At 42.5% G+C, this 213353-nt stretch overlaps 2 protein-coding genes across 2 annotated transcripts; one reads left to right on the top strand and one right to left on the bottom strand.

The window, feature by feature from the left end:
* The first annotated feature begins 34526 nt into the window (after positions 1 to 34526).
* Positions 34527 to 126703, top strand: LOC126412239 (glutathione S-transferase D7-like). The gene is made up of 6 exons (XM_050081731.1): positions 34527 to 34615; positions 75808 to 75963; positions 86772 to 86830; positions 115511 to 115652; positions 124063 to 124230; positions 126456 to 126703. Exons 2-6 carry the CDS (start codon positions 75823 to 75825, stop codon positions 126612 to 126614), a joined length of 669 nt encoding a protein of 222 aa, XP_049937688.1. The 5' UTR covers positions 34527 to 34615; positions 75808 to 75822; the 3' UTR covers positions 126615 to 126703.
* Positions 126704 to 140528: 13825 nt separating this feature from the next.
* Positions 140529 to 188383, bottom strand: LOC126412983 (glutathione S-transferase 1-like). Its single transcript, XM_050082875.1, has 3 exons — positions 188297 to 188383; positions 185313 to 185471; positions 140529 to 140711 (listed from the first exon to the last, which is right to left on the bottom strand). Exons 1-3 carry the CDS (start codon positions 188381 to 188383, stop codon positions 140529 to 140531), a joined length of 429 nt encoding a protein of 142 aa, XP_049938832.1.
* Positions 188384 to 213353: the final 24970 nt, after the last annotated feature.

The raw sequence follows: 213353 nt of genomic DNA, 5'->3' as shown, positions 1-213353 counted from the left end.
GATAATCTGGGACAATGTAAGTATTTTACGACGATGAAGTTACGAAGTGGACACCACCAGTTGGAAGTAGCGCCAGAGGATAGGGCAAAGACAGCTTTTACTGTTCCTGGGGGACACTATCAGTATATACGAATGCCGTTCGGGTTGAAGAATGCACCGGTCACTTTTTTTCGATTGTTAGATGGTATTTTAAGGGGATTGAAACCAAAGACATGTATGGTTTACCTAAATGGCATTATAGTATTTTCGAAGGATATACCAGAACATGTATCGCGTTTAAGAGAAGTCCTTAGGAGATTGCGGTCGGCACGGTTAACATTAAGATTAGAAAAATGTAACTTTGCGCAGACGCAGGTCAAATATTTAGATCATGCAGTCATTGAAAAATGGGTTCAAACCGATCCTCGGTTAACAGAGGCAGTTCAAAATTACAATCGTATATTGGGTTATGTTCATATCATCGTAAATTTGTAAAAGATTTTTCTAAAATAGTCGAGCAGTTAACAAAGCTTTTAAAGAAAGGGGTTAAACTGCAATGGATGCAGGAATGCCAGCAAGCATTTGATAGGATTAAAAATGAGATTAGTTTCTGATCCGGTGTTGGTGTTTCCGAATTTTGAAGAAGACTTCATCTTATCATGTGACGCTTCAAATGACGCAGTAGGATGTGTTCTGGGGCAAATGGTAAAGGGACAGGAGCATCTGGTGGCGTATGCTTCCAGACAGTTAAATAGGCAGAGCGGAGTTATTCCACAACGGAAAAGGAGATGTTGGCTGTAATATACGGAGTAACGTATTTTCGTTGTTACCTTTATGGCAGGAAGTTTAAGGTCGTGACAGATCATGCGGTTTCAGATGGCTTCTGCGACTCAAGGATCCTTCTAATAGGTTAACACGGTGGGCTCTAAAATTAAGTGAGTTTGACTTTGAAGTAATTCATAAGCCAGGGAAGAAACACGGGAATGCAGATGCATTAAGTCGCAAGTTAGACGTATTAGAAGGAATGGCAAAGGGCACAAGCAGAGGATGAGGAGTGCCAGGGTTTTAGAACTCAACCACATTTCATTGTGGAGGGAAATTTGTTGTGTAGAGTTACCAGGTGTGGACCACGGTTAGTGGTACCAAAGAGTTTGAGACAGGAAGTCGTAAAGCAGGCCCATGATCATGCGCTTTCAGGGCATGGGGGTCGTCGAGCAACGGAAAGACGAGTAGCAGAACGATTTTGGTGGCGCACATGGAGAAGGAATGTGGAACAATTGTAGCAAATTGTGCACCGTGTGCACAGTGAGCAGATGCGACACGCGCAAGAATTCCATTGCAACGGTTACCAGAGGCTTCGAAACCTTTCGAGTTTATCGGGCTAGATATCTGCAGGCCATACGACAAAACACCGGCAGTCAATCGTTACGTTTTAACTATAATTGGTCACTTTTCGCGGTTTCTAGCAATGGTCGCAATACCAGACCAACAGGCAAGTACGGTAGCACAAGCTTTAGTCAGTAACTAGTTATTGAAGTTTGGGGTGCCTGATACTATAATTACGGATCAGGGAACGAACTTCATGTCCGAATTAATGACACTGTTGTGTCGGTTATTGAGAATTAAAAAATTATGGACCAGTCCATTTCATACACAGGCGAATGGGAGAACGGAGCGAGTACATAAGACAATTTAGAAAATGCTAAGTTATTATGTGAATTGAAACTGAGACGTTTATCTTCCGTACATGGTATCGAGTTATAGCACCAAATACATTCGGGGGGCGGAATATCACCGTTCGAGGTGGTCTATGGAAGAAAGATGCCATCACCGTTTGAAGTTCTATGTCCTAAATCGGGAGCTAAAGGGTACGCAGTGAGGAAATTTGCACGGACAATACGGGAAGTCTGGAAGAGGGTACAGAAGGCCAATAAGAAAGTGTTGGAAAGGCAGGAAGAACAGAATAAGCGGTTGGGACCTTTACCATAGTAGAGGGTAGGTCAATGGGTACTGACCACGAATCCATATATACCTAAGGGAAAGACGAAAAAATTCTTGACGAAGTACCACGGACCATACTAAGTTGTGGAGATGATTTCGTCTGTAAATGTTAAAGTGTAGCTGCCAACAAAAACATCCGTTATCCACGAAAGTAGAGTAAATCCTTTTAAAGGCATGGTGGAAGGAATACCTCGATTACAAGGAAGTGACCCAATTGCAGAGGCTAGGCAAAGCAAACACAAGAAGAAGGGCGTGGCGGAGGGACAACAGCGGATGCATAGCGTTCCGTATGCGTTACGGGCACGGAGGGAGTAAATTATTATATGTGTAATATATTATGTAAATTATTATATGTGTAATATATTTTGTTTCCTCAGGGAGTCACACCTAGTGATACGTGGCTGGCGACCACGGGGCCCCGAGCTGAGTCCTGGCATTGCTTCCACTTACTTATGCCAGGCTCCTCACTTTTATCTTTCCTATCTGGCCACCCTCGGCCAGCTCTTGTTCTTTTCCGACCCTGACGCTATTAGGTTTCGAGGGCTAGGGGTCTTTCGTTTTCCAACCTATACTTCTCATGCAGCGTCTGACCTGGAGCGGGCGGCTGCAAAAGGCGTCTGTATCCCATGTTAGGGGCGGCCTCCAGAACTGCGGAAGGCAACGGAACACCACCGCAGATTATCTTCCCTGCATAAGGCAGTCTCCATTGTATGCACAAAAAATGGCTTCCTCTCATGTTAAATCAGTGTCCGGAGGTAAAATAGTCCCCCATTCGGATTTCCGGGGGGACAACTTGAAAGGAGGCAAAAAATCAAAACGAGAATTGGTACCTGGAATGTCAGAACTCTGCTATAAGCAGGAAAACTAGAAAACCTTAAAAGAGAGATGGAAAAGAATCATATGTACCTCGTAGGAGTTGCTGAGGTAAGATGGAATGTACATGGAGAGTTGCAGTCAGATGAATATGTATTCTACTACTCAGGAGGAGAAGTAAAAGGAATGAATGGAGTAGGAATGATTATGACAAAGGAATTGGCTAAATGTGTGGAATATGTAGACTATGCAAATGATCGGGTTATTGGTGTAAGGCTGAAAGGAGCACAAAAAGATATACTAATTGTCCAGGTGTATATGCCAACTTCAGAACATGATGACCAAATTGTAGAGGAAACGTACAATGTAATAGAGAGAATAATGGACGAAAATAAAAAATGCTGCAAAATAGTAATGGGAGACTGGAACGCCATTGTGGGAGAAGGGAAAGAGGGAAACATAGTAGGTAGTCATGGTCTTGGAAAGAGAAATGACAGAGGTGAATGGTTAATCGACTTCTGCAGGGAAAGGCAGCTGATAGCGGCAAACACATGGTTCAAGAACCATAAGAGGAGGCTCTACACTTGGAAATCACCAGGGGATAAATACAAAAGGTCAAAAAAACCATGGGTCACACAAGAAATGATTTCCAAGATGGAGGAGAGAAGAAAATTGAAAAACAAGAACACTGAAGATGCAAGAAAGATATACAGAAGGTTAAATAACGAACTGCGAAGAGAAACAGAGCAGGCTAGGAAAAAATGGCTAAAAGAGGAATGTGATGAAATTGAAGAACTGGACAGGAAGGGAAGATACGACTTACTATACAACAGAGTAAAGACTATGAAATGGGAACAAAACAGAGCAGGAAATGCTATTATGGAAATTTTGAGTAAAGACGAAGAGGTAGTGTACAAAGATCGTGACGACGTCCTCCAGAGATGGAAAGAATATATAAAAGAGCTATATGACACAAATAGCAAACCAGAAACTCTGGCACTTGAATCACACAACAGTGTAAGTGATGAAGAGAAAGGACCGACCATCATAATGGAAGAACTAAAGTCTGCCATTGCTGCAATGAAAAATGGCAAAGCAGTAGGTACAGATACAATACCGGGAGAAATACTAAAATGCTTGAACCACAATGGAATAAGAGAAATATTGAGGTTATGTAATAAAATATGTGATAGTGGTGAATGGCCTGAGGACTTTTTGACAACAGTAATGATTCCATTACCGAAAACACAAGGAACCAAGAAATGCAGCGAGCACAGGACAATCAGCCTCATTTCACATGCCGCCAAAGTGATGTTAAGAATAATTAATAAAAGACTTGAAAAAGTAATAGAGGAGAATCTTGGCGAGGAGTACTTTGGCTTTAGACGGAATACGGGCACCAGAGATGCAATAGGGCTCCTACGAATCTTGGGAGAAAGGTTTATTGAAAAAGGAAGAGACCTATATATGGGCTTTATCGATTTAGAAAAGGCATTTGACAATGTGGTTTGGGACAAGCTGGCGACTATTATGAGGGAAAAGAGAGTGGACTGGAAAACCAGAAGACTTATAAACTCATTATACCTTAATCAAAAAGTTTCAGTTAAAGTGAGAGGAGAAAGTACAAACTGGATCAGACTAGGGAAAGGAGTGAGACAAGGATCCTGTTTATCACCTACTCTTTTCAACCTGTACTTGGAAAATATGATTGACCAATGCTCATTAGATGACAAAGGAGTAGAAATTGGAGGAAGAAGAGTAGGGTGCTTGAGACTTGCTGATGACATGGTCCTTCTAGCCACAGGGGAAAAAGAATTACAGGATTTGGTGGACACCATTGCAACTAACGGAAAAAAATATGGAATGAAAATTAACACAAATAAAACAAAAGTATTGGCAATAGGAGGAAATAAGGAAATAAAAATTGTGCTGAATGGAGAAACACTAGAACAGGTGCAAAATTTTAAGTATCTTGGAAGCAGGATAGACACCGACTGGAAGTGCACCACAGAAATTAAAACAAGGATAGCAATGGCAAAAGAGGCGTTTTATAAGAAAAGGAGAATCTTCTGCAGCGGTCTGGACAGAGAACTCAGAAAGAGACTCATAAAATGTCTTGTACGGAGTGTTCTTCTATATGGCGCCGAAACATGGACTATGAGGAAAAAAGACAGAGAAAGGCTGGAGGCTTTTGAGATCTGGACATGGCGGAAGATGGAAAGAATAAGTTGGATGGACAGAGTAAAAAATTAAGAGGTACTGAGAAGAGTGGGAAAAAAAGACAGTTACTAGAAGTAATAAACAGAAGAAAAAGAAATTGGATTGGGCATATATTAAGAAAGAATGACGGACTGATAAAAACAGTTTTAGAAGGTTATGTAGAAGGGAAAAGGAAGCGAGGAAGGAAGAGATTCCAGATACTGGATGACATGATGGACGGTACAACTTCCTTAAGAAGGAAGCAATGGATCGCAGAAAATGGAGAGGCAAAGGACCTGATAATATAGCAGATAACTGATGATGATGAATATATTTTGTGTTTTTGTGTCAAGGGATAGTTTGCGTTTTTTGTGTTTTGGTGGGTCAGATAGTAGTTGTGCTTTTCTTGTTTGTTGTTTTAGTTTTGTCATTGTACGGGAGACTATTTTCAGAGAATTCGTTTGGGACGGAGTGTGCTATCGGGAATTTTTGAGGATGTCGTACGATGTTGTGGTAACTTGTAGTGGAAAAGAGTTGGTGCAAGCATGTTCGTTCCTTTTCTTCACAGGGTTAGTACGTATGTGGACGTGCTGGATGATAGCCATGGGGATGCTGATCTGTGGTCACAGCGGCGGAGCCGGACATCAACGGATAACGATCCAGACCTTGCAGTCGGGAGTACTGTATTCACTGCATCCAGATGTATTAGTAACAAGTCATAAGCGGTCGTTGCAAACAACAATAGAGGTATGGAAGATCAGCAGTGGAGTACGGAAATTATTGGAATCATTCTCGGAATTGTATACCGAGGAGGAAAGGAATCACATATTAAAAGAAGTGCAAGGGGGATATCAAGAATTACAGTTGACTTATGGTAAACTGAGGGAGCAGTTGTCTCGTTTTGTGGAGAGTGTGCCACAGGCGGTAACTAGGCGCAAGAGGGGATGGATAAAAGCAGGGGGAAAGATAATGAAAACGGTGTTCAGGACAGCGGATGACGATGATGTCTGATCACTGAATGAAACAGTAATGCAGGTGGAGCAAGCAGTCAGTGAGGTTAGAGGAACCGTAGAGTGGCACGCAACACGCTTGTCAAGCATGGAAACGAGGGTCTTGAATAATACCAAGCTCATACAAACTTTAGCAGAGAAGCTGACTCGATACGCGGGAGAGACGTGGGATATTATAGATAGCGATTTAGAGATGCTGCAGAAACGATTAAACATATTGGATGGTAAGTTGGCTGTTGCCAGGTTGCTCAGGGCATTTGCAGATCGATTAAGTGACGCATGCACAGAAGTCAGGATGTTACAGGAAGCAGCATATCATGCTGTAAACGGGCAGCTTAGTCCAGTGTTAATCTCGCCAGACGATCTTTTCAGATAATTACAATTCGGGAAGAGGCAATTTCACCACATATGGAACATGTAGTGGAAGTAACACGGGCCACTATACCAATATTCTTTCATGTGTCATTCGTACAGGTGATGTCAATTTTCCAGTAGTCGGAGTTGATTCACGTTATGAGTGTTACACTGTTCATCCATACCCAGTGAAATGGAAGGAGATCGAGAAATGGGTGCAGATTAGGACGCAAGACAGCACTTTTTATTTCGGCGAACAGAGAAGCTCACGGAGTACTACCGTTGGCGGAGTTGGAGCATTGTATGCAACGACGGCTGATGGCTCAGATTGTGAGAAAGAGGTGTTAACGACACATTCCTACTTCCAGAAGGTAGAGAGGCATTCGTTATATTCGGTATTTACGCCGATATGGGTGTTGGTCACTTGCTATACCAATCAGAGAGCGGATAAAACAACGAGATTGCAACTGTGGGAGAGTGGAATAATTATAAATGGTACGGTTTGTGAAACTGTGGGGAAGCATTTCCGCCTTCCAGCATCACGTAAGGGTGAAACAGCTTTAACTTTGTCACAGGGAACGTTGTTTTATCCAGAAGCGGTTCAGGAGATATTACCAATGCAGAATCGGTCATATTTAAACTCCACGTTAAATCCAGAGTTTTTGGAAACCTTGCATTCCTTTTTTAATGCACAGGAAGGATCTATCACGTTAATAAAGTATTAGAGCACTTTCGAACGCTACAACAGCATCGAAGCAACAGGATAATGACAGTGATCATTCTAGCCACAGGGTGTGCCGTTTTATCCGTTTTTCTTGAGTAGCCGGCCGCGGTGGTCTAGCGGTTCTAGGCGCTCAGTCCGGAGCCGCGCTACCGCTACGGTCGCAGGTTCGAATCCTGCCTCGGGCATGGATGTGTGTGATGTCCTTAGGTTAGTTAGGTTTAAGTAGTTCTAAGTTCTAGGGGACTAATGACCACAGATGTTGAGTCCCATAGTGCTCAGAGCCATTTGAACCATTTGAATTTTCTTGAGTATAGCTTTGTGGAGAATGTGGAAACGTGCACCAGTAGAGGAGGTGCCAACACATCAGTTGCCTACAGCATGGTTAACCAGTGTAAACAGTGTATAAGTGTGCAATCAATGTTATGTAGTTCTCGTTAGTTTTAGTCTGTAGAATATAAGTTTTGTCAACAAGGTATGTTACGCAGCCACAGGCCACGTTGTTATATTTCGATTCGGCACGAATCTTGTTGAAAGGAGGGAGGTGTGCTGCACTAGTATTAGTCTTAGTCGTAGAAAAGAGGAAATTTTATCAAAAGTCAATGAACGCGCGGCTGGACGATGGAATCTGGGGCCGCCGGCAGAGTGCTGAAACAGTCGACAGCTAGTAGGCCAGGAAATGCAAACATGGCACTCGCGAATGCAGTGCTGCGACGGCGCTATTGCGCGCACGAATTGCTTTGTGTGAAGCAACAACGAGGCAGCAAACCGCAGTGTTTGTTTTACCCACAGACCCAACCAACCAACCAACTCGCGCACGCGCGCCCTGACCGTGACATCGCTGGCCACAGTTCCTGTCGCGGCCGTCGGCGTCTCAGGGCGTTACCGCCGACGGAAGAGGTCGCGTCATGGCTAAGCTCGGGTCCGCAGCGCCCTCTACCTTTCGCATATAAGGAGGAGCGCTGGCCCCCAAGACGGACAGTCTATTGTCGATTGTCTATTGCTAGCCTTTCGTGGAGTTTATAGCTGAGCCATTGCATATAATAATAATGTCGTGTGACTAGGGCCTCCCGTCGGGTAGACCGTTCGCCGGGTGCAAGTCTTTCGATTTGACGCCACTTCGGCGACTTGCGCGTCGACGGGGATGAAATGATGATGATTAGGACAACACAACACCCAGTCCCTGAGCAGAGAGAATCTCCGACCCAGCCGGGAATCGAACCCGGGCCCTTAGGATTGACATTCTGTCGCGCTGACCACTCAGCTACCAGGGGCGGACGGAGCCATTGCAGTGTGATATTTGCTGTTGTATTCGACTAGGCTCAGTACACGGATTATTCTTGGATATTACTTGGACTTGTATTGCTGGTGCACGTTTCGTCAGAAATAAAGATAAGTTTTCTGTTCATTCCACCTGGCGCAATTCTTGTCATTAATTATTTTTCGGCCAACAGAAATACAATTTGTGGTGGCTGCCCCAAAAGTACCGCCGAGGGCCTTGGGTTTGGGAGCCGTCACAAAAGCGTTGTTTGAAATTATTGCGATATGAGGCGAGGAACTAGGCCAAAGCCAAGTGAAGGGTTGTAGATGGCTGACGTTTCGGAATTTATCTCTGCCATAGTTTCTGTCTCTCTCTGACACTACGTCAGAAGCTCTGAGCTCAGTAGACTCAGGATATGTATGTTATTACTCCCTGAAAATTTAAAACCTCTACTCGAAGTGGTTTCTGATATTTAGGAAAAAATGCAATAGAAAATGTAAATTTTCAGGAACGGCTTCTAAGGTTTTAAATGTTGTAGCGTAACAAGACAGCTACGCCACACTGAAGTAGCCGAAAGGCACGCGTAATCTCACTTAGGCTAGATAGAGGTCTGAAACAGGATACGTAATAAGTGGTAACAAGAAAAGTACGTAGCTGTTTTAATACTTAACTTTTAATCGTCATTGGTTTACAACGTTCTTGATGAGACATTTCATACGATAACTATCAAACTATGTAAGGCTAATGGCGCCTTGCTAGGTCGTAGCCATGGACTTAGCTGAAGGCTATTCTAACTGTCTCTCGGCAAATGAGAGAAGGGCTTCGTCAGTGTAGTCGCTAGCAAAGTCGTCCGTACAACTGGGGCGAGTGCTATTCCGTAACTCGAGACCTGCCTTGTGGTGGCGCTCGGCCTGCGATCACACAGTGGCGACACGCGGGTCCGACATGTACTAAATGGACCGCGGCCGATTTAAGCTACCACCTAGCAAGTGTGGTGTCTGGCAGTGACACCACATTCCTCCCCCGCAAATCGGCGAACGGTCGTGGGATAAGGCTTCCGCCCGCCGTGGGGAGGACCCCATGTTGACGTATGCGATGAGGTGGGGAGCCTAACAACAGGCGAGGCTGTGCCACCCGCACCCGGCCATTCGGTCTGAGGGGAGCTAGGAAACGTCTGAAAACCTACTCCAGGGTGCACGTCAACATGCGGTGTATGCGCCCGTAAAGAGACAGGAGGGGCCGAAGGGTCGACCTCCATTGCGTCGGGGTACCCGACGCGCGAAGACGCCGTGTGGTCCAGAGCGGGCAAGAGTGCCATGGCGGAGGACAGCTGGTCACGGGAAGCGATCGGCGGCGCGTGACCCAGGGAGGCGCTTGGCGGCTGCAGCGAAGCGCCGAATGCGGGCGGCGCCGGCGGGAGAACAGCCGGCGGCGGCGGCGGCTGCGGGGGCGCGTCGCCATGGGGCAAAATGGAAGGCATCGTCGGTAACACCTGGGGATGAGGCGAGCCAGTAGATGGGTCCCCAGGGCGCTGACCGGACGGCACCGTCGCTGAAAGCAGACGGAGAGCGGCAGAACCCGTGCGACGACAGAGGCGCAGCTGATTGAGATGCCGACGCACCTCACCAGAGGCCCCCAAAACCAAATACATCGCGCGGCCGAGGCAGCGAAGAATGCGCCCTGCGAGCCAACGCCGTGAACCTCGATAGTTGCGATAAAATACAACGTCGCCTGGAGCAAAAGCAGGAGTCTGCCACTGCACAGGAACCTGACGCGGCGGATGCAGCAAAGACATCAAGGTTCGATGAGGACGACCGTGGAGCAACTCAGCCGGCGAGCGACCATCTCGGGGCTGAGAGCGATACGACGACAAAAAGAGCAACAACGCGTCCTCCCGAGAATGCGACTCTTTCAACTTCAACATCTGTGACTTGAAAGTCCGGACCAATCGTTCAGCGGCACCGTTTGACTGAGGCGAAAACGGCGCGGATGTCAGATGTTGAATAGCATTGGCCTTGCAGAATGACTGAAATTCTGCGGACATGAATTGTGGGCCATTGTCGGAAACAATAGTCTGCGGAAGACCTTCAATGCAAAAGATAGCAGACAAGGCTTGGATGGTGGCAGATGACATCGTGGAAGACATCTGGACAACAAAAGGAAAATTACTGAAGGCATCTACCAGAACCAACCACCGAGCATTCCAGAATGGACCAGCAAAATCGATGTGCAAGCGTTGCCAAGGGGAAGTGGCTTTTGGCCATGCAAAGACTTTCCGCGGCAGTGCTGATTGTTGTTCGGCACACGCCATGCAAGAAGAACACATATTCGTAATCGCAGCATCGATGCCGAACCAAGTACAGTGCTGACGAGCAAGTTGTTTCGTTCGCACTATACCCCAATGTCCTTGGTGAAGAAGCCGTAAAACAGAGGACTGTAACGAACGTGGGACCACGACTCTGGACTGATCATTATCAGAACGCAACAACAAAACACCACGTTGTACAAAAAGTCTCTCCTTATGAGCAAAAAATCGGCGAACCAACGGATCCTCGATCCGAGACTTTGACAAAGGCCATTGCGTAGCAACAAAACGCAAAACGGTAGCAAGGACAGGGTCAGCAGCTGTGGCTGTAGCTACTCGACGAAAATCAATCGGAAACGATTCGACCACTTCATCGGTTTCCGCATCAATGAACATGCAAGCAAGTTCGGAAGAATCAAATGCTGTATCCTCAGCAACAGGCAAACGGGACAACGCATCGGCGTTGCCGTGCTTAGCAGTGGACCGATACAAGATATCGTAGCGGTACTGCGAGAGGAAAATAGACCAGCGAATGAATTTCTGCGCTGTACGCGGAGTTACAGGCTTGTTCGGATGAAAAAGCGATGTCAAAGGTTTGTGGTCTGTGATGATGGTAAAGTGACGACCATACAAGAAATCATGGAACTTAGTAACACCAAACACGAGAGCCAAAGCTTCTTTCTCTATCTGTGAATAATTTCTTTGCGCAGACGAGAGCAATTTGGACGCAAAGGCAATAGGGCGATCATGCGACCCATCTTTGTGCGCAAGCACAGCCCCGATCCCGAAATCCGATGCATCTACCATCAACAAAAGGGGTTTCTGGGGATCGAATGGCGTAAGGCAAGTATTTGAAAGCAACGTCGATTTCAACTGGCGAAAGGCGCGTTCGCATTCCGTCGTCCAGACGAACGGAACACCCTGACGGCGTAAGCTATGAAGCGGAGCTGAAATGGAAGAGGCATTGCGCAGAAAGCGATGATAATAGTTAATTTTACCCAACACACTCTGTAGCTGCTTCACAGTCTCTGCTTCACAGTCTGTGGGGAAGGCAAATCCTGTATGGCACGGAGGTGCTCTGGACTGGGATGTATGCCTTGTGCATTTATGACATGTCCCAGATATGGTAAGTCACGAGCAAAAAACACATATTTGTCCTTCCGCAAGTGAAGACCATTTTGTCGCAACACCTGAAATAATGTTCGTAGGTGTGCTAAATGCTCGTCGGCTGTCTTTCCGGAGATCACAATATCGTCCAGATAGTTCGCAGCAGTAGGGACCGACGCACAAACAGTTTGTAAATATTGCTGAAACAATGCAAGGGTGGATGCACACCCGAATGGCAGTCTTTTGAAGCAGTACAAACCAAGATGCGTGTTAACCACCAAGACGCGCTGGGATTCGGCGTCCACCGGGATTTGCAAGTACGCATCTGCTAGGTCCAACTTCGAAAAGTATTTACCCGGGCACAATTTATCAAAAAGATCTTCTGGGCGGGGTAAGGGAAAAGTTGCAATCACGAGTTGTGGATTCACTGTTGCCTTGAAGTCCACACAAAGCCTCAGTTTTCCGGAAGGTTTTGGCAAAATTACTAAGGGTGAGGCCCAGAGAGAAGCTTGCACACGTTCAATTACACCCTGTGATTCTAAATCGTTTAATGTTCTTGCGACGTCATCACGCAATGCGTGGGGAACATTGCGCGCTCGGAAAAATTTTGGTTGCGCGTTTACTTTCAGTTCCAAATGTGCTTCATAATTCTTAGCGCAACCAAGGCCCGGTGCAAAAATGTCTGCAAATTCTTCACAGAGACTAGAAACACCGTCTGAAGGCACAGTCTGATTCACTGATAGGACCTGATTTACTATAGACATGTTAAACAACTGAAATAAATCTAAACCAAACAAGTTCACTGTAGAAGAAGAACGAAGAACGTAAAATGACACAAGTTTTGTTTGTCCCTTGTATGTTGCAAGAAGAGTGCACTGTCCTAACACAGGGATCTGCTGTCCTGAATATGTAGTGAGCTTAACCTTTGCGGAACGCAACGGAGGTTTGCCCAGTTGTTTGTACGTGTCGTGAGTGAGCAATGAAACTGCAGCTCTGGTATCGAGCTGGAATGGGATCACTTTGCCATTAAAGTCCAAATCTACAAAAAGTTTATTGTCCTGCTGACGACAAGAGCGACTGTCTCGTGCAATTTGAACTGATACAGGTACAGAATCACTTGCTAATTGACGTGATTTCTGGCGACGTCGACGCACACTTTTTGTGGGACGAACACAGTCACTGTTAGAGACAGTGGCACTGGACGAAGTGGAATTAACTACATGAATGTCCATGGGCGAAGGTTCACGAGCCTGAGTATTCTTGGTTCGATTCCGGCGCGAAGCAAAGGGCCTGGAATGATTAAGAGTGTCTGATCTGAGCTTTTTCTGGCAAACACTTTGAACATGTCCTTTTTTATTACAGTAAAAACAAATAGCTTGGCGTGACGGGCAATGTTCACGCGAATGTCTAGTAGCACACCGCGGGCATGATTTCACTGCATTTGTATGCTGGCGCGGCACACCTGGTTTAGAGCGTGGCGGCAGCTGCGTGGACGTGCGCGAGGGCAGTTTACCGGGCCGCGCAGAGCGCCCGGCGGGCCGGTTAATGTTACACACGGCTGGCGAAGATGCAAATGAGTCCTGAGCAAAGTCAAGCGTGTCCTGTCTATCCAATATGTCTATCACTTGTTGAAGGGAGGGATTGACTAGTTTCAAAATTTGCTCCCGTATACGAACATCAGAAACGTTCTGTGCAATTGCATCACGTACCATTGTATCTGAATAAGGGAGTCCACATTCACACTTAAAAGCACAATCCCTTGTAAGGCCTTGCAATGTTGCTACCCACTCCCTATTAGTTTGACTGGCCATACGTTTTGTACGAAAGAAAGTATACCTTTTTGCAACTATATTAACTGTTTCTTTGAAATAGGCGTCCAATGCCGACAAAATTTCCTCATAGGACAGAGTTGCTATGTCGCGGCGGGGAAATAATTTCACTATCACACGGTATGTTTGCACCCCTACACACGCCAATAAATGAGGCTGCCGCTCGTTACCTTGAATTCTGTAGGCGGCGAGATGAAATCCAAACTGGCGTGACCATTCCGTCCAGGACTCCTGCGCCGCGTCAAAATTGCGAAACGACGGTGCAACTGCATGTTGTGGCGGCGGCAGCGATGAAGCGACGGCGGCCGCATCGGTTTGAATGGCACGTTGACCCTGGACGAGCTGTCCAAGGGCGTCCAATAACGCCTGCGTCTGCTGATTCTGCAAGCGATAATATTCGGACAGTACATCTGGAGAATGTGGTGAAGCCATGACACAAGTAAATGTAAGCAATTAGAAAGAACAAGACCCTTTTTGTTGTCTCGTCGCCAACTGTTGTAGCGTAACAAGACAGCTACGCCACACTGAAGTAGCCGAAAGGCACGCGTAATCTCACTTAGGCTAGATAGAGGTCTGAAACAGGATACGTAATAAGTGGTAACAAGAAAAGTACGTAGCTGTTTTAATACTTAACTTTTAATCGTCATTGGTTTACGATGTTCTTGATGAGACATTTCATACGACAACTATCAAACTATGTAAGGCTAATGGCACCTTGCTAGGTCGTAGCCATGGACTTAGCTGAAGGCTATTCTAACTGTCTCTCAGCAAATGAGAGAAAGGCTTCGTCAGTGTAGTCGCTAGCAAAGTCATTTGTACAACTGGGGCGAGTGCTATTCCGTAACTCGAGACCTGCCTTGTGGTGGCGCTCGGTCTGCGATCACACAGTGGCGACACGCGGGTCCGACATGTACTAAATGGACCGCGGCCGATTTAAGCTACCACCTAGCAAGTGTGGTGTCTGGCGGTGACACCACATTAAAGACCGTAACTCACTTAATATATACTTAATTTTTTATTTTTAGTCACTCAGAAGCACCCTGCACCATACTGTATATCATCCTCTTGATACTCTGCTTCAACAATGCGAACCTTGTCCATCCGATCAAGTTCTCTGTTGCAGTTTGCTCCAGGATAATTCCCATATGCTGTAGCACTTTCACCCTACCAATGTTGTCATCATTAAAAGCAATAACAGCATCACTGACACTCTCCCCCCCTCACTTTAGTGTCTTCATTCCGACAGAAACATTTTTTGGTAAGCGAGTCGATGTAACATTATTGAACGACTCATTGGGATTTTGAGTCTGACAATGCAGAAACTTCTTCAGTAATTCAGGATTTGCCAGGTCTCTGTAAATGGGTTTTATGATATTCATGGCTGCTGCTGGCTGTATGAACTGTTTGAGTACTGGGCGTTGCGGTAATTGCACCATGAATCAGGTCCATGAGGCCAAAGGCGGTGTGCTGGTTTTTCATCAGCTGACGGTCTGTGGAAGAAGGTAGCCCATACTGCCTACGTCATTTTCAACAAATCCTCAGTATTATTTCTAATGAGCATGCCATAATACTGCTGTAGTTCATCAATCATTTTGTCTGTCAGCCTGCCTCTTATTGTTTTACCATCAGAAAGCGTCTTGTCTCTCAAACTTTTGTTTCAACTTCCTCAACCTGGTGCCCACTCTCTTCTGGACATGACCAACACATTCCAGTTTTGTGATAATCTTCCCACCAGGTCATTCCAAAGGATTAAAATATGCTAAATCTCATGTTAGTAAACTGTCGAAGTGTCTGTAGTAAGATCCCCGAGTTACTCTCCGAAATAAACAGTAGTAATCCCAATATTGTATTAGGTACCGAAAACTGGTTGAAACCAGACATAAACAGCAGTGAAATTTTGAACTCGGATTGGCCAATGTTTAGGAAGGATAGGACTGATGCTATGGGAGGTGGTGTGTTCATTGCAGTTAAAAGCTGCTTTCACGCAGCTGAGATCGATACTGGGTCGGACTGTGAAATAGTCTGGATAAAGCTGTAAATCAGATAAGGAGTGACGATTGTAATACTATTTTTTATAGCCACCAGATCAGCAACAAACGTCGTAGAACGTTTCAGGGAAAGTCTTGAGCACATAGGAAATAAGTATCCAAATTATCCATTAGTTATAGGTGAAGACTTTAATCTGGCGTCCATTGACTGGGAAAATTACACGTTTATACAGGGGGCAGAAGCAAAGACTCCCGTGAAATTATTCTAGGAGTTCTCTCAACATACAACATTGAGCAATTGGTTATAAAACCAACTCGAGATGGGAACATAATAGATATCTTGGCGTCAGACAGACCTGATCTTTTCGAGGACGTTAATCTAGAAGAAGGTATTAGCGACCATAATGTTGTTGTGGCTTCTATGTCAGTGGAAGTTGCAAAAAAGCCAAAGAAACAGCGTAGAGTTTTCTTGTTTGGGAAAGCAAATAAAAGTGTCATTAATGAATATCTTCATAGTCAGCTCCAGGCATTCACCGCGGGACACAAAGATATTGAGCATCTTTGGTCGGAATTTAAAGGTATTGTCCACCACGTGCTAGAGAAATATGTGCCTAGCAAAAATATAGGGGAGGGAAAGAATCCAACTTGGTTCAACAAACATATTAGGAAGTTACTGAGAAAGCAGAGAATTTTGCACAGTCGTTTTAAAGGTAGCCACTGCCCGCTGACAAACAGAAATTATGCAGAATGAAAGCAGCTGTCAAAAGGTCAATGAGAGATTCTTTTAACAAATTTGAAAGCAGTATTTTATCTGCAGATTCTGAAAATAACCCTAAAAATTTTGCTCGTAAGTAAAATCTATGAACGCTACAAATAATTCAATACCTTCTCTTGCTGACAGTACGGATAATGTAACCTATGATGATAAACAGAAGGCCGAAATTCTAAACCTAGCTTTCAAAAACTCGTTTATGGTAGAGGACTGCAGCACCATTCCCCCTTTCAACTATCGAACAAACGCAAGGATGGCTGACACAGTGTTTAGTGTATCTAGGATTGTAAAACAGTTAAGAGACGCCAGGAAGGCATGTTGCCCAGACGGTATCTCCATAAGATTTTATGTTGACTAGGCTACAAATGTAGCACCATTCTTATCCAGCATTTATCAGAGACCATTAGAACAGCGGAAAGTTCCACGGGGTTGAAAGAAGGCCCAGGTCATAGCAATCTATAAAAAGGGTAGAAAATCGGATGCACATAATTACTGGCCAATTTCATTGGCATCGATTTGTTGTAGAGTCATGGAACACATTCTGTGTTCAGGCATAATGACCTTTCTAGAGTCTGAGGAGGGCATCTGCAGAAACCACCACGGTTTTAGGAAACAGCGGTATGGGAGACACAGCTGGCCATCTTTGTGCATGATCTAAAACGGGCTCTAGATGCCGGCTCCCAGGTTGATGCCATATTCCTGGACTTTCGAAAGGCGTTCGACTCAGTTCCGCACTGACGCTTGCTCCTAAAAATGCGCGCTTACGGTCTGTCCGATGACATATGTGGTTGGATACAAAGTTTTCTAACAGACAGCAGTATGTCGTCCTGAATGGGGAGACTTCAACAGAAACAAGCGTAACATCAGGTGTGCCCCAGGGCAGCGTAATAGGTCTGCTGATTTTTACGATTTACATAAAGGATCTAGTTGATGGTATTGACAACGGCATTAGACTGTTCGCCGATGATGCTGTAGTGTGCAGGAAATTAGTATCACAGAAAAGTTGTGAAGAAATGAATTAGGATTTGCAGAAAATAAATGCGTGGTGTAATGACTGGAAGTTATCTCTCAATATTAGTAAGTGTAACGTACTGCGTATAACAAGGCGAAAACCCCCATTAATGTACGAGTACAATATAAATGCCCAGTCTTTGGAAGCGGTAACATCCGTCAAGTACCTGGGTATGACTATTCGAATTGATCTCATATAGAACTATCAGATTACGCAAGTAACGGGTAAGGCGAACTCTAGATTGCGGTTTATTGGTAGAATCGCGATCGATGCAGTCCTTCAACACAGGAAATTGCTTACAATATTTTATTTCGTCCAGTCTTAGAGCATTGTTCGTCTCTATGGGACCCTTACCAGTTGGGTCTCATTCAAGAGATTGAGAAGGTCCAAAGAAGGTCATAGAAAGTTTGAAGTGGGACGCACTTACAGATAGACGGCGCGCCAAACCGAAGGGGCTGCTCACTAAATTCCAAAATCCTATCTTCGCCGAGGATGTAGAGCATATATTATTACCACCAACTTTCAGATCGCGCAATGATCATCATTCAAAGATAAGGGAAATTAGAGCTTGCACTGAGGCGTTTTTCCCTCGCGCTGTCCATTAGCGGAACAGAGAGGGGAGAGGGGGAGGGGAGAATTATGACTTCCGTGCTAATAGTGTCCTCCGCCACACACTGCTAGGTGGCTAGCGGAGTATGTATGTATATGTAGATAAGGTTGAGCGGCTACTAGGCTTACGTGCTTTTGAGTCTCCATCGCCTAAGAACTTAGTGTAACACATTCCCTTTTCGTTCACAGATCGACTAAAAATTTCAATAGCTGCAGAGGCCTCCATACGACCACTTGTTCCTTCATAATTTCTATCACAGATATGCCCATCTTCATTTCCTGATTTACACTTATCAATGTTTGGATAAAATCTGGAAATCTGTTACCTTTTCAGTATCCACACTGGTCCTTGTTGCAACAGAATTCTTAGAACTGTAGCTGCGCTTCTGCCAAGTGCCATCGAAAGCTACTGGTATGTCAGTCATACTATTATTTATTTCAACTGCTTCGTTTGCAGCACAAGTCATTGACTCACATGCAACAGTTTCCACAGCAGCTCCCATAAATCCTGCATACTTGTTGATTTTACAAGGAGGGTGTGGCATATTCATCAAGGCTCACATTGTTTCTGCAGCAGTGTGTCGTTTGCCAATAGCTCTCCATCCATAAAACCACCTAATATTTACTTCAAAATAATTATCCTTACAATTATCAGAATTCCAAAATGATTGAGTATATTTACAACTGGCACAATTAATGATAAGTTTTCTGGCTAGTCCATTTGATACTTCACTGTTTTCATGTAAACTAACTGGCCCACCAAATACTTTACAACACACATGATTTACCTAACAACCTTGTGAGGATGTGTATGTCTATCAGAATATAATATAACCTGCCATTTACATCACTTTCGTTTTGAGGAAACTGTTTATCACCACGTTTTATTTTTATCTTCGAAGCACTAATGAGTGTTTCTCTAGATACTGACGAGTTTGCCTGTATTTCATTGTCTGTAACTTCACACGCCACATGTTGAACACAAAGTTTCGCTTTATTCAAATATCTACTATCATGAAACCCACGTTTTTTAAAAACATTTCGTTTTGGCGTCATAATTTTGAGAGATTTACCAATCTATTCGTCACTTTTCCTCGGAGAAACGTTAGCACTTCGATATACAAATCGTGTTTATCCTATGAAACGACACGATAATGTTTTTGACAGTGTTACCAATATAAACAGGTAATATATATATATATATATATATATATATATATATATATATATATAATTTTAACCGGAAAATTGCAAATTTTATAATGAGATAAAAATACGAAAATGTGAAAAAAAAGGCCGGCCGGGGTGGCCGAGCGGTTCTAGGCGCTACAGTCTGGAACTGCGCGACCGCTACGGCCTCAGGTTCGAATCCTGCCTCGGCCATGGATGTGTGTGATGTCCTTAGGTTAGTTAGGTTTAAGTAGTTCTAAGTTCTAGGGGACTGATGACCTCAGATGTTAAGTCCCATAGTGCTCAGAGCCATTAGAACCATTTTTTTGTGAAAAAAAATTTTCGCTCTAACTCCCCTTAAAGCATCCAAGTGTCACGCAGATGCGTGGCTTGTATGCTGCAGTATGGATGGCTATACAGAGACTAAGTCTATGGCGAACGTACACTATGTGATCAAAAGTATCCGAACACCTGGCTGAAAATGACTTATAAGTTCGTGGCGCTCTTCGTCGGTAATGCTGAAATTCAATATGGTATCTGCCGGCCATTAGCCTTGATGACAGCTTCCACTCTCAAAGGCATACGTTCAATCAGGTGCTGGGAGGTTTCTTGGGGAATGGCAGCCCATTCTTCATGGAGTGCTGCACTGAGGAGAGGTATCGATGTCAGTCGGTGAGGCCTGGCACGAAGTGGGCGTTCCGAAACATCCCAAAGGTGTTCTGTAGGATTCAGGTCAGGAATCTGTGCAGCCCAGTCCATTACAGAGATGTCGTGTAACCACTACGCCACATCCCGTGCATTATGAACAGGTGCTCGATGGTGTTGAAAGATGCAATCATCATCCCCGAATTGCTCTTCAAGAGTGGGAAGCAAGAAGGTGCTTAAAACATCAGTGTAGGCCTGTGCTGTGATAGTCCCACGCAAAACAACGAGGGGTGCAAGCCCCCTCCATTGAAAACGCGACCACACCATAATACCACCATCTCCGAATTTTACTGTTTGCACTACACGCGCTGGCAGATGGAGTTCGCCGGGCATTCGCCTTACCCACACCCTGCCATCGGATCGCCACATTGTGTACCGTGATTCGTCACTCCACACAACGTTATTCCACTGTTCAATCGCCTAATGTTTACGCTCCTTACACCAAGCGAGGCGTCGTTTTGCGTGATGTGTGGCTTATGAGCAGCCGCTCGATCATGAAATTTTCTCACCTCCCGCCTAACTGTCATAGTACTTGCAGTGGATCCTGATGCAGTCTGGAATTCCTGTGTGATGGTCTGTATCGATGTCAGCCTATTACACATTACGACCCTTGAAACGTCCCGTTTGAAAAATTATACATGACTGTGCTTAAACTGACACACAATATTTTTTAGCGCAACGCAATCTGACTTTCAAAAAATCCCTACTAAAGAATGGCCCTGACTAACATTAACCTATACCTTTCACAAAACACTTACCTCACAAAAATCTTCGTTATTCGAACTACTGCAATACAGCGAGCGCCACTACTGCCAGCTAAATAAAAGATTCAAACTACGGAAGGCACTAACTACAGATAGGCATAGTTAACAAATGAAAGATTTTAATAGAGAACAAACAATGTATTTACCTTAATAGTCATAATATATATAGCAGTTCATGACATCCAGTCTTACAAATTTCAAAACTCCGCCATCTCTCTCCCCACATCCACTACTGCTGGCGGCTCACCTCCAACTGCGCAACGCTACGCGCTGTTACATCCAGCTGCCGCTGCCCAACACTACAATGGCAGACGACAATGCAAACCAGCCACAGACTGCACACAGCACAGCCAGTGATTTTCATACAGGGCGCTACGTAACGTTACCAATAAGAAAACCTAAATAGCCTACTTACACCCTCTTCAACTATCGGAGGTCTCTGTCAGTCAACAGACGAGGTCGGCCTGTAGACTTTTGTTCTGTACGTGTTCAAATGGCTCTAAGCACTATGAGACTTGACGTCTGTGGTCATCAGTCCCTCAGGCTTAGAACAACTTAAACGTAACCAACCTAAGGACATCACACACATACATGCCTGAAGCAGGATTCGAACCTGCGACCGTAGCAGCAGCTCGGTTCCGGACTGGAGACCCTAGAACCGCACGGCCACAGCGGCCGGCTGCTGTACGTGTCCCTTTACGTTTTCCACTCCACTATCACATCGGAAACAGTGGTCCTAGGGACGTGTAGGAGTGTGGAAATCTCGCGTACAGACGTATGGCACAAGTTACACCCAATTACCTGACCACGTTCGAAGTCCGTAAGTTCCGCGGAGCGCCTCATTCTGCTCTCTCACTATATTTAATGACTACTGAGGTCGCTGACATGGATTACCTGGCAGCAAGTGACAGCACAATGCCATAATATGAAAAACATATGTTTTTGGGGGTGTCCGGATATTTTTGATCACATAGTGTACGTTAAGCCTCTATACGATGATGTTGCCAAGTATGTCAGCAAACAGAAATGCCATAACAGCTGAGTTTACACATGGCATACCTGAATCTGTTAGGGCTCCAGTTGGTCTGCGTGCAACGCAAGTTGAATTCAAAGCGTATAAGAATAGTTATATGGAAAATATTGCCGAGTCATGGATAGGGCTGATGTAGTAAAAAGAGACTGACAAAATTTTAACAAAAGTTGTTTATTTTCCACAGTTCTCAAAATACAAAAAACTATATTAACAATGTATACAACTTTTATCAAAATATTTAAAATAATAAATCACATATTTTATAAGTATTAACATGTTTTACTCCAGCAAACATATATCCGGTGAGACAAAACAGTTCAGCTGTCAGAGAGGTTGCCTTAGTAATCCACACATTTTCAATGTCAGAGAGACTTCACAATCCAGTTGTTGCCTTGTCGAAGAGACGTAGCACGTTTTTACACTAGATGAAACTTAACAGTTCAGATGTTGCATTCACTGATACTGAATTTATTAGGTGGAAAAATTCAGTCGCGATGGGAGAGAGGGAGGACTCTCTCCCTTCCATAAACGTCTTGAACGGTTCACCTTTTGTATGTAACACTGTTTTCGGTGTGCGGTAGCTAGTGCTGCAACTGAAAAAAAATGCATTAGATAAAAAAAGAAATCCAGAATTGTTCAGTTAATTGCGAGAAGAAAGTTGCCTGAAGTTTGTCCTCTCACCTTTCACCAACGAGGTGCTTATTTGCAACAATTATTTCACAGCAAGTGGCTTAAAAATATCACTGCCCACTTTTATGCACTCATTTATCCGCACATGGAATGATTTGATACAGCTGAGAAGCATTTCCAATGTAATCTTCTAACACGCATTGAATGACGTTTTCACGCATTGTTGGCATGTCATGATTTCACTCTTCAGGTAACCCCACAAACAAAAGTAAGGCGAAGTAAGATTGGCGATCTTGCTGTCAAAACACTGGATAGTCTCTTCTGATCCACCAACCATCGCACACACGATCTAATACATCCCGAGCCGCTACAGAATATTGCGTTGGACAGCCATCATGTTGAAATCAGTTTGTCTGTCGTAAGTCCTAGGTAAGGTCTGCAGGTATACTCGAAGATTGTCCTCCAAGAATGTTCGACATTTATCGACAACTAAGGTGCATCGATAACGAATGGTCCAATGAGTCTGTCACAAATTATTCCTCACCAGTCATTCACATTCCACGGACCCTGATGTTCAATGTAGGTTTTCCACATTCTATTAATGTATGTTGTATCGAATAATCGTACTATGGTTTGTGAAGGTCGATTTGTCGGAGAACAATACTCGAGCAAAGAAATTGGGCTCTCTCTATATTTGCTGAACTGATCAAAGGCAAAATGTGACCCAGTTCTGGAAATCATTGTCATAAACTTCTTTATGGAGAGAAGTAAGAAACGGATATTTCTACGGTTCAAAATTCAGCAAACAGTAGTCTGACTAATTTCCGATTCGCGACATAATTGCCGAGTCTTAATTATGGGTCACTGCAGCTAACATCGAAATTTCGTTATTTTCTCGAGAAACTGTTCTCCGACGGTTCCTTTTCCATGGCTGAACATTTCCCTCGGTGGAGAACTGTCGAATAACCCGACAAAAAGAAGTACGTGATGGCACCCTGTTTGGAAAGTGACGAGCACAAAGGGTTACAACATTATCGACATTAATGCCACTTTCTCCATAAATGTAAACCTTTTCAGTTTTCTCTTCTATCGTAGTAGCCCGCACTCTAGCTAATAATGCTCTCAGGTTATTAATGAATTTATTTAAGAAATGAGGAACGACGTGCACATAATGATATCAAATCAAACAATCAATCAATGAATGTTCCAAAACAGCGATACAGAGAAAACTGCGAAAACTGAGTCTTTTTGCCACAGACGCCTGTGTTTACGTTTTTGTTAATTTTTCTCTAGATAATACCATTTTGGAAATAACTGTGTCAATTGTCGATTACAGTGCTATATATTACGCAATGACAGAAGTTTTACACACAAAAGTTACGTACAGTCATTGAACGACTAGAGATATGACATTCATATTTACAGGACACGTGCATTAGTATGTTTTGCAGAAATTATGAGCATTTGAACCTTGTCGGACCGTGGGTACAAGGTCAACAGAGTGTTTTAAGTAGATGTGCAGGATGCCTCTCAGACATACGCGCGAACCGTACCGTCAAATCAGTGAGTTTGAAAGAGGGCGCATTTTGTCATGAGAAAATATAATGCATCTATCCGGAAAATTGTTGCTCACAGAAAAATTGCATGGTATTTTGTCTATTGTGCTGCTGGTACTGGTCTATGGGAACAGGCAGCCTTTGACCTTACTCTCTTCCGAAAACATATCAAAGACCAGAGCCGTGTTTTGACACATGTACTGTAGGAATGCCACATGTGGAGTAAATTTCATGAAAAAATTATTTTGTATATGCTGTATGTCGGAACAAAGACGTATTAGTTACAATAAGGGGTGCGGCTAATATTGAGCTTTAGGAAGCTATAACAGCTGTTGGTCCTAAAACACCAAGTGCATAGCCATTTGAAAAGTATGACATTTTGAGTATTCGACAACGCTCACGAGTGGAAAAATGTGTATCCTTGAAGAGCTGGAAGCGTTATTTTTCCCAGGCAGACATCGTTTGACATCAAAAGCGTAAGTGAACAACAGACATATAAAAAAGTATATCACACGATTATCACACCAAAACAACTGGTACAAAACTGCCTGCACCCCGCGCAGCCCTGACGTCAGACACACTAATGAGGCACAGCTCAACACCAGCAGAATACAACACTGGACATCAGGTTTTGGCCACCAACTGCCTACCATCCAGCCACTCGAGCAACAGAACAGACCTAACATAATTTGTCATATACAGGACATAAAATCCCGTCTGAGGCCTGCGATCATTTTTATGTTAATTATTGGCAACCCATGCTGTACAATCGCAATAAAGTCATGAGATGTTCAATTGACTCTTTTATTAGTTAGAACATGTTACGCGTCTCGGGATTACACCCATCTTCAGACATCTGTTCCAAAGAGTACAAAACATAAGTGAACAGCACACAACACGTCTCAACGTTACAGAAAATGAGATCTGGTCATATGAGTTACATACCACAAACTTCAACTCCTTCCTAGCCAACCAGGCGTACAGCCTTGACAATTCAAAGAAGTGTCGAATAACATATGACTAACTGCGACACAAGCAGTCTTTAAGCAGAGCGTATACTGACGCTAAAGTAGTCAACTAACAGCGAAGCGCCCTCGCTAGGGGGCGCTGCATGGTCACGTGCTCCATGAGTTCACATGTAATTTAATAATAATATACTCAGCATATAATTACGACTAGCAACCGGAGTAGTACTTCCGTACACGTTAACACTTAAGGACTTTTTAAATTTTTTTATTTTTTAAAAACCCCAAAATTTTTTACACTGCCATACTATACCTATTGCCAGTAGTGGCACTAAGCACAACTCAAACCACATGTCAACATAAAATAAATAATAGGGGGGTGGGGATTTCCTTCATGAATAAACCTTTCAACTTCTCAAATCTCTAAAAGAATACTACCAAATTAAATATAACCAACATTATCTGTCACAGACTAAAAGTATTTGGACGTAAGAATCGTTCAGTTTCATGGCTGTAGCGATTCTAAGTCAACGATAGGAATTAGTGAAATTCTAGCACCACTATGCACAAATTTCTGTAACCATGTGCTTGACAGTTATAGTGAGAGAGAGAGATCAGAGTGCTTCAGTTTTCTTTTCTGTTCACGATGTTAGTGAAATATCAGTAACATACTGTTATGTTCAAGTTTCAAATGCTGCTGTCCTGCACATCTCTACTTCTATCAAGGAGTTCGCTTTCACTGCGTTGTCCAGTGAGACGTATATCTATAACAGACATTTTTTGTAATTGCAAACGATGATCAACTGTGACAAATAACAAGGTGACAGCTTACCATAGGCATAGCTTAAACCAAAAGCATGTTTGAAATACACTGTGTACAGGATCATTCTCGAGATTTCAAGAGAATTGAATGGTTTATCACCAGTTACAAAGATAAACGTAATGTACTTGAGAGATTCAGTATCACCAACATATGAAATTGCATAAAACATATTAAACCGTTACGATTATGTTCCTGAAAACTTTCCGCAGTTGCAGTGGAATCATTCTTTGAGTTTGAAGAGTGCAAGAGAGAGAGATGGAATACTTAGATTTGTTGTAACAGTGCTTGGAAAATATCATGTACCGTAAAGGAAATGACATAGGAGACACTACTAAGATGAAATAAAGAGATTTGTTTGGAGTACCTATGAAGTAAGCATGACAACGGATATGGAACAAAGTCAGAAATGCTCTGCTAGGATCTTAACAGCTATGCATCGCCCAGATGAAATTGTAACAGTGTCGATTCACCTATTTAGCTATAAATTTCAATGGTTTTGAAGCAATATTCGTTGATATCAGCATAGAACTGGCGTGAAAATTAGATGATTTGTTGTATATATGTCGGTTGTTTCTCTTTACAAATCCTGTGGAGACGACTGATGGTATGCGTGAAAAAAAAGAAAGAAAGAAAACACTTGTTGAAGCAGCAACTTAGGGATGTAAAAGTTCTGTGATCTGGTTGTTACTTGGCGTTTGCCTAGCGACTAACTATATTTGACTCTTCAGTATACATGTTCACTGATAAGGGAGTAGATCTGAAGCAGGAATTCTCTGGTTTACTTAAAAAAAAAAAGATTGATTTCGGTACTATGTTCAATGATTTCAACACAAAATTCAGTGTTGTCGGTTCTACTCCACTCATAAATGGGTCTTCACTTGCCTTAGGCGAAATGTACGTTCACAGCGGTATATCGTTCTCCTGTCTCCCCTTAGGTGTACTTCTGTACGACCCTGTATACCCCAACACGCCAGAGGAAGACATTGCGACGGCACTGTACCGATTGTGCTTGGTAGTGCCGGCTCCTGTCTCAGTTCTCTGTGTGGACACCCATCAAGCCAAACTCTAAATTTAGAGTTCTAAAATTAGAGTGCAGACTTACATAACTGGTTACGACGAGGTATACAGCCATGATCGGAGAACACATCTAATCTTATCATAAACTGATGACACGGTACCAACCTTTTCAGATTTGTACCATGTAGGAGGAAGCGGCCAGTCTGGGACATGAAGCCGTCGCTGACGTGGGACTGCGTCAAGCCATTCATTGTGGTGCAGCGTGCTCGAAGCATATTGGCACTGAGTTATATGAGGGCAGCCGACCTGGGCTGACACCTGTGGAGCATGCACAACATTATACCATCTTGTGGCGGCCACACGGCTGAGCGAAGTGCTGCAGTCGAATCCCTATCCATCTGGCGGCTGGAGACTCAGCAGCACTATGCTTGTTATTGATGCATCTAAAGACTGCAGAAGGGAGATGTTTGTTTGAATAAAGACGTAAGTGTTCCTATCATATTTATACTGCACATAATAGTGACAACCATACTCGTTGCATAGTTTTAAGGTTAGCACAAATGCTCCAGTTCTGACAACCAGCAGAATTTCTAACCATTTTAAACTTGAGAGAAGTTGGGAAGCAGAATTAAGACAAATTACACTGGAAGAAATGGAAATAGCTGTGAAGGAAATGAATGGCCACGCGGGATTAGCCTAGCGGTCTTAGGCGCTGCAGTCGTTGTCTGTGCGGCTGGTCCCGGCGGAGGTTCGAGTCCTCCCTCGGGCATGGATGTGTATGTTTGTCCTTAGGATAGTTTAGGTTAAGTAGTGTGCAAGCTTAGGGACTGATGAGCTTAGCAGTTAAGTCCCATAAGATTTCACACACATTTGAACATTTGAACTAATCAGTTATAAAATTAGAGTGCGGTCTCACATAACTGGTTGCGTCGAGGTATACAGCTATGATCGAAGAACAGGAACATCTAATCATATAAACTGATGACACGGTACCAACCTTTTCAGATTTGTACTCTGTAGGAGAAAGCGGCCAGTCTGGGATACTAAGCCGTCGCTGACGTGGGAATGCGTCAGGCCATTCAGTGTGCAGAGAGCTCCAAGCATATTGGCGCTGAGTCAGATGTGGACGCCGACCTGGGCTGACACCTGTGGAGCATGCACAACAGCATAGCATCCTGCGGCCGCCACCCGGAGCAAAGTGCATCAGTCGAAGTCCTGTCCAGTTGGCGGCTGGAGACTCAGCAGCAGCAGTAGCACTATGGTTTGTATTGATGCACCCGGAAACTGCAGCAGGGATATGTTTGTTTAAATAAAGACGTAAGTCTTCCTATCATTTTTCTACTGCACATAATAGTGACAACCATGCATGGTGCATAGTTTTAACGTTAGCACAAATGGTCTAGTTCTGACAACCAGCAGGCTTCCATCCATTATTAACTTAGGATGACTGAATATCTCACCATTTTAAACTTGATTCCAGTGATTTGTTTTAATTTTTCTTATCATTTTAAATTTAGGTGAAGTGAGCTCTTATATTTCAAATTTAGTGTATCTGGGATGCGCTAATCTGTTTAAATTGTGATCTAATAGGAGCAATTGTTTAAACAGTTGACAAGTGGGCTAGCAATATTTGCATTTAGGTCAAGTGAATTCTAATGTCAGCACTGGTTCAAATGGCTTTGAGCACTTTGGGACTTAACATCTGACGTCATCAGTCAACTAGAACTCAGAACTACTTAAACCTAACTAACCTAAGGACATCACACATATCCATGCCCGAGGCAGGATTCGAACCTGCCACCGTAACTGTCGCGCGGTATCGGACTGAAGCGTCTAGAACCGCTCGGTCACACCGGGCGGCTTGTCAGCAGTGGGTCCACCTCCTGGATTGTTGTTCAAATAAAGACATAAAGATGCCTATCCTTTCTCAGCAGCTGTTTAAGCGTAGTACAAGTGGGGTTTGGACAAGTAAGATCAAAACTGTCGATGAAAATCGTTTAAACTGTGAATCAGATGAGAAGTGTTTACACATAGCACTAATGGACTGTAACTTGCAACAAGCGGTGTGTGTGAGGTCAGGAGAAAACCAGAGACCATCTTGAATTCTGTACTTAGAACAAGTGAACTGACAGTCGTGACTGCTGTAAATAGCTTTGCAGGTTCCTACGTATCTGCGTAAATAATAGCTTTCTACCAAGTAGTTATAATTGATGTGCGACTTCCCGCAGAAGTCCAGCGTGGGCAGTAGTTATCGTACAACAGCGAAATTCGGAAGATACGCTGACGTTTTATTGCGGAACCGATTTACGCTGGAAAAAAATTACTTCCAATTTTGGCCATTAGGTGCTAATCTGGCGCTGTAACTGCCAGAAAAACGTCTCGAAATGTTTATCTATGTGACGAATTAGAACGGAATTTTTCTACATGTGATGAATTAGGAACGAGATATGGGTATAAAAGGTCAAACAAGTGAGAAATGTATTATATTGATTTTATTATTAACTGCCGCTTACACAGTTTGTTCAGTATGAGCACCAGCGACGTCGACGATATACTGCATCCATAAAACGACGTGATGAACAGTTCCTCGCAGCAGCTCCGGTGGAATCTGAGCAATATGTTGCTGTATAGTGGTCATCAGATCAGTTAGACGCTGAAAGAGTCCCTGGTAAATATCCCCCAGAGCCCTCAGATCAGGTGATCCCGCTGGCCATGCATCTGGAAAACATCTGGAGAAGGATGCATTAAGCATATCTTTCACTGCGCGAGTGACAAAAGATGTTGCTTCATTTTGCTTGAGCACAATGGTTTCCTCGCAGTTGTGCTCTTCCAAAGCAGAAATCACATCATGTACAAAGAGGACTCAGTGATGTGCAAACATCATGGTACACCTGACAGGCCCTTTCAGTGTATTCTCTTCAAAGAAGAATGGAACGAGAATAAGGATGCATGTGAGTTCACTCCACACAGCCACATACGACGAGTACAGTTGCTCTTTGTACACAACACGCGGTTTAACATTACCCTAAATTCGGCAGTTCTGCGTGTTCGCTGCATTCTGTAGTGTAAACTGTGCCTCGTCACCCCTTAGAATACTGCCCGGTCACATTTCATCAAGGTTGATCCGTGCCAGAAAACGAAGAGCAAATACAGAATGTTGCTGCGGGCCGTAAGGTTTCAGTTGCTGCACTGTGTGCATTTTGTGCAGGTCCCAGTGTAATATGGACCGCAAAGCTTTCTGTGCCGTTGACCATGGGATGGACAATTCTCCTGAAACTGCTCGAGCACTAGCATTACCTGGGGCACACGCTGCATAAGTCAGTTACAGCAGCAACCCCGTCACTAACGTCCGCCAGGATAGGATCCTTCCTCTACCAGGTGTCACGTGAAGCTCACCAATGATTTAGAATTTAATTACAATTTTCTTTAAACCATTTGATGACATCAGGCCTCTCAACAGACCTTTCAGTCGGCGATACTCTCTCAATGCGGCACTGTACTTGTTGCCGTCCACATAAAACAGTTCCACTAACAGCACACCGTCTTTCTTCGTGATAGTCATACTGTTCAGTCATGTTATGGCCTGTCAGATGGCTGTGTGGATGTCGTGCTGTCATACGAACAGTGCACAGTGCTAGATTTGATGCTGTTGGCCAAAATTGGAACTAACTTTTCTCGAGCAGAAATCGGTTGCGCATTAATGCACCGGCGTATCTATAAAGTTTCGCTGCCATACGATTATTACAGCACATACTGTAGTTCTGTCAGTAACTGCACTTTAATTGTTAGGTTAGATCATAAGTTCGCAGCATCCATAAGTTTAAAAAACACAACAGATACACATGACAGAGACTTTAGTACATAATAATCCCGGGTGATCAAAAAATCAGTATAAATTTGAAAACTTAATAAACCATGGAATAATATAGACAGAGAGGTAAAAATTGACACACAAGCTTGGAATGACATGGGGTTTTATTAGAACCAAAAAAACAAAGTTCACAAAATGTCCGACATACGGCGGTGGACAGCAAAACTTCAGTGACTGCGCATGACAATCATGTATAAAGGGAGCTGTAATGAGAGAGAGGATCAGATGCGCCAGCAGTCGCAGCATGTTGACGTTACCTGACGTTACCTTTTAGTGAAGCTGTATTATCGGATTGGGGAATGTGCTAGTACAGCGTTACGATCCTATCGCCATAGGGAGGGGATTCGAACGGGTAAAGGTCCGTTGACAAATGCAGCTGTGGCGAGAATGATTTCGAAGTTCGAAGCCACGGGTTGTTTAGACGATAGACCCCGTAGTGGCCGACGGAGCACAAGGTATAATGCTGCTGAGACAGTTCAGGAAGAAATGGAGACTGTAGCGGGTTCGTCTATGCACGGGGAAGTCAGCGCTCGTGCAGTCGCACGTCGCACCGGCATTCAATACACTGCTGTTTGGTTGGCACTTAGGCGTACCCTCCGATGCTATCCGTACAAAATCCATCAGCATCATGAACTTTTACCTGGCGATTAAGTGAAGCGGAGGGCATTTGCGGTGTGGGCGTTTCAAACGATGACGGAAAATGACGATTGGCTGAGTAACGTGTTGTGGACCGACGAAGCTCATTTCACGCTCCGAGGGTCTGTCAACGCCCACAACTGCAGAATTTGGGCTACCGAAAATCCTAGAACTGTCGTGAAAACTCCATTCCACGACGAGAAAGTCACGGTATGGGTTGAATTTACCACATCCACAGTTATCGGGCGTTTTTTCTTCGAGGAAATGCGTGATTCTGGTTTTGTAACTGCTACCGTGACGGGTGAGAGGTACGCCGATATGTTACAGAGTCGTATCATCCCCAGCCTCGCCGATAAACTCCTGCTGGAACGTACGATGTTTATGCAGGATGACGCGTGAAAGATCTCTTGCGCGCGTCGTTTGGTGATGATCGTGTGCTCAGCCGCCACTTTCGTCATACTTGGCCTCCCAGGTCCCCGGACCTCAGTCCGTGCGATTACTGGCTTTGGGGTTACCTGAAGTCGCAAGTATATCGTGATCGACCGACATCTCTAGGGATGCTGAAAGACAACATCCGACGCCAATGCCTCACCATAACTCCGCACATGCTTTACAGTGCTGTTCACAACATTATTCCTCGACTACAGCTATTGTTGAAGAACGATGGTGGACATATTGAGCATTTCCTGTAAAGAACATCATCTTTGCTTTGTCTTACTTTGTTATGCTAATTATTGCTATTCTGACCAGATGAAGCGACATCTGTCGGACATTTTTTGAACGTTTGTATTTTTTGGTTCTAATAAAACCCCATGTCATTCCAAGCATGTGTGTCAATTTGTACCTCTCTATCTACATTATTCTGTGATTTATTCAGTTGTCAAATTTATACTGACTTTTTGATCACCCGGTGTATACTCCTTCACTATTTACAAGTCTGCCAACGCTGGGGTAACCTTTCGATTCCGCGATTGTGGGAATCACATGGTTTTCAGGCGAAGAACGCGTAGAGCCACGTTCGGAGAGTATTTTCATCTGGAAAGGCAGTTGGATAGGGAGAGCAAAAGGTGAAAATTTGAGTCGGCAACATCAGGTGACTCGCTGGGTGCAGAATGACTACACAATCCAACTCTTGTATAGCACGTATTTTTTTATCAGACTAGTAGAATGGGAGTGGGTGTCATCGTGAAATAGTGTCTATTCACGCAATCTTCCTGGTCGTTGTTCTTGGACTGCTTCAACAACGCGTCTCAGGTTTTGACAATAAACGTCACCAGTGATGGTTACACCTCGGGGAAGAATTCGTAGGACACAACACCGTCGCTGTTCCACCAGGTGCATAACATTATCTTTTGTGGGTGCGCGCAGGTCTTTTTACAGGGAGTTGTTGCTTTGTTTGCGCTCAACAGTTCCTTTATTTTCCTTGTGTTAGCATAAAGACACCATTTCTCGTCACCAGCACTGATACGGGGTAGGAATGGTCGGTGTTGTTCACGAGCCAGCTGATGACGAGCAAGAAGAGATGCACATATGGCCACCTGTTGATTTTTGTGATTTTGACTTAACAGCATGCGATACTCATACAACCGATTTTTTAACCTTCGCATGGCGTGCAAATGTCGCACGATGATGGAATGATCTCACTTCACCTCATTTGCCAATTCTCGAGTATACTGATGTGGATTGCTGTGGATTAATGCGTTTAAGCGATCTTCATCAAAACCCAAAGGTGTTCCTGAACGTGGTCACTAATGTATCCTTAAAACGAGAAAACCATTTCTTGCTGTGCCGTGTCAGTGGCATTACCCTCATACTTGACGCAAATGCTTCTGGCTACCTCTGCTGCTGTTACCCCTATACTGAATCCAAACAGCAGAATATGTTTGAAGTGTTCCAGTTTTTCCTCTTGGTACTTCACTTTCTAGCGTCCATAGTTCCACTCACTATCTCCAAATGACAAAATAACAGTTTGTAAACTGAAACAGCAACAATACAAATAAAAATAACATTCGATTAATAAAACCATAGCAACGGGAATGTCAACACGCAGAGTAAAAACGCTACGACTTTATGCACCAGCCTAATATAATCACCTGGTACCTGCATGAGGAAACCATGTTAAGTGGTTTTTCATGCCGCTGAAAGTAGGTCAGCTGTAAATAGCAGGCAAGCTCAGAGAGGTTGCTTCTGCTTTGACTAACACGCAGAGGTCGCCGTGTAGGATTCTGGTGTCACAGCTGTATGCTTGGTCAGCTGTCAAACTTCTTGCATTTCACATCAATTTAATTAATACTTAGGACGATAACCTACTTAAATAGAGAAATCATAGGAGTTTTGAATTTCCCACCATTTTTAGATTCTCCTGCCATTTTTTATGTTGGGAAATTGGCTTATTATGAGAAATCTGACAATAGCACGTGATATCAAGGGAGAGTGAGAGGCGGAATGCAATAATGTCGTCAATGACGTCATAGGGGAGGGAGATGCGATGACGTCGTCGACGATTTCATAGGAGAGGGGGAGGGTATGGCGGCGTGAGAACCGGCTCAGGCATTCTATGTCTGTTTCTGTGAAACGTTGGCTGTTGCGCATAACTCATAAGTAAAAGTGTTGCCATGGTGCCTCCAAAGTAATACAGCGAGGTCTTAAAGTCTTAAGCATTTGATAGTAACTGTGCTCATTTCAAGATGAACTGAATGACGTTAAAACTATTTGTATTGTGTTAAAACAGACAGTAGGTTTCTGTAATAAACAAACAGCAAAATTTTTATCCGTTAACTTATTATTACTTGTCGATAGCCCTTTTTTGACAACTTTAACTATTTATCAAGTATCACGTTGAACGCACTGACACCCATTACATACAATTAACAAAGCAATGCAAAGTATGCATCCCGCGAACAAATGCTCTTGCGCTTGTTAATTCTAAACCTTTGGATCTCAAACAGCTTTGAATGTCCCACGACCCGCACAGCAACATTCTGCCTTTCATCGTTTAGGTATCAACGTAATCTACCTTCAACACAATAAGTGGGTAAGTATCAACGACTGAGATGCAACAGCTGTTGTATGCTGCTTTCGAATTTTGTTTTTGGCGCACGACATATTTTGAAGCTCACAACATGAGTAACACCAAAAATTGAATTTCAGAATCTTATCCATTATTTGAAAAATTGGGGACACCCACGACTCAGTGTCTAGTGTACTTTGTACGCTTACACAAGTAACATTAGACGATTAACTTACCGTAATTTACGAGGGCCTTGGCAGTAGGGATAGCAGACAGTGACAACGAGTTCGTTGGAGCCGAGGCAATTTGCCCAAAGGGTGGTCGCCAGCGCAGGCGCTGTTCGTGTTAGGTCGGCAAGACACGGGAGTTTCCGCCAAGCGGACCACAGACCTTCCCGGCTCCTTCGCCGCTGCTGCCAGACGGCCGCTTGGACACCTCCGCGCTGTTACATCCTTCGTAGTTATTTACGTGTCACGTAAGTCATTTGTACGCTTTCAATTAATGTGGAATATTCTTCTTGTTATTTTTTGCCTTTACCCGTTTCTCTTTCGGAGCGGCATTGTTATATAATTATACCAGTTGGGGTACCCGGCTTCGCTCAGGGATGTGATATCAGATTAGTTGGAATAAAAAGATAAACTTTAAAGTATAAGAGGTAAAAAATTATTGGAAACATATTCTAGCTATTTAGGATTCTTGTTTATAAACAACATTTTTCATTTTGTTACCCTGGGAATGTATGTACAAGTTTTTCGAATATCCTACTCGAGAGGAAGTTACGAATAGTTGGCCGTGAGAGATGCAAGAGTCTTTCAGGTTGTGCGGCAATATTTTACAGTTTGTCGTTCTGCTTTGTTAATTGTAAAAGTGTAGGATAATTTGACTGGAAATTGCAGTCTTTTAAATTAGAATGGCAGCTCAGTAGAGATCAGTGGTATTCTGGGTGTAAATAGTGTGTGTCCTTTGTACTTTCCAGTTATAAGTTCGGCTTCTGACAATCATCGTTGTTCAATTACTTGTCCGCATCCACGCTTCTCATAGGGTGATATTTTTATGGGTGGCTTGAGTTCAAAGTCTTATTATAAGATTGTGTCGTGGTTCTTGATTCTTCAGTCTTTCATTTCGTTGTCCTTAGGTTTCTGTGCTTCTCACAGTGCTCATTCTCGTTCGTTGGGAACTTAAATGTGCTTCGCAGTCTTCGTCTGTTTCGTTTTTTCGCTGTTCTTTTTGTTTTCGCCGTTTTGCTCCAGACCAGGCAAGATCTCTTTTACGTTTGGGCGTTGCCATTCACTCACTGCACTACGTTTTTGGTTCCTCCCTTCTTCACTGATAAGAAACTGACGTTCGAACCCACGATGGGTCTTGCTTTATGTATCAACACCAAAGGGTAGCCACACAAGTGGTGAATTCCAGAATGTACCAAAAAGGCTTCGAATGGTCCATAATGTTCCAGAACATTCCAAAAAATTCTAGAGTGTTCTGGAATGTTCCACAATGATCTGGGATGTTTCCAAACACTCTGGAACATGCTGGAGTGTTGTGGAATGCTCTACAATACCCTCGAATGTACCGGAATGTTCTAGAAATTTCTAGAGGGGAAACTTCCCACCCCTTATGTCTTCAAAAGCACGTCATTCAGGTAAAAACGGGCTAGCACACCATATAACTCCCTTGATCGTACCGGGCCTCATTTCTGAGTTTTTGCGGCACGCACAATGTATACTTACTTTCATAGTATAAATTGATATTGATGACACCACCACTCTCCCCGGGACGAAATCTGTGTACCCCATCTGCCTGTGTCTAGAGGACTCTCATGTTCAAATGTTACAAATGTTTGTGTGGCGCGTATCGAAAGATGGGCATGGGGAATCGCCCAGAATTTCCCTACATTGATGAGGGAGACTGCGGAAAAACCACGAGATATTGTAAAATGTCATTGTACAAAACTTGTTATATTAACATTATAATATTTTTTGAATTTCCTTTCTGTCACAACGTGTTAGTTTTAAACGTGATATAAACAAACACGAATTCAGATACTATTGTAAATTTCCGGTCACAACTACTCTTGTCTTATGGATCGAACAATTCAACAGGAATATCTTGGGTATAGTACTCGTTTCAGAATGATAGAATATGTAATATTATCTTCAGTGCTAAAGTTTGCAGAGGTCATCAACACCGAACGCTTGAAGCTGATACCAGCTGTATGCATATCGTCAGTTTGGAGGAAACAAAAAATGGTAGGAGAGTACGAGCTACAGCGTGTTTCCAACGAGCAAACCGACTGCTGATAAACAGAAAATCTGGACTGCTGTAATTGTGATAAGATTATTTATTGATTGTGCCGACGTTAGGATATTATTGCTCCGTTTTAAGCTAGCGGGTCGAGCGGTGCGATCAAGCTGACAGCTTATTAATATGTAGGCTTCCAAGTCCGGTGTAAAGGTCGTTAAAATCCTTGCACTCAGAGGACCGCTGTAGCTCTAGCGAAACTTTGATTTATTTTAGTGTTTTATAACATGACGGATCAGAACGCTGTAAATTCAGCTAAATACTTAGGCATTACAATTACAAATAACCAAAATTGCAACGATCACATAGATAATATTGTGGGTAGAGCAAACCAAAGACTGCGATTCACTGGCAGAACGCTTAGAAGGTGCAACAGGTCTACTAAAGAGACTGCTTACACCACGCTTGTCCGCCCTATTCTGGAGTATTGCTGTGCGGTGTGGGGCACGCATCAGGTGGGACTGACCGATGACATCGAAAAAGTACAAAGAAGGTCAGCTCGTTTTGTATTATCGCGAAATAGGGGCGATAGTGCCACAGACTTGAAACGGAGTGGCAATCATTAAAACAAAGGCGTTTTTCGTTGCGACGGGATCTACTCATGAAATTTCTATCACCAGTTTTCTCCTCCGATTGCGAAAACATTTTGTTGGCACCCACCTACAAAGGGAGAAATGATCATCACGATAAAATAAGAGAAATCAGGGCACGCACAGAAACATTTAAGTGCTCGTTTTTCCCGCGTGCCGTTCGAGAGTGGAACGGTAGAGAGACAGCTTGAAGGTGGTTCATTGAACCCTCTGCCAGGCACTTGATTGTGAATAACAGAGTAATCACGTAGATGTAGATGTAGAATGCCCAGAAGGATTTTAATGGGGAAGACTTGATCTCGTTTCGAGGTTGTGGTTAGCAGCGATTACTGCGAGTTTATCTATTTTCCCCAGCTGACCGTAAATAAGACTTACTAGCACTCTGGCCTCTGTTATTTGAAGTTAGTTTGCTTAAAAGCAACCTGTATATGCTGCGAACGAGAAGAATCATCTCATCGTTAAGTAGTTGGCTTCTCAGCCGCTGTTACTGTAGCATCTTAGCTTCCCCTGACCGCTTGTAGCCGATGTTACCAATACACACTGCTTAGATGAACCCTCATAACTATTAACACGATTTACACTACTGGCCATTAAAGAAGAAATGCAGATCATAAACGGGTATTCGTTTGACAAATATATTATACTAGAACTGACGTGTGATTACATTTTCACGCAATTTGGGTGCATAGATCCTGAGAAATCAGTACCCAGAACAACCACCTCTGGCTGTGATAACGACCTTGATACGCCAGGGCATTGAGTCAAACAGAGCTTGGATGGCGTGTACAGGTACAGCTGCCCATGCAGCTTCAACACGATACCACAGTTCATCAAGAGTAGTGACTGGCGTATTGTGACGAGCCAGTTGCCTGGCCACCACTGACCAGACGTTTTCAGTTGGTGAGAGATCTGGAGAATCTGCTGGCCAGGGCAGCAGTCGAACATTTTCTGTATCCAGAAAGGCCCGTACAGGACCTGCAACATGACGACGTGCATTATCCTGCTGAAATGTAGGGTTTCTCAGGGATGGAATGAAGGGTAGAGCCACGGGTCGTAACACATCTGAAATGTAACGTCCACTCTTCAAAGTGCCGTCAATACGAACAAGAGGTGACCGAGACGTGTGACCTATGGCACCCCATACAATCACGCCGGGTGATACGCCAGTGTGACGATGACGAATACACGCTTCCAACGTGCGTTCACTGCGATGTCGCCAAACACGGATGCGACCATCATGATGCTATAAACAGAACCTGGATTCATCCGAAAAAATGACGTATTGCCATTCGTGCACCCGGGTTCGTCGTTGAGTACACCATCACAGGCGCTCCTGTCTGTGACGCAGAGTCAAGGCTAACCGCAGCCATGGTCTCCGAGCTGATAGTCCATGCTGCTGCAAACGTCGTCGAACTGTTCGTGCAGATGGTTGTCGTCTTGCAAACGTCCCCATCTGTTGACTCAGGGATCGAGACGTGGCTGCACGATCCGTTTCAGCCATGCGGATAAGATGCCTGTCATCTCGACTGCTAGTGATACGAGGCCGTTGGAATTCCATATTCTGCTAACAGGCATTGGATCTCGACCAACGCGAGCAGCAATGTCGCGATACGATAAACCGCAATCGTGACACGCTACAATCCGCAATTTATCAAAGTCGGAAACGTGATGGTACGCATTTCTCCTCCTTACACGAGGCATCACAACAACTTTTCACCAGGCAACGCCGGTCAACTACTGTTTGTGTATGAGGAATCGGTTGGAAACTTTCCTCATGTCAGCACGTTGTAGGTGTCGCCACCGGCGCCAACCTTGTGTGAATGTTCTGAAAAGTTAATCATTTGCGTATCACAGCATCTTCTTCCTGTCGGTTAAATTTCGCGTCTGTAGCACATAATCTTCGTGGTGTAGCAATTTAAATGGCCAGTAGTGTAGTTTTTGTCATTTATTAAAGTATCCAGCAAGATGAATGCACTTATTCAATTTGTGTTATTATACGCGTATTCAGCTGAAGGATTATGATGATTAAATCTCTATCACCTGACTTTCGATCATTCTGCTTTAGCTTCTTCTGAAACCTTTCGCCTGATGTACTGTCATAACTGCTTCAAACTATACTATTCACTGTAATGAAGTATCTTGTTACAGATATTTTTTTAACATGTGAACCTATTTTTTGTATCACGATTCTTTGGCCCTTTCTATGATGCTACAATACCGATCACAAGACAGATGTGTGATTACTAGAAAGGCACGTGTTACTGATTTAGGGATGGGAAATGTTTTATACGATGTCTGTATGCAACTGAAGCGGCCCTCTCATACAATACCTATCCCCTACCGAAAGGTATCACTGAAAGCAACACTAAGATACAGGATTTTCACTAGCTGGAAAGCTTTTACCAAAACTTATCCCTATTTCAACTTAACAAGAATAAAACCGTATTTCATATCTTATCTGGCGCATTTAGCTTTCCTTGTGTTTTTTTCCCAGTGAAAGCTGTATTTGCTCAAGTTGTTTCTGAAGTACCAATTTTTAACTTTGGCACAATGGCTGAATGAAGTAAAAATGAAGATGAGAGAGCAAAGTGAGGATGAGAGAGCAAAGTGACATGCAGTTAATGAATTTCAAAGTTAAATTTCACCAAACCATATGATTAAAAATTCTAAAAAGTTAGCAAGCAGACCGAAATCACCTGTTGCAGGGGCGGCCAAGAATTCAGTTCACAAGTCATACCCTGGCTTGTGTGCCACAGCGCTCAGCCTGTCTGCACACTTCCCCCCCCCCCCCCCTCCCACCTCCACACCATGATGTCTGAGCGATATCTAGACTGCAATACAGTCACAATGCATAAGACTTAATTTTATACTTTATTTGTCAACAATATAGAACACAAACGAAGCTAATTATACTCATGCTCATAAATTAAGAATAACTGCAGAATGTGGTGCCACCAAAAAAAAAATGGTTCAAATGGCTCTGAGCACTATGGGACTTAACATCTTAGGTCATCAGTCCCCTAGAACTTAGAACTACTTAAACCTAACTAACCTAAGGACATCACACACATCCATGCCCGAGGCAGGATTCGAACCTGCGACCGTAGCAGTCCCGCGGTTCCGGACTGCAGCGCCTAGAACCGCACGGCCACCGCGGCCGGCGTAATGTGGTGCCACACAACGTGGCACTACACAAAACTGGCGCTAATTGCAAAGGAACATAGGGAACACACACGACACAGATCTGGAAGTCCACGGTATTGGTGGTAAGTTGAGAAAACCGTCCCGAAACACATGTGCTACAAAATACCACTGTTTCCTGCGCATGTGCCCCGACATCAATATGGGACATGATCACCACGCACACGTACACAGGCCGCAAAACGGGTTGGCATACTCTGGACCAGGTGGTTGAGCAGCTTCTGTGGTATAGCCTCCCATTCTTGCACCAGTGCCCGTTGGAGCTCCTGAAGTGTTCTATGGATGTGAAGACGTGCAGCGATACGTCAATCGAGAGCATCCCAGACGTGTTCGTTGGGGTTTAAGTCTGGAGAAGGGGCAGGCCCCTCCATTCGTCTGTTATCTTCTGTTTCAAGGTACTCCTCCACGATGGCAGCTCGGTGGCGCCGTGTGTTATCATCCATCAGGAAGAAGGTGGGACCCACTGCACTCCTGAAAACGCGGACATACTGGTGCAAAATGTCTCGACACACCTGACCTGTTACAGTTTCTCTGTCAAAGACGTGCAGGGGTGTACGTGCACCAATGATAATCCCACCCCACACCAAACCATGACCTCCATACAGGTCCATTTCAACGACATTAAGGGCTTGGTGTCTGGTTCCTGGTTCACATCAGATGAAAACCCGGCGAGAATCACTGTTCAGACTATATCTGGACTCGTCCATGAACATAACCTGGGACCACTGTTCCAATGCCCATGTACTGTGTTCTTGACACAGGCTTTATGGGCTCTCCTGTGACCAGGGGTCAGTGGAATGCACCTTGCAGGTCTCCGGGCGAATAAACCATGTCTGTAGAGTGTGTCTGGAGACAACTGTTCCAGTGGCTGCGGTAAGGTCCCGAACAAAGCTACCTGCAGTACTTCATGGCCGTCTGCGAGCACTGATGGTGAGATATCGGTCTTCTTGTGGTGTTGTACACTGTGGACGTCCCGTACTGTAGCGTCTGGACACATTTCCTGTCTGCTGGAATCGTTACCATAATCTTGAGATCACACTTTGTGGCACACGGTGGGCCTTTGCTACAACCTGCTGTGTTTGACCAGCCTCCAGTCGCCCTGGTATTCTACCCCTCATAACGTCATCAATATGTGTTCTTTGAGCCATTTCCAACACACAGTCACCATTAGCACGTCTGAAAATGTCTGCGCACTTACTCGCTGCACCGTACTCTGACACTCACCAATACACCTCTGCATATGTAGACTGCTGCCAGCGCCACCGGGCGACGACCGCAGGTCAAATTCACCGCATGGTCAAACCCCGAGGTGATTTAAAGACGCAAAACCGCTCACCACAGCGTTGTTTCACCACGTATCAGCATTATACTTAACTTATGAGCATGAGTGTATTTTCAGTGTTATTTATTATTTGCATGGTGAAGACTTAATTTTTATGTGGTACAAACAGTCCGCATATGGACAGACGCAGACAGTTCAACAGATTTGCGCACTCAGGTTACCAAGTAATTTGTGATTTATTTAGTTCCATAATCATAAAAGCTTTTTCAAACAATTGAGTTGATCAAAATATTGAAGTACTTTTGCAACCTAATTATAGAGACGTAGGAACTCTACCTACAGGAACAATGTAGATGTCCTGAACAGTTTTAATGTAAAAGCTTTGGCTTTAAAAAGGGAATAACATTGCAGGTCATTCAGTTCCATCGAGAGATGCACAGGAGCCTTTCAGTTCAAACTGCGAACGGCCTCGAAAACAGTTCGGAAGAAGATTAGGTTGGCAGTGTTTTCAAAACGTTTACGAAAAAATCATTGTAATTCTTTCAAGGCGACAGTGAATTATTGAAGTCTCATATTTTTTGTATTTGCAACCACAGAACGAAAATACCCTCAAGAAATCCAAAACTAAAACTGTTCACTCCACAAAACGAAAAATCGTTGTATCCTATATAATCAGTGAGTCACAGTCGGAATTGGCCAACTCATACAAATACCTGGGTGTAAGAGTTTGTACATATATGAAAAGCAATGATCACATAGGCACAGTCATGGGTAAAGGAGGTGGTAGACTTCGGTTTATTGGTAGAATACTGGGAAAATGCAGTCAGTCTACAAAGGGAATTGCTTACGAATCGCTCGTGCGACCCATATTGCTCAAGTGTGTTGGGACATGTACCAGTTGTGACTAATGGGGGATACTGAACATATCCAGAGAAGGGTAGCTCAAACGGTCGTAGGTTTAATTTATGGATGTCCATCTTTTTGCATGGAGGAGGGACATCAGCTAATGACTTATATGAGAAAAAGTACCACCACAGCTGTATCTTGAGAATGTCTTTATTCTGTCACACGACTAGTTTCAGCGTCACATTACCGCCATCCTCAGATCTTACAACTGCCAAAAGAGTATTTGTTTTCCTTGTGCGCCAAAGAAATCAAGTACTTTTTTGGCAGTGGTGGGCCTGGGGACGGTGGTAATGTGCCGCCGAAACTAGTCGTCTGATAGAATGAAGATATTCTCAAGATGCAGCTACGGTGCTACTTTTTCTCATATTACGGACATAGGTTTGTTTGACCCTCGTGAGAGTGTTCGCAGAGATGCTGAAGAAACAGAACTGACAGACTCTTGAAGATAAACGTAAATTATGTCGAGAAAGCCTACATGCAAAGCATCAAGAAGTGCTATGGGGGATGATTCACTGCAGCCTCCTACTTATCGATCACATGGGGATCGTGAGGAACAAGATTAATTACATCACACTAAGAGGAATTTAAACGATCATTCTTTCCGTGCTCGATACGTGAATGAACGGGAAGAAACCCTAACTAGTACAATGGAATGTACCCTCCGCTATGCACTTCACATTGGTTTGCAGATTGTAGATGTAGCTGTAGAATATAAACTAGTGTTCCGAGACGTTGAATTTGAACCCTGCTCCTGCCCTAACACGAGTGCGGTCACATAAAACTTTGTTACTTCGCTCTGTGGCTTTATTAGATACTAGAAATCATTCGCAACAATTGTCGAAAAATGGTTCAAATGGCTCTAAGCATTATGGGACTTAACATCTGAGGTCATCAGTCCCCTAGAATTTAGAACTACTTAAACCGTTGCGGTCGGGCGGTTCCAGACTGAAGCGCCTAGGAAACGCTTGGCCACAGCGGCCGGCCAACAATTGTCGAAAGAGTATACTACTGAGCAAATAAAAAATGCAAAACAGACCAAAATTGACGACTAGGTCATTGTTGCTTTATAGGACAATTATTAACTGTGGAATTATCGTCGAAGTTATTGGCGGCGACACATGCCTGTAGGTCTCCCCTACGGCAGCAAACGTGAGCTTGTACGATGACGAACCGTAGGCGGGACGTCTCGCAATGTTGTTTTGCAATGATCGTGACAGATTGCCGTGATCGCCAGTGGAGAAGATGGAGCTAGCTGCTGCATAGATAGGCCTCATCTCCTATGAATGTAGATTTTAGAGTGTTTCAGGAGAAAATAAACTGCAGGTGGAATCCCAAGGCCGAGAACGTCATCCACAGAAGCAACAGAGTATCTCATTCACAGAAGATAAGGCCTTTGTACACAGCAGCTCGCTCCATCTTCTCCATTGGTGACCGTAGCAATTAGTTGCGATCACTGAATACCAAACAACATTGCGAGACGTATCCCCTATTGTCCGTCAGTGTACAAAGCCACGTTTATTACCGAAGAGGTTGCCCAGTGGAGCGCCGGCGCCTGTAATTTCGACACCCTGTAGCGTCGCTGGACGACGTTTCCAGTCATGAGTTCCTACCCTCGATTTGTTCCTCAAGATACACTCTACAACCTCTCGAAGTTTGTTGCAACATTTCTGGGACACCCTGCATACGCACCCATTACATTTATTTTACCCACCACAGAATACGCATATAACACAACTCTCACATATCTCGTTTTCGAAAAAGAAAGGGGCCAATGTGTGTGAAGGAAAAACACCTTACAGGCAGCTGAACCGACCCTTGGGGATGGCGGGGGGTGGGGGAGGGGGTGGGGGGGTGAGGGTCTATTACAGTCAACAATGCCATATAAGTTAGTACAATTACCTCGAAAAATGGAGTTGCGTTCCAAAAGATACTGGAATCCTAGAAACTGTTTTAATCACTCAGGTAGGCTTCTGATATGAGTAATCTGAGTTTGCCTCGATTTCTGATCGGAACTTCAGCCATGATTGAAAGAAAACCACCAAAATTTAGGAAAATTTTTTAAAATTCCTGCGAAACTAAACGCTAAATCGGAAATTCCAAGGTTACTAAGACTGAAGAGCAATAAATTCTGCATCGACTGAGATTAGTTACAAAAGCTTCGTGAGGAAACTGTTATTTTCAGTTTTCGAAAGACAGTCGTTTGCTGCAATAAAATGTGCGACACCTGAGAACTAGCCAGTTTGACGCAAAATTTTATAGGAGAAAACATGTGGAGCATCGAATTATGTTTCCAATAAATCAAAGAAACTAACATAAAACCTAACTAGTAAGTAAATATCACCATTATTCAATTATTTACGTTAATCACGTAGTTAACGACAAATATTTTTTTTTTTTTTTACTTTCAGTTCAGTGATTTCTTCCAGTGTTCACTGTTTTTCGTTTACGTATCAGATACTCATTCTCTACAATTTGTTGCTCCATTAGTGTCGCAAACACGTACTTTTGCAAAATGTTCAAATGTGTGTGAAATCTTACGGGACTTAACTGCCAAGATCATCAGTCCCTAAGCTTACACACTACTTAACCTAAATTATCATAAGGACGAACACACACAGCCATGCCCGAGTAGGACTCGAAGCTCCGCCAGGACCAGCTGCACAGTCCATGACTGCAGCGCCTTAAATCGCTCGGCTAATCCCGCGCGGCGTACTTTTGCCCGGACGCGTATTGTTGATGCTCCTTGCAGGCACCAATAGTCAGCTGACCGTTGTTTCGTTCTTTTTGTGTAAAGTGAAGGCGGAGGGGTGGAAAGGAAATGGAAGGGAAGGAACTACTGATGTCAGCAGTATCGGGACTTCGTGCAGAATTAGCGGCGACGAGTGAAACTGTATGTCTGACCAGGATTCAAATCCAGGATCTCCTGCTTACTAGGCAGTCGCGTTAACCATTGCGCCACTCGGACACAGTGTCCATCGCAGTTGCTCAGACTACCTTGGCGCACCTCTCAGCCGGCCTACACTCCCACCAATGCCACCTATCCGCAGTCCCCGCCATGTCTTCCATGCTCGCGGTTTGAAATTCCCGCAGTAGGTCGAAAGTAATTGGGCAACAGCACGGTGTGTGGTGGATTCATTGCCCATCGAGGCCAATCAGTCGGACGTGTCCGAAAGAACAGACACCACGCATTCATTTAATTAGTTACGTTTGTTAATGGAGGTCAGTGCAATGTCTGGATGAAGCGTTGTGGATGAGGTGGACGTCATCACAGTGAAGGAGAAAGGAATAGAATATTGCGTCAAATTTGCCTGTTCTCAGATGCTGCATGTTTTATAACGACAAAACGACTGTTTTTCGAGAAACGTGAAAAATTATTTTTTTTCTGTCGTAACTTTCTACAGGAGTTTCGGGTACTCCCTCGGGCGCGCGCGCGCGCGAGCGCGCGCGCGTGTGTGTGTGTGTGTGAGTGTGTTTTGTCCTTAGTGTAAGTTAGTTTAAGTTAGATTAAGTAGTGAGTAAGCCTGGGAACCAATGAATTCAGCAGTTTGGTCCCATAGGAACTTACCACAAATTACCAAATTTTCCTTTCGATTAATAGTTTCGCTGGAATGCGAAAGAAGAAATAGAAAAAAGTCCGAAATATCGGTGGTTTTCTTTTCATCACGACTGAATTCCCATTCAGAAATTTGGATAAAAAAAAAGCAACTTCAGAATTCCTCTCGTTTTTGGAAGGCAGGACTCTAATTTTCTTGGCGTGATACGACATCTACGTTTTACTGTTCTACTGATCGACACACCGTCGTGTCACGTAACTTGCATTTCGTCAGACCTCATACGAACCGTCATTAGCACAGACAAGCTATGTGCGATACCAGCGTACTTTAGTGCGGCCAGATAACTGGTTGCTTGAAGCATGCAACACTGTATTGAACTGGAACGTGGTTCTAACAACGAAGTTAGCTCTCGCAACGAATAGGAGAGCGTAGTTCGGCTTTTGCTAACTAGTGAAAAGGAAGAAATGGCATACTGTAGCTACAGGGCGACAATTATTGAAATATATGAAGAAAACGTAAATTAGTTACAAACTATGTCATGCACACATTTTATTCAACATGTAAACGTCAGTACAGTTACTCGGATTTATGTTATGACACGTTCGATATGCCTGCCATCATTCGTGATGATGTGTCGCAGATCAACACCGAAATTCTGCATGGCCCGCTGAAGTGTTGGAACATCGATGGTGTCGATGACCTCCAGCATGGCTGTTTTCAGCTCACCAATGGTTTCAATGGTTTTGAGGTTATTGCTGTACACCTTGTCTTTAACACTCGGGGGGGGGGGGGGGGGGGAGTACTTTATCCCTACCTTCTGAAAATATTGAATCTACTCAGGTACTTTACTTTTCAAAATTTTGTAAAAAATGTTTATTGTCTTTAATGAAGTCTTCTTTCAAATGCTATGATTGTTTTACATTTTTCGTTTAAGCTTAATCGGAAAATTTAATTTTATGGGAGGTGGTCATAAAGTCTTCCCCCCCCCCCCCCCACCCCCCTTGGTGGTAGATGCGACTTTCCACAACTGTCGTCTTACTCCATAAATAATAGCATTACGTGACCTTAGAACTTAGAACACATGGACATTATATTTATCTGAGTTGGGAGCAACAGTGGACTCAACAATGATTCATTTCCCTTTGGTTCTTTTTTGCTTCCCGTTCAGTGGCACTTAGTCCAGTGTTAGACACAACTGTGATTGATAATGTATCGACAGTCACTTACTGACAGAGAACTGTCACATATTTTAGAAGAATCTACAGATTCTCAAATAGAATTTGATGAAACTGACGATGTAGAGAGTGAACGTGAAGAGGAATGCGTTGTGCGCGAGGATGTGGACAATGACAGAGTACATACAGACACTGAAGATGACCTCTGGGCGCCTGAAACTGATGACGACGCAGCCTCTGAGGTTAGTGACAAGAATATTACAAGCACTGGAAAAATTTATAGCTCCAAACCTCCTCACATTAGAAGAGGAGCAGCACAAAACATAGTGACATAAAGAGAAGGCATAAGAGACGAAGGCAAAGTAAAAACAATAAGAGAATCATTTGAAAAGTTTTTGTTTCCAAAAATTGTCAACATCATAATAAAGCATACGAATGGAGAGGCATTGAGGCAGAAAATATCCAAGACAGACAGACTTGATTTCATGGCATATATAGGGCTACTTATTATTATGGGGAAGGAAAACGATAGTGAGTCATCTTTCACAGATTTTTGGTCCTATACTTCAGGAAATTTATTTACGCTGCTACCATGAGCCGAACCAGATTCCAGCAGCTTACTAAGATAGTAAGATTTGGTGACAGAGGGTTGCGAAGCGATCGCAGGAAACTTCATAAGTTTGCTGCAATACCAGAAGTTTTTGATAAGATGAATGAATTACTGCTAAAATATTATTCTGTTGGGATGCACACTGTTTTTGATGAAATGTTGTCATTGTTCCGTGGCAGGTGTCCCTTCCAAGTCTTCATGAAGGTTCAAATGGTTCAAATGGCTCTGAGCACTATGGGACTTAACTTCTGAGGTTATCAGTCCCCTAGAACTTAGAACTACTTAAACCTAACTAACCTAAGGACATCACACACATCCATGCCCGTGGCAGGATTCGAACCTACGACCGTAGCGGTCGCGCGGTTCCAGACTGTAGCGCCTAGAAACGCTCGGCCACTCTTCATGAAGGAAAAACCTGGTAAATACGGTATAATTATACGCATACTCACAGACGCTAAAACCAGATATGTTATCAGTATGGAGCCTTATGCTGGGAAAAGAAATGATGGTACACAACAATCAAATTCCGCTGCAGCTGTGGTCAAACGCTTGGTGGTTCCTATACATAATCCAGGGCTGAATGTCACCATAGACAGATGTTACACTTCAGTTGGGAAGGCCGAAGATCTATGGAGGAATCACAAGCTAACTCTCGTGGGAACATTACAAGCTAATAGGAAACATATGCCTCAAGAACTGAAAGATATCTCAAGACGAGAATTATAATCTAGTAAATTTGGTTTCAGTGGTACTAGTACTGGAAATATACCAATCACAATTGTTTTTGATATCCCCGTGAAAAACCCAAAAGAAATCTGCTGTTTTATCATCTCAACATTATGACGCCGTTATTGGTTCACCTATTGACACTCAGAGGAAAAGAGTTATAAATTAATATTATAATGAGACTAAAGGTGACGTTGACACGATAGGTCAAATAGTGAGGAAACATTCAACTAAGAGGGCTGCAAGAAGGTGGCCGCTGTTTGTTTTCTATACTCTTGTGGACATAGCAGCGGTAAATAGTTAGCCGGCCGGAGTGGCCGAGCGGTTCTAGGCGCTACAGTCTGGAACCGCGCGACCGCTACGGTCATAGGTTCGAATCCTGCCTCGGGCATGGATGTGTGTGATGTCCTTAGGTTGGTTAGGTTTAAGTAATTCTAAGTTCTACGGGACTGATGACCTCAGAAGTTCAGTGCCATAGTGCTCAGAGCCATTTGGTAAATAGTTATACACTATTTTTGTTAAACTTCCCGGATTGGGATAAGAAAAAACCTAATGAGCGACGACTTTTTCTTCAATAACTGGTGCTACTGCCACGAAACCATACATTGAAGAAAGGGCTACAAATATTGCAGGACTGCCAAAGCCTGTAGTTTCAAGTATGGAGGGTATTCTCGGACAGAAAATCAAGCAGAACTAAGGTACAAAGGAAGCTCGTGGAGGTAAAGATAGATGTCATTTTGTGTTAGTGAAAGCCGTTCAAAAGGAGAAAAGTACAACAAAGAGAACAAAACAATAATAAACTGCAACAATTTTAAGAGATACACATGTGGTAAACACAGCAAAAGAACTGTTGTATGTTCCAAGTGTGAAGGATTCCGAAGAAAGCAGTGAATAATCTTTCTCACATAACTATGTTATGTACCTAAGCTCTTTGTATATTACCTCAAGTTTTTCTTATATTTTTTAAAAGTAATGAAGTCTACTTCAATAGTACTATAACGACTTTTACTACTAATGTTTCTCAAGACAATTAGACTTAGTAAACTTTAATGACGAAGTAAGTGAAAGATATAAAATGCATTTCTGAAAACTTTTAAACGAAATATTCAGGTTCTGGATCCTGATCGTGCATCAATAGATCTTCCAAAATTATGCCCACCCTCTTATTTTTGCCGGCCGTGATGGTCGTAGCGGTTCTAGGCGCTGCAGTCCGGAACTGCGGGACTGCTACAGTCGCAGGTTCGAATCCTGCCTCGGGAATGGATGTGTGTGATGTTCTTAGGTTAGTTAGGTTTAAGTAGTTCTAAGTTCTAGGGGACTGATGACCTAAGATGTTAAGTCCCATAGTGCTCAGAGCCATTTGAACCATTTTGAACCTCTTATTTTTGTGATTTGGGCTTAGAGCATGCGGTATCAATAAACCAGATTTCTGAACCTTCCCCATTGCGTGCAAAGGTGGTGGAATGATCGCAGTTCATAACATCTGTCAGTTCTCGAATACACTGGCGTGGATTGCTGTGGATTAATGCATTTAAACGTTCTTCATTAAACCCCCAAGATCATCTTGAATGTGGAGTCACCAATATCAAAACGATCCTCCTTGAAACTGGAAAACCATTTTCTTGCTGTGCTCTGCCCAATGGCATTACCCCATTCGCGACAGAAACTTTTCTTGCTGCCTCCGCTGCTGTCAACCATCTGCTGAATTCAAACAGAAGAATACGTCGGAAATGTTCCTATTTCTCCACTTGCCACTCCATTTTCTTGCGTCCACAGCTCTATTCACTGTCTTAAAATGGCACATGATAGTACGTAAATTCAAACAGCAACAGTAATTACAAACAAAAAATTACAGTCGATAAATAAAGCCATAGCAACCGGAATACTAGCATACAAAACATAACGCAAAGAAGTTATGCACCAACAAAATATTTTCTCCCGTTAGCTAAAGCAGTCATTTTTAGCCGTTTGGCCAGAGAAAGTGCGATTTAAAGGCAGTGTGGTGGCCGAATGCTGAGTTAGCGGGCCGTCATTCACGTTTCATCTGACTTGAGATGTAATCTCAAAGGCCTTGTATTTGATACTTGTTTTTTCCCCCCTTTGCATTCGTGTTCACTTGCCAACACAACGCCTCCGGGTTCGAGATCTCAGCTGCGGACGTATCAAGTTCGAGTCTCAATGACAACCACAGGTTCTTGTGGCGGTGGGAGGGTCGCAGACTGAAAATGAGAAACCGGTTGCGTAAGTAAGAGCAAGACGAAAAATATAGAGAAGGTGTTCATCGGGGACATTTTAACCTTCTACTGGCGCATGTTACCCAATAATGTAGGTATCAAATTAATATGTGAAGAAGTTTTGTCTACGGCGCTTTTCTGTGTGTGTGTGTGTGTGTGTGTGTGTGTGTGTGTGTGTGTGTATGTGTGTGTGTGTAATTGGAATTAATGAACAGGAATATCTACTGGCATAAAGTACTGTGTGTCAGACATTTACAACCAATGGGAATTCATCCAAAAACGGTGAGGGTTCATAAAGAATCTGCTTCTTCATTTTCAGTAGTTAAGAAATGGGAAGGCGAACCAAAACGTGTCGGCATTTTTGTTTAAAATAACATAAAGGGCAACCCAAAATGTAGTCACGCGCAGAAATTTGGAGAAAATGCGAGGAACTGTAATGAAGTATTTATTGTTATCTCGAAAAAATACATTTTTTGTTTTGCAATCTGCAGTCCTGGTACATACTGAAATGGCCGCGCCGCAGTACATTAGAACACCGATAGAGGAACGAAAACAGAACGGTGCAGCACCCAAGTTTTCTGTTTTAACTGTATGAAAAACTTATTCAGATGAGATCTAGTCTGCAGAAGATTAGAACTGTCTTTCTTCTGGACAGTGCGCCTGCATAATAAAGCTAATTTGTTACGATGGGAAGAGAGGGATTTGAAATACACATGGTGGAGCAGCCGAGCTGATTTAACACTCCCTGACTTCTACTTGTTCTCACACCTACATGTAAAGAAACGGACCAGAGGCATGTCAAAGTGCTTGAGATGTGATGTTGCAAAAGTATGCTGAAAATTAAGTGAACCGATGAGAAATGAAGTTCTCCGCGGAAACTGCGACAAAACAGGTGTGAAAAACCCTAACTAGAAGAAGGTATAGGATAAAAGGACATTTTTAAGACGTTAACAATAACTTTCTTGCCACAAGATGGAGCCGTAGAAGGAAAAAATTGTAGGGAAGACAAATTATAATTTATACACTAAATAGCCGAGGATCCTGAGTAAGCGCTATACTAACAAGGGAATTGTCTAATCCGACACCTCGAAACGAACCCTGATCTTTTTATGCCGAAAGAATACAACGAATGAAATGCCCGGTCAAAATTTTAGCTGCTAATACGCACTGCAAGTATTTTTAAAAATAGTAAAAGCTACTCGTTTTTGCTGCATGAGGAACTGCTTTTGACAGCGGTTTGTACAGTCCTTCCCGCACGATTGGCCGCAACTAGAGCGCAGCTCAAATATCCAAGGTGACACACGCGACTTTGATGCATCTAAACCATACAAAAAATGCTACGTGTCATTTTTTGAGTAAGAGGCTGTTCATACTGCCAGCTAAACTGTTGCAGATGTAATTCTCGCGAAGGTATCTAACAGACGAAGACAAATCGTGGCAGTTTGATGTTACGTTACAGACGTCCATCAACGGGAAATTTGAAAGATTTCTTAAAGACACATAGTTTTATAATATTTCCTGTAGCACAATTCGTATGATAATTTTTGAATAATGTACAGTTTGCCAACAGCGAAACAATTCCTTCTTTATTAACCGGAGTCGTCACAAAAAAACGAAGTGCCATTTGAATGATGAAAACAGTTTCCTTACACCAGGCACACCTTCCCTCTTTATTACCCGTAGTCCTCACAAACAGTTTCCTTACACCAGGCACACCCGACGAAAGAAAATCAATGCATCCAGGCACCTCAAATACTTGCTAATCTTATTTAGACAGAATTGTGGCGGAGTAAGAAATGGTTCTGGTCGTTGCTCCGCTTATTGTGTTGCATAGCAAGTACACGAAATTTGTAAAATGTGCCGATGTAAACTGCTTATGAACAAATAACTGAAATTTAAGAATATTGTTCCCTACTAAACCTCAAATGACACGAACCTATCCTAAGTTATTTTGTCCAACAATTTCGTCAAAAACAATGTTCAGACGAAAATATTTTTGCCACTAAACAGTCTTATCTTTGGTCCTAGCTTGCGTTGGGGCTCTGAAGACGGATATAAAGCTGCATAAACAGTTCAAATGGTTCAAATGGCTCTGAGCACTATGGGACTCAACATCTTAGGTCATAAGTCCCCTAGAACTTAGAACTACTTAAACCTAACTAACCTAAGGACATCACACACACCCATGCCCGAGGCAGGATTCGAACCTGCGACCGTAGCAGTCCCGCGGTTTCGGACTGCAGCGCCAGAACCGCATAAACAGTAATCCACTCTTACTTATCACTGGCATTGTTGTACACGAATGTGTCAGAGGATTAACCAGTTGCACGACAGACTTTTTCGGCTCGAGATGATAAAGTGCGGTTTGCTCACAGTTCTTTCACGAAACCTGGAAACGTGGAGATACGCACACTTCATCTTCCCCTCAGCTACGAATTAATGCCATTTCCTCTACACGTTTATTTTAACTAAAATTAATAGTTTTGGGACCTGCCATACTGTATGATTTCTTGAGTCTGCGTAACTAGTTCGAATAAGCCTTGAAATCAGCAATATTCATTTCACTTGCGATTCGGAGGACTTGGTCTCGCAATTCTCCATCAGTAGTGATGCACTGCCTCTCACGAGCAGTTCTACAGTAAATCTTACGAATATTGTTGTTTTTTCTCTCACACTTCCGCGAATTTCATTTTGGCGCATATTTTAACTTCGTGTAACTTTTCTTCCATTTACACTGTTTTCAGTCAGATTTTACGAAGCAAAAGTTGGCACACTGCTTAACATTAAGCATTATCACAATTAATATTGATTCAATAATGTTAGTTCAACAGTCATATGTATTTTACCCTCGTCGTGTTAATGCATATTTAAGTTAATTACTGCCTGAGAGTTGGACAGCTTAGCTCATGATTAATGTAACATTTTGTAATTGATGTAACCAAGTAACGTTATGTACTTCTGAAGAAGACACTCAAAGTAAGATAAAGCTGAGAATCAATACGTCCCCAGGAAAATGTAATTACATCAGATCAATATTAATTCAGTTTATCTCCATTGTTAACACCTACGATACCACAAACACAGCTGGTAATTATTATAGATATTAAATGATGCGCAAATTTGAATGAACATTGACTGTGGCCAATTGATTGAGAGCAACCATCAAGGGAAACAAATTTGCTTTACAAATAAGTCTCTCCGTGTCGTGTTATCTGCTTACCGTTCGCCATTAGCCAAGGATATGCCAAGGGAAACAAATTTGCTTTACAAATAAGTCTCTCCGTGTCGTGTTATCTGCTTACCGTTCGCCATTAGCCAAGGATATGCGCCTGTCATATCGCGCAGGCGCTGGCCGCTACAACTCCAGTAGCGGGAGTACATTTCTCCAGCCGCCGGGCGAGCTATGGATATGGCAATTCTCAACATTTTCTAAAGTACTTAGCAGCTAAAATTCTGACACCGTCTTTCCTTCAGTGTATTCTTCTCACATAAAAAATTTCAGGGCATTTTTCAACATGCCGGATTAGAGCATTTCCTTGTAAAACGAACAGATTGACACAGGATGCAAATACACTGAAGCTCCAAAGAAACTGGTATAGGCATGCGTCTTAAAATACAGAGACAGGTTATCAAGATTTAAATGAGTTTGAACGTGGTGTTATAGACGGCGCACGAGCGATGGGACACAACATCTGCGAGGTAGCGATGAAATGGGGATTTTCCCGTACGACCATTTCACGACTGTACCGTGAATATCAGGAATCCGGTAAAACATAAAATCTCCGACATCACTGCGGCCGGAAAAAGATCCTGCAAGAACGGGACCAACGAAGACTGAAGAGAATCGTTCAACGCGACAGAAGTGCAACCCATCCGCAAATTGCAGATTTCAATGCTGGGTCATCAACAAGTGTCAGCGTGCGAACCATTCAACGAAACATCATCGATATGGGCTTCCAGAGCCGCAGGCCCACTCGTGTGTCCTTCATGACTGCACGACACAAAGCATTATGCCTCATCTGGGCCCGTCAACACCCACATTGGACTGTTCATAACTGTAAACATGTTGCCTGGTCGGAGGAGTCTCGCAAATCGTATCGAGCGGATGGACGTGTAGGGGTATGGAGAATCAGTGGATCCCGCACGTCAGCAGGGAACTGTTCAAGCTGGTGGAGGCTCTATATTGGCATGGGGCGTGTGCAGCTGGAGTGATATGAGACCCTGATACGTCTACATACTACTCTGACAGGTGACACGTACGTAAGCATCCTGTCTGATCACCTGCATCCATTTATGTCTGTTGTGCATTCCGAAAGACTGTGACGATTCCAGCAGGACAATGCGACACCCCACAAATCCAGCATTGCTACAGAGTGGCTCCAGGAACACTCTTCTGAGTTTAAGCACTTCCGCTGGTCATCAAACTCCAAAGACATGAACATTACTGAGCATATCTGGGATGCATTGCAACGTGCACTTCAGAAGAGATCTCCACCTCCTTGTACTCTTACGGGTTGATGGACAGTCCTGTAGGATTCATGGTGTCAGTTCCCTCCAGAATTACTTCAGACATTAGTCGAGTCCATGTCACGTTGTGTCACAACGCTTCTGCGTGTTCGTGGGGGCTGTACACGATATTAGGCAGGTGTACCAGATTCTTTCACTCTTCAGTGTAGATTCGGGTCCCATCAGATCAATCAAATTGACGTAAAAAATATTTATGGTGGCTGGGAAAAGATTGTTGTTCAACAATGGACAATGTAGTGTTACAGGACATTTAATTTGAAATACTGGAAGTGACTTGAGCTGGTTAGCTCGTGATCTATGTAACATGTTTTAATCAATGTAACCAGTAACACGTAATTCTGAAGAAGATACGCATAGTAACATCGAAGCATAGGTAAAGTTTAAATAAACAAAGTTACGGTGGCTGATTGGCTGTTTCCTTCACTAATCGATTATTACTGACAGTTGCCGTTAGCAGCCATGTTCAAGATTGTTTGGTGTACCATATGGAGTATTTTGTACATCCACTTTGCAGGGAACGATTACCAAAAGTGAAAACATTTGACTATGTGTATTAATCGAAGAAAAACGTGCATCTTTCTTATCTCAGAACAGCGGTTCGCTGAAGAGCTGCGAAATTAACTTCCCTCTCGTAGACAGTGACGTTGATAGTCTAGACGCCAAAGACACGTTAAATAAAATGGATTGCACCTGGTTGGAACCACCAACAATGTTCTACAGAAATACTTCTACTATCGCCAAAACAGGTCACACACAGAACTAGATGCACTGGATCAGATATCGAATGAAGCCTCATCAAGTGAAATACAATCGTGTTGTGCAGATAAGATTGCAGTAAATCAGCAGTAACTATGCTTCAGTCACCCTGAGCCAAGTTTAAACCTTATCTGGCAGAAATATCCAGTGCAAGTGGCAAACACGCTGACAGACGACACTGATCGACAAAACTCTCCATCATGGTACACCGTATTCTTGTAAACAGCGGGTACAACCTGTACATTGCAACGTATGTTTCCTCTGCACTCTTCCACGTCAGGTCACGCACGAAACAAAAGCTTTAGCGCACGACCTCTTATCTTTCTTCTTCCACCAAGCGGCGTAAAATCCTCACTTTCCTCTGTTGTATGCCTCCTACCTGCCCGCGCCGAAGACCATTGCGACGCAGTGCAGCAACACTGCCTTTGACCTTTCTCATCAGGTATAGATAAAGAGTAGGCGCACGATTCAACCTTCCAGCCCTAATCCGAGGGCTGGTGGTGGTGGTGGTGGGGGGGGGGGGGGGGGGGGGGCTTCTGGGTCTGAGCTCTTTACGTCTTTCATCTGGCTTAAATGATTCCTTGCTAACTTGCTTATTGTTGCACTTAGTACCCAAAACGTGTCTAGTCCAAGGACCTCTACAACTTCATAGGGACCGACAGAATGCCGCAATAGATTCTCAGTAATTTTTTCGGCATCCTTAATTTTGGGATGAAGATTTTTGACTCTACCTAAAACCCCAACTTTCACTGAGGCAGGGCACCTCCCCTTAGTTTTCTCCAGCAGCTAATAATCGTATTCCACTAATTTCCTAATGGTGAATTAAGCAGATATGTGAACATCAACCTTGCTGGCATGGTCTTATGCGACCGCCGCATTCAGGGAAAAGTTGAGCCAGCACTGAGGTCTTTCCCAAGCAGTTTGCAATTTGTCATGAAATATTATTAGGGCAGATTTTGAATTACGGTTGATCATCTGAATAAATGACGACTGCAGGTAACAGGGAACGATGGTGACATGAGATATCGCATTCCCAAAATAAAGCTGCGAAACTCCCTAGGTGTAAGATGAGCCGTTATCACTCACCAGCACTTTCAGTGGACCAAAGCAAGAAAATAGACCTCCCAGATGTTTAATGGAGATACTAGTGGTCATTCACCTGCTAGGGGACAAGCAGAGGAAACGGCTAAAGATCCAAGAAAGTCGCCCCATATAGCCGACGAACAAATTTTTCATGTGCTTCTGTTTTCACTTAGAACTAAAAATATCTCTACGGTTATTCGGATTCCACTTCGGCTCTGTACTTTCCGGACATTGTTACCTTATCATGTCAAAATCCAACGTGGGCAATGCCGGATGCTCCTTAATTCTTGGAATAGTTTTGTAGGTCCCTCAGTGTCCCCCCACACAATGTCTAATGGACATTGCAAGCTGCATGGGTAAACAATTCTTTGGTCTCCCGTCATGGCGGGTACAATAGCACAAGAATCTTTTAATGATTTGGAATCCACTTATTGACGAACTTCCAGCATACTGCTGCGCTGCTGTGTAAATGTGCGTTGCACATTTTCGACATGGTTTTCACAATTTCGGAAATACCATTTTTGACTATGTTACAAGATTTGAAAATGGGTTTCGGCCCAAAGTTAGTCATCGAATGAATAAAAAAATCAAAAATTGCAACTCTGGCCTGGATTTTCATTGTATGACTCACTTATTGAGTCTCCTTCCCTAAACTGCCTCTTAATACCCCATAAGATCTCATCCCCATCCTGCTCTTCCTGTAAATTTTCGAATGGAGAAAGGCTCTCTGTTAAATTGCAGCATTCGATAAAACCTGTTCTCCGGTTCCTTGTACCTCAGCGACACTTTGCTAAAATGCAAATGGATCTAAGCATTATGGGACTTAACATCTGTGGTCATCAGTCGCCTAGACTTAGAACTACTTAAAAGCTAACTAACCTAAGGACATCACACACAGCAATGCCCGAGGCAGGATTCGTACCTGCGACCGTAGCAGCAGCGCGGCTCCGGGCTGAAGCGCCTAGAACAGCTCGGCCACAGCGGCCGGTGACCGTTTGCTCAGACTCTAAAATACGACTTTGAGGTATCCGCCACTTGATTATCAGAGTCTTTTACATGCCTCATTGGAAACTTAAATGCAGATATGTAGGATGCCCAAAGGGCTATCCTCCCGGTTTTTGGGGTCTCGTCAAAACCCAGCTGTGGGCTTGGTTATCGGTCTTCAATATGAAACATTTATGTTCGAGATACAATCGAAACTTCATTAAGCCAAATAACGCAGCGAGAGTCTACAGTTAGTTTCATTTCGAGAACAGATGAAGACCAAGAGGTTTAACCAATAAGCCGCTGCTATCCCTCTTGCTCCTGAAACAAAACTGCTGTGACCCCAGCATTATACTCCCAAAATCTGAGATGGCTAGAACAGGTGTGTTAGTTAAAATCAGCTTTAAAGCATCAAACGGCGCCTGTTAGCTTCCAGACCAGCAAAAAATTTCACTTTTCCTATGGAACTGATTAACGGCGTAGCTAGTGTACATACTGGGGATGAATTTGTGAAGACATTAACCATTCTTCGCACCACGCTAATGTCTTATCTAAATCGTTTTAGAATTGGTTCTGATCTTCTGATGACTTTATTAGACGACAGACGACGTCACCATCTGCAAACAACCTAAGACGGCTGATCAGATTGTCTCCTAAATCGTTTATATTGATAAGGAACAGCAGAGGGACTATAACACTACCTTGGGGAACACCAGAAATCACTTATGTTTTGTTCGATGACTTTCCGTCAGTTACTAAGAACTGTGACCTCTCTGACAGGTAATCACGAATTCAGTCCCATAACTGAGACGATACTCCAAAAGCAAGCGGTGTGATTACAAGCTGCTTGTGAGGTACGATGTCAAAGCCTTCCGTAAAGTTGGAAATACGGAATCAATTTGAAATCCCTTTGGGTAGCACTCAACACTTCGTCTGAGTAAAGAGCTACAGTAATGGTGATTCACAAGAACGATGATTCCTAAATCTGTGTCGACTGTGTGTCAACAGACTTCCTCGAGGTAATTGATAATATTGAAACACAATATACGTAGGTTGGAACCCTACTGTGGAGATACTATGCAATGGGATCTACTATTGCCGCTTATAGCACACGTTGTTGACATACCTACCTAACCTCCGAGAAAATGGACTCTCCCGTTCCATTTCATCGGCGTGCGCACAATCGAGGGAAACACAGTCACTTGTGAGCAAGCTGTCTAACGTAATGGTGTCACCATGTTTTCGAAACAGAAACAACGGAGTTGGATCAGGATTGAATGTGCCAGAGGTCGTACAGCACGACAGTGTCATCAAGGTCTTCATGAGGCGTGCGGGGAATCAACATTGCCGTACAGAACAGTGGCACGTTGGGTAAAGATTCAACGAAGGTCGGCAAACTGTGGCAGACATGAATCGGGCAGGTCGTCCTAGCATGTATGAAGAAGAAGTGCATGCTTTTGCCGCATTAGTGGACATTGATCGGCGCTATACGATTCGTGAGCTCGCCCACGAAACCAGATTAGCACTACGACTGTGCTTCGCATCCTGAAGGATCGCCTGGGCATGCGAAAATTTGCATCACGATTGACGGAAGAAATGTATGCGTTACGACGCTACTCAGACGCACTTGGACCGCTGTGAGCGCGAAGGAGAGGCTTTCTTACAAGGGAACCTCCCCATCGCACCCCCCTCAGATTTAGTTATAAGTTGGCTCAGTGGATAGGCCTTGAAAAACTGGACACAGAAAAATCGAGAAAACAGGAATAAGTTGTGTGGAACTATGAAAAAAATAAGCAAAATATACAAACTGAGTAGTCCATGGCCAAATAGGCAACATCAAGGACAAAATGAGGTAAGGAGCGCCGCGGTCCCGTGGTTAGCGTGAGCAGCTACGGAACGAGAGGTCCTTGGTTCAAGTGTTCCCTCGAGTGAGAAGTTTACTTTTTTTATTTTCGCAAAGTTATGATCTGTCCGTTCGTTCATTGACGTCTCTGTTCACTGTAATACGTTTAGTGTCTGTGTTTTGCGACCGCACCGCAAAACCGTGCGATTAATAGACGAAAGGACGTGGAACCGAAAATATTTGATCGCAAGGTCATAGGTCAACCGATTCCTCCACAAGTAAACACGTCTGATATATTCTATGTGACATTGGTGACGGCATGTGCGTCACATGCCAGGAATATGTTGTCGACCCACCAAACTTGTACACTTGGCGAATGGGTAAAAAGATTCTTCTACCTTGTCTGATTTAGGTTTTCTTGTGAATGTGATAATCACTCCCAAAAAAGTGATTAAAACATAAGAGTTTGTCATATAATAATTGAAAATAAAAAATTAAACTTTCACTCGAGGGAAGACTTGAACCAAGGACCTCTCGTTTCGTAGCTGCTCACGCTAACCATGTGACCACGGCGCTCCTTATCCCAATTTGTCCTTGATGTTGCCTATCTGACCATGGACTACTCAGTTCGTAAATTTTGCTTATTTTCTTCATAGTTCCACACAACTTCTTCCTGTTTTCTCGATCGATCTGTGTTCAGTTTTTCAAGGCCTATCCACTGTGCCAACTTATAACTAAATCTGAGAGGGGTGCGGTGGGGAGGTTCCCTCGTTAGGCCGTATCGTAACACTGGGTGAGTCATGGGCCACATCGTACGAGCCAAAACTGAAACGCCAATCCAACGAATGGGGTCATTATAGGTCGCCGTGAAAGTGTAAAGTGCGTCGAAGCCCCAGTATGGTGAAAGTTATGGGGATTCTTGTGTACGACTGAGATGGTGTTACCCTAAGGCATTATGTTCGTCCACGGCAGACCGTCAGTGCCCAGTATTACTGCTCGTTTTTGGAGCATCACCTGCGACCACCTTTGCGAAAGAAGCGGCGACACTTTCTGCGCAACCCTCCCATCATTTTGCACGACAATGCGTGGGCGCATACAGCACAAGCCGTGGCTGTTCTGTTCGGTCGATGGGACTGGGAAGTACTGTAACGTCCACCATACTCCCCGGATTTAAGTCCTTGTGACTTTGACTTGATTCCAAAGATGAAGGAAACACTTCGTGGAATTCGCTGCAGAACTGTTCCAGAGATTAGACAGGCAGTAGACTGCTCCATTTTCACCATCAACAGAACAGTCTCTGCTAACGGAATACTACGCCTTCCACATCGCTGGCAACGGTTTCTACGCAACGCTGTTGACTACTTTGGTGGTTAGTAACAGGTGCAAACATTTAACTCTTTGTATCGGTCGTGAATAAATAGTTGCCACTGTTTAAGTTCCAATCCTCGTATTATTCATAGTCTCCCTCGTGCACCAGATTTTTATCACAAAAAAACGTTCCATTCGCACCACCAACAGAAGAGGCTCTGCTAACGGTATACTACGCCTTCCATATCACTGGCAACGGGTTCTACACAACGCTGGTGATTACTTCGGAGGATAGTAAGAGGTGCAAACGTGTAACTCTTTTGTATCGGTTGTGAATAAATAGTTGCCACTATTTAAGTTCCAACCCTCGTATTATTCATAGTCATTACTACGTAGGCTTCCACAGCCGGTGTCGTGATGATTAGAATTCTTGTGGTTACTGTACCACGTCACTGTGTAAAATACTTTCATTATAAACTGTAAAAACAACAGTCTCCCTCAAGGCAAGACCGGTTTTCTTGGAGGAAAGGTTGTTCCATCGCAGATGATAGGTGTCAACACATGATATCTGTGAAATTTATTGGTCCTAGAATATATCGTAATAGGCTAGTCATGACGAAAGACAAGAGGGTTAAAAAGGAAGCTATTGATGTTTGGTTGGATTGTTAGAAAGGGGGGGGGGGGAAGGATTAAACTGTGAGGTCATTCTTCCCTTGTTCCCAGTAGAACAATTATCCAAGGGAAAGAAGAAAACAAAGAAGAGGTATGGCACAATAACAGGAGAAAGAAAGAATAAGAAGAACGACAGAAGGAGAACAAACACTACAATGGACAAAACAGGACAAGAAAACCACAGAGAGACAAAAGAAACAAGGAGAGGAGATTAAAAACAAGAAACCAGATTACCATGGCTGGCTGACCATGGCAAAAAAAAAGCAGAAGCCAGCCACTCTGCAACACATTAAAACTGCCAGCTTAAAAGCTCTAGGGTGGAGGACACAGAGAACAAAGGACATGCGCTAAAACTCAGCTAAAATGATAAAAAACCCATCCTCACGAATAAAACGTAAAACTAAAGCTGCTGTTGAGGCGTTGTCGCCCAACACCGAAGGTAGAGCGCTGCGAACGTTAAAAGTCCGCCTCAGAGTGGCTAAAAGTGGGCAGTCCAGCAAGAGGCGGACGACTGTCATTTGGGAGCCACAGCGATACTGACGTGGGTCCTCGCGACGGAGGAGGTAACTATGTGTGAGCCACGTATGGCCAACGCAGAGTCGACAAAGGACAACTGATTCCCTGTGAGAAGCCTGCAGGGAAGGCTTCCACACGTTCGCAGTCTCCTTAATGACATGCAGTTAGTTGTGCATACTGTTATGCCACTCCGTCTCCCAAACCCGAAAAACCTTGCTGCGTAAGACAGAACACAAGTCAGTTTCAGAGATGCCCATCTCCTGGAGCGGTTTCCGCATAGCCTGTTTGGCCATCCTGTCAGCAAGTTCGTTGCCTGCGATTACGACGTGTCCTGGGGTCCACACAAACACCATTGAACGACTGGAATGTTCCAGGGCACAGATGAACTCCTGGATGTTCGCTACCAAGGGATGTCGAGGGTAGCACTGGTCGATAGTTTGTAAGCTGCTCAGTGAGTCAGAACAGAGAAGAAACGACTCACCAGAACAGGAGCAGTTGTGCACATCGGATCCACAATGGAGGGACTCTGGCTTCCTCCAGCACACTGGTCACCAGACTCGTACTAAAAGCTCCTGTCACTAGGCGAATGCCACAGTGGTGCACTGAGTCGAGGAAATGCAACGCTGAGGGCGCCGTTGAACCGTAAACCAGACTCCCATAGTCAAGGCAGGATTGAATGAGGGCTCTGTAGAGCTGCAGCAACGTAGAACGATCTGCACCCCAGTTGGTGTTGCTCAGGCAGCAGAGCATTGAGGTGCTGCCAGCACTCCCGCTTAAACTAACGAAGGTGAGGTAGCCAAGTCAATCGGGCATCGAAAACCATTCCTAAGAATCGGTATGTTTCCAATACATTAAGATAAAGTGCACGAGATATGGCCACAAGCTCTGCAGTGAATACACTGCAGCCAGTTGGCAGGAGATGCTATTCAATATGGCGTTTGTGGACATAGGCCATCAAGCCGTCGGTGTAAACACCTTCAGAGCCTTGGGACACGTCAAGAATCGAGAGGAAGTGACAGCGGAAAGCATGGGGGTTAATGGAGTCTTTAGTTCCATGCAGAAGGTCCAGACGAAGCTTCAGCCGAGGTGTACAACATGGAGGTGTACGTGAATGGACCTCAAGTAGAGGTAGTAAAGGGAAGGAGTCCAGTTCCAGTTCGGAGAGAAGGGATCACACACGAACTGCAATCGTGAACCCTGACCTGGGCTGCCGATGGGGGAGATGAACTGCCATGGGTGGGAAAAGGAGATGGTAATTCGGATGCTCAGAAGAATTACGAATGTATGCAACATAATTGAAGAGCAATTGTGCACGTTAGATCCGCAATGGAGTGACTCTGGGTTCCACCAGGACATTGGCCACTGGACTCGTTCTAAAAGCTCCCATCACTTGGCGAACGCCGCAGTGGTGCACTGGATCGAGGAAACACAATGCTGAGGACGCCGCCGAACGTAAACCAGACTCCCATAGTCAAGCTGGCAATGAACAAGGGATCTGTAGAGCTGCAGCAGCGCAGACCGATCTGCATCTCAGTTGGTGTTGCTCAGGCAGCAGAGCATTGAGTTGCTGCCAGCACTCCCGCTTAAGCTGACGAAGAAGAGGTAGCCAAGTCGATCAGGCAGCGAAAACCAGTCCCAAGAATCTATAAGCTCCACTACAGTGAGTGTATCGTGATTAAGATAAAGTTCAGGTCCCAGATCAACGATACGATGCTGACAGAAACGCATGACACGTGAATTCATGGCTTGGAACTGGAAGCTGTGGGCTAGAGCCCATGACTGCACCTTGTGAATGGCTCCCTGTAGGTGGTGCTCAGCAACACCAGTACTGGAGGAGCAATACGAAATGCAGAAGTCATCCGCAAACAGAGAAGGGGAGACCGACGGCTCTACAGCTGCTGCTAGGCCGTTGATGGCTACAGAATTTAGAGATACACTCAATATGGAACCCTGTGGAACGCGATTTTCCTGAATATGGAGGGAACCATGGGAGGCACAAATTTGGACATGGAAAGTACAGAGTGACAGGAAGTTTTGGATAAAAATCGGGAGTGGGCCTTAGAGACCCCATTCATACAATGTGGCAAGGATATTTCACCAGGTCGTGTCGTATGCTTCACATAAGTCAAAAATACAGAAACCAGATGTTGACGTTGGATGGCAGACTTGAGGGACACAAGATTATCAGTGGTTGAGCGACCCTGGTGGAAGCCACCCTGACATGGAGCCAGTGGGCCTCGTGACTGCAGAACCCAACCCAACCACCAACACACCATACATTCCAGCAGCTTACAGAGAACGATGGTGAGGCTGATGGGCTGATAGCTATCCACATCAAGCGGATTTTTAGCGGGTTTGAGGACTGAAGTGATGGTGCTCTCGCGCCATTGCGATGGAAAGACGCCATCGCACCAGATCCGGTTGAAGATGACGAGGAGAGATGGCTTGTAATCAGGCGAGAGATGTTTAATCATCTGACTGTGGATCCGATCTGGTCAAGGAGCTGTGTCGGGGCATGTGCAAGTGTGCTGAGGAGCTCCTACTCTGTAAATGGGGCGTTATAGGGTTCATTGTGGTGTGTAGTGAACGAGAGGACTTTCCTTTCCATCCGCCGTTTGAGGGTGCGAAAGGCTGAGGGGTAGTTCTCTGACACAGAGGCTCGAGTGTGGTGCTCAGCAAAGTGATGGGCAATCGCGTTTGCGTCGTTAGAGAGCACGCCATTGATGTTAACACCAGGGAGACCTGTTGGGTCAGGTACCCAAAAAGATGTCTGATCTTCGTCCAGATTTGGGAAGGTGACGTATGACACCCAATGGTCGACAAATACCTCTCCCAACACTCCTGTTTCCGTCGTTTTATAAGCAGGTGAACACGGGCACAGAGCTGCTTAAAGGCTATTAGGTGCTCTAGGTAAGGGTGCTGCTTATGTCACTCAAGAGCTCGCCGACGCTCTTTAATTGCCTCAGCGACTTCCGGCGACCACCAAGGGACTGCCTTTCGCCAGGGGTACCCTAGAGAACGAGGGATGCTGCAGAAATTATCGTTGTAGTGGCCTGCTCAATCACAACATCGATGGCACCACGTGGGGGGATTCAATGGTGACAGCAGAGGTGAAGGCTACCCAGGCTGCCTTGTTTAAAGCCCATCTGGGTAGGCGTCCGTGGGCCTGACGCCAGGGGAGTGGCAATAAGATGGGGAAGAGGTCACTACCATGCAGGTCGTCATGTGCTCTGCATTGGATAGATGGGAGGAGTCCTGGGCTGCAAATTGATAAATCAGTGGCCGAATAACTACCATGAGCCACACTGAAATGCATGGTGGCCCATCATTTAAGAGGCAGAGGTCAAGTTGGGACATTAAATTTTCGACATCTCTGCCACAACCAGTAAGCATGGTGCTACCCCACAAGGGGTTATGGGCGTCAAAATCTCCCAAAAGTAGGAAAGATTTAGGGAGATGATCAATCAGTGCAGTCAATACGCTCAGGGGTACCGCACCATCTGGAAGGAGGTATATGTTGCAGACAGTTATTTCCTGTGTCATCCGTATCCTGACTGCCACAGCTTCAAGAGGAGTTTGACGGGGGCCAGGTTCAATACATACTAAGTTCAGGACATAAACTCAAACTCTACCTGACACACTATTATATTCGCTATGGTTCTTGTAATATCCCCTGTAGCTGTGAACGGCAGGGGTCCACATTGCCAGGAACCAGGTGTCCTGCAGGACAATGCAGAAAGCAGGTGTAAAGCTTAACAGTTGGCGTACCTCAGCCAGGTGGTGGAAAAAACCGCTGAAATTCCGCTTGAGGATGACGTCATCGTGAGACTAGGAAGGCATGAAACACTCAGTGAGGTAATCTACGCCTCAGGGTCACCTGCTGCCACTGACTTCTTTCCTGAACAATCTATATCCTTTGTGTCTGAGAGTCTGGCGAGATCTTGATCCTCAGCAGACGCCAGAATCTTCACCTCATTCTCAGACACAGAGCTTGTAGGCAGTGGTGGTGTGGGTGCCACCGCAATTCCCTTGGTCTTGGGGATCTTCTTTCTGGATTTCTCTTTCTATCCTTGGGTTTCTCTGGCTGGGAGAGCTTCACTGATTCAGTCTCCGTGACTGAGGATGATCGTAAAGCTCTATGACCAGCTGCTTTTGGGCACTTCAGTCACTGGTGGGTGTCATCTTTCCCACTAGCAGAAACCTGAGAAGGGAGTGACCCAAGTGTTTGCCTTCCTAGAGAGAGGAACCGAAGAAGATTTATGCTTGTCCGGCTGAGAAGTGGGGACTGGTGTCAACGATGGTTGGGGGGACAATGCTGCTGAGGTAGGTAGTGTAGGAGCAACAGGGAGGCAAGTGCCCCTACCATCAAGGGGGAAGGTGTAGTCTTCTGGTTCAGAGCCGACTGGAACTCATGGAACTGATGGGGCTACAACTGATCTCATAGCAGCGGCGTAATAGGAGATCATAGCCACTCAAATTTCCTCTTGCCCTCAGTGTAGGTTAGTTGGTCCAGGGTCTTGTATTCCATGATTTTCCTTTCTCGCTGTAAAATCCTGCAGTCTGGTGAGCAAGGGGAATGATGCTCTCCACAGTTGACACAGATGGGAGGCGGGGCACATGGGGTACTGGGATGGGATGGACATCCACAATCACGACATGTGATGCTGGATGACATATGGCTGAACTTCCAGCACTTAAAGCACTGCATTGAGGGAGGTATATATGGCTTGACATCACAGCAATAGACTGTCACCTTGGCCTTCTCGGTAATGCGTCAGCCTTGAAGGCCAAGATGAAGGCACCGGTGGCAACCTTATTATCCCTCGGGCCCCGATGGATGCGGTAGACGAAATGAACTCCTTGTCGCTATAAGTTGGCGTGCAGCTCGCTGCAAAACAAGGTCCCTGTGGAATATAATACCCTGGAACGTATTTAAGCCATTATGAGGCGTGATGGTAATGGAAACATCCCTCAGCTTGGCACAAGCGAGTAATGCCCGTGACTGGGCAGAGGATGCCATTTTTATCAAGAATGACCCTGACCGCATTTGGGACAAGCCCTCCGCCTCCCCTAACTTGTCCTCTAAATGCTCTACAAAAAACTGAAGCTTCATCAAGACAGAGGAGTCACCATCAGCTCTCGTACATTAGAGGTACCGGGATGAATAAGGTTCGCTGCCATCCTTATCCTGGCGTTCCTCTGGTGGTGTGGCCAGGGTGGGCAATGATTTAGGCTCATACTTCCTTGCATTGTACTGAGACTTGGATCTCTTAGAGACTGGTGGCGTTGGATCACCATCAAGTGATGACGTGATTCGCTTCATCGCACATCATCCGCCCTGATACCATCCACTCCGACCAGGGGCGCCACCCAGCCATAGGAAAGGCCATCTGGCAGGATGGCCATTGCCGGGAGTCCCGATGCCCCAGGGTGACGGGCGTCTACTCCTTGGCATACATGGGGAGTTAAGGGTGCAGGCTTCAGCAGAGCGATCCCTGTGTAGTCAGGGGGCTACAACCAACAGGGTACATGATGGCCACACCAAAATGGACTGGCTACCGTGCTGCGTACGAGGTGCAAAGAATTCCACGGTCCTCGTCGGCACAGAAAACGACACAGCATAGTGGGCGGGGGAAAACGCACCCAGGAAGGTGTCCTCGCTCAAGAGATGGAGGATGAGCGGGACTGCAATGCCACGACGTGAAAGTGGGCTAAATATCTCATTGCACGATGGACACGATGCACCACGTAAGGCGCCCTTCCCCAATAGGCTCGCTCTTCGGGAAAATTTTAAAAATGTAGGTCAAACGCTACAAGGGACCATCACATAAAGGCCGAAAGCTGTGAGACTCCCTTTAATCACCTCTTACGACAGACAGGAACACCTCAGGCCTATTGTAACCCCTGGGCCCGCAGGGGGAAAAGGGGGGGGGGAGCTATTGATGGACTAGCCAGCTTGCTGTGATTGGCGACAGTCTGCAAATCAGAGCTTGGCTTCTAGTAAACATATTTTCTTCCTGATGTGGGCAGAAGTGCTGTGTCAGTTCCCCTGTAGTTGTTTATCTAGGATGTAGCGTCCCTGCCGGTGAGGCTTCTGCCCCGCGGTCGCTCTCGTCCCCTTTCGTGCCTTGCGATGTGTGACGAATGTAGTCCAAAGAGGGGTAGACAGAGGCAGCGCACGCCTAGAAAACTTTCAGTAAATGTCGGACATGGTGTAATTATGTCGGTCAGTCGTGTGAATTCGTGTGTTTATTAAGGGAGTACTTTCAGACAGAGGGATGCAGGATCGCCTCTACTTCTTTTGGATAAAGTGGTGGAGCAAACTGCAGCTGCTCTAGAAAGCGAACGATCAGTGATAAGAATGCGCAAGGAGAAATTCGCGAAAGAAGAGTCTGGCGAATCTTTTTCAGCAAGATGTCTGCCGAGTCTTTTTCAGCAAGATGCGGTTCATAATCAGATTTACGCATATTATTCAAGTAAGGAGGATCCGACCCTCAAGAAGTTGCATGCTACCGTTGTAGTAGCAGACCTATTTCAAGGTAGGAAATGTTCCTTGTTACAAGTCGTGAAAAAGTTAGGATTACGCTATAAATCCATTTCTGGCCACAAGGTATTAATGGAACGCCAAGATGTTGCACGTGGCGATGATGCTTTCATAGAGAATTAGTGGGAAAAATTTTGAAGATATCGTTTGACTTGATGAAACACGTATGAATGTGGGACATAGTTTAAAAAAGGTTGGACAGATGATACCATCAGCGGTAGTAAGGCAGCTACGATCGGCAGAGGCAAAATTATAATTTTAGCGCATGCCGAAAATTCAAAACGTTTCACTTCTAATTGTCTGCTGTTGTTCATTTCAAAGACCTCCGACTACCACAAAGAAATGAACCACAATAGTGTTGTGAAATGGTTTGAGGACACTGAGTTTCGAAACCTAACGAAAAACTCAGTACGCTCCATTTCATACGCTTGTAGAAGATATGGCGCCCACGTAGTCAACGAAGAAAAATGAGTTCGTTTGTTGGCTCGAGAAACGTAAGTTACAGCTTGACAGTAACTTGATAAGGGCAGAATTATTAGAACCTGTGTCACATAAGGAAAGTAACCCATCTTACATCACATTTCGGCGCAATAGAACTACTGTGGGCTCTGTCGTACTGCTGCAGAACATAAAAATTACGGTGACCAAAATGGAACGCCTGTTGAAGGAGACAATTGAAAAAGTGACACTAGACGACTGGCGAAAGGTAGTGGATCATGTGAAACGTATGATACAGAGCGTGCGTCGAAGACCTAATAATATCTGTCACTAGGAGCAGCGACACAGTTCTGCTGAATATGACTGAATGAAGCAGTGTCTTCCCATTGTCTGATAATATATGAGGTAAAGCGTACTTTAAAGAACGTCTTAATTCCGTTATACAGGGTGATTCAAAAAGAATACCACAACTTTAAAAATGTGTATTTAATGAAAGAAACCTAATATAACCTTCTGTCATACATCATTACAAAGAGTATTTAAAAAGGTTTTTTTTTTTTTTCACTCAAAAACAAGTTCAGAGATGTTCAATATGGCCCCCTCCAGACACTCGAGCAATATCAACCCGATACTCCAACTCGTTCCACACTCTCTGTAGCATATCAGGCGTAACAGTTTGGATAGCAGCTGTTATTTCTCGTTTCAAATCATCAATGGTGGCTGGGAGAGGTGGCCGAAACACCATATCCTTAACATACCCCCATAAGAAAAAATCGCAGGGGGTAAGATCAGGGCTTCTTGGAGGCCAGTGATGAAGTGCTCTGTCACGGGCTGCCTGGCGGCCGATCCATCGCCTCGGGTAGTTGACGTTCAGGTAGTTACGGACAGATAAGTGCCAATGTGGTGGCGCTCCATCCTGCTGAAATATGAATTGTTGTGCTTCTTGTTCGAGCTGAGGGAACAGCCAATTCTCTAACATCTCCAGATACTGTAGTCCAGTTACAGTAGCACCTTCGAAGAAAAAGGGACCAAAAACTTTATTGGCTGAAATGGCGAACAAATGCACAACTAAATGAAACTTTATAGCTCCCTTAATTCACCGACAGATAGTGCTTAGCTCTGCCTTTTGTCGTTGCAGAGTTTTAAATTCCTAAAGTTGTGGTATTCTTTTTGAATCACCCTGTATTTGTGTTTGTGACTTTTTCCAACAGTTTCTATTTGCTATTGTGAGACTAACAAGGGAAAGTCCCCATCAAAAACTGAACACGGATCATAGTTAAAACAGGATGAAGGTATACCGAACTGTGAAAAAAGAAGTAAAATATAAAGCGAGCGGTCCAAGTCTAAGATGTGCCATATCGAGTGAATTGCTCGCATCACGGAGTCGTGGTTGTATGGTCATGGTGTTGGCCCTCCAAGAGGAAGATACGGGTTCTAATCTCCCTCGTGCACCAGCTTTATTTCAAAAAATTACTTAATTTTCGTTTGATCGTTGACGTGTCTGTTCTCCTACTGTAGTCTTGGCAGTGGCAGTACATACAGTGGTTATACCCTCAAGCAACTGGAAGAGGCATGTGTATTCACATACAGAGATATGTAAACAGGCAGAATACGGCGCTGCGGTCGGCAACGGCTATACAAGACAATTGTCTGGCGCAGTTGTTAGATCGGATACTGCTGCTACAATGGCAGGTTATCAAGATTTAAAACGGTTCAAATGGCTCTGAGCACTATGGGCCTTAACTTCTAAGGTCACCAGTTCCATAGAACTTAGAACTACTTAAACCTAACTAACCTAAGGACATCACACACATCCATGCCCGAGACAGGATTCGAACCTGCGACCGTAGCGGTCGCGCGGTTCCAGACTGTAACGCCTAGAACCGCTTGGCCACCCCGGCCGGCATCAGATTTAACAGAGTTTGGACATGGTATTACAGTCGGCGCACGAGCGATGGGAGACAGTATCTCCGAGGTAGCGATGAAGTGGGGATTTTCCCGTACGACCATTTCACGAGTGTACCGTGAATATTAGGAATCCGGGAAAACATTAAATCTCCGACACCGCTGCGATGTGAAAAGGATCCTACAATAAACGGGACCAACGACGCCTGAAGAGAATGTTACAGTGTGTCAGAAGTGCAACCCTTCCGCAAATTGTTACAGATTTCAATGCTGGGCCATCAAAAAGTGGCAACGTGGGAACCATTCAACGAAACATCACCGATATGGGCTTTCGGAGCCGAAGGCCCACTCGTGTACCCTTGATGACTGCACGACACACAGCTTTACACCTCGCCTGGCCCTGCCAAGACCGACATAGGACTATTGATGACTGGAAACATGTTGCCTGGTCGGACGAGTCTCGCTTCAAATTGTATCGAGCGGCTGGGGGTATATGGTTATGGAGACAACCTCATGAATCCAAAGTCCCTGTATGACAGCAGTGGACTGTTCAAGCTGATGGAGGTAGTGTAATGGTGTTGGGCGTGTACAATTGGAGAGATATGGTACTCCTGATATGTCCAGATACGACTCTGACAGGTGACACGTATGTAAGCATCCTGCTTGATCACCTGCATCCATTCATGTCCATTTTGCATTACGACGGATTCGGGCAATTCCAGCAGGACAATACGGCATCCCAGTAGGTCCAGAATTGCTACAGAGTGACCTCAGGAACACTCTTCTGAGTTTAAACACCCGCTGGTCACCAAACTCCCCAGACATGAACATTATTGAGCATATCTGGGATGCCTTACAACGTGTTTTTCAGAAGAGATTTCAACCTCCTCGTACTCTTACGGATTTAGGGACAGCCCTGCGGGATTCACGGTGTCTATTCCCTCAGCACTACTTCAGACATTAGTTGAGTCCATGCCACGACCTGCTGCGGTACTTCTGCGTGCTCGCGGGGACCGAACGCGATGTTAGGCAGGTGTACCAGTTTCTTTGGCTCTTCAGTGTAGAATACGAGTCATGTGATAAGAATGTATTATCGTCGCAATTAAGTGTGTGAATAGTGAGAGCTGGCGAGATGCTGAATAGACCTCACAGCAATGAAAACAACAAATAAAATGGTGTGATATGTTACACGAAAGGAATTCAGGAATCTAAACTTCCAGACGGAATGCAAGGATCATAACTTGTGCAGAACAAATAGGAGGTCCGTACCTCTGGAGGTCATTTCCTTACCAGTAGCTGTGGCAAATGGACACTGCACCACGACACAAACACGAATTTAAATACAGCGAACAGACACGTCAATGACCGGACGGACAGTTCATAATGTTGTGAAAAAAAATATGTGGCATGAGTGAGATGTGAACGCGGAGCTCCCCCGGCGCGGTCCAACACCGTGACCACATAAGTATGACACCGTGGCCATTTAAGTGCGCTCAATGTTGCAGATCTTGAGCTTGGACCGTTCACCGTTTCGATTTTGCTTCTTCTTTCATTTCGGTTCACCTTCTTCCTGTTTTCGTGCTTGATCTGCGTCCAGTTTTTGACGGGCCATCCAATGGGTCGCCTTGCCACCATATCTGACGGGGATGCGATGCGGAGTTTCCCTTTTAAGCGATACTGTTCAACCACCTCCCATCACCTCCTTATGGTAGTTATACTGCATTTTAAATATATTTCATTTTGTCTAGACACTAAACGTTATTTCATCTGTGAAATAGTTACCGAGATTGCAGAGATAAGAAGGGAACCTTCCTTGACGCGAAAACTATTTCAATAATCAACGTAACACCCTCCGTAATTAAAATAAAGAAAAGATTTTGGATGTGCATAGAGATACTACTGAAAGCGATACTATATGTAAACTTCAAAGTTTTTACATTATTTTTTTAGGAGATAGAGACTTTAAACTTCATACGTGTTATAAGTTAAATACCGACACAGTTCCAAGAAAACGCTATTTTCAGAAGGTTATTAGACAGGGTGAGTCTAGAAGACTTTGAAACTTTGGAATGATACAGAAAGATATTGAGATAACTTACAGAATCGGTATTATGCGGACAGTATATCGTGGCATCCGGTCGCGGCAGGAAACAAACGTGAACTTAGTTGTCCATGGGGAGAGGAGCGGTGTGGGGGAATAAGCCCCGCCCCCTCTCGAAGAGCTGCCATCCTACGTCCGCATTCCGTGCTTACACGAAATCAAAACTGACAAAGTTCATACGGATTGCTCTGATTCCTTTTGCTGTCGTGAGAGTCGCATTCGAATCGCTTTATGCACCGGGATAATTCTTTTCACTTGAAACAAAAAGCAATCCACAGTAGGAAGCAAATTGGAGTACACAATGCATTTGGAAGTGACTATAGCACAAATGTTTGCTGCGGTTGGCAGTGGTGATTCAGACCCGACCTCTACCGGTATCTTACGCAAACATAGTTCAAAACACTCCACATTTAAAACTGCCACGTTATTATGTCCTCACGATAGACGTGTCATTTTGTAGCAAACAACCTCAAGTTTGAAACGTCCTGGCAGATTAAAACTGTTTGCCGGACCGAGACTCGAACTCGGGACTGGTAGAAGTAAAGCTGTGAGGACGGCTCGTGAGTCGTGCTTGGGTAGCTCAGTTGGTAGAGCACTTGCCCGCGAAAGGCAAAGGTCCCGAGTTCGAGTCTAGGTCCGGCACACAGTTTTAATCCGCCAGGAAGTTTCACATCAGCGCACACTCCGCTGCAGACTGAAAATCTCAACCTCAAGTTTGATTCACGTAGCTCATCAGTGCCCCATTCCTCCACCAGTAGCTGCAGCGCAGTGCACCGTTAAAATGTCTGCTTCCACTGGTGACGAGAGCGCTCGCTGTGTGCTTTCTTTGAGGTTTCATTAAAGACCGGGTATATGTCTCCCCCCCCCCTCCACCCACCCACCATCCATCAGACAATTTAGCCAAAATGAAAAATCGAATGTATGCTGCTATTGCACAAGTTACACCCATTTGATACAACGAATGTGGGGGAGAAGCAGATGACCGGTGGAATATCGCTGCATCACAGATGCTAGTCACATCGAATGACACTTGATACTTATGTGACAGCTGAGGCTGTTTGCTACAAAATGACACATCCACCGATTCTGCAAGTTCTCAATAAATTTCTGTATCATTCCAAAGCTATAAAGTCCTTTTTGAGTCACCTTGTATAAAGGAGAGGCAGTGCTGTTCGAAAATTTTAAAAAATTATTGCCAAGGGAGATATTTTGGTAAAAAGGAAAAAAGTATTGCTGTGAGAGCATTAGTTTTTGAGATATGACGTGACACATTTGAAGCTGTTTACGAATGCGAAAATTGTACCTAATTAATGTAACTCTTTCTCTAACCGAAATTAATTTTTTACTTGATTTTTGTGGAAGGTAGAGACTTTTACCATCGCCGCGGAGAGTGGTGCGCTGTGACGCCTGCCTGCAGCGTCTACTCGACGAGACAACGCCGCAACTTCGGAGCTTAAAAAATGGCTCTGAGCACTATGGGACTTAACTTCTATGGTCATCAGTCCCCTAGAACTTAGAACTACTTAAACCTAACTAACCTAAGGACATCACACACATCCATGCCCGAGGCAGGATTCCAACCTGCGACCGTAGCGGTCGCAGGTTCCAGACAGTAGCGCCTAGAACCGCTCGGCCACTCCGGCCGGCTTCGGAGCTTAAAGGTCAAGTGACAACTAGTTTAAATCAAACTATAAATATCACGTTAACCAGCTACAAACCGTATGCCGACGGCGCGGTGTCTCGTAACGTTGGATACCCCGCTTGCCTGCATGTCATCTATAGCTGTCGCGTCCCGTGTGTCGTCGCCTTGAGAATCTCACGTCTCCTCCTTTCCTGACTGTGCATTCTCTCATTGTCTGACCCCCAGAAATCAAATTTGTTAATAGCTTATTGTTCATCAAATTCGCCAGAAAATCTATGAAAAGGGCTAATATAGCTGTATCGTCCCTAAATGACACTAATGAAAGTTGTCAAATGAGTAGCGGAACGATATGCGATTATTTTTATTTGTTTTACGCAGAGAGTGTTGAGAGTAATATAAGTTTTCGGGTACACTTCTGTGGATTAGATGGCGCCGAGAATTCTAGAAATCTGCAAAGTCGAAGCAAGATTGCTCACGTGAATTAGTCTTTTCTCAACATAAAAAATCCCCAGGTCTACCACTACGATTAAGACAGAAATTTTAGAAACGGCTTATTAGCAGTGTCTCGCTATTTTGGTTCGAAAGAAAAGATGAAATGGCTGTTTCACATTTAATGTTTCAGAACAATACCAAAATTACGAAGATAGGAAGGATGTTTAGAGTCAGTGAGTGAGGATAATACTGGAAGATACCCCGTTCAGTTGGAGGAGTACATCTTTCTACAGTAATTAATCTTTAAAATAATGGTGTTACTTCTTACATCTGTTTTCAGACGCAGCTTGAGAAGATGCCGATAGTTCTGTACCATTTTCCCGTCAGCCCGCCTTGCAGAACAGCTCTGTGCACCGCTAAGGCTCTTGGGCTTGACGTCACCATCAAAATCGTCAACCTCTTCGCGAAGGAACACCTCAGTGAAGACTTTGTTAAGGTAAGGTGGCGGCCAGTATAACCTGGACTGGGTTCACTTTCATGTTTGTAACGCAGATGCGCGCTTAAGTATTTTTTAGACACGTTTTATGCAGTTCTATAATTGTACAATATGAAGCTACAAGCAAGGTTTTAAATGTGGATTCTATATCTCTTGCGATACGCAATATGAAATTGTTGACATTACTGTTATTAGGCATACGCAACTAAGCTCTGCAAAAAATATTACATGTATTAGACTTCGGAAATGAAGCATGTGGGTATTCCTGTTCCTTACCCCATGAACAGAGAAGTATGTCTGATGCATGCCAGCTGTGAGGTTCACATTGCTATAATGTATACATTACCAATATAAATGGGTAGTGTAATAAAGTTGTTGGTAGTATCTTTGCTATACGTGGGGACAAATGTTATGTATGTACTTCAGAGGAGTCAATGTCGCAAAAATGGTAAAAAATCGCATTTACAGTTGTTAAACCTATAAAATAATTTTAAATTTTCTAGTTAAAATACTGCAAAATTTGTTAAGAAATTCTAGTTCGAAATATTTTTATTTAATTTCTGAAAATTGTGTGTGTGCTCAGGAAAACTACTCAACTTATGGTGTGTTCATATTCAACCCTTCCAATTTTTGGAAACGTTACATATAGGAGGCTGTGGATTTCATTCTTCTGTTGTAGAAACTCTTACCTTTCGCTTGGTATCATTGTCATAGCAACCAGCTGTGTTTACAGTTCAGTTTTTGATCTGTGAGTTAGTGTTTTGAGTCTTGAGTATCGTTTGTGCCTTATTCGGAGTTTATCTGTCTTGTTACTTTTAGTGCTGAGTGTCATAGTTCTTACGATGCCTAGGTGTGCAGCATTAGTTAAAGAGCGTAAGTTCGCTGGGAATTAGTTTACAGACACCTTTTGTGTAAGTGGTTCCGTTTCATCAGCTGCTGACAGTGAAAGTTCTGACATTTGTAGTGTTGGAAAGAGTGAAATGGACACACCCTCTAGTGCATAAAAAAGTAATCAAACAATGTAAGTGAAGTTACAGATGATGCTTCTAATCAACAATCAGTTTTAGCGGAATTTTCTAATTTCGGGATTTGTGTCAAGAACCGTTTGTGTTGTAATCCTTATGGAGGTTCTGTTGACTTGAAAATAAAATCTGTTGGACTTCCCGCAACATAGCTATTATTTGTGCCAGTTGTGAGATGAGACCTTTATATACGGTGAAGAAAAAAAATGCCGCACCTGGAGGTCGACTTACGATTCCTCAAACACACTGAAAACAAAAATTTATCTAGCAAAAGAAGATCAGGTGCATTTTGAAAACACATTTATGTAAACGAGGAACTTGCAACCGTGTCACATCGTGCGGCACATTTTAATGTACAGAGGAACCTGTATCACTGCACATTGCCTTACTGGTCACATTAGCTCATACAGTAGACTGTTGGGACATCCTACATACATCCACAATGGCGTTTTGGTTCGAATCCTGGTCAGGTTCCTTTTTTATTTTTAGACACCTGATCACTAGGTCTCGTAGTTTATAAGCAGGTCATCATTTTGTCTCATGACAATAGCCTATCAAATGACAGTGGGATCCATTAAACTGCATGTATGTGTGTACTAACCGCGCAGTGCACAAACATAAGTGGTGCCGCCAAGTTCATATAGCGGATTCCAAATGGAGTACACAAACGATGAATAAGTCAATAAGCTTTAATGCTGAATGCATCTGATAACCAAACTGCTACTTCTGCTGCTCGAGTGTACGCTGCACAGTACCCTAAAAGGCGCTTTCCTGCTACGTAAATTTTTCGTGACCTGGAGCAACACCTTCGGTGAACTGGTAATCTTCATCCATAAATAATGGACAGAGGTAGTCCAAGTACTAGTCGTATTTCACGAACAGAGGACGCGATTCTTGACACAGTTCACCAGTCACCTCGGCGAAGCACACATCGTACTGCAAGACAGTTCCGGATATCTCAAAGACTGGTCCTTGAAGTCATACGCGACGAAGAACTGCATTCGTATTATTACACGTTAACTCAACATCAGTGGCCATAAGATCACATTCGAGGAGTAGTTTTGTGAACGGCTCTTGCACCAAGTGGAAGATAATGAACATTTTATAAATGACGTATTTGGATTGACAAAACTAGCTTCACTCTTGAAGATATTTTCAACATTCATAAGAGCCGTTATTGGTTGGAACAAAACCCAAATGCCACCTGTGAGCGTGGCTTTCAAACACACTTTGGCATAAACCTGTGGACTGGAATCTTAGGAGGCGTGCTTTTGGGTCCTCACCTAATGATGGAAAAGTTGAATGGACCCTGTATCGCACGTTTCTTTGCAATACTTTGCCTGACACATTAGCAAACGTTCCACGTGGCATTAGCCGATAGCTATAGTTTCAGCATGATGGTGCAGCACCACACTTTGGAATGGACATGCATAACTAATTAAATGAAGCGTTACCAGGGAAATTTATTGGTGATGGAGGTCCAATGTTCTGGCCACCATGTTCCCCAGACCTTAATCTACTAGATTTTCATTTGTGGGGAAAGTCAAAGGAACACGTTTATAGTATTCCACCCATAGATGTACAACACCTAATAGCTCGCGTGCATGCCTCTTCGGCGATGGTGGATGCATGTATGTTGCAGAGGGTTCAGAGGTGATTGGAATTTCGTGTGAAGATTCCGTCGCAACGAAAAACGCTTTTCTTTTAATAATGTCTAGCCCAAATCCTGTATCATTCCTGTGACACTCTCTCATATTTCGCACTAATAAAAAACTTTATTTGAACTTTTTCGATGTACTCCGTCAGTCCTATATGGTAAGGATCCCACACCGCGCAGCAGTATTCTAAAAGAGGACGGACAAGTGTAGCGCAGCAGTCTCCTTAGTAGATCTGTTACATTTTCTAAGTGTCCTGCCAATGAAACGCAGTCTTTGGTTAGCCTTCCCCACGACAATTTCCATGCGTTCCTTCCAATTTAAGTTGTTCGTAATTGTAATTCATAATTATTTAATTGACTTTACGGCCTTTAGATTTGACAGATTTATCGTGTAACCGAAGTTTAACGAGTTCCGTTTAGCACTCATGTGGATGACCTCACACTTTTCGTTATTTAGGGTCAACTGCCAATTTTCGCACCATTCACATACCTTATCTAAATCGTTTTGCAATTTGTTTTGATCTTCTGATGGCTTTATTAGTCGATAAACGACAGCGTCATCTGCAAACAACCTAAGACGGCTGCTCATAGTGTCTCCCAAATCGTTTATATAGATAAAGAACAGCAAAGGGCATATAACACTACCTTGGGGAACGCCAGAAATCACTTCTGTTTTACTCGATGACTTACCGTCAGTTACTACGAACTGTGACTTCTCTGACAGGAAATCACAAATCCAGTCAGATAACTGAGACGATATTCCATAAGCATGCAATTTCACTACAAGCCGCTTGTGTGGTACGGTGCCAAAAGCCTTCTGGAAATCCAGAAATCCCTTGTCAGTAACACTCAACACTTCATGTGAATAAAGAGCCAGTTGTGTTTCACAGGAACGATGTTTTCTTAACCCATGTTGATTGTGTGTCAATAGACCGTTTTCTTCGAGGTAATTAATAATATTTGAACACAATATATGTTCCAAAATCATGCTGAATATTGACGTTAACGATATGGGCCTGTAATTTAGTGGATTACTCCTACTACCTTTCTTGAATATTGGTGTAACCTATGCAACGTTCGAGTCTTTGGGTACGGGTCTTCCGTCGGGCGAACGGTTGTACATGATCGTTAAGTATGGAGCTAATGCATCAGCATACTCCGAAAGGAACCTAATTGGTATACAGTCTGGACCAGAAGACGCCTTTATTAAGTGATTTAAGTTGCTTCACTACTCTGAGGATATTTACTTCTGTTCTTGATTCGAATTCTGGAATATTGGAATATTTACTTCGTGTTCTTTTGTGAATGCATTTCGGAAGGCTGTATTTAGTAACTCTGCTTTGGCAGCACTGTATTCAATAGTATCTCCATTGCTATCGCGCAGAGAAGGCATTGATTGTTTCTTGCCACTAACATACTTCACATACGACCAGAATCTCTTTGGATTTTCTGCCAGGTTTCGAGACAAAGTTTCGTTGTGGAAACTGTTATAAGCATCTCGCATTGAAGTCCGCGCTAAATTTCGAGCTTCTGTGAAAGATCGCCAACCTTGGTGATTTTGCGTCTGTTTAAATTTGGCATGTTTGTTTCGTTGTTTCTGCAACAGTGTTCTAACCCGTTTTGTGTACCAAGGAGGATCAGCTCCGACGTTTGTTAATTTATTTAGTGTAAATCTCTCAATTGCTGCCGATGCTATTTCTCTGAATTCAAGCCGCATCTGGTCTACACTTATATTATTAATTTGTAATGAGTGTAGATTGACTCTCAGGAAGGCGTCAAGTGGATTTTTATCTGCTTTTTTGAATAGGCATATTTTTCGCTTATTTTTGGAGGATTTGGGGATTATAATATTCAGTCTCGCTACGACAACCCTGTGTTCACTAATCCCTGATCGGTTTTGATGCTCGTTATTAAATCAGGAATAATTGTTGCTAATATATACTTCATATTCATTCTTGCTGTCCTTTACAATAAAACTTTCTTCATCTAACAGATACCATCACAAGGTAACAATACGTCTGAATACCTCCAACTCGCATTTGGGAGGACGACGGTTCAAACCCGCTTCGACCATCCTGATTTAGGTTTTCCGTGATTTCCCTAAATCGCTTCAGGCGAATTCCGGGATGGTTCCTTTGAAAGGACACGGCCGACTTCCTTTCTCATCCTCCCCTAATTCGATGGGACCGATGACCACGCTGTTTGGTCCCCTCCCCCAAACCAATCAACCAACCAACGTACATCATCTACAACACTTCAACTAAGACCGAGTCAAGCTACGCAGAGGCAAAGCCTGTGCCACAACAAGACCAAAGATTGTTTAACAGTAATATAACTAGCTCTCTTTCTCTGACGTTCACATCGATAACTTACAAAAATCAAAATGACATCTCCATCTCTAGAAGATCGTTATTATCATTGGTCATTTGAGGCAGAAGAAATGGGAACTTGCTACGGTGGGGGGAGTGGGGATTAGCTGATGTCAATTGCTTCTTGCATTGTTTGCTATGTATGGTGCTCATCAGCGAGGGCTCGTGTTTTCCTTCTGCTGGACGCAGGAGGCAGTTACTCGCCGGTAGCCCTCGCGTCACGTGTTGTTTGTGCGGTCTCTAGGACACTGAAGGCTGGCAGCCAGGATGGAGCGAGCTTGTATCCAACAGCATGAAAAGAGAGGACGGATACAGGCTTGCCCCATCCTGGCTGCCAACCCTAGGCATCCACAAGGCCGCACCAACACCACGTGACGCTAGCGCTACCGGCGAGTAACTTCCTCTTGCGGCCAACAGAAGGAATACACGGGGCCTCGCCTCATTCGCCAATGAGCACCAGTCACAGCAAACAATGCAAAAAGCAACAGATAACTTATTCCATTCCCTCCACAATAGCAACCTAAGTTCCTGCTCCTTCCGCCTCAAACGACCAATGTAACTACCACCTTTTAAAGCTATGACGTAACGTCATGCTCAGAGAGCGGCAATGACAAAATACAAGCGCCTCTTCATGGCTAAAGCACATCGGTTTCTTCACTGTAGTTTCTTTCATTATGACGCGGTACGATACACGGAAAACTTTTATGTGAAGTTACACAAACTCGAAAAATGTTGAGTCCTTTCAGAGGTGGCACAGCAACATCAACAGAATAAGTGTACACGGTGGATACTCACTCTGAAATGTACCAAACTGACATATAGTAGCAATGCATTTTAAACACGGACGTCACCAGACATTCATCTTTTGACCAGTGTACATGAACTGATATACACTTTCTGCGGGACGCCAATTTATAGACGCGCGTATTATTACAGAAATTATTAATTAGTGAAATACGAAGTCATTACATTTTGAATATTAACGTAAGAAACATAAAAATTAAAAGGGTCAAAGGTACAATAGGTACAGAAGTACCGGGTGATGAAAAAGTCAGTTTAAATTTGAAAACTGAATAAATCACGCAATAATGTAGATAGAGAGGTACAAATTGACACACATGCTTGGAATGACATGGGGTTTTATTAGAACCAAAAAAATACAAAAGTTCATAAAATGTGTCCGACAGATGGCGCTTCATCTGATCAGAATAGCAATAATTAGCATAACAAAGTAAGACAAAGCAAAGATGATGTTCTTTACAGGAAATGGTCAATATGTCCAACATCATAATGTTATTAACAGCACTATAAAGCATGTTCAGAGTTATAGTGAGGCATTGGCGTCGGATGTTGTCTTTCAGCATCCCTAGAGATGTCGGTCGATCACGATACACTTGCGACTGCAGGTAACCCCAAAGTCAATAATCGCACGGACTGAGGTCTGGGGACCTGGGAGGCCAAGCATGACGAAAGTGGCGGCTGAGTACACGATCATCACCAAACGACGCTCGCAAGACATTTGTCGGACATTTTGTGAACCTCGTTTTTACCTCTCTATCTACATTATTCCGTGGTTTATTAAGTTTTCAAATTTACGAGGTGTGGCTAGAAAAAAACCGGACTAGTACTGGTGAAACAATAAAACGAATGCAATAAGGCTGAAAGTCGCGTGGTCTGTCACGTGATTCTCGCTCCGCCTACTGCTCGAGTTTCATCTGCCTCCTGCACTCAGTCTGCCCGTGGCGTCTGTTTTAAGTAGTTGACGTTTTGTCTGTGCGTCGGAAAATGTTGAGTGTACAGAAAGAACAGCGTGTTAACATAAAATTTTGTTTCAAACTAGGAAAATCTGCAAGTGAAACGTTTGTAATGTTACAACAAGTGTACGGCGATGATTGTTTATCGCGAACACAAGTGTTTGAGTGGTTTAAACGATTTAAAGATGGCCGCGAAGACACCAGTGATGACACTCGCACTGGCAGACCATTGTCAGCAAAAACTGATGCAAACATTGAAAAAAATCGGTAAACTTGTTCGACAAGACAACAAGTCAACTCCTGATAACTCAGACACTGCTCTGATTGTTAAACGGCGATCTTGTCGAACAAGTGTACCGATTTTTTCAATGTTTGCATCAGTTTTTGCTGACAATGGTCTGCCAGTGCGAGTGTCATCACTGGCGTCTTCGCGGCCATCTTTAAATCGTTTAAACCACTCAAACACTTGTGTTCGCGATAAACAATCATCGCCGTACACTTGTTGTAACATTACAAACGTTTCACTTGCAGATTTTCCTAGTTTGAAACAAAATTTGATGTTAACACGCTGTTCTTTCTGTACACTCAACATTTTCCGACGCACAGACAAAACGTCAACTACTTAAAACAGACGCCACGGGCAGACTGAGTGCAGGAGGCAGATGAAACTCGAGCAGTAGGCGGAGCGAGAGTCACGTGACAGGCCACGCGACTTTCAGCCTTATTGCATTCGTTTTATTGTTTCACCAGTACTAGTCCGGTTTTTTTCTAGCCACACCTCGTATACTGACTTTTTGATCACCCGGTATACTGAGGTGACAAGCCATGGGATAGCGACATGGCCGTCCGGGGTGGCCGAGTGGTTCTAGGCGCTACAGTCCGGATCCGCGCGACCGCTACGGTCGCAGGTTCGAATCCTGCCCCGGGCATGGATGTGTGTGATGTCCTTAGGTTGGTTGGGTTTAAGTAGTTCTAAGTTCTAGGGGACTGATGACCTCAGAAGTTAAGTCCCATAGTGCTCAGAGCCATTTGATAGCGACATGCACATGTTCAGCCGTCGGTAGTATCGCGTATAAGAGCTATAAAAGGACAGTGCATTGGCGGAGCTGTCGTTTGCACTTGGGTGATTCATGTAAAAAGGTTTACGAAGTGATTGAGACAGCACGACAGGAATTAACAGACTCTGAACGCAGAATTGTGGTCGGAGCTAGACGCATGGGACATTCCTTTCGCAAATGGTTAGGAAATTCAGTATTCCGAGGTCTACCGTGTCAAGAATGTGCCCCGAATACTAAATTTCAGTCACTACTTCCATTTACTTACTTACAACCGTGTGGCCGACGGCCTTTACTTAACGGCTGACAACAGTGGTGTTTGCATAGAGTTGTCAGTGTTAACAGACAAGCAACACTACGTGAAATCACCGCAGAGGCGAATTTGGACGTACTGTACGAAGAATGTATCCGTTAGGACAGTGCGGCGAAATTTGGCGTTAATGGTCCATGGTAGCAGACGACCGATGCAAGTGTCTACCTACATCGCCTGCAGTGCCTCTCCTGGGCTAGTGACCATGTCGATTGGACCCTAGATGACTGGAAAACCGTGGCCTGGTCGGATGAGTCCCGTTTTAAGTTGATAAGAGCTGAAGCTAAGGTTCGAGTGTAGCGCAGACCCCACGATGTTATGGATCCAAGATGTCAACAGAAAATGGTTCAAATGGCTCTGAGCACTATGAGACTTAACTTCTGAGGTCATCAGTCCCTTAGAACTACTTAAACCTAACTAACCTAAGGGCATTACACACATCAATGCCCGAGGCAGGATTCGAACCTATGACCGTAGTGTTCGCGCGGTCCCAGACTGTAGCGCCTAGAACCACTCGGCCACTCTGGCCGGATATTCGTCAACAAGGCACAGTGCAAGCTGGTAGTGGCTCCATGGTAGTATGGGCTGTGTTTACGTGGAACGGACTGGGCCAGCGTGTTCAAATACATAGATACTCCTCACTCCACTTTACGGCTAGTAGTGGAGGCTATCCCGTACCACTTTTAGTCATTTCCTCTCCCAGATAGAGCGAGGGAAAAACGACTGCCTGTATGCCTCCGTATGAGCCCTAATTTCGCCTATCTTTCTCAGTGGTCCTTAGGCATGGTGTATGCTGGAGGCGACAGATCTGCTCTGCAGTGAGCTTAAATGCCGGTTCTCTAAATTTTCTCAGTGGTGTTCCCCGAAAAGAACGTCGCCTTCCCTCCAGAGATTCCCTTTTGAGTTCCTGAAGCATCTCCGTAACTAGTAACAAAAGTAGCAGCCAGCCTCTGAATTGCTTCAGTGTCTATCTTTATGCCGATCTGGTACTGATCCTAAACACTCGAGCAGTACTCAAGAATAGGTCGCACTAGAGACCTATATCTGTCTACTTTACAGATGAATCACACTTCCCTAGAATTCTCCAGGAAACAGAAGTCGACCACTCGCCTTTCCTACCAAAATCCTCACATGCTCGTTCCATTTCATATCACTCTGCAACGTTACACGTCTGGAGGTTCAGCTACTTGGAGACCATTCGCAGTCATTCATGGATGCCATGTTCCAAAACAACGATGTAATTTTATGGATGACAATGCTCCATATCATCGGGCCACAGATGTTCACAATTGGTCTGAAGAAGATTGTGGACAATTCGAGGGAATGATTTGGCAATCCAGATCGCCCGACATGGATCCCATCGGACATTTATGGGACACAAAGGAGAGGCCACTTCAAGCACGAAATGCTGCACCGGCAACAATTTCGCAATTATGGACGGCTATAGAGGCAGCTCTGCAGAGCTTCCAACGACTTGTTGTGTCCACGCCACTTCGAGTTGCTGCACTATGCCGGACAAAAGGAGTTCCGACACGAAATCAGGAGGTATCCTTGAGTTTTGTAACCTCAGTGCAAGTTTGTTTAACTAAGAGCTTTTTGACTAACGAATAGCAAAAATTATCGGTACTATTTTGCGGGTGAGAAATTTTAATGTGCACAGGGAGCGCCAAAGTTCGCCAAAAAGTGTCTAAAAATGTACTCTCTTAATCTGAATAATTAACGAACTAATATGTTATCTTGGAAACACAAATTTTGGTGCTACAAAACTTTGGCACTAGATTTTGGAAAGAATTTCACATTAAGATTGGAATATTCTGGAACACGGAAATTTTCAACATAAAGAATTTCTGAAACAAAGTTTTGGAAAAAGTATAACCTATGATGCAAAGTGGGGAATAAGGGCTTAAATAAAATAACTCTAGCATCAATGAATTTTGAAGTGCACATGGTCCCTAGTTATTTTCAATTATGAATATTTATTTAAATAAAATATTTCCAGATGAATCAAATATGTTATGGTCATCAGCAGTAGACTAATCACACAGTGAAAAATGAAATGTCGCTTGAATAGGAAATTACTTCGTGTAACTATTGCATGTGTACTACTATTGGAAAAAAAGATAAGAAAAGAAAACTATAATATTGGCTTCAAGAGTGGTACAAGAACGACGCGGATAATTCCACCTTGCCTTATTACAAGCAACAGTTTGATTCTGAATGCTAGAACAACTCTACAGAATTCAGGAACTAGTAAGCGGGACAAAACTCTATCCAGCCGAGAAATGATTTGCCATATATTGCTACTTAAGTTGGTTATGTCATTCCAAATTGACATAACCATCATGTGTCTTGATATTTACATTTGTCTTTATGTCTATTAAAATGTGAGCGTATATATTCTGTCTCCGAGTAATTTTTCCATGCATTGCAGAGATTACTCACACGAAAAAACCACTGGTAGCTCAGAGCTCTGAGAATGAGTAAATTTTATAATGTAACGAATAATATATGTTCAGGAATGACTAATTTAAATTTTTTTTTGGTATAATCTGTATCTCCTACTGCACGGATGAAATATCTAATTTCGTATTATTTAAGAGTAACTGTGACTGCGAGTTGTGACCAAATCCCTTCGTTTCAGATGAATCCAGAGCACATAATACCGTCTCTGGACGACAATGGTTTAATCATATGGCATAGGTAAGCATATTTTGTTCAATGATAATTTCTATAGTGAATAAGATTCTTTCTATTCTGAAACTATAATGCCGAGTCGCATTATTATAACAGTCAGCTAGTGAAGGGATATGAAGCAGACGTGCTCAGTCTTGAGTAGTTAGGCCTCGACACTATCTGCAGCCATGCTTTCTGCTGTGTTCCACACACCTACTGAAATGCATATGAATAAAGACAAAGTCTTCGTCACTTGGTGTGGTTTATCATGCTAAACGGTTTCGGCCTTCGTTGCAGGTCTTCCTCAGGTCCATACAGCGAAGGTCAGCTAGTCGACGTGGCAAAGATTCAGTTAAACTGAATAAAATATATCAAGTGACCAGTCCGTGTCTTTCTTCATTAGCAATTCCGATATCCTGGTTAAACTGTTTAATTCTTTACTATCGTCGTCGTTGTCGTCATTGTCGTCAGATGTTTATGGAAGCCGCCACGAATGCTCAAACGTATTTCAAAAACTCGTGGAAGATGAAAAACTGTCATAGCAGTGTCACGCTGCAAGCAAAGCGTATATTTGTGCTTAAGCTTCCCTTCGTAAAAAATAACTGAAATTGCGGTGTAGCCTTTTTTCATTATCGACGCTAACGAACTCAACTAAAATATCAACTTAGTTTCCCTTAATGCCGCAATATCTCTTTATCAAGCTGGGACCTACCTCCTCAGACAGTGTGGAATATCATCAGTTCCTGTACATAGTCCAGTGGGGTGATATTTCCTCCGTTGCGTAAGGGCTTGTGTAATGTAAGTGGTAAAATGCCATCTAATGATATGATTATCGGTTCTTGCACATGTTAGTAGGGGAAATGGAGGTTGCTCATTGCGTCTATGGTATTCGACAAGTCATACGTGTATTGTGAATCACGCCAAATGATCAAATTAGGAAGCTCGGTTACGTTGCTGGGTGCGGGTTTGGAAAATCTGGAGTTTAGCAGTGGACTGGCGAGCGCTGCCAGTCCTTTATAACCGTACATTCTGGGCAGGCTTCAGCGAGCACTCTGAGACGCGACAGTGGAACGTTGCGTGTCACAGAGGACGGAAACCTTGGCTTAACCGCCTGTATCGCGAAGATAGTACAGATTTCTAGAAGTAACTCCTCAACCTCTGGGTGTGCTACGTGTCGATGTGATGGATGGCTGCTGAGACGAAAGAGCAGTTAGTGGGCATCCTATAATTAACCTGCCGCATCTCAGTTATATAAGGCTTATACAGCAAAACGGGGCTTTGTCTTGGTGGACACCTATTTCCATGGCTACTTGTGTCACATCCACTGGTTGTATCTACCACCCAGCCACCAAAGACAGCGCGGCAGGGTAGTCATCCAGACCAGCCAACAATAATTACAAAAAATATGCTCAATGACAGGATTCATTTATATCAAAATCTATTTACAGTTCTGGAAAAGAAGAAGGGATATTCGAAATTGCGTGTCAATATATTCAGAAAGCTCTAGAATGTATAACTGCACCGCTAAAATCAGTGAAACGGCTTACAATCCGACCAGCTGCTTATATGAAACATCTACATCTAAACCCACGTCTACACCCAAATGGTTCATACTTAAGAGCTCGGCAGAGGGTTTATCGAATCAGTTTAATACTATTCTTCTACTGTTTCACTCTCAAAACTGCACAGGGGAAAAACAAATACTTAAAGCGTTTCACGAGAGCACTGATTTCTCTTATTTTATTACGATGCTTCTTTATAACACTTTTTGGTGTTTAGGGTCAGTTGGCACTTTTCGCACCATGCAGATATCTAGTCTAAATCATTTTGCAATTGGTTTTCATCTTCTCATGACTTTACTCGACCCTAAACGACAGAATCATCTGCAAACAATTTGAGTGCTGCTGAGATTGTCTCGTAAATCGTTTATGTGGATTAGGAACAGGAAAGGCCTATAACACGTCATTTGCGAACGCCAAATATTGCTTCTGTTTTACCCGATGATTTTCCGTCACTTACTGTGGCTGCCTCTGTCCCCCAGCCAGATGCAGTCGCTTGTCTTGTTTGAGAGTAAACTTCTCAGAATGCAAGATCCGGGCGGTCACAGAGGGTGCGATTTTTCGTAGTTGGGAGGTCCAATTTTAGGTGCATTATGGGGCCCCTTAGGGACGTCTCTGCCAAGGAGGGGAAGAAGAAGAAAGCCAATGTGCATGCCGGGTGGAGTCATTCCAGACGTGGAACGAATCCTCCTAGATGCCATGAAGTGCACAAGCTGCAGCCATCTGCAGGTGGTGGCTGACTTTGGTACCAATGACGTGTGTCGCTTTGGATCGGAAGAGATACTCTCTGGTCTTGAGCGGCTATCCAGAAGTGATAAAGGCTGCCAGTCTTGCTTGCGAGATGGACAGGACCGAATGCGGACCTCTGGTACAGAGCCGAATGGACGGTCTGAATCAGAGGCTCAGACAGTTCTGCGACCGCGTAGGCTGCAGATTCCGCGACTTGCGACATAGGGTGGTGGGGTTTCGAGTACCGCTAAAGAGGTCATGAGTCTATTATACGCAGGAGGCGGCTAGCGAGAGCTGTGTGGTGTGGACTAGGCGGTTTGTTAGGTTAGAGGGTCTCGCGAAACTCAACAAGGGCTTCAATCTCAAACGGAGCAAGTAGAACTCAGTAAGAACGTAGATCTAGGAACCACCGGTGTAACAGTTGTAAATTGTCATAGTTGTGTTGGCAAAGTACTAGAACTCCAAGCGTTGGTAGAAAGCACTGATGCTCAAATCTGGAGACAAGTTCAGCCGAAATTTTTGCGTTGGATCTAACGGTGTTCGGAAAGGTAGACTAAACACAGTTGGCCATGGCGTCCTTGCTGATATTAGTAGTAGCTTATCTTGTAACGAAATTTAAGTAGATAGTTCCTGTGAGTTATAAGCCATTCTTGGCAACCGGAAAAAAATAATAATTGGATCCTTTTACCGAAATCCTAACTCAGATGATTCAATTGCTGAAATATTGAAAGATAGTATGTATCTTATTTCAAACACCTACCCGACTCATACAATTGGCGGTGACGTCAATTTACCCTTGATATGTTGGCCAAAATACATGTTTAAATCCGGAGGTACGCATCAAACAGCATCCAAAATTGTACTAAACTTATTCTCTTACAATTATTTCGAACCATTAGTTCATGAGCCCTCTCAAATAATAAATAGTTGAGAAAACACACTTGGCTCCTTAGCAACAAATAATCTACATCAACATCTGCATAGTTACTCTGCAATTCACACTTAAGTGCCTGGCAGCAGGTTCATCGAACCATTTTCATACTACTTCTCTACCATTCCACTCTCGAATGGCGCGTGGGAAAAAGGAACACCTAAATATTACCGCTCGAGCTCTGATTTCTCTTATTTTATTATGATGATCATTTCTCCCTACGTAGGTGTCAACAAAATATTTTCGCATTCGAAAGAGAAAGTTGGTGATTGAAATTTTGTAAATAGATCTCGCCGCAAAGAAAACCGCCTTTGTTTAAGTGACTGCCATCCCAACTCGCTTATATCAGAGACACACTCACCCCTATTGCACGATAACACGTAACGGGCTGTCCTTCTTTGCAATTTTTCGATGTCCTCCGTCAATCCTACCTGGTAAGGATTCCACCCCGCGCAGCAATATTCCAACAGAGGACGGACGAGTGTAATGTAGGCTGTCTCCTTAGTGAGTTTGTCGCATCTTCTAAGTGTTCTGCCAACAAAGCGCAGTCTTTGTTTCGCCCTTCCCACAATATTGTATATGTGGTCTTTACAATTTAAGTTGTTCGTAATTGTAATTCCTAGGTATTTAGTCGAATTGACAGCCCTTAGATTTGTGCGATTTATCGTGTACCAAAAATCTATCGGATTTCTTTTAGCACCCATGTGGATGACCTTGCACTTTTCTTTGTTTAGTGTTAATTGCCACTTTTCGCACCATACAGAAATTCTCTCTAGATCATTTTTAATTGGATTTGTCGTCTGATGATTTTACTAGACGGTAACTTGCAGCGTTATCTGCAAACAATCTAAGGGGGTGCTCAGATTATCACCTAGATCGTTTATGCAAATCAGGAACAGCAGAGGGCCTATGACACTAACTTGCAGAACGCCAGATATCACTTCCGTTCTACTCTATGATTTACCTTCTATCACTACGAACTGTGACCTCTCTGAGAGGAAATCACGTATCCAGCCACACAACTGAGACGATACTTCATATGCATGCAATTTGATTAATAGTAGCTTGTGAGGAACGGTATCAAAAGCCTTCTGGAAATCTAGGAATATGGAATCGATCTGTGGTCCCTTTTCGACAGCACTTATTGCTTCATTCTGAGCTAATAACGAGCATCAAAACGGATATAGGAATTAGTGAACACACAGTCGTAGCGAGACTAAATACCGCTACTCTCAAACCCTCCAAAAATAAACTAAAAATATATCTATTGTACAAAGCGGATAAAAATTACCTTGGCGCCTTCCTGAGGGGCAATCTCCACACCTTCAAAATTACCAATGTCAATGTAGACCAGATGTGGTCTGAATTCAGAGAAATAGTGTCGACAGCAATTGAGAGATTTATACCGAATAAATTAACAGATGACGGAGTTGATCCGTCATGGTACAGATAACAAGTAAGAACACTGTTGCAGAAACAAACAAAAAAGCATGTCAAATTTAAATGAACGCAAAATCACCAAGATTGGCGATCTTTCACGCAAGCTCGATATTTAGCGCGAACTTCAATGCGAGATGCTTACAATAGTTTCTACAATGAAACTTCGTCTCGAAACCTGGCAGAAAATTCGAAGAGACTCTGGCCGTATGTAAAGTATACAAGTGACAAGACACAATGCCTTCTCTGCACGATAGCAATGGAAAAAAATATAACGAGAGTGCTACTAAAACAGAGTTATTAAACACTGTCTTCCAAAATTCCTTCACCAAAGAAGACGAAGTAGATTTTGCAGAATTCGAATCAAGAGTATCTGCCAACATCAGTAGCTTAGAAGCAGATATCCTCAGAGTAGTGAAGCAACATAAATAACTTAATAAAAGCAAACCTTCCGGTCCAGACTATATACCAATTAGGTTCCTTTCAGAGTATGCTGATGCAATAGCTCTGTACTTCATCCGTACTGGAAAGCCGCACAGGTCACACCAATATTTAGGAAAGGCAATAGCAGTAATCCACTAAATTACAGGCCCATATCATAAACGTCAACATGCAGCACGATTCTGGAATATATATATAGTGTTCGAACATTATGAATTAATTGAAGAGAACGATCTATTGGCACATTGTTAACACGGATTTTGAAAACACAAGACAACTAGCTCTTTACTCACACCAAGTGTTGAGTTCTATAGACAAGGGATTTCAAGTTGATCCGTATTTATAGATTCCCAGGAGGCTTTTGACACCGTACCTCTCAAGCGGCTTGTAATCAAATTACACGTTTATGTAATATCGTGTCAGGTATGCGACCGGATTCGTGATTTCCTGTCAGAGAGATCACAGTCCGAAGTAACTGACGGAAAGTCATCGGGCAAAAAAAGTGATTTCTGGTGTCCCCCAAGGTAGCACTATAGGCCTTCTGCTGTTCCTTATCTACATAAACGATTTAGGAGAATCTGAGCAGCCGTCTTAGGTTGCTTGCAGATGATGCTGCCGTCTATCGTCTAGTAGAGTCATCAGGTGATCAAAACGAATTGTAGAACGATTTAGATAAGATATCTGTATACTGCGAAAATAGGCAATTGACCCTAAATAATGGAAAGTGTGAGGCCATACACATGAGTGATAAAAGTAATCCGTTTAACTTCGGTTACACGATAAATCAATCACATACAAATGCCGTAAATTCTGCTAAATACCTAGGAATTACAATTACGAATAACTTAAATTGGAAAGAAGACAGAAAATACTGTCGACAAAGCGAACCAATGACTGCATTGTCTTTTCAGAACACTTAGAAGATGCCACAGATCTGCTAAAGAGACTGCCTGCACTACACTTGTCCTTTCTCTTTTAGAATACTGCTGTGCAGTGTGGGATCCTTACCAGGTGGGACTAACGGAGTATATCGAGAAAGTTCAAAGAAGAGCACCATGTTTTGTATTATCGAGAATAGGGGAGAGAATGTCATGGACATGACACATGATTTGGGGTGGACCCCATTAAAACAAAGGTGCTACTCGTTGCCATGGTATCTTCTCACGAAATTTCTATCTCCAGCTTTTTCCTCTGAATGCAAAAATATTTTGTTGCCACCGACCTTCGCAGGGAGAGACGATCATCATAATAAAATAAGGGAAAATAGATCTTGCATGGAAAGATATAGGTATTCGTTTTTTCCGCGGGCTGTTCGAGAGTGGAATAACTGAGAATTATTGTGATGGTGGTTCGATGAACTCTCTGCCAGGCACTTAAGTATGATTTGCAGAGTGTCGATATAGATGTAGATGTATTACAAACTGTGACATTTTTGACAGGAAATCACGAATTCAGTCGCGCAACTGCCATACTCCACAGCTACGTGATCTGATTAGAAGCGTCCTGTGAGGAACTGTGTCAAAACTGTTTTGGAAATCTATAAATATGCACTGAATGTGAGGTCCCCTGTCGGTAGCGCTCCTCTGACCTAATTGCTATGCTGGCTGTGCCGAAAGACCTGCCTTTATTAAGTGATTTAAGCTGCTTCGCTACACCGAGGATATCCACTTCTAAGTTACATATGTTAGTAGCTGTTCTTCATTCTGATATTAAAATATTTACTTCGTATTTTTTAGTGATGGTATTTCGGAAACCTGTGCTTCTTTAACTCCACTTTCGTGGTACTGTCATCGATAATACACTACTGGCCATTAAAATTGCTACACCAAGGAGGAGACTTTGATAAACGTCGGATTGTAGCCTACCGCGATTGCGGTTTATCGTATCGCGACATTGCTGCTCGCGTTGGTCGAGATCCAATGGCTGTCAGCAGAATATGGAATCAGTGGGTCGAGGAGGGTAATACGGAATGCCGTGATGGATCCCAACGGCCTCGTATCACTAGCAGTCGAGATGACAGGCATCTTATCAGCATGGCTGTAACGGATCGTGCAACCACGTCTCGATCCCTGAGGCAACAGATGGGGACGTTTGCAAGACAACAACCATCTGCACGATCGGTTCGACGACGTTTGCAGCAGCATGGACTATCAGCTCGGAGACCATGGTTGCGGTTACCCTTGACGCTGCATCACAGACAGGAGAGCCCGCTATGGTGTACTCAACGACGAACCTGGGTGGACGAATGGCAAAACGTCATTTTTTCAGATGAATCCAGGTTCTGTTTACTGCATCACGATGGTCGCATCCGTATTTGGCGATATCGCGGTGAACGCACATTGGAAGCGTGTATTCGTACTAGCGTATCACCCGGCGTGGTGGTACGGGGTGCCATTGGTTACACGTCTCGGTCACCTCTTGTTCGCATTGACGACACTTTGAACAGTGGACGTTACATTTCAGATATGTTACGACCCGTGGCTCTACCCTTCATTCGATCCCTGCGGGACCCTACATTTCAGCAGCATAATGCACGACCGCATGTTGCAAGTCCTGTACGGGCCTTTCTGGATACAGAAAATGTTCGACTGCTGCCCTGGCCAGCGCATTCTCCAGATCTCTCACCAACTGAAAACGTCTGGTCAATGGTGGCCGAACAATTGGCTCGTCACAATACACCAGTCACTACTCTTGATGAACTGTGGTATCGTGTTGAAGCTGCATGGGCAGCTGTACCTGTACACGTCATCCAAGCTCTGTTTGACTCAATGCCCAGGCGTATCGAGGCCGTTATTACGGCCAGAGGCGGTTGTTCTGGGTACTGATTTCTCAGGATCTATGAACCCGAAGTGCGTGAAAATGTAATCACATGTCAGTTCTAGTATAATATATTTGTCCAATGAATACCCGTTTATCATTTCTTCTTGGTGTAGCAATTTTAATGGCCAGTAGTGTATTACCAATCCTGACTAGCGTAAAGGTACTGATTGTGTCATGCCACTTGTGTACTTTATACACGACCAGACCTTTAACATTACCGGCCCTTACCAAATTGGTAATTGCTGATCAAGTAACCTTCTGTGAAGGGTACCTGCCGGCCGTGGTGGCCGAGCGGTTCTAGGCGCTACAGTCTGGAACCGCGTGACCGCTACGGTCGCAGGTTCGAATCCTGCCTCGGGCATGGACCTGCGTGATGTCCTTAGATTAATTAGGTTTAAGTAGTTCTAAGTTCAAAATGGTTCAAATGGCTCTGAGCACTATGCGACTTAACTTCTGAGGTCGTCGCCTAGAACTTAGAACTAATTAAACCTAACTAACCTAAGGACGTCACACACATCCATGCCCGAGGCAGGATTCGAACCTGCGACCGTAGCGGTCGCTCGGTTCCAGACTGTAGCGCCTAGAACCGCACGGCCACTCCGGCAGGCTAGTTCTAAGTTCTCGGGGACTGATGATCTCAGAAGTTAAGTTCCATAGTGCTCAGAACTTTTTGAACCATTTGAAGGGTACCTAATGACAAGGAATCAGACTAAAATTTCGAAATGGAGACGTAAGTAAAACAGTAGAATCTGCAAAGCTAAAGGGTTTTGAACTGACGTTTTACTAATTCTAAGGTAAACTGTGAACATGTATACATATAATTAGCCTAATTAGGCAATACGGTGTCAAGTTTTATGGCAAAGCGGAAATAAACTTCACCTAAGAAAACTAACCGTACTTGATACCAATCTCTTCTAACACAGTTACTGTCAATATCATACTGCAACTTGCCCTAGGGAACAACACAAGAGCTAACCCATACGCAGAACACAGAGTGGCTAACAAATGCAGCAGTACTCACTATCTCACAATAACACTTGCTACTGGCAAAAATTACTATGCAGCGTAATGAATACATGCAGAAGGGCATATGAACCTACTAACATAGTCTGACGGGCAATAGCATGAACTACTACTCTTTTAATTAACTATCACAAATAAGATAATGATTTTGGAACAGCGCTGATTACTGGGGGCTTAAGAAATTTGCACATGAATCTCCTCTATACAAATAGGGAGTACTGTTATTATTTTTTAAAAAATGTTTTGGTGTAGAATAAATGATTGTACTGGTTGCTGCACTTGCTCAGAAAGAGCCTTTACTTCCATTCATCACATAAGTTAAGTAGCTTATGAGGTCCCTTAAAATTGTATGGTTTGAAGAACTACCATCAACTGTAAATGGTAACACACAAAATTAAGAAAATGGGGAACATCTTTAGTAACAACGTTAATACAATGAATAATGCAACATTAGTTGGAAAGGGACATAGCGACTACTGACTCACTCGACTCCAAGTCAAACTGGCTTTGTAAATGTCTGCCCAACTTGAAAAACTACTTTCAAACGATACATACAAAGAAACAAACAATTACAAATTTACAAACCTATTCAAAGTGAAATAATACTGCTGTCTTTTTATGACTTTCACCTGTAAACAGCTATAAGTACTTCACATTTTTGGCATTGATTATTTTGATGGCAGCTTTTTATTTAGTGAAAAGCTTTCTCTATGAACACACTTTGGGAAACTTTAAGATGAAAAATTATGTGGAGTGAATCATTTACTACTATACAGAAAACTAAGCACATAAAACTAAAAAAGGTTTCAGTTTAATAAAAAAAAAAAGGGTACCCGGAATTAACACTTGGAAAGCACTCAGTCTGAGAATGTGACTGGGGTTAATCACGGGTGTGTACACATAATTTAGAAGTTTCACGTAAACTCGCTATTGAATACATACCTGGTCCATTTAGATAACAATTCTGCTGAAGATGGTAGCGCTTGTGCCAAATTACCATGGCTATAAAATTTATGGTAAAGCCACTATGGTTCTTGATGTTAGCCACACTCTGATATAACTCTTCTTGGCGACGTAAATTTAACCAGACAGGGCCAATAATGATACCATGATCGATAGGCCACTTTACATCCCATCCGAGGCTAATTTTCATGTTCGCAAGCTCTGCTTGTCTCAATTTATACATCCAAATTAACCACGGATAAACTCTAGTGTCCTATTCAACTCGTCGGCTTTGACCAATGACGTCATATGTAAGGCAAAGATGCGTCATACCCGCAATCTATGAAGGGAACGGATCGTACTCGTAAACAAACAAATATAGCATGCGATAAAATAATACATTTAACGCGATTATTATTTACGCACGAATTACATGCAAACGAGTTGAAAATAACCGAAATAAATAATAGGAGTGTAAAAAATTTGTGTCTAATTAGAATTATTATCATAATTTAAGCAAGTGGAGGGGCACAGAGAACCATAAACTGTGTGGGTGTTAGAGAAAACAATTCCTTTATTCCCACATATTTTTAGCAATAACTTAACACTACACACATGAATGAATTGTGTAGACATGAACAGCACGGAATAACTAACAAAAGTTACGTCAAAGAATAACTATATCACTGCACGTAAATTAACACTTCACGGAATGTTTATGAAGCACTGTACACTTGTAGGGATCGATTGTCAGAAATAGGTCACTACATGACTCCCCCCTTTAATGCTAACCATACCGCAGATTAAATTTCACACGCCGTCCAGCTCTTGTAACTACTTCTTTCTTGAAACCGGGCGGTGCGTCACGTGTGTCAGTTGTTGTGTCAGGGAGTGGTGTAGTAGTCCTCGACGTCGGTCTTGGTGTTGCAGTGACTGGTGTTCGCTGAGCATTGTGGTGTTCATGGGGCACAGGAAACACATCTTGTAGCTTCTCCTGTCTTCTCTGGTTTGTGTTCAGTGGTAGCTGTGGTGTCTGTTGCGTCCAGAAATGCAGGCTTGATACGGTCCACTGCAACTGTGGTGGGTGTACCGTTAATCATTATGCGGAAAGTATTGGTATCCCTACTGACTACCAGATATGGTCCGTCATATGGTGGCTGCAGTGGTTTACGCACAGTATCATTGCGTAAGAATACATGCGTGCAATTGTCTAGCTCCGCAAAAACGAACAAGTGTCTTCCAAGCTGGTTTCTAGGCATTGTTGGTCTCAATTGGCGTATATGCTCTCTTAATCTTGTGGCGAATTCTGAGGCTGTGATTGTATCATCTTCCATGCTGTGCAGAAATTCTCCAGGTAGGCGTAACGTTTGTCCATACACCAGTTCTGCTACTGCTGCTTTCAGATCACTTTTGAATGACGTTCGTAGACCCAAAAGTACGATAGGTAGTGTCTCTGTCCAATTCGGTGTTGCGTGACATCTCAGTGCTGCCTTTAACTGTCGATGAAGACGCTCAACCATGCCATTTGATGCGGGGTGGTATGCCGTGGTGCGTATGCGTTTCGTACCTAATAACGTAGCCAATGCTTTGAAAACGTAGACTTCAAATTGACGTCCTTGATCAGTTGTAATTCTCAGAGGAACTCCAAACCGGGCATTCCAACCACGAAAAAATGTTTGAGCTATAGTTTCTGCAGTGATGTCCTTAATTGGAAATGCCTCACGCCACCTTGTAAATCTGTCAATCACCGTGAGGCAATAACTGTAGCCTTCCGATGTCGAGAGTGGGCCGATGATGTCAACATGCACATGGTCAAAACGCTGATTTGGTGGAAGAAATGTGCCTAATGGTGCCCTGACGTGCTGTGTGATTTTATTCCTCTGGCACGCCAAGCATTGCTTCACAAATGTTTTACAGTCTGTGTGCATACATGGCCATACAAATTTTTGTTTGACCAATCTGAGTTTGGCTCTTACTCCTGGGTGTGACAGATTGTGCACTGATGCAATTGCCTGTGTTCTGAATTGTTGTGGCACAAATGGACGTATCTTTCCTCTTGCTACGTCACAGTACAACTCAATACTTGCTTCAGGAAACGTCACGAGCTGTAGCTTCAATCCTTTCTCTTGTTGCAATAGATCACGCAACTCACTATCACATTGTTGCGCATGCGCGAGGGCGTCGTAATCAATGGCCTTTGTCACTGCTTCCACCCGTGCGATGTCATCTGCTACTGTGGACACTGCTTCTATGCGAGAATGTGCATCAGCTGGAACATTTAGCTTCCCTTCCACATACACAATGCTGGTCGTGAATTGCCTGATATAATCTAAGTGTCGCAGCTGCCTGGGCGATGCTTTCTCTGGCTTTACCTTAAAGGCATAGGTAAGCGGTTTATGATCTGTGGAAATCGTGAACTGTCGCCCTTCTAATGCGTGTCTGAAATTTTTTACTGCTGCATAAGTGGCGTACAGCTCACGGTCATATGTTGCCCAACGTTGCTGAGATGGTGATAACTTATGACTATAGAATGCAATGGGCTGCCATAACTGATCAAGTTGTTGCTGAAGTACGGCACCAATGGCTGTGGCCGAAGCATCAACCATGAGAGCGAGTGGAGCATGCGCGACCGAGTGTGTTAACTGCGAGGCCTCTGCTATAGCTTTTTTTGTAGCGTGAAACGCGGTGTCCGCCTCGATAGTACAGTGCACACTGTGGTTAGGTTTAGGTGCGCCTTTAAGTAGTTCATTCAATGGTGCTGTTATCAGTGCATGATTGCGAATGAAGCGTTGGTAGAAAATCACTACTCCAATGAATCGTCGTAATTCTCTGACTGTGACAGGGCGGGGGTATTTGTTTATGGCCTCTACTTTACTATGTGGCGGTCGAATACCCTGTGCATTCACCAAATATCCTAGAAAGTGGACCTCTTTCTCACCAAAAACACACTTGACAGGATTAATTACTAGTCCATGGGTGCGTAGGCGGTCAAACACTTGTGCCAAATGCTGTAAGTGCTCCTCTTCCGATGCACACATAACCAATAAATCATCTATATACACATAACAAAAATCTAAATCTCTTGTAACCTCATCCATAAAACGTTGGAAGGTCTGGGTGGCATTACATAGTCCGAATAGCATTCGGGTGAATTCAAATAGACCGAATGGTGTTGTCACTGCTGTTTTAGGAATGTCTTCTGCAGCTATAGGGATCTGATAGTAAGCTCAAACTAGATCAATGGTAGAAAATATAGTCTTACCGTGAACATTTGTAGAAAAGTCTTCTGTAAGTGGAACTGGGTACCGGTCTGGAATGGTCCTTGCATTGAGTTGGCGGTAGTCACCGCAGGGGCGCCATCCATTCTTCTATTTAGGCACGATGTGAATTGAGGATGTCCAACTGCTACTAGAAACTCTGCAGATACTTTGTGACGGCATGCTGCGAAATTCCTGCTTTACCACCTTTAGCTTTTCGGCCGTTAAACGTCTAGGCCGAGTGTGATTTGGCGGCCCTGGCGTGGTCAAAATGTGGTGGACGGCTGTATGCTTGACTGGTGGGATAGTAGGCGATTGCTGTGTGATCTCGGGGTATCCTTTCAGTAATCGTATACAGGGTGTTACAAAAAGGTACGGCCAAACTTTCAGGAAACATTCCTCACACACAAAGAAAGAAAAGATGTTATGTGGACATGTGTCCGGAAACGTTTACTTTCCACGTTAGAGCTCATTTTATTACTTCTCTTCAAATCACATTAATCATGGAATGGAAACACACAGCAACAGAACGTACCAGCGTGACTTCAAACACTTTGTTACAGGAAACGTTCAAAATGATCTCCGTTAGCGAGGATACATCCATCCACCCACCGTCGCATGGAATCCCTGATGCGCTGATGCAGCCCTGGAGAGTGGCGTATTGTATCACAGCCGTCCACAATACGAGCACGAAGAGTCTCTACATTTGGTACCGGGGTTGCGTAGACAAGAGCTTTCAAATGCCTCCATAAATGAAAGTCAAGAGGGTTGAGGTCAGGAGAGCGTGGAGGCCATGGAATTGGTCCGTCTCTACCAATCCATCGGTCACCGAATCTGTTGTTGAGAAGCGTACGAACACTTCGACTGAAATGTGCAGGAGCTCCATCGTGCATGAACCACATGTTGTGTCGAACTTGTAAAGGCACATGTTCTAGCAGCACAGGTGGAGTATCCCGTATGAAATCATGATAACGTGCTCCATTGAGGGTAGGTGGAAGAACATGGGGCCCAATCAAGACGTCACCAACAATGCCTGCCCAAACGTTCACAGAAAATCTGTGTTGATGACGTGATTGCACAACTGCGTGCGGATTCTCGTCAGCCCACACATGTCGATTGTGAAAATTTAAAATTTGATCTCGTTGGAATGAAGCCTCATCCGTAAAGAGAACATTTGCACTGAAATGAGGATTGACACATTGTCGGATGAACCATCCGCAGAAATGTACCCGTGGAGGCCAATCAGCTGCTGATAGTGCCTGCACACGCTGTACGTGGTACGGAAACAACTGGTTCTCCCATAGCACTCTCCATACAGTGACGTGGTCAACGTTACCCTGTACAGCAGCAACTTCTCTGACGCTGACATTAGGGTTATCGTCAACTCCACGAAGAATTGCCTCGTCCATTGCAGGTGTCCTCGTCGTTCTAGGTCTTCCCCAGTCGTGAGTCATAGGCTGGAATGTTCCGTGCTCCCTAAGACGCCGATCAATTGCTTCGAACGTCTTCCTGTCGGACACCTTCGTTCTGGAAATCTGTCTCGATACAAACGTACCGCGCCACGGCTATTGCCCCTTGCTAATCCATACATCAAATGGGCATCTGCCAACTCCGCATTTGTAAACATTGCACTGACTGCAAAACCACGTTCGTGATGAACACTAACCTGTTGATGCTACGTACTGATGTGCTTGATGCTAGTACTGTAGAGCAATGAGTCGCATGTCAACACAAGCACCGAAGTCAACATTACCTTCCTTCAATTGGGCCAACTGGCGATGAATCGAGGAAGTACAGCACATACTGACGAAACTAAAATGAGCTCTAACATGGAAATTAAGCGTTTCCGGACACATGTCCACATAACATCTTTTCTTTATTTGTGTGTGAGGAATGTTTCCTGAAAGTTTGGCCGTACCTTTTTGTAACACCCTGTATATGGTGTGTCGCCTGTGACTGTGCGTACCTCTAGTGGTGTGATACAACGGACTTTTCCTGTTGTATGCAGACTAGTAGTCAAATCTATTAGTCGCTGACGTCGCAGATCTGGCAGTAAGTCGTAGAAGGACAAAAAATCTGCTCCGATAATAGGCTGTGATATATCTGCCACTGTAAATTGCCTTTCAAACACACGGCGTAGCCCCAAGCTAAGGAATAATGTTACTCGACCGTATGTTCTAATTTTGGAGTCATTGGCGGCGAATAGATAAGTCGTCGCAGCTCCGGCGTGATAGGCGGTTTGCTGGATATACGGACACTTCTGCGTCTGTATCGACGAGAAACTGTAGTTTTGTTTCGCGGTCTGTCACAAAAAGTCGGCGAGTGTTTGCACTGGAAGTTATCGCTGCTACGGTGTCTGCTTCGTGTTTCCACTTGCAAGGTGGGATACACTTTCGTGCATCATTACCAAATGTCTTGTGGTACCAGCATAAGTTCTGTAGTGACGGTGATCGATTGCGACTTCGTGACCGTCAGCGGCGTGGCCGTTGGCGGTTGTGCGTTGTTTGTAATGCAGCTATCTGTGCGGTTAACTCTGCCAGTTGTGATTGTAGGGAGACTAGCGTCACAGTGGGCGAATTTTCTTGTTGTGGCGTTAATGTTGAGACACTTGACGTGGGATACATTTCAATTAACCTGTCGGCCGTTTGTGCCAGTGCGTTGAAATCGCCTGCACATACCGTGAGAATTTTTTGAGTATCTGACGGCAACCGAGATAACCATATATTTCGTAGCACATCATCCGTTACAGTGTTACTTGCCAGTGTGCGCAAACGTCGTAAGAGTTGTGATGGAGTGCGATCTCAGAGTTCTTCAGTGCGCAGTAGCTTCTCTAGCCGTTTTTCCTCTGATTGTGACAAATGCGGTATTAAAGCGTTTTTAATGGATGCATAACGATCGGTTTCCGGTGGTGCGGCTAGGATATCTTGTATTTCTGCTGCTAGATCTTCTGTAAGTGCTGCAACCACATAGCTGTACTTAGTTTCGTCCGCCGACATTTGTGCGAGGACGAACTGGCTTTCTAACTGGGCAAACCACAATAGAGGATTATGTAACCAGAATGGTGGAGATTTTATCGTCACCCTGTTAATTGCACTGCTGGCTTCAGGTTGAATTGAGACTGGCGAATCGGTCATTATCGTGCTGACGAGCGCGACGCGGCTGGCGCGGAAGTTACAAACGTGAACGTTGCGGAACTTCGTTAAACGCTGAAGCCGACGCGGATGTTAACGTAGTTCGTCGGGGTCACCAAATGTGGGTGTTGGAGAAAACAATTCCTTTATTTCCACATGCAGTAACTTAACACTACACACTTGAATGAATTGTGTAGACATGAACAGCACGGAATAACTAACAAAAGTTAAGTCAAAGAATAACTATATCACTGCACGTAAATTAACACTTCACGGAATGTTCATGAAGCACTGTACACTTGTAGGGGTCGATTGTCAGAAATAGGTCACTACAACTGTATTACAATGTAGAGGATGGTGAAGTCATCCTATTGCAAAATTACGTTAATTTTATTATTGATAATTGATTCAAACGGGAGAAGCGCAGCGAAGTTGGGGTTTCGGGCGGGGAGAAATTAAACCTATATAAGAGGTCAATTCTAGTTACCGATTCCAATACTGTTAACTTTACTGTAGGAGTTCAGAGAGTAATTGCGAGTGCAGAAATGGTATTATATTTAACACAGAACCTGGAAAAACGTTCTAATTAATGAAACCGCGATAGGTTGAACGTTTGTAACTGTTTTGCAGTAAATCAGAGAGCAACTACTAGCGGAAAAATCTTATTACATTTGATACACCTGCTAGAAAAAAAAATGGGTCTAGTGAAGCACGGGATCGTCGGCTTTGACAAGTAACGGAAACAAAGAAATACGAGAGACGAAAAAGATAGTTGACATATATCTAGGCAAGTAGTATTTTCACGTTAAGGATATCGCGTGTTTGTATCGTATTATTTCTGTGGAAAATGAAGGGGAAGAAATGGATGGAAATATTGATAGCATAGAATACCTCACGTCACATATACATGGACTGTATCTCGAACCTCATTCGAACTTCATTGGTTGACTGCAGCACGGGATACAAGTTTAGCGTTCGTCGATTTCTTCGTTTTCGTTAGCATTAATATCCTGTTGTTCAGTTGAACTATATAGGTCAACTGAAGCACGGGATGCAGATTTTACATGTATTGTTTCTTTCGCCTACGCTACCACTAATAGTCTGTTTTTACGTAGATAGTAGTACTACCGATGGCAGAAGGAGCTACGTACAAAATATTGTATCCCATACTTCCGTTGACCTATATATATGTACACTGCTAACGAAAACGTGGAAATAGACGTACATTACATTTGCAACCTGTACCTCAGTTGAACTACGCGAAGAGCCAATAAGACAACTCATATAAAATTTGTGTCTCGTACTTCACTATGGGGTAAAGTTTTTTTTCGCCTTCGATGCTAATAGAATCGACTGAAAGTTATAGTTTTGATCACAGCAGTGACAATAGTATCCCATTCCTTAGTTGAGCTATATAGCTATACACAACATTTGTATTCTGCTCTCCAGTTGACATATATAGGTAAATCTCATCAATGTTACGTATGTCGTTCTTTTCGAGTAGGTAGAGGCAGTGTAAAGGTCAGCTGAAGGACGGGATACAAATTTTAGTTGTGTCGGGCGTTTTGCCTATAATATTGCTAGTACAGATTGGAAAAAATTTACTGGTACTAGTGCTGGGAAACGAAAGAAGAAGGACAGCTGCGAAATTTCTATCACGTACTGGAGTACACGAAAACATACGTAATGGTGTAATACAACAATAAAATACGCCAAAATAGTCAAATGCAGTAAAAGGAAAAAAAATTGAAAACTGAACTTAACACACGGGAACATCTTAAAAGAAACGAAGCTCGCCTAGAAAGACATCAACAAAAATCACATAACCACATACACAACAAACAAAACATTACGAAAACACAAACACACAAACACACACAGACACACATACACACAGACACACATTCAGGCAGAGACACACACATTCACCCCCCCCCCCCCCCCGCCTCCATCCTAATGTGAAATTAGCTAACATATTTCGGACGGTACATTTGCCCAACACGTTTAACAAAACATTTAAACGGGCAATATGTTTGGGGAATACCACACCTCCATGAATATTCGTCTAAGTGACTTTGAAGTGTGGAAATCCGGCGTTTCCCCTTCCCTACAAGAGATTTCACAGCTGACCAATAACCCTCTATGCTACTGGTGCAAGCCCCTGTGGATAATGATCTGAACTCAATATTGTGATTAACTACGAGATGCTAATAACCCATTTCCCCTAAATCCCTATATGAAGAAAAACCATCTGAAATTACAATGGAGCCCTCTCCAACGCGATCTCCAATTAAGCTGACCAAAACTTCCTTCCTTCGATTGGGTACGACTTTAAATACTACATAGTCATACTCTTGACCTGAAACTGCAGCCCCCCCCCCCCAAAAAAAATCCATAATCCCGCCGGAGGTTCCCCCCTGTTGTACTTCCTTTTGCCAAAATGCGGCTCGTCAATTTCGACCACAGCAGCCCCCCCCCCCCCAACGGCCCCCTATATTTCATGTCTTCCCCACAAACTTCCCTACAAAAAGAGTACCACTCCACAACTGTAAGCTTACTCGAAAGACACTCATGGACACACAGCCACACAGGATATCTCAAACACCAACAGTACATGATTTTCATAGTGTCTCTCAAGGCGAGCTTAGATTTTTCGAACCACGTCCCTCGTCTAATGGACCGCCACAACCGATCTTTGCTGCAGTGCCATACGAATAAGTAGTGAGTACAGCGACGAGATACACTTGTGAGGCGCATATGTCCGCCGCACTCACGACATCGAACATACTCAGCAACGAGACGACACATTTAAGAAAAACAAATCGTTGCCAACATGTCTACGCCCATAGCCTCTTTCATATCATCTAGGTTCATCGCAACAGATCAATCCATACCCACAAACGAAAATGAGATGCTAAAAATTGTCCTAAATTAAGACACTAATAGTCCAAATTACCTCAATATCGCTAAGAATGGAATTAAGTACCGAATGAATTGCAAACAACCAATTATTTAAATAAATTCTCACGAAGAATATTTTGAGCAACATGTAGCGATCTCTTTTAAAATCACATTCAATTATTTTTATGTACTATGATAGCGCTTATCCGGAACACAGAACTCTGTGGCTGAAAGTGAGGACATCATTATCTATGAGTAATGTATGACGTCATTGGTCAAAGCCGACGGATTTTATCGCTTGCTTCACTAGACCAAAAAAAAAAACGATCCAGTTTATGAACCATCTAATAGAAAAAAAAGATCTAATGAATGAACTATCGAATAGTTTGAATCGGTAGCTGGAATGGACCTCATATACAGGTCAATTCTAGTTACCGATTCCGATATTACTAAGTTTTGCGCACAACTTCAGAGAGCAATTACGAGTGCAGAAAAAAGGATCTAAGTAATGAACCATCGAACAGTTGGAATCGGTAACTAGAAGTAACCTATAGAGGAGGTCACTTCTAGTTACCGATTCAAATATTGCTGTTTCGCGGTAGTACAAAGAGCAATTACAAGCGCAAGACTCTTATAACATATGAGAAACCTGCTTAAAAAATGATCTTGTTAGAGAACTACAGAATACGGCTAGACTTTGAAAAAATAAAAATCTTTACAAACATTACTGCACACTCAAAAAATAAAATAAAATAAAATAAAACGCAAAAATGAGCAAACCTTGGAACCGATAACTGTATTACACGAAAGTCACATCAGCTGCAGTAGCTCCAAAACAACACTCAGTGAAACTGATACATGAGGAATGAAAGTAAAATTAAGAACAGTATAGCAAAAGCATCGAAAATGAAAACATAAAAGTGGCTACATTAAACGAAACTTACCACATATGAACTTCCAAAGCAGTGAGAAATCGAGGCTGCCAAAAACAGAGAATAAGGACATAACGAGAAATAATAATGTTAGGAGGTGAAACTATAACGAAATACGCAAAATCCAATCAAAAAATTAATAAGAAACACAAACTACCCTGCACGAAAGAGACACCACCCAAATCAGTTCTCCCCTACCACGCCCCCTCATCCACAAGCAAAATTTTAAAATAATAATTAAAAAAATGATATCACAAGTCAATCACATGAGACCACCGGCACAAGACACAGCAACCTTTAGGAATACTCTTCCTCCAACAGTATTCATCCAAATGGCTTTGCAACACTGAAATCTTTCTCTTTCCCCGACCGACAACAGATTTTATAGCCCCTCAATGCCCCCTCAATAGAATTGGTACATGCCCCCGTCTTGTACTCCTTAAACTGAATGTTATGATTCGGACCAATTGATGACAACCCCTTTCACCCAACCCCTTGTACGAAGCAAACCCACCCGACATGACTACGGAAGCTACTTCAACATATTCTTCTATTAAAGATGTCAACACTTCCTTTGTACGATTTGGTACGACATTTACTACATAAGCACAGTCCCCTCCAGAAACTACTGCTCCAAAAACCCAAAGCGCAGCAGCCTTATTCGCCCTTTCGTACATTCTCTGTCCAAAATGTGACTCGTCTACTTCAACTGTAACCCCTGCCCCCCGCCCCCTCCCCCCCCCCCCCCCCCCCCCCCCCCAGCCAACAATGATCCCCTATACCTTATAAATTCTCCGCAGACTTCTCTACGAAATGAAACCCTTGCTTCGTGGATGACAGATTTTCAAGAGTATTGATAGCAAAAATAGTAGGTTAACATGACTCTATTACTTCTAAATTCAACCTCGATCTTTCGAACCAGGTCCCCCTGCGTTAGATCTCTATGTATTATTTTTTCTCCACCTCCACATGTATTCGTCGGAAGTTCGTGATGATGGAACCTTTGTCAAAACCATATAATTTCCACAAACACTGCACTTGCAGAATTCTGCAATAATGCCCAATGATTGCAAAAATCTTGTAGTTGAGCTACGGTCAGTCGTTTCCTCAAGGAGAATTTTCGCTATAAACACAACTGACTCATCCATAATGAATAGCAGTTGCATGGGAAATCCAGATCTTATAAATCACGACTACTTTCATCAACAAAAGATACTGAAAACAAATTACTATATGAAAACAAAACAATATACATCGAATTTTTAATATACGCACGTAACGAGGAAATCCAGAGAAAGCATTTAACGTTCGTAACTACAGTCGATGGCACAAACAAAATAACATCACACATTACATCATTGGTCAAAGACGACGGGCGGAATCGGACACTAGAATTGCCCCCCAGTCCAGCCAAACTACTACTGTAACGGCGGGGCTTTACTAAAGGTTTTACATGCAGCTGCCCTGCGTATGGTCCAGTAAAATAAACAGTTTTTAAAAATTACCTCATTCACAGAGTATTATATACAAAATTGGAGGTACAGTTACAATACAATTCTTAAAACGGTAAAATAATAACATAATTATTACATATTACATAAGGAAAGATCTTGACTATGCAGATACACTAGTTTACAACGTCAGCAGGGAACTTACACGGAATACACATAAATCTATCGAGTATTGGTGTTACAGACTCTGGATTTTTTGCCGCATTTCGGGACAAACTTTCGTTATGGAATCTATCAAATGGATTCTCTGTTGTGACAGAACAGTATGCTTCCCTTCACCGAAGGAAAGGTTTGTCTCCTTCCATGATATTAAGAAAATAACGATGAAGGAAATGTTGGTGGAATTGTATGGGGAGTAACAGATAAACAAAATATGGTTAACCACATCAATGGCGACGTTCCAAAGCATGATGGTTGTATTACAATTTTTTACTCGCCGAATATGCCTGAGTATATTAAGGCAGAATTCTTTCGACTGAAAGTGGGGCCATATTTTATAACCCGTATGTTGTTTTAAGTGTCAACGATATGGGCACACAACTGTTGCCATGCAGTGGGCAGGCAAGGTGTGGCAAATGTGACAAAGCAACCAATGAAGCCAGAGTCACTTGCTCCCTTCCAGAATTCTGCAACAGTTGCTCTGGTGATCATGCATCATGGAATCCATACTGCACAACAATTAATGAGAAGAAGAAACTACAAGCGATAAAAATAAATAGTACATTGTGCTGTGGTATAAAAATTGTACAAGTCGCTGAAGCTGCCTACACTGGCGAAATTCTTTGCCTCTGTGGTTAATAAACCAATTCAAGACATAAAGAAATTAATGGCATTAACTAAGAATTCTGCCTTAATATACTCAGGCATATTCGGACACGGGGGTCACTACACCTCAACGGACTACGCTAGCACGTCTCCCGTTAGGCCAAAATTCTCAGCTTATTCACAAACTACAGATGTAGTGGCCCTTGCTCATTATCCTCATTAGTCACAACATTACTCCGATTCCCATAAGAGTTAGAGAGTGGTGTACATCTGCACGGAAGTGATCAATGGTCGTCTGCGTCTTAATTATTTATCTGGTGTTTGTTCTTTTGGACATGTTCAAAATAACAGACAGTACATATATAAATAAGCAAGTTGTCACGGTCTCCATGCTCACTCAGACAGATCAGCAGCATAAGCATAGATACATGCCCCTATGAGTGTACTTGCAAGACAACTGTGGTATCATGCATCGGTACCACCCCACGGCCATCAGTTTGCAATGGAATTGCAAATTTCCGTTTGATGCTGATAGAGGCCAGGCAGAATCTGACAGACCCAATGGCGCACGCCCGCTGCGCTACGCCGTTAGCGGCTCCATCTCACGAGTGCTCTCTGTCACTGGGTTGTAGGACAGCCAGCAACTCTCCCCACTTGCTGTTGGAGCCTCATCACTATGATACCATCATCTACGGTTAGTATAGCGAGTCTCCTCCTTGTTGACATTGTGATAGGTAGACTCTATTTCTTGCTACATTATTTGTAATGAGTCCTTGTACACTTGAAGAAATAAAAGTAAATCTTCTGTTTGTCGTGTTAACTTGTTCGCTAATTATTTGTACTTCTGTCCAGCTTTCCTACGACAACAGTTGCCACAACATTCTGTAGCCTACATCTCCATACCGTTGTGTATAAAGTCATACAAAACATCAACCACTACTTCCTCTCAGGTAAAAAGGAAAAAAGTTACGAAAAATACAGAGGCCATCAAAACATACCTCCACCACAAGAAAAGTAGAAGAAAGTAAAGGCATTATCAACCGAAGGCTGGTACGAACACCATAGTGCTTTACTGAGCATGGTCCTATTGGAAGTGGTAAGGTTTGCCTTTATTCAGGCCTTTCAAGTGACTTATCAAACCGATTATAGGGGGACCTAAAGCTTAACGTTTATTCTGGAAAACAGTGCAACTCGCCATTTTTCACATTAGCAAACATTGCCAGATCACAAAACAAGGATAGATACGCATTAGATGAAAATCCTGTGACTGACTGCAAATCGAATAGGAGGCCTTTGGTTCCATAGTCTGCCATATGACCACTAAAGCACTGAGAAACAAAAAATGTCACAACATACAACAGCCAGCATGCCAAATTCCTCTCACTACCAACATCACCGCTGAAAGCCAAACGCAATAAGAATGAACAAATACTTAAAACGATAAATGAAAAGCCACCAAAATATCTGATACGAGTGTTGAATGATGATTCCAATGAGGAACCATCTTGTCGGTGGGAATCAATGAGTCCCTCTTCTCCACTGTTGCGTCTGAAATCCTGGCAACGAGAATAAAGGCAGACGTAAAAAGACAGGATAAAATAGCTCTCACACTGCAGTGGTATCGTAAAGGATTCAGGATTCATGTGAAGGAATTGAGTTTTGACACAGGGCGGACCCCTGTGCATGTGTCTGCAAGAAACTGGTTTTAAGCTTAGTAAATCAAAGGAGCGCAATAGGAATTCCACAGTTAAATACAGAGGAGAGAGCGGAGAGATAGAAACGGCATATTGAAGGCCTCTACGAGAGGAAGACTTGTCTGGTGACGTGAAGAAGAAGAAACAGGACTCGACAGGAAACAGGCAGGGGATCCAGTATTAGAATCAGTATTTGAAAGAACTTTAGAAGACTTAAGATCAAATAATGCAGAAGGGATAGATAACATCCCATCAGAATTTCTAAAATAGTTGGGGGAAGAGGCAACAAAACAACAACTTATGTTGGTGTGTAGAATATCTGAGACCCGCTGTACTAAACAGGGACTATGCTGAATTAGCGAAGGGGCTCCAACTGCAAGTGCGTTGAGTTGCTGCCGTCGGCCCTGCTGTACCGCAGTGACAGAGAGCATTCGTGGTACGGAGCCGCTAGCGGGTGATGGAAATTATGGACTGATAAGATAAAGAATGTAAAGGTTCTCCTGATAATCTGCGAGGAAAGGAATATATGGAGGACACCGAGAAGAAGAAGGGATAGGAAGATAAGACATCTGTTAAGACATCACTTCCACGGTATCAGAAGGAGCTGTAGAGGGTAAAATCTGAAGAAAAAGACAGATTAGACTACATCCAGAAAATTATTGAGGACGTAGGTTGCGAGTGCTGCTCTGAGATGAAAAGGTTGGCACAGGAAAGGAATTCGTGGCCGGCGCATCAAGCCAGTCAGAAGGTGATGACTCAAAAAGAAAAGGAGGGAGTAGAGGAGAGACTGCACTACTGCTTACGTTTTTAATTCAATTCTTGATTAAATTTTAAGGGAAGTCCATAACCACGTACCTCTATTCAGAGACAGGACTAGACAGGGGATCCTCTTGGCTGTTCAACGATTTACCCTTATCACGTCCTCGAGATTCGCTTCCCAAAACAATTTACCACTTTAACGCAGTGTTACATGCAATCTTAAGCCTACTGGATCAAGAGGAATGTGTTAATACCAGCCAATTTCAAGTTTGTTCCGACTCCCTGAGTGCCCTTAAATGTATTTAACGAATGTACTCAGGAGACAAATAAGTCCATAACACCCAGGTCTGTTCATCGCCTGCAAAGGACGGGGCTGTCATTCTCACGGGTAGCAGAGCACAAGCAGATTGACAAAAATGAACTGGCGGATGTTGCATCCATGGACACGTCCAATCTAAATCAAGTGGATCATTGTGCTGCCCCCTACGTGCTATGCCCTCGTATTTTAAGCAGAGGTATGTATCCATGCGAAGAAGAGTGACTGGAAGTGTGGGACAATAATTTGCGACTGGTGAAACCAACTACTAGCCTGTGGAGTAACTCCTTCCGGCCACTAAGGGGACATGAAATACTTCTCACTCCACTTCGGATAGGGCATAGTCTGATGACACATGGATTCCTGTTCCGGACGGAGAACTCTCCAACATGCGTTGATGGTGACGTACAGATTTCAGTACACATTATAGATAAACGTACACTCTCAGGCAAAAAAAAAAGTACTTACCACGAAGGAATTATCCGAATGGAAAGGAAACTGGTAGATGTGATGGTCATGCGCAGCAAACAAATGATTACAATTTCTGAAAAATTGGTTGATTTATTCAAGAGACAGAGCTTCTCAAATTGAGCAGATCAACAACGCGTTAGTCCATTCCAGGCCCTTATGCAAGCAGTTATTCGGCCTGGCATTGATTAGTAGAGTTGTTGGATGTCCTCCTGAGGGATATCGTGCCAAATTCCGTCCAAGTTGCGCGTTAGGTCGTCAACATTCCGAGCAGGCAGTTATTCGATCTGGCATTGATTGGTAGAGTTTTTGGAAGTCCTCCGCAGGGATATCGTTCCAAATTCTGTCCAGTTGGCACGTTATATCGTCAGAATCCCGAGATGGTTGGAGGACTTGCCCATAATTCTCCAAACATTCCCAGTTAAACTTGCTGGCGAAGGTAGGATTTGGCAAGCATGAAGACTAGCAGCAGAAACTCTCACCGTATGTGGCCATGCATTATTTTGTTGGAATGTAAGCCCAGGTCCGCTAGCCATGAAGGGCAGCAGAAAGAGACGTAGAACATCATCGACGTATCGCTGTGCTGTAACGGTGCCGCGGATGACGGAGGGGTCCTGCTATGACCCCTGAAACAACCACTCCTAGTTATCAAGCCGTATGGCGCACCACAGCTAGGTTGGTATCCCGCTTCTCTCCGCTGTCCGTCTCCAGGCGCGTCATCGCTGATCGTTGGGGCTCAGTTCGAAGAGGGGCTCATCACTGAAGACAATTATATTCCAGTCAATGAGATTTCAAAATGGTTCAAATGGCTCTGAGCACTATGGGACTCAACTGCTAAGGTCATTAGTCCCCTAGAACTTAGAACTAGTTAAACCTAACTAACCTAAGGACATCACAAACATCCATGCCCGAGGCAGGATTCGAACCTGCGACCGTAGCGGTCTCGCGGTTCCAGACTGCAGCGCCTTTAACCGCACGGCCACTTCGGCCGGCAATGAGATTTCAGGCCGAACATATTTCTCGAGACGCTCCTGGACAGTGGTGGAATAACCTGACTGTTGTCCACCATACGGTCTGACAACCAGTACTCCTCTCGTTGTCATCCGCAGCACCATCACAGCATGACGATACGTCATTCATCGCAAGTCATCCTGGGCTTACCATTTCAGCAAGATAATGTACGTCCATAAACGGTGAGGGTTTCTACTCTATAACGCGTCAGTTTAAAGGAATTTTGCACGATATCCAACAGGAGGACATCCAACAACTCTGTCAATCAATACCAAGCCGAATAACTGCTTGCATAACGGCCAAAGGTGGACCAACGCATTACTGACTTAATCAGTTAGGGAAGCTCTTATTCTTCAATATATCATAGAACTTTTCTGAAATTTTAAACGTTTGTTTCTCTGTACATGTACATTACATCTACCAGTTTCCGTCCCATTCGGGTAATTCCTTTGTGGTGTGGCTTCTTCTTCGTTTTAGAGTGTATTTTATATTCTGACAAGAGGGCAGAAATTAGTTTACCAGCTAATCCACCCTCTATTTCAGCAGACGATGAGACGTATGTTATACGACTTTTAAGACTCCCTGGAATGTCTGACTTTTTCCCTGCAAAATTAGGCCTGCCGCTGTGGCCGAGCGGTTCTAGGCGCTTCAGTCCTAAACCGTGCTGCTGCTACGGTCGCAGGTTCGAATCCTGCCTCGGGCATGGATGTGTATGATGTCGTTAGGTTAGTTAGGTTTACGTAGTTCTAAGTCTAGGGGACTGATGACCTCAGATCTTAAGTCCCATAGTGCTTAGAGCCATCTGAACCAATTTTTTTTTTGTTTTTTTTTTCCAAAATTAGGGCGTGGTTTTTAATGTGTTATCAGAGTGGCTGGCTCATCTTTTTTGATCAGCTAGCCATACTACCTAAATGATTTTCCATTACGTTCCTCTCGGGCTAATTTGGAAAGGGCGCCCTACACACACACACACACACACACACACACACACACACACACACACACACACAGACGCACGCACGCAGTATGTATGCCATTTCTACTCAAGTAATACGTGCAGTCCAGAACATCTCAATTTTTTGACTGGAGGTGTTTTAATACTATAGATTTTAATTTTTCATCTTCTCCTTTTACAATGTTTCATATAGCCATTTCGTGTTGTTGTAATTCACATTATTAAGATTAACCAATAATTTTTCTTCCGCAATGAACACTACAACACAGTTCTGTTAGTTAATTTCCCACCTAAGTAGTAACTTTAGAATACATGCCAACCCTTAAGTCTGTCGGCTTTCTACACATCTACACTCCCGGTGAAGTGCAAATGTGATATGGAGAGACGTTTAATCCAAAGTCATTTATGGTAGGACATATATTGCAGTATGTAATGTGGTTTTTGACGTTCCTGGCAGGTGGGAATTTTGCTTGCAGTGGCGATGCGCACCAGAAAAATGGACCCCAGTGCTCTTGAGTAGGCAAACTAACTCATCCACTCACCTCAGTTCTTGTGCAAGATGCAGTGTCGGTGACCTGACCGCCAATGTAACTCCATCACTATCCTTCAAAGCACATACGAGATAAAATCGGAATTCTGCTGGCATTACCACTGGAGGACTCCATTAGATTTCGCTCAAAATAATAAAAATTTGTTCTGCTTGTGCCGAAGGACAAAGACCCATACACATCACATTCGCGTAAAAATGGTATTCACTTAGCATCACGTCACGTTCCGTTTTGTTTTTAGGCAGTATGAGTGTAACGTTGCTGTCAATTAACACACTGCCACGCTAGCTGTCAGAAATGAATTACTGTAATGATGTTTCATTAATGTATTCTAAATAAAGCAAGAAAAATACATATATGTGCTTAAATTGGCAAGACCATTAAAAATTTCATCAATGATAGAATAGTATGTGCTTAAGCTATGCCTGATTAAATTAAATTTTAAAAAGGATCTTTCTGTATCAGCTTCGGGACAGTTCAAAATGTTCCCAACATTCATACTCTATCCCGAACCGCAATGCATTTCTACTTGCCAGTTTTAATCTCATGGTGCTGATGACGCCTTTACTTGCGGCAGCCACGCAATCGCCACGTACCTTGTGTCCAAGTACGGGAAGGACGACTCTCTGTACCCGAAGGATCCTGCCAAGAGGGTGTTGGTGGACCAACGACTTTACTTCGACGCGACCACGCTTTTCCCTCGTCTGAGAGCCACTACTGTGAGTATCTTTGCAACCACTTCCAACACGCAGTTACACAACTACAAACGTTTCGAATTATGTCATTGTAACAACTCCACTTGAAACTTTCCGGCTTATAGGCCTTGGTCGACGTACTTGTGGACTGGGTTATTTTGGTATCACGAAAAGAAGTGTTAACTCCAGTCTGATTGAACACAAAAGAAATTGCCGCCTGGGAGATACGGATAAATCAGCCGTAGCAAAACATGTTTACCAAGAGGGTGATCATGAAATATAATTCTTTGAGACGAGCGTCATATAAAAAACATCGCATTATCGTGCACACATTTCTAGAAGAGCTATAGAGATTTATAAACGCTGTAATAATTTTAACAGAAAAGAGGAAAGCGATAAATAAAATAAAATTTGGATGTCAACGTTACAACTGTAAGAAGGACGATCGATTACTTTCAATCGAAAAAGTTGGCAATACCAGATATAATGTCTTAGCCGACGTCATGTGATGGACTGTGGTGCCCTCTACACAGCGTATATATTCGGTGCTCCCTCGAATTCTGGTCGCAGAATTCGCCGCTTTACGTCTGAAGACGTCTCCCGCTGTTGGAGATGAAACGTTAGGAGAAAGTTTTGTACATCGACCACGGCCCGGAAGTTTCAAGTGAAGCCAGTACCGGCCGTCAAAGCCTACATTGTATGATTATAATAACTGATTATACATCGTGAGCAATAGAATTAGCTGGGGGCGGAGGGGGGGGGGGGGGATGGATGGATGAATAGAGAGACTGGAACTGTTGGGCGTGGGACATAAATGGAATGTTGTCAGACCTTCTTTTGGCCGTTGGCGTGGCAGTCGACCACAACATAAACAACATGCGCTCTTCCTGAGAATTTCCTCGCAAGCTCATTACTGTCAACTGATGCATGGGACACTACACTGAGTTAACTATAAGTTAGTTCATGGGCTGTCTAAACGTGAATTGGCTGAAATCGTTCGTTAATTAGCCGACAGTACTGCGTGAAGTAGATATTTTTGTCAGCTTTGTTACTGTTTTGACGTAGTTGCTGCAGTTAGGATAATTATTTATAAGACTCTCTCAGTCTCGATTACGAGCAACATTTAACTGACCTTTACCTTCGTGCATAGCGGACATCCTCTGAGTCACGATGCTAATACCTCGCACCACCACCTCTAGCCTTGATAGCTGCCTCATTTCGGAGACGAAGAGAACCCACAAGTTTCTTATGGTGTGCCATATCCATCTGAAACCCCTCACTGGTGATTAGAATCCTGCAAAGATACCCTCGTGGTGCAAAATCTCCGTGAAAATTTCTCATTTTAGCGACGAGTCCTTACAAAACGGTATAGGTGACGTACTGTATAATTGGTCATGTCATATCACTCAAAATTGTGCAATTTAATCCCTTCCTGGATTATTTTAATGCGCCGGCGAGTGGGATTTCCTCGAACTTGTTTCTGTGATTCTCTCGTTAACGTGTCCCTCGAAGCTGTTCAAGCTGCACATTAGATTTTTGGAAGACGAAAACAGGCAACCTCTGATTATAAGACGAAGTGCGAGTAGCCAATCTATTTGAAATATAAGTCTCAGAATGCCACTAAGGTGCACTTGTTAAGAAACAAAGTAAAGTAAATTACAGTGGTTCAAAAGAAAAACGCCTTTTGCATGCTGCATGTTTTTTTGAAGAGGGCTATTAGGAAAGTAATTTCCGATCGGTCGTGAAATGAAAACCACTGTGAAAACACAATGCTTTTCACAGATGTGTTGGGCAGTGTCTCTAGTACGCCCGCCGATCGCGTTGCGTCGCTCTTTTCATTTCTGAGCACATAAAGGTGCCTAGAAAATTGTGTCATACGAGGGCCCAGAGAGAATTTTTGCCTGAAGCTATGCAGCCCACGTAACATAACTGTCTTGCATTTTCTTCTTCAAGACAGTTTTCAGCCGCATACTGCAGGGGCAATGAAGATGCTCTTGCAGCGTTTCTGATGGGAAGTGTTTGATCACCACAATACATCCTTTAATTGGCTCTCTCTGAGTTTCATCACTGCTCACATAAACCGCTGGCTGCGAAGACAACATTTAGGCACAGACAACGAGCTGCAGACCAGTGTAGAGAATTGGTGGACAGCACTAGCTGTTACCATGTATGATGATGGTATTGGAAAGTTCCTACAACGCAACGACAGGTATCTAACTCGGAGCGGCGACTATGTAGATAAGAGCTGGAAGTTGTAGCTAACTGTTGCAAATAAAACATTTTTGATTTTCAGTGGTTTCCATTTTGTGGAAGATGGGTCGTATAAAGACCATAAATGCTTAAGACCTCTTAAAATAGATATATTGCTTTAACATGTATGTGGCATCATTAGTAATGATAGCCTAACCTGTATAAGATGTAGGCCTACCTTTCCAACAGTAGCCTATTTGCTTCTCCCAGAATATTTCTCGCCAGTAACTGTCAGATTTTCAGGACTAACCAGACATAGCACAATTTGAATGTACATCTACTTTGATCAACTGCTCGATTTTACTTTTGAATTTCATTTTGTGGTTTTCAAAGAATATGTGTCTATACATGCTTTGTGATATACAAATCGTTAGTTACTTAGTTTTATGTTCCATGTATCATTTTCACGATAAATCATAATTATATGGAACGAGTCATTATAATTATATTGACATAAATTTTTTTGTAAGTATGTCTCATGCTACTCTGCTATGTATCAGGCGTGTTATATCAGTGGGTCAGTAATCAAAACTTTTGGTTGAATCATTGTGAATCCCTGTTCGTGCTACACACTACCTTAATGTGGCGTAATGAATGTCATTTTTTCTTCTAGTATTGTAATTATTTACATCATTGTTCCTGTTGAAGTGCAGTAGATTTACAGCAACCTTCATGAGTGAATAAATAACCTGTGAAAAAACTCACGCACACATGACAGCTGTTTCCGGCTGTTCTAGTCAGAATCCTTTTTGAAAGGAGAGGAAATGTGAACAACTTGAATAATTATAGGCGACAGGGATTTAGGGCAGCAGATGGTGCCCCAACAATCCGCGGTTACGTAGCCCTGTGTTTTGCGGGGACTGGGCGGTTGATACTGTGTGGCTCGGATGTAGGAGCATTTGTGATTTGGAAGGCAAATAAAAACTCAGGAAAGAAAAGAATGGACACTGTGTAAATTAAGGCAAATCTAAAGTCAGATGACAGAAATAAAACCACTACAATAAAAGTAAATAGTTAAACAATAATTCATGTATACAAAAGAAAATATTGCTTGAATTGCTCCACTTAAGAGTGAAATGTGATTCCTTTAAGCTTTAGATTACGATAGGATCGATTGGTACACGCGTAAACAACGCAAGCTGGCATTTTTGATGAAACAGCCACGTCCCCACACAATCAATGCACCCAACACTGTCGAAACTTCGCATGGGCACGTCTCAGTGACGTCACGGCGAAGGCTCACCGCGGTGAACCTGATGTTTTGGGCTAGTTAAGATACTGGACATCAGCTTCAAGCTCGTGACGTACGGACATCCTTCCTATTTTACCTCCATGTTTCAGCCGTTCACGATTCTAGGTAACAAAATAATGAGCACCATTAACGACTCTGAAGGGTAACACTCCTTTCGCAACAATTCCCGCAAATGTGACGTCATTTTGACGGCACACACAATATCGTCGACGGCATGATCGACTATCTGTTTTCCTTAGCATTCGATACCCACCTTTCTCAAGGTCTCATGCGCGCGTACCGGAGATTTATAAAAACACGTCATCCTTGGAACGATATCTTACAATTATTGCTACAATAAAATGTCACGTAATGATTTACCGACGATTAACGCCTTCATATAAGAGTGCTCTCTTAGGAGTGAGTTATTGTCATCAATAATTTACAAATTAATAATGAAACACACCTGTTTTATAATTTGCAGTATGCCGTTTCAATGTAACGGAGCAGTGAAAATTTATCGGAAACACAACATCATTAAATGTCACTTTATAACGTATCAACGATACAAGCCTTCAAGATAAAATATGATGACCAAGACGGGGATAAACATCGCGTGGTTAAGTGCAAGGGGAACGAATACCGTTGTGGTTGCTGGAATCGAAAGTTGTTGGTTCGCATCCCATTGCATGCATTCATTTCTTTTTTTTTCATGTTAGAGTTCTCAACATGCTCTGCTACTTTCTTATGAATGTAATACAAGTATGTTCTGCAATGTTGGATGTTATTTACATTCAGTCTGATCTGAGAACGAAGGATGAAATAAATATTTAGCGATTTCCGAGCATTTGGTTAGGCGGGAACCTAAGAGGACAGCTTAAATTGCTGCGACTGAATAGAGCAACAACGTAATTCATGTTCTTCCTTCCAGAAATATTTAGCTGTATATTTCCGACTATGATGATGACGTTTGATTTGTGGGGCGCTTAACTGCGCGGTTATCAGCGCCCGTACAAACTCCCAATCTCTACGCAGTCCAATCTCGCCACCTTTCAAATGATGATGAAATGATGAGGACAAAACAAACACCCATTCCCCGGGCAGAGAAAATCCCGAACCCAGGACCTCGTGATCCAGAGGCAGCAACGCTAGCCACTAGACCACGAGCTGCGGACATTTCGGAATATGTGCCGTCTTCCGAGTGTGCGGTTAGGCAAGAACCTAAGAGGACAGATTGAATTGCTGCGAATGAATGCAGGAGCAATAATATTCGTATTCGTCCTTGTAACAAAGTCAACAGCTGATCATGCGGTCGTCAGTATTGTACGTGACGCCAAAGTGACATAAAGTTTGCGGTAATTGTTGTGAAAAGAGCATTACTCGACTCCGAAAGGTATCAGGGATAATAAAAAGCAGGAAGAGAATGTATATGACTCATTCACAAAGAAATTGCTCCAGAAAATGTGCAACCGTAGCCTCTAAGTACTGGAGAGAGCGAAGATCAGTGTGACAAGAAAAAACATATATCACTCTACCCTTACGGTAAATAACTGCCAAGGCGAAATTCCTCACCATTTATGTCAAATAACTTTGGTCCAGTATACACTGAAGCGCCAAAGAAACTGGAATAGGCATTGGTATTCAAATACAGCGCTATGTAAACAAGCAGAACACGGCCCTGAGATTGGCAGCGCCTATATGAGACAAAAAGTGTTTGGCTCGGTTGTTAGATCGGTTACTGCTGCTACAATGGCAGGTTATCAAGATTTAAGTGAGTTTGAACGTGGTGTTATAGTCGGCGCACGAGCGACAGGGTACACCATCTCCGAGGTAGTGATGAAGTGGGGATTTTCCCGTGCGACCATTTCACGAGTGTACTGTTAATATCAGGAATCCGGTAAAATATCCAATCTCCGACGTCGCTGCTGCCAGAAAAAGATTCTGCAAGAACGGGACCAACGACGACTGAAGAGAGTCATTCAACGTGAGAGAAGTGCAACCCTTTCGCAAATTGCTGCAGATTTCAATGCTGGGCCATCAACAAGTGTCAGAGTGCGGCCTGCCGTGGTGGATGAGCGGTTCTAGGCGCTCCAGTCTGGAACCGCGCGACCGCTACGGTCGCAGGTTCGAATCCTGCCTCGGGCATGATGTGTGTGATGTCCTTAGGTTAGTTAGGTTTACGTAGTTCTAAGTTCTAGGGGACTGATGACCTCAGATGTTAAATCCCATAGCGCTCAGAACCATTTGAACCTTTTTTTTTGTCAGCGTGCAAGCCATTCAACGAAACATCATCGATATAGACTTTTGGAGCCGGAGGCCCACTCGTGTACTCTTGATGACTGCGCGACACAAGTCCACGCTTCTGCGTGCTCGTGGGGGCCCTACTCGATATTAGGCAGGTGTACCAGTTTCTTTGGCTCTTCAGTGTATATACTTTCGTGTAGCTTGGTGTTATTTTCAACATAAACTTTATATGTTTATCGATATACTTTCTCCACAGCTTGACGACAATTTAACCGCCTTATGTGTTCTTGCACTGTAAACTACACCCATCAAAAAACCTTGTACATCACCTCGGTTCCGAGAGTTCCGGAACCTGTACAGAAAATTGAAATAGAGCTCAACATAAACATCGTTTCTGCCCTTTTTATTTCTCATGTAAACCACACATTACATGTTGTACCATCATACAGCGAGAACTTCAGAGGTGGTGGTCCAGATTGCTGTACACACCGGTACCTCTAATACCCAGTAGCACGTCCTCTTGCATTGATGCATGCCTGTATTCGTCGTGGCATACTATCCACAAGTTCATCAAGGCACTGTTGATCCAGATTGTCCCACTCCTCAACGGCGATTCGGCGTAGATCCCTCAGAGTGGTTGATGGGTCACGTCGTCCATAAACAGCCCTTTTCAATATATCCCAGACATGTTCGAAGGGTTCATGTCTGGAGAACATGTTGGCCACTCTATTCGTTATTCTGAAGGAAGTTATTCACAAAATATGCACGATGGGGGCGCCATGAAGACGAATGCGTCGCCAATATGCTGCCGATATGGTTGCACTATCGGTCGGAGGATGGCATTCACGTATCGTACAGCCGTTACGGCGCCTTCCATGACCAACAGCGGCGTCCGTCGGCCCCACGTAATGCCATCCCAAAACAGCAGGAAATCTCCACCTTGCTGCACTCGCTGGACAGTGTGTCTATGGTGTTCAGCCTGACCGGGTTGCCTCCAAACACGTATCCGACGATTGTCTGGTTGAAGGCATATGCGACACTCATTGGTGAGGAGAACGTGATGCCAGTCCTGAGCGGTCCATTCGGCATGTTGTTGGGTCCTACTGTACGGCGCTACATGGTATCGTGGTTGCAAAGATGGACGTCAGCCTTGGACGTAGGGAGTGAAGTTTTAGTCGTAACACGACGTCCTGTGGCTGCACGAACAGCATTATTCAACATGATGGCGTTGCTGTCAGGGTTCCTCCGAGCCATAATCTGTAGGTAACGGTCCTCCACTGCAGTAGTAGCCCTTGGGCGACCTGAACGAGGCATGTCATCACAGTTCCTGTCTCTCTATGTCTCCTCCACGTCCGAACAAAGTCGCTTTGTTTCACTCCGAGACGCCTGGACACATCCCTTGTTGAGAGCCCTTCGTGGCACAATGTAACAATGTGGACGCGACCGAACCACGGTATTGGTCATCTAAGCATTTTTGAACTACAGACAACACGAGCCGTGTACCTCCTTCCTGGTGGAATGACTGGAACTGATCGTCTGTCGGACCACCTCCGTCTAATAGGTGCTGCTCATGCATGGTTGTTCACACCTTCGGGCGGGCTTAGTGACATCTCTGAACAGCGAAAGGGAATGCGTATGTGAAACAATATCCACAGTCAACGTCTATCTTCAGGAGTTCTGGGAACTGGGGTGGCACAAAACTTTTTTTGATGTGTGTATTTAAATTTTCTCTAAAAAAAGATTCCACACTTCCGAGAGAGCCAGACACGATAAAAAAGTCTTTCAACTATTTCGCTGAAGACTCTTTCGAATGACTTGGGCAGTTAACTCTGGACATGGTAGCAAACAAGTACAAAATTTTCATACAAAACATTCATATTAACATTTTTCGATTCATGCAGACTAATAAAACATTTGCAGAAATTTACAAAATAATACCACTACGACATGCGGCAAAACAGGAACACGCATTAAAATACACAATCTCACCTGGAGGCTAGATGAGATAAAAAGTATTTAAAATAATTATTTTCTTAAGGAACTAAGTTTACGCAAGATGTAAACTAATGTACCCATAAAAGTCAACACAGAACGTTTTTTTAACTAAAAAAATCCACTGATGACAAAAATTTCTCCAGAATTTTGGAGAAAATGTTTGAAACTGTAACTTTTGGGAACAGGAGTGTGTTGTACTACAACGCAAGAACTGCGAAAACAGGAGAAGAAGAAACTGATACAATACGAAATGAACCGGTTTAAATATATTGTTGGGAACCTTCGTCATAATAGACGTACACAGAAAAGTTACACACGCAATTAGAAAAATTGCACGATGACGTAAAAGCACAGTGTTACGCTGTAAACAGCGTAGCATTCGAGCACTCATTTTCAGTTTACACATATAGCTGTTATATAAATAAGAAAACTTCAAGTGGAATGACATAACTAGCCGTTTGATGCGCGAAGTTTTTAAGACACGTTATTTCAAAATGATTTACCGTGCAAACGTATCACCAGACATCATAGTTATCAAGTCAGTAGTTCAGTTGTCAGAAATGGATTCACAATAACCTGTCGGTAGATTTTTGATGTTACGGCAAAGAAATTACTAAGTGTTCCCCCGTGTTGCCAAACGCAGTATTCTGTATTTCTTAACGCATCTTACAGTTAACAAGATTTCCTCAAATGTCATCATGTCGTGTTTTGCAGGCCCCTTTGATGTTCCTGGGAAAAACTGACGTGGAACCGGACAAGAAAGCTGCAATATACGAGGCACTGGGTATCCTGGAGAAGTACCTGGAGCCCACTGGATGGGTGGCTGGAGACCACGTCACGGTGGCCGACATCGCCTGCGCTGTGACTACGGCCACTCTGCAGGTGAGCTGATTCTGGTTTCCTACGGGCGTTGATCTGTGGTGATAAAACCATGGCGGTGCGCCTGGAAAGGCGACACATTATCGGAGAAAGATAACTAATGATCTGGAGGGGCCGTTCTTTTGAAAGAACACAATTTTGTTTGTTGAAACCCAAATATGTTTCACCACTGTAGTAGCATTATCAGTGAGCTTGCATTTATTTCTTTTGCAAGTACGAGGGTCACCCAGAAAGTAATGCACCGCATGTTTTTCCTTCAACAATCTTTACTGAACGTAATGGGAATTATACACACGAAAAAATTATGCTTTGTCTACACTCCCTATTTTTCCACGTAATCTCCATCCCGTTCTATGGCCTTCCTCCAGCGCGAAACAAGGGCGTGTATGCCCTGACGGTGCCAATCCTTGTCCTAGTGGCGGAGCCAGTGCTTCACTGAGTGAATCACCTCCTCATCGTCCTCAAGATGTCTTCAAGGAATGGCGTCCCTTAATGGCGAATGACAACATCATCTCGCTGCAACATATCAGATGCGAGAACCCCGGATGGTCTCCCCGACTGCTGCAAACCGTGGAGGTCCGCCGAACCGCCTTCTGATGATCTCACCCGCCGTGACCAGCGACTAACTGTACTTCTGTCGACAGCAGACGCTCCATAGACTTTGCACCAGCGTTTGTGAATATTCCCCACAGTTTCTTTCTCTGCAGTGAGAGATTCAATGATGGCACGTTGCTTGTAACGTACATCACCTACAGACACCATTTTGAAACTGTCCTGCAGCTACCTTATCTGTCGGAAGTGACAGAAACTTGGCGCGCTCACTCAGGAGACTTCAAATGATACCTACGTGATGAGAAACAAAATGCAATGCCTTACTTTCAGGGCAACCCTCGTATAATGATACAAAATAAGAGGTGTGTGAGAGACGTAATGAGATTCAGAACCACTGCGAGCGATCTGGCAACGCTGTGTTGATCTACTTGCTTACATCTGTATGTTCATCCCTTCTAAATGTTCAGTCCGCGTTTCAGCTCTGTATAGCCATCACGTCATTTTTGAGAGCGCCATCAGGGAAGCTGTGTTTTTGTTGCGTGTTACGAAAAAGGGACAGCGGAATTTAGAGCAACGTTATGCTATCAAGTTTTGTGTTAAACTTGGGGAATCCGCGAGTGCGACCTTTGAAATCAATTTGGAAGGCCGAGAACACGATGAAGATGATCCTCTCTCAGGGAGACCTTCAACTTCAAAAAGCGACGAAAACGTCGAATGTATGCGAGCTCTTGTGAGATCAGACCGACGTTTAAGAAAAAGGATGATGGGTGACCAGTTAAACACTTTCGCCGTAGATCAAATTTTGATGGAAGTTTCGCACATACGAAAGGTTTATGCCAAAAAGCTGCCGTAAAACCTCACTGAGCAGATGGACAGTTGAAGAAATGTGTACGTTGATCTTCTTGAGAGGATTACCAATGGCCATGAATGCTTCAGTCGTGTGATCAAAAGTGATGAAACCTGGATTTTTGAACACGATCCTGAGACAAAGTGGTGAATTGAGGATCTGCTCGAATGAGCAAATCAAAGATCAAAGCAAATATTCATTTGCTGTTTTGACTGTAGGGGTATCGTGCATACATAATTCGTTCCTCCAGGACAACCTGTCAACCAAATGTTTTACAAAAATGTCCTTCAAGCAAATAATCACTCATGTGGCAGCCAAAGGTATTCATGATTTTCCACAACACTACAGTTCATGACAAGAAAATCTGAAATACAAAATTTCGAAATTAAATTTAAATTAAGTTGCTAGTTAAACAAATGACTGGCTGTAAATGAAACTTGGTTATTTAAGAAATGACTTTCAGCAACCTCAGTGTAACATAAAGCAAAATTTGGAAAAAGGAAAGCAATTTACTATTAATTACTGAAAGATTTCTGAATCTATTTCACTGCTATCGTCTCATGTACTCACAATTCACTGATTTCATCTCCATTGATTTCATTTAGTAAATCTAATTCAGTTAGGAAGAAAATGAAATTTTAGTTTCTTCTCCAAATGAATTATTAGTCAGTGCGTCGGAATTAATAAACCATTGCAACAGCTTGGAAATATATTGTAAAGATTTTCTGCAACAAAAAACCACTGTAACATTTTTGTTTCAATTTTACAAATATTATAACAATATGTTGGTTGTTAAGGCATAGTGACATAGCTACTTTCTGTTTTTCAGGCAATGGGAGTAGTACTTGATGCATACCCAAAGATAAGGGAGTGGTTGCAACGATGTAACAGTAACATACCCCACTTTGAAGAGGCAAATAAGGAAGGATTGAAGGAAATCGCTGAAGCCATTAAAAGCAAAGTGACTCATAACATATATGCCCCATAACCATGAGGCTTCAAATATCAGAATTTGAAAATCAGTTACTTAACTGTATAACTGGTGTATTTCTTTGATTATAAATTGCTTACTGCCTTTTTCTAGAGTATATTTTCTTGCTTCCAAGTTTTGTTTTCATTGTTCCATCTTCTCATGCTTATTAAAAGAAAACAAATCACTGGGACCTAAATGATTAGCATCAACATATTTTTAATGAAACTCTGTGACACTAAAATCTATGTATGATGAATAAAAAGTAGATTTATCATTCTTACCATACTATACAAAAAAGGCTGTGATGACACATGAAGCTGATAATGCTGAATTTATTATTGTTATTAGTAATCATTGGATGTATAAGCTCATTTAATGGGGTATTTTCTGATAGTAATTCCTTCTCAGTCGCTGAATAATTTCTCTAAGTTACACCTTTCTTTAATTATGCAGTCAGTGGGTTTTCACTATCCACAAACCCCTGGACAAATTTTTGGTAATAATTAACCAACCCAATTAATGAGTGCAATTGTTTAACTGTCTGTGGAGCTGCAGAGTCATGTACAGCAGAAGTGAGATGGTGATTGGTCCTCAATCTCTACTGGCAGATAATATGCTCCATGCAATTCAACTGTGTGTGAGCAAAATGACACCTGTTGATGCTAAGTGTGAGGCATGCAGCTTTTAACCTGTCAAACGCTTTTTCTAGTGATTCTGCATCCTTAATCCAGTCTTTAGAAAACACTATATCTTGGAAACAGACTATGTACTTTTTGGGTTTTAGACTCTATATTGAGTAGGATTGCGGAGAAGAGAAGTTTGCGGCACAACTTGAATAGAAGAAGGGATCGGTACGTAGGACATGTTCTGAGGCATCAAGGGATCACAAATTTAGCATTGGAGGGCAACGTGGAGGGTAAAAATCGTAGACGGAGACCAAGAGATGAATACACTAAGCAGATTCAGAAGGATGTAGGTTGCAGTAGGTACTGGGAGATGAAGAAGCTTGCACAGGATAGAGTAGCATGGAGAGCTGCATCAAACCAGTCTCAGGACTGAAGACCACAACAACAACAACTCTGGAGAACTCCATTGAATAACCACTGGAGAGTGGCAGGTGCAATATTCAGTCCAAAAGGCATTGTACAACACTCATAGTAGTAGTATACGGGCAGGTTGATCGCACTAGGAGTGTTTTCCATGAACAACCATGAACAATCATTTGAAGAACTCAGTTTAATATTTACACACTCACTCACAACTTTTATACAGCATTCTTTTCTGGTTACAATTAACATAGTCAAATTAAAATGTGCAAAACGTTTCCTATCGAACACCTTCTGGTCGTTTCCGAGTTTCAGGCCTCTGACTGTCTACACAACGCATCACAAAGACTAAGTTCAGAATTAACTGAAACTCTTCATTTTTTTGGTCGTTGGATGGTTGGTTGGTTGATTTGGGGGAGGTGACCAAACAGCAAGATCATCAGTATTTTTCAGGTCGTTATTAAGTACACAGGCCACGAAAGAAAACGCTTTGTCAAATGGCTAGCCCTTTCCACATTTGACTTATTTAAGACTTCATCACATCTATGCCCACAGTCCTTCAGTTGACTTACTCATGCAGAGTTTCAGAGAGTAAAGATCAACAGTTTGTATATATAGTCAGTTTTCGAGAGACAAAGTTGATTCTAATTTCCTCATTTTCATCTGTTTATTTTGGATGAAACATAAATTATTTTCTTTCAGATTATCCCTTTTTTGGAAGACACGAATTGCAAACAACATGTAAATGTCAGTGACAATACAGAAATTAGTATTGAAAAAGAATAATTTACATTTGAAGTGAAGTATGTTCCTGTATTAATATAAATGGAACTTACATCAGAGGCTTCTGTTGTTCAGTACACAAAATACACATGAATAAGATGGAGAGAGAGATAACAGGCACGTTCTGCAGGAAGGTGCGGTTTGATAGCAAGGAGTGTGACCTTCAAACTTAGATGAAACTCGATGCTCACAGCTCAAGCATTCAGTCAGCCTTGAGGCTTCATACAGAGTGGAGTTAAGCTACAACTCTCGCTTGTGGGCATTGAGAAGCAGTTTAATAGATCGTTTTTTGTTTATTTTTCAACTGATTTTAAAAATTCGAAATGCTATAACAAATCCTCAGTTAAAATTCTGCACCGTGCATCGAATGTCAAATTCTTTTTACCATACATTACAATATATGCAAGTGTGTCATTCGGAATTTTATCATTAAAAGTGATAGACAGTTTCATTGTTGTTTTCTGAGTGGTTAACACAGTCTTTCTTGTAGACATATTTACGACATATATAGAATAATTTTCAATGAAATTGAGGAGTGTTACATTACCATCAATATTCAATTGTGTGACTCCTAAAATTTAGGAAAGCGCCTAATTCATTTAGGTAATTATTTATTGGATCTAGATTCCACATTTCTTGAGGAAAAACGTCGTTATGCCCATTTTTTAAAGTATATATTCTGTAGTTTATCATGATCAGATAAAAAAGAATCAATCAACTGACTATTATTTCGTTTAGTTTGGAAAACAACGAAAATAAAGTAAGGCATATCAAACTCAGCAGAATTGTAGTAATTGGTTAAGAGCATTGGTTATGATTTATTATGATAAATATAAAAATCATGATGCAGACAAAGCTAGTTATATTAAGTTAAAGAGTAAATACAGATCAGAAATCAGGTTAGCAAAGTGAGAGGCAAATGACAATTACATTAATAATTCTGACAACAAATGTAAAGTTGCATGGAACGTTGTAAAGACTGAACTGGGGAGAAGTAAGAACTGTAAAAGTGATTACTGTAATGTGAATATCACACCAGATGAATTCAATGCCTATTTCGTTAAAGCTTGTGACATAAGTTCCTCTGCTGCAGCTACGTCAAATAATAAACATCAACAGGAACTAAAGGAAGCTGTATCTTTCCTACAACACATGGAACACAATTCTCCTGCATGTGAATGGAAAGAGGTCCAGTTAAGTGATATCATGAGATCAATTGCAAAATTAAGAAATTCAAGAGCAGAAGACATTTGCCTTTTTTCATATCCACCTCACATATGCAGTGCTGTTATGGGGCAACGCCTCTGGGGCAAAAAGAATTTCTATTTGGCAGAAAAAGGCCATTAGGTGTATTGCTGGAATGAGAAAACATGTATCATGTAGAGATTATTTCAAAGTGTTAAAAATACTGACACTTACATCACTGTTTATTCTCAGTTGCTTAGTGCACATAAAAGAAAACCAAGACAGCTATAAACTGCACAAGTCTGTACATAGCCATGACGCACGCCAAAGGTAGATGGACATCCCAGTTACTAAGCTTAAAAAAACCAAAACAGTTACACATTCACAGGGATACAATTATTTAACATGCTACCACCTATAGCACACAGTGTATCACTTAATGTCTTCAAAAATATTACAACAAGGTGGCTTGGACAAAAAGCATTCTATACAATAGAAGAATTTAAAGTATGTAATAAAAGTGATCTAATCTATTAAAACTGCTGTATGACATGACCACCATATTACATGAACACTTCTGAAAATGTTATTGTATCATGCGGTTGTGCTTTATTTACATAATGTACTATATGACATGACCACCCTATTACATAAGTTCTTCTGAAAATGTTATTGTACCATGCTGTTGTGCTTTATTTACATAATACATTTTCCCCGATGGTTAACATTATTAAGCCTGTCTCATTTATATTCGTTAAAATGTTTTTCTTAGCATGTGTATTGTGTTACACATACAGTATCTCCTTTTGCCATTCTGCACGACACATTTATGTTTAATGACTACTAAACATGTGCAGTATAAAACATATTTACTCATTCAGAATGTTAAAAATGTATGACTTATTTTGTAATTATATAATGTATGTAAAATGACAATGTCAATTGCATGAAAAATGTTTAAAGGTGGATCAATAAATCAATCAAATAAATCAATCAAATAAATCAATCAATGAATCAATGATATATAACTGAAAATTTTTTTCCACTTAATCCAGCAACCTCTATGGTTTGTAGTTCAAAGAAAGAAATGGGAATTTTCGGATTTTCACTCTTTCTTGTTCTATTTCGAGTAAAGATTCTAGTTTTAATTTAACAACTGGAACATGAGCTTCCATCTATTCTACAACAGTTTTTCGTTCCTTAGGAAGTGTGGTTGCATCTTCAACTCTAGCATGATTACGATCAGCCCATCTAAAAATAGCAACTCCAGCACTCAACGACCACATATATATTATAGTCCAATCTCCTTCCCCCAGTACTTATTTGCAATCTTTAAAAAATCCACTTCATAATGCTAATGGATAAAGTACTTTGTTCTTTTTTACTTCTTTTTTTCCCAGTATTAAAAATATGTGCTACCATAGTTAATTAATTTGCTAGAGAGAACATTAACTGCATAAGAGGTGAGGAAGAAATAAATCGATGTTCGATTGTAGATAAAATATTGTTTCCTTTCTTTATGGTGACAACTTCAAACAGCTTTGTTACAAAGTTTTCAATTAACTTTTTATTGTATATTCCATCACAAGTTGGATAATCTGAACTATCATTTCCAATAATACTAAAGCTCATGTGCAGTTGAGCATGATTAGCATGAATCCAACCATCTCCAACAGCTATATTAATCTCCATGTTCTTGTTGGGGAGATTCAAGTTATTTCTAGTCTTTTCATTCACAAAGAATGATTAAAACTGAAAACTCTCGATTCTGTTCATGATTTATTAAGGAAAAAATTTATTAAGACATTTATAAAACAATGGTCACAGTAGCTCCATTTCAGTCAATCAGACTGTCATTTTCATCAGTTCTAAATCCTGTATAGCATTAAAAATTGGTGTATGTACAGGATAATGTGGTTCATGAATTAGTGGTCCAGCAAATTCTGCATTAGGCTTGAATGAAGCAATAATAATTCTTTCTAGATGAAAAGGATCAGTATGTTTTACTGGCATTAAATCAGCTATGCTGTAAGTTAATTAATTCGAATAGAATAATTTTGCAAACATCATTAGTGACACTTTTTATTAGATTCAGCAATTTGATCATTAAATTCAAAAATGTTCCTAATACTATCATTTATATCCCCATATAATTTTACATCACTCTAATTAATTATTCTGTTCAAAATTTCATCTGCTTTAATGTTTATATTAGCGTTTTCGAATTAATTAATTTTTCCAAGTTTTTCAAGCTATATTGACCAATAGGAATTTATATTATTTCTCCAGAGCACTAAAGTTTATTATTAATTTTATGTAATATTTGGAGTCTACGAAGCTGTATAAAAACTGACTAGTGTAACATTATTATAGCTGTCTCATATAGGTACAGTAAAGCTTTTTTTGAGAAGAATGGCTTACCACTTAACTGAAAAGGGCGACTCATTTATACTAATAAAAATTTATATAAATAAACGAAAATCGATTGGGAACCAAAACTAAGACTTCCTGGGAAGTCAAAATATAATCACAGTGTATTTTTCCAAATTCTATTCAATGTGCAATCATAGGACCAAACAGTTGTGGAAATGACATTAATGATTTACTGTTATATTCTAGATCCAAGATGGTTAAACTGGGATAAAATAAATCATTTGTATGTTTATTCAAAAAGTTTAGATCAATTGAAACATCGAGGATTTATAAAAAATCTGTAAAAACTTGAGGATAAGCATAATGAGATTGATACTTTTATTGAAAATAATGATGAATGTGAAGATAATTCTGTGGTTATTTTTGATAATTTCATTCTTGAAAATTAAGAAATAACTAAAGAATATTTTACTACATGTAGACATAAAGGAATAGATTGTTTTTACTTAGCTCAGACTTGTTTAAAGATACTACAACAGTTAGTCAGAGGTACTATAAATTTTTTAAATATTTTCAGACAGGATGACAATTTTAAATCATGTTTAACACGAGTTTGTTGGAGAATTAAGGAAGTTCGAGGATTTTAAGAAAATGAGTAGTAAATGCAGGAATGAATAGTTTACATTTTTTGGAATAGATATGACTAGGAAACCAAATGAAGGGAAGTTCTAAAATAAAATGCAGAATTTCATAAGTGTTAAACAATGACAGTGAACATAATTCTTGAATGTGAAAATGAAAGTTTTAAATGTAATAGGTTAATGTTTTTTCGTCTTTAATAAATGTTTGCAAAATGCAACTCAGAGGTTGTCAAACAACAAGACCACATGGGAAATGAAAAGAGCAATGAAAAGAAGAATTTAAAAAATGGGGAAAACAACCAAGAACAGAATATGAAAAAAATTAAAAAAGAAAACCAACCCATTAGTACTGCAATCGAAAAAGTATAAAAAAGAATTGCAGGATTAGGTGATTATGTGTTAAAAGTGATTGATGAAAACAGAGAAGTTTCTACCACTTGGAGGGGTTCTCCATTCAAGGTAATATTTCCGTTGATTCCTTTCTCCCTTCCAAATACCATTACTTCACTCTTATCTTTATTTATTTTTAATCCATACCTTTTCATTATTTCCTTCCACGCATCAAGCTGTAACTGTACATATACCTCTTTATCACCCCATATTACCATATCATCTGCAAAAATCATCTTTTTGTCTGTTTCTTTTACTATATCTTTAACTGCCCTATTCATTCCCTCCATCACAACATTAAAAAGCGCAGGAGATAGAATGCTTCCTTGCTTAAGTCCGCCGGCCGGTGTGGCCGTGCGGTTCTAAGCGCGTCAGTTTGGAACCGCGTGACCGCTATGGTCGCAGGTTCGAATCCTGCCTCGGGCATGGATGTGTGGCATGTCCTTAGGTTAGTTAGGTTTAAGTAGTTCTAAGTTCTAGGGGACTGATGACCTCAGTAGTTAAGTCCCATAGTGCTCAGAGCCTTTTTTTTGTCTTATTTCGAAGTATTCAAAGTTCCCCAATGGTGTTCTAATTCTACAATTGTGGCCTCTGTACATTGTCTTTATAACATTAATGTATCCATCTTCTATATCTATCTTCTTCAGTTCGTCCCAGAGTCTTTCCCTGTTAACTGAGTCATATGCCTTTTCTATGTCTATAAAAATCATTATCACCCTGTTGTTATACTCCCAACTTTTTCCCATCAGTTGACGGATAGAAAATATCAGGTCGATCGTGCTCCTTCCTTTCCTAAACCCATGCTGTTCTTCACTCAGCTCCTTTTCTAACTTTTCACTTATTCGATTTAGTAAAATTCTTTCAAAAATCTTGGCTGTATGGCTCATGAGGGTTATTCCTCTGTAGTTTTTACAAAGTCTTTTATTGCCTTTCTTGAAGATGGGAACAATGTCTCCTGTTCTCCAGTTGTGAGGTATTTTACTATTTCTCCACACGCTTGATAGTACTCTATACAGCCACTGCATTCCCACTGGACCTGCTGCTCTTATCATGTCCACTGATACTTCATCAGGTCCTGGGGCTTTCGCCCCATTCATCTTCTTCACAGCTTTTTCCATTTCTTCCCGTGTAATTTGTCCTAATTCTGCTTCCCAACTTCTCTCAGTTTCTTCATTATTTGTTGTTTCCTCATGTACCTGCTCCTCAGTGTTTAACAGCTTCTTAAAATGTTCTTTCCTGAGATCTTTTATATTCCCTGGATCTTCAATAATGGTACCGTCCTCTGTTTCCATCTTTACTGGTACTTCAGAAGCCTTCCTTTTATTTTTCATCATTTTATAGAACATTTTCTTATTGCTCTTCACATCTTCAAGTTTTTTTGTAAACTCTTCCCATGCCTTTTTCTTTGCTGTTTCCACTATTTCTTTGCACTTCTTCTTTTCCTCTATATATCTTTTATGGTCTTCGTCATTTTTAGTTTTCCACCATTTTCTCCATGCTCCATTTTTTCTTCTGACTGCTTGGATTGTGGTATCATCCCACCAACTTGTCTGTCTTATTTTTTCCTTTCCAGATGTTCTGCCACATACTTTTTGTGCTGCTTCGACTAAAGTGTCTTTGAATAAACTCCATTCTTTTTCTACATCGCAGAAAACTTCTTTTGGAAATTTTTGTGTTATTAATTCTCTGTACTTCTCAGCACATTCACTCTCCTTCAATTTCCAATCCTGTATCCTCATCACTTTCTTCTGTTTTCTATTTTTCACACACTGATTCATTTTCCATTGTCCCACCAGTAATCTATGGTCTCCATCTGCACTCACACTTGGAATTACCTTCACATTTGTTACTTTCTCTCCCCATTCCCTATCTACTAGAATATAATCAATTACACTCTTCGTTCTTCCATCCCAACTGTATCTGGTGATAACATGACTTTCTCTCTTCATAAACCAGCTGTTTGCTATTTTCATTCCATTCCTCTGGCACAAATCCAGGAGTCTATCCCCTTCTTCATTTCTGCCTCCATATCAAAAACATCCCAATACTTGATCAAATCCCTTTCTATCTTTGCCTACCTGTGCATTAAAATCTCCCATCACTATATTAGCACTCTCTATATGGTTTTCTAACACATTTTCAAAGTCCATCTTCTCTTCTTCGCTACATCCCACTTGAGGTGCATAAATCTGGATTACTTTTAGTGTTTCTTTTTGGAATCTCAGGTTTAAGATTATGATCCTGTCTGATATATATCTCACATTTTCAATACAGCTTTGTACATTCTTATTCACCATCACTGCCACACCATTTCTTTCACACCTGTTATTCCCACTCCAGTACAGTTTTCCTCCTCCTCTCAAATTCTTCTAACCGGTTCTTTCAAGTAGCTTAATACAACAGGTAGTTCAGATTATCTCAAATGCAATTACAATCAAGGAATTGAACCGGTTAACATCTATATCTAACCACAAGACTCCTATCTGTTTTACGGCAACCCGTGCTTTAGTAGAATTATTCCGACTGTATTTCTGACCAGGGGCAGATTCACTAAAACATTAATGATCGGATATAAACTAAAACGGAAGTGCAATATAACATCAGAACAAATTTTCAAACGACTACTAGTGTCTAGTACAATACTGCGGTCTATATTTACGACCAAAGAGCCGACCGAGTAACACTCTGAGTGTCGGGTACAAACCAGAGATAATTAGGGGGTCGGGTAGACACTGGCACCAATCACCACGAGGATTACAGAATGTTACTTCCCTTTATCGGCAAGCCGTTGCATGGATCCGAGGTGCGCCGCGCCGATTATTGAGCGGTGCCGATGACAGCCAGGTAGAAGGGGGCAGTCCAGCTTGAGCGGTCGTCCGGCACGAATGTTGCCAACCAACCGACGGGATGTCGGCTTGCTGCTTATAGTCGACGCTAACCTCGGTGAAGTACCCTGGTATCTTTCCTCTGCGCAGGCCCCCCTTGCGCAGCTCGTGGCTTCGGCCGCTTGGACCTCGTGACCACCTCTTGTCGCGACGCTACCGCCAATCCCGAAACATTTTACTAGACTTTTCTGCTTGGAATGATCGTCCCTACCATATACCTGAATATTGACCGTTCCTCCTGGGACAACTTGTGTTAAGTAGCTGACTTGAGGGTTGCAATAAAAAAAGTAAATAAAGAAATAAAGAAAAGGAAACTTCATTCTGACAGCGCGTTACACTCCACAGAAAAATCCTAAATTATGTTTATCAGAGATCATCAACGAAATCACTTATGCTCCTTGGCAAAAACATATTTCTCACTGAGGCTGCCTCTGAATATCTTTTTCAATTTATATATCGTATGGCACCTCATCAAATACAGTGCAACAGGAACGAGTCGTGGAGCACGACCTGTCAGTTTAAATTTTCGTTTATTGTAAAACTATCCAGCATTACAAGAGACGAAGAAGCAGAGAGCGACCAGATTTCCACGTTTCTACCGGAGGATTCCTCAGTTCATTTTCTTTATGTAATCAGTCTCTCAACGTGTTTTATGCTGTCCATCTTATCCTACCTCGATCCCAGTCCTCTCAAGCCTACTTAATCTCTACAACAAACATTCCCTACAATTTGTTTTCCAAATTCTAGTTCTGTCTGCGTCTACTATTATCTCTCCATAATGCCTCTTCCATCGCCAATTTTATTGTTTCTGGATGCAGACATGAAAGACCATTAACACGCCCCTCCTCTGGGGTCATCCACAGACTCCTTTTCTCTTTATGGTGCCTACTCATTTGGCAGTTTATCTGTCCGCTTAATTTCTTACCACAACACTGTTCATATGATTCTAGTTTCTTCTCATCCACATTTCAGATGGTTCACGTTTGACGTCCATATAATACTGTATTCCATGCACACACTTTTACTAAGTTATTCCGGTAAATGGAAGACACCATGGGTATCCAAGTGGCGTAAGCACTATGAGCGATGTATAATGAATGTCTCAACGTCGTACCGTTACCAATAAAAACGACAAAAGACGAACGCATTGTGAACTGAAGGAAATGATCAATGGAAGCATAATATCACTCTTCAAGTTGCGTCGATATAACGATGCGTTAAAGAAAAGGGGTAGTTACTTAACTTCACTCGGCAGCGACATTCTCAACGTGGACAGTGCCACCCCTGGTATGGACAGCCAGTAATAGCATTCCTTGTTTTCCGTAGCCAGGGTAAACTCGGGCTATACCTCTGAGAAATATGAGGAGAGTTTCATATGGGAAGGTATTTCCGTGACAGGCGTAAGATATGGAAATATACTCTTTCCCACTGTCGACGTTCGCTCTTAATAGATAACTTCAAGGTATTCCATGAATACTCAAGTGTTTTGCGAGTGAACCGATGAATCATACGTTGAAACGAACTCTATACAGTGGTAGATGAAATCGTGGTCGATACCTTCTTTTCGCAAACTGCGATACAACTTGTACCCATCGGTTAGACTCTCGTACCAGGCAAAAAAGTACTTTATCAAGGGCACTAAAGTTGCTTTACCCCGAGAGTACGCACGAAGGATAAAGAAGTTCCTCGATTCTCCTTCTCTATGTCACCAAAGACACAAATGTGTTCGATAACGTTTTTCAGGAGACATCTGTTGTACTTACGAGCCGCGACGTACAACTCGTCCATTTCTACGATTTTGTTTTGACTACCCCGTCTCTGACGATTATGTAAAACACTTTACGACATAATCTTTACTAGTGACACACAGTCTTGATAGAGACTTCACTTTCAGAAGCAGTGGCTTCTAATGTATAACTTCTCACCCAAGCACGAAACGAAAACAATACTCTTTTCAAAACACAATTTTGACGCGTCAACCAAGTAGTCTTCCTTATTGACGTCCACTTATTACATTTTGTGCGATACAGCTCTAAAGGGCTCTCGACATCACAGATTTTCTCGTAAAGTTTAACGCGTGTCTGACCGTGTTATTCGACGCATTTTTTTATTTTTTATTTTTTTGTTTCGCGTTTGGCACAAGCTGTACTCAAGCTACGCTCCCAACAAAACTCTAAGCACCTTTCCAATGTACATATTCAAGAAATTGGCCGGCCGGTGTGGCCGTGCGGTTCTAGGCGCTTCAGTCTGGAACCGCGTGACCGCTACGGTCACAGATTCGAATCCTGCCTCGGGCATGGATGTGTGTGATGTCCTTAGGTTAGTTAGGTTTAAGTAGTGCTAAGTTCTAGGGGACTGATGACCACAGATGTTAAGTCCCATAGTGCTCAGAGCCATATTCGAGGAATTAATGTCCGCTACGAATGTGTACTTCTGCTAGATATCAAGACATATTCCGTCATTACTATTTACACGGTAATATGGTATTGCCTTGGCAACGCAGCAAACAACATCGAAATTCGCCGCCTCGCCAGTGAGGTTCAATATTGAGGCTTTTCATATATATCGCTCGTCGTGCACATACAACTTCGATACCCATGGCACCTACCAAATTACCCTTACTCCTGAGTTCCATATCAACACCTGACATCAGTAGAGCCGTTCCATTAAGGAACGCGTCCTTCGCCTGTGCTACTCAAGGAAGTTGTCGCCTGCTACCAGTGAGTCGACAACAACAGACAACGGAACAAGCAGGCGGATGCAACGACAACGGCCTCCGCAGCATCCAAGGAAGCGGCAGGGAACGACAGAGTGCATTGTGAAATGTGGCATTCATAAACAGAGATTATTTCTGTTTATAATCTGTTTCAATTAGTTGGTGTATGCTAGTGATAGATAGGTGGGAAACAAGGATTGGATTGGATTGGATTGTGTGGGGGAAGAGACCAAACAGGGAGGTAATCGGTCTCATCGAATTAGGGAAGGACAGGAAAGGAAGTCGGCCGTGCCCTTTCAAAGGAACCATCCCGGCATTTGCCTGGAGCGATTTAGGGAAATCACGGTAAACCTAATTCAGGATGGCCGGACGCGGGATTGAACCGTCGTCCTCCCGAATGCGAGTCCAGGTGGGAAACAAGTTATGCCACAATAATAATTGATTACAAAGATATGATAGTAGGTACAGTCTTTATTAAATGTAGAAACAGATAATGGGGAGTAGTGTTGAGTTGGATGTAATAATGCATATCATATAATTACTTCACAACATCCCTGTTTTTCATCTCATACTAATCGTCCTGGGATGAATGAGGTATCGCTGGTAAGGTGTCTTAAGCGTCTTCTGACACTGAAAACCGATTTTGCACCAAAACATGTTGTTTGTGGAAAATTTTAACATAAAAGAGACTTTAAACTATCACAGGCGAAGGAGCATCTTGGATGCCTAGCTTGGTACCCATATTTTACGAAACTAACTAATTAATCACTAATACGAGAGTCGCTTTTCATATTCTCTTATTATTAATACCATTTTATTTGTTTTAAAGTAGTTATGAACTGGATAATTTGTGTGCAGCATTGTCATAGATAACAACAGTGACCACCGCGGTAGGTCCTTATCTCTGCCCGCCGTACAAGTTGACTTTTCTAAATGAATATACTTTCCGAAACGACAAATATATTTGTCAACGTCTCCTTGAATTGCGATTTACCTATTGGAACTATGACCTAACGTGCTTACACAAAGTACGATGAGTTATTAAAATCTCAACATACGTCTGAACATACGGTTAGAGGTTATTGTGGCCTTAGCAAACACTGCATTCCAACACATATACTTCACACTGATTTTTGTTCGTTTTTCTCGTTAAACTTCTCTTCAACAACATGTAAATATAGATATTAAAGTCGAAAGTTAGATATTACAAGCAAAAGACTACACTTATTTTAAAACTATAAAAGTGCGAAAGTTTCGCACGGGTCTCCCGTTTGTATCATTAGTTGTTGATGTAAACACTAAGGTTGCTCTTGATAGTAATAATTTGTGTGAAATAATTTAAATTGTAGGTGTTTAAATTACAGGTAAATTACAGTTGGGTGCTGTGAACGTGGGATCCGAGTTCGATTCCCGGTATTCCCAGGGCTTTTTCGTTCGTGGGAGAACGGGTACGGGTTCGCTAGACTCGTGAGCCTAACTGAGGAGCTTCTCGTCCGATTAGTAACGGCTCCAATTTCAAGAAGCCCGGCAACGACCAGGAGAACGGTGAGCTGACCACAACGTCCATCCATACCACTTCCAATAACGCCATAGGCAGAGGATGACACGGTCGTCAGTGGAGCTACTTGGACTGCCTGGAGTCAGAATGCGGGACCTAACCTCATCTTATCTACAGTGTAATAAGTGAGTGTGCTAACCTACTTCTGACACCGTCCTTTGTCTGGCTATTCTCTGTAATCTTGCTTCCTAGATAGGAAACTTCTTCCGCTTCTGCCAGTATCTATAGTTCCCAAAACTGTTATCAAACAATTAGTTACTCTTCTTTCTACTGCTCCTCGTCACCTTTGTGTTGGTTTCCCTTAATCCACGATTTATGCCCAATATGTTACCCATTTCCACCGACATGTCCTTTAAGTATCCCTTACCTTCATTCTACCAGTTGAAACAGAACAGGAGATGTCGGCCACGGTCGGCCGGTCTCCAGCCACCCATCCAGTGGGCTCCAGGTACTTCTCCAGGATTCCCAAAGCCTTGTATATGGCTGCTTTCGCGTCAGCGTCCACACTTCTTTTCCCAAAGAAAATGATTGAGGTCTGCAGAAAGCCAAGAGTATCAGAAATGTAACGAAGCGATTCGTCAACATAAGATTAACCTCTCATATACATTTGTATGAGTTTCTAACAACAATATCCTGTATCAATAATTTTAACCGGTTTTGTTTTTATTCAGAATTTCATTACACTATATTATTCCTCACTCTTTTGGCAACAGAACTCCATTTTCCGTTCCTTGCGATTGCCTTGCACCACTTTACTGGGAGAAACTGTGTGCCAGCACGCATGATACTACTCTACAGGTCGACGTCGCTGCCAACGTCTTGCTGCATCATTGACCTCCCCGTCGTCCATGAACTGCTTCCCGCGTAGTGCATCTTTCATTGGGTCAGACAGCTTGACGTCGGAAGGTGCGAGATCTGAGCTGTATGGTGGATGAGAAAGAACAGTCCAGTGAAGTTTATGAGTCCCTCTAGGGTGCGCACATTTGTGTGAGGCCTTGCATTGTCATGGTAAAGGAGACGTTCGTTTGCATTTTTGTAGCACAGTACACTTCAGAACTGATCGTTTCACCGTGAGAGGGACATCAAATACAATGACGCCTTCAGAATCTCAGATTACCGTCTCCGTGACTCTACCGGCTGAGGGTGCGGCTTTGAATTTTTTATTCGAAGGAGAGGTGGTGCAGTGCCACTTCATGGATTGCCGTTCTGTTTCCAGTTCGAGGTGATGAGCCCCTGTTTCATAGCCTGCGACGATGTTAGACAAAAACTGTCACACCGGCCTCGTAACGCTCGGGCGACTTCGCAGAGATGGTCCTTCGTTGCTCTTTATGGTCTTCTGTTAGGCGGTAAGGAACCCAGCGGTCACACGCCTTTGAGTACCCCAACTGATGGACGAGTGTGTCAGCACTACCAATACAGACGTCCGGCTGTGCAGCGACGTGTTGGATCGTAATCCATCGATCACCTACAATAAGAGTGTACGCACGTTCCAACATTGAAGGAGTCACAGCTGCGTGCTGTACACCTGCGATGCTCCAGTTTTCCGTTAAAAGAAACTCATTGACATCTCTTTGCTTGGAACGCAACTCCGTTACAGCCGTCGTTTTGAAGGCTACGTACAGCGCCGCATCTATCGGAACTCCATGAAACTGTAGGGGCTGAAGCGGGAGTATTCCACGATGTCCCACAACAAATTCCGCTTTTCTTTCAACAGAAATCGGCCGAGAAAAAAATGTGTTGTATTACTTATTGAACGTTCCTCGTATGTTGGTGGTACCCTCTGACTATTTCCCTTCATTTGTTGTTAGTATAAAATTAATGTTATACAGAGCACTTTTGCACGAAGAAGATGTTTTTTTGAAACAAATGCTGTATTAATATTTTAGTTTCTTACAATGAACTATTGTACAATTTGGATCACACAGTTTGTCAACAGAAATAAATATAAAATTTGAAATCTAAAGTCAGGGTAATCGACTGGGGGCTATATTTGAAAAATTTGTCGCTATTAATGAGAATGTAGATATTGATACACAAAAGAAGATTTTTAAAACTATTTAGGTCTGTATGAAGAGAACATACGGATCAAAATAGTACGCGGATCTAAACAGTATGAAGAGGATACAATGTTGACTGGAATATTCTCTTTCAAATTCTGAAGGTGGCATAGGTCAAATACAGGAACGAAAGGCTATTTACAATTTGTAGAGAAACCAGATGGTAGTTACAAAAGTCGAGGAGCATGAAAGGGAAGCAGTGATTGGAAAGGGGCTGAGATAGAGTTGTAGCTTATCCCCAATGTTATTCAGTCTGTACATTGAGCAAGCAATAAAGGAAACAAAAGAAAATTTAGGATAGGAATTAAAATCCATGGAGAAGAAATTAAAATTTTGAGGTTTGCCGATGACATTTTCATTATGTCAGAGACAGCAAAGGACCTGGAAGAGCAGTTGAACGGAATGGACAGTGTCTTGAAAGGAGGACATAAGATGAACATCAACAAAAGCAAAACGAGGACAATGGAATGCAGTCGAATTAAATCAGTGGATGCTGAGGGCATCAGATTAGGACATGAAACACTTAAAGTAGTAGATGAGTTTTGCTATTTGGGGAGCAAAATAACTGATGACGGTCGAAGTAGAGAGGATGTAAAATGTAAACTAGCAATCGCAAGGAAAGCGTTTCTGAAGAAGAGAAATTTGTTAACATCGAGTCTACATTTAAGCGTCAGGAAGCCTTTTCTGAAAGTATTTGTATGGAGTGTAGTCATATATGGAAGTGAAACATGAACGATAAATAGTTTGGACAAGAAGAGAATATAGGCTTTCGAAGTGTGGTGCTACAGATGAATGCTGAAGATGAGATGGATAGGATATAATGAACAGAATTTGGGAGAAGAGGAATTTGTGGCACAACTTGATTAGAAGAAGAGATCGGTTGGTAGGACACGTTCTGAAGCATCAAGGGATCACCAGCTTAGTATTGGAGGGCAGCGAAGAGGGAAAAAATCGTAGAGGGAGACCAAGAGATGAATACACTAAGCAGATTCAGAAGGATGTAGGTTGCAGTAGGTACATCGAGATGAAGAAGCTTGCACAGGATAGGCTAACATGGAGAGCTGCATCAAACCAGTCTCTGGACTGAAGACCACAACCACAACAATGAAGAGAGCCGTTTGGGCAACGGTGGTACATTTCTGTTTAAGGACTGTCACAAACGGCTGACCTTCTGTCCGAGCGGTTCTAGGCGCTTCAGTCTGGAACCGCGCGACCGCTACGGTCGCAGGTTCGAATCCTGCCTCGGGCATGGATGTGTGTGATGTCCTTAGGTTGGTTAGGTTTAAGTAGTTCTAAGTTCTAGGGGACTGATGACCTCAGATGTTAAGTCCCATAGTGCTAAGAGCCATTTGAACCATTTTGTCACAAACGATTACATTACACTGAGCCAGACTTGCATGTTAAGGCTCTTGTTGTTGTTGTAGTCTTAAGTTCTAAGGTTCTTTTGATGCGGTTCTCGACGCTTGTATGCCCTGTGCAGATCGTCTCATCTTTGCATAACTATTTCAAGCTACATTCTATTGAACCTGCTTACTGCGATGGTTCGTATCAGAGTCACAGTGACTGTTATTTCAATGGTTCTATGAGGACCTAAACAACACGTAGAGGAGGCTTGCCAAGTTAACTTAACATCACAATTTACTTTTGCAAGACGCATAACATATGGAAGAGAAGCAAAGTTATAGTAATCCGTAACATGGGGAAAGAACAAAGTGATCTGTAAAAGTACAGACTCGTCTCTATGATGTGCAAACTCTTAAAAATAGCAGAGCGTATAATTTTAAGACTAACAGAGGTAAATGAACAACTTCTGTGATGAAACTGGTTTACATTTCACAAATCCTGCAACATACACTATAAATGGGAGACAGTTTTGAAAACTGCGAAGCAACAGGTTTTCTAATTAATCTAAGTATTTCATTTGATACTATTGGCCTTTCAAGAAAAGTGTATAAGACGGCAAATCACTGCAAGCTAAGTGAAATAGAAATGAAAAGGACATCAAAGTGTCCCACATCCAGCTCATAATTTACACAAATGACCATTTAGTGGGGAATGAAATAAATCTAGCTCGAGAGTATCGAGTAAAATTGCCACTTTTCCGAGAACCTCTTAAAATGTCTCAAGACATGTCACACTGTACTTCGCCGGCCGCGGTGGTCTCGCGGTTCTAGGCGCTCAGTCCGGAACCGCGCGACTGCTACGGTCGCAGGTTCGAATCCTGCCTCGGGCATGGATGTGTGTGATGTCCTTAGGTTAGTTAGGTTTAAGTAGTTCTAAGTTCTAGGGGACTGATGACCACAGATGTTAAGTCCCATAGTGCTCAGAGCCATTTGAACACTGTGCTTCTCTTTTTTGACTGGGTATCCAAATCAACACACTGCCTGTGTAAGAAACACTATTTCCTAGGAAGAAATTAGAATTATATTAATACCGTCAGCTGCCGACGGGCGTTGATATATGTCAACGGGAAGAGGTGAAAATGTGTGCCCCGACCGGGACTCGAACCCGATATCTTCTGCTTACATGGCAGACGCTCTATCCATCTGAGTCACCGAGGGCACAGAGAACAGTGCGACTGCGGGGACTATCTCGTGCACGCCTCCCGCGAGACCCACAGTCTCACCTTGTATGTCCAAACACTACATTCGTAGTGTCCCACCCCAACACACTCATTACTCGCGGAAGACACGTCCGAAAGAACAGACACCATATCCATATGAGTATATAGTTCTGGCAATACCGGCCATGACCTTCTTCTTCTGTGCGGATGCACACATAGTCCCCGAACTCTTACGGGAATGTGTTGGGGTGGGACACTACGAATGTAGTGTGTGGACATACAAGGTGAGAATGTGGGTCTCGCTAGAGGCGTGCGCGAGATAGTCCCTGCAGTCGCACTATTCTCCGTGCCCTCGGTGGCTCAGATGGATAGAGCGTCTGTCTTGTAAGCAGGAGATCCCGGGTTCGGGTCCCGGTCGGAGCACACATTTTCACCTGTCCCCGTTGATATATATAAACCCCCGTCAGCAGCTGAAGGTATTAATATAATTCTAATTTCGTTGTAGACAGCTGAAGTTCATGTCCGAAAGAACAGACACCATATCCATATAAGTATATTTCCTAGGAAGGCTGACTCAGCTAATTCTAATTTCGTTGTAGACAGCTGCAGTTCATGTCCGAAAGAACAGACACCATATCCATATAAGTATATTTCCTAGGAAGGCTGACTCCGCAAATCAGCGGTTGAGGTCGCAGACGTTACAGCGGCTGACACAAAACCAACAACGTCGCTTAGCAGCTGTCCACAGCCGCTAAGCGAATTTACACGGATGCATTTCCTGCTGATTTGATGGAATATGTGATCTAAGACAATATGAAAATAATATTTTAAAAGAGATAAGACTATGAACAAAAATCAGTTTGGTTGATGTTCAGAATCAAACGTATTTTATTGTTTTGCACTGAATAAAGTTCTATTTTGTCTTGCATTGACTTAGTCTTTGTTCTGAACTTTACATTCAGAATCGCACATACTCAGAAAAAAGACGAAGACTACCAAGTTTTGCTATCTAGTCAGTAAGACCAAATAAAATATGTAAGAATATAGTTTCTTCAGCTCTTAACGAAAACAGTAAACAGTTATCTATATCAAAGTTATTATTTTGTTCATTGATACAGAGCAGTAGCCCATGTGTGTAGAGTAATTCCAACCTTAAAGTGCGGTGGTGAGTCAGTTCGTGCTTGAGGATGTATAAATACCTGGACTGAAGTCGGAATCTGCATTTCATTGAAAGAATAATGGGCAACATTATGTATTGGTGTGCTGAAGGCAGACGTGTATGATAGCGGAAAAACTAGGTTTGAATTGGAAACGGTGGTACATGAAATACTCACCGCTGCACATCGTATTGTGGGTTATAATATACGGAAGTAGACACGACAGTCCTACTAAGCAGATAACAATGTGGTCCATGCACAAAATTCTGAAAGTGCTGACGACAATGTACAGTCTTCTGATCTGATGAGTTGGAAATTTGTGAATAATACTGAATCATTTAACGAAACCAACCATTCTACAAATAAAAGCAGTTAGATGAAGCCACTACCAGAAGTCTCGGGGCAAAATATGATCAACTGAGTCATCTAAACTGATAGCATTAATTAATGACGTTTCCAAAGAGCATAGACACAAAAGAAACAAAATATTTGTTTACAATAGCGCTTTGTCTGACACAATACGTGTCCTTTTTTAGTTATCTGTGCCTCACACACACACACACACACACACACACACACACACACACACACACACACACACAAACCTTCAAGGACAAATTTTCTTCCTGCTAGAACATAAGACTGTTTAATTTTCCAGATACTTTCGTTCCATTTTAGCACTTGAATTTGAGTATAGTAACAATAAAAAAAGAAAACCCTAACAGTAAGTATCCAGATACCAGTCGGTCATCTGAAATGACACCTGCCTTAAGTATTATTTTACTCGATAGAATTATTTTGCTTGCTTCAGATGTAAAATAAATACCACAACAACTACAATCTGTGGAGGGCGCGACCATCATCAGTGTGATTCGTCCTCTAAATACGCTCCAGAGACCAAAATAGAGGGTTTGAACATATTTTAAAAGTACAGTACGTGAAGATGGAACAGAGGTAAGTAAAAGAAGTTATTAAATAAGACTACTATAAAGAAAGTCGATCAAATACATACCGAAATCTTTATGGCGACAGTCAAATGATTTAATCCTTGATGTACACATGACAGCAAAAAAAGTGGGTCACTGCTGAATACAACCAACATAACGTAGCTGTGTTGCAGGTCCTCTAAACACCAAAACCCCAAGGTGTACAGTCGTTTGACTACACACAATGGGTACCGCAAGAGACTACTAAGAGACCAAGGGTCTTTATGGCAGTCAGTCTAAGCGTCAACTAATATCGTCATACAAACCATATTAGAAAACACGTTCTTAGCGATGAGACACCCCATAACACTCATAAACTAACCTTAATTACAACAAGTGACATTCCAAAAGTTCTGAGAAAACGAATTATTTTACATATATCGTACAGTAATCCTTAGTCAAAATTAAATACTTGAGACAATATATGGAGTTACAAAGCTGTACGGCAATTGGAAAAAAGTTTTTCGCTCTCTAAAAGGTTTTCCATCCACGTGCTGAAGGTCGCTCAACGGCGAGTGGCTCTGGAAACTGGATATTGGACGAACCAGTAGAAAAACGAGATTAACGGCAACAAGCACTCTAAGGAAATCTCAACATTAACAGTGAATCACCAGTATTATCATTGTTCTCGTAACACATCAACAACTATGTGTACACAAATTTGAACTTTAAATGACATGACCAACGTCGTCATTCTGGACCTGGATTCAAACCCAGCACCTATAGCCATTGCTAACTAAGCTAAGCTTCGTTTGTGCCTTATTGAGACCGGATCACTAGGCATAAAGAGATGTGAAGTATAGACGTTTGCACCAGTACCAATTATCAACTCAGATCCTGTAAATAAATGACGAAAATGTTTGTACTGAACTGGGAATCCTGTCATAACAGATACCGTCCTGGGAACTACCCCCAACGACGTTTAATATGGTGTCATTCACAAGTAACAAGGTATGCTCATGTTTAAAATTGAAATGCCATCGTATAAAGCTTGTGACAGGGATGCGAACCCAGCACCTAATCGGAATGTTAACGAAGTACAGTCATGCTCAAAAGTATCCGAACGGCCTGGATTCCATTTAGCCTGATTCCCATGCAACCCACATAACGCAGCTGTCTAGTAGGTCCTCTAATCGCTCCTTGATACAGTCGTTTGACTATTGAAAATGGTTCCAACAAGTCACCACTAGAAAACACTGCTCTGTATCACAATAACTCAGGATGTAAAGTAATACCACGATACTAAAAATATCAAGGAACACCTCATCACGGATAAGACTGTCCTTAAGGCTTGTAAGCTTGCAATTTATTGCAATTACTGACATACCTGAAATGTTAGCACTCTTATTATTACGTCAGATAGGTAATGCACGTAGTAAGTTCGTCGTATTCATGATTTCCTTTTCAAAGTAACATACCATACTTGTTATTTAACACAAAATGTCATTAAAAATTTACGTTATTCACGAGCAGCTAGTTGAGAATATGTATGAACTTCAAATGACACGACGAACCGACTCGTCCTGCATATGGATTCAAATCCAGCTCATGCAAACTAAGATTTCATGACTGACGGAAATTAACAGTCATTCCTGACTAGGCATAAAGAGAGTAATATACCTCGATTTTAGACAGTATCAGTTAACAAATATCAACCTTAAATTACATACCGTAATATTTTTAACAGACGCGAATTCCTACCAAGCATCTATTGTCCCTGTTAACGAACTACGAGAGATGTTAAATATTGCTTCTTCAGAAGTAACTTACTTAAAATGCTGAGGTAAAGCTTTGTGTAGGACAGGGATTCGAACCCAGAACCTAATCGGATTGTTATCGAAGCACAATCAACTTTGACATATCGGATTTTCTCGACAGTAGCTAGATGTATTAACTGAAATGACGAGACGAGACATTAAATTTTTCCTTCCCAGGACTCCAACCGGCACATATCGCAGTTATATTCTAGAGAAAAGGAACGTTAAGTATGGGTTTATTACACCAGCAGCGACATGTGAGCATGTTTGAACTAGAAATAATATCACGAAGAGTTCAGTGCTGACTAGGAATCGAACCCCACACATATCGTTGTTGACTACACACAAAGAGACGTCAGCTACCGAATTTTTCTCCACCAGCAGCTCGGAATAACATCCTTGAACTTACAGTGATCTCGCAAATAGTTCTGTGTTTCACTGGGAGTCAAAATCGTCAGATATCGTTGGTGTTGACAACGAATGAAAATGCATTAAAAATAAAAATTATTATCCACCAGCAGATAGGTGTTCTCATTCTAGAGCCTGATAATACATAGTGAAAATTTTACTGCTGGGCCAGGATTCCAACCCATTCATGTGCAATATGTGGAGATGTTGAAGAATCTGCAGTTTTGAACAAACAACAAGTTGTAGTCGAGCTGTATTGTCACGAAGGGATCAAATTCCGCGGTAGGGGCGGTCTGAGTTACATTCCCAGTTCAGAGCCAATTTTATCGACATACGGAAGCTCAAATAAAAGACGGAATAAGTGTCCTGTGACCATACACAGGGTTCTTTTCGTCACTAGAAATAAATAACTAGTATAAGAAAGGTTACTGGTGATAGTGTTTCTACATGTCGCCACTTCTTACTTTATTGTGGTTCCACCTAACGTCTACTTGGCAGAGAAGGAATATCATGTTTAACGTGATTTTCAGACCACAATGTCATTATACCTTCTTCACTTGGCGTAGCCAGAAGAGAATAGAATCTGCCTCTGCCTATCAAAAAACATCGGCAGAAGTTGGAATCGAAGCGAGACCATCGTCATATGAAACTATCATCAGTCCAGCACACCACCAAACCCTCTTCTCCACGACTCATTTCTCTATCATAACACCGTTGCGCACACAAGATGAGAATTCTGACACACAGGTTCCCTGTAGTGGTTTGCAGGAGGTATCACAAAAATAAAATAACGTAACTGCCACCTACACAGAACTGCCAACAGTGTAGGATGCAGAAATTTAAATAGGAAGTGTTCCCTTCCATTTGAGCTACTCTATTGCGCTATCTGTTTGTTGAAACCATCGTGCAGTGCAAAAGAAATGCTGTAACTGTCTGTCTCTCAGAAGTCTAGATCCAGCCATATGCATTATCTCACAGCATTGTGGAATGCTGAAGTTCTGGAGGAACTGTTGTTTACTTCCAGAGGTGCTGTAGCTACGTCACAGCTAGTAGCGTAACGGTAAGCGTCGCGCACTGTTGGTAAGACGTCGCGTGTTCTATTACATTCGTTACTACATTTTCTTTAAAACGCAATTCTGCTGTCAGCTGAAGTTATCAATTTAATGGAACTTTGAACATAATTCTCTTCACTTCTCAACCCAAAATAGTCGAATGTGGAAAAAAGGCTAACTTCTGCGTCATTTTGTTCTTTTCAGGTTTAATAGGCGGCCAGGCAGCAGATGCGTCTCGAAGCTTTTGTATTATGTATGGAGAGAGCGCATAGTGCCAAAATAGTCACAAAAGTATTTTCTACATTATCTGTCGTCTGGTAGTGGCATTTTCTTCTTCTTCATACCTTGTTTGACAGCTTCAACTCAGAACAAGTTTTCTACATGCATGTAATCAATAAACTGCATGTGCATTGTCAGACTGTTATAGATAACATCAGAGAATGCGCATATATCGTTAATGATTAATTTCTCTCTCATGTTTAGTATTGTTTTAACAACGCTAAAAGAAACCTTACGAACACTGTGCACTGTATTGTAAGAAATGAAATAAAACTACCCACGATAACCTTACGACGAAAGTAAGTCTGTTTTAACAAAACTGAGTACCTGTACACAAGCTTGCCTCTATCTTCACGAATTAGAAAGACACTACTCACTTAGATTTCGATTGGGTCTGTGTTTAAGTGGTATGCTGTGTCATACTCAACAGGTCTGCAAATGTGGCATTTCATAAATAAAGTTACGTATTCCTAGAAACCCAAAATTTGCTTGTCAGCAGCGGAAAGAGGCGTTATCTGCTGTGCAGCATTGTAAGTTTTTCACCATTGCACTTTGAGCTGAAAGTATTTTCTTACGATTTGCTTATCGTTGTTTGATCTGACTGTATGCAGCTCTTACACAGAAGGGATAAAAACGTTACATTTAGCGAGGGTGGAACCGTGAACCGTAACAGCCGCGGTTCCACAGGTCAGCACGTCAACACAGAGCTAGTGGATAGATGCGCTTTGCGCGTTCCTCTCAGGAGGCCAACAGCGGCTAGAACTCGTAAACCACTATTTACAGGACGAGATTAGTTGCGATTGCCACGTTCAATGACTTTGCTGGGCTGAAAACCGTAAATTTACAATCTTCTGTTACACCTCAAGCGATAACAACTCAGGTTATTCAATGGAAATGACAAGAGAAATCAAGTGAACTTTGAGGCTTAATTCCGTGCACACCAGGAAGTAACTCGTCGATCACAGAGTTGCCAAACACACCTTGAGTTGTTGCCAAATCTCAGTTACATTACCAGCAGGAAGAAGACGAACAGATGTGATCCTACAGCGGGCTGGGAAGTGACCATAGCTGGCGCCTCAAAGACGCGGCCGCTACGGCACCCGTAATGCGTCTTATTCGCATTTCTGTAACTAGGTTTAGGGACTGGAGCTTAGTTACTAATAATACTCAGAACTGACTGCTACTAAGCATCATAAATCAGTAAGTCTCATAGTTGTTTTTATATTTCTTTCGTAACTGTACTCAAAACTAAGAAATTCATTCACGGACGTTTTCGTGCCTCGCCGATAGTCGAGCACAACAAACAAATAAAAATAAAAAGAGAATGTGGGTGTATGTGTGTGTGAGAGAGAGACAGAGAGAGAGAGAGAGAGAGAGAGAGAGAGAGAGAGAGAGAGAGAGAGAGAGGGGGGGGGGGGGGGGGCGGGCTAAAAAATTCTTGTAAAGAAACTGAATACTGGTATGTAAAGAAATCTTTCATTAAAATGACTCGTTCCACATCATTACGAAATGTCGCATTCATGATCTATGGAACAAGTATTAATCTAATCTAATCTAATCATATCATATTGCTGACTATCCATGAAGAGTCATGAAGTACCGAAATTTTCGCCTACATCAGTAACCAAATCTAAACTTGAAAATAAAAGACGACAGTTTTTGTAATAAACCAGGACTCCTATCAAGACCCTTTCATCCCTGTTAACTAACCATGAAAGATGTCTGATATACCTCAATTCAGAAGTAACGACGTGTGTATGAATTTAAAGATGAAGTGCATGATGTGATGTTCTGCGACGGAGATACGAACCCAAGACGTAATCGGATTATTATCTAAGTAAAATCAAATGTTACGTATAGGTTTTTCTTGCCAGCTGCTAGGTGTTTAATCTAAAATAAGGACACAAATTTATGTGCCTGAGCGACAATCGAACCGCACTCCTATCGTTCTTCTTTATTGTCCACGAATATTGCTTAAGTATCAATTGCTTGCTCACCAACAGTAAGATGTGTGCGTGTTTGTCCTGAAATTGCTGGCAACATGAACAAACATTAAAAATGCACGTTAATTTTCACTAGCAGGCCGGTGTGCACGTGATAGGGCTTGAAATGAAATTATGAATATTTTTGTTCTGGATCAGGGTTCGGACCCACATATTTACCTTTGGAGGAGACCTAGAGAAGATTGCAGTCTTGGGAAAAGGAATGAAATGATTGAACTATACTGTTCCGAGAGATTCAGATCCTCGAAAGAGGAAATACGAATTCGAATCACAGTGCAGCACCAAATTTTTCAACGTCTCTAGTTCAATCAAGTACAAGTAAAATAAGAGTCCTGTTCCTTAAGACGGCTATCAGTTCATCAAATAAAATACAATTTTCTAATATAAGTAAGTTTACTGGTGACAGTACTTCTGTTTACCCTGACCTCCACCTATGTCATTTTCCAACGTAAAGCGGCTCTGCCCAGTTTGGAATGAAGGAACGGGATGTTTAATGCGGATTCTGGATTATAACTGCTTTCTCTTGAGGTTACCGAAGGTAAAGTAAATCTGTTTGTGCCTCTTAAAAGTAAATGCCTGAACTCACGCATTGGACTTGTGATAGTTCGTTCCACCAGACCATTGTGTTCACATTTCCCAGCGCCAGGAGTGTGCTGTAATGGAAGATGTGCTTAGCTTACTAAACTAGTCACGGTGGAAAAAAACGCGAGTGTATTAAATGGTTAAGTAGAAGCAAGCTTCTGACGTGGAGATTATGCTATTCTCATATCAGCAGGATGTAAAGACTTTTCTAGGCGTCATAGCCTCGATTTGAAGCCATTTTGAAATGTTCACTAATTCAGGAAATTTCTTAGTTCGAGAAAATCCACTGGGAAGTGTGAAGTTACCGGATAATTCTATTATCACCGTCATTATTACTATCATTGTCTTCATACCGCTGCTGGAACACCATGTGCTTGAAGATCATTTAAGTCCTTTTGGTCATTATAGAAGTAGTTGCCGAAGAACAAGTCCTTTCCCTGTCTACGGAATCCTTTTCATGTTAATATCAAACATCAGCAATTACTCGTAGATACCATTAAAACTAAAGTAATTGATGAAGACCTTACTTGATAACGAAAACGCGCTGCCTTTCTTCATTTACTTGCGCCTAGAAATGGCTGTCGAATACTGCCAAACCAAAAGCCAAGCGATCTTACTGCCTTCCAATATACGTCGCTGTCGGTTCTTCCATATGATTTGGTCGACGTGACCTGTTTCAAGTTGTGTATGACGCAGAATGTTTTAGAAAATCAATTGTTTTCCTTTGCAATAAACAGAAAGATTTTCATTCTAAGCTACCCAAGTCCAAAATTTTCTCAATATTAGTTCAAATTTAATATTCGCTTCTATAATGTAGGAAAGTATTTCACAGTTGCAAAACCCGCATCCGACTCACTCTCCTTACACTTAGTCGCTGGCCATAAATTCTAGCTCTAAGTGACGCCAGTTTAAAAAACCTAATGTAGCGAAGACTGTTTGCCAGTGCTCTTTCTCACGGGAAAATACGCAATTCACTCATTGGGCTCCATAAGTACACTGTAACAGTAATTTCTGTGTGTATGCCATGCATACGGATTGTAGAATTTAGTGGTGCTCTCTCTTCCACTTCTGTGTACAATATGCCTGACCTAAACGGGCCCTTTATCATTACTGGCCCTGGGCGGTGCAACATCAGATTGACAACAGTAATGTGCTTATACTGACAACCTCATTGTTCGTTTTACCCGATTTTGTAATCATTTAAGTAAAACAACATGACCTTCGAGTGGGAGACATTTCGTCCCCATTTTCCTTCTGTGAAATTTGTCAGTAAGCTTCTTGGCTTCGAACCAGCGAAATGCGGCAGAGTACGGATGGTAAAAGATTTACAAACCACGATTTAATGCCGTTAACACGATTTCTTTAAATATTGGCGTATCTGAAGGAATTTAGTTTCTTCTAAAAACGTCTGATGCAGTAACGTTCACAGATGTCTCAAATAGAAAAAGCTCTTTATCCAGGTACGAAGGTTGTAAAACAAACTTCCCACAGTTTGCGCCAGGTTCATCTTTTCGTCTGATAGCACTGCGTAAGTACTTTGTCTAAGAGGTATTGAAGTAGTGTTCCTGTAGCTGTGGGAATCATTGGTAGAAAACGAGTTTCACACCAATGGGTACAGTACTGATAAATATTCAAAATGGTTATCAACCTAAGTCTGCGTTCATCCACAAACTGAGGCGTATTTGTAATATTGAAGCAAGACTATGTATCCTTGTCTTCCTTGAATGGGCATTGGATTACGAGGGTAATCCCAAAGGTAAGGTCTCCTAAGGGACACGCAAGTGGCAACGCAGGCACAAACGAGAGATCGTTAATTTTAATGGTAAGCAGAAAGCACAGTGTTGGCTGCACGGTGGCAAGGTGATAAAGAGCAAGACTATGGATACGAAGGTCTCAGGTTCTATCCCTCACCAGTCCCACGATTTTTATGTGCCGTTTTACACATATTTCCCCTCGGGCAGTGTTTGTTGATGTAAAAAAAGCCGAGTTGCACTGTGGTCCGAAAGCCACGTACAACTGTAGGTTCCCCTATTAACTGGCTAGGTAAGTCAACTCAAAGGTTGGATGAAAGTAACAGCATACCACCTACAACAAGACCGTGCTGTGGGGCGGCGGGTGGAATAATTGTTATTTTAAAGGTTTTATATTGTAGAAAAGATGCATTTCCCGGCCGATTAGTAACATATGTGGGGTGTCGGATGGATTAATTGCTAATGATTGTTCCTATTATTTATTTAATGCTTTTATTTGCCGTTCTCAACACTGGCTCTCTAACTACAATATTGGCAATCAGAAAGTGATTAGGAAAACGTGAAGCCTGTAATTAGAATTCTTAGTGCCCACTTCATCTGAGAAATACATTTATAGCTACAGCTTATAGCTCTGAGGAATTAGGAGATTGTCTGGGATTCATAATCAAAAACGATTCTCTCTAAAATGTTCACTATATTCTGAAAGTCACAGACCAAAAAGAATCCACACAATCAAACTACCAGAGCAGTTCAGAGTCTAATGCGCTGATGCAACTATAACTGTTCAAATTAAATGTTTAAATGAATGCTCGCCATAATTTGATGATAATGTTCATCAAACGCCACGCTAAATAATGGTAGAATGTCTGTCCCACGGCGGCACTTGAAAATACGACATACGCAAACTGAAGATAGATCATTAAAGTCATCCCAGAATTAACACTTCACTCGAAAACGATTTCATGGTTACGCGTATCCTGAGTAACTTATTACGGCATCCGAGGCTGTTTATAGCAATGATAGCGACGCGACTCCCGGCACAGGTGGTGCGCTAATCAGCGTCTGGAGAGAACTGGGGCCTTTCTCTCTCACACAGCGTTCTTACATATAAAGCCGCGGTGCGGACGGCTATGGGAACGCCTGATCAAATCCGCTCTCCCGACTAGCGGCTGGGCTAGTAATGCACCACTTTAAGTTATCGAATAAATCATTGCTTCCTTTGCTGATGGCCGATGAAGCTCTCAATGTAAATGTGCAATCAGCACACAGGTAAGTAATCATAATAAAAGTCTGACGTGGCTAAGTCACGCAGTAGACAAGCTCTGAACTTGCCCTTTGGAGAGACGCTATCGCTATAGTTTTATAGTTATTCAGTTGAAACTTCTCACATCTTTATGATTATAGCGGATCTACCTTCTACTTAAATTTAAACATCCTAGCTTTATTTATTCGCCTACTTAATCTATCTTGCTTCCTTAATTTCTAAGACAAAAACCAGAAAATCATGAATTTCAACTAAAATTTTAATTTGTGAGATCCAGAATACTGTTTCTACTAAATTATTATGAAAAAGTAATCTAAATATAAATTTTTAAGTTTCTAGCTCTTTTCTGTTGCGCCAATGACTTTTACAGAAAAACGTCCAAATTTCGAAAATGGTTAAAGTTATTGAACTGATATTCAACACATATTGATTTTGTTGTGGCGTAACAAGCTTGCTACGCCACACTGGAAAGGGAGCCGAAAGAAAGGCACGCGTACACACACGCCGACTGGCGTCAAGTCTGGAACAGGATAACTATTGAATGGTAGTAAGAAAAGTACGTAGCTGCTTTATACTTAACTTTTAATCTTTGTTGGTTTACACGTTCTTCTTGAGACATTTATACGATAACTCTCAAAGTAGGTAAGGCTAATGGCGCCTTGCTAGGTCGTAGCCATGGACTTAGCAGAAGGCTATTCTAACTGTCTCTCGGCAAATGAGAGGAAGGCTTCGTCCGTATTGTCGCTAGCAATGTCGTCGTACAACTGGGGCGAGTGCTATATCGTATCTCGAGACCTGGCTTGTGGTGGCGCTCGGTCTGCGATCACACAGTGGCGACACGCGGGTCCGACATGTACTAAATGGACCGCGGCCGATTTAAGCTACCACCTAGCAAGTGTGGTGTCTGGCGGTGACACCACAGATTTAGTAATACTCCTGACATGCTAGATACGTTTCAGGTTATTTACTTGATGATTAAAGTATTGCGCAACATTTATGACGTCAGAGCTAGTTACAGCGGACTGGCTGGCACACAATGGAAAGACTGATGTGAATTTTATATGGTGTATGCTTCTTCCCTACAGTGCCTATTAAAGCACTGTGGTGTTCAAACCACTCTTGCGACTGATGACTGCTTTACTTTCTATGGGTTCCAAAACTAATGATCTTCGGGTTATTAACATTTTTGAGTTTTCATGCTGTAGCTTTGATACCAGTAAACGTAAGTAACCGGCCGAGCACTGTCACCGTTCGAGTTGTCAAGGTTGTAGACGACGATGCTGTCGATCGCAGTTACAATTTTGGTCATGGCTGTTTCAGTCGAATACCTCTATGGGCCTTTCTGCGTATTTCAAGATATACTTTTATACACTTGGTACGCTTCCAAATTGATATCTGATAGAGCTGTATTTAGCAACATGAATCAGATACGTTTTCCGTGCAATATATCGGACAACATGTCAGTGCAGCGAGATTTCGTTTATGTGTTGCGCATGGTCCAAGAAATATTTGTGTTTTGCTTTGCTTCTGTGATAGATTTCACTCCACTGAATGTGAGCAAGCTCACGAATAGACTGTCAATAACTGGAATTATGCAAGAACACACTTAAAAGTTGTATTTTTGCATTATGTATCCCGATGAAAATAACTGTAAGCAGGTTATATGCCTACTTGCTTATTATCGCGCTTCTCGATGCTTTCCTCAAAAAATAAAAATAAAAATAAAAAGAGAGAGAGAGAGAGACGGAGAGAGAAAACAGAAATGTATTTCAAGTGTCACTCAGTGACGCCATGTTCGTCTCGTGATGTAAAGCAACGATAGCTGATAGGTAATGTCGCGTTGTACTAGCGATATGTATGTCTACGGGGTTCTTTGTTTTCTCTCTGCAAACAATTAGAACAGAAATCGGTAACAAAGTGGTAAGAACACCTACTCAGTGCGCCAATTAAACACTCAGCCATTCTTGGTTATTTTGTTAATCGTCTGTAATGCAATAAACATCCTTGATCATTGATTTGTAATTACTACCATTGTTATTGTTATTCGTCACCCCACAACGGCTTTCCTATCACTCATTGCCGCCGATGCACGTAACGAATGGATCAGGATGAATGGAATGTGGGATGTTTCGTCACGGAGAATATACGCATTTATCTCGGCGTCTTGTGTCAGGGTAATATGAAAATCTCAATAAGAAAAGACGACAATAACACCCAACTATTTCTGTCCACTTAACACCATGACGACAGACAAATTGGCGTCTCACTTTATTTTGATTATAATTCGTTAGCCTTTTTGCGACCTCATTTTAATACCTCGTGGAATCAGGCATAATATTTTGCTTTTTGAACACCGAACAATAACACACAAAGATAGTAGATGGAAGGATACAAAGAAAAAATCAGACTCATGGGTGTGGATCCAGTTCATCATAACAACACTAAACAAGAGGGAAACATTACGAAAGCAATGAATGCTCTGGTTAGTATACATTATTTGTATAGATCTGAAGATGAAAAACCGCAGATCTGCACAGTGCCCGCATCTGCACTTTAGTTTTTGTCTTAATGGGCTTAATTTTTAGTTTCTTTTCTTCTGAATTATCAAATGAATTGATTATTACGTGGTACAGAATAATTAGGTAACTGTGTTTCTTCCATTCGCACCAACATTTTTCCACAATCTCGTGCAATTCATGAAATTCTACTCGTATGATCACAAGACTGCACAGAGATGCAACCGATTTCGAGGTGCAAAGTGTTTGTTATCTTACTTTTCGTGACAGGTTGGCAAAGTTGAATTCCAAAGACTTTTTATTGTACTGAAATAATCTTTTGTAACAAAGTAACAAGGTAAGTGTTTTATTCGTATATATTTTGTGGGAAACTGTAATCGTGATGGAAGATTACACTACTGAATGTTTGACACAGCTGGTAGGAGAAAACGCTGCATATTAACCAAACCCTGCGCCTCCTCTCCGTATCCTCCTATGACACGAGCACAGGATTCTCCTCCTATAACGCTACAGAGCTGTTCCTAGCATAGCTGAGAATTGGCAACATCGTCACAAACATTTGGCAACACTGCGACAGTGCAATCACTTCCGGCTTGTGGTACTGAACTGACTCGCTAAATTCACTTAATTTCCATTTGAATGACTCGTGGTATATAATCCTCACTTAAACTAAGACACTGAGACAGAAATTTCAATTTTTTGGCTAAAGAAATGCTATTCTTCGCATAAGTGACAACTTTTAATATCTTTCACGATGCGTTATGAGGCTGAGCGACCAATACCATGATGAGAGTTGGGTGCTGGCAGCAGTGTGTCCGTAGCCCCGTGGTACCGCCCGTGTCTCGTGTTCCAAAGGTTAAGAAAATCGTCACTTCTAACCGTGGTAGGGGGGGCACGTGTATTATTTCATGGAGTTGCGAATTCCCAGAAAAAATTCTGTAACAAAATCAGAAGAAAACCTTTACACATCAAATCCTCTTGGCAGCTCGACTCAGTAAGTTGTGTTAATGGTCGTAGATCTCGGCTTTCTGACTGCCAAGCTGCTATACAATACAAGCGTATCTGAAGAAATTCGAATCGACCGTCAACGATGCGAAATTCAATAATGTTCCTCACTTAAGACTCCCATGCCAGGGTGATAAGTATGAAGGAAATAAATTGATTAGCAAATAGCAAAAAAATACTTTCAGCTCAAAGTGCAATGGTGCAAACTTACAATGCTGCACAACAGGTAACGCCTCTTTCCGCTGTTTACAAGCAAATTTTGGGTTTCTAGGAATACGAAACTTTATTTATGAAACGCCACATTTGCAGACCTGTTGAGTATGACACAGCATACCTTTTAAACACAGACCCAATCGAAATCTAACAAGGGAACCTCCCCATCGTACTCCCCTCAGATGTAGTTATAAGTTGGCACAGTGGATAGGCCTTGAAAAACTGAACACAGATCAATCGAGAAAACAGGAAGAAGTTGTGTGGAGCTACGAAAAAAAAACAAGCAAAATATACAAACTGAGTAGTCCATGTGCAAGATAGGCAACATCAAGGAGGGTCTGAGCTGAGAAGCGACGTGGTCCCGTGGTTAGCGTGAGCAGCTGCGGAACGAGAGGTCCTCGGTTCAAGTCTTCCCTCGAGTGAAGAGTTTTAAATTCTTTATTTTCGCAAAGTTATGATCTGTCCGTTCGTTCATTGACGTCTCTGTTCACTGTAATAAGTTTAGTTTTTGTGTTTTGCGACCGCAAGGCAAAACCATGTGATTAGTAGACGAAAGCACGTGCCTCTCCAATGGGAACCGAAAACATTTGATCACAAGGTCATAGGTCAACCGATTCCTTCACAGGAAAACACGTCTGATATATTCTATACGACACTGGTGACGGCATGTGCGTCACGTGACAGGAACATGTTGTCGACGCACCTAACTTGTACACTTGGCGATTGCGTAAAAAGATTCTTCTACCTTGCCCGATTTCGGTTTTCTTGTGGATGTGATAATCACTCCCAAAAAAGTGATGAAAACATAAGAGTTTGTCACATAAACTGCAACAAATGAATGCTACAGTTTCACTGTCGAACGGTTTTCCCTGTGCTCTGTCAAAACATATGTTTTTAATGTTTTCAAATTTTTTCGTGTGTAGACCGTCAAATCCTGCATATGTCCAAGCAAATCTGAACATGTCCTGGAATTTTGGAGAGCGAAGTTGATTATGTGTGAGTGCCTGAACTTTGATAATTGTCTGAAAATATAAAATTAAAGCTTTCGCTCGTGGGAAGACTTGAACCAAGGACTTCTCGTTCCGCAGCTGCCCGCGCTAACCACGGGACCACGGCGCACCTCAGCTCAACTTCTCCTTGAAGTTGATTATCTTTGCATGAACTACTCAGTTTGTATATTTTGCTTATTTTTTTTCGTAGTTCCACATATCTTCTTCCTGTTTTCTCAATTAATCTGTGTTCAGTTTTTCAAGGCCTATCCACTGTGCCAACTTATAACTAAATCTGAGGGGGGTGCGATGGGGAGGTTCCCTTGTAAGTAAGTGGTATTTTACTAATTCGTGCAGATAGAGGCACGCTTGTGTACAGATACTCAGATTTGTTAAAACAGCCTTACTTTCGTCTTAAGGTTATCGTGGGTAGTTTTATTTCATTTCTTACAATACAGTGCACAGTTTTCGTAAGGTTTCCTTTAGCGTTGTTAAAACAATACTAAACATAAGAGAGAAATTAATCATCAACGATATATGCGAATTCTCTGATGTTATCTATAACAGACTGACAATGCACATGCAGTTTATTGATTATATGCATGTAGAAAACTTGTTCTGAGTTAAAGCTGTCAAACAAGGTTTGAAGAAGAATAAAATGCCACTACCAGACGACAGCTAATGTAGAAAATACTTTTGTGATTATTTTGGCACGATGCGCTCTCTCCATACATAATACAAAAGCTTCGAGACGCATCTGCTGCCTGGCCGTCTATTAAACCTGGGAAGAACAAAATGACGCAGAAGTTAGGCTTTTTTCCACATTCGAATATTTTGGGTTGAGAAGTGAAGAGAATTATGTTCAAAGTTCCATTAAATTGATAACTTCAGCATACAGCAGAATTGCGTTTTAAAGAAAATGTAGTAGCGAATGTAATAGAACACGCGACGTCTTACCAACAGTGCGCGACGCTTACCGTTACGCAACTTTTTTTTTTTTTTTTTTTTTTGGTTGGGTCTCCTTCCTCCCCTTCAACCCATCCTTACGCTCGCCAATTTCTGCCTTCTCGGCCTGGCTTCTATGCCGTTAAAAGAACGTTTAATACAAAGGATGCTTCTTCTGCATCAAGAAAAGAAACAGTGTTGCCACTGCAGTGGAAATTGCAAGATGGGTTGATTCTCCAGCAAAGGAAACATTTCATTCCTGTTGATGACACTTGCCTGCCAAACTTTTATTTTCATCTTGTTTAGTTTATTTTCTTTTTTTGTTTTTTTAATTATACAAAAAGTTTTTAATTTTTTAATTTATAATTTTTTTATTTTTTTATATATATTTTTTAAATATTGCTCGCTTCCACTATTCTTTGCGTGAGATATCTCGGCTTATTGACGGCACTCAACGCCCGTCTTCTCGAGGGTTGCCTATTATGGTGTACCCCAAGCATATAGCTTGGTCTCGTTTCTTTTTCCCCATTTGTATGTTATCTCCTATGTCAGCAGCTGTCTTCTCTTAGGACTGAGTGCCCAATTGCCGGACGCCACACGCTGGTTGTGATGTGGAATATATGGACGTGAAAAATAAATAAATGAAAACAATAGAAATAAAAAATAGTTAACACACTGCCATCAACGTTATTAACAGTCGGACGCAGTGCATACATCTACTTCGTCGTTCCTAGTCCGTTTTTTTTTCCTTTTTTTTTTTTCATCGTCTTTGTCGTTCATAGTGTCGTTATTCTCAATGCTGGTATATAGTTCGAACTTTTGTCTGTATTTGTCATCTTTCGTCAGCAGTTGTGCTTGTGTGTCTAGATATACTCTGTAGCCCCAGTAAGATGGCGCATCTTCGGCTTGAATTAGGTAATGCAGAGTATGTCCTGTCAGCCATGTCCATATATTTTTCTTCGAGATTTGATAGTAAGTGCCAGCACGTTGCAACACCGATGTGATGGAGATTGTCTGTCTAGCTCTCCTGCAGATAGAGGCAAGGTTCATTCTGCACCATTCCCAGACCAATTTATTTTCCCCGCAGACACATCTGTGTTGCAAGTTGTCTATGAGGGCACACTCCACACATCTGTCAGTTGCCGACAATCGTATTCTGTGTAATTTTTCTTTCGTAGGTATGGTTTCATTAACTGCTTTATACAAGGTTGATCTGATATTTGTTCCGAGCACTTTGTTGTGGATGTTCTTCCAGATTTGAGCCCAATCCCGTAGGGGATATTTCGTTTCCATGCGGTTTACTCTTCCACCAGTATTCATTATACGGTATAGTTCGGCGGTTGTAAGGTCCTGTAGTGGTGCGCTCAGTTTCGCTCGGAGGTAACTAACTTCGAGCAGAAACATCATGATGTGGTTGGCTTTGTAGTGGGTTTCCCCCAGGTTTATCGGCATTGCAATATTAGTAGGTGTATACGTCCGTGGGGCCATATGGAGCGCGCTGTCTGGGCAGTCGTGACACAGCTGAGTAGTTCTCCGTATAAGAAGAGCCTTGCATTTAATTTCAACATCTATTAGCCCTAGGACCCCTTTCTCTGGTGGGAGAGCAGTAACATTAATTCCCACTTTGAATATTTCGCCCCTCCAAATATACCAACCAATTGCCGTCATTATTTGCTTGGAAATGCTGTTGACCACAGGGATTGTCTGCCCTACATACCATATTTTCGAAAGTATCATTTTATTGATAAACTGTACTCTTTGTATGAGGTCCTGTTCCCTGCCTTTATTTTGCTGGAGACAACCTCTCGTCATAGCCAGAAGCTCCTGCCAGTTGTCTGTAGTAGTTTTCAGAGGGCAGCGACTCATTCGTATTCCCAACAGCTTGATACTCTCGTGTACTCCATATGGGCAGTTATCATCGATTCTAAAACCTCTGCCGATCGGCATTAGTTTAGTCTTTCTATAGTTGACCTTTGAGGATGAGGCTCGTTCATACTCCCGTACACTATTAGTGACTTCTTGTAGGTCTCGCTCCGAACGTACGATGACACTTACGTCATCCACGTATGCCACACATTTTACAGTCGTCGAATACAAGGTTAAACCCTCAAGTGTACGGTTCAGCAAACGAACAAGTGGCTCAATGGCAATGACAAAAAGAGGCATTGACATTGGGCACCCTTGTCGTACAGATCGCTCAATAGTTATTTGCCGGGAGAGTTGCCAATTGATGACGATCCTAGAGCAAGCAGAGGTGTACATATTTTCGACCATCGTAATAAACTGTCACCAAAACCTAAATGGTTCATAATTTGAAAAAGGTAGCGGTGCGAGATCCTCTCAAAGGCTTTGCATTGATCTAGAGCTAAAATTGCTTCCTCCGGTTGGGTAATAGCACTAAAAGAGATGATCTCCCTATAATCTGCGAGACTTTTAAAGGTCTTTCGACCAGGGACGGCTCCTGTCTGGCTGTCATGTAAGATTTTCAGTAAAACATGTTTAATTCTCGCTGCTAGAACGCGGGCCACAATTTTATAATCGGAGGAGGGAAATGGGACGAAATTTATTGACATCATCTGGTGGGTATTTTTTGGGGACGAGCACAATTAGACTATCACTGAATCCTGCTGGTAGTTGCCGACCTGCTTCAATTTCATTACATATGTTCAGGAAGCAATGTTCGAGTAAGTACCAGATTTATTACCCTGGGCCTCCCTCAAAGCCTCCCAAAGTTCTTCCTCAGTGACATCACTCAGTAATAGTTGTCTGTCCGTCTCGTCGAGGGTCGCTGTAAGGCAGTTTTTCATGGTCGTAATTGCCTCGTTATTCTTGGGCTCTGACCTGTACAGCCGTTGGTAATAGTCGGTTATACACTCCTGGAAATGGAAAAAAGAACACATTGACACCGGTGTGTCAGACCCACCATACTTGCTCCGGACACTGCGAGAGGGCTGTACAAGCAATGATCACACGCACGGCTCAGCGGACACACCAGGAACCGCGGTGTTGGCCGTCGAATGGCGCTAGCTGCGCAGCATTTGTGCACCGCCGCCGTCAGTGTCAGCCAGTTTGCCGTGGCATACGGAGCTCCATCGCAGTCTTTATCACTGGTAGCATGCCGCGACAGCGTGGACGTGAACCGTATGTGCAGTTGACGGACTTTGAGCGAGGGCGTATAGTGGGCATGCGGGAGGCCGGGTGGACGTACCGCCGAATTGCTCAACACGTGGGGCGTGAGGTCTCCACAGTACATCAATGTTGTCGCCAGTGGTCGGCGGAAGGTGCACGTGCCCGTCGACCTGGGACCGGACCGCAGCGACGCACGGATGCACGCCAAGACCGTAGGATCCTACGCAGTGCCGTAGGGGACCGCACCGCCACTTCCCAGCAAATTAGGGACACTGTTGCTCCTGGGGTATCGGCGAGGACCATTCGCAACTGTCTCCATGAAGCTGGGCTACGGTCCCGCACACCGTTAGGCCGTCTTCCGCTCACGCCCCAACATCGTGCAGCCCGCCTCCAGTGGTGTCGCGACAGGCGTGAATGGAGGGACGAATGGAGACGTGTCGTCTTCAGCGATGAGAGTCGCTTCTGCCTTGGTGCCAATGATGGTCGTATGCGTGTTTGGCGCTGTGCAGGTGAGCGCCACAATCAGGACTGCATACGACCGAGGCACACAGGGCCAACACCCGGCATCATGGTGTGGGGAGCGATCTCCTACATTGGCCGTACACCACTGGTGATCGTCGAGGGGACACTGAATAGTGCACGGTACATCCAAACCGTCATCGAACCCATCGTTCTACCATTCCTAGACCGGCAAGGGAACTTGCTGTTCCAACAGGACAATGCACATCCGCATGTATCCCGTGCCACCCAACGTGCTCTAGAAGGTGTAAGTCAACTACCCTGGCCAGCAAGATCTCCGGATCTGTCCCCCATTGATCATGTTTGGGACTGGATGAAGCGTCGTCTCACGCGGTCTGCACGTCCAGCACGAACGCTGGTCCAACTGAGGCGCCAGGTGGAAATGGCATGGCAAGCCGTTCCACAGGACTACATCCAGCATCTCTACGATCGTCCTCATGGGAGAATAGCAGCCTGCATTGCTGCGAAAGGTGGATATACACTGTACTAGTGCCGACATTGTGCATGCTCTGTTGCCTGTGTCTATGTGCCTGTGGTTCTGTCAGTGTGATCATGTGATGTATCTGACCCCAGTAATGTGTCAATAAAGTTTCCCCTTCCTGGGACAATGAATTCACGGTGTTCTTATTTCAATTTCCAGGAGTGTATATTCCTTTATCTCATTCTGGGTTGTAGCAACACTGCCATCTTCTGTTTTTAATCTGTGAATCAATTTCTGTCTTGCGCGAGGTTTCTCTTTCGCAAGATGGAAGGAGGATGGGCTTTCGTCATAGGCTCTGTTACCATCGCGAGAACGTATTTTAATTCCTTCCAGTTGTCTTCGTTTTAATAGTGTTAGCTTCGCCTTAATCCTTTTGATCTGTACAAAGTTCTCCTGTGTGACATGAGTAGCAGAATACAGCTCCCGGAGACATCGAAAATAAAATTCGAAAAGCTCTTTCTGCTGCCGGCTCCTTTCATAACTGTAACCTTTCAGGCAATTAATAAGTTTGGGCTTTGCGCAGCGGCACCACCACAGCGTGACCGACGGGAAAGTATGTTGGCGGTGTGAGCAGAGATCCCATACTTGCTGCACCCGTTCTCTTAAACCTTGATCATTGAGTATTGAAACGTTCAGCTTCCAGCCTGCTCTGCCACGGTACGTTCCCTGCCGTACCATTCGGATTGTACAGTGATATGCCTCGTGGTCGGAGAAGTACAACGGCCACGTCTCCGTTGCAGAGATCTTGTCCCGCAGGCGTTTTCCTACATAAATTCTGTCTATTCGGCTGGCAGTTTGAGCGGTAAAGTACGTAAAACACTGTCGGTCCCCGTTCAGGATTTCCCAGGTGTCTTCTAGGTCCATCAGTCGGACTGTTTCGGCAAGTGTCGCACAACCGTTAAAATGCGGCCATTGGTCTTTAGGCCTTAAAACACAATTAAAATCCCCGCCGAAGACCACGTCCTCCTCATTCCTCTGTAAAAGATACAATAAGTCATTGGCGTAAAAATTTGCTCTGGCGGCTCTATTTTGATTCCCCGAGGGAGCATATATGTATATCAATCGAACTTTATTAATAAGGCACGAGATTCCTCTGCCAGACTCTAGTCTTTCCATGTCAGATACAATAATACCCTCTTTGAATAGCAGAGCTGTGCCTGAGGAGCTATCTGGGATGGTATTTGTCAGTACGTCATACCCAGAAAAGTCAGGTAGAAAATGGTGAGCCACCTCTTGCAGCATCGCGATGTCTGCATCACAGCTATACAAATAATCGCGCAGACTGTGTATCTTCTGCTGTGAAGTTATTTTGTTTATGTTTACAGTGACTATCTTGTAGTCCTGAAAAGGAGGCATGAAGTTCTCTACGTTAAAAGTCGCTGACCAGTCAGCACAAGCATGATGTCGGTGAGGAAGTTAATACGTATCCGAATCATCATCTTTTCTTAGGTTCGTTGAAAGCTGTCGTGTCACAATTAATTCCGCTCTCCCGGTTTGCATAGCCTCCTTTGGTGGTTCAGATGTAGTCAGTCCTCGATCCACCGACGTGTCCTCGATATCATCAGCCCAGCTGCCTGCCTTGGACATGTCCATCTTCTGATCTGAGCCCTTTCCCGTTGCACACTATTCTTTTTGCCCCTCTCTCAGAAGCTGCTGAGAGACCCGATCTTCGGCTGCTGCAGCGTGATTTCCAACCCCAGAGTTCGGCGTGGTCACTGCTATCGCCTGGTCGTGGTCACTCGATTGCTTCGCATCTGTCCTCCCAAGAGCTGCGTCAGTTAATTCGCGGGCAATTTGCACACCTTTCTCGCGCAGCAGTGGAGCTGTTTTCGCAGCATCCTTGTGAGCGATCCGTCGCTTTTTGTGTTTTTTAGGAGAAACGTCCGCTCTTTCATTTGCCACAGTCACTGAAGAAGAGCTGCAGACTGGTAATCCGGTGTTGCCGTCGCTTTCCATTGATTTAAAATCCGCTCCTTTGTCGGTGCGTAGATCATTCTCGACATCTTGGGTTTTCTCGCCAACCTGGGCGCTAACCAAACACGTAGCCTCCGGATCGTTCAGTTTCATCGTCACGTCGGGGATGGTGTCAGCGTTGCCCTCTGGGGTGGCAGTATCCATTGGTGTCTGGTCAGCTTCGGTGTGTAGACAGTTGTGTCCATGTGACTGACCTCCGTCGCTGCCATGGTCGAACGGACTGCCGCCACATAAGTTAGAGGCATTGATGACATCCTGTTACTAGGAAACTTTTCGCCTGGTGGCAACTGCGTCACTCCTCTCTGTACGCATTGTGCGCGAACATGATCAGTTGCACCACACCCAGAGCAAATGCGGGGCTGACCATCGTATATAACAATGGCCCTGTATCCACAGATCGTAATATATGATGGAATGTGTTTCTCCAGTTCTATTTTCACCCGTCGGACACCGTTCAAGACAGGAACTTTGAAGGACATCCACTTCTCCGCAATATTTCTGATAACCGTTCCATAATTTTTCAATACTGCATTTATTTCGTCGGCAGGAACTTCAAAAGGTAGTTCGAAAATTCTAACTGTGCGGACACTAAATCCTGCACGAGATACCTGAACTACGCCAATATTACCATCGCTGTGAGTAAATTTAAGGCTACCACCGCCTGATTGAAAAATCTGATGGCATATTTCAGCGGTTTTAAACTTTATGTGCACAGTACTGCTAACGATCGAAAGATGTACACCAATTATTTCATCAAAAGATCGTTTCAAAACATTCTCAATCCATGCTTCGAGTTCGTAAGCTTTAGGTCGTGCATATTTCGGATCGAAACTTAATTTCAAAGTATCTTTTCGTGTTAGTTCATTCATAGTAAATTCGTGACATTTTTCACACAATAACCCTTAATTGTGTACGCTACAAGAGCGTCAACTCACCGTAAACAGCGCTCAGCCGGCAGCAGCAGAGACGTAAATACCAGCGCGAGTCCGCTCGCCACGGCCGCCGAGGGCCGACTGCGCAGAAGTTAGCCTTTTTTCCACATTTCGACTATTTTGGGTTGAGAAGTGAAGAGAATTATGTTCAAAGTTCGATTAAATTTATAACTTCAGCTGACAGCAGAATTGCGTTTTAAAGAAAATGTAGTAGCGAATGTAATAGCACACGCGACGTCGTATCAACAGTGCGCGACGCTTACCGTTACGCTACTAGCTGTGACGTAGATACAGCACCTCAGGAAGTGAACAACAGTTCCTCCAGAACTTCGGCATTCCACAGTGCTGTGAGATAATGTATATGGCCGGACATAGACTTCTGAGAGACAGACAGTTAGAGCATTTCTTTTGCATTGTACGATGGTTTCAACAAACAGATACCGCAATAGAGTAGCTCAAATGGAAAGGAACGCTTCCTATTTAAATTTCTGCATCCTACATTGTTGGCAGTTCTGTGTAGGTGGCAGTTACGTTATTTTATTTTGGTGATTACAAAATAGAGTCGAATGTATGCACTGGGTAGCCAAGGCAGCTAGTACATGGCGATTCGGTCAACCAAGTAAATGAATGTACAGAACATCCTGCAACCACTACAGGGAACCTGTGTGTCAGAATTCTCATCTTGTGTGCGCAACGGTGTTATGATAGAGAAATGAGACGTGGAGAAGAGGGTTTGGTGGTGTGTTGGACTGATGATAGTTTCATATGACGATGGTCTCGCTTCGATTCCAACTTCTGCCGATGTTTTTTGATAGGCAGAGGCAGATTCTATTCTCTTCTGGCTACGCCAAGTGAAGAAGGTATAATGACATTGTGGTCTGAAAATCACGTTAAACATGATATTCCTTCTCTGCCAAGTAGACGTTAGGTGGAACCACAATAAAGTAAGGAGTGGCGACATGTAGAAACACTATCACCAGTAACCTTTCTTATACTAGTTATTTATTTCTAGTGACGAAAAGAACCCTGTGTATAGTCACAGGACACTTATTCCGTCTTTTATTTGAGCTTCCGTATGTCGATAAAATTGGCTCTGAACTGGGAATGTAACTCAGACCGCCCTTACCGCGGAATTTGATCCCTTCGTGACAATACAGCTCGACTACAACTTGTTGTTTGTTCAAAACTGCAGATTCTTCAACATCTCCACATATTGCACATGAATGGGTTGGAATCCTGGACCAGCAGTAAAATTTTCACTATGTATTATCAGGCTCTAGAATGAGAACACCTATCTGCTGGTGGATAATAATTTTTATTTTTAATGCATTTTCATTCGTTGTCAACACCAACGATATCTGACGATTTTGCTCCCAGTGAAACACAGAACTATTTGCGAGATCACTGTAAGTTCAAGGAAGTTATTCCGAGCTGCTGGTGGAGAAAAATTCGGTAGCTGACGTCTCTTTGTGTGTAGTCAATAACGATGTGTGTGGGGTTCGATTCCTAGTCAGCACTGAACTCTTTGCGATTTTATTTCTAGTTCAAACATGCTCTTATGTCGCTGCTGGTGTAACAAACCCATACTTAACGTTCCTTGTCTCTAGAATATAACTGCGATATGTGCCGGGTTGGAGTCCTGGGAAGGAAAAAATTAATGTTTCGCCTCGTCATTTCAGGTAATACATCTAGCTACTGTTGAGAAAATCCGATACGTCAAAGTTGATTGTGTTTCGATAACAATTCGATTAGGTCCTGGGTTCGAATCCCTGTCCAACACAAAGCTTTACCTCACTGCATTTCAAGTAAGTTACTTGTGAAGGTCGGCCGCGGTGGTCTAGCGGTTCTAGGCGCTCAGTCCGGAACTGCGCGACTGCTACGGTCGCAGGTTCGAATCCTGCCTCGGGCATGGATGTGTGTGATGTCCTTAGGTTAGTTAGGTTTAAGTAGTTCTAAGTTCTAGGGGACTGATGACCACAGATGTTAAGTCCCATTGTGCTCAGAGCCATTTTACTTGTGAAGTAGCAATATTTAACATCTCTCGTAGTTCGTTAACAGGGACAATAGATGGTGGGTAGGAATTCGCGTCCGTTAAAAATATTACGTTATGCAATTTAAAGTTGATATTTGTTAACTGATACTGTCTAAAATCGAGATATATCACTCTCTTTATGCCTAGTCAGGAATGACTGTTAATTTCCGTTAGCCCCGAAAACTTAGCCTGCATCATTGGTTTAAATGGCTCTGAGCACTTTGGGACTCAACATCTGAGGTCATCAGTCCCCTAGAGCCTAGAACTACTTAAACCTAACTAACCTAAGGACATCACACACATCCATGCCCGAGGCAGCATTCGAACCTGCGACCGTAGCAGTCACGAGGTTCCGGACTGAAGTTCCTAGAACCGCACGGTCACCACGGCCTAGCCTGCATGACCTCGGTTTGAATTCATATGCAGAACGAGTCGGTTCGTCGTGTCATTTGAAGTTCATACATATTGTCATGTATCTGCTAATGAATAACGTAAATTTTAATGACATTTTGTGTTAAATAACAAGTATGGTATGTTACTTTGAGGAGGAAATCTTGAATACGTCGAACTTACTACGTGCATTACCTATCTGACGTAATAATGAGAGTGCTAACATTTCAGGTGTGTCATGTATTCAATAAATGTGAGCTTACAAGCCTTAAGGACAGTCTTATCTTTCAATAGTCAAAAGACTGTACCAAGGAGCGATTAGAGGACCTTCTAGACAGATGCGTTATGTAAGTCGCATGGGAATCAGGTGAAATGCAATTCAGGTCTTTCGGATACTTTTGTGCACTACTGTACATAAAATCAGAAGTTAAATATCAAATGTTTTCACCAATAGCGAAATGCTGGAACCTTAATTGACGATAGAATTGTTTTTGCCTGACTGAGATTCGACCCAGCATCTAGCACCGTCGTTTTCTAGCCAGGAACAGACGATAAATAGCTATTGTTTTTTCACAAGTAGCGAGATGGGCGCATGTCTAGCTAGACATCAGGCGACGGAAAGTTCTATACTGAATGGAATTCAAACCCCGCACTCGTGGTCATGAAGAAACTTTAACTATCAAATTCTTTTCCAATAATAGCTAGGAATGACATGTTTGTACTTTCAATGATGTGATGGAAAATATTCTGCTGGATAGAAGTTGAATCCACAACATGTCGTCGTTGATGATCACAACGAACAAAATGTCATACCCAATTCCGTTTTAACCAGTAGGATGGAGAGGAATGTTTGAACTTGAAAATATGTAAGGAAACGTTTGATTTTGTAATATTGTGATAAAAAGCTCATCATGTGGCTGTGAGTTAAAACGAACACGTTACAGCTGACAACGCACGAAGAGACGTTGAAAATGCAACTATTTTTCACCAGTAGTTCGGAGTGCACATGCTAGGGCTTGAAATGAAATAATGAATATTTTGTGCTGATCAGGGTTCGAAATCAGATAGGTGCCTTTCGAGGACGCCTAGAAGAGTTTGCAATCTGCGGGAACACAGTGAAATCGAATTCTAATCCCAGTCCAGCACCACAATTTTCAACGTCTCAGTTTCAAATAAAGAAAGAGCCTTGTGAAATTACATGGCCATTGGTTGATTAAATGAAATACGTTTTCTAGTTTACGACGGCTTGCTGGTGACAGCGTCTCTGCCTTACGGGGTTTCTCCATCTGTCACAGCTCAAAGGATTGCCCAGTCGGCAGGGAAGGGATGTTACCTTTACTGCGGATATTGAACTAGGAGCTTACTGGCGTTCTGCACTTGGCGTTACTAGGGGTGAAGGAGAGCTACCTGTGTGTGTTAAAAATCTACGCCTGACGTGAGATGTGAACCTACACGTTTTACACATCAATACAAGATTAATCCACCAGACCACAGACCCCCCCCCCCCCCTGCCAAGCACATAATTATGAATTGCAGAGTATTCATTTAGATGTAGATGCAGCTGTCAAGAGACGCGTAACAGGAAGGAGGGCGGGATCTGGGAATGGATAGAAGTGCAGAAGTGCAAAATATAAGCGTGAAATGCTTGCAAAGTATTGCTTACTCAGATGTGTGCCACAGTTCGTTTTATCTTAGGACCGAGAGATAAGGAAGGACTGTTCTCAGAACGAAGAAAGGGTTATAGGGAAGGGGATATCAAAGAACACGGTTTCATAGGTGGTGAGAGGAATGATAGAGAGTAAAGACAGCAGCAATTAAAAGATTTGTTTACAAAGTTTTGGGGGAGTGTAATAGAATAGCGCTTGCGGCGATAGTGTCAGAGAGAGAGAGAGAATGTGAGAGAGAATAGAAGAGATATTAACAACGAGTAAACATAAACGTTCAGATGTGTGTGAAATCTTATGGGACTTAATTGCTAAAGTCATCAGTCCCTAATCTTACACACTACTTAACCTAAATTATCCTAAGGACAAACATACACACCCATGCCCGAGGGAGGTCTCAAACTTCCGCCGGGACCAGCCTCACAGTCCATGACTGCAGCGCCCCAGACCGCTCGGATAATCCCGCGCGGCGAGTAAACATAATATGAAATCGTTGGCGTATTGTGTGGAGGACGGAGGGTGTATTCATGGATGGAGGGGAAGAGAGAGACGTATTTGAAATAACAAAACTACTGTGACAGAGTCCATCTACGCGGATTAGTTTGTAAGTATGTAGACAGGGTATAAATGAAATCAAAATAGAATACTTAACAAACTGTATATTCAAAAGAAACCCACTTGAATTAAAAGGGCAACTGAAAGGAAAGTTAACCCCTATTGTATCTTTTCTGTTGGCACGCGATCTTCCATTGGCTCCCAATGAGGAAAAGTGACAGAAGACATAACAAAACATTTTAAGAACTGTAATATTTTATCCAGAATCCTTCATTATTTTGTACTTCTATCACGCGTCTTGGCATAGAATGTATAAGCCGCCGGACGTAACAGCCTGAAGAAGCAACTTCCTCCCAGGCTTCCAGGACGCAGTCCCAAAGAGCGTCCGCAGTAGTTGGTTGGTTTCGTGGGCAGTTCTCTGTTAATGTTCTGGCGACCTCAGCCCACATGTTTTCCATGGAGTTCATATCAGCCGCCCGTGGCGGCCAGTCCATGACGCTGACGCCAATCGTGGAGAGCCACTGCTGAACAAATGCAGACTTGTGAATGGGAGAATGGTCCTCTTCCAATGTGACGCCCCTTCTGCGTACAGCATTCGCACTGACGGAAGCATCACATTTTCCAACATGTGGGCATATTGCGCGCTGTCCAGATTTCTTTCTATCCTGTGAAGAATTCCCGCCCCTCTCGCAGAATTCCAACCCCAGCAGGTAACAGATAGCCGGCCACTTCTTCTCGTCGTGGTTACATATTCGCGTCGATGGCGAGTCCCTTGCGACCTGTAAACGATTCGTGGATCGTCGTTATTGGTGGAAAACACCTTCTCATCAGTGAAAATGACGTTGTCCCACGACGCCCTCAGATGGAGCTCCGCAAATGCTAGCCGGTATAAAACGTTGTCTTCGCTTAGCTCTTGTTTCACGGCTCATCGTCGTGCATGCAGTCCAGCGTCCCTCAGCCTTCGGCGAATCGTGTCACTGGAGCCAGGGAAGTTGGTCTCCCGCCGCAACTGCTTCGCGTTCAGAAAGGGATTTTCTCTGCTCCTAGACACTAGGTCCCTGTCTTCCTGCAGTGAGATCACTCTCTTCCTGCCTAAGCCAGGAGCCCTGTTGGTGGTGCCTCTTTCAAGGCAGATCCTCCACCATCTCGTTGTAGTGGTATGTGGTACGCCATACCGTCTGCCAGCTTCTCTGATGGAACATCCTCCTTCCACATTGAGAGCGACGACTCTACCTCGGCCGGCCGGAGTGGCCGCGCGGTTCTGGGCGCTTCAGTCTGAAACCGCGCGGCCGATACGGTCACAGGTTCGAATCCTGCCTCGATGGATGTGTGTGATGTCCTTAGGTTAGTTAGGTTTAAGTAGTACTAAGTTCTAGGAGACTGATGACCTCAGATGTTAAGTCCCATAGTGCTCAGAGCCATTTGAACCAATTTTTGACTCTACCTCGAATAGACCTCTCCCAGTGAGCCATTACGGCAGACAGCCTGATGTGTATTTCTGCTTGCCGCTCTTATACTGATTCCAGGAGAGGAGGTAAGCATATTTACGTCAAACGGAGCGGCAGAGGCAGAGGCATTTGCGTCTCGCCTCGGTCAGCCTGGCTGGCCCGTAGCTCGCGAGCCGCGGCTAATACAGACCCGAGCCGCATGGCCACGATCACCCCTTCAAGGATCAAAAGTTACACCTAACCTACCCAAGTCTGTAGTACAAACAAGCGCAGCTACAGCTATTATGCTATAACATGTGCAGGCACACTTACAGTTGACTATTTATTCAAATATTTGACGAACAATACTTTCAAAAATACATTCATTTTAAACGTAGCTACCACAAAATGTTTCACCTAGCTAGCAATAGCATGGCGCAGGAAACTATACTTTCTTGTAAGCGCTGTGCATTAGATGTAGCCTTAAGAAAACCTGTATTCAACCGCGACAACTAAGCGGAATGTAAAAGTAAATAGGTTTAGGCGGCAGCTTCTACAAGTGATAGTATATGCTTAGTATATAAAACACGTTTTGTGCACTTATAACATGTACTCAGTGTCTCTGAAACAATATGTGCTGCACGACGGAAATTACTTTCTGCTGGGGTGCTTCATTTACATCTCAATGATACACGACTACTAGAGAATATTGCTCTTTACGGCAGTCAATCCACTTGTAAATTAACATCATGATATCGCAGATATGAGGCAACACGTTACTAGGGATGAGTAAGGCCGTAAGGTTTGCAACTAAACATGCTACTCCTAGCTACTACTGAATATGAAGTTGATTATTAACGTGTCTTCATAACCATGTGTGCGGCGTCCGACTCTCAGTAAGCATATACGTTTTCGTCACCTTATTTCTAGTTAAACGTGTGCACATCTCGCTGATGGTGGACCAACATTGGACATTTCTCGTCTGTTCCTGGTTAGACAACGACGGCGGTAGGCGCCGGGTTCGAATCCCGGTCAGGCAATACAACTTCAGTCGTCATTTAAGGTTCCAACCCCACTACTGGTGACAAACTGTGATATCTACATTCTGATTTTACGTACTTCAACAATCCGATTAGGTGCTGGGTTCTCATCCTTGTCCCCAGCATTACATGATGGCATTTCAATATTTAACATGTGTATCCTTTATTCCTTGACAATGCTACACTATTCAACGTCTTTCGAGGTTAATTACCAAGAAGGTAATTGTCAAGTTAGGGTTCCTGCTTTCGTACAAACATTATCGTCATTTACGTTCAAATTGAGAATTGATAACTGATACTGGTGCAAACGTCAATATTTGACGTCTCTTTCTGCCTAGTGATCAAGTCTCGATAAGGCACAAAGCTTTGCTCGGTTAACAATGGCTTTACATTCTGGGTTTGCATCCGGATCCAGACCGAAGACGTTGGTCATGTCATTTAAAGTACAACTTCGTGTACAAGTAACTGTTGGTGAGTAATGTGAACAAAGATATTACTTGTGATTCGCTGTTAATGTTGGGATTTCCGCACAGTGGTTGCCGCCGTTAATCACGTTTTCTTTTAACTGCTCAGTATTACATAAAGTTGATGGGAAACCACTCCCCATTGAACGTTGAACGACATTCAGCATGTGTTGAGTAAATCTTTTAGACAGCAAAGAACTTGTTTCCGATTGCCATACAACTTTATAAATCCATATACTGTCTCAAATATTTAATTGTGCCTAAGGATTACTGGACAATTTATGTGACAAAACTAGTTGTCCCATAACATTTGAAATGTCACTTATTGTAATTAAGTTTAGTTTACAAACGTTAAGGACTGTCTGATCTCTTCTGTACTGTCGTGGTGTTACTTTACATCTGGACGGACTGTCATGAAGACCGGTATTCTCTAGTAGTCTCTAGCGGTACCCATTGTGTATCTTACAATGACTGTACTGTGGAGGGTTGCGACTATGTGCAACACAGATATGCTATGTTGGTTGCATGCATTCAGGTGCAGCCTACATGTTGGAATTCAGGGGTGACCCACTTTTTTTGCTGTCGAGTGTACATACAGAATTATCTTTTCTCCCTAGAAAATGTGTAACATGCCGTCTTTATTAGTTATACATAAACTAGGAACCTTCAAAGAAGAAGAGCTACTAGCTGCTGCCCGTTCTAGTTCGGATGTCTAAAAGAATGTACCAGAAACAAAAACAAAAGTGCGCATTATGTTCTGGGAAATATGCGAATTTTGGCTTCAGGTTTTCTCCTCTTTGCAGTCAACAGCGTTTAGTACAACTCCTTCCTATTCACGCCAAATGAATAATATGCGTCGGATGGAATGATCGAATATTCCTAGTGTGTTTGGCGCTACAAGTCTACCAGACTGCACGAATTCTATTGCTTGTGAAACTAAAATCACACTTCGTTTAGGTTTTCTGTGATTTCCCTAAATCGCTCCAGGTAAATGCCGGAATGGTTCCTTTGAAAGGGCACGGCCGACTTCCTTCCCCATCCTTCCCTAATCTGATGAGACCGATGACCTCGCTGTTTGGTCTCTTCCCCCAAACAACCCTACCCCAACACTTTGTTTATTTTAGCTTGATGGCCCATTTCACAAGTTTGTCTGAACCTATTGTTGCACCCAGACAGAGTAACGTCAGAAGCAGCTTATGTTTCTGTTACCCTCAAGAGACAGGCTTGAGAAGAAGTTTCTCGCGACATGTGCTCTCAGTTCCCAGCTCCCCCAGCAGGTACCAGATGGTACCAGAAGCATCGTACATACAGGAGATCGTCCTATTCCAACGACGAGATAAATATTTATGGATGTAGAAAGAAAATTAACGGAAGCATTGATAAAACTCCACAGTAAAAACTACCTAGCTGAAGCCCAAATCACAGAAAACGTCAATTCTGTGCCTTACACTTAATGGGACGTTAATTTGTTGTTAATGATGAAAAATTTAATACCTGTTGTTTGCGTTTTTGGTTGAAGAATAGGTTATAGTTCCCAGAGAATATTGCTACAAGCAAATACATTTTTCGTTTTTTAAATTACGACAGATTAGATGTTTAACTTCTCTGGATTCTCAGAATGAATAATGTTCGATATCGAAATTCTAATGGCATAATTTGGATTCTCCACAAATTTCTTTGTATTTATAGTGTGAATTACTTCGGTACCCATTACTGTTACATCGGACAGGTGCCATAAAAGCAGATTCTGTTCCAAAAATATTGTATGTATATTCGTGTATAGGACGCAGTTTCTGATTTCAGTGATGTTTACGTATCTTCAAAATTATTTCTCGAGGGAGCAGATGTGGGAACATGCTTATCGTGCATTACAACTCTATGCAGCCTTTATGTTACATGAACAAAAATGTGGTGGGAAGATTATGTGTTCATTTAAACAACTTTGTGTGTTTTGATTTTTTCTTCATCTCAAATTTTTACTTTCTTAGGTCCATTTCCCCAAAATCTGTTCACAAGAGTTGAATGAAATTTTGAGATTGCCTTCCTGTAGCTACCAGCAATCATCTAACGAACCAGTAGAGAGGCCAACAAATTAAAAATTGAGAATTATTAATTAAAATTGTTTGTAGAAACATATAATTAAAAGTACATTTTGTTTTATTACACTGTATTACACCTTATATTCCTTAAGAACACATTAACTGTGATGTACGAGCCGATATGGCAGCCGGCCAGGGTGGCCGAGCGGTTCTAGGCGCTACAGTCTGGAACCGCGCGACCGCTACAGTCGCAGGTTCGAATCCTGCCTCGGGCATGGATATGTGTGATGTCCTTAGGTTAGTTAGGTTTAAGTAGTTCTAAGTTCTACTGATGACCTCAGAAGTTGAGTCCCTTAGTACTCAGAACCATTTGAACCATTTGGACCGATATGGCCTAATACAGTAACCTATATGAAACAGACACTTACACTGAATAAAACGTAAGTTTTACCCTTCTGCTAATCAATCAATCATGTCCTCCTCGCCGTGTCCTGTGACAGCGACTCCGACAGTCGTTTAGTTCGTATTGTGGCGGGCTCGGATGTGGCTTGCAAAGCCGAGCTTTGCTTTGAAGATCCGGTCGCACGGAATGCAATACAGTTGCCCAGTGGAGTTCTACGTATAGATGGAATTAGGCTTGGGCTTAGATTTGCGGAGCTATCGTTTATCGTCCAGGTTCTTTGGACGGATATGCTCGAATTGTTCCACACTCTAGTGTACAGTTGAGTGACACACTGATCGGTGCAATGCAATCTCCACTCAATGTTTGCTCGGAATGCCACAGGCTGTGAGGTGGTGTTTGCTGGTGTCTTTATATCGCAGGTGTTGGCCACCTTTCCGCCACTTTCCACACGAGAGCTCTGAGTAGAACACCACTTTGGAAGTCTACTGTGGTCCATGCGTATGATATTGTAAGTAGGCTGTTTAGGTTTTTATATTGGTAACGCCACGTAGCGCTCTGTATGAAACTCACTGGCTGTGCTGTGTGCAGTCTGTGGCTAGTTGGCATTGTTGAAATATTCTCTATTGTAGTGTTGGGCAGTTGGATGTGAACAGCGCATAGCGTTGCGCAGTTGGAGGTGAGCCGCCAGCAGTGGTGGATGTGGGGAGAGAAATGGCAGAATGTTGAGAGCGGATGATCTGGACTTGTCCATCAGAAAGAGTAAATTTGTAATATTGGATATCATGAACTGATATATATATGACGACTTTGGAACATTATTAAGGTAAATACATTGTTTGTTCTCTATCAAAATCTTTCATTTGCTAACTATGGCTATCAGTAGTTAGTGCCTGCAGTGGTTAGAATCTTTTATTTAGCCGGCACTAGTGGCGCTCGCTGTATTGCAGTAGTTTGAGTAACGAAGATTTTTGTGAGGTAAGTTATTCATGAAAGGTATAGGTTATTGTTAGTCAGGGCCATTCTTTTGTAGGGATTTTTGAAAGTCAGATTGCGTTGCGATAAAAATATTGTGTGTCAGTTTAGTGTTGATCAGAATAAGTAAAGAGAGTAATGTCTGAGTACATTCAGTTCTGCTCAGCTGTTTGAAAATCAAATAATGTAAGAGGTTTACCAGCACCGTCATTCATAAATTTTTCTAAGGGGACGTTTCAATATGGCCACTCCATCTCAGTTGGTGTTTCATTAAGAGAGCTTCAGTGCCAGGCAGTTTCACGCGACGCAAAACCTCAGTGTTTGGAACACGGTCTTCCCATTTCGTGCGGAGAACTGATCTCAGGCTCTTCAGCTAATACAACGAGTGCGTAGAGTAATTCAATGCAGCATGAATCTGGAATATTTAGAAGCTTATACCTGTGAAATGTTTTGCACTGGGTTATTGTCGTTAATAAAACTCTTATATTCTTAGCATTGGATCAAAATTCCGAAGAAAATGGTAAACAGATTAAAGAGAACGTGGACTAGATACCGTACTGCGAAGTACTGATAAAAAATGCTGCTAATGTGATCTACAGTGATGCCTTCAAGTACACGAATTTATGTTGCTTAATAAATTATAATCTAATGCAGTAAGACGTTATGCTTGTTTCAGTCTGATCTGAGCAGTGTGAAACAGAACGTTGCTTTATATTTTCTCATAAATAGAAATGAACTGACGTCCGACAGGGATACTGCAATATGGACTTTTCTTCAGAGATTCGGACCGAAACCACTTTCTTATGTAATGTATAGGGTGTCCCAGAAGTGGTGCGACAAATTTTGATGGGTTGTAGAGTGTGTACAGAGGAACAAACCGAGCATAGGAGCCAGTGTCCAGAAGTGTTATCCAACGACGCTGCAGTTATAGGCGGCAGCGCCTGCTATTAGGCCACCCCTTCGGCAGCAAATGTTATTTTGTACACTGACGAACTGTAAGCGGAACGTCTCGCAATGTTGTTTACTATTCAGTTATCACTATTGATTGCCACGATCGCCAGAAGTGAAGAAGGAGCTAGCCGCGCGGAGTGGCCGCGCGGTCAAAGGCGCCGTGTCACAGATCGTGTGTGTGTCGTTCTTAGCATAAGTTAGTTTACTATAGTTTAAGTAGTGTGTAAGTCTAGGGACCGATGACCTCAGGTGTTTGGTCCCTTAGGAATTCACAAACACAAGAAGGAGCTAGCTACTGCGTAGTCAGGCCTTATCTCCCATGAATATGATGCTCTCTTGCCTTGGTGGATGGCAGCTACAGACACGCGTTTCCATTTGCATTTTATTTTTCTCCCTTTTACCGAAAAACATTGGAGATTTTAGAGGGTTCCAGGAGAAACGAGTATTTCGGTTCACGTCTAATAAACTGAGTCCTAGTTGCAATAAAACCTAGAACATATAGTTTCATTTTGCGAAGCCATCACTAACTACTATTAAAAAAGACTATTCAGCAAGCTACAACATATTTTATTATTTGGCCCTCTCAATAACTGAAGGCTGTTAGTATACTCTCAGACAAAAAAAAAAAAAAAAAAAAAAAAAAAAAAAAAAAAAAAAAAAAAAAAAAAAAAGGCGAACTATGAAGGAATTATCCGAATGGGACAGAAATCGTTACATGTTATGTACATATATAGTCAAACAAATGATTACAAATTCAAAACAGTTGGAGATTTAGTCAAGAAAGAGAGCTTCACAAATTGAACTAGTGAATAACGCGTTCGTCCAGCGCTGGCCCTTATGCAAGTAGTTATTCGGTTTGACACTGATCGAGTTCTTGGATGTACTCATGAGGCATATCGTGCCAAATTCTGTCCAATTAGCTGTTAGATCTCAGAATCCCGAGGTAGTTGGAGGGCCCTGCCTATATTACTCCAAACGCTCTTAATTGTGGCGAGATACACTTTATTGGCCAAGTTGGGGCTTGACAAGCACGAAGGCAAGGAGCAGAAACATTCACCTTGTGCGGACGGACGTTATCTTACTGCAACATAATTCCAAACGGGGCGTAGGCCGTAGTCTGCGTACTGCTGTGCCGCGGATAACAATAAAAGGGGTCTTGCTGTGAAAAGAATAGCACCCAGGCCATCACTCTCATTAAATAAAGCAGCATTGTCTTCAGTGATGAGCCCAGCTTCGAACTGAGCTCCGATGACCAGCCATGACTTGTGTGATGAAGCCCCGGACAGTGGTGGGGTGCGAGCCAGATTGTCGCTCGCCATAAGGCACAACACACAGGAATGATAGCCAGGGTGCTATTTCTTTTCATAGCTGGATCCCTTTGGTTGTCATCCGCGTCACTCTTAAAGCACAGAGCTACGTCGACGACATTCTATCCCCCGTTTTGTTGCCCTTTGTGGCAAGCCATCCTGACTTACATTTCAGCAAAGTAATGCCCGTCCGCACACTGCGATGGTTTCCGTTGCTAGTCTTCGTGCTTGCCAAACCGTACCTTAGCCAGAAGGTCGCCTGATCTCTCGCCAATTGAAACCGTTTGCAACAATTTGGGAAGGACCATCCAACCACGTCATAATGTTGACGTTCTAGCTCCCAGTAGGACAGAATTCGGCACGATGTCCCTAACGAGGACGTCCAACAACTCTGTCAATCAATGCAAAGCCGAATAACTTCATGCATAAGGGTCAGAAGAGTACCTGTGCGTACTGACTTGTTCAATTTGTGAAGATCTTGCTTTTGAACAAATTATCCAGATGTTCTGGACCTGTTATTTTTTTCTGTCTGCACATGTGCATCACACTGGTTTTCGTCCCATTATTTCTTCGTGATCGGCCGGATCTTTTTTTTTTTGTCTTAGAGTGTAATAAACCAGATTTCCAGCCTCAATTTCAAAACTTAACTCCTGCAAAACTCACTATTTTCCCTGCAAGATTACATCATATACAATCAATTGTGTACTTAGAATCTTATTCGCTTAAATGAATGGCCCATTACATAATATTTTATAAAAGACTACAGTAAATCACTAAAATGAAATGGTAAGCACAAAAGCTGTTGATGTAATGAGGCATTGTTTCCTTAGTCTGAACCATAAACCTTAATTCGTAATTAGCTTGGTTCCTGCTAATTACCCATGGCTATCAAATCCTTCTTTCTTTCTCAAACTAGTAAAACATGTAGTAAATTTTCCTGCTGTAATTTTGTTATTATTACTCTTTTCATTGTTATAAGCATTTCCAACTCTGTCTTCCTTCCATACTCACCCTCAATACACAAATAATAATACATTGCTCAGAATTTCACCCAAGCCCGGTTAAAGGCCCAAGAGAGACATGGTCGCTTGGGGCGTCAAGGTGAGAGGGCCACCAGAGACGCAAAAGCGAAAAATTTGTGCACAGGAATATCAGAATTAGTGGCTGACTAGATTTAGATTTCGCTTTAAAGGTCTTAGGAAGAGCTCAAGGAGGGGCAACTAATGTCTGAGGGGGGGGGGGGGGGGGAGGGTGGAGGGGAAGGTAGGGAGGTAAGGGGGGGGGGGTCAAATAGTATGTCGCTTTGTGATATTTCTGGTTTGACAGCCATCATATTCAGGTACAAGAAGCTCTTCTTAGAGCAGTTGAGAAGGCAGCAGTGGGAAGATGACGTAATGTGTGAGGCACGGATGAAAAATAGTTTGTTCGGTACCGGTATCTTGAGACAAACCGCCAAAATTTTGGTCCTTCTCCGTGATTGGCTGCAGCGTTCGGATGTTGCGCCCTAAAACGATAATCTTCTATTTTTGATATTAACAAAACTGAACAACGTATTTACTTCCATTTCTTATTAATGCATCTCTCAATAGCGTGCTATCATTTCATTATTTCACAAGTAATAATAACCCGCAGAATAAGAAAACAGTAGCGAAACGAAAAGACAGACGTAGCACTTCGGAGATCTTCGTATCGCGCCTAACTTGAGTGGCGGGCGAAGTGGTTCGGCTGCAAGATCAGAGCGGTTCGGCAGTCTAGGAAGACAGACATGTTGTCTGCCGTGGTCGATACCAGTTAAGACTTAAATAGCAATGTCTTAGTCTGTAAATGAGAGCTGGACTGACAGTCTTGGAGAACAGACACGTTCTTTGCCGCGATCGGCATCAGGTTAATACTTTATTAGTAATTTATGGTTATGTGGTCATGTAATAATGGATTCACAGCCTACGTGTTGTTTTCTGCGCATGGAAAAACTACAGAAGACTGCAGGTTGCTGAACATTAATTAGAACTTATGCATTCCACGTAGGACGGTGGAAACAAATAAGCATCTCGCATGTGTTGCAGTCTTAGTACAAATGAGAGCAGTGATACGTCAGCAGTAGTAACACAGAGGAGGTATGAAGAAGAGAAGTTTTCGAGGGAAAGGGTTTACCACGCGTATGTAACGCCATCTTTCTCTCTCTCTCACTCTCTCGTTCAACTTGCCATACATGGCATCCCTGGTGGTGATAATCGTTGAATTCGAAGTGCTTTGGAATTATGAGGCTAGAATTTACTAGCGAGAACTGTGAACTATAACCGACCAGCCAATTGTGTAATATGGGTGAACTGTGAATGACCAGAGAACTGCATGAGAAGTGTGTTAAGTAGTCTTTGAACTGTTTTTGAGCAGCTTTTGAACTTTAATTGAACTATATCTGATGCCGCAAAATCAAATTTTCCGTTACAATGAAAGTAATATCGGTAACTGAGGAATAGGAAGTGCTGAAGCGATATGAGAATAAAAGTTAACATTGCGTGCGCGGTCCATGGGATTGCGTTATTAATTATTACTTCAAGATTCTTAATGCTACGAGAATGGTCTCGAAGTGGCCCTGCTTTCACATGTCATCTGGACGATACACATGCCTTCATAACTGGCAACAACAAATTGCCCCGACTAAGACCTTTCCTACAAAACAACGTAGAATGTCCCACTTTGTCGCCATTATCAATAGTTCCTACGTGGATACAGACAGCGACAGAGTCGATACGACTGATGACTGTAGATGTTAAGTCCCATAGTGCTCAGAGCCATTTGAACCATTTGAACAGAGTCGATACAAGCTAAAAGTAACCGCCTTTAGCATTGCTCCAGTTTTTGGCTGGCATGTTTTCCAGGAGAAAGCAATCTCAGTTGGTTACGAGGTCCTCCTTAAACCCTTCTCATTGTTCACTATTCTCATTCTCGTACTAAAACTATTTTTGAAAAACATGAGTTTATCAGACAATGTAATGCTAATTTCGATAGGCAAACCGGGAAATATGATACAGCTTGCACAATGTTAAGTCCCGTAGTGCTTAGAGCCATTTGTACCATATGAACAGCTTGCACACTTGTACCGATTTGGTCTCCATAGCTGCGTTATGACATAAACATGATGGTTATTTTCTGCGCAGTATATTCTAAATATCGTGTAAACATTCCAAGAGTGGTAATGCCATTATTCAAACTCGCTGATGTGTTCCTTCCATTTTCACATTGATATTACTTAACTCATAACCATACGTTATTCGTTAAATTTTTTGTTTTGAATCAAAATATTGCAAACATTTAATGTAAAACACTTACGGTCGTATTCTTTATACGAGGAAAGAGTGCTGTCGCGTTGAAATACAGCCTCTGGTCGACCAGTGCCCTCATCTTCAAATCCTTCGGACAGAGGGAGTCATCCTTTCCATAACGAGACACCAGGTACGTAGGGATCACGTGGCCACCGATATTCAAACACTACTGTCACAGTGTTACAGAGGTTAAGAACGAATTATATGAGACGGCGTAGACATTCAACACTGGATTTACCTCCCATGAAGAATAAAACCATTGTCGTCGATTGCTGGTACCGTGTGTTCTGGATTTATCTGGAACAAAAAGTGAGTATCAAAACAGAGTAGTCAGTTTCACTACGTAGACTAACAAGCTCAAGTGAAAAAATGTATTATGTTCCATGAGTACTTTTGTTTTTCGAATGCAACAACAGTAGGTTAAGATTGATCCGAGAATACAGGCTTTTGCCAACCAGTCACAATCACAATGTGGCCCACCGAGTAAGACAACATCTGGCGGGCCGCTTGAATTTGTGCGCGCAAAGGCCTGAGTGGCTAACTTCAACGCTAATTAACTCTGAGTCGGCGCAACGCATCGAATTTTTTGTTAACAATTTTTTGTCAGCACAACGTACCCTGTAACGCTCTTACAAGCTTTTCTGAACACCGTGTACATCATATTACGTTTTCGTGCACGTGATCTGAACCGTTGGTGATCGATAGGTCGCGCTACGGTTGCTAGGATAACATTTTCGTCTTAGGGGGGGGGGGGGGGGGGGCGTGGTTTGCGTGGAGATCGGAGGCGCTAGGGCAGTGACTAAGACCAGGAAGTTGAAACCGTTCGCTCGGGGTGAGGCGGCAGAGTAGGAACCAGGCGGCGAGGCCAGTAGTGTGACGGCAGTTGCTGAACAGGATAACAGTCACAGACTCTGAGCGTAGCACGATACCAGGAAGAGACGCTCAGGCGGGTTCCTGGATTGCGAACCATTACCACCTCGATTGCGGCCGGCTGCATATCTTTGAAAACGTGGGGTGCGTACCAAGGGCAGGGGCGTGTTGTGTGCTCCAGCGACCGACCGGTCGTGGAGACGGACGGCGGACCGCAGCTGTGTTGAAGTTGTGTGTCTGCTGCACATTGTCCTTCCTTTACCGTTGTACGGATGCGTCTGGTGAGTTGCCGATTTGGCTTATCGGATGCAAGTGAGTCTAGCATCTAGTTCGGTAGTTTTCTGGTTGTTTTTCGAGGTTCACGTCCGATTCCATATCAACATCTGGTTAGTGATCCCGCTTCTGTCTCTAGACAGGAAAATTGTGTGAATACTCCTATAAAACTACTGAATATGTTTCTTTATTAGTGCTCCAATAGTGTTATTTGCTGTAAGGCGTCGGATTTATGGCGGCGCGCATTTATATTTTGAGTGGTTTCATGCCATGTGCCACGTGCTACTGGTGCGCACAACTTGATCTGTTGTCTTATTGGGTGTTTATACTACCAAGTTTGACTGTGTTTTTTTAATTGTTTGTAAGGGTGGGGCCTCTTAATATTATTTATCAAGTCTCTCTCAGTGAGAACTTTATTTTGCGCCTGTTACTACTATATTACACGCGGCTGTAATGTCATTCAAAATGTTGTGTTCTGTCTGCTTTTAGTCAGTGGTGCGTAAGCCAAACGAATGCGGTAGCATGTGCCTTAGTGGTCCGCTCCGCGTGGCGGTTACTTCTTTACCCCTCGCCCACGTAGGGCCAGTTTGGTACAATTTGCGGGTGGCAGTCGAACTTCCTGCTTGGTAACTGTATTTAGATTTTGGCCGCCTCAGAGGTTTCGTTGATTTGACTCCTTTAACTCACTGAAAAATTATCAACTTTTATTTTATTTATTTATTCATTTTTATTTAATTTTGACTGTCGTGCGGCGGGTTCGGTCTATAGTAGAGGCCTGACCCAATTTCTGTACTAGATTTTGTATTTCTCTGTTAATTAGGTTACCATTTGTGTTTGTTTCGGTGGGACTTAGGTTAAATCTACCAAGTTGATAGAGCAGGCGCAGCGTCCGAGAGCGGAGCCTAGTCCGCGCCCGACCGAACGACCAACCGGATGCAGGTGGTCCTTACCATCCCACTACATCTTGCCAAGACGGCGTTGTATAGCAAATCGATGTATTTATTTGTCTCTCAATCATTGCGTGCCTACTGCAGCTCTCCTTTTAATTTTTATTTTATTTCTACCTCATCTATGCTGTTGAAGTGTTAACCGGCTAATTTTCCAACAGAGTAATTACTAGGTTCATTTACTTAAATGTTTTAATACAAGAGTGGTTCGGCCAACTGAGTAGGTATTATGCACTGTTGGCTTTCGAGCTGGCCATATACTAGAAGATTTATGTTCTATTAATTTCATGAAGGTTCTCACTGACTATTTATACGAATCAAGACGCAATGCTTAACACCAATTGTGTGTTTATTTCTTTAGCGTGCCTTTTGCATCTCCGCTGTGCGGTGGTATAGTAATTTTCTTATATGGAGCTTTTTCGCGGAGCGTACTTCTATTTAGGATTGTAAATCTTAAAGTTTCTTTCGAGAAAGGATTTTTACCGCTTTTATTCCACTGCTACAGTTTTTAATATTGTATTTAATCTCTTTGCTATTAATCTGTCTGGTACAGATTGATTGTAAATTATTCTGTTTCTTAGTAGTCAATACAACTGGCGGTGCCTCTCCAATATATGTTTTAGAAATCTAACTTAATATGTTGTGTTAAAATAAAGACAAAGTATACAATACGCGTAATGTTCAATCTCCCTTTGGCCCTGTCCGTCCTACCACAGACAGCCTCTCACCGGTTTTGCGTATCATGATCTATAAAACAAGAAATGAGCCTTTTAGCATATGTCTGATGTAAGGGATTTCTGAATACTGTAAGAAATTAAGATTATTGAATTCAGTACTTGCGTCTCACCTTACGCTATTCCTCCGACAACTGTTCTTTCTTATACAGCTCGACGTGTTTCACCGTGGCGTCAATCCAAATGGCCTTAGAAACAGCTAAAACTGTTCTCGGTGGTGGGCTAATAGGCCAGTGGTACAGAACGACGGACATGGTTCAGAGGGCCGTCTGAAAGCAGAGGGAAACAGTTACGAGTTTAGTCAACAGCTCAGATAATTCAGCAATCGCGTTACATCGCAATCTTTCATCATTTCTTTCTGAATCTATTCTTTCGCCTATGTCCGGGAAGAGGGTAACCCGCAAAGTGGCATATTTTAAGTTACCATGTATATATATTTAATACTTATCGAATTAATAAGAAAAACTGTGAAATTTGTGAGACCCGTGGATTTTCGCAGCGGCACTTAAAAAAAAGAAAATAAATCATCCTTTTTATGCAGCTTAACAACACTCCATTCGCTATCTCCCCTCCATTGTCGGAAGAAAAACATTTAAGTCCTCTGGGATTTCGAGCTGATCTGTTCACTCAGCGATTTTTTATTGTAGTGGGTGGTCACCAATGTCCGTGCCAATGTCCTGGTTTATACACACATCAAAAAAAAGTTTTCTATCATCTCGGTTCCGAGAGTTCCGGAACCTGTAGAGAAAACTGGAATAGAGATCAACATAAACATCATTTCCGCTATTTTTATTGCTCATGAAAACCACACATTGCATGTTATACCACTATACAGCGAGATCTTCAGAGGTGGATGGCATTCAGCCGTTACAGCGCCCTAGATGAGCACCAGCAACGTACGTCGGCCCCACATAATGCCACACTGAAACAGCAGGGAACCTCCACCTTGCTACACCCGCTGGACAGTGTGACTAAGGCGTTCAGCCTGACCAGGTTGCCTCCAAACACATTTACGACGATCGTCTGGTTGAAGGCGTATGCTATACTCATCAGTGAAGAGAACGTGATGCCAATTCTTAGCGGACCATCCGCCATGTTGTTGGGCCCATCTGTACCGCGCTGCATGGTGTCGTAGTTACAAAGATGGACCTCGCCATGGACGTCGGGAGTGAAGTTGTGCATCATGCAGCCTATTGGGCACAGTTTGAGTCGTAACACGACGTCCTGTGGCTGCACAAAAGCATTATTCGACATGGTGGCGTTGATGTTACTGTTCTTCCGAGCCATAATACGTAGGTAGCGGTCATCCACTGCAGTAGTAGCCCTTGGGCGGCCTGAGCGAGGCATTTCGTCGACCATTCCTGTCTGTATCTCCTCCATGTCCAACAACATCCCATTGGTTCACTCCGAGACGCCTAGACACTTCCCTTATTGAGAGCCCTTCCTGGCACAAAGTAACAACGCGGACGCGGTCGAACCACGGTATTGACCGTCTAGGCCTGATTGAACTACGGACAACACGAGCCGTGTTGGAATGACTCGAACTGATCGGCTGTCGGACCCCCTCCATCTAATAGGCGCTGCTCATGCATGGTTGTTTACATCTTTGGGCGGGTTTAGTGACGTCTCTGAACAGTCAAATGGACTGTGTCTGTGACACATATCCAGTCAACGTCTACCTTCAAGAGTTCTGGGAACGGGGGTGATGCAAAACGTTTTTTGATGTGTTTATACCAAACCTCATTGCAGGGTCTCATGAAATGAGGGCATGTCACACTGTCGATGGTGATCTATCTGTCGGGTGGGGACATTTAGTTCGGCTGCCCCCTGATGCTATTCGATAGGTGTGTAGGAGTAGGCTAAGTACTGGCGCCGGATTTCAACCTCTCCCATCATCATACACAAACATAACACTACATGTACGGGCGTCCATAACACTCATCTACACTCTAAAAATACCAATGACACAACACTCACATATTCGGAAGAAAAGGGGCCAGTGTGCGCGGAGGGAGAACACCATTTCCGACAGGCGGCTGAACCCACACCGTAAGCAAACTTTGCAACGTCCAACATTATTGCCACACATTAGTTCTGCTAGTCTGAAGGAAAGGACAGTCACTGACAGGCATCGACCTCCTTTGCCTAATTTACGCAGCCAGGGACAGAATTTTTCAACCTGTCAGGGAATCAGTGTATTTTTAGCTGAGTTTCGATAGTTGGTACTGTCTGTTTCAGATGACACAATCAATATTTATTTTGCGGGGAATGATAATGGAATACATTACGCAATGTTTTCTCCAATCTTCTACATTACTTCAAACACCAAATGAAGCTTTGGACCTGCAATCCTGGAAAAATTCGCGACACAAGATAAGTATATCCATGACAGTTTTGGATTTCAGAAACTGTCAAATGGGGGCTCGACGCTTAACCTAAAATATTAGTCAAAGATAGATCTCATACTTTTCCTCTAGTTTCCAGTTGATTCCACGCAGTGTGAGGTTCGCTACAGAATTCGTTCTCAATGGTTTGCCTATATCCTCCTATATCAGAAAAAAATCTCACCTACAGATTTCGAGAAGAAGACCTGTCACAGTAGATCTGGGATTCTATCACATGTAGCCGCATATGTCGGATGAAATACTGCTGTATAGCCGGCCGGGTTGACCGAGCGGTTCTAGGCGCTACAGTCTGGAACCGCGCGACCGCTACCGTCGCAGGTTCGAATCGTGCCTCGGGCATGGGTGTGTGTCATATCCTTAGGTTAGTTAGGTTTAAGTAGTTCTACGTTCTAGGGAACTGATGACGTCAGAAGTTAACTCCCATAGTGCTCAGAGCCATTTGAACCATTTGAACTGCTGTATAAAGTTGGTATCCCTCAATCGATCCAATATAAATTTACCCGAAAACCTGCCATGCCATGGGAGATTTGTGGGCTAGTACAAGAAGATTTAAATAAAAGTATCGATTAAGTAACATAAAGTGAGCCCCTCTGCCTTGTTCTTAAATGTGCTCGATGTTGAATCATTCTTATAGACTTTATTTGATTCACATTTTTAAGTTCAGTTTTCGAGTCACATTATCGTAAATTACCAAGCTGCTCACAATCGACAGACATTCAAGTAACAGCCCACTTACACGACAGTGGTATGGTCATTGTTGGGGTTGCAATTCCACATACAAAAACACCGAATCGTACACCTACCCGTTTCAACTTCTCGACCATTGTTGCTCCTTTACCACGAATTCGGAAGCCTGTTTAAATAGCCGTACCGTTCGACGTGCTGCATCTGTTGTCTATTGGAACAGTGAATGGTATATGTCATAGATACAGAATTCGTTCTCACTGACATCTGGAGAACACGAAGAGATAAAAGCTACTACTGCAAACCGTATGTTTTTGTAGGACATGGCGTGAACACTTCGTTACCGTGCAGTCCAAAGTTGCGCCACTGTTACATCCAAATACCCCACAAATCCTGGATATTGCACTATTCGACCCGCCGGCTGAATGGAGAAGCACAATTCGGTCCCTTTCACACGTCAGCGTGCTGATAACGCTTTTGTACACGATTACACGGCTTCTCTATTTATCTTACTTATAATGATCACGCAACATCTGACGCTACCACCTGCAGCTTCTACGCCTGGTAACAAAACTAAAGACGAACACTAATGCTCTCTGATGGTGGCCGTTCTACTTGTCACAGAGAATTGCAGTTGTAATCATTTACATACCGGCCGACGGTGTGAACATGTATGAAGTTATTGTGACCGCCCATCATGTCTTCTGGGTGTTTCACATTTTTGTCAGTCTGTGTATTTCTACATTAGTTACTTCCAAACATGTGTATGAGACTACTGACTCTAGATGAGACTCAATAATCCTCTAGTCGGAGTACGTCACACTTTTCACTTTACGTGAGGTGAACAACTACGCATTCTTGTACATTAAGGAAAACTGCCATTCTTTGTACAGGACTCGTGGTGTCTAGATCTGACTGAATGCTACAGCAACTTAGGCCGACACAATGTCCTTATAGACAACTGCTCCATCTGCGAAAAGCCTGAGATTGCAGTCAATAATTTCCACTAAGTCCTCACGTACAACATAAATAACATCGGTCACATTCCATGCTAAAAGACGTCAACAAGTATCGAGAACTATTCTTAATGTGAGAAAAAAATTTCTGAGAAATTACGGATGAAGTACATCGCTGTATGAAAGTGATCATGAACTATTAGAAAACCTAAAAGGAAGAGAATCGTAGCGTTTGAGATTTGGTGTTACACAAGGATGCTGAAAATGAAGTTAACCAATAAGATAAAAAAAGTGGGATGTTCTACATAGAATAAGTCACGCAAAGAAATATGTGGAACACACTAAAGGTATGTTCAGGGTGATAGGAATTCTTTTTTCAGATAACAGAGAATAGCTACAACGATATTAGAGAGAACTCTAGAAGACGAATGTTGTAGGGAAAGGCAGAGCCTGGAATATATTACACAAATGGCTGAGTGCTGCTCTGAGAAGGCCAGCATTACATGAAATGCTTGAGGGCAGCATCAAAATAGTAGAAAAACAACGACTTGGTGGGAACGTATGAACAAATAAAAATATACGCGGCCCTCCTAAACTTCTGAAAATTTAAAAAAAGTTCACATTATTACACTACACTCACTAACTTTCAATGCAATGATGAGAAGTAGCAAGCAGCACATGCTGATGGTGTATAAGACGCTGGGACGTAGAATTTATAGAAGGAATTCTCGGAAGCAAAATAAAATTTGACAGCCAAACCTATTGGAGTGAGATACACAAATTTGAAATAAGATTTGCCGTACAGGAAGTTTGGAGAAACTTTATACGAGCATCTGTTTTAACTTGAGACAACTAAATAACTCGGAAACGACACATCGTACGATAAAAAACGTTGTAGGTGAAAAGTTGATGCTAGTAAACGGGGTCTCTGTCCGTGCAACAACTGGCCATCTTCTAACTACCCCTGCTGCGTGGGTGGGGTCAACTTTGTATTTTGAAATGGATTTTAAGGATATTCAGATTGCCGGCCAGTGTGGCCGAGCGGTTCAAGGCGCTTCAGTATGGAACCGTGCGACCGCGACCGTCGCAGGTTCGAATCCTGCCTCTGGCATGGATGTGTGTAATGTCCTTAGGTTAGTTAGGTTTAAGTAGTTCTAAGTTCTAGGGAACTGATGACCTCAGAAGTTAAGTCCCATAGTGCTCAGAGCCATTTGAACCATTTTGATGTTCAGATTGTACGCAAAAAAATGTGTACGGGTTCCTCAAACGATTGTGTCCCATTCGTGGTAGATGGCGCTGTAATAGTGAAATATCATATGTGCCTGTTTCTGCTATTAAGAACTGGCGCATTTGATTGTACATTTCATTTACGACGTAAATGTAAACCACTGTGTTCAAACGTTACTTGAGTGTTGAACATGTGATTGTACAGCACACATAATACGAGTAGGCATAGATATTTGTGGCAAATAAGCTACTGCGTGAAGAGTTTGACAGAACACTGAAAGACCTAAGTCGAAACAAGGCCCCAAGAGCAGACAACATTCCATTAGGACTAATGACAGCCTTGGAAGAGCCAGGCCTAACAAAACTCTACCATCTAGTGAGCAAGATGTATGAGACATGCGAAATACCCTCAGACTTCAAGAAGAATATAATAATTCCAATCCCAAAGAAAGCAAGCGTTGACACATGTGAAAATTACAGAACTATCAGTTTAATAAGCCACGGCTTCAAAACACTAACATGAATTCTTTACAGACGAATGGAAAAACTGGTAGAAGCTGACCTCGGGGAAGATCAGTTTCGATTCCGTAGAAATGTTGGAACACCTGAGGCAATACTGACCCTACGACTTATCTTAGAAAATAGATTAAGGAAAGGCAAACCTACGTTTCTAGCATTTGTAGACTTAGAGAAAGCTTTTGACAATGTTGACTGGAATACTCTCTTTCAAATTCTGAAAGTGGCAGGGGTAAACTACAGGGAGCGAAAGGCTATTTACAATTTGTACAGAAACAAGATGGCAGTTATAAGAGTCGAGGGGCATGAAAGGGAAGCAGTGGTTGGGAAGGGAGTGAGACAGGGTTGTAGCCTATCCCCAATGTTATTCAATCTGCATATTGAGCAAGCAATAAAGGAAACAAAAGAAAAATTTGGAGTAGGAATTAAAATCCATGGAGAAGAAATAAGAACTTTGAGGTTCGCCGATGACGTAATTCTGTCAGAGACAGCAAAGGACTTGGAAGAGCAGTTGAACGAAATGGATAGTGTCTTGAAGGGAGGATATAAGATGAACACCAACAAAAGCAAAACGAGGATAATGGAATGTAGTCGAATTAAGTCGGGTGATGCTGAGGGAATTAGATTAGGAAACGAGACACTTAAAGTAGTAAAGAAGTTTTGCTATTTGAGGAGAAAAATAACTGATGATGGTAGAAGTAGAGAGGATATAAAATGTAGATGGCAATGGCAAAGAAGGCGTTTCTGAAGAAGAGAAATTTGTTAACATCGAGTATAGAGTTAAGTGTCAGGAAGTCGTTTCTGAAAGTATTTGTATGGAGTGTAGCCATGTATGGAAGTGAAACATGGTCGATAAATATTTTGGACAAGAAGAGAATAGAAGCTTTCGAAATGTGGTGCTACAGAAGAATGCTGAAGATTAGAGGGGTAGATCACATAACTAATGAGGAGGTATTGAATAGAATTGGGGAGAAGAGGAGTTTGTGGCACAACTTGACAAGAAGAAGGGACCGGTTGGTAGGACATGTTCTGAGGCATCAAGGGATCACAAATTTAGCATTGGAGGGTAGCGTAGAGGGTAAAAATCGTAGAGGGAGACCAAGAGATGAATACACTAAGCAGATTCAGAAGGATGCAGGTTGCAGTAAGTACTGGGAGACGAAGAAGCTTGCACAGGATAGAGTAGCATGGAGAGCTGCATCAACAACTACAACATCGAGAAACTGATGGGGCCCAATGTTTACAAGCGATAGATGAAACACGATAGATGAAACACATTACAATGCACTTCAACAGTAATGCGTCGAATTTGGCAGGTTGCTGCTAAGTGGTATATGTCAGGCTTTGGATACAATAAAGCTTTTTAAAAGAATCGTAATTTTATTTCTGTTCTTGAACAGTAGCCTAACAATATTGTACGATACGATACCATACGATATTACAGTGCCCGTGTTATTCTAAATTACAATACAGTGTTCCTTCAGACATGTATGGTTGTGGACACAAGGCTGATGACATTTGGAATTTGAGTCTAGCAAGCGGGAAATTCGTGTTCGAGTCCCGGTCCAGTGCAAGTTTTCATTGTCGTCATTCCATTACACAGCTGATGGTTGTCCATATTCGTAACTGAGAATACATTCCATGTATAACAATATCTTGTCCCTTGACGAGACATATACAAACTCATATTTTTTCACTTTATTTTTAGCATCTCGAACGGTACAACAATTGGAGACATGGCTAGCGAGATAGAGAAGAGGTGCCGATGTAAATCGAATCCGAAAAAAAGACCAGTTGTCTGTTTCTCCAACTAGTATGAATGCGGTATAAAACTTTTCGCCTCAAAAACATAGCACACAAACCATTAAAATGAACTATCCACATCCACATACGGTGTCTTCTGGAGCATAGAAGTACACGATTTGCAGACGGGTGACGCACCCAGTTTCTCCTTCCATCTTAAGACAACACTGTCCCAACAAAGGAATGAAACCATAACAAATCTAGGACAAATTAAGGTCCATTTCATACCTACTTTCAAGGAGAAGGGTAATAACTGGAGTTGTTTTGTTTAATTTTGGCCAATAGAGAAGAGATACTCGACAAAATACGCGATGATTCTGGCCGTAGCAACAACTAAACTTGATGACGTGGCTCGACATGGTTACATTCCTGTGGGAACTACTATAGGTTTTGACATCAGACTGCAGCATAAATGACCATAGTGATAATAATTTTGCTTCGTAAGCTAAGCCTGTAGCTTTCTTATTTAATTTTTAGCCTATTATTCAACTTGGGGTTTTCGAACAATACAACCAATAACTTGGTACAAATATTAAAAGAATCTGTATGGATATATCATGATAGAATTAAACCACACAATAAATTAATGTAATTCTACAGCCACAAATCTTGAAATGGTACTAACTGTAGCTAGAACGGAATACAAAAACAGACAGATCGACAGAGTATGGAGAATACACAGGGGGAATAAAAAAGTAGCTATTGCTAACATAGAAGTATTTCTAGAAAAAAACGTTATTGTCCCACTCAAAACTTGAAAGGGGTTTATAAATTTGGATATCTGTATGAAGCAGTAGGATCGGCGCATTTGTGTGGATGAGCACTTTCATTTTATTAAGATTTCGGGACAAAGTTTTCGCTGAGCTACGAAAAAACTGCAGAAAAGCAACAAATGTTGACGTCTCATTGTTCTTTCTTCTTGTGATATTCCCACTGCATATTGCAGTGAAGCAAGCGAAATAATCAAAAGGACTGCTGCCAGACGTTTTACTATTCTTAGAGCTGCACTGCGAAGGAGATTAAAATAACTGTAGGTAATCACCAGACATTTATGAAATCTCAGATGGGATTTTTCAAACCAATATTTTAAGAAAATTGCGAAGAAATTCTTTTAGCTCACATGAGACATTTAGAGTCCAGGTTAATGCTGTTAGCTAAGATTGAGTTTCAAATGTCGGTTTACAATTTGGTAGAAAATTTGAAAGTGCCTCACAGATTAAACAGAGAAAAGAAATTAGTAGGTAAAGATTTCTATCAAAATTTTATGACGAAGCACCCAGAATTCTCTTAAAGAAGACCTCAGCTCACAGGTTTAATTCGTTGTTAGATTCAATAGACCACAAATTTAAAGGTTTTTAACCAACAGTTTTTTTACTAGTGTGCATTTTATATATAAACAGATTAATTTGTTTGTGAACAACAAAAACACATTTTTATTTTAAGAACTTTGTTTCGTTTTACTACCCATACTGCTCGAAACTTTTCTTAACATCTCGAACTGTAAGTCTTAGAAAATCTCTTTTTTTACTATCGAGCCTGCAGCACATATTACTGCAGTTGGACATCATTCAAAGAATTGGTAGACAGTATGCTGCTTGATGTTTTTATGTGGTATGTAAGCTTATTGCGGCTTTATTGTCTTTAGAGTACGTGACCTGACGTAGACGGACGTATGTCAACTTTGAGTAAACTATTACTGCTGTCCATAATATTTCTATGTGGTAATGTTTTAAAGTTTTTCGATGATTTGATGTTGCCCGTATAATACTTTTTTTATTATTTTTGCAGTCGTTGAAATTAACATTTGACATCAAGTTGTTTACTACGGACAGCAGTAATAGTTCAGTCAAAGTTGACATATGTCCGTCAAAACCGTCAGGACGCGTACTGATGAAGGCAATAAAGCAGAAATAAGCTTATGCACTAAAACAAAATATCAAGCTCCATACTGTCTACTAATTCTCTAAGAGAATCACTTCTTGCTGTGTGTTGCTTCACTTAGAAATATTTATTTCACCATTTGTACAAAAACAAATGTTCAAGTAAACGTTTTATGCGGTAATATCTTATTTCAAGAAAACAAAAGTTTTATTCAAATTTCGGCTTAAGTGGCACACTTAGTTGCCTGTCCCAAAATACCAACATTCAGCACGAGTAGTCCGAAATAATCCAAATGTCGGAGAACGTGTACCATACTTCCGAGGAGTAATTGAAGGTGTATATAGAAACTTATTTATTGACCGGGAAAAGCATTACTACACCAAGCTCACTCATTTGTGAGTGATGAAATGATCTGTAAACAAAGCAACTGGTACCATGTTTAAACGATGCGAAAGGGAACACTATGGCACCAAGCAACTGAATTCAAAGGGACAGAGCGATAGGTCTTATGGTAAGGGATTTGTTATACTGTCACGTTTCAGTTGGTGCAGGGTATGTTATTACGACAATTATGCATATGAGAAACAAGTGGATAGAAATGTGTGGTATGTGGCAATGAGTTGAGAGTAGACCTCACTATATGACAAGAGTTTTACAAGGTTTCTATCTTGTTTGCATGGCCGTTAAGGGGTATAGAGCATCATATGCACCTGTAGTGACTCCGTACACGAGCAAGGCAGACGTGTGCACCTAAATGAGTAGGTGATTAGGAGAGGCCTTACAGAGAAGACCGATAAAATAGTTACGTCTTTTAGCATTTCAGACTAGAGATCAAGAGCATCTCCCACACAGCTGTAAACGAATTCTCATTTAAATATTACAAAATAATAGTAATATCACCGATCAATTACGATCTGTTGCTCCACATCATTACTGCAGCCGGCTATTGCACATTATACTCGATGGGGAGGTTGATCCCGAAAGTCCCTTTTTGTGATTAAGTATGATCTCACAGAACAGTCGACGATGGAGTTCATAAATTTCCCACCCGTGACATCAGGTCTCTTCATGAAGTGAAAATAAACTCCCAGACAAAAAGTGAACACCCGGATCAGGAAAAAAAAAATGAAACTTCAAAGGTTGAGATTGTATGTGATGTTATTTCAGTGATTACAACATAGAGCCAAATTAAAAAAAACTGCACGGTATGGGACCACTTACCACTAAGATAATGCACCCCTTTGGTCTGGAGAGATACACTGATTCGTTTGGGAATAGTTTCATAAAGCCGTTGAATCTTCTCTTGAGCTGGTCCACAACTGTGTTAACTGGAAATGGGAGAGAGTTGACGTCCGTGCTGGTCCCACATACATTCTGTCTAGGACAGACCGGGGTATCTTACTGCATACAGGAGTAACTCGACACAACGTATAGTTCATAGACGCATGCAGTGTGGATGAGCATTTTCCTGTGTAAAAGAGACACAGCGATACTTTCACATGAATGGCAACACATGAGGACTCATACTGCCTGCTGTACCGTTAGAGTTCCCTCATTGACTACCAGCCGTGACCTACAGTCGCACTCCATGTCTCTCCTCAGGAGTAACACCGCTGTGACTCTCGGAAACACTGGAAGAATGGGACGTCTCCCAGTTCACTCCCATATGCGCCGACGACTGTCATCCAGGTTAGTGCAGAACCGTGATTCAATGGTGAAAACAGTGCGATGCCCTTCACGAGTAGACCATGGCAGCCTTTCACGCCACCACTACCACTCGAAATGTTGACGTTTGTTTTGCGGTGATAATGGCAGACCGCGCATGGGACGGTAATTCCCTAGTTCCGGTGTTCTAGTCTCCAACCAATGGTGCGGGATGACTCACAGTGTAGCAGGAAGTGGATTAATTGGCTGGTTCAAATGGCTCTGAGCACTATGGGACTTAACATCTATGGTCATCAGTCCCCTAGAACTTAGAACTACCTAAACCTAACTAACGTAAGGACATCACACACATCCATGCCCGACGCAGGATTCGAACCTGCGACCGTAGCGGTCGCGCGGTTCCGGACTGAGCGCCTAGAACCGCGAGACCACCGCGGCCGGCGAAGTGGATTAATTGTTCTCGGATTGCAGGCGGAGATGTGAAGCAGTGCAAATTTGCTTTGTGTACTATGAAACGTCCCCTTAGAAAAATTTATACATGACTGTGCTTAAACTGACACACAATATTTTTAGCGCAACGCAATCCGACTTTCAAAAATCCCTACAAAAGAATGGCCCTGACTAACATTAACCTATACCTTTCACAAATCACTTACCTCACAAAAATCTTCGTTACTCCAACTATTGCAATACAGCAAGCGCCACTACTGCCAGCTAAATACAAGATTCAAACTACGGAAGGCACTAACTACTGATAGGCATAGTTAGCAAACGAAAGATTTTAATAGAGAACAAACAATGTATTTACCTTAATAGTGCTGAAAAATCATAATATACATAGCAGTTCATGACATCCAGTCTTACAAATTTCAAAACTCCGCCATTTCTCTCCCCACATCCACCACCGCTGGCGGCTCACCTCCAACTGCGCAACGCTACGCGCTGTTCACATCCAGCTGCCGCTGTCCAACACTACAATGGCAGACAACAATGCAAACTAGCCACAGACTGCACACAGCACAGCCAGTGATTTTCATACAGAGCGCTACGTGGCGTTACCAATAAGAAAACAGAAACAGCCTACTTACAGTTCGTACGGCAATCTTTCTTTGTGGTGGACAGAAGTGGTACATTGGAACCACGACGACGAATATGTCTGCCCTCACGCTTGCATGTTGTCCAACATCGCGCCACTCTCACATCTGAATGCCCCACGAAACTGGATACAGCAGTTCGCCATTTGGAGACCTATAGTGACGCCCCGTTTCAAACTACCCCAACGTGATGATAACGCTGTCTCACACGCTTACGTGACATCTCCATGTACTTCAATGATCTCTCAACGTCTGACGCTGTCCACGCATCTTATAGTCTCCAGGCTTGGTAAAACCACTAAGACTAACAACACGAATGCTCCCTGGCGGCCATTCTATTTGTTCCAGAAATTACAACTCCAATCCTTTACATATTCGGCGATGGGGCTAATTTTATTCACATTTTAAGCTGATTTAATTGGTCACATTAGTACCGATTGTATTCTGAGGTGCAAAATTTTTATTTAACATTTCTGTACACCGACAAGTGCGAGAATTGTCGCACAACCAGCATAACAGCTAATGCATCCAAGTTTTTGACAATAATAATATAATACACAAGAATAGAAAACGAAATTGAGAATTTGTTGGATGACAATCAGTTTGGCTTCAGGAAAGGATAATGGAAGCAAACAGAAGAAAACACCAGACACTTTCATCGGATATGAGCACTCATAAAAAAAGTTCGAAAATGTAAAATGGTGCAAGATGTTCTAAATTCCGAGAAAAATAGGATTAAGTTATATGGAAAGATGGATAATGTACAGTATGTACAAGAATCAAGAGGGCACAATACGACTGGAAGACCAAAAACGAAGTGCTCAGATTACACAGGGTGTAACACAGGGATGTAGTCCTTCACCCCTGCTGTTCAAGAGTGGGATTAAAAATGAAGGGGAAAGGATATCAATGTTAAGATTCGCTGATGACATTGCTATCCTCAGTGAAAGTGAAGGTTTACAAGCTCTGTTGAATGGAATGAAGTCTAATGATTTCACAATATGGATTGCAAGTAAATCGAGGAAAGACGAAGGTAATGAGAAGTAACAGGCATGACAACAGCGGGAAACTTAACATCATAATTGGTGATCACAAAGTAGATGAAGTTAAGGGATTCTGGTACATAGGCAGCAAAATAATCCATGATGGAGGGAGCTAGGAGGACATAAAAAACAGACTAGCACTGGCAGAAAAAATGGTTCAAATGGCTCTGAGCACTATGGGACTTCTGAGGTCATCAGTCCCCTAGAACTTAGAACTACTTAAACCTAACTAACCTAAGTAAATCACATACATCCATGCCCGAGGCAGGATTCGAACCTGCGACCGTAGCGGTCGAGCGGTTCCAGACTGTAGCGCCTAGAACCGCACGGCCACTGCGGCCGGCCGCACTGGCAGAAAGGACATTCCTGACCAAGAGAAGTCTGATAGTATCAAACATAGGTCATAACTTCAGGAAGAAATTTCTGGAAATGTACGTCTGTAGCACAGCATTGGATGGCAGCGAGACAGTGGGAAAACAGAAACGGAAGAGAATAGAAGCATCTGAGATGTGCTTCAGAAGAATATTAAAAATTAGGTGGACTGATAAGGTAAGGAATGAGGTGGTTTTCGGCAGAATCGGCGAGGAAAGGGGTATATGGAAAACACCATTAAGAAAGGAAAGGATGGTAGGACATCTGTTAAGGAATCACGGCAATAACCTCCATTGTACTAGAGAGAGCTGTAGAGGGTAAAAATTGCAGAAGAAGACAGACACTGGAATACATCCAGCAAATAATTGAGAACGTAGGTTGCATGTGCTAGTCTTAGATAAAGAGATCGGCACAGGAGAGGAATTCGCGGCGGGCCGCATCAGACCAGTCAGAAGACTGATGATTCAAAACAACGATACATTGATATCCACCAAAGTTTGATTTCTCGAATAAAATTAGAACTCCCATTAGCAGTTTGTCAAATCCACAAATCCGCTGTATATACTTACATTTGTCTTGTAGTTTTGTACAGAGTTGCAGATACATGGCTTCATGATGTCTGAGCTGATTTTAAAATTATGAATAACAAGCAGAAACTTGTGCATAAAGTTTCATTCTTGTTATGAACGTCAAGCAAAAAATAAAATATCTGTTCCACTTCACTTTCGTCGCCATCGATGTTCCCGCCACAGCACTACTCCCGACTGAATATAGACAGTGTCATTTGAAACTATGAATACAGTCCACAACTGTCACTCCCATCAGTATGACAATTATACAGTTTCAAATCTTAGTGAAGATCAATTTTAAGCAAGAGTTAGTGACTCAAAATCTAATTCAGGAGTCCTTAGCAGATTGCTAATTCTGTTCACAGGCAGATCATACTTATAATAATTTGAGTGACCCAAGCTGACAAGAGGATGGAATGCCTAAAACATACAAAAACCAAAATCATTACAAAAATGCCAAAATAATAGTAGAATGATGTGGTAAATGTCTGTATCTAATGAATGTATGTTACTAGTAGATTATAAATTTAGGATCGGATTTTGTCAAGGCAAATTCTGTACCCTTATGCATGAACCTGATAATAAACATCTAAGAAAAATGCCATTACTGGTAATGTGCACTTGTAACAAATAATTCTCTAGTGCAATAACCTGACAATCTTTAGGAAATGGCCAAACAAAAGAAGAGATTTTCTGCTGCAAGAAAGCCTGACTTACACTGGATTTAAAATATTGAAATATTTTGTTGATTGGATAAACATATGAATAACATGTTAACAGTTTCAACATATATGCAATTATTGTTGAAGGTGATGATGATAACTGCTCTGTTGAAACCTTTAGTAATTTGCGTGACTGTACAGAGTCCGGTAATGAATCAAAGGAAAATATTAAATATAAGGTAGGTATAACATACTTACAACTTGTAATACTCAGATATTTATAAACATACTTAGATTTCATTAACAGAATACCAGACTACAGTATTCATTACAGAAGGAGACATAATCCTAATAGAAAATACATGTCTGCGTAACTCTCTGAAAGGAAGCTGTATGACTTACGTATGGATAGTTGAGCTGATAGTGCACAAGACCGCTCAACATTCAACTTCTTCACATACACATTCAGAACTGTATGTAATTTACGCTTTGACGAACCCAGCTATGTGACTGGCTAGAAATGTCTCCAGGAAGAACTAAATCAGAAATACAGCAAAGGAGCATTTTAAGAGACAAAGAGCTGCTTCTTCAGAAAGCTGAACAAGCCCAAACACAAAAGAAAAATGGTATTGATAACGCTGCTGGAAGTGAAACACTTTTCACAACAGTATTTGATAAGTAGCAAAGCCTACCACTTTCCCACATGCATGCCAGTGTCCCGTTTTATTCCAGGCGATTGTGGACGCAAAACCTTGGAGTCCATGACTCTAAAAGAGAATCCCACCTGCATTTGTGGTCAGAGGGTACTGCTGGATGTGGATCACAGGGAGTATTATCAAGGTTATATGCATGCCTCAAATATTAGATGGGTCAAAAGAAGCCAAACACTTGATCACTTGGTCATGCTGATGTGGAAGCCAAAATAAAAATGTGACTTTGGTATCCTTCTGGTACTATGTTGTTGATGTATGCAAATTACTTCATGCAGTGGGACATAAATTTCCTATACCTCGGCATACATTCTTATCTTGTGACGTGACTTCGCTGTTATAGAAAACAAGGAAATAAAAATTCCTGTTGTATATACACCAGAAGGTTGGTATAAATTACTAGAAACACGAAAGAAGACACAGCCTTTTCGTGTGAAACAGTCGGCCTAGTAGACTTAGTGTCGGTTGGAAATATAAAGAACTATATAATATTTAGGAAGAAAGACGCTGATAACAGCACTGTGAGAATACAGAAGGCTGCAAGCTTCATCGTTACCCAATGGTTACCAGTAAAATACCGCATTGCATATTCAGGAAAATTGTGCATTGCATATGCACACTAACCAGATATGGAGCAATACAAAGAAGTAAACACTGCAAAGAAAGGTAAGATACCAAGAACATGCCTAAGAGCTCTCCACCAACACCGCCTACTTTATTAAATTTTCGGAAGTAACATTCTGCTGATTATCAAGTTCATGAACCAGGCCACAGCTTTTTATTAATAGTTATAGATGCAATTTTGTCGATTTTTCGATTAATTAATAGTAATTAAAACTCCTCTTGTATACGCATAATGTTACCTATATCGACGTATTTTGAGCTTCTACTTTGGCTCAGATACCGCAGTTGCTTCTAAATAACAAGTCCAGCAGCGTTATCGATGCATGATATTTGTTCTTGGAAAATACCTAGTACGTCACTAAGAATAAGTGGTAATTTTCACTTTGATGAAATGTTAATAATATTGGAGATAATTTCTAACGCGGAAACCAAATGCGAAACTATGTAATTTGAGTTTTTTTGTTATGAACTGAACTAAACTGAACTGGTTTCGTATTCTTTAACTTTCGTGTATGTCTGTGTTGTAATCCTGAACAATGCAATTCATGTGGTTACGTAAACGCTATCTAATGAAATGAGTCGCCAAAGTCTATTTAATATTGTATGGCTGTATCTGAATTAATGTTTACCAAAAGAATTAGAAAATTCAAAACAATATGCTAAAGAAACTTAAGAAATTCTGTATTGTGCGATGCACTGAACAGTGCTACAATGCGTGACGTCACAGTATGTGACTTGCAGCTCCAACACACATAGCTAACACAATAAAAGTTCTACATAAAACTCCAAATAGAATATTGAAAGAATTACTGACCAAAATGCTTATGTGAAAATTCCATGTGAATTTACATATGCAAGCTGACTAAACAAAATTCTAAAGATTAAATGACACACATGCGAATGTAACACAACACTATAAGAATTAGACAGTCTGATAAAGTAAATGAAATCTGAACTAATCTTTGCTTAACTGAATCTGATAATGATTCTGAAATTCAGTGCTTGATTGTCAGTGCTTTTTCTGTGTCCTAACTACAACTTTAAACTGGTCCTAACAAATTTTCATATCTCACCTTGTCTCAACGGAAACTTGGTACTGTTTGGAAGTGATGAACATCAAAATACAGCGCATCATCAAACCAGCTAAACAAAAGGCCTTGCACGAGTGCAGTGCATGGACGTGGAGCTATGCTAAACGGCTTAAGCTTTACTTAGAGTGTCAATGTTCCACCTCAGTGCAATGCAGCGACACACGATTAGTGAATAAAACTCCGTGAGACGGTGGTAAAAACTCGACTTACTAAATTATTGAAAGAGACTAGAGTTCAAAAACTGTATTGCGAAGCTCTGTTTGCTCAAAAATGACGACCATTTTTACAAAAAAATGTACTTCTTATTAAAAAAAATAGCACTCTGCTATGAGATTAGTTACTGAAATGGTAAGTGAGTGGTGCATCAACGTCTCTGAGTGCAAGCTATATGAGGAGTTTGTTTAATCATGTATGAACAATCAAACTAACTAGCCCGAGACAACAACGAAAAATCCCTCTAAAACTTTCCTTTTCTTAACGTATAATAAAATTACGCACAAAGAAGCAGTGCAGCGACAACATTACCCGAATATCTTCACACTTCTCAAATCAATCTTTGCAAAATCATATTGCCAAAATTCAACATCCGCTCCATTTGTATCTCTGTGTTCTGCTAGCTGTTTTCAGACCAATCAGTAGCGGAACCAACACGCGACTTCCCTCACTGAACTTCTCAGTGAATGCTATCGGCAATGACAATGTGCAGTGGAATGTGGGCTGATATGAAACTATCTGGTACATTAAAAAAGTGTGCCCGACAGAGACTCGAACTCAGGACCTTTATCTTTCGCGGGAAAGTGCAAGGTCACGAGCTAGAGTCTCGGTCTGGCACTCAGTTTTAATCTGTCAGAAAGTTTCATAGATCACGTTGCTTGCACTTAAAACTTCTGTGGAGTAACATATCGACTATTGAACACTTCTGTTTGAATTGTGTCCAGAGTACAGACATGAAGTATGACACATCGAATAAAAATAGAGCTCACATCACTTTCAATGAATATCAAAAAATAAACTGGTAACCTTACAAATGTAAAAAGAGACGGATATTATATTAATTTTGTGATATAGCCAGAAGTGCCTTTTATGCTACATCACAACCAACTTTTACTGCTAGAAAATTTAGTGTATGATGAATAAAGAGTCTTTGGTCTGCAGCAGTGGATTAGATGTAGATTGACGAAAAAGTGGAGTTCGGAATGGAACTATATGACAACGCATCCATATTTTTTCACACAAAACGCTTAAAACTAGTGTCCAACGTCACGTTTACTAACGATTTCCAGAAAATGATTCAAGAGGTGTGCGAGAAGGGTTTTGTCCTTGTCGCGCATTTGCTTATCTTTGGGAACATGCTGAGTGTGAACTTATCAGTTGTCTCGTTCAGCATTACGCGTACGTTATGTATGCTTGATAATGGTGCAGTGTTAGTTGCTAATATGATAACTTGTTATGAAAGCAACGCTTCTGACGTAATCTTTCAGAGGGTGTGTGTTATCTCTCGCAAGTCACTGATGCTCGGCACCGCTTCTCAAGTGCACCTAATTGCTTGTGTAAATACGTAGCAAGAAGTAGGAGCCCTGTTTTAAGATTTAAGGAGTCTTTAATTGAATTATTTTTGGTAAAGTAAGCAAAAATTATAAGAGAAACGAACTTGAGGACAATATTGTAGAAAGAGAACAGGAAGTAGGTGAAGGTGAATTGGGAGATATGATACTGCGAGACGCAGTGAAAGCACTGAAATGCACTGCAGGGCCTAAGTCGAAACAACGCCTTCGGGGTGGGCCACATTCACAACAACTGAGAGTCTTGGGAGAGCCAGCCACGACAGAATTATTCCACCTGGTGTACAAGGAAAAATGTAATGATTCTAATTCCAAAGGAGGCAGGTCTTGACTTGTGCGAACAAAAGTTTGATTAGCCATGGCTGCAAAATATTGACAAGATTTATTTACTGGTGAATGGAAAAACTGGTACAGTCACATTTCCAGGAAGATCAGTTTGGGTATCAGAGAAAGGAAGGAATACGCGAAGCAATACTGATCTTGCAATTTGGAACATCGTTAATTCCTCTCGTGTATGAAGATAATTGTATTTAGCCTTTTTGGTGGTAATTGGAACAAAATACATCGGTTTACACACAGAGCAAATAACTTCCCAAACCCCAACCAACAACGTACTACGTACAAACTGCCAGTATCAGGCAGCGGAAGTCTAACAGGGATGCATTACTCAGTTTCAAAGAATACCTACCTCTTGGTAGTGCCTCCTCGAAGTGCTTTCTCACATTCCCATCCTGTAAACTTACCTGTAGTTCAGTTGCTACTACGCTGCACTCAAAATATGAACTCCGATGATGAATTTGTTGTATCTTCTTTGCCACTGTAGCGTCCTCGTCGACACTGCAGAGTCTTGCATCATAGAAATAAGGGAGAGGATGTTGTTTGGTGGCCGGAATACCCTTTCTACAACACAACTGCACACAGGGTTCTTGATTAACATGAACAGGAAGCTACTTAACTTTAAGAGTAATGTGTTGTGGTACAAGCTCTTCAACATTATTCCACGTTAGCCTCACTGTTGTTGAATTACAAGTCCCATTACGCGATGAATGACAGATGCCAAACTATAATGCGAATTAGTGTGCCAGTGACTGAGAGACTGCGCTGTTGACTGAGACTGAACTAGTAACAGAGACTAAGCCCTCTGGTCAGGAGCGGCGATCTAAATTCACTATGTGATCAAAAGTATCCGGACACCCCCAAAAACATAAGTTTTTCATATTAGGTGCATTGTGCTGCCACCTACTGCCAGGTACTCCATATCAGCGACCTCAATAGTCATTAGACATCGTGAGAGAGCAGAATGGGGCGCTCTGCGGAACTCATGGACTTCGAACGTGGTCAGGTGACTGGTTGTCAGTTGTGCCATACGTCTGTACGCGAGATTTCCACACTCCTAAACATCCCTACGTCCACTGTTTCCGATGTGATAGTGAAGTGGAAACGAGAAGGGACACGTACAGCATAAAAACGTTCAGGATGGCCTTGTCTGTTGACCGACAGAGACCGCCGACAGTTGAAGAGGGTCGTAATGTGTAATAGGTAGACATCTATCCAGTCTATCACATAGGAATTCCAAACTTCATCAGGATCCAGTGCTAATTCTATCACAGTTATGCGGGAAGTGAGAAAACTTGGATTTCATGGTCAAGCGGCTGCTCATAAGTCACACATCACGCCGGCAAATGTCAAACGACGCCTCGTTTGGTGTAAGGAGCGTAAACATTGGGCAATTGAACGGTGTAAAAACGTTGTGTGGGGTGACGAATCACGGTACACAATGTGGCGATCCGATGCCAGGGTGTGGACATGGCGAATGCCCGGTGAACGTTATCTGCCAGCGTGTGTAGTGCCAACAGTAAAATTCGGAGGGGGTGGTGTTATGGTGTGCTCGTGTTTTTCATGGAGGGGGCTTGCACCCCTTGTTATTTTGCGCGGCACTATCACAGCGCAGGCCTAGATTGATGTTTTAAGCCCCTTCTTGCTTTCCCTGTACGTAAATGAAGGATGGCCTCGGCTATATGTTTACGAATTATATTATAATATACAGAATATACAGTATCTCACTGTTAAATCCGTAAGCTTTCCATGTAATTTATCTCTATGTGAAATATGGAATATTCTTTTTTCAAAAACTTTCTCCACGTGTGACGTGCGCAATGGATATCGTATTCGAATTCTGATTGGCCCTGTGTTGCGCATGTGAACAATGTTGTCAAATAAAACTTAAATCTTAATAAAATACTGAATTCCAAATAATTTCAATGAATCTAATTAAATGCCAAAAGAAAATCGTTATGTCGTCAGTGAAAACTATTTAAATGACACTCGATACTGAAGTATATTATGAAAGTTACGTAATACGGAGTGCAATGTCTGACTCGAAATATTCACGAAATAAAATATTGCTCAACACGGAAGAAAATAACTGTTTGATATTACCTTCACTGTTCACTATAAATTATTTTGCTTACTTAGTGCCAACCCCGAAAATTCTGACGACGTAGTGCTTGCTCACAAGAACATAAAGTGAGATCTCTCTAGGAAGAAAAGTAACTTACCTCTTGCTCAGGATGGTACTTTATGTCTGGTGTACCGGTGTTCTCAAAGCAAATTGAAACTAGCAGAATGCAGTAGCTAAGAAAAAATAATCTAAATTTTTCTTTGCTTTTCAGAAACAAAATTTTCACGACAAAATATTCAAAACTTTACTATGAATGATGGAGGAGAGTTTTACTTTAAAGGAAAGCGCTCTTGAATATTTAAACTCTGATTATTGCAAAAAAAGACCGTACAGGATAATAAGACTCTAACAACTACGAAATGTACTCATTACAAAAATTACAGACATTTAAACCAGTTGCGTTATTTGTGACAAAATGAAAACAGAGAGATCAAATGAACACAAACATGAATATTATTACTTATCTAAAAGACAAATATTTTCTTCAACTCATAGTGCTGACAAACAAACATTTCATGAATACTTGCTTCGTAAATAAAACCGCTTTTTCTTGCTGCAACTTAATTTATTTTTTCCAGACGCGTTTCGCTTTTTCTTACTCTAAGGCATCTAATTTCTGCTATTTTTAGATTAACAAACAGTTCTCATCGCGTTTTTATGTAAATAAGTAATTACTTAAAGTCTGTTGGCATCTGCGTCTGCTCTCATCACATCTGGAAGTTCCACTACCACTTCATTTCCGAAACATAGCTTCAGTTTTATATTCTGAACTTTTTCTTTGACATTGTTCACCATCTTTCTTCTTCTTCTTTGTGGTACACACTTTTGCCACTAGTTGTAGCTATTTGTTCGAACATTGTGCTTTTAGCGACTAAATATTGTGAGTTCATTATGTGCTTCCTCCTGTTTGGTTTGTTTACCTACATGTCACCAACCCAACGAAGTACACGTTGAAAACTAATGTCTATTCATTATGTTTATATCTGTGTGTGTGTGTGTGTGTGTGTGTGTGTGTGTGTGTGTGTAAGAGAGAGAGTGAGCTGAAGAGTGTGTACATGTTTCTTTTTTTAGTGTATGTGAGTGTGTGGTTGTTTGGAGGGGGATGGGTGGTGGTTTGATTTGTTGAGTGTTGAATACGAATGTCAGAGAGTGGTTGATAGCCTTGGTGATCAGATGATCTGAGTTTTGGTTTAAATGTTCTGTGAAGGGGTCGATGGACGAGTGAGTGAAAAGGTTTTGAGTGGTATTATTATTATGGTTATTGTGATAATAATCGTCTTTTGGGGTGTTATTCTATTATTTTATCTATTAGTGTAAACAGTGAATTGTTAGGCCTTGCCTTGGTTTTCTGTTTGTGGTAATTTTCTTGCAGGTTTAGGAAGTGTCTTTTATGATTGATTCTAATTATTTTCATGTCTTCATTCTTGCGTGTGCATGGATTACTCTGAAATATTCCTATAAAAATCTTCTTCATCAATACAATCAATAAAATCATAAAATTACCTTCCGTTAGGAAAGTAGAATGCGCTTCATGCAGTGATATACTTTCAAAATGCTACAGAGTAGAAATCAGTCGTCGTTTCCGTTCTAGCTTTATTAGAGCAGATTCAGATTTCGACTAGTTACTAGATTAGTTAAAAGCCGTAAACTGCATCTGCTCTGATAAAGCTAGAACGGAAACAGCGACTGATTGCCGATCTTTAACATTTTGAAATCAGTAAAATAGCTTTATAAACTAGTTTCCATCTCCATAATAGATTATTCTAGATAATTTCTCCCAGATTCAGAAATATCAGATCTCCTTCTCTAAAACTGCTCGCTACTCTGCCTCTAATAAGAATGCACCAGAACAGCACAACAGACTGGGAATCAAGCGCTCCGCAGATTACAGTAAACACAGAGTCAAGGATCTTATTCACTACTCGCCCAGCGCGCACATGCAACTTTGTCCTCGAAAAACAAACGTGATTTATTTACAATGGCAAAAACCTTATAAACCTTAATCCGTTTTATTAGTGTGGAATCCCTTGTCCATCTTCCTAAGTCTCCTAATAAATTGGGACCCTTTGTAAGTACGAACGAAGTATATCACCTCCCATGAACGAGACTGAGTTAGATGTGCAACTTGAAACTTTCCTCTCCAAAAGGCAGAGCCTATTGCTCCCGCCTGGCAATTAGGTGGCGAGCTGTTTACAACTTGCTGCTCAATCTTTAAGGGCGCACCGTAAAACGTGTGATTGGCGTTACACATACACCCAGTCATACTATCAAAAGCTTTGCAAAAACACTGAATGTTATGGCCATTCCTCGAAGCACTTAACCGTTTTTATCACTACTTGCCTGCAAGACATTTTCCACTGAATTTGTTTTGCCCAATTGCTTTGCACCACACACGTTCTGGAAAGAACCCAATACATTTACCTTCGCCATTAGACATTCCACCAGGAAATTCTATTATTTCTCTTGTCCTAACAAAATCTTTGTAATTTTTTAATCTACGCTGTTTTTGCTATGTTTATGTAATATACCTCGTCCCGCCAGAATTACTTTGCAGAGATTCAGATTTAAGTCATCCACGGTTTCTCTACGTTGATGAAGGTGAATGCTGTTGTGATTCTTTTGAAAAGGACGAGTCCAATTTCGTTCTCTCCCTGTCCGTAATCTGAGACTGTGCTCTGCCTCTGCTGATGGGAAGTTAGACCACACTCATCCTTCTTTAACCACGTTGGCAAGCACCGCAGTCAGTTACGCCTGACGTTGACGGTGGAACAAGTCGTCGAAATCTCGACTTCTTACTCGAATCTGATGCCACAGAAAGACCAAGAATATTTCATTTGATGATGTCTCTGGCTGTAGTCTGTTCAGCAGGCCGTTATGGCCGAGCGGCTCTAGGCGCTTCAGTCTGGAACGACCTCAGATGTTGTCCCATAGTGCTCAGAGCCATTTGAACCACTTATAGTCTGTTCACATATAACTGAAGTCCTTCTCATTTCTGACTGGTGATTCTTGGAAAATAATTCCTGACACACAAGTACGACAGCATGGGATTATAAACAGCCGCTTTTTAACACTGAAAGCAATTAGCGGTTTCCCTTTCCAGGATGGCAAATGGTTCAAATGGCTCTGAGCGCTATGGGACTTAACATCTATGGTCATCAGTCCCCTAGAACTTAGAACTACTTAAACCTAACTAACCTAAGGACATCACACACATCCATGCCCGAGGCAGGATTCGAACCTGCGACCGTAGCAGTCGCGCGGTTCCGGACTGAGCGCCTTAACCGCGAGACCACCGCGGCCGGCCCAGGATGACACATACGTTATTTTTGGAAGATCGATGTGACTGTCGGCCTGGAGACGCCACTGAATGTTTTGAAAATAATATATTTTATGGCAAAATCACACAAATTTCAATAAGAAATTACCAGTTTCGGTGGTCACTGGCCATCTTCAGGTAATAAGCAAATGCCACGGTTCACTCCCACATTGCCAGTCAAATAAATCGTTTTCCACAGTAGTGGGAGAGAATCGCTGCAGCTGCTTACGACCTGAGGATGCCAGTGATGACCGAAGCTAGTAATCTCGTATTGAAAATGGTGTGTGTGTCGTTATGCCGGAAAACAAATTAGTTTCATATTAGAAACTGAAGCACACAGTATTGATGTTCCACAAAAATATTTATTTCATAGATCGTTGTGAACCAGCTTTCGGTTTTGTAGGCCATCTGCAGACAACTTAAGGCTAAACAGATAGTCCACACAACACCAGCGAGAGATTATATACAAAAGTGTTTTTTTTTCAAACGTATATGACATTTTACTATATAAGCTGCTGGATAAAAATGCAGCACTCTCAAGGAAAAAGTCATTTTACTGACAAGCAAGGTGACAGTAGTTCCT

Source organism: Schistocerca serialis, chromosome 7, assembly GCF_023864345.2.
Source record: "Schistocerca serialis cubense isolate TAMUIC-IGC-003099 chromosome 7, iqSchSeri2.2, whole genome shotgun sequence".
Taxonomy (NCBI): Eukaryota; Metazoa; Arthropoda; class Insecta; order Orthoptera; family Acrididae; genus Schistocerca; species Schistocerca serialis.
The sequence above is the reverse complement of the archived record's forward strand: the minus strand, read 5'-3'. Positions and strand labels throughout refer to the sequence as shown.

Excerpts from the sequence above, each read along its gene's own strand:
- LOC126412239 (XM_050081731.1), top strand. The coding sequence starts at position 75,823 with ATGCCGATAGTTCTGTACCATTTTCCCGTCAGCCCGCCTTGCAGAACA. Across the intron at positions 86,831-115,510 it reads GGTTTAATCATATGGCATAG|CCACGCAATCGCCACGTACC; the intron begins GTAAGCATATTT and ends TACTTGCGGCAG. Across the intron at positions 115,653-124,062 it reads CTCGTCTGAGAGCCACTACT|GCCCCTTTGATGTTCCTGGG; the intron begins GTGAGTATCTTT and ends CGTGTTTTGCAG.
- LOC126412983 (XM_050082875.1), bottom strand. The coding sequence starts at position 188,383 with ATGTCCGTCGTTCTGTACCACTGGCCTATTAGCCCACCACCGAGAACA. Across the intron at positions 185,472-188,296 it reads CCATTTGGATTGACGCCACG|TGTTTGAATATCGGTGGCCA; the intron begins GTGAAACACGTC and ends CTGTGACAGTAG. Across the intron at positions 140,712-185,312 it reads CTCGTATAAAGAATACGACC|ACCTCAATCATTTTCTTTGG; the intron begins GTAAGTGTTTTA and ends GGCTTTCTGCAG.